Source organism: Ursus arctos, unplaced genomic scaffold (genome assembly GCF_023065955.2).
Source record: "Ursus arctos isolate Adak ecotype North America unplaced genomic scaffold, UrsArc2.0 scaffold_4, whole genome shotgun sequence".
In the NCBI taxonomy this organism is placed as follows: Eukaryota; Metazoa; Chordata; class Mammalia; order Carnivora; family Ursidae; genus Ursus; species Ursus arctos.
In genome coordinates, this window is record NW_026623056.1 from 17,781,824 (window position 1) to 18,070,181 (window position 288,358).

Sequence of the window (288,358 nt, forward strand, 5' to 3'; positions counted from 1 at the left end):
TTAGACCTTGCTAACAACATTTCATTAAGTCTAATCATATACCTGTATTTGTCCAAATGTGCTTCACATTAAGGGAAATTTTTATGGCATTATACATATTTTTATTTCTTCCTATCCAGAGTTCCTATCTCTCCCTCTCCCTCTCCTCCTTTTTAAAAGAAAAGTAAGTGCAAATAGAGAGCTATGTCAGAATCCCTCCACCTCAGTGTTGGAAGTAACTGAACGTGTCCTCCCACTGCTACAAGGTCATTTAATGGTGGACAGGGCTGGTAGTACTTACTCAGGCTGGTGGGGGTCCGATGAGCTGAAACATACATTTATAAGTAAAGACACGAACAGCTTAGGAATAATTCGCCATCCAGAGCAGCAGGGCAAAAGCCACTAGTCATTTAGCATTGTCTACCTGAAACAGGCGTTGATGAAGCAACAGCATCTCTCATGTAAGTTTTTCAGTTCTCCGTGTCTGTACTCCATTCGAATAGCAGGGGATTTCCTGCAGGAAGCAGATTCCAGCAATGCTTCCCAAAGAGTCAGTATGTCAGATTTCCCCTGGGGAGCTTTTCAAAGTCTTGTGTGTAGATTCTGGGTCAACCTCAGACTTGATGAAAGCCAGGACTCCCTAGCAGTGGTTCACATCCTACGTCTTCCACTCACTAGCAAAACACTTCGCTTCTCAAACTCTGACTTTTCTCAACTGTAAAATGAAGAAAACGAAATCACCTATCTCACAGGGTTGTTTTCTGGATTAAATGAACTATTATAAGTGAAGATCTTACCACTGTGCCTGCTACCAAGGTAAGCTCACTGGGCGCTTGGTAACTCTGTTACCTACATGGCTACATAGTCCACACCTTCTCCTCCTGTCAGAAGGCAGGCTGCACCAGGCTGAGAAGAGGGATCAGGTGGATTTTAGGAATGGAGAGCGCCTGAGGGCAGTGATGTTTCAGGTGAATGACATCAGTCTGTTCCGTAGTTTATTTTTGTCTTTTGTCTCCTACTGGAGAAATAAATTAAGGATATATAAACAGGGAAAGACAAATAGGTGACCTGCTAGCTTTTTTATTTTTCCATTTGCATAAGCTTTACTGATTTGGAAACAACTGCCCCCTGGAACAAATGGAGAATTGTTCCACATTCTCTTAGGAACCTGTTATGGACTGCATTGCTCACTGCTGGATCAGTGTGCCTGTCTGATAAATATTTGTTGAGCTCCTATCAGTTTTAGTACCATGCCAAGCCTTTATCTAGACAGAGCCAATGTGCATTTTCCTGGAAACCAGCCAATTACAGGAATAAGAATCATTTCCCTTGGAAGGCCTCTCTGTGTTACTGTTAATGATTTTCCTGCCAGTAGCCATAGAAGGTCCCCTTTAACTTCCTAGCTGTGTGCCTTTTTCTACTTCCAGCATTGAAAACAGCACAAGAATCAATGGGAGAACCCATCCTCTCAAAGAAAGAGAATTAGTAAGAAATATCAAATATGGGGGCGCCTGGGTGGCTCAGCTGGTTGGGCGTCTGCCTTCGGGTCGGGTCATAGTCCGGGTCGGGTCATAGTCCAGGAGTCTTAGGATCAAGTCCTGCATGTGGCTTCCCACTCAGCGGGGAATCTGCTTCTTCCTCTGACCCTCTCATGCTCTCTCTCTTGCTCTCAAACAAATAAATAAAATCTTAAAAGAAATATCAAATATGAAAAAACATAAAGCATTCCAAAGGATGGGGGGAGAGGAAAGGAGGGGAGAACTGGAGAACAGGTCACAGGGAATCTTTGAGGGGAATTAGTTCTGTCTCTAGCTTGTGGGGTGGTCACGGCAATGTGCACAGGTGGTAAGGCTGCACAGGAGTATACACACACACACACACACACAAACACACACAAATAAGTGCATGTGAAACTGGTAAAACTCTAAATTTGATCTGTAGATTGTACCAACGTCAATTTTCTCCATTCTAGTTATGTAAGATGTTTCCATTGGGGAAACTGGGTGAGGGTACTTGACACATCCCTGCATTATTTTTTGCAGCTTCCTGTGAACCTGTAATTATTTCAAAATAAAAGTTTCTTAAAATTCCAAAAGATGGGCCAACTCATAACTATTTGAGTGTTAACATTTACTCCAAGGTATTCTGATCCCTCCAGAATTCAGAAACTCTTATTGCATGGTCTTATTTTCTTTGCAATATGATTATTTGAAAGTTCAATAAGAATCTGTTCATTCTCCTTATAACAGGACATAATTGAGAAATTTGGTTTCTTCATTTCTCATCAGCTAGTCAAGAGTGAATAATGGTCAATTTTCCCAATACAATGACCCTCAATAATCACAACTCGAGAGTAACACAATTTTTTTTTTAAAGATTTTATTTATTTATTTGACAGAGAGAGACAGTCAGCGAGAGAGGGAACACAAGCAGGGGGAGTGGGAGAGGAAGAAGCAGGCTCCCAGCGGAAGAGCCCGACATGGGGCTCGATCCCAGAACTCTGGGATCTCGCCCTGAGCCGAAGGCAGACGCCCAACAACTGAGCCACCCAGGCGCCCCGAGAGTAACACAATTTGCCTCATTTCCAACTTAGTATTATGCACTGGCTTTTTTTTTTTTTTTTCCTTAACCTAGAAATCACTTGCTACAGAGAGCAGAATAGAAAGGAGCAGGCAAGCTTCCAAATGGACAGGAAAAACAGGTATAGAAGTGTCCGGAACTGAGGGGAGGTGGTTTTATAGCTCTCATTGGCCTCAACATTCAGGAAAGGTGACCTATGTCCTCTCTCACCCTGGTCTAGTGCTCTAAGCTGCCATATGACTCACTGCATCAGTGACCCCACAATCTCTCACTAGCTGTACACGTTTGGCAAAATAAGTTTCCTTGATTCATTTTCTACACGGAGATCAGGGCAACTTCCCCCTCATCCGTATGTTTGTTTCATTTCTTCATTCATTTATTGAACATTTCTCAAGCTTCCATTTAAAAAAATAATAAGGAAAAATAGGGTATGGCTCCCTCTCACAAGAAGACGGACATATTAATGATAACAATACTGATACAGAGCTATGAATACATATTGCATAGAACTGAGGAGAAAACAGTAAGATACTGAAATTCCACAGGGAGGAGCCAAGGGAAAAGCCTCACACAGGAGGTCCTTTCTGAGCTGGGTTCTAAAGACTAGGTAGGAGTTCATGAGGTGAAGAAGATGGAGAAAAGGCAGTCCAGGCAGAGGGAACAAACTTGGAGTCATAAAAGAAGTGTGGATTGCCAGTTTGGATGTATGCACAGGGAAATGATAAAGTAAGTTGAAGACAGGCTATGAAGAACTTTGTATGCCATGCTTAGGACATTGGGTTTTATCTTCAAGGCAGTGAAAACCTAAGTTTTCTTCTTGTTCCTTTGGGTTTATATGTTAATATATTACTATTATGTAGTAATACAAATATAAGAAATAATATATGCCATAACAATATATAACAAATGTAAGAAATAATATAAATATATAGAGAATAATACATTTAGGTTAGCTTATTAACATAATGTGAATCATTTTTTGGTAGTCTATTAGAAAACAAGAAGGAAAACACCAGCATACTACTTTTCTGGACTGAGAAGTATTTTTCATGGAATAGAGCTACTTTGTTTTAGAAACCACGACTTCCTTACAAACAATGTATCAAACAAAATTAATGCAAGTCCAGGGCTTTCAAGTAACTGCTTCTTTGCAGAGTGCTGCTCAGAGCATTTCAAGGATACAGGGCTCTAGCAAGCCTTGCGTGCACACTGGCAAGATGGAGGCAAAATGCTTTTATTAATTAAAAGTTCATTTAAAAATTTTTAAAAAGTAGGGGTAATGTCCAGTATTTAATGTCCATTGGTACCATGTATTTTAGACTGACTTGGATCTTAAACTGCTATTTTAAAATATTATTATTAGAACCAGATTTCAGTTTTTATTTTTAACTATCTTTCTAAGGATTGATCACAAGAATCTTGTACCTTCATTAGACACTTATACACACAGAGCAGGCACACAGAGTTGTCTGGGTGAGAAGCAACTCTGGAAAAATCCACCCCTGTAATTGGAAGGCCTACCCTTGTGTCGTCTGCCTTGGACCCTCATTTGAAACCATCATGAACCTTTTGAGGGATTCATTCTAACTCAGCAGGGTCTTTCTTGCCTAGAGTCATCTTCCTCTTCTGGCTGGGAAACTGGGAGCAGTTTCAGGTCCTCCCAGAGGTTCCTTTCTTTTTGAGATTCTCCCTAGGACCCTCCAAAGTAAGTATCAGGGGTGGTCCATAGTTGAAGTCACACTACTTCAAACAAGCACCTGGAATTTGATGACAATCAGTTCAACTACTTTTAGTGATTTAGTAACAGAAAACCACAAATTTAATTTATAAATTTATTTTCCTTAATAAGAACAACAATATAAATTTGCCTTCCTTAAAAACAACCATAAAAGACAACAAAATAACAGTAAAAGACAACAAAAGAGAGATCACCCTGTAAATAGATACGAGAGGGACAGAGTACAAGAGCATGTGGCTTTTGCAAAGGCTGGAGAAATGACCGGGCCCTGAATGACAGTAGTTCTGATGGGTTTGGAGAAGGGAAAGGGCAGGTCCGTGGAAAATGTTGGAAAATGTAGGATGCAGAAGTGACAAGTATAAATTGGCTCGTTAGACAACTGAAGAAGAGGGAAGAGAAATGTTAGGCACTTGGCCATGCTGGGCACTGAATTTGGTCCATCACATACGTAAGCACATTTCACTGGCCCACAGATCTGAGAAGCAGGTTTGATTATCTCTATTTTACAGATTAGGAAAGAGGCCTGGTAGGGCCAGGTGCTATTTCTCCATGAGGCAGGCCAAGCCTGTGAGCAACTTTTGTAATAAAATCTAGGACAAGGAACTCTACTTGCTTTTGGATAATAAGGCCAGATTACATTGAATAAGATCAAAGTCACATTATTAGGAGGATATGTTTTTCTTGAATACCAGAGTTGGTCCCCAGAAGGAAATTAATCTTCAGGATCATGAACTATGTTGGATTTTAGGCACATTAGGCCCAAACCAACAATATCTCACCTTTGGGCTCCTACCTACTTCCATCAGATAGCCCAGAACTCTGGCAGGGGTTAGCAAAACCAAAACTAACAAGAAATCTTTTAACACTCTGAGTGCTGGTAAAGGGAAAATGTGCAAGACTGAACAATGAATTGGAGGGATGGCTGGGTCTTCATTGTTCTGTAGACGGGAGGTAGGTTTGTTTGTTTTTTTAAAGATTGTATGTATGTATGTATGTATGTATGTATTTATGTATTTATTTACTTGACAGAGAGACAGCCAGCAAGAGAGGGAACACAAGCAGGGGGAGTGGGAGAGGAAGAAGCAGGCTCCCAGTGGAGGAGCCCCATGTGGGGCTTGATCCCAGGACTCTGGGACCACACACTGAGCCAAAGGCAGACGCTTAATGACTGAGCCACCCAGGTGCCCCGGGAGGTAGGTTTTGAGGAAAATTAGGGATGGGCCTTGGAAAGGCTGGAAGGAGAGGATCTCAGCAGGAGGAAAAGGAGGGGGAGGAGGAGGAAGAGGATCTTTTCAGAAAACTGAGCAACCGTTGAGGATACCCTAATGAAGACTTAAGCAATGAGGAGGTTTCCCTCCAGCAGTACAAGGGAGCAAGTTATCCAAACCAAGGAAGAAACCTCAATGTCCTTGTTCCTCCATATGGCTTTTATTTATTTATTTTTCTTTCTCTAGCCCTCTGGTGAAGAGTTCCCAGGTCCAGGAATGGCTGCAGCAGTGGTGGGGTGGGGGTAAGGATAATCCTACTCCTTGACCAGTGGACAGGCATTGGCCTCTGCCTCTACTGTGGACGACAGGACAGTGGGGGCAGCAGCTGGCAAAACCCCAGGCAGAAGAAACTAAGTGTGGGTGGTGGCTGGCAGCTGCTTCACTCAGGAATCACTATTTGCTGGTGAGGCCCAGGGATTTGGACTGAGGCAATTCCAAAGCCCTCCACTTTTTGTGGAGGGTGACTAACATTTCATTTTGTGTATGTGCAGTGCTATTGATGAGGCAGGGGAAAAAAATGTGGTGTTGTTCTAGAGTGGCCTGAGACTTATTGCCAATATGTCTTCAGTCTTGGTGGCCAAAACCTGGGATAAGTTGCTATTCTAAAGCAGCTTGCAGTTTTCTCATTTATGTTTTGAACAAAGACTACTCTCTTGTTTTGGAAAATCCCTTCCCCATCAATACTTGAGTGTTCTTCTTTGTTTGGTGAAAGCAATGACCAACTCTCATGGTGGAATGGACAGCTGGGACACAGCCAAAGTGTTCTGCATAATAATGCCAGTGGTAGACTTTTTAAAAGTTAATTGGGAGGGGCTCCTGGGTGGCTCAGTCATCTGCCTTCGGCTCAGGTCGTGATCCCAGGCTCCTGGGATCAAGCCCCACATTGGGGCTCCCTGCTCAGTGGTGAGCCTGCTTCTCCAGACTCTGCCTCTGCCTACTGCTCCCTCTGCTTGTGCTTTCTCTGTGTCAAATAAATAAATAAATAAAGTCTTAAAAAGAATAAAGTTAATTAGGAGTCCAGCCTGAAACAGGTTGGGGTAGAGGTGGAGGAGAAATTCTCTTCTATTGGTGCCTTGTAAAAGACGTTGAGAACAGTGCAGAGATGACTTTGAGGGGAGGAAAGTCCTTCTGGGAGGCAATGAGCAATAGACTACAGATGCAGTACTTTTAATAGCCACTTCTAAATCAACTGGTTTTTGCTTTCCACACTACTCAGGGACGGGTCCACACAGTGGCATTGTTCTACATTCGCATTGTAACTTAAAGGGAAACTTTTACAATGTCTGGAGCCCTTGATGTCCTGCAAATGAAGGAGGACGATGTCTTCTAATTCCTTGCATCAAGAACCCACTTAGGTGGCACCAACCTTGACTTCCAAATGGAACAGTACATCTACAAAAGAAAAAGTAATGGCATCTCCATAATAAATCTGAAGAGAACCTGGGAGAAGCTTCTGCTGGCAGCTTGTGCCATTGTTGCCATGCAAAACCCCGCTTAAAAAAAAAAAAAAAAAATATATATATATATATATATATATATATATATATATATATATATATATATATATATATATATATATATATGGTATAATCCAGGAACACACTGGCCAGCAAGCTGTGTTGGTTTGCTGCTGCTACCGGAGCCACTCCTATGGCTGGCGATTTCACTCCTGGAACCTTCACTAACCAGATCCAGGCAGCCTTCCAAGAGCTGAGACTTCTGGTGGTTACTGATCCCAGGGCTGACCACCAGCCTCTCATAGAGGCATCTCATGTTAATCTGCCTACCATTGCTTGTGTATCACAGACTCTCCTCTGTGCTATGTGGACATCGCGTCCCTTGCAACAAGGGAGCTCACTCAGTGGGTCTGATGAGGTGGATGCTGGCCCAGGGAGGTTCTGCACATGCGTGGAATCGTTTCCCGTGGACACCTATGGGAGGTCATGCCTGATCTCTACTTCTACAGAGATCCTGAAGAGTTTGAAAAGGAAGAGCAGGCTGCTGCTGAAGAGGCTGTGACCAAGGAGGATGTCAGGGTGAATGGACTGCTCCAGCTCCTGAGTTCACTGCTACTCAACCTGGAGTGGCAGACTGGTCTGAAGGTGTGCAGCTGTCCTCTGTGCCCATTCAGCAGTTCCCTACTGAAGACTGGAGCGCTCAGCCTGCCGCTGAACACGGGTCTGCAGCTCCCACTGCTCAGGCCATGGAAAGGGTAGGAACAACCATTGAGTGGTCTTAAGCTGCTCTTCCACAAAGGCAAACAAAGTGGAATAAGGTTGATGGAAATTAAACAGTTTCTTTCTTTTTTTTTTTTATATTAATAATGATTTTTTTATTATATTATATTAGTCACCATACAGTACATCCCCGGTTTTCGATGTAAGGCTCGATGATTCATTAGTTGTGTATAACACCCAGTGCACCATGCAATATGTGCCCTCCTTACTACCCATCACCGGTCTATCCCATTCCCCCACCCCCCTCCCCTCTGTAGCCCTCAGTTTGTTTCTCATAGTCCATAGTCTCTCATGTTTCATTCCCCCTTCTGATCACCCCCCCTTTCTTTATCCCTTTCTTCCCCTACTGATCATTCTAGTTCTTATGTTCCATAGATGAGAGAAATCATATGATAGTTGTCTTTCTCTGCTTATTTCACTAAGCATTATCTCCTCCAGTGCCGTCCATGTTGTAGCAAATGTTGAGAACTCATTCTTTCTGATTGCTGAGTAATATTCCATTGTATATATGGACCACAACTTCTTAATCCAGTCATCTGTTGCAGGGCATCTCGGCTCCTTCCACGATTTAGCTATTGTGGACATTGCTGCTATGAACATTGGGGTGCATATGGCCCTTCTCTTCACTACGTCTGTATCTTTGGGGTAAACACCCAGTAGTGCAATGGCTGGATCATAGGGTAGCTCAATTTTTAACTTTTTAAGGGACCTCCACACGGTTTTCCAGAGTGGCTGTACCAACTTGCATTCCCACCAACAATGTAGGAGGGATCCCCTTTCTCCACATCCTCTCCAACAATTGTTGTTTCTTGCCTTGTCTATTTTTGCCATTCTAACTGGCGTAAGGTGGTATCTCAGTGTGGTTTTGATTTGAATTTCCTTGATGGCTAATGATTTTGAACATTTTTTCATGTGTCTGTTAGCCATTTGTATGTCTTCATTGGAAAAGTGTCTGTTCATATCTTCTGCCCATTTTTTGATTTGTTTATTTGTTTCTCGTGTATTGAGTTTGAGAAGTTCTTTGTAGATCTTGGATACCAGTCCTTTATCTGTAGTGTCATTTGCAAATATATTCTCCCATTCCGTGGGCTGCCTCTTAGTTTTTCTGACTGTTTCCTTGGATGTGCAGAAACTTTTAATCTTGATGAAGTCCCATAAGTTCATTTTATCTTTTGTTTCTCTTGCCTTTGGGGATGTGTCATGAAAAAGGTTGCTTTGGCTGATGTCGTAGAGGTTGCTGCCTATGTTCTCCTCTAGAATTTTGATGGATTCCTGTCTCACATCGAGGTCTTTCATCCATTTGGAGTTTATTTTTGTGTATGGTGTGAGATAGTGGTCAAGTTTCATTCTTTTGCATGTAGCTGTCCAATTTTCCCAGCACCATTTATTGAAGAGACTGTCTTTTTCCCACCGGATGTTTTTTCCTGCTTTATCAAATATTAGTTGCCCAAAGAGCTGAGGGTCCATTTCTGGGCTCTCTATTCTGTTCCATTGGTCTATGTGTCTGTTTTTGTGCCAGTACCATGCTGTCTTTGTGATCACAGCAGAAATTAAAGTTTCTTAAAAAAAAATCTTTTGGTCTTTGTAATTTTATTCTCAAACTTTCAGTAATAGTCTGGTGTTAGCTGTATTTTGGAGAATGAAGGGAGGAGCCAATGTCCACACTTGGGATTTGTTTCCAGAGTGGTGATAACCACAGGTAGGTAGCTGGTGGTTCCGGTGCTCTAAGTGGTGACTTGCACCAGAATTCCAGAACACTTTATTGAGCAAAGGACAAGGCTGTCATGGGGAGTGCCTGTGTTAGAGTTCAAGCAAGCCTGGAAGTCTGGCCTTAGCTGAATCATAGGGAAGGGCCACGTGGCAGTCAGGGATGGATTTGTGGGGCATGAAAAGAAGGATTCCAAGTATGTTTGGAGGAGGGGACTGGATTTTCTGTCACTAAATAGGGTGGGACTTTTTCTCTTATTGATAATTAACCAGAAGTGTGACCTCTAGATAACAGAGGGAGAGTTAATCAGCACTCCCTGCTAGCCCACGGGAGGAGACCAGTAGGTACTCCTAGGCCTCAGGTAAGGCCCCTTTAAGTTTCAGTGAAGCCTTCTTTGAGTTCTGCCCTTCCCTATCTCTCCCCAAGGTGTGTTTTTCCTTTCTCTGGCTCCTACTGCACTTTGCCCATAATTATCTGGGAATTTGTAATCATGTCTCCCCCAAGTAGACTCACATCAAGGGCCAGGGACTGTCGCTGGTTCTTAGATCCTGGTTCCAATCCAGCTACACCACTAGTTAGCTTTGTGACTTTAGGCCAATTACTCAATCGCTCTATGGTTGATTTCCTTATTTATTAAAATAAGCACAAGACTCCTCCCCATCGCCTGAGGGTGCTGGGAGAAAAGCAGGTGACAATGTGTGTAAAGTATTAGACATAAGGTATATGCAAACTAAAAGGCGGTTAGCAGGGTAAACATTTGTTAATTGATGGGAACCACCTTTATTTTGTGCCCTCAACAAACATTTACTGAATACCTGTATTTCAGACCTCTGGAGCGCTCCCTCCGGGGTGGAGAAGTCTCACATGTGGCCTGTGGGCCTTGTCCCGCGGGCCGTCTCGCGACTGGCTCCGCCGAAGAGAAAACCCCGCCCACAGCCTTTTCGATCTCGTCAGCGATTGGACTGGGACCCTCCCGCACTCATTCCGGTTGCTAGGTTCGGGAGAAGGTGGGGCGAAGCTGCGCGTGCGCAGATTGAGGACGAAGATGCTTTCCGGTCGGGCGGGAGGAGGTGACGTCAGGAGTGGTGGCGGAGTAGGGGGGGGCCTCCTATAGCCCTCAGGACGTTTTATCTGTGGGTCCTCCGATCGCGTCACAAGTCGGCGACGGAGCTTTGGCGGTGGTGGCCGAGGCGGCGAAGGCGGCAGCGGCGGCGACAGCTCTGGGGTTTGCGTCTCGGGGTGTGTCGGCCGCCGCTGCTGCTTGGGCCTGGTATGTACAAATGGCTGGTTAGGATTCTCGGCACCATTTTCCGTTTCTGTGACCGGCCGGTGCCCCCTACCCGGGCCCTCCTGAAGAGGCGGCGCTCGAACAGGTGAGAGGAGAGGGGGCCGAGCTCCAGCCTGGCTGTACCCCCTCCCCCACCCAGGGCTAGGCCGGGAGAGAGCTGATCCACCCAGGCAGGCCCTGCTCGGCCAAAACAGGTGGCCGGGCCGAGGCGGTGGAGGTGCGACTCGAGGGTGTCCTGGTGACGTAGTCGCTCCCTTCAAGATGTGCGGATGCGCTCCTGATGATGGAACGAGCTAGTTGTCTTTGGAGTGGCCCGCGGTGGTTAGGATCTTTGATGTTCTTGTCAGAGCCCAAGCTGGTTGCTGTCAAATGGGCCTGTATCATATCTTGCTACTCTTAGGTTGAAAAAAAAATTGAGGGAATACTCTCTGTGTTGCGGTTCACTGTTTACGAAGCACGCTTCCAAGTGTCATTTATAGGCAATAAGTGCAGCTAAGGGAAGTGAGATTCATAGCTTTCCCAAAGCCGTTTTGACTGCAAGAATTGTTCTCTTAGCACCAAGAAACAGCAGCTGTTTTGTTCTGAAACAGCTGTCAAACTGTGTGTGTGTGTGTTTTGCGGGGGAGGGAGGGAGGGTGGTACTGTGCTTTAGAGTAAGCATATGAGGGGGAAAAATTAGGTGTCTCGTTCTTGTAAAAAGATCACTAGTTGGTACTCTAAAATTCAGTTAAAACTTTGGGAAACCTAAAAGTTGGTTTGTTTCATTCATATTGTCGACGTCCTTGCTGAGAATTAATCTAGAGAATAAAATGCCACACTAATTCTATACACCCCACCATCAACTTTTAGTGATCAAGTGTTAATTTCATTTTTTTTTTAAAAGATTAAGCCTCAAGATTGTTGAAGGGTGGTTTCTTGGAGCTTGAGAGAACAAGATGATTTAATACATGAGTCTGAGAATGCAGGTCATTGATGAAATTGGCTGTTGGCTGAATTCCATCATGTGTTCTAGAGAGCCCAAGGTTTCAACCTATTCTTTTCTACCTTTTTGTGAAGTTGATGTGAGGATCATTTGAGGACATGTTGTAAAGTGCCTAAAATGATGCTTAATATATATAAGGGTAGTATTTTTTTATTCTACCCCAAGGGCCTTGTGCCGAGGTGGGTGCAGGATAGGCACTTGGTGCGTATTTATTGAATGAGAATGTTAATTCCCTCTCCCATATCCTTTCTTTTTGCTGTGAATCCCTGCTTTCAAATAGATGGAACAGTGGTTTGGAGATCAAAACCCTGTTCTTCACCACACATCCTTAATCTAAACCAATTCTTCACAATGTAAGCCTATTCTCCTGGGATTTATTCTGTTCATTTTTTTTTGTAAAACTGATCAATCATAATCATCTTTTAAAAGATGATTAATAGGGGCGCCTGGGTGGTTCAGTTAGTTAAGTGTCTGCCTTCGGCTCAGGTCATGATCCTAGGATCCAGCCCCGCATCAGGCTCCTTGCTCAGCAGGAAGCCTGCTTCTCCCTCTCCTTCTGCCTGCTGCTCCCTCTGTCTGTGCTCTCTCTCTGACAAATAAATAAATAAAATTTACCAAAAAAAATGATTAAGTAGTATATCAAAGCCTTTAACATTCTTGAGGTATAGGTCCAAAAACTTTCCCAAATTCCCCAATTTTTTATTACCACTGTAATTTAGTTCCATGATAGTAGTGCAGTTAAATAGAACAACTTTTCTGGCTAAGAATTAAATTTTAAAGCTTCTTATATCGTCTACTTCTAGTGAAGTAGAAAATGGCTTTCCTTGCAGGGGTGGGGGAGATGTCATCTTTCAAAAGGAAATTGTTGTTTTAAACTCATTTCTGGAGAGAAAAAGGAAATACTAGTCCTAGGCTCTTACCTATGTTCATTTACTAGCCAAGTGAATTCTGGCCAGTTTCAAGTTTGTACTTTATCCAGATTACAGATTATCATTTGATAGGGAATTTTGAGTCCCTTTCAAATAGTTTAAACAATGGTGTTAAGTCCTCAAATGATAAGGGCCTACTATAGAGGAGTGTTTTCTTTTCATGCCTCAGTTGAATCTCATTTTTTTGACAAAGTGGATGGAGGGGATGTGTTGTATCCATATTAGGTTTACGTATTAGAAATGGATGTGTGGGGGCGCCTGGGTGGCACAGCGGTTAAGCGTCTGCCTTCGGCTCAGGGCGTGATCCCGGCGTTGTGGGATCGAGCCCCACATCAGGCTCCTCTGCTATGAGCCTGCTTCTTCCTCTCCCACTCCCCCTGCTTGTGTTCCCTCTCTCGCTGGCTGTCTCTATCTCTGTCGAATGAATAAATAAATAAAATCTTTAAAAAAAAAAAAAAAAAAAAGAAATGGATGTGTGATTATGTACATATTTTTTTTTCTCTTTCTCTTTTCAGCAGTTTGTTTTCTACAGTGGATGCTGATGAAATACCAGCCAAAAGACCAAGATTAGGTATTGAGTGTGATAATTTTTAAAATTATATTTTTTTAAATAGAGAAAGTATATGCATGGAACAAAATTCAAAGGGTAAAAAGTATGTGCAGTGAAAAGTAAGTCTCTTTCCTGTCCCTTTTCTACTCAGTTATCTTTTCTAGAGGTAACCACTATTACCAGGGACTTGATTATAAATAAGGCTATATGTTGAATATGTATTTTAAAATTTTCAGTCTTCCTATAAAGAAAAGGTGCTTTTTATTTTAGAGGAGAAAACATGGTAAAAAACTACTTCAAACTGAGTCATCTAGTTCACATAGCTGAGCGAATGAATCGAATGTGTTGCCCCAAATTGTTTATTTCTCTGTATCCAGAGGGCTAGACGTAGCTTAATAGAAGAGAACAAAACTAGATTAAAGGAAAAAGGCACAATGGAGTGCTATAATAGTATTTCCTTTGTCTCAAAAATGAATGTGAATTTTGAACTACCTCCAGATGTCTGATAAGATTTCATTTAAATTCAGTGAGTACTTACTGAGCAGGTCTTACTGCTAAGCAATGTGTTAGGTTCCACAGGAAAAAGAAAAATGAATAAGACAGGGTCTCTATTTTTAGGGACCTTACAATTGTATAGGTATATGATTGTATCATGTAGGGTATAAGACAAGCATATAAATAATTACTAATTTCATTAGGGATGTAATAAGTGAAATAAGAAAGATAGTAAAATACTGTCCAATTTTCAGCTGATTAAAAGTCTCAGTAAATATTTGATGATAGAGCAAGTATGTGAGATGGATCTTAAAGGATGGGTGGGATATCAATAGAGCAATAGGAAGGGAAAGCATTTCAGGCCGAGGGAACAGTATGGGAGAGTTGCGCAATTCAGGAAACAGTGAAGAGAACTCAGGGGAAAAGTTGGCTAGAGAGAGGTACATCAAATTAAGAGAATTTTGAATGCCAGATTTATACTAAATTCATTAGGACAGTATTTCCCAAAGCACAGGATATATATCAGTTCAGGAAATGATTTTAGGGGATACAACATTTCGCAGCATTAAGTGGCATGTGAATTATGTAGTAAAAAGTTGTATTCTTTTCGTTTGTTTTTAGTTTTCTGATTATTTCAAGCAGAAAATCTTGATTTAATGCCAGTGTATTTTTAATACTCATCTACTACATGTGACTCTCCCTTCTTTTCACAGGCCCAGCTAGAACTTACATTGTTATGTTTCATTTCTTTATAAGGCAAATAATGTTTTTTTATGTTTATAGTGGTGATATAAAGTTACCTTTCAAATACATTTATTTAGCAAAAAATATGAGTCAATTTTAAGCAAAAATGTAAATAAATAACGGTGTGGTGAAGACCTTTGAAAGTGGTAACATCTGAAACTAATGTAGCATTCTGTGTCGACTATACTTCAATCAAACCAAACCAAAACAAAAAGAACTTTGATGGTGGTATTACAGAAGGTTTCTGAAATAATTATGGTAATCATCTATTTCGTGGACTTCTTTCCATGTTCAAGATCCCTCCCTCCATGATTTCCATGAAATATGTATTATAATTTTCTGAATGTATACTATAGACAGGAACCTAAGCCAAGGGGGAAGCAGCAGGTAGCAGATTTAATACTTATTGGCAAAGTTTGTAAAGATCTACAGGAGTGCATTTGATAGATCTCTCCATGATGATGCCTATTGAGCACTTGAAATGGGGCCAGTGTGACTGAGGACCTGAATTTAATTTTAATTAAATATAAACTTAGGTGACTACATGTGGCCACCGGCAACTGTGTTGGACAATACAACTCTCTTCTTTGCTTTTGAGAGGAAAAAAAAAGAAGGGTAAAAGGAAATGGAAGATCTTAGAATCTCAGACTCATGATCTTAGAGATGAAGGGGATTTTAAGAGATCTAACTTAGTCTATTGTGAGGTAAGTAAGGTGGTCTTAGCCTCATTTTACAGTTGAAGTAGGCCAGCCTGCCTTCCTCCCCCTCTTACTCCCCCTCACCCCTCCTCTTCTCTACTTCCTCCTCCTCTCCTCCTCCGTTTTTGAGTTATTGAGATCTTTTTGGCATAATCTTGAGGAATACTCAGATTTTGACAAATTTGTAGTAAAATAAATACTACAATACTTTTTAGCATCCACTATTTAACTCTGTTAGTTATTAGGAATACCGCGTGCCCCTTGGGGTCTGGATAACAGTTTGTAGGTTAAGCACCAATCTCTAAAGCTCTCACTCTTCCACTTCAGAAAGTGCAGCAGAACATAAGTGATATCCCTCAACAGTACTAGAGGGATAACCTGGAATTCTCTAAGTCCTAAAATGAGAAACAAGTAATTTGCAAACTTTGATATTTTACCTATTCTCTAGTTACAAATTACTTCAAATTGCATTCTGCTTCACTTAGCTATCACATCCTCCCTGTCGTTTGAGTTATTCCCCTATATTTCTGTTTCTGTTTTATATCTTCTGTGTTCTGGAGTGCTTGTTGTTTTAAAGCCACCATTTCAATTTCAGGCTTTTTTTCTCTAAAACACAATGTAGGTAAAATGATGGTTCTTTCTCTCAAACTAGTGCTTTAAAATACCCTTAATTGGACTCTGAGAAACAAACTGAGGGCTTCAGAGGGGAGGGGGGTGGGGGAATGGGATAGGCTGGTGATGGGTAGTAAGGAGGGCAAGTATTGCATGGTGCACTGGGTGTTATACCCAACAAATGAATCATCGAACTTTACATCAGAAACCAGGGAGGTACTGTATGGTGACCAACATAATATAATAAAAAATTATTATAAAAAAAATAAAATTACAATATGAAAGCCAAAAAAAAAATAAAATAAAATACCCTTAATTGGGAAATAGAAAGGAAATTGTAGAGAACCAATCAGCAGTGTAGGAAATGAGAAAGGGGTAGTGTCGTAAAAGGAGGAAGTGTAACATGCACTGAAATCTACCCCTCCCCCTTATTTGTTTACTTACTTATTTTGTAGTCTTTATTTCTGGCTGCAGGGAGGGGTGCATCAGATCTAACACGTATTCTCCAGTAGAGGGATAGCTTTATTTCATCATAGATGTTTAAGAGTGGGATGTTTTATACTTTGCTAATTCTACCCTGGAGTAGTCAGTGTATAATAGGCACTTAGTAAATAGTTATTTAGGAATATATTGTTACCTGCTCAGGAAGTAAGGACAAACCAGTGAGTAAATTATAGTGCTTCCTGTAAGATTCTGCCATACTTAGTGTCTGTGTGCTGCAGTTTAAGTTATGCTCCTATCTCTCTGGTTTATTTATTTTATATATTCTGAAGAACTCATTGCTTAAAAGTTGTCATTTCAGGCATTTCTTTATGAATCAGTCTGTGATTTGCTGAAGTGATGATTTCATGTTTTTGTAGCATCCCAGAAGAGGTATCTCATTGAAAAACAAAAATCACGGGGTGCCTGGCTGTCTTAGTTGGTAGGGCATGCGACTCTTGAACTTGGGGTCCTGAGTTCAGACCCCACGTTAGGCCTAGAGCTTACTTGAAAAAATAACCAACCAGCCAAACAAACAAAAACAGGGGCACCTGGCTGGCTTAGTTGGTAGAGCATGTGACTTTCTTTCTTTCTTTCTTTCCTTCCTTCCTTCCTTCCTTCCTTCCTTCCTTCCTTCCTTCCTTCCTTCCTTCTTTCTTTCTTTCTTTCTTTCTTTCAGAGAGAGAAAGTGTGCATGTAGGGGCAGAGGGCGGGAAGGTCAGAGGGAGAGAGAGAATCTTAAGCAGTCTCCATGACCAGCATGGAGCTTAACGCAGGGCTCAATCTCACAATCCTAAGATCATGACCTGAGCTGAAATCAAGAGTCAGATGCTTGACTGACTGAGCCACCCAGGCGACCTGCATGTGACTCTTGATCTCACGGTCTTAAGTTCAAGCCCCACATTGGGCGTGGAGCCTACCTAAAACAAAACAAAACAACCCCAAAACCCCAAAATCACAATATTGGAATTCTAGTATTCAGCTAGGAGAAAAATTACTTTTATGGATACCTTCTTATCTCAGTGATTGAAAATGGAACTTCTAATAAAGATTGAGAGAGGCCTTTCTAAAATATCTCATTTTTTTTTGCTAGAAGTTTATTACTCTATATTTATATGTATATGTAATCTATATTATATTGTCTAGATTACTTCATTCACCAAGTCAAAACCAGTCTCTACAATGCTGCCAGCTTATTTGGATTCCCATTCCAGCTGACCACAAAACCCATGGTAACTTCTGCTTGTAATGGAACACGGAATGTGGCCCCTTCAGGAGAGGTCAGTGGGGATAGGGTTCCATTGGGGCTACTGATCTTTGTACTTAATCATTAAAGTTAAATTTTAGAAATATTCTTTTTAGGAATTGAGTGGAATGACTTCCTTCCAGAAATGTTGATGTCTTTTATTAGCCTTGATATAAAGGCCAAGAAGTTAAAGGTTAAGAAATTACACATATTAAAAAATATTTATAAAGAGCCCAATTACTGATATATCTGCTTTTCTTATTTAAGTATATGTAAAGAACCTGAAATTGTTATTTTATACATAATTTTGTGAGTCTTCACCAATTAAACTTTTGGTCTTACTGATGATGTCTCTTCTGTGAGCTAGTGAAATAATCACCAATAGAGTGATTTTTTTTATATTAAAAACTTACTTAAATTCTAAAATTGAGATACTACAGAGGTGATTCTATTTGATTTTAAGGTATTTTCGAACTCTTCATCTTGTGAACTGACAGGTTCTGGATCCTGGAACAACATGCTGAAACTGGGTGAGGTGGTTAAAATATTTCTGCTTTCCTGTACCTCTTTCTTTTTTTTTTTTTTTTTAAGATTTTATTTATTTATTCGACAGAGATAGAGACAGCCAGCGAGAGAGGGAACACAAGCAGGGGGAGTAGGAGAGGAAGAAGCAGGCTTATAGCGGAGAAGCCTGATGTGGGGCTCGATCCCACAACGCTGGGATCACGCCCTGAGCCGAAGGCAGACGCTTAACCGCTGTGCCACCCAGGCGCCCCTCCTGTACCTCTTTCTGCCTCTGTTTTCCTAGTTTCAAGAATATGAAAGGAAAATAAACACTGATTTGGGTTAGGATGAGAATACAGACATATTCTCTCTACCTTCTAAAAATTATTAAATAGTTTTCTATTAGAATTGTCACTGAATTTACTGTTTGTGTTTTCTATTTGTATTATGAGTCCTTAATGTGACTTAGTTCAGAGTTCATTAAAAAATAAAAATAAAAACATTTCCTGAGAGCTTACTCTGTGTCAGGCATGTGTTAAGTTATGAAGAATAACAAAAGGACAAAATAATAAATAAAACCTTTCATAACAAAATACAAAACAAATAACAAAATAATAAAACCCTATCTTTGAGGGACATCATCTGATTGGGGAGCAACTTTAGGTTTCCATTTCTCATAGTTTTATGGATTAGGAACCTCTATGTCATTCTTGGAGCCCAAAATTGAATTGTAATTATTGTACATAACTGTATAAAATTCTGTCATGGGGAAAAATAGGAAGAATCCAGACTCCTGAAAATGACTGTGATCTCTGTCACACAGGCCTATAAAGTTTGAGAGAAAGGGATAAAAGCTTTTAGAAAAGTGAGTTCTGAAGTCAGAAGTGGAAGAAACTATGGAAATGATAAAAACCTTACAGTAGTAAGTTTCCTTCTCAAGCTTTTTAAGTAAAGTATCTCTGGTGTCAGAGAAGAGCAAAGGGGAGTAAATACATATCCCGAGTCTGAGAACCTAATCCCAAAGGACCTGGAACAAAGGTGATCCTTTTTGGAGTCTTTCATTTCATTTTAAAGATTAAGACAAATTAGATGTTACAATCTATTCATACTGTTTGAATATGTAAATGTTAAAAATTGTTTATCATGAAAATGGACACAGGGAAGGGGTGGTACGTTTGTCTTGTGCCTGAGGTATCAGCACTCTATTTCTGTGTGTTCGTGTGGCCTTGTCAGAGAAACACACATATTCCTGGGGCAGGTTTTTTGTATAAAGAAGTCTACAGTCTCTTATCCGAAACCCTTGAAGATGTGTGCTGGGGGATTCAGAATTTTTAGACATATTGTCTTTTTTGAATATTGTTTAAAAAATCCCATTAGAATTGAGCATTGATTCAAATCAGGTTTTGCAAACAAAGGAATTCAGGTCAGTTTAAGTTTTGCTTCTACAGACTTAGGAAAAACCTGCAGTTTTAGAGCTCTTTACATTTTGGAGTCCTCAAGGGCTCCACAGCTAGGCAGCAGCTCCAGCAGTGAATGTGGCTGATGAAAGTTTGGTTACCCATCTCAGAAGTGTTGGAGGCTTCCAGTGCAATGTAGTGACATATAGCAGGTTTTCATTTAAAAACAACTTCTGTTTTCTTGGGAAAAAGAAATGATTTGAACAACTCACTCAATTTGATTAGGTTACATGGAGTGTGTAATCATTGAGTTCCTCAAGCTTCTTGATGGTCCCAGCAAGTGAAACTAGAAAAGCTTACCTGTGAATTTTTATTGTCTCTCTGAGATCAAAGACAAACTAAGCACTCCTGCTTTTTCTTAATCTTTTACAGTTTGTGCTGGATCTCTGTGCGGTATAGTAATAACATTTGAAAGAATTAGATATTTAGTTCTACAGTGTAGACTGTTCACAGATTTTCTAATGCAGACTGTTCACAGGTCTTGGGTTGGTTTTTTTTTTTTCCTACAATTACAAGTGCATTTTTAAAATAGGTAATAAATCTCCTAATGGAATAAGTGACTATCCAAAGATCAGAGTGACAGTAACCCGAGATCAGCCCCGCAGAGTCCTGCCTTCCTTTGGGTAAGTGTTAAATTCTGTCTTTCTGTAAATGGAAACGCAGCATTTACTAGGTGTTCACTCTTGCTACGCATTCCCACTTTTGTTCTGTTATGTAAGCTTGTTAAGTAAGTACTCTGAGGTTAGTAACTTGCCAGATATCATACAGCTGTTGAGAGATTTGAACTCAGGTCTGTGTTACTTTCTCTATACTGTAGTGTATGCCTATAGCATCTGATTTTGAAAACCTTTTAAAAAAGATTTGTTGCTCACTTCTAAACTTTATTTTTCTTAAAGGATTTTATTTATTTATTTGAGAGAGAGCAAGCACAAGCAGTGGGGATGTGCGGAGGGGGAGGGGGAGGGAGAGTATGTCCAGCAGACTCCATGCTGAGCATGGAGCCCCACACAGGGCTCTATCCCAGGACCCCGAGATCACGACCAGAGCTAAAACCACTAGTTGGACACTTAACTGACTGAGCCACCCAAGCGCCCCTTTAGTTTTTTTATTAAGTTTTTTATTTTAATTCCAGTACAGTTAACATACAGTATTATATTAGTTTCAGGTGTATAATCTAGTGATTCAGCAATTACACGTTACTGAGTGCTCGTCATGATAAGTGTATTCTTTAATCCCCATCACCTATTTTACCCATCCCCCCACCCACCTTCCCTAAACTTTATTTTTTCCTAAAGTTAATTTTTGAAGTCTAATATGCATATGGAAAATGCAGAAACAATGATGAATTTTCATATACTGCTCACACATCAGTTTTGTGAAATGTTCTTCTTTTAGTAGTAATTTTCTTCTTTCTGTGTTCTCACATTCTAGAATTTCTATTGGTTGGATATTATTTTTCTAATTTTTCTCTATATTGATCTGATTGATCTAATTCTTCTATATATTCTCTTCTTTTGTTGTTCTCCTTTCCCCTAAAAAAGAAATCTTTTACTGATTTTTTTTTTTTTTGGATGTCATAGTTTTTAAGTAGTAAGAGTCCTCCCATTCCCTCCTCTTATGGTTTTTCTTCTTGCTCTAAGAATCTTATTCTTATTAAAATAGGCAAAAAAGGGGGCTGCCTGGCTGGCTCAGTTAGTGGAGCATGTGACTCTTGATCTCAGGGTTGTGGGTTCGAGCCCCATGTTGGGCACAGAGATTACTTAAAAAAAAAAAAAAAAGAGGCAAAGATATATGTGATATCTTCTCTCTCTAAAGCTATTAATTATTTTTAAATTTCTTCTCCCTACTCTGTTTCCTCTGAATTCCTTTCCCCACTTTGGTTTATTTTGGTCTTTTCTTTCATATTAGAGTTTTTTTTTTTATTGAGCTATAATATATTAATTTCAGGTCTACAACATAATGAGATTGGATATTTGGATATATTATTGAAATGATGACTATAATAAGTTTAGTTAATGTCCATCACCATACAGAGTTACAGACTTTTTTCTTGTGTTGAGAACTTTTAAGATCTACTCTCTTGTAACTTTCAAATATACAACATGCTGTTATTAACTATAGTCCCCATGCTGTGCATTATATCCTATGACTTACTTATTTGATAACTGTAGGTTTATACCTATGAGTTTGGGGTTCTTTGCTTTTTTTAAGATTCCATATGTAGGTGAATCATATTTGTCTTTCTTTGTTTGACTTATTTCACTTAACATCATACCCTCAGGGTCTATCTGTGTTGTTCCAAATGGCAAGATTTCCTTCTTTTTTATGGTTGAATAACATTTCAGTGTGTATTTTCTCTATCCACTCGTCTGTCGATGGACACTTAGCATGCTTCCATGTCTTGGCTGTTGTAAATAATGCTTAGGTGAACATGAGGATGCAGGTATCTTTTCGTATTAGAGTCTTTGTTCAGATATCTGGTAATCTTTGGCTCTCCATTCCTTTTTAAGAATGAGACATTAACTGAAAAGCAGCCCCTTTGGAGTTGGATAAATAGCTGATTGTAGGGCTGAGAGAGGAAATACGAGCAAGTATCATTTTGTTATTTCTCATTTAATTCCATTACAGTCAGAGAATATACTGTAGTATTATTTCAGTTCTTTAAAATGTGTTGACATCTGTTTTATGTCCTAGAATATGGTTTGGTGATGTTCAGTGCACACTTGAAAAGAATTTGTGTTCTGCTGTTGTTAGGTGGAATGTTCTATAACTGTCACACAGGTCAAGTTGGCTGATAATGTTTTGCAGGTGTACTGATTTTCTATTTTTTTGCTGATTGATAAATGAGGAGTGTTGATGTTTTCTACCATAATTATGGATTTGTCTATTTCTCCATCTAGTTATGTCAATATTTGTCTTCATGTATTTTAAAACTCTGCAGATGAGTAAATTTGACCCAGATTCACCAGTTGTTCCCATTTTGCCACATTTGCTTCATCATGCTTTGTCATATATACCTAATATTTTTTTCTGAAACATGACCTTTTAATCATAAGTACGTGAGTGTGTTTATTTATTAAGAGTGAGGAATTCACTTATATAATCATAAACAAAATCAGAAAATTTAACATTGATACAATACTATTATGTAATCTCAATAAAATTTTTCCATTATAGAGATGATTTCTTTTTGGCCGAGGATTCAGTGCAGGATCATGTATTGCATTTAATTTTCATGTCTTTTTGATCTCCTTTAATCTGGAACAATTCCTTAGCCTTTCTTTGTCTTTGATGGTATGGATATTTTTAAAGACTAGAAGGCATTTCTTTTGTAGAATGTTCCCTAATTTTGTCTGATGTTTACTCATTACTTGTTCAGAATTATGCAGTTGTTCTGTTTTGTTTTGTTTTTTTGGTAAAAGTACTACATCAGTGGTTTATTCTTTTTAAAACATCACATCATGAGGGGTCGGATACAAGTTTGGCACGTTATTGGTAACTGCAGGAGAGGCAGGCTCTGTCACCAGCAACAAGGACAGGTGGGGACTTCATGACTTCCATTTCTTCAGCATTTATTAATTTAGCATTCAGTCGATATTTACTGAGTGCCTTTTGGCCTAGATCCTGTACTAGGATACAGTAGTGAAAGGATGTAATCTCTGTTTTCGTGGAACTTAAAGTTTAGTGTGGGATGGAGACATTAAACCAATAATGACACTGATAATTAATTCCAGTGGTGCCAGGTGACTAAAGAAAAGTGTAGTACCAGAGGAGGGTATGTGTCACAGGAGAGCTAAACCCAGGCTTGTGGCTGGACAGTTGGGCACGAGGAAGATGGCAGAGGCTTTCGTGTGGCAGTTCTGGTGACCGCAGACATTCCATAGTGGGGTGCCCTCTGCTCTAGAGATAGATTTAACTTTTGTGAATGCTAGTTGTCTGATTTGACAAGAGCAGCCTTAATCCAGGACAGACAGCTTAATGGCAGGATGATCTGGGAGCTTAAATTCCAGCAATTTAAGGTGTTTGGTGGTAACTTTTTCTTCTCTTTTTTTCTGTCTCTCAGTTTTACTTTGAACTCAGAAGGGTATAACAGAAGACCAGGTGGCCGTCGTCATAGCAAAGGCCCCTCAGAGAGTTCCTTCACCTGGAAGCCTCAGGAACAGGTTGTAACAGAGATGATTTCTGAAGAGGGTGGCAAGGGTCTGAGGCGTCCCCACTGTACCGTGGAGGAGGTAAGCCCTTTTAGCCTCTGATCTCTTCTAAAAAATAGTTTATGAATTTTTAGGGGAATAAATAATATGTGTACTGGGGTACAGAATGCAAAAGGGATGGAAAGGTGCACTGTGACTATAAATTTCCTAGTCTCCCTTCCAGTACCTGACCCCATGACCCTGCCTGATGGTTAGCAAGTAACCGCTGATACTTGTACATGCGGAGATACTGTGTACAGACATAATTTAGCGAGTCTTCAGATGTTCTTTTTCACTGTAGGACAGAAAAAGGAATCATGCTAGGAAGAGAGGAGATTCTGTTTCTTTTGGGTGTTTGAATTCTTCTGCTAACTTGTTTCTTTTATAATGCATAATTGTGACTACATAAGAGAAGTAATCAGTGAACGTGTCTGCTTTTTCCTTTTTCAGGGCACTTAGCGTGATGTCTTCATCCACAGTCTTCTTTTTACTTCCCTCTTGAGATCTTTGCTTATTCTAGGAGAATTTAGAATTATTCCTGTACTTGGCATTTCCCAGGACCATCACCTATTGCAGTTCGCTAGATGGTTTTCTGAGCCATTTAGTTTTGTTAGTCAAAGGATTATTTATTTGAGGTCCAGGTGCTGTGCTAGTTGTCAGCAGTTCAAAAGTTGAATAAAATGTGGTCCCTGTCCCCTAGGAGGTTGTACCTAAATAGCTGTAATCAACAGAGGCAAGCAGAGAGAGGAACGGACTGAAGTAGGCTTCAGTACCTCTTAGATGAGAAATCAGAGAGGGGTTAGGCAAAAATATAGGGTATACACAGGATATATTCTAGAAATATTAGAAGGTAATATTAGCAAGTGTGTATTCATTTGATTAAGGGTAATATAAAGTTAGAAGAGCCTGAGTCTCAGATTTCAGTCTTGGATAAATACGTGTCACTGACCAAGATACCCTGTGTGTTCAGGGGGAAAATGATGACTTCAGTTTTGGACATTGTTTAAGGTGCCTGTGAAATACCAAGAAGACCTGTCCCCTAGACTCTTGGATTTAGGTGATGGGAGTTATGAGAAGGTGGCAGGGTTAGAGACACATTTATGAATCTTCTGTATATTGGCGTTTGATAAGTCAAGGGAGCTTGAGAGAGTACTCAGGGAGAGAATGTAGCGTGACAGAAGAGATAGTGTGCAGACCATTGGCATTTGAGGGCAGGCAGAAGAAATAATTGGCAGTGGAGACTGAGAAGATAAGAAGAAATCAGGAGCGTTTTGTCTAGGAAGGCAAAGGGAGGTCAGCAGAGTGAGGTATTGGAGAGAGAGGTCAAGTAACATAAGGGCTGAGGAAGTGTCTGCTGGATCTGGTCATGGAAGTCATTGGTGACTTTGATGAGACCAGATCCATTTTGGAAACTGTATGTTCTGAATATGCAGGTGGATTATTTCTATTGAGTTTTTTGTGGTTGACAGAACCTGCTCTCAGAAACCCAGGTGCCATCAGAGTCTAGCAGATAACGTAAATGAGTGGAGCAGGCCGGAGTGCGTGGTGGCCTACATTTAAGGAGCAGAGCCCTCACAGCTCCAGATTATTGACTCAGTTTTTTTTTTTTTTTTTTTGAGATTTTGTTTATTTATTTGACAGAGAGAGAGCCAGCCAGATAGGGAACACAAGCAGGGGGAGTGGGAGAGGAAGAAGCAGGCTCCCAGCGGAGGAGCCTGATGTGGGGCTCGATCCCAGAACGCCGGGATCACGCCCTGAGCTGAAGGCAGTTGCCCAACGACTGCGCTACCCAGGCGCCCCTGTTGATTCAGTTTTTTGAAAGAGGCCAAATTCTTAGATTTTTCTTTTCAAATGTATAAAGTTGGTAATTCAAAGAAATTTAAAAAGTGTGGCAAATAAAACACATCCGTGGGCTTCATTGGCCCTCTTAGTCTCTGTTTATGACTTAATGATAGCTTGAATGTGTTAACACTCAAGTGACATCCTTTCTTTTATTTAGGGTGTTCAAAAAGAGGAAAGAGAGAAATACCGAAGGTTATTGGAGCGACTTAAAGAAGGTAGTCATGGAAACTCCGTTCCTCCTGTAACTCCAACTTACCACAGGTAAAAATGAGCTAACAAAATAAATGCTTTGCCACATACACATCTTTTTCCTTATTTTTGGAGGGGGGATTGGCAAGAAAGGCTTTGGTGAAAAAAGGTTTGCATTGAGAGAATTAGCCTTCTAATTTGCCTGAACATTGTATCTAGTAATGAGATACATAGAGTGCAGTGGTTTTACAAAATAGGTTTATCCATCAGCTTTAGAATCTTTTGTTCACGTGAACTCTGATATCGGAAAGTAGAATTACAGGTTGAAATCAGGTTCTTAGGGAGTAGAGAGTTTTTTCAACCTCTCCGGCACACCGATTTCTCTTAGTCTCTTGTCTTTTTCTGTCTCTTTCCCCCTCCTCCTTTCCTGCTCAGTTCTCCCTCCCTCCCACCCTAGCCTCTCTCTCTGATACACACACAGTCCCTGTGGCGTGTCAATGAATGCATTTTTGCATGACTGGAAGTCCTCCACTTTAGAGACAAGATTAAAGTCACCCCAGGTTATAGAAAGTTTTTGTTATAAGACTTCTTGTTAAATACTCTAATGCTTTGGGCAAATAGATGACAGTGGCAGAAGGAGCTGATGTCTGGCTTTATATTCACATGTAAAAAAGGGACAAAAAATATGTGAGTACAGAATTGAGGCATGCAGGATAATTCTAACAAGTGGTGTGAGAATACACAGCAGGCGTGGGAGCGGGGGGATCCTGGAAATTATGTAATGGCAAGGTGAAGGCGAAACAGTCATAAGGCTGTCTAGCTTGTTGAATGTACAAATAGCGAAAGATTATTTGTCTAAGAATTTTTACTTTTGTTATGAGCTTTTTTTTTTTTTTAATTCGTTTACTCAGGCAGATACTCATATTTTCTCTGTTTTGACTAGCCACTGTTGGAAGCAGCGTTATGCTTCATGAGCTTTTGCTCTTTGTCATGTCGGCAAAATCCTCAAACTATTTTGGTGTTTACATTCCTGCTTTTATTGTCTTGTTTTAGGATCCGTTGCATTACGCCATTTAAAAATTTTCATCTTTTAACTGGAGTTTTTTCACACTGAGCTTTTTTGGTTGAGGGGGTACTGGGGATTGAGAACGTCCAATTTTACCAACACTGAAACTGGAGGTGAGGTAACTTGGCTAGAATATTAGCATCAGGATTACCCTCCTTGAATCCCAGTCCCAGATGGTGCTATGTTGCATCCTCTCATAATTTGGTGTCACAGGGTAATCATTTACCCCTGTTTCAAGAAGCTTGTCAGATGGAGATAATGAATATTTATGGTAGACTTTCCTCTTGTGTCTGACCTTCTTCACTTTTTGTGTTCCTAAGCTCTCAAAGAAGTCAGATGGACACATTAAAGACCAAAGGCTGGGGGGAAGAGCAAAGTCACGGAGTCAAAACAACTCAGTTTGTTCCAAAACAATGTGAGTTCCCAGATTTAGCTCTATCTCCGTATATTGACCTTAGTTCATGTGCACATGAAATTGAGAAATGACATCCTAGTGAAAGATGGTATACAGAAGTTTAAAACATTGTCAGACCCCAGGGCTTTGACTTGGGCTTATCCAATACAAGCAGTTCAGTAAAAAGGCTATTTTAAGATGAAGTAATTCATAAGATACTTCTTGATTATTATTCTTAGCTTCTACTTAGCGAATATTTTATGAGCCTAAAATTAGTTTCTTAGTATTTATTTTATTAATTTCTTTGTATTTCTCCACTAGCTGTTCCCTAAGTGGCACTAAATGATAAGTGAATGTCTTGATACTTTGGAAACTGCGTAAGTTGAAATTTCTAGGTCCATGATTGATTAATAAAGGAAACATTCAATCTTTTCTTTATCATCTTCACAGACAGAGTTGTTGAAACAAGGGGACCTTTATGCTCAGTGAGAAGTGAGAAGAGGTACATGGTTCAGTTCATTCTAAGTGTTCTTTTGATATATTATTTTCTTTATAAACTATATTGATGAATAACTATATCTAAAGAGTTATGAACTCTCCTTAGCTCTGGTAGCTGGTCAGCATATGTGGGCACACGGGTAGCTGTTGTGTCGGATGCCCACCCTAGCTCGGAGGGTGCCCTTCTCTCCTGGGAGCTGCAGGTGCCGCTTAGATGGGAGTGTGGTTGTGGTGGGCATCTTCAGGAATTAGCACTTCTAGTATAAGAACAGTGAAGGCAGCTCTGCGTGCCTTTAGGATTTTGGATGATAGTTCCTTTATAGCAGAGTTTGAGATAAGCTATGGCCCATTGTCCAAATCTGGTCCACCTGCCTGTTTTTTGAAGTAAAGTTTTATTGGAACACATTCATGCTAATTCATTTACACACTGTCTGGCTGTTTTTAAACTATGGTGGAAGTTGAGAAGATGTGACAAAAACTGTAAGACTTGGGGCACCTGGCTGACTCAGTCTGTAGAGCATGTGACTCTTGATCTTGGGTTCCTCAGAGTCATGAGTTTGAGACCCATGTTAGACATAGAGATTACTTAAAAAGAAAAAAAACAAAAACAAAAACAAAGCCCATAATAGTTGAAGAGCCCAAAATGCTTACTATCTGATCCTTTTTCAGAAAAACTTTGCTGACCCTTGATTTAGAGGACTATATAAACTCAAGGTGGTTTTTGTTGGCAAATTATTAAGTCTTATTTCTAAAACTAGTCTCACATGTACAAGTTAAAATTATCCAGTCTGTACTCTTCCAATATTTTTCCTCAGGTGTTGTTCAAAGGGGAAAATTTCTGATACAGAGAGGACAGTTGGAATCAGACTTGAAAATGAAGGTGTAAGTGGAAACGCTAGTTAAATTTTATGTCGTTTTATTGTTTCACCTGACCTATGTTAAAATTTTGGTGCTCTTAAAAAGTGAGAAAGATGAAAAATATTACTTTGATTTCTAATTTCATTGTTTTCTTTGAAAAAGCTGCAGGCATTGAAGATACACAGCTTTTGGCTTCCTTCTTTATTCCTGGATTTTTACCTCTGTATGGTAGCCACCTTTTTTGTAAGAGAGACCAACTTGCCTCCATCCCAACCCTTACCTGTAGTGCCTGGCTTCTTTTGGAGAATTTTAAAAAACCATATGGTCTCTAGGAAAGATATGCTCACGACCTTCTTTTTAGAGTCAGGATCTCAGATTTATTTGAAAATATTAGCAGTCTTATGCTTAATTGGATTTTACATTTTTTGCTGTAAGTACTGGAATAAAAAGTGTTCTGGTGATCTCCATAGCAATACCAACATTTTAAATAATAGCAACAGAATGTTTTGCTAAATACTCTGTATTCAAAAGAAATACACTTCTAAATTAAAGGCAAACTGGAAGTTTTAGATTATTTCACTTTTTAGATACATAGAAATACCAAAGGTTAGGGTGCTGCTTTATGTGAAGTATCAGTTCGATTTAAGTTTTTCTTCTCCCATTAGACCTCTTGTAAGGATGAGCGTAGGTCTCAGAACATCCCCGTTCCCAGTCATTTGGAGCGAAGCCTTTTGTATTGAGTTACTGTGTATCGCCTGTGGAACACCAGCTGAAAAAGGGGGGGAACTATGCCTGAGAGAGGACAGAGAGGGAGCATATTTGGAACCCAGCTGAAGACTACCTGGTACATCTCTCTGTGCCGAACCCGAAGGCTGTGCTGCCTGGGGCCGTGGGGAGGGGCCAGCCGCTGCTGGTTTCGGAGGACCGGTATCCCTGGCAGTGAGCTAGAGTGAAAAGTACTGACTCGGCATGTTGAGACTAGTATAGTTCTCGTCTAAGGGTCTCTTTCTAACTCGGTTTCTTAATTTTAAAAGTTGGCCTACTAGATGACTTAAATTCACTATTAAAGGTTACATAGGGTCACAATAAGGAAGGATATTGTCAGAGTTTCTGGAATGCTGGCAGAGTTCTATTTGCTGACCCAAATGGTGCTTACATAGGTGTTAATTTTACAAAAACCAAGTGGTACGTAAATGTTTGTTTATTTTTCTGTAGTAAATAATTCCTTTAAAAAAAATGAAATGGAGCAAGTTTACTTATTATAAGGATAGTAATGCTTTTCTGAGTGATGGGATTATGGGTCATAGGTTTTGCTTTTTTTAAACACTTCAAAATGTCTTATAACCATCTTATTTTTCATTGGCCTAAGAGAACTGAAAATACTTTTCTTGCTGCCTACAGGGAAAGTGATGAGTGTTCTGTTTCATGGTTTGTAATTGAGGTGTCCTGTGAGCCTTAGGTCTGGAGCATTTTTTTGTTCCTCTTGCAGGGACAGGCAGATATACAAAATCTCCTTTACTTGCGTGGGAGATTTGCTAATTCTCTCAGGATAATGGCACTGTTTTATGTTTCATGTGTTATGTATGTTTATATGTGTAAATATCAAACATGTCAATAGAATATAGAAACTTTTTTGATCAGAGGAGGGGACACCAGCTGGAACCTGACCTATCCGAAGAGGTGTCAGCCCGACTCCGCCTGGGCAGTGGGAGCAATGGCTTACTCAGGAGGAAAATGTCAATACTTGAGACAAAGGAAAAACATTGCTCAGGCAAAGAGAGGGATAAAAGGATGGATGATCTTCTTGAACTTACAGAGGTATTATTTCTTGTGTTGATCAGAATAAGAGGCATGTTTTTAAATAACTTCAGTTATCAAGACTTGAACACATGTTTTATTTTGAGGAGTTTCTCCAGGCTAGGGATGAGTGTATAAGAGAAATCAGGTCCAAGGGCTGTCCAGTCACTGGCTACATTGATCATGAGTGATCTGTGAAGGTGGCCTAAGGGATCAGATTAATGTTCAGCAAATGTGAGTAGACATATTTGTCACATATCTTGGAATATAATGGGTTCTTTGCAGATTTTTCTTTAAATATTTTGGGTTACATAGTATGGGTTTGGCATTAGGAGTGAGTTCATTACATTTTTTAAGTGATTATTTTTTACTAAAATGTCCCTTTCATTGATTATTGTTTGAAAATAGTAAAAACTTATTTGAAAAACCAAGGAAATGAAGGTAGTTAAAAATTCTCAGTTTAAAGGTGAGCGCACATCTTGGCTCTTTTTCCAATGTTGTATTAGTAGGTGGTAGTCAGTCCTATGAAGTGAGTACCTGTTGAGCACTTACTGTGTATTGGACATGCAAGTGGAGAGATCCATAAAACGGCACAATTGTGTGCAGTGGAGGAAGCAGGATTTAAAATATTTGAATGAAACTAATTTCTGTTGGGTTTATAAATTCATCTCAGTAGCTTAAATATGCATTTATCTGTATAATTCTTCAGAATAATGAAGCCATCTATTCAATGAGGACTCATTTGGTAGACCACTGCCTTGTTTTCTAGTTTCTCCCTGTTTGCTTATTCCCTTCATGTCCAAACTGTGTAGTATCATCTCTTAGGGCTCCTAATTCTGTTACTTTGATGATTTTTTTAAAAAAAGATTTTATTTATTTATTTGACAGAGAGAGAGACAGCCAGCGAGAGAGGGAACACAAGCAGGGGGAGTGGGAGAGGAAGAAGCAGGCTCCCAGCATAGGAGCCTGATGTGGGGCTCGATCCCAGAACGCCAGGATCACGCCCTGAGCCGAAGGCAGACGCTTAACGACTGAGCCACCCAGGCGCCCCCCACTTTGATGATTTTAAATAAAAGTTTATAAAGTAAATAAGGAAAGTGTGAAAATACTTTGAGTGTTGTGAAAGGGGCAAAGGCTAGAAAGTTAGACACCCCTGGGTTCCATGCTAGGCTCTTCCTTTTAATAACTGTTTCCCTTTGAGCACATAACCTAAGTTCTCTGAGCTTCACTTCTGCTATAAAATGGGATAATACTTTCCCCACAAGCAAGGATTAATGATGTGCTTCAAGGATCTGGTACCATGTTTGGCTCATAGCGCTCAATAAATGGTAGTGGGATAATTGAAACTATACTTTAAATGTACATATTGTTACCAAATTATTTTTTCTAGAAGCTGGTAATTGAACTAACATTTTTATAACCATTAGTAAAACTGCTTTGTATTATAGAGATGAAAAGCTTGTTTTAGCCTCAGACTCTTGAAATGTGATTGTGGTTCTATTTAAAATACAACCTCTGGACTTTCTAATTCAGGACATGGAAAGGGAAATCAGTAACGCCCTAGGTCATGGCCCACAGGATGAGGTCCTAAGTAGTGCTTTCAAGTTGCGAATCACTCGAGGTGATATCCAGACCTTGAAGAACTATCACTGGCTCAATGATGAAGTAAGTTGTTCTTTGTTCCCCCATTCTGTCATTATGCTTAACCACCTACCGTCTATAACCAAAGTGATTTCTACCTAATTATAAGGGGTTGGGAAAGCAGCTTGCAGTTTCATTTAAGACAGAAACATCTCAAACCTTAAAATGGTGGTCAGTTCTGATTCTTCGCCGCCTTTAATTAGTCATGTTTCTCTCTTCTGCGTCGGTGCTTTGTTTCACCCACCACTTCATTTACTAGTAGTCCTCAGTAACTTTTTTTGTTTTTTATTCTTTTTTTTTTTTAAGATTTTATTTATTTATTCGACAGAGATAGAGACAGCCAGCGAGAAAGGGAACACAAGCAGGGGGAGTGGGAGAGGAAGAAGCAGGCTCATAGCGGAGGAGCCTGATGCGGGGCTCGATCCCATAATGCCGGGATCACGCCCTGAGCCGAAGGCAGGCGCTTAACCGCTGTGCCACCCAGGCGCCCCTGTTTTTTATTCTTTTTACAAATTTATTTATTTGTTTTTAAGTAAGCTCTGTGCCCAACGTGGGGTTTGAACTCACGACCCTGAGATCAAAGGTCACATGCTCTACTGACTCAGCCAGCCAGGCGCCTCTTCAGTGACATTTTTATAAACTTTGGGTGTAGCTGATGAATAGAACGAAGCAGCAAGTGATACTTATTTTAGAGGAATTCTTATAAGAGCCATTTTATTTTTTCAATAATAAAGGGATTGATCACTATACATACATGTATATATATAAAATGTGTCTTTTTCTTTATTTAAGTGATAACTGTAAAAATGTGCCAAATTGTCATCTTGTATCCTTACATATTTAGCTAAAACTAGCTCTTAATTCTTACACATGTTCTAGCTGGCCCTTTCCCTACTCCCCAAAGTCTCTGCATTTTCCCCCTTTGCCTTTCTTCCCATTCCCCCCTAGACTAATGACATATAAACACATTCTTATAAAACTAGTATTTTTGTTTTACGTTATAAATGTTATATATTTATTATAGAACATTTGGAAAGGCAGGAAAAGTAAAAGAAAAATATCATTCCAAAGTGCCACCACTCAAAAATAAACAAAACGTTAATGTTTGGGTATATTTTCTTCCAGTTATTATTTTTTATATATAGTAAAATTTATAAATTGTAAAACTCAACTCTAGTTAGTATTTCTGCATATTTTTTTCATGTGATGCAGTTTTACATACACCTTTTCATTATTGCAGACTTTTCTCCTTAAGTTCCTTGGCTCTTTAACTCACAGGCTTCAAAAGTACAGTTTCACTCCTTAATTCCTCCCATTTTGTGTTCATTATCTTTTATTTTCCTTATCTTGCCATAAACAGCCCTTTCATCCCCATCTCTAGTACCTTCTTTTCCTGGAGCTTCTTACTTTCTAATTCATCCTAATTTAGTTATGTGGAAACTTGCCATGTTCTGACATTTACTCCCTTGGTATTACAGGTCATTAATTTTTACATGAATCTTCTGGTGGAAAGAAACAAAAAGCAAGGCTATCCAGCACTTCATGCATTCAGTACTTTTTTCTATCCCAAATTAAAGTCTGGCGGTTACCAAGCAGTGAAAAGATGGACCAAAGGGGTCAATCTCTTTGAACAGGAGCTTATTCTGGTGCCTATTCATCGGAAGGTACATTGGAGCCTGGTGGTGAGTTGAGAGGGTTAATTGTTGGAGTCTGTATAATGTTGGAGGCTGTTTTCTTGAATAGTGACTGCCCTTTCTGTCCAGTTAAAAATCCAGTCAGTAGTCCATATAAAGGCGTACTCTGTAGAGTCCCTTCTTGGTTCTTGAGGTGAACAACTTAGAAAGCTAGATGGCAATTAATTGAATTTAAATTTTTAAAAAGTGTGAAAAAAATGAAGGATGAAATTATAATTACACACACACAAAGAAAGCTAGATGGCATACAGGAAAACAGGAAAGAGTTTTAGTACACATGTGAGTTCTTTATTTGATTTCTTTAGTTTTGTTTACAAGATGGTACAGATTTATTATAGAAAAGTAAAGGTATAAAGAAAAAAACAAGAACAAAAAATCCCATCACTTTGAGAGGACCACTAATGTTTTGGTGAGTAAGTTTCTGGGCTTTTCTCTGGGACTAGAAGTATATAATTTTATAGAAATGAAGCTCGTATCATCTGTGTTATTTTATAAAAAATATATTTTATATTTTATAAAAATATAAAAATATAAAAAATATTTTATAAAAAAATTTTATGTTGGTACTTGTATTGACTTGTTAAAGGATGCTTTTCCTTTTAGAAATAAAATTCTCCTGTTGTGGTTAAGACGTTTCTGGATGTTGTATTTTTCCATTATAGGTGATAGACCTAAGAAAAAGGTGTCTTAAATATCTGGATTCCATGGGACAAAAGGGCCACAGGATCTGTGAGATTCTCCTGTAAGTAAAGGCTGAAAAACTTGACTGTTGTGTCATTATGCCCTTGTTAGGTGATCTATCTTCTGTTTAATCCAAGGAGGTCTGGTGGATGGTGATGTAATGTTTAGTGAAGGCTATTCTCTCAGTTGATCAAGAATTGACTTGAATTCCTGTTCTTGTCAAAAAACCCCCCTAAAATCATACTTCTCTCACACCTCACTCTTTACTCTTTCTTTCTCCCTCTCCCTCCTGTGGGTATCTGAGACCCACTTCCTTTCCTGATGCTCCCAGTTCAGCTTTTCTTGACTTTTTTTGCATTATTACACTACCCCCCCCAGAGAAAAATTTAAATTTCTCCATGACAAGAGAAAATAGTGCTAAGGAATAAGACTTTTTGTTTGTTGGGTTTAGATGGCTACAAACCTTTGAAATATCTAAGATTCTTGCCTTCCAAGAAACGGTTTCCACCCCCTACCCCCCAGGGGCGAGGTTGCTCCCAGGGAGAGTGCCTGCCCCAGCACCACTGATGCCGGTTGCCCTTACATGAAGGTGAGGGTGAGAATGGAGGTGGCTGGCTTAAATTTGATAACCCTCGGAAGATCTGGATGAACTTAAATCACTCTTAATACTTGAGTATGTTATCTCCTAGGAACAAGGAAGTTCCCTTATGCAATCTCAGTGTTATTATCACACTTAAGAAAATTAGCCTTCAGGGGCGCCTGGGTGGCTACGTCAGTTGAACTTCTGACTCTTGGTTTTGGCTCAGGTCATCATCTCAGGGTTGTGGGATTTAGCACTTAGCCATGTTGGGCTCTGCGCTTAGCGGGGAGTCTGCTTGAGATTCTCTCTCTCATTCTCCCTGTCTCTCTCAAATTGATTAATTTAAAAGAAGGAAAATTAGCAGTGAGTCATATGTAATTTTTGGCTCATATTCTGATTTCCTCAGGTATGTTTTATAGTTTTTTCCCTCATCCAGGAAGCCAGAGTTCACACGTGGATTTAATGTCTCTTTAGTCTGATTTAGAATAGTTTTCCTCTTTTTGTTTTTCATGGCAAAGGGTTTTTTGGGGGGGCGGCATCTAGGCCAGTTGTCTTGTTTTATATCTGTTTTAATTTTTAATTGAAGTATAGTTGACACACAATGTTACATTAGTTTCAGGTGTGTAATTTAGTAATTTGACAACTCTTTAGTTAGACTGTGCTCACAGGTGTAGCTACTTTCTGTTTTAGATTTTTTTTAACTTCCAGTACAGTTAACATACAGTGTTACATTAGTTTCAGGTGTGCGATGTAGGCAGTCTAGTGATTCAGCCATTATAGAGCATTGTATATTAATCAGTGCACATCACGGTAAGTGTGCTCTTAATCCCCTTTACCTGTTTCACCATCGCCCCACATTTTATATCTATTTTTAAGTGAGAAAAAGCAAGTGGTAAAATGAAGTACTTTTTAAAATAAAGTGTATGGTTTTAAATTGTGTGGGAGGAGTGGGGAAGTAGAATACACAGCAAAGTATTAACAGTAATTACTGCTGGAGTGGCTAGTATGAGGTTTTTTGCATTTTATATTTTATAGGTTTTAATTTTCTAAAGCACATACAGTTTTCGTAAGCAGGAAAAAAAATTAAAAACCAAAAGCAATCCTCATTTTAAAAAAGCTAGCGGAGATGGATTTGCGAATAGCCTGTCTGTTCAACCTCCGTTGTAATGTCCTTTGTGATCGTAATGCTAAGTCCCCACAGGGATTCAGCATATGTTCCTTCTTTGTTGTTTTTTTAGTCAGTATTTACAGGATGAAAGTAAGACCAAAAGAAATACTGATCTGAATCTTTTAGAGTGGACCCACTACAGCATGAAGCCACATGTAAGTGACAATCATCTCTATTTGAGTTGCTCTGTTGCATTTCCTGAAGGTGGCGGTTCACGGAGGCTTGGCTTCCTCCCTCCCCTCACTCACTCGTACCCTTAGGCATGCATTCTCGTGAAGCAGACATCTTAAGGATTATCTGCTTCTAAATCTTGAGAACTTCATTTAACTAAGATGTCTGTTTCTTAGCCTTTATTTCTTGTTTAAATATAAATGTTGGGACGCTGGGGTGGCTCAGTTGGTTAAGCATCTGACCTTTATTTTTAAAGATCTTTATTGAGGTATAGTCGATGTAAGAAAAATGCACAGTCGAAGTGTACGATTGGACAAGTTTTCACATAGGTATATACGTGTGAAACCATCATCACACTCAAGATAATGAAGATGCCCATCATTCCAAGCGCCTCTTTATGCCCCTTGGGAACCCTTCCCTCCAGCTCCTCCCTGGTCCCGCCCTATGCCCATGCTGCACAACTCATCTGCGTCCTGCCAACTTAATATGCTATTGCTGTCCGCTATTTTAGATTGTCTTTTGGAAAGGCCTATGAATCACACATCATTATCACTTTATATAAACAATGGTTGCTAACATTTACCTGCATCTTTATCGGTTTATTGGGTCTGCATTCCTTCTTGCATCTCAGACTTTTCTTGGGGGATCATTTTTTGGGAAAACACATCCTTTAAAAATTCTTCGAGCCAATGTCTGTTGGTAGTAAATGTTCTTAGTTTGTGAAAATCTGAAAATGTGTCTACTTCACCTTCATACAGGAAAGATGTTTTTCTAGGTACACAGTTCTAGGTTGTGAGTGTGTGTTCACTAAGAACTCTGAAGATGAGTCCACTGTGTTCTGGTTTCCTTGTTGCTACCAGGACATCTGATGTAGAGCTACCATTCCTTTGCACACAATTTGTCCTTTCTTTCTGGATTTTTTTTAAGCATCCGACTCTTGATTTCTGCTCAGGTCATGATCTCAGGGTTGTGAGATCCACCCTGCGTTGGGCTCCACAGTCAGCAGGGAGTCTGCTTGAAGATTCCCTCTCCCTCTCCTTCTGCCCTCCTCCTGTGCATGCATGCTCTCTCTCTCTCAAGTAAATATATCTTAAAAAAAAAATTGTGGGACGCCTGGGTAGCTCAGTCAGTTAAGCCTCTGTCTTCAGCTCAGGTCATGATACCAGGGTTCCTGGGATCGAGCCCCACATTGGGTTCCACACTCAGTAGGGAGCCTGCTTCTCCCTCTCCCTCTGCTACTTCCCTTGCTTGTGTGTGCTTGTGCTCTCTGTCTTTCAAATAAATAAAATCTTTAAAAAACAAATTATAAATATTTACTGTATGCTATCATGTCTCTCAAAAAAGCTAATAAACTCAAGCCAGCTATTTTTCTTGGTTGGTGCTAATGAAAGTTTAAAGTTCTTGTTATTTACGGGGAATTTGCTTATTGAGGTCTTAAAGGTCCCATGCCACAGTTCCTCAAGAGTCAGATATGTTCTTTGTGAATATACTTTGTATTATACTTGCCAGATTTGAATCTCTTTCAGGGTTTGAGAATGCATAACATTTTTGAGTCCTAATGGCTTCTTTTTAGAGTAAGCTGCATGAATTCAGTTTTAGCCCTTACCTGTGTATAATGGCTCCCCTATCTTTACTCAAAGGATTTTCCTTTCTAACTTGAATCATTAGAAGGTTAAGCTTTGAAATTTCCTGAGGAGAGCACAGATGTAAGGAGTCTGTTAGGTTGAATACCATGTTCTGGTATGGGGGACGTAATAAAGAAAACAATTTCTCTTCCTTTGTACGTTGGAGTCTGTAGTTCTGTCCGCTCTGTGAGAGATGCTGGGCTCAGGAGAAGGGCACTAGTGACCCTATGTGTGGGTGTTGTGCATATTCAAACAGTCTTTTCTTTTTTTACAGTAATCATCTGTATTTCTTTGAATAAAAATTGAGCTTTTGTCATCTAGAATGTTTTCCAGCAGACTCTCTGTTATTCTTAGTATCTCATGCTCCTTAGCGCTGGCAGCCAAAATGAGTGTGGGCCTGGCCGAGGTGAGGGCGGCAGAGGCCTGGGGAATGCGCGAACGTAGCTCACCTGGAGTGCTTCACGACTTCCGACTTCCGCATTGCTTGCCGGGAGTTCTGCTTTTGCCTCAGGACAGAATTGAGCCGTCAAAGCAAGATCCTGATTAACAAGCCTATCAAGAGGCTTTTTTTCTTTTCCCTGCTTGTAGCTGTGGGGGTGGAAAGTTGTGGTCCTATTGTCCTGTCCAGAGAAGAGGATACGCCCTGCAGTACTGAAGTGGGTTAGTTGTAAGCCTGTTTCTGATTGAGCCACATTTAGCCCTTTTCAGAGTTAATAAAGTGCTTCTGAAACCATTCTGACTAGAATTCCTGTTCCTAGTTCCAAACTTGCAGTTTGGTTTCTTAGCATGAGAGCCAAGAGATGGAATTCTCACTTTGCTTTTCTTTTTCTTTCTGAAAAATATTTTCCGTGGGGGTCACGAGCTCCATGTCGTGGTGGGGGTTTTTATACCACATGAAGACTGTGTTTGTGTAGTACTGTTACCATTTACCTTTATGATATTGTTTATCCAGTGTAGTATTTATAAGAAGTCAAAGGAGTTTGTATTTGATGACATTTTATCCCTTTCTCCCCGCCTCTTTTTTTTTTTTTTTTGTAATTTTAGGAGATTCCTCAACAGTTGAATGGGAGTGATTGTGGAATGTTTACTTGTAAATATGCAGACTATATCTCTAGGGACAAACCTATCACATTTACTCAGGTGAGTGAAGCCCCCTCTTCACCCACTTACTTGTTAGTGAACAAGATAAACTCTGAGCGTGTTCCTAGTGCCTGGTGCACAGTAAGGTCTTAAGAATGACAGCTGTGCCTCTTTTGTCACTGTTGTAACCGTTGGCCGGGGCCCCACCCCTGCTGGGATCAGGGTTTGTCACTGCACCTGCTGTTAGGTTTCTCCTTCTCTTTGGTGACCAGTGAGGCAATTAGCGTATCTCCGAACTCTCGCGTTCACTAGCTCCTGACTATTACTGATATTTCTGGCCAAAGGAGGAGGCAAGTGAGGGTGTGTGTGACAGCCCGGGGAGACCAGCCGCGGGTCTGAGCTAGAACTACGAATACTGCCTTTCCCTTCTGTGCTGGTTATTTGGGGCTCCCTGTGACTGTATCTGATGGGAATTCGAGTATGTTGGGAACTCTTGAGAATTTATGTTTGTAATAGTGGGTTCTCAGCCTTTTTATAACTGAGGACAACCCCCTTTAAAATATATTTTTCTTAAACAGACTTCATTTGGATAGATGTTGTCTACCAAACTACTTATTGAATAGGACCAATAACCCTATTCCAAGCTGGAGAGCACTATGAAGTAACTAGGGTTCCCATGCTGAATTAATACAATTCTAGTCTAAAATAAAGGCACTTATTATTGGTTAGTTCTAGTAGTTTTACTAAGAATAAATGTGCAATTTTTTTACTCCATGTTTTGAGCTATTTAAAATAACTTACACATCCATGTGTTAAGACTGTTTAGGCCCCTCCAGGTAGGAAGTCACTAGTTGATAGTAAAGTGGTATATCCATCTCATTATAATGAGACACCGGGAGTACCTCAAGGGTGTGAACTTCTGACTAGTTGAGCTACAGGTAATTTTGGATTTGTCTTGTGTGTTGCTGCTTTGAAAATTGGCTCATGTAGTGATTATCATAAAGCAGAATCATGTGTTGAGCAAAGCCATTTCATTCTTTGATGCTTCTAAATAACAAGGAGTTAGTTGCTCTCTGAACCTACTGACATGAGATTTGAAGGGCAGAAGTTGCTGTTTGAACAGAATTGGCAATGTACAACATTTGGTAAAACAAAGAAATTTTTGAATGTTTATTCCTTTATATAAATAGAGTTCATGTTTTTCTCAAAAAAGCAAAGTATGTTCATTTTAGAATGTTCTGACTGAAAGTATATGTAAATAGAAAAGTTCCGTATTATGCTACCACTTGGTGTTTCCATTTTGGTTCACGTCTTTGTGTTATGAAGTAGTTGTGGGATTCTGTTGTATGATTCTGCAACCTGTTTTGATTTTCCTTAACACGTAAAAATGCCTCTGATACATACAATATAATCATAACGTTATAACCTCCTTGGTTATGGCTTTGTAAGTTTGAACCATGACACAAAAGAGTCAAGGCTTATATAAAGGACGTGGGTTATTTACATGATGACACCTCAAGGTTGTCGACGCTGTGCGCGTCACTGTGTAGCATGTGACGTGTTGTTTGTGGACTGTCTGCAGCACCAGATGCCTCTCTTCCGGAAGAAGATGGTGTGGGAAATCCTTCATCAGCAGTTGCTGTGAGATGCCCCGCCCAGTCCCTCGAGCTGCTGGTGGTTCTGTCACGGAGGACGGATGTTTCCATATACCTCATGCATCGTGGGTTAAGAAGTCCCTGCATCACCTCTGTTGTCTCACAGGTACTGAGCTGTAGGACGTGCACGCCGGCCTCTCCTGCACCCCGGGCCTGACTCGGTGTGTGGAGTCTGCCTGCAACCCCATGTGTAAGCCTGTACCTGCTCAGAGCCTGGACTGTTCAACCCACACAAGAACAAATGCTCATTCATAACTTTTTTTTTAAAGATTTTTTTTCCCTATGAATGTGGGAAATGCAGGATTTATTCTACGATTTGTCTTTTGTGTGTTTGTTCACGTGTGTTCATTCGCTCACTCATTTGCAAACATCACGGGCAGTGGCTGTTTGCTGCTGCTCTTAGAGGTAACTCTGAATGACCTGTTCGAACTATTTATTTCTGAAAGGAATGTTAATCAAGCTCCACTCCCAGCTGAAGATCAGGAGGGCAGTCAGTGGGGGGAGGGAGGAGGTGTTTATTAACTTCTCTAAGGCTGGAGCAGAAGCTGCGACGGGAAGCTGGAGGTCTTCTTGTGTTCGAGGCTTGACAATGCCGGGAGAAGAGCTGTGGCGGAGGGCTCCGCTTGCCCTCCAGAGGAAGGCTGACACTACAGCACTGGTGGGGACGTGGAACCGTGGAACTGTGGCTCTCCAAGCGTCTTCAGAAGAGTGTCGTGGGCATCCTAAAGAGACCGCTCTTTCTGGATATGAGGTGACTTGGCTACTCTTTAAACTGGATTTTGAAGTAACTTAAACCCTAAATCTTCATTTTCGTCCCAGATCTGGTTGAGTATAAACCTCAGAATTGTAAGGGCTGGCCTGGGCTGTTGATTTCAAAAGATACTATTCAATGTAAAAGCTATTTTTCCTCAAAGTTTTTTTTTCTATATATAAAGCCGAAATTAAGTTTTGTACTCATTAGGATTTACACCCCCCCCATTCCATCCCCACTGAAATTTGGAAGAAAATTTAGTACTTGGCTCTGAGGCTGCCAGTTATACAATAATCTATTTTGCATATGAGAGTTTGTATTTAACTTTTTTGTTCATTAAAAACTTTACAGTGGTTACGCATTTTTAATTTCAGAAAGTTTAGAGTTGGTCAGAACATATTTTGCAAGATCTAGTGCCTAGTGTTGCTTTTCCGATGTAATAAAGGTTGTCTGGCAGAACCTGAAAAGTATATGCTGAAATGATTTCTAGCCCTTTCCTCACCTCAACCTCCCAAACTTGTCCTGGTGCACAAAAGCAAGGGGGTAAAACCAGGAAAATCGGGCAGGTGTTCGCCATGAATCCCGTGTCTGCCGTCTGGAGGGCATGGCTGCTGGTCTCGGAGGCATGGTATCGTGGCCGGGTTTCCCGGAGACGTGTCAGAGTCTTGGTGTAGGATCTGGGGCCGGACAGAAATTGTTGGCCTACTTGGTAGGCACACCAGAAGACGTGTGCTGGATGGTGATCAAAAGAGTGAGTTGGTTGTGCTGAGTGTCCCTCAAGCTAAGGCTGCACAGAGCGTTTTCTGGAGGCTGCTGGAGCCCTGTCAGTGAGTGCTGGGATCAAGCAGCTGCCGTAGCTAAAAGGCCAGAGATTTACTGGGTCAGCGTTGTACTAAAAACCTGGTTCTCCACTTGGCTCTTGTAGGTTTCACCTGAGAATTTAGTACCTTGGTTAAGATTTGTTCCATGTGGGGCGAATCCTGTGCGGAACGGTGGTCTGTATTCTGCCCCAGTGAGCGATGCTGGGCTTTCATTCGTTTGTGTCACACGAGTATTTGAGGGGCTGCTTCAAGCAGCTTTCGCTGAGCTGCCCACTACTGTGAACTCTTCAGGACAGCTCTTAATAATCTCCCAGGACATAAATCGATGAGAGCAGAGAGCTAGTTAAGCTAGAGAACGGCATTCTAGTTTACCCCGAGTTCCTGAATTTAATAGGAGTCACCATAGGTCGTGCTTCTCTGGGCACTGACGTGTCTCTCTGGGTGCAGAGAAACTTGTCGGTAATAGAATTTTTATATCTAGACAGCTTATGAGAAAAGCAGTCAGGTGAGAAAATCAACAGCTGATCTTACCAGTAGCCAATTATCAACTTTCAAGCCAGTGAGATAGATATATATATATATATAGATGTATCTATAATCTGTTTTAATTGCAGGAGTTCGGGGATCTGAATAAAAGGTAGAGTGGACCATTGTTCTTTTTTAGTAGGCAGACTCCTAAAAATTGATAAAGATGAAAAAAAAACCATACACACACACACACACACACACACACACACACACAATTAGTAAGCAAGTGTCTTTCTCATGTTTGACCTTATATCAGAGCTGGGATATGTGGTGGGAGGGATACAGACCTGGGGGCATTTGGAAGATGGTCTGGAGTGCCCCATATTCTACCTCAGTTGCCAGAGACTAACTTCTGATCTGTTCTTCCGCTGAAATCCTAAGCACAACTTGAGGAATGCCATGTTGAATGGTGGCTGTTTGCACTGTAAGGAGCTGCTTGGTGCTGGGACCACGGTGGGGCTGTGGGGGAATGTGTCCTTGGAGATCTCTCGAACCTCAGATAGAGATAAATCAACAAGGTAGAGAAATTGAAGTCTATGATAGCCTTAGTACTATAGTTAAGCTATGTAGTTTAAATTGGCTTTTGTGAACTAATGGGGAACCTGATTTCTAGTTTCTTTGAGGAAAAACTCCAAGCACCCAGTATTCAAACAAACTTGGTATTGTTTGTAAGTTAGAGATCTAGCTGGCTATATTGCTTTGATAACTTCTTTTCCTTTTAATTTACCTAATCTATACAACGAGTTTGGGTGTGTTGAAACAGGTGTTGATTTTATCTGTTTATCAGTAAATAGGTATTGATTTTATCAAATCAGTAGGTGGTGATTTTATCTTATTTACTAATAAATTCATGTCTTTAATTCAGTGGCTTTCAAATTTTTTATTGCATTTAAAAAAAATTTTTTTATTGTGACCAGCACACAGATGTATATATGTGATTTTATGTGAACACAAAAGTTTCACAAAAGTACTGCTTACCCTTGCTAAACTCTAATAGTTTTATTTCAGATTTTTAAAAAGTGTAGGTTGTGACCACCAAGCGGATTTCTCAACCCACTAATGGATAGAAATCCAGTTTAAAAAGCTCGGCTCCAAATTGTCTGACAGCAGGATGCAAATTATGTTTAAAACTGTTATGCTGGGGCGCCTGGGTGGCTCAGTCGTTAAGCGGCTGCCTTCGCCTCAGGGCGTGATCCCGGAGTCCAGGGATCGAGCCCCACGTCAGGCTCCTCCGCTGGGAGCCTGCTTCTTCCTCTCCCACTCCCCCTGCTTGTGTTCCCTCTCTCGCTGGCTGGCTCTCTCTGTCAAATAAATAAATAAAATCTTAAAAAAAAAAAAATAAATAAAACTGTAATGCTGGAGACCCCAAAAATATGATAAACGTGGGACTGTTCTGAGATGACTCAATCTAAATCTAGGAAAGTGGGCCAGAAGCTTTCAGACCCTCAGTAGAAATGTGCAACTAGTCCGTGTTCTTCCCCTGTGTGTTGGCGTTCCTGAGGCCCGTTACTGCTGTGTAGGGGGTAGAAGCGCCGTCCCGTGAACGTGCGTCTTCTGGGCTTTTCCTCCTGGGATGCGTAGCAAACATTAGAACAGATTAATGTCTGAACCTCACTTTTCTGAAAACCTGGACATAGAACTCTTCTTTGTGTGTCACCTGTGGAACTGTTCTATGAAACACACTTTGGAAAGTGCCAGGAGAAGTAACATAAAGTTCTCAGAAGAATGTACGTCAGATGCACACTGGGGACGCGCCGCGCCCGCCAGCCCCCAGCACCATTCTATCTCCTTAAGGGCGTATGGTGATCAAGTCTGTAGTCATGCTTCTATTTTTCTTTAATTGTATCCATAATTGGCATTCGTAGTAGAAAAGTTGAAATGCTGATAAAGAATAAGAATTCTGCAAACTCACCATCCAGAGTTAGTAACTGAACATTAACATTTTGATATATATCCTGGCCTTTGGCATATGGCCCTTCTTATCTGTATAAATGTGTGAATTGTACGCGTTCACACACGTATGTGTTTTTTGTTATTGACAAATATGGAATCATATTTGTCAATAACAAAAAATGGCTATATAACCCCCTTTCTACTTAGTTTATCTCGAACATATCTTCATGTCAATAAATATTGACATCATTTAGTTGTTGCCTAGTGTTCTAGAATATGGCTATAACATAATTATATTCAGTATTGTTGCACATACCATCTTGTACCATGTTTGGTCATTCTCTTAGAAATTCTCAAAATTTTCGAGTTATAGTTAAGAATATTAAAAACAAATTAGGGGGGGAAAACCCACCTATTGGTATTTTGACTTCTTCTGGCACAGGATAATCTGTATCTCCACTGATATAAGTATTTTTTAAATTAAATTTTTATTTCTTAACATATTTGTCAGAGAGAGAGAGAGAGCATGCACAGAAGCAGAGGGAGAAGCAGGTTCTCTGCTGAGCAAGGAGTCTGGTGTGGGACTCGATCCCAGGACCTTGGGATCATGACCCAAGCCTAAGGCAGATGCTTAACTGACTGAGCCACCCAGGGGCCCCTTAGTATTTTTTTTTTAAATTTTATTTAAAGATCTTATTTATTTGAGCAAGAGAGAGAGCATGCAAGAAAGCAAGAAATCATGAGTGGGGGGAGGGGCAGAGGGAGAGGGAGGAGCAGATTCTGCCCAGGGAGCCGCGAACCTTATGTGGGGCTCGATCGCAGGACTGTAGGATCATGACCTGAGCTGAAGGCAGATGCTTAACTGACTCAGCCACCCAGGTGCCCTGCCACTGATTTTTTTTTTTTTTTAATCTTATTTGAGAGAGAGATTGCAAGAGAGCACGAGACCGGCAGAGGGGGGAGGGGCAGAGGGAGAGGAAGAAGCGGACTCCTCGCCGAATAGGGAGTCCAACTTGGGCTCCATCCCAGGACCCTGAGATCATGACCTGAACCGAAGACAGACACTTAACTCACTGAGCCACCCAGGCGTCCTCCACTGACTTAAGTTTTAAAATATTTTTCATATGTAGGTCTTCTGGATAAGATCATTCTGAGACATTTACTGTCTCATTTTAGTGGACAATTTTATCTTTTTTAAAACTACTTCACAAAAAACTTGTTATTATGGGAATCCTAAGACCTACAAGTCATCACCCCCTTACTAAAATGTGGCTAATCTGGATGCACTTTTTTTCATAGGGGAGGGGAGTCTGGAGTGTTTTAAACAACATCTTCACATGTCATTCTACCTAAGTATTTAAGAATGTCTCCCTAATAATAATTAAAAAAAAAAAACAACCCTATATCATTTTCACATCTAACAGGATAAGGATTTGCTAAAATCATCTAATACTCAGTTCACATTCAAATTTTCCTGATCATTTAACTAATGTTTTATTATATGAATAGTGGCCCCCAAAATGATAGGTCCACATCCTCATCCTTGGAACCCGTGAATATTACCTTCTGTGACAAAAGATGATGATGTTAAAGGTCTTGAGTAAAGGAATTTATCTTGGATTATCTGGGGGGGCTCAAATGTGATCACAGGCCTTATAAGAGAGACTGAGTTTTGAGACAGAAGGGGAGGAGGTGTTAAAATGGGCCTAGATAGTGTTTATATTTTATACTCATTTTTGTGGGGGAAAATCTGTTTATACATCTCATAATCTGGAAAAAGATACCAAGTGTTAATAATGGTGGTTTGGACAGGCTATTACTTTCTACTTTATAAACTTGTTGGTAGAGTTAAAAAAAAAAAAAAAAAGAGGAGGCAGTTAGGGGCGCCTGGGTGGCTCAGTTGGTTAAGTGTCTGCCGTCGGCTCAGGTCAGGATCTTCAAGTCCCAGGACTGGGTCCCTCGCACGGAGCCTGCTTCTCCCTCTGACCCTCCCCCCTCTCACGGTCTCTCTCACATTCTCTCTCAAATAAATAAATAAAATATTAGAAGAAAAAAAAAAAAGCAGTAAGTCTATGGAAACAGAGTCTGAGGTGATGCTGCCACGAGCCCCAGAGGCCTGGAGCCACGAAAGCTGGAAGAGCCTGCGGGGGAACAAGGCTCCGCTGCCCGCTGGCTTTTGGACTGCTGGCTCTAGAACTGCGCGAGAGTGAGTTTCTGTTCGAGTCCGTCAGATTTGTGGTGGGCAGTTACCGTGGTCTCTGAGGTCTAACACGGGTGCAAGTAAGAAATCGTACTCGACGCGTGCATTGCCTTTGATGACTACGTAGCTCTCGAGACTCGTGTGCAACAGCAGGCGCCCTCCCTGTACTATTATTTATTAGAGAAACCGCGTTTTCCTCTGGAACGTCCCACTTTCCAGGTTTGGCTTATGGCTTCTTGGTAGTGCTTAGCTGTGTCCGCCAGCCCTTGTATCTCACGTGAACGAGCGGCTGGCCTGCATTCAGGCAGAAGTAGGTAAGGACACGTCGTTGGTGTCCCTGCTGTATTGCATCTGGTTGTCCCGCTTAGTGGCGCTGAGTGATCAGTGGTTCAGGCTGTAAGGTTTCCTATCTTTCTCTTCTTGGTTTTTAATTTGATGACCCATCATTTCATTAAGAGATACAAAACGGTGCTTTTCTAATTCTGTCATTGCTTCTGTGTTCACCGAATTCTTGAATTCTGTAAAAGAAACTTCCTATTTGGTTACCCTGAAATGCACTTCACAGAGGAAAGATATATGATGCTTTGACTCATTACTGCTCGGTTTGATGTTCAGATTGCCCTGTGTTAGGCCTCAGTGTCCTTTTGACAGAATCTTCCAAGTCTGATTGTGACGGCTTTCCTGCTTTACCGGTATGATAAAGGCTCGTCTGACACATCTCCTGCTCCAGACCTGAAACTGGAAGACCTCTTTTAGTGAGAAGTCGGGGAGATCGGATTTTGGGCTCTGTTAATGCGGATCACTACTGGGTTATTGGTGCTTCTAGGCCTTTACAGTAGACAGACTAGAAAATACTTTTTCTTCAACGGGAAGAAATGTTTTACTGATTTCCAATTCCAGTGTAAGAGTCTAAGGATCTTCTTGATTTTTACATTATAATCTTGAAAGCCTTGGTTGCTCACAACATCAGCGTAATCACTTGCTTTACCCCATAGTAGACTTAACAAGAATTTCAGAATATCAATACCAGTCTGAAACTAACAGGGTCACTAAGTACAGTTCAAGATTTCTTTGCAGTTCTTTTTTAGACCATATCCCACTGGAGGTTCACAGTGAAAATACGCTCTTAAAATCACTTAATTTTTTTCCCCAGTAATTATGCCATCAACTCAATACACAGTTGGATTCATTTGTTCTTGGTGTTTAGGGATTTGCTTTTTGCTTTGTTTTTTAATTATGTAAAACAGAAACATGAGTCCAAGAGCAAAACGATGCCACAAGATACATTCAGTTTCCTTGCTTCACCCTGTCTAGGTAACTTAGTAGCTTTTAATCTTCCCTTTTTTGAAAATATAGATAGATGTATCAGTATTCATATTTCTTTCCTTTTTTACATTAGTAAAGATACCATGTTAAAAATACTTGTGCCTGATTGGTTAAAAAACTCCGTTTATTCTAGGGACGCCTAGGTGGCCCAGTCAATCAAACGTTTGACTTCAGCTCAGGTCATGATGTTGGGGTCCTGGGATTGAGCCCCACGTTGGGCTCCCTGCTCAGTGGGGAGTCTGCTGGTCCCCCTCTCTGCCCGTCCCCCTGCTTGTGTGCGCTCTCTCTCCTAAATAAATAAAAACCTCAGTCTATTCTAGATAAGTAAGTTACTCCTCATTCTTCAGTTCTTTTTACAGCCTCCTAATCACCACTGTCTCAGGCGCCATGCTTCTTTACCAGCCCCTCGCGATGGATGTTTAGGCTGTCAGTCTTTTTCTGTCACAAAGAACGCTTCAGTGCTTGTGCCTTTTGCATGTCACTTCATTTTTGCTAACATATCTTTGGCAGAGATTCCTAGAAGTGGAATTGCAGGGTCAAATATGTAGCATACGTCATTTGCCAAATTTCCCTCCTCGGAGGTAGCATCATCGTGTGTCACCTCACAGTCTTACCTGCAAAGCCTGAAATATTTACTGTCTGTTTACAGAAAAGGGCGTCAGCCCCCTCATTGCAGTCCTTAAGCCAGCACAGAGCCTGGGTGGGTGGGGAGCGTAGGCCGTTTCAATGGGCCAGGGTCGGAGTGGCCTGGATCTCGCGCTCAGTGCCGGGTCCACATGGTTCTGCAAGGGAAGGGAGAGCAGCAGACGGGGTCGGGTGCTAGGAAGAGGAGACCAAGGAATTCTGTTCTGCAGCTAGCACTCCAGCACAGGCATCAGTTCTGTCCCGATTATGACACTTTTGGCTTTGCCCCCTTTTCCCATATACATTTTACACATTTTTGGTCTTTGGTAACCTGTGTTTTGGGATTTTATCATTACCATGTTTTGCTTCCTTTTCAAGGGTAACTTTGATATTTAAATAAAGTTTTAAATTAGTTATAGATTTACAACAATTTAAACTTTCTAGTCTGCTTTCAGTGCTTAGTCTTTTTTTTTTTTTAACATGAGTTTTATTTGGCTTTAGTTTTTGGTTGGAAACGTTTTCATGTACTTATTTTCAAAGACATAGGAATTCTCTTATCTGAATCCCTGCAAATAGAATCTTTCTTAAGTTTTCACACCTGAAAGATAACTGGACTGGGTATTAAAATTCCCAAGTTATGGCCCTTTTTCTTCTTAAAACTTGCTTTCTGACACTCTGCAGTGGAGCACAGAGAGCTGAAACTAGCTTGATTTTTTGCTTGTTATTTTGTTTTGTAAATAACTTTTTTTGTTCTGTATTCGATTAGAACTTTAGTTCTATCCAAAAACTATGCCAGAGTCTATCTAGATCGGAATCTCTATTTTTGTTTGGTTGTATTAAGATACTGGTTTGTTGCTGTAACAAAGGACACAAAATAACAGTTGCTCTAAAAAGATAGTTTTCTGTCTCGGGTACCAGTTTGACCTGAGCAGTCTGCCGTCGCCGTGTCCTCGGTAGTGTCAGGAGCTTTCCTTAACGCTTGGCTTCCATGTTGGGTTTTACGATGGCCGCTGCTGCTCCATCACCGCTCTCCCCTCCACTTGGCACTCCATCCAGTAGGAACGGGGGAGCGGTGGGTAACCCCGGAGATGGCAAGTATGCAGGTTTCTATCTTTCAAAAAAGTGGTTCCGGGAAACTAGACCATGCCAGGCACTGAAGTTTTCCCATTCCAGTTCGGTATGGCTTATTGTCAGTTTCCCTTGCTTTTTGGGTGTTTGGTTGTTTTGTCTGTTTTTGGTGCTCTTAAGTTTTCATCTTTTTGATATTTAATGAGAAACCATAAGAAGGAACACTGAAGGCTGCTAACTAGAAGCCATTTTTTACTTGGAGGGACTTTGTTGTATTGAAACGCTTATTTTCCAGATAAGGAGCCAGGTCTCCAAGGTTCTACTGCTCGAGTACAGAGGGGCAGGGAGAATGTTGCTGGGCCGGGGCTTTCTCTTCTGTTCCTGATGAGGAAGTGAGACCCCAGAAAAGAAAAGGGAGCTATGGTACCAGAGTCCCAGTCCCTGCCTTCAGGCCTGCCCTGGGGTAATGCATATGGGAGAAGTCTTAAATTTCAGTTCATCAGCACCTTAAGGGCAAGGGGGAGACGAAATAAAGGGCAGCAGCAACAATTTACTGTAAACACCAAGGGAACTTGCTAGCGGTGTTGTTAGACATCTGCGGTAGCAGGCCAAAGAAACCTCCAGTAGGCTCTGAGGCAGAGGTCTGGATGCGTGTACAACTTAGGCTAGTCTCTAAATACATAAAGGGTGGGCTTCCTTCACAATCGTTAGCTGGACTGCCTCTGTTGGCGGCATCCTTCCCCAGGGACGTAGGAATAAGACAACGCCAGATGCTTTTCATACTCTTCATGTCCTTACCCCACCCGTCTGCTCAGTCACTAAGTCGCTCATATCCTAATGGGTGCCAGGTTACTCCCTTAGAAATCAGTGTTTCCTCCCTTCCCTTACCCCTTGCCCTGTCAAGATCACCTTCTTTCTGGCCTCGGCTAATCCCCCTTCCCCCACCTTCTTTTGGTTCGCCTTTTTTCATGTTTTCAAGTTCTCCCTCTATGCTGGAACCCTCTGCTAATTTGCAGGCCACCTCTGTCATCCTTTTCTAGAGCTCCATGTTGGATGGAACAATCGCATCTAGAAATCTAGTTAGAGGGAAAATTAACCAGGAAAGAAAGGATGTTTGAGGCTAGTCACCAAGTCTAGGGAGAGGTCAGTACCTTCAAAAGCACTGTGGGTCATGGGTTTTCCAGGGGCTCGGTCCAAGGGAACAGGGAGGGGCTTTTTGAGCGCAGGTGCATGGATAAAACCTTTGTTTTTGACCTGAGCCCCCATTTAACAACTGCCCTTTATTTTGCATAAAATCACGTCATGAGGATTTTCTGGGACGTCAGGATGACCTCTCAAGGCAGGCAGCCAGGGATTCATAGGAGAAACGGGCGCAAAGTTTGAGTAGTCTGAGCTCCCGCAGGTGTGCCGAGCACGTGCAGTTGAGGCTGTCCTGGTGGACAGGTGGTGGGGCAGGGTTTCGCCCAGCACGCGGGTTCTCAGAAAACGGGCTGCGGGGAGAACAGCTTTGCTTACGAGCCAGCCAGCCGTCTCCTTCCTGTCTTCTGCCTCTGCGTGTGGCCTCCCCTTCATTTCTGCAACCCTAGCACGACTTCTGGGTGCTCTGTACCCCGGCATCATCTTAGCACTTCCTTCCCTGTCTTTCTCTCACATGTTCAGAGACGACGACTTTGGAAATGGGCAGTTTAGGACCTGGAATGAAACCTCAGATTCTGGCAGCTGCAACAAAGGTCAAGGAATGAAACGGGAGCAGCAGAGCTAAGAGTGCATGTTTGGAGGGTCCTGTGTCTTCTCGATCATCGTGCTTTCAGGTGATCGCTCCATCCCGAGACTGGTTCGCAAGCCCTGGGGCCTGTATTTAAAGCCCTGCCTTTAAAGGTGTGCTGTTTCTCCGCTCAGCAGACAGGCCAGCTCGGCCCCGGGCACAGGGTTCAGAAATAGCCCTGCTTGCCGGGAACCCTGTGGCTCCTCTTGGACAGTCAGCCCGTGGCTGGCTTGTCCATGAGAGGGCAGCGGGTTTGAGTCCTAAAGGGAAGAGGGGGGGAGGGCGGAGCCACAGGTACCAGGACTTGTAATGGCCACAGGGACGGGAGTCTGTCCCTGCCCGGAGTCATGCCAACCACAGCAGGGACAGAACAGCTGGCGCCTACATGCAGAAACTTGAGAAGTACAGAGCATCTCAGAAATTGGAGTTAGGAGAAAACCAGGAATGGGGATGGGACATGGGTGAGGACCAAATTTTAAGTGATTGAGGAGGCCTCCGAGTTTGTTAGAAGGGAATGTGGCTACTCCGCAGCCCCATCCGTTCCCTCCATCTGTCCTTGCCGCGCTATGAACGGTCACCCCGAAAAGCCTGACTGGCCACTGCTGGCAGTCCATAGCACCTCTTTATCCCTAAGATTGCTTGGACCGCGAGCATCGTCTCTAGTAGGCCCCACAGGTCTATGAACGAAGGCTCATACGTGGAACAGGCCCATCCCTGACTGACCTTTTTACGACACATCCGACACGTCCGCGAGAGTGTCAAGGACAGCACCCTGCCTGCCCCTCCCCCCTCGGTCCAGGCTGACCCTGCTCTTCTCTGACCTCCTGGAACACTTATAATGGGGCTTCTGGGGCGGGATGAGCACCTCTTCCCTTGAACTGTCTGGTGTATTATCCCCTCCTACTCCCCTACATAAAAATCAACTCTTTCCTGGGCAGGCTTAATGTTCCCTAAAGAGAGGGGCTAGTCTTACCTACCTTGACGTGCGGTCAGCTCATCCCTCCAGTTCCTTGGCTGGCACACTCCGCCACACTCCGGAATCACCCCGAGGGCTTGCTGAAGCTGACTGCGGGGCCCCTCAGGGTTTCTGATTCAAGGTGGACCCCAAGAACCTGCATTTCCAGCAAGTTCCCAGGTGATACGGATGCTGCCAGGTGGGGACCACACTTGCAGCACCACTGACCGAATTTAGCTTCTCCCAGAAAGCTTCCTGCAGAAGCCTGCCTGCTCAGGGCGGCTTCCCAGTCCTGACCGTACGTGCGGCCCGTCCCTCAGTCCCCCAGAGCCGGAGCTCTGCTGACGCTCTGGGATGGGCAATGCTTAGGAAAATAAGAGACCAAGACACCAGGATCTTGTTAGCTGGATATATTTCATTTTTTTTTTGTTTGTTTTTGTTTTTGTCACAGAACACTGTTTGCAGTAGAGGAAACTGGCATTGCAGTCTGGTGGTAAATGGCTTGTTCACATAAACCAGTACCTGTCCATCCTTTAGCGCAGAAAGCCCTAATGGCGCGTACCCTATTGAAGTCCAGGACATCTCCAATGTTTTCTCTCTCTGTTTTTCTTGGTCATCTTTTTTTTTTTTTTTAAATAAACATTTTCAAGGTTTGTCCAAAAGAAGGCCATACAGGTTCTCGGCTAGCGGAAGACAATTCAGAACGGCTGTTGCACACTTGGACTGTCACCTTCTCCAGGCTGGCAGTTGATATTTTTTTTCCAACTCATTTTTATTAAAAAAATAAAAAAATGCTCCAACTATCAGTTTTACAAAATCTCTAAGGGAAACACAAGAGCAAGGTGCTGAGGTAAAAAACACCTGAGGTAGCTTTTTTTTGTGTGTTTTTCTCGTTTAAAAAAATCTGTAAATTTAACGCCCTGGGCCAACGACCTCGTGTAAATTGCTATTTTCCTCCACATTTTTTTTTAAAAAGAAAGAAATCATTTCGCTGAATATGGATGGCTTATACACCAAAATGTAAAAAGACAAAATACATTCTTTCTTTGTGGAATTTTTCTTTGTTTGGTTGGTTGGTTTGATGGGTTCCTGTTTTCTTCTTCCAAAATGCTAGGACAAGTACCATTGACTCTTGTTCTTTTGAGTAACCAAGTGTAAGTTGAGGCTGGTTTGTGTGTTTCGCTTTTGTTCCTTTTGTGTGATGTGATACTCAGAGCACTGCTTTGCCTGGGGGGTGCGTAGATACTGGGAATTGAGACAGAGGGATGAGGGAATTAAAAAGAATGGGGATGGAGAAGGAGGGGAGGGAGAGAAGGTAGGGGAGAGATAAACAGAGAGAGACAGAATTATATAGCAGTATGCAAAAAACCAGTTTAAAACCTGTGAAGCAAAGAGAAATGGGTGTGTGAGCTAGACAGGGATGAAGAGAGACAGAGTTTCCTCTTCAGAGAGACGGTATCCCTTCTGTTGACATACACAGGTGATCCAGACTGCTGTGAGTGTCCTTTCGAGATTTCCCTGGGTGAATTTTTGTGGGTGGTCTCGAAGCTCCTTTACTAAACCATTAGACCTCCCAAAGAATGACTTTATTCTTTAAAGTCTAGAAAAGCCTGCTTTCTCTTTAAAAAGAAAAAAAATTAATAATTGATTAAAACTTGGAGTTAGTTGAGTTATTTGATATATTATTTCTAAAATATATTAACGCTGCAGGCACCCCGTGTAACCCACAGGCCACATATCTTAACATCTTTCCCCTTCTAATATGTACACACATGTACAGAGGCAATTTCCACAAAAAGAAAAGGGTGTGAATTTTGCTTTGCTTTGAACACGTTCACCTATGTTAGTTCAACTAAAAGGGATAGCGTGGTGGGGGTTCAGGAGAGATCCGAGTGGACGGTGCAGTGGATGGCTGGGAAGCCTGCAGAGGCCCTGGGGGAGGCAGGAGGCCGGGTGGGGCCCCGGGCTGACCTCCCCCCTCCTCCCTCCTGGCCCCTGGGATTCTCAGGGCCTCTGCAGAGTCCCCGGCGCCTCCGCAGACTTCTCATTCCTCAGGATGGTCTTTGGTTTGCTCCCGAGCTGGCTGGCTGTGTTTGGTCTCATTCTGTCAGGTGTTGGAAGGGCTACATTCATCCGTTGTTTTGCTGGTGCCTGTGGGAGCCTCACTTGCTGCGCTGTGAGGCGACTCCCTGAGGATATTTCTGCTCCTGCTGCTTCACCTGCTGTACAATTTCCCTGATCTTGCGCTGTGCAGTCTGCAGCAAGGGAGAGGAGGGGACAGGGGAGAAAAAGGAACCCGGTTCTGAGGACAAGCAGTGGGGGTGGGAGCCTGGGGCTGGGACTTGGGAAAAGGAAGTGGGAAGCTCAGAAAAGTGTCATCTACCTGCTGAGGCCCTCACTCCGGGGGGCCTTTTCTGCCTAAAGTGCAGGGATCCCCCCCCTTCCCCAAGGCAGCCGGGTGCAGGATAAGGAGGTGGGACCCCAGAAGCTTCCAGGTGCTTGTTGGACGGAGAGGCCAGGAAGCAGAGGCAGGGAACCAGTGCCCAGGGGGCCTCGTGGAGGTCAGACAGCATTCCCCCGCCCACTACACACACTTGCGGCTTTCAGGGCTGCCGCACCCACCTTTCTGGAGCCTCTAGGAAGAACATGAGTGTGATGCCGGGAAAGACAGACAGGAAATGGGATGGGGAGGAAGTGAGAGACACTGGCCCAGACACTCTACCCTATCCGACTAGAGAAAACACGTGAGCCCAAGCCTGTCCCCTCCCCCTACACCGGTGCTCGATGCAGGGATGCCCCCAGACAGCCCTGGGACTGCACCCCTCTAGGCACGCAGGGCACGGGAGGAGCTGGGATGCAGGAGCGGCAGGGTGGGCTGTGCTGGGGCTCTGCAGGGAGGGGCAGGGGCCTTCAGCAGACGGGGCCTCCTGGCAGGCGTGGCTTTGGGAGAGCAGGCTGTCTGCTCAAAGCTTCCGTGTGAGCTTAGCCTGCCCTCACTGGTTTGGGGCAAGGACTGGGACTGCTCTATCCCCGAGCATGGAAAAGAACCAGGCCGCATGAGGCGGAGTCACTGATCCTTCTGAATGAAGATGGGGTCCTGGGCCCTGACGGGGGATGTCACGCCGAGGTGGAGAAGGACGGCAGAGAAACGGAGGTCTCCTGCAATGAGCGTGTTCAGCCCTTCACAGTGAGATTCTGGTACACATGCTGGTTCTCAGAGCCTGACTGGGGAACCCTGAGGGTGGGTCCCTGCCGGGTATGTGATCCCCAGCAGGGGAAGGCTGTGACTGAGGCCTGCGTAGGCAGCAAAGGAAGGGGGGACCTTATGCTCTAGCATTGCAGGGGGCTGGAGATGGGCTCGGCTTGACTTGCTCGAGTGCTAGGCTCTTCCTCGAGCTCCTCTAGCCTGCCTGGGGAGAGCCGGGAGGAGCCGGTGTGGAGCAATTTCCCCTGCCCTTCAGGCAGTCCCTGAAGAGCCAGGGGGAGGTTCCATCTGTGTGCGGGTGCGGGGGGTTGTGCAGGGCCCGTGGCCACTGGACGGGCCACCGATAGCTTAGAGAACTGAAAAGTAGCTGGCAGGAGAGATCAGACGCTCACAGCACAGGTACCTGGCTAGCAAAGAAATGCCCAATAATTCTGACGATCACTTCCTCATTTTCGTCTGGCGTTTGGTCACGAGGCACGATGACTTCTGCACTGGTTAAGTTCTGCAGTTCATTCACCTGGGAGGGGAGAAAGTGGGTTCAGGAGGAAGTGGGAGAGGGGAGTGCTGGAGGGCAAGGGGGCTGGAGGCTCCTCTCCTTTCCTTCAGCCTGGGATGCGTCTGGGGCTTCCAAGCCCCTGGCCGCAGAGGCCACGTTTGTTTGAGCCTGGAGACTCACTGGGCGGCCCAGGGAGGGTCCAGCCCCCAACTCCCTGGAGCTCCTTCTGGGCTGAATTCTTACTCTGGAGTTCCCTTCGATGCGCAGTGACCCAGGCTCTCCCGTCATCCAGGAAGGAACATCCCTCCTGGGTGCCAGCCGTGAGCCAACACCACCTCTCAGTCTCTCAGACTCGCCAAAGTAAACCTTCTATCAGGCGTTGCTCGGAGCCCCGCTCTTCTTCACCCCTGCCTCCGAGTCTGCCTTCTGCTCCTCCTACCTTCGGATCATCACCTTTCCTCCCTGCCGCTCCAGTTCCACGCCGGGCCCCCTCCAGAAGCCTCCAGCCCTGCTGCTCCCCCATCACCTGCGGCCCACTTCCTGCTCTCCGTGCCCCTCCCCAGCCTCAACAAGCCTACGCTGTGTGGGGGCTCAGCCCAGGCCCCACCCCGGGGTGCTGAGTGCACACCGGTGGGGGCACCAAGAGCTCAGGGGGCAGCTGACAGCTGGGGGTTCACAGAATTCAGTGACTTGTTCCCAGATGACCAGACGGGATCCACGGGCTCAGGATGTGATCCCCGTGGGCCATTAGCTCTCCTGCCTACCGCATCTAGCCTGTCTGGAGGCGGCGTGTGGCCCTCGGATGCCGATCACGTTCCTGGATATGGGGAATAATCTGCCAGCCATTTGACTTTACTCTTTTGTATAAAGATGACTCGTTATATCCAGAACTTGGCCTTGAGTTCTTAGAGTTTCTGTGTAAAGAAAACAGCAGGCACATACACACACGACTCCAGAGATCCCCCAAATTCCTGCCACTCAACACAGCCACTCTGCTAGCGTGCACTGGCTCTACGGAACTTCTCGGGGGTCATACCCCGCCACGTGGGGTAAGTCATGTTCTAGAACACACCTGCGTCGACGGACTGTCTGCTCCTTCCTACAAGCTCCACAGTTAAGTCTCTGGCACTGTTCAAATTCCTCTGTGTTGCTGCCACCTTCAGGTTGAAAACCTTGATGATGATTATTTTTTTTTTCCAAGTATTTCTTTCTCACCCACCACCTGATGGCTATGCTAGTTCCCCTGTAACAGATGGGCAGGTTTGGGGAATAGCCAGGAGACAGAATCTGCAGGAGGGAGTTTGAAAAGTCAGAGGAGAGTGTAGGACACCAGACCCTGTCTGCCTCTGAGTGTGACTTTAGAGAAGACTACAGTTGGCCGAGTGGGTATCCTCTGGATGGGATTCTGTTCCCTAGTGTTTTCCTGCTGCTATGTGTGAGTTTAAAGGGGGCAGCAGGCAGCCTCCTGGTCATCAGGGAGTCAGGATCTTCATTTACCAGCATGTAGCTGAGATGCCGGATTTCTGGGTGCAGAACCTTAGTGTTTCTGGTGGCCTGGCTCAACACCCTGGATTTGGGGCCCTCAGCTCTGGAGTAAAGTCACTGAAGAGTCAAGAAGAGTCTGAGGGAAGTCAGGTGAGGCTGGGGCAGGGAATCAGCCAGGACATAAAGCCAGCTCGGAGCACACTTACGGTTTTGCCGCCCTTGCCAATCACCCGGCCCGCTGTAGAAGAGGGCACTCTGATGTGGGCTTCCAGCTTCACCTCTTCTTTGGGGTTAAAGAAGTTTTCTTCTTTCAGTTTCCCGAAGATCCGCCCCTGGGCCTGAGAGGGCAAGGCATGACAGGTGACTCTCGGCTGCCAGTCAACCCACTTCGCGGTGCTGCGGCTAGAACTGGCCAGCCCAGGCCCGGGGCATCCCCGGCCCCCAATTCCCCAGCGCTGGCATGGGGAAGCCGTGCGCCTGCGTCCCTCCCTCAGAGACCCGGCAGGGCGCTGCTCCGGCCACACTGCAGGACCGCACAGGACCGCCACCCCTAGGAAGCTCTCGGTGTGGGGTCCGGGTGGCGGCGGCCGGCTCTGATTTCCACGGCCCTAACACCTACAAGCGTGCGGCTGAATGAACCGGTGCGGGGCATTCTTCATGTCCTCCCCCGGAGGACGGAGTAAGTGGGGGTAAGTTTAGACCCCAGGTCACTGAGGGATGGAGGTGAGGTGGTGACGGGGCTGCCTGCTGATGTCCTAACTCCGGAGCCAGTGCAGCTGTGAGGTTATGGGTTGGTTTGTTTTTTTTTTTTAACTTTAAAAATTGAGATTTAACTTACATAACCTAAAATTCATCATTTTAAAGGGTGCACTCCAGGAGGTTTTGGTGTATTCACAATGTTAGGCAACCATCCCCACCGCCCAGGACACTCGCACCCCAGTCCCCCGAAGAGAAATGCCGCAGTAGCAGGCAGCCCCCGTTCCTCGCGGCCCGGGCAGCCGCCGGCCTACTTTCTGTCTCTACGGATTTGCCTTTTCTGGACATTTCAGATAAAGGGACTCCTAGAACACGTGGCCTTTTGTTTCTGCCTTCTTTCACTTCACGCAGTGCTTTCTAGGCTCATCTGCCCTGCGACATGCATCAGAAGTTTGCTTTTTATGGCTAACGTCCTCCCGAGTGGGTATACCACGTTTTATCTGCTCACGAGTCCAAGGGTTACTGTTCTTAAATGTTTCCACATGTGTTCATGTTTCTTCTCAGATCTTAAATATTTTTAATGATAAGGACTATATTTTTATAAATATGCTTTTGACTTTCAGAAAAAATTTATTATTTTCCTAGGGGAGAGAAAAGGCAAAAACAAAATGCACCTCACCAAACTCCCGACAAACTCCTGCTATGTCCCCTCACCCCCCGGTTATGCCCCCAGAGCCAGAAGGGTGACTCAACGAGTCTGAGACACCTATCCTCGAAACCACGGCTCAGGGGTCAGAGATACCCCAGAGGTGCTGTTTGAACGGGGCACTGAGAGACAATCTACTTTTCCATAAAAGAGAAGGGAAGGAGGGCTCCAAGTAGAAGGAACAGCCCGGAGGCAGGCAAGACAGGGTAAGTCTGAGATGAGTGAGCGGCAGCAGAAAGGGCAATGGAGGCTGGGCCTCCCAAAGAACAGTCTTGAACATGCCTCTGGCATGGTTGCCGCCTGCTTAAGGCCCTCAGCTACTGCAGGGCTGAGGTGACCCTTGGCACTCACCTTGAACTGGGCTTCAGGTGGGCCGGTGATGATGACCATCCTTTCGCTGACGTCTGGGCCTTCCGCCGGGGCAATCTGCGGTTTACAAGCAAGAGGAAAATGCTGTGCTCCCCGGGCCCCTCTCCCATCTGGGCACGCGGCGCACACGCCCTAGCAAGGGGTTACAGGGCTTCTGCCTTTGCACCTGCTGCTTCCACTCTGGGTACCGAGCACGAGCCTCCTTTACTGAGCCAAGGGAGTCGAGTTCTAGGAGGAAGTGGGAGGTGTGGGCTCCACCACCGCACCCGGGCCCCAGAGGGGAGGCAGTCCACAGGGGCACTACTGGAGCCAGCGTGCACGACAGCGGCCCCGCTTCTAACGCTCAGCTCACATGGGCAGTCGGCTGCTGGCAACAGTGGAGCTAGGGCATGGGGCTGGGGGGCATAGGAACTGAGTGTGACAGCTCCAGAGCAGGGGTGAGGACACCCTGGTCTGCTCTGCAAATCCCTCCCCTCCCCGGACTCCATTTCCTCATCTGTGTAATTGCGAGGTGAACCCTGGCAAGCTCCACGCCGCCTTTTGCTCTCACCCTTGTGAGTCTGAGTTCTCTTGTAACACAACTCAAGTGATGGCCCAGGCAAGCACTTTTGTTAGATCCTCATTACAGATTCTTCTCTGCACAGCCTGCCTTATTCAGAAAACCATTAGGGTAGCTTTGAAGAGAAATACAGTGAGCAAAACTGAAGTTCAAGTAAAATGAGTGAAAAGTGTGCCAAACACAGAAACGAGCCAGGAGCGGGGTCAGTGCACAAATGCGTCTCATAAGGTCCCATACACCTGCCTCAGGTGGGCCGCAGACTGCGTTTCAAGCTTCCTAAGGGCAAAGTCAAAAAAAGAAACCTCATTTACAGGTCACAGTGTTCCTAAAGAAAAAAAAAAAAAAAAAGCCAGTGGCTCAGGAGATGTTCGCAGTGGATGGAATTCACTCCCTGCTGTGCCTCGACCTCCACCTCCACCTCCGTCGGAGGCCCGGCGTGGCCGTGCGGCTGCCGCAGCTTTACAGTGACGGCGTCCAAGCTGTGCTCTGCCCTGGGCGCCGTGCTGCGACCAAAGCATCCTCAAAACGGGCTCTGGCTCGGCTACTCCGCGGCATGAGGAAGAACGTGAGGCGCAGGCCTCCAAGCCTGAGCTCCTTGGGAGGACTTGCTTTTGTGTGGGCGGACTCCTGCCAGCCTCCCACAGCGCAGGGCTGCAGCCTCCACCGAAGCGATCACATGTCCCCAGGGGACCGGGGCTTCCGGCAGGCCACACACAGGCGGGCCCTCCAGAGTGGGGGCCGGGACACCTGCCTCTGCTTCTCGATCCTCAGTTGGTATTACGCCTGGTCCTTATCTCAAAGAGTGAACGAGAGAGACTGGAGCATGGACAGGGCGGGTCGTGGCTCTTACCCCCCCAAATCCGGAAGGGCTGAAAGGCCAATTCACGCTTCACGCTGACCGAATCCGTTCTGCCGTCGCTGTCCGCCTCCCAGTGACTCGTGGCTGCCTCGCTCAGATTCTGAAGCAAACACCCCATCTCTCCACTGTCTGGTTCCCCCGCCCAGACCCGAAGTCTCAGAGCTACTCATGCGCTCCTGCAGTTCTGGAATGACATTCCGCCGGCAAACTCCCTTGACAGCACCAGGAAGGAGCACCCCGTCTTATGACTGAAGCAAATGGGACCCGGAGGTGAGGTGCCTGCCCAGATCCCAGGGTGAGCAGGGCCCGAAGCAAGGGTCAGGAGTTCCGTGTGGCATTCTGCAGCCGGCTGCCCAGATGCTCTGCAGGGCAGGAGAGTGACCCCAAAGCATCTTGGGGTGCATGTGCCCGGCCTCACCTCTGCCCACCTCCCTGCCAGCACTCAGCTCCCACGTAGGAGTGTACCGCGCTCTCCCCGCCCTGGCAGCATCCGATGTGCCTCTGGTTGCGGCCCCCAAAGACTGGCAAAGCAGGCATGGAGGGTTCTTTAGCGGGAGATTATCCGTTTAGCTTTAGAGAAAATGCTTTCAGAGTCCTGTCGAAACTAACAAAAACCAGACTGATTTTTAAAAAGTAGGAAATTTCTCTCACAAAGACTTGGCGTCCCTGGTTTTCTCTGCTTCACTGCTATGGACAGAGGTGGGGGTGGGCAGAAGGCTGCTGGAGAAGTGGGTTGTTAGCCCAGCATCAAGGACAACTGGGCCTGACCAGCCTGCAGAGCCCATTCTGCCCCCTGGTCCCGCCCTGCTGTCTCTGCCCATCCCAGAGGTCACGAGCTAAGTGACATACTGCCACGCAACCTTGCCGGGATATGGAAGGGTGCTGGGGAGGCTGTGGGGCGACGCCCAAGGGAGCGCGCTCTCTCCTTTCCTGCTGGGCATGATTCTGGTATAGCACTCAGGGTGCTGCGGTGGAAAAAAAACACTGGACCAGAAATTGGGGAGCTCCTGGCTGGCTCAGTCCTTAAGTGTCTGCCTTCAGCTCAGGCTCAGGTCACGATCCCATGGTCCTGGGATCAAGTTCCGCGTTGGGCTCCCTGCTCTGCGGGGAGCCTGCTTCTCCCTCTCACGCTCCCTGGGCTTGTGTTCCCTCCCTCTCTTCGACCAGGGTTGAAGAATACTTCCCTTTCAGCCCGGCTTGTGTTCCCTCTCGCTGTAGAAATTGGGTCACCTGGTCACATTCTTTACCTTTGTGGCCTTCGACAGTGAAACTCTGGGCCCTGGCTCCTTACGGGCAACAGTAAATGGAGAGTTCCTGCCACAGCCAGCCCCAGTAGGCGCTCAATGTCCTACAGGTCAGCACAATGGATGAGGTCACAGCGGGTCCTGCCACTGGTGTGCCTCAGGCTGGCTCCTGGGCCGAAGTCCCACTCTTTTCGAGGGACACAGGGAGGAGACGTGATGCCATAATCCCTCAAGCCCCCCGTGGTTGAAATCCTCTCGTTCTGCCTCCATGGTCTCTCAGGCCACAAGACTGGACACTGGGAAAGGTCCCGGGGGCAGCCAGCCCCGTGGGCTTTCATGCTGTACCTGTCCCACCACGGCCGACCGTCCGTGCGCTGGGGTCCCGCCGGCAACAAGCATGCTGGGAGCAAAGGTCCCCCCCAGGTTCTGTGCTGCGGGCCGCCTGCACCTCTGGGCTCCCAGCAGGTCTCTGCGCTTTGCAGGTAACAGAGGTCAAGTGCTTTACCTACAGAAAACCCTCTGATGGTCTCACTGCAGTCCTTGTCCTGCACCGCTCAGAGTGTTTTGTTTTTGCCTTTTCTCCAGCACACTTGCTGTGGGAGAAATTCCAGCTCTTCTCGAGGAGAAAGTGCAAGCATTCTTTCTCTCCAAGTCATGAGACTTCTAGTTCGGAATTCCGGGTTGTCCCATGGTAGCAAATTACTTTACGTAACAACGGAAACTCTGTTTTCAAAAGTGTTTCATGAGGCTTGGGACGTGCTCAGCATTCTGCCTCTGAGTCAGAGCCGATAGCTGGGCTTGGAGCAGGACCAGGGTCGAAGAATCCTTCCCTTTCAGCTCCTGAGACACTTCTTCGCAGGGTGCTCGAGGGGGCAGGATGTGGGCATGGAACTGCCACCGCCAGGGCCGCACTCACGATCCTTCCCAGAGATCAAGGGGCCTTCCTTCCTGAGCCAGTGTGTTCGGTCCCTGGGCTGCCTAGCGGGCTGTGTCCCCAGCTCCTGTTATCTACAGCGTTAGTGCCTTCCAAAGAGTGTTTCATGCAAACTTTTCTTGAGGGTCAAGGATTTGTGAAGCAGAGACTAATTAAAGCGTCAAAGCTCTGATTCAAAGCTCTGATAAGGGCAGAGTGTAAATGACGCTTTGTTGGCGTCTGCCCCCTTGGCTCGGCAAAGCGCTCAGCCTGTCTTTGCTTGACGTTGTTGAGCAGAGAGCTGTGGTAGCCCAACAAGGACCAGGTTGGCTTAGGTGTTAATATTTTTCTAATTTAGTTATTAGTAATAACTAATAATAAGAAAGGAATGGGAGAGGTAAAGAGGAGAGCCGATGGGATTAATCCTGGAGGCAAACTTGCCTGACCCTGTGGGCCCCCGTCCCTGGTGTCAGCGTTTCCCAGGAGCAGCAGAAGGAACAAGAGACACGGGGTGGGGGGGCTGGTGATGGAAGAGGGTGGCCATGGAGAGCAGCTTTACCTTGATGGAGGCCCCAGCAAATCTGGCCAGCTGTTTAATGTGCGCCCCCTTCTTCCCGATGATGGCACCTACAGCCTGGGTTGGGATGAAGAGATTCACAATCTCCTGCTCTGGATACTGGAAGGGCGACACAAGACAAGACGTCACTCCCACTGGGGCGGCTCCTTCAGGCACTCAGCAACTACTGAGCACCTCCCGGGAGCCATGTGCTGTGAAGGCCCCAGCGCCCAAGGAAATGGCCAACATGGCGCATGGGAGTCTCCTGCGGTCTAGGGCTCCGCGGGTGTGAGGCCTAAGGAACAAACCAGAATACACTGAACCTGAATGACAGTCAAAATGGAAAGTCCTCCTGAGCAGCTCGGCGTCTGGATACAGAAAGCTGTCTATTCACCGGTTTGTCACATACACATGTGACCTGTACTGCTCCTGCGTCTTTATCCAAGAAATCAAGACCGTTATTAAATACAGCGGCCCGAGGAGGGGGCCCTGAGGCACTTCGCTCGAAGGAACGGGAAGCCACTCAGCACCTGGTAGCCACAAACGGTGTTTTCACCAGAGCGGCGTCGTGTTCAAAAGAAGGTAACAAGCAAACCTGCCCTGATCAGGCCACGTGGTGACGGCCCAGAGAGACACGGGCCAGGCCACCAGCGGGCCTCGCGCTAGGGGGCTGCGGGAATGCCACGCCCCCTTCGCTAGACTTTGCACATTCTGTTCTTTAGCTCGACGCCACTTCCGACTTCGAGCTGCTGGTCACCACGTGTACAGTCTCCCGTGCCTACGGCCTGGCAAGCTCCGAAGCCCGCTGAGGGCGCCTGCAAGCTGGGGGGGCGTGGGTGCTCGCGGCCCGAGACGCGTCACTCCCCGCATGGCCGGGAAGCGCGGCCCCGGCCCTCACACTGGGAACAGTCGCCGTCCGTGGGCCAGGGACTCTGCCGTGCAGTGGCAGGTGGGGCTGGCCTGAGGGGACACTTACGGAGTGGTGATGCGGGAACGGGCCGAACTGGTGAGGGGGGTACAAGCTGGAGAAGTATCCGGAGTGGGTCTGCAGCATGAAAGAAAGAGTCGGTCAGTCCGCGGTGCCCACAGGGACGCGCCCCCCGCTCAGGGAGGGGAGACTGCCACACACGGCCCGGGCTCGGGCGCCACCGCCTGGCCCCACCGTCGCGTCTGCGCCCGTCCCTTGGCGGCTCAGACGTCGGCTGCGGCTGAATGTGTGGGGGCTCCGCTGCGCCGGGCGCTAGGCCCCCAGGAACTCACCGCCGTGGGGGTGCGGGCGCACGCGTGCTCCTTTAACCTGCCCTCCCTCAGACGGCAGGCCCCGTGGCTGCTATTTTCTGGGAAGCCATGGACTGGGGACTGCAAGGCACAGACAATGCGGGACAGTGTCGAGTTACGCACGGCCAGCAAATGTGCTCCTGGGAAGCCGGGTCCGTGAGCTCCCCCGGAGAATTTCGGAAGGAATGATGAGATTGAGAAGGGAGGAACTGAGAAAGAGGTTGGGAGAGGAGGGGGAAAATGAGTGAATAAACAGCATCGTGCGTGCGTGTGGGGAAGGGCGGGGGGAACAGGAAGGTAGATGTGGACAGAAAACAACAGAGCTATCAGGAAAATAACATTGACGAAGTAGCTGCTGCCTGAACACTACGGCGTACTAGGCACTGTGCTGGATACTTTCACACTCTTAGTCCTCACAAGAGGACAGCAAGAGGTCTAATTTCACGTATTGCATGGGCAGGACGCTGACAGAATCAGCATGGTCCGGTTACCTGCGCCCTACATAAGGTCACATAAACGCAGGCACGCCTAGTACAGGAAGGGAGGTCACCACGAAGCCAGTGCCTGTGGGCCCGCCCTGCAGGATGACCTCCTAGGTTTCCGACACTGGTCAGACCCGGGTGAGACTTCGCGTCAGGGGCCTAGCTTTCGTCTGAGGGCCCCTGAACAAATCTCATGGCGTTCTCAGTCTCCCAGATCTCCAGCTGCACTCTGAGCTGGAGACTCACTAGGGACAAAATGAAACGGTCCCCCTTTTTGAGCCTGGAGAGTGGACTTCTGGCCTCGGGCGAAGAGGAGGTGTGGACACCGGGGGAGTTTCTCCCAGAGGTGCCCTAGGTGCCCAAAGAGCTCTCTGCTTACAGAAGGGAACCCCTGCTGTAGTGAGAGCAAACCCTTGCTCTCCCGCCTTGGAAAGGGGCTGCAGTGACACCTCACACCCACAAGAGGGTGCTAGGAGACCAGATCCTCCGGGCACTCTCCACATCCGACAGGAAGCGGCGTGAAGGCTTTCTAGGTCCTGCTTCTTCCGTGAAGAGTAGTCTGCGCCAGACCCTTCGCACAGGTCCCTGTCCTGAGCCATGGAGGGTGAGGGGAGAATTCCTGTGGCTTTCTGCTCAAAGCTCTGCCTGGGGAAAGGATGCTTCTCCTTCCTCTTGCAGAAGGCCTCAAAGCAGCAATGATTCTTCCGAATTATTTGCCTTCTCTTCCCCAAATTCACATGAGACCAAGAGCAGACTGGCCACAGTGTGGCTCCAGTCTGGGTTCAAATACTCCCAACATAAACACTGTATCAAATGTATCAACCACTGGGTTAGGGGAGAGAATTAGTTGTAAAAGGGTAAAAAGGACAAACTCCCCGCTTTTCTTTTATTCACGAGTTACTACAGTGGGAAGACTGTTGTGGGGAAGAACCCTAAACTCGGTAGCCAGGAGCTCATTTCTAGCGGCGGTGCTGGCTTTGTGCACAGAAGTTGGTTCTTGGAGTCAGACTAGTCACGAGACCGGAAACTGAATCACCAGCTCTGTACCAGCTGGAATAATTTATTCAACCGTTCTGAGCCTCAACCACAAATGGACTAAAATAATATCATCAGATCTAGAAATCAGATCTTCTAATATTGTTGTGAGGGTCGCTTGTTCATTCACTCATGAAAAAGGTCTCTGAGCACCTAACCACATACGAAGCACTGTTCTAGGTGCTGTGGACACAGCTCTTAAGACAGAGGGGTCACTGCCACCATGGGACTGACGTTCTACGGGGGAAGCAGACAAGTGTTGTGAAGGAAGTGAACAGGACAACGTGCAGAAGGGAAGCAGCGGAGATGAGGGGAGGGAAGGCAACCTTGGGAGGGTCCAGGAAGACTCCTGCAGGAGATGACCTCTGAGCTGGGACCCAAGGAGAGGACAGCACTGGATGCAAGGTACTGGGGAGGGAACATTCCAAGCAGGGCTCTTAGAGGTGCTGAGCTAGGAAAGGCGTGGGCCTTTTGAAAAACAGAAGAGACACCAGTACGGTAAAAGCAGGTAGGAGTACAGCTGCAAACAATCGGGAGGTGGGCCGTCGGAGATCATGCAGGGCCCTCGTGGCCCTTGGTTCCGATGTGGATTAGACCCTAAGTACAATGGACGCCCCCGAAGAATGTTACATGGCATTCAGGGAGGTCACCGGAAGGAAGACTCTATCGCATGGGCTGAAGGAGGAGTGTCAAATGAGCACTGACTGACTTATAATGAAATGTATGGCTTAGAGCACACTATTTCCCATCTTCCCAAGCTTAAATGGAGTCTACAATCTCAAATGGAAGGAGGCTTTCAAAACAGGCTTTGTCACAATGATCAGAGAAATTACCCGCTGATGACTTGAATAAATGTTCTCTTTACTGGGGAAGCGGTCTGTAGGCATCTAATGAACCAAGGGCCCTGGGAGGGGGAGGCTGATACAGAACCCCACCCCCACTTAGCAGTTGGCCTCACTGTCCCAGTTCGAGAATTCCCAGTTATTTTACAAAGGAAAAGCTACTTTATTTTTGAGTACTTGAGAAGCATCATGACGCTGGGGAGGGGGAGAGGGATGTCATAGCAAAGGTGACCTGTCAAGTGTGCCCCCGCCCCTTGCCAACAGAGGCAGCAAGGGGGGTTGCGGTCATTATTACCCACTGGTTCATGTTACATTCTCAGTTTGAGGGAAACTGGTGTCTGCTTTTCCTCTCTGCGTGACTGTGCTGGGGTGTGAGCAGAGGGGTATATATCAGATGCATTGCAAAAATTAAAAAGGGAATTATAAATAGTTGGACCAGCTTTTCCTGGAACAACTGCAGCATCCCTCGCTCCAAGCTGCTGTGTATGGCCATAATCATGATGCCAGATTTAAGTGATACACCAAAGCATGAAGAAATCGGGGGGTAGGAAGATTGAGGGGTGGGAAATGGGTAATGGACAGGGCAGGGGTCAGGCGTACAAGTTATGTTCAAATATTAAAACAGCTTTAGTGTGAAGACAGACTGATGCCACATTGCAAAGACAGTGGATGCACTCCCTAGGAGCCAGGGATGTGGCCATGGGCCTGGGGGGAGGGAGGAGACTTGGGGAGAGGGGTCAATGTCATGGGCAGAGCTCTCCAAGATTCAGAAGGTTCACCATTCTACCCCAGCTTGTCCAAGGGCTTCCCCACAACAGCTGCTTATCCACCTCTGTGTTCTCATGGGACAACCTCAGGAGCTGATGAAAACTAGAAATTATCAAGCTAGCAAGAGGCAGAGCCAAGATTTGAGCAGATTTGAGAGTGTCTGACTGCAGCCCAAGATCTCAACCACTACACCCAATGCTGCCCCCACCTGGAACATTCCGAATTCATGGGTTCATGTGGGGCCCATGGCACATGTTATGGAAAAACTCCCCTAAGGATTCTAATATGCCCTCTGTTGAGTTTACTGAAATATACGAATGGACAATTAAAATTCATTAGATATATATAGAGAATCAGCAACGTGAAAGAGGGGAGCAAAGCTGAGCAAGGCAAACAAATGACCCAGTGAATTAATTCAAGAAAGAGGAAGAGATTTTTTTTTAAAAGTCTTTTTTTTCTTTTTTTAGATTTTACTCATTTATTTGAGAGAGAGAGAATCAGAGAGAGCAAGTGCACAAGTAGGGGGAGCGAGAGAGGGAGAAGCAGAATCCCTGCTGAGCAGGGAGCCCCATGTGGGGCTGGATCCCAGCACCCTGGGATCATGACCTGAGCCGAAGGCAGACACTTAACTGACTGAGCCACCCAGGTGCCCTCTGATTTGATTTCTTAGTGAGATTCAAGATGACAGTTCATTCACATGTAAGTAACTGCTATGAGAAAAAAACCAAGGAGAGACCTAAATTGATCTTGGAAAGAAAACACTCAACAGAGGCTGTATATAACAGCGGAAATGACATTCCTGCAAAGCCCATCAGTGCATTGGAAGATTAACCCATGCAGAACAAAAAGAAGGGAACAGACATGAGAATAGAGAAGATGTATGATTCATAAAGCGGGAGTTCCAGAAGGAGAAAATGAAGTGGAGGGAGGGGAAGTAATACTAACATTAAGTATAGAAGCAAAAGATTTTTCTGAACCAAAGAAAAACCTGAATCTTGAGATCGAAGGGCTGAGATTCAGATTTCTGAATTCCAAGGGGGAAGGCAAAATTACTAAAAAAGGCAAAAAAAACTTAGAAGAAGAAAAAGCTATCTACAAAATAAGGAGAATCAGGCTGGTAGCACACGTCTCTGAAAAACAAAATACTGAAAGTACTGTTTTCAAAGTTCCAAAGGTAGTAGGACTCTAGAATCTCTAGACAGTTCAACTTTCATTCATGTGTGAGGGGAAAAGAAAGGCATTTTCAGATCTAGAAAGGTTTAGACGTTATGCTACTTTTGTACTATTACTGGAAAAGGTTGTTTAAGGAAGTATTCTTGACAAACAGAACAGCCCCAAATAACTCAGAAAATGAGAGCATATGGAGTGTAAGAAACAATCTGCAGTGAGTGAAGTAACCAGTTATAGTTTAGTTAACTCTAAACTGTAGATTATGAGACTGTGTATTCATTAAGAAAGAAAGCTTAATAATTTGGAATAAAATTCCAGGTTATTTCTAGAGTGAACTGACCCAAACACACTAAACAAACTTTGTTACAATAAAGAATTTGACAAAACCATAATCACAGTGGGAGAACAGCAAACTTCTCCCATCATGTAATAAATCATATGGATAAAAATAATTATATAGAGGATATGAGGCGCCAACGAGAAGCTTGCTTTTATAGCTATAAACACAACTCTGAGCCCATCAGAGAGGGTACATCTTTCCAAATGCCCATGAATTCAAAAACTGCTCATGTGTGAGTAAGGCCACAAAAATCAGAAATGCTCTGATAACACTGTCTGAATACAAAAGTATAAGAAACAGTTGCAGGATAACAAAAAAGAAACTGTTAACTACTTAGAAGTTTAAAATAGACAAAGCCCTAGCAAATTCGGTTAAGAAAACAGGGAGGGGCTCCTGGCTGGCTCAGTCCCTAGAACACAAGACTCTGGATCTTGAGGTCGTGAGTTCAAGCCCCATGTTGGGGGTAGTGTTTACTTTAAAAAAAAAAAAAAACTTAGAAAAGAAAAAAAGAAAACACAAATATACGGTGCTAGGAATTACAAGAGAGTAATACACAAGTCTGGGGATTTAAAAGGCCAATAGTCCACTCTGTACAAGTTACACCAACACATACGAAAATTAGATGAAATGAATACTTTCACAGGAAAATAAAAATCAACACAACTAAATCAAAAACTTACAAGAAACTGAAAAGTTTATAGATGAAACAGACAAAAGGCGGTAGGCCCAGATGTTTTATGGCTAGGTCTTATCAAATCTTCAAGAAATAGAAAACTCCTACATATTCTTTAATTTTCCCAAGCATATGAAAAGTTGGTCACCTTTCCAATTCATTCTTTGAGAAAAAAATAACCACGCTGTTGAAGAGAGTATAAAACTACAGTAATTACAGTGTAGACAAAGAGATGACTGGAACAGAGTCAGGAAGATGACTGAGTGAGAATTTAGTGTATGACAAAGCTAGAATTTCAAGCTGAGCGATAAAATGGTGCATCACTCAAAAAATGATTTTGGGAAATGTGGTGATCCATTTGGAAAGAAAATAAAGTTAGATCCTTTTGTCAAAGTATAAATCAAGATAAATTCCCTATAGATTACAGATACAAATACAAATAATAGTCCTCAAAAGCCAACAAGAAAACATGGGAGAATATTTTTACAGTCTTGGATGGGAGATTTTTTCTTTAGCATGACATCAAAGGCCAGAATCCACACAAACACCACTGATTTAACTACCTTATCTCTTAAAATTTCTACATGAATTCTGGTGAAGGGAAATCTGTGAGAATTTAAATTGCATATACCCTTTGATACAGTAAGTCCAGTCTTAGAGAATTTACTTTTAGATATACTCACACATTTGGGCAAAGACGTATGAAGAATATACATTTTGACACTATGTGTAGTAGAGAAAATGTAGGAACAATACAAATATCTAAAAATAGTGTGCTGGTTAGAAAAACTATAGTAAATTCATACAATGGAACACTATGTAGCTATTAAAGAGAATTAAGTCTAGGTATGAAAACATGCCAGTAATTAAAAACAAACAAAAAAACAAACCAAAAGCCTTGTCATTCTGTATAACATGATTACCTTTATAGTTCTGAATAATATGATTGTATATACGCTGAGAAAACATTTCTAAAAAGTGTAAACATAAAGGTGCTATACTCTGGGGAGTGGTTGTTGGGTAAACTTTGGGTAAGATAAGGCAGGCCAAGGGAAATATTTACATTTTACTTCATACAATTTGTTCCAAATCTATCTATTTTAAATTATTATGGCACAAGACACCATGATTAAGGCAAAGAGAAATGACAAGCTGGTAGAAAATATGTACAACATGACAAATAGATAATAGCCTTAATATGTAATCAGCTGTTACAAATCATTAACAAAAAGATGGAAAGTAAAGGTGATGACCATAGCAGCTGTGTTTGCATAGAAATTAATATGGGCAGTTTTTAACTTATTTAATAACCCTTACAACAACCCCATGATGATTACTACCCCCGTATTACAGACCAGGGACATCGAGATGCAAGGAGGTTAAGTCACTTGCCCAAGGTTAAAAGTAGCAAGTGAGAGCACAGAGATGCAGATGCAGGCGGTCTGGCTCCAAAACCTGCCCTGTGCTTCAAACGGCTGATGGGCAAAGGATACAGAAAGACAGTTCATTAGAGGGGGAAATGGCCCATCAGAACTGCTGAGTCTCTAATAACAAATACATATTTTAAAGTATCAGATTGTAAGGAATCATTACATGAGTAATAAGAGTATGGGAGAAAAAGTCCCTCTATCACACACTGGTGGGAAGGAAAAGTAAGCATATCCTCCATGTATCAACATTTATATATTTTATAATTATATATTCTGTATAAAGTTTATACATTCTTAGGCTCAGAAATTCTATTTCAAGGAATTTATCCCAAAAAACTAAGTGGGTAAAAGAGCCAAGATGTATATACAAGGATTTCCACAGCAGAGTGAAAAATCTGAATCTGAATATACATATATATATATATATATATAAGTTATACACACACACACACACACCCATATACATGCAAACACTGGTTATTTCTATATTGAGAAAAAACTTGCACTTTCTACATTTCTGTATTATTTGCTTCTTAAATACTATGCACATATTACTTTTATTAACCAGAAAGTAAGTTTTCAAACATACACCTATGCTTCCAAAATTTCAGAGGTCAGAGACCAACCCTGGCATGAGTAAGCCAGCTATGAGACGGTACAGAGACTTCCTGACCTTTGGACGCCAAGAGCAAAAGTGCTAGTCCTGTGATACATAAAAGCAAAGAAATACCCTAGAGGTTCCTGGAAATCTGAAAGCCTACGTGACAGGAAAACAATGTAATAAGTATTTTTTTTTAAAGATTTTATTTATTTATTTGACAGAGAGAGCACACAAGTAGGGGGAGCAGAGGCAGAGGGAGAAGCAGGCTCCTCGCTGAGCAGGGAGCCCGATGTGGGGCCGGATCCCAGGACTCTGGGATCATGACCTGAGCTAAAGGCAGATGCTTAACTGACTGAGCCACCAGGCGCCCCCAGTGTAAGTATTTAAAGCATGTCCACCACTCCCACCCTACCCTGTCCTTCTCAGACTCTGCAAGTGTGGCTTTGGCGCCTATCCTAGGTCCTGCTCAGGTAGGTAGTGACGGCCACCTCCATGCCCTGGCCTGCACTTTCGCAGCTGCCCCCGGGGAGCCATATTGTCGCAGAGAGTTGGGGCAACTATGTGCTCCGGCTTAGAACCTAATCTTGTAATACATGGCGTTTAGCTTTATAAAGAAAGTAAAATCTGGGATGCCTGGGTGGCTCAGTCGGTTAAGCGTCTGCCTTCGGCTCAGGTCATGATCCCAGGGTCCTGGGATCGAGCCCCACATCGGGCTCCCTGCTCAGCGGGGAGCCTGCTTCTCCCTCTCCCTATGCCTGCCGCTCCCCTTGCTTGGGCTCTCTCTCTCTCTGACAAATAAATAAATTTAAGAAATCTTTAAAAAAAAAAAAAGTAAAATCTATTTGATGAAGAACAGGAACTATGTATTGTAGTAAAATGGTTATCCTCCTGTTGTCGTAAAGTTCTCAGATGAAAGGAAGCTTTCCAACTGGCAAAACTTATTTTCAAGTTTAGAAAATATTCTGCTGGGGCGCCTGGGTGGCTCAGTCATTAAGCGTCTGCCTTTGGCTCAGGTCATGATCCCAGGGTTCTGGGACTGAGCCCCGCATCGGGCTCCCTGCTCCGCTGGGAGCCTGCTTCTTCCTCTCCCACTCCCCCTGCTTGTGTTCCCTCTCTCTCTGGCTGTCTCTCTCTGTCAAATAAATAAATAAAACCTTTAAAAAAAGAAAAAAAAGAAAATACTTGTTATCACACGATCGCTTCTCCCTTGGTTCAGTACAGGGGTCTGTGAACTGTTTCTTATTTTAGACTTTGCAGGTCACAGGGTTCCTATTGCCCCTATTCAACTCTCCATCATAGCAAAAAAGTAAACAATATATAACCAAAGGTCATGGCTGTGTTCCGATGAATTTTTTTTTAAAGATTTACTGAGGGGCGCCTGGGTGGCTCAGTGGGTTAAGTGTCTTCCTTCAGCTCAGGTCATGATGCCAGAGTCCTGAAATCAAGCCCGGCATCGGGGCTCCCTGCCCAGAGTTGGGCCTACTTCTCCCTCTGTCCCTCTCCACTGCTCGTGTGTGCTCTACCTGAAATACATAAAATCTTAAAAAAAAAAAAAAAAGGTTTATTCATTTATTTTTTAGAGAGAGAAGGAGGGAGAGTTTGTGACCAGGGGGAAGGACAGAGGGAAAGAATCTTCAAGCAGACTCCCTGCTGAGCAAGGAGTCTGATCTCATGACCCTGAGATCATGACCTGAGCCAAAACCAAGAGTTGGATGCTTAACCAAGTGAGCCATCCAGGCGCCCCCCAATACAATTTTATTTACAAAAGTAAGTGGTAGGTGAGCCTGGCCCCTGAGCCAAATCTTAAAATAGGGGTTTGCTGACCCCCCGATCTCAGATTACCAGTATTAGAAGTGGCCTGTTTTATCATACTTTTCCCCCCACCATTTATGTTTATCTCAACTCCGGTTCTGAGGTTATGTTCTATAGGCAGTAGATACAGACTTTCTCCTAAGAAATGAGATGTGTGTCAACACCACTGAAATGGACCAACCCTGGTCATTCTCAAATCTCACAGGGAAGACACGGGGACATACACCTCTCAGAGCTGTCCCTGCTCCATGCAGCAGCCACGTGCCTGTGACGGCTGCCACGATCCCTCCTGTCACAGCCCAGATCCCTCTGACCTGGCCCCCACCCCCACACACATAGCCCAATACTGGGCCCTATCCTTTAGTTTAAGAGAAAATGGATATAACGCCAAAGAAATGGTATAAAGGTTTAGAAACGACTCCGAAGGTCTGTATATAAACAAGACTGCAGAATGGGCATATTCTTTTTCTTTTTTTTTTTTTAAAGATTTTATTTATTTATGTGACAGAGAGACAGCCAGCGAGAGAGGGAACACAAGCAGGGGGAGTGGGAGAGGAAGAAGCAGGCTCCCAGGGGAGGAGCCTGATGTGGGGCTCGATCCCAGAACGCCGGACTCCCTGCCCTGAGCCGAAGGCAGACGCTTAATGACTGCGCTACCCAGGCGCCCCAAGAATGGGCATATTCTTGTGACCAAAAACGTGGGTGCCAGTTCATGTCTGTACTGCTGGCAGAAGAGCATCGTGGCTTCACCCTGTCTCTATGGATAACCCAAAGAGCTGCTAAGAATTCTCACACTGCAGTGCCTCCACCAGAGACCACCTCCCAAAAGAAAGGAGCGTTCGCTAACGCAGTGGTCATCAACCTAATTTCTTCCATTAAAAAGTAAAACATAGGAGGAAAGGAAGTTTGCTTTAAAAAGCAGCAATATGTATAGAAAAGAATTAGGAGTGAAAAACAATAAGCTGTCAAGTATCCTGAACCCAAATTGGACAATGTATTAATCTATAATGCTTATAAATGGAAGCAACAATTAGAAAACTCAAAACATTCACATTTCCCTTTTTATTAATTATGACTCAGACAATAAATACTTATTGAGAACCTACTAAATGCCAGGCATTGCGCTAAGTGTTTAGAAACACACACTGTGTATTATTTTCTTTTAAAAACTGCCTATTAATAAAATATGATGCATCTGAGTTGTAGAAACAGGTGAGAAATACATATTTTCGAGTTATCCAGGTACCCTATTAATAAATGAAAACTCATGAAGATTCTGATCTAACAAATCCTTTTTTATAATAAAGAGGCTTCTAGTTAGTGAATTTGCTAGCACTGCAGTTCCTTTCCTAGATATGACACATACTGTGTTCGAGAGCACATATTTAGAGGATGGTTTAATAATATTTATCTGTCCATTAGGAAGAAGTCCTAAGACATGTTGGCTTTATCCTACCATCCCTTATGATTATGGCCTCCAAATTAAAGCTTTAGCTGTGATTCAACATAGCAGAGTAATGCTGCTGCCTGGGGGTGCCCAGAGCATGAGCAAACCTCTGGATGCTGAGCTACTTACAGCGAAAGGGTGGTAAGGGGGAGCGGGGGGAGCTCCTCGGGGCCCTGCTGGTGGAGGCAGCACGGACAGTCCTGTTGAAAAGATGCCAAGTGCGCTGAGGTTCAACCCCGGGATCAGATTGGCTTGTTGCTGGGAACAGAAATGGAGAAAAAGATGAGGGGAGGAGACCAGAGAGGCCCAGCTTGCCTGGGTCAACCTCCATCTCTCGGCTGGTCAGCACCAGTGCCTCCCATCAGCTCTGCCCTGGCCTCGTGGACCACCCTGCTGCCGGCTGGGCCCTCCAAACCTCAAGCTGACCGTGGCATTTATTCGCAGCTTCTCCGAGAGTGTCTATGCATCATAACACAGCCACCCAGGCTCCTCTGGCGGACCCAGGCCACCACACCCTCTCTCCTGCTCACCCCTCATCCCCACCCTGCCCAGTCCTGCTCCCCTCTCGCCGCTGCACACGTTATCCATCACGTAAGGAATGTGCTTCTCCTCCCCCTCCCCTGGCTGGGTCCTGCTCCTCATGTGGGTTTCGCCTGAGCTTGGATGTCCCCTCAGCCAGGAGACCTTCTCTCACCCCAAAGGTCTCCGTGCCAGTGCCCTTTCTATGCGCCCCCACCAACGTGCCTGTGTTTCCTTCAAATACTATGTGAAGCATCATCGCACGGTATTTGCATCGCCTGAGTGGTTGCCTCTTCCCTTTTAGACCATAATTTCCTTGTGGACGGAGACTGTGTTACTCAGTGTCGTGTGTTCAGTGCCTGGTACATAGTAAGTACTCAATAAGTACTTGTGGAGTGAATATGCTTAAAACATATTGAGTTAACAGGTTTTTCCAACTCTATCCAGAGACAGATGAGACCTTTCACCAGGATACCACACATGTAAACTCCATTCTCCAGGTTCAGGATGGTTCACAACTTCAAATTTTTCACCATTTGGTTGCCAGTGTTGCGATCCTCTCGCTTGCTTGATCATTTCCCATTTATACATGGGGACGCTCACCTAGGCTGTGGCGAGTCTGAATTGCACAGCCCTTCGGAGGCAGAGGGATGTCGTCACCTGGCCTGTGTCCTCCCTGCTCCTACCTTTGTCTCCCTGAACACTAAGCAGCTCTCTAACATTTTCTGTTATCTTATCTGTGACTAGGGTCACCCATTATCTTACCGTCTCTTAGGATGTTTGGAGTAGGAGAGCTGGGATCTTTAACCTTGACCTCATCTGATAGCTAAGATCCAGTAATTTTCTTATTCACCTATCAACACATGACTTTGGTGTAGGCATGGATCAGTCTAAGCGGTATGCTCAAGTTGAGGTACGTGGAACACCCAGACCCTTCTGTAGCTTTTCTGGGTATTCACAGAAGAGATGCTTATTGTATGATGTCAAGAGCCCGAAAGAAGAAAATGAGATCATCTGAGGATATTTCCACAGACAAATACACACAAACAGGGAGGTGACAATGTGTTCTCATACTGTTCCACAGTTCTCATGTGATGTGGGCTGCTAGCGGGGGCGGGGCTGGGGCGAGGCGGGGTAGTGTTGTGACCTGAGGAGGAGGGTCCTTAGAGAGTGGCACTGAGGCACTGGGTTTTAGCCTACAGAGCTCTTGGTCAACATTTACTCCTCTGTGAAATATTACCAGGTCTGGGATTTGCTTCAAAGTCATTCAAGGAGGGTGGGAAAGCAGATGGAGGTCCAGAAGAAACAAAATAGGCCATGAGCTGATAACTGTTCACATCGGATTATAGGCATACGAGGACTTATTGCAGTAGCCTTTCCTCTTTTATGTTAGAAAATAATTATAATGAAAAAATGAAAAAAATTACTCCTCTGAGTGGACCTTAGGCTTTGTTGATAGACAAATGTTTTTAACATTTCTGAATGTCAGACTGGTGTCTCCCCATTATAAAGTGAGAATTAGTTATCAGTAATAGGAAGGACATGCCCAAACCTGGACGTCTGCTGGCCACATCAATGAGAGCCGAGGTGGTGGACAACATTTACTGGGTGGATGTGCAGATCAGTAAGGGATGAAAATCAGAGTTTAATTTTAAAGTATGTATTTTTAAATTTAAAAAGTAACAGGACAACATATAGAAAGTTTGTAAAGTAGAAAAAAAATCCCACTTTCCTAGAGTACCAGCTGTTTTTATTTTTGTATGCAGCCTTCCAGTCATTTTGCTCCATAATATTTTACATAACCGTAAGCTGAGTAAAATACACTTCTATGTGCTCTTTTCTTAATGAATGTTATATCATAAGCAATTCTTCATTTTATAATCTTCAAAGTTACGATTTTAATAATTTCATACTATTTCGTCCAGTGCATTTATCGCAATCCACTAGTTGGTTTCCTGCTTGTTTCAATGCTCTTGCCCCAAGAAGGCAGGAATAACTCTGCACATCTATTCTAAGGCACTTCCTCACTAGCTGAATGACAACTATTCTTAGAGAGGCTTGTGTCCTGCCTGAAAACACATGTGAAAACCAGTAGAGAAGAAAGCATTCGGCACTTACATTAACAGCCAGCATATCATTTTCAAAGGCCTCACGGAGCTTCTTCATAATCTCTACCTCTGCACTGGCACAGGCCTCGACTGTGCCCTTCACAGTGATGGTTCTTTCAGGGTTGTATATGCTCAAATCCTGCAAGCTGGCCATCGGGAAAAAAGAGAGATTTCCTTTTTTCAAAAGGAAAAATAAAATCCCAGAAGGGTCACAAACAACTCTTGGTGGAGGATTCCACCACCACACACTGTGGTATCAAATACTTGCCATCTTATCTCAAATCTTAGAGGTGACTTAGCTCATATCCATAGTAGAAAATGTCTGACTGGTAAGTATTTATGCATTTGTTTTGATGGTGTTGGAGAGAATTACATGACTTATGATTATACTCCCATTTTAAGGAAAGGCAGATGAAGGAGTTGGGCATATCAAAGTGCTCACGTTCTCCATTTTGGGCACAATTAAACTGAATGGGTGGCTTACGATGAGATTGTTATCTTGGTCCCCGTCTCATGTTCAATTTTCTTCAAATTTCTGCCTTCTTTTCCAATCAGTCTTCCAACTAAGCCATTGTGGGCCAAGATTTTCAGAGGAATCTCTTCAGCTCTACAAGAGACAAACAACAATTTAACACTTAAGGTGGACACACTGGTTGCCTCCTAAGAGCTACTAAACCATTTTTCCCCCTTTACAAACAGAAGTCATTTTGTTCAGGTACCAAGTGGTGATGGGCTTTAGGTGAGGCTGGTTCCCTCACCAATCCCAGTGCATGCATTCTGATTAACATAAGCCAAACCATGGTAATTATATTTCCTTGTTCAGACAGACTGGAAGTGAGTCCATGAGGCAAATCTGGCCCAATGAAGTATGAGGAGAAGTCGGCTGTATGACTTTAGGAAGGTTTTTTCTTGCTCTTAAAAAAGACAAGGGAGAATATCAGCCAGATGGCAGACTAGGACATTACAGGCCTTCCTAACGCCACAGAGACACCAAGTTAACAACAATAGAGAGACCAAAATACCTCTGTGAGAACTCCAGAGCTCAGCTGAGAAGCTACAGCATCCTGGCCACTGTAAAGCTAAGAAAAGACTCCAATAAAAGGGGTGGGTAAATTTGCAGCATTCCGTGTGGCTACATAAGCTCCTTCCCTTATGCAGCATAGCGAGGAGCAAATGGGAGGAAATCTCCCATACCAGGGATCCTCCCATGGGATGCAAACAAAGGCCTGGACCATACATCCAACATCCTGGCTTATCTGGGAGCCACCTAAGAGACTGGTTTCTGTCTTGCCTCACTTGGAGCACTGATGAGACTGGTGCCAGAGCTTTGGAAGCTGCTGAAAAAGGAGGTGAGCAGTATGTTAGAGCTGTAGTTCCACAGTCAGAAAGTAGGGGGAGAAAGAGATCAGAAAAGGTTTGAGAGGCCCTAATACCTCCAGGAGGGCTGACAAGTGAAGGAAGGTCTTCCCCTGAATGAAGCCAGTACACAAAGAGTAAGAGATGGGTATTTTTTCAAATGTCCCAATCCTAGCAAAACATTAAAAGACATACAAAGAAACAGGGAAATATGGCCTAATCAAAGGATAAAAATATAACTCCAGAAATCAACCCTAAAAAAAATGTGTATCTATGAGCTACCTGACAAAGAATTTACAATAATTGTCACAAAGACACTCAATGAACTAAAAGGGAACACAGACAGACAACTAAACAAAATCAGGAAAACTATGCATGAACAAAATGGAAATACCAACAAAGAGAGAAACTATAAAAAACAAATAATGAAACTAAAAAATACAATAACCGAACCAAAAAAAAAATCATTAAAGAGGTTCAACAGCAGACTCGACAGGCAGAAGAAAGAATGAGCAAACTTGAAGATTGGTCATTTGAAATCATCAAGTCAAAGTAGAAAAAAGAATGAAAAAAGTCTCCACAAAGTACAAAGAAACGCTAAGGAACTTAGGGGCCAGGATCAAATGGGCTAATATACTCATGTGAATCCCAGAAGGAAGAAAGAGAGAGGGCAGAGAGCTCATTTGAAGAAATAATGGCAGAAAACTTTCCAAATCTCCAAATGTAGATTCAAGAAGCTCAAAGAACTCCAACTGGGACAAAACCAAAGAGAACCACATTGCGACACATTATAAGCCAATTTTCCAAAGTCAAAGACAAAGAAAGAATCTTGAAAGCAGCAAAAGAAAAGTGATTATTCACATTCAAGGGAGTTTCCATAAGATTTCTCCACAGAAACTTTGCAGGCCTAAAGGGAGTAGGATGATATGTTGAAAATGATTGAAAGAAAAACACATCAACCGACAAAGCTGTCCTATAAAAATGAGGGAGAAATTAAGACTCTCCGAGTTAAACAAAAGCTAAGGGAGTTCATTATTATTAGACTTACTCTACAAGAAATGCTAAGAGGAGTCCTTTAATGGAAATGAAAGGCCAGTGAGCAGCAACACAGAACCATATGAATATAAGGTTCTCTAGTAAAAGAAATAAACAAATATAATAACCTGTACTATAATAATTTTGATGCACAGAATTTAAATGACAAAAATATTTTTAAAAAGATAAATCTGTTAATGGGTATAAAATATATAAAGACCAATTTGTGACATCAGTAACAAAGTGGGGGTAGAATGTAAAAGAGCAGAGTTTTTTAATATAATTGAAGTTAAGTTGCTATCAGTTTAATATAGAATGCTATAACTTTAAGATGTTTTATATAATTGCAATGGTAACTACAAAGAAAATATCTATAGAATATACATAAAAGGAAATGAGAATGGACTCAAAGAATATCACTAAAAAAAACCCCAAAAAAGCAAAGAGCAAACAAAGCAAAAAACACACAAAAGAATGCAGTAAGAGAGAAAAGGAGGAACAATAAAGCTACAAGAAATACAGAAAAAAACAAAATGGCAAGAGTAAGTCCTTCCCTATTAGTAATTACTTTAAATGTAAAAGAATTAAACTTTCCAATCTAAAAGACATGGATTGGCTGAATGGATTAAAAAAAAAAAAAACAGAATGAAAGACCTCAAATGACAACTTTAAACTTCAAGGAATTAGCAAAAGAATAAACTAAACCCAAAGCTAGTATAAGGAAGGAAATGATAAAGATTAGAGCAAAGATAAGCAAAAGAGAGAACAGAAAAACAAAAGAAAAAACCAAGAACTGGCTTTTGAAAAGATCAACAAAGCTGATAAACATTATCTGATTAAAGAAAGACCACTCAAATATCTAAACTCAGAAATGAAAGAGGGGACATTCAACTGATGTCATAGAAATAAAAATGATTACAAGGGAATACTATTAACAGTTGTACATCAACAAAGAGATAACCTAGATGAAATAGATAAATTCCCAGAAACACACAACCTACTAAGACTAAACCTTGAATAGAAAATCTGAACAGACCAATAATGAGTAAAGAGATTAGATCAGTAATTAAAAACCTCCCAACAAAGAAAAGCCCAGGGCCAGATGGCTTCCCTGGAGAATTCTACTAAACATTTATTTATGTTTTTCTACCAAACATTTAAAGAAGAATTAACACCAATCCTTCTCCAACTCATCCAAAAAACTGAAGAGAGGGAACACTTTCAAGTTCATTCTATGAGGCCAGCTTTATTCTAATACCAAAGCTAGACAAAGACACTTTGAGAAAAGAAAACTACAGACCAATATCCCTGATAAATATTGACACAAAAGTCCTCAACAAAATAGAAGAAAAATGAATTCAAAAGCATTATACATTAAAAAGATGATACATTATGACCAAGTAGGCTGTACTTCTGGAATGTAAGGGTGGTTCAAAATTAAAAAACAACAACAATGTAATATAATGTAGGTCAAAAACCACATGATTATCTCAATTAATGCAGAAAAAGCATTTGACAAAAAAAATTTTTTTTAAAGATTTTTTATTTATTTATTTGACAGAGAGAGACAGCCAGCGAGAGAGGGAACACAAGCAGGGGGAGTGGGAGAGGAAGAAGCAGGCTCCCAGCAGAAGAGCCTGACGTGGGGCTCGATCCCAGAATGCCGGGATCATGCCGAGACGAAGGCAGACGCTCAACCGCTGTGCCACCCAGGCGCCCCATCATTTGACAAAAATGTAACACCCTTTCATGATAAAAAAAAAACTCAACAATCTAGGAATAGAAGGAAACTACCTTAACAAAATAAAGGCCATTTGTGAAAAGCACACAGTGAACATCATATTCAATGGTGAAAGACTGAAAGCTTTTCCTCTAAGATCAGGAACAAGAGAACGATACCCACTTTCACTACTTCTATTCAACTTAGTATTGCAAGTGCTAACCAGAGCAATTAGGTAAGAAAAAGAAATAAAAGGCATCAAAATTGAAAAGGAAGAAGTAAATTATCATGTTTGTAGATAACATGATCTTACATGAAGGAAACTCTGAAGATTCCACAAAAAAACTGTTACTCATTCAGCAAAGTTGCAGGATATAAAATCAACACACAAAAATCAATTGTGTTTCTATAAACTAACAATGAACAACCTGAAAAGAAAATGAAGAAAAGTTTCATTTTACAATAGTATCCTAAAGAATAAAACACTTAGGAATAAACCTAACCAAGGTGATAAAAGATTTATATGCTGAAACTTATCTAAGAGCGGTAAAAGAAATTAAAGAAGACAAAAATAAATGGAAAGACATCCCATGCTCATGAACTGGAAGACTTAATATTGTTAGATATCCATACTACCTAAAGTGATCTACAGATTCAATGCAATCCCTATAAAAAATCCCAACGGCATTTTCTGCAGAAATAAAAGAATTCATTTGTAATCTCAAGGGACCCTGAAGAGTCAAAACAATTTTGAAAAGAAGAACAAAGCTAGAGAACTCATACTTCCTGATTTCAAAACATGTTACAAGGCTACAGTAATTAAGACACTATAGTAGTGGCAGGGCATCTGGATGGCTCAGTTGGTTGGGCGTCTGCCTTCAGCTCAGGTCATGATCCTGGGGTCCTGGGATCCAGCCCCACATTGGGCTCCCTGCTCAGCGGGGAGCCTGCTTCTCCCTCTCCTCCCAGCTCATGTTCTCTCTATCTCTGTTGCTCTCTCTTTCTCTCTCTCAACTAAATAAATTCTTAAAAAAAAAAATACTATGGTAGTGGCATCAAGACAGACAAATAAACAAATGGTCCAGAACAGACAGCCCAGACATAAACCCTTGCATACATGATCAAATGATCTTTGACAAGGGTGCCAAGATAACACAATGGGGAAAAGGACAGTCTTCAACAAATGGTGCTGGGAAAACCGGATATCCACATGCAAAAGAATGAAGCTAGACCCTTATCTTAGCCCCATACAAAAATTAACTCAACATGGAATAAAGACCTAAATGTAAAACCTAAAATTATAATATTCCTGGAAGAAAACAGGGAAAGTTTCATGGCATTAGATTTAGCAATGAGACACCAAAGTAAAGGCAACAAACACCAAAACAGACAAATCCAACAACAAATTTAAAAACTTTTGTGCCCCAAAGGGCACAGTCAACAGAGTGGAAAGGCAACATAGGGAAAAGAAGTAAACATCTGCAAATCATGTCTTTGATAAGGGATTAATATCCAGAATATATAAAGAACCCCTACAACTCAACAAAAAAAATCAGATAACCCATTTTAAAAATGGGCAAGACTTGAATAGACATTCTCAAAAGATGATATACAGATGGCCAATAAGCATATGAAAAGATGCCCAATATCACCAATCATCAGAGAAATGCAAATAAAAACCACAATGAAATCCTGTGAACATATAATATTACCTCACACCCATTAGTTTGGCTACCATCCAAATAACAGAAAAAAACAAGGACTGGTGAGGACGTGGAGAAAGTGGATCCCTTGTGCACTGTTCGTGATATTGTGAAATGATGTCATTGATATGGAAAACAGTATGGAGGTTCCTCAAAAAATTGAAAATGGAAATATCATATGATCCAGCAATCTTACTTCTGAGTATATATCCAAAAGAATTGAAAGCAGGATCTTGAAGAGCTATTTGTATACCCATGTTCACAATGGCACTATTCACAATAGCCAGAAGGTGAAAGCAACCCAACTGTCCATCAATGGATGAATAAACAAAATGTGATATGTACATACAAAGGAGTATTATTCAGCTTTAAAAAGGAAGGAAGTCCTGCTACATTTTGGATGAATCTTGAAGACATTATGCCAAGTGAAATAAGCCAGTCACAAAAAGACAAAATATTGCATGATTCCACTGATATGCAGTCTCTAAAGCAGTCAAATTCACAGAAACAGAAATTAAAATGGTAGTTACCAAAGGCCAGAGGGAGAGGGAAAAGGGGAGTTGTTCAATGGGTACAGAGTTTCAGTTTTGCAAGATAAAAAGTTCTGAAGATCTGTTTCACAATAATGGGAATACATATAAACATTACTGAACTGTACACTAAAAAATGTTTAAAGTGAAATGAATCAGAGAAAGACAAATACCACATAATCTCATTTATTTGTGGAATCTAAAGACCAAACAAGCTCATAGATACAGAGAACAGATTAGTGGTTGCCAGAGGCAGGGGCGGGGAGGGGGGGGGGGTGAGGTGTGGGCAAAATGGGTGAAGGGAGTCGAAAGTTACAAACTTCCATATAAAATAAGAAGTCATGAGATATAATGTAAAGCATGGCGACTATGGCTGATAATACTCTACTGAATATATGAAAGTTCCTAAGAGAGCAAATCTTAAAAGTTCTTGTCACAAGAAAAAAAACCTGTTAAGTATGTATGGTGACGGATGTTAACTAGACTTATTGTAGTGATCATTTCACAATATATACAAATATCCAATAATTATGTTGTATACCTGAAACAAATATAGTATTATATGCCAATTATACCTCAATAAAAAAAATGGTTAAGATGATAAATTTTGTTATGTGTTTTTTACCAGAAGAAAATGTTGAAAAAAAGGAGCAAGGATGCCCTCTCTTTCAACTTTTGAGTATTTTTCTGTGGGGACACAAGGTCTGAAATCACTACAGCCAGTCTGTCATGACCAGGGGAGTATCAGACACCCTGAGGAAGACAGAGCAGAAAGAGAGGTTGTGAGTCTCTGAGTCTGTGATTCAACTGACCTTGGAGTCGCCCACTTCAGGACTTCTCGTTATGTGACAGAATAATAGTTTCTTATTGCTTAAGCCGCTTGTTAGGTTTTCTGCTAGTTAGTACCACAGGCAACCCAACATGCATTGCTACTATACACCAATGTAATGGTGTATAATGGAAGCAACTCCACCAGAATGGAACTTTCAGAGGGCAGGGTTTTTGTTGGCTTTGTTCACTGGCACACAGAACGGTGCCCGGCACATAGTAGGTGCTCAATAAATGCTTGAGAAATGAATAAGAAAATTGAAGATCCCTCTTCTACACCCGCTACCTCCAGTTCATCCCCCTCAGGACTCAGCTTCAAATGGCACTTACCCAGGGAGGTCTTCTTTGAATGCCCCAAATCTCTTCCCGTTCTCCTAAAACCCTGATGAGGTGGAGGGCCCTCATAGAGGCCCATCTCAGAGCTGTGCTTAATGACCTACTGGTGTATGTATTTGTTGAGCGAATGTCTCTCCCACTGGGTCATAGGCTCCATTAAAGGAGGAACGGGCTGTAGCCTCATTTCCCAGCATGGTACGTAGCACAGTGTGGCACTCAGAAAAACTGATTTCAAAGATATTCAAACTCTATGTGGGCTCTACATGAAAACTCAAAAATTTATTTATATATCAGTCTTTTTGATTATTTAGAATATTCGAAGTTGCTTGTCCTGAGGCTGAAGGACCAAGAAGGGTATTTATAAAGTTCTCAATAACTTGGTTGAGGGAGGGGCTTATTCAAATTAAGCCATAGCATTTGGGGGGGTTTCAAAGGCCTCAAACAGTAAATAATTCATAAGTAATAAATTCAAAAGTTAGAGTCCCTTAAGAAATCTGAGAATAGATTTGCAATGTTTTGCTTTTAAGGACTACTTTCATCTTCTTGGCTTTATTTTTTATTTTTTCTTTTCATCTTCTTGGTTTTAGAACACTCTTATTTGACATTATTTGCTAAGTTAATTTTATATTTGATTTATCCGTCACTGCTTCTCTATAAAACTGCCACCACTACCCATAAGTGGACTTCTTACCAAACTAAACTATTGCCTATTCCATTATCATTAATTCATTTATAATACAAAGTCAATGGGTTTAGTAAGAACTGTACTTGCCATTTGAACTGGTACAACATTCAGGAATCCCAAGAAGTATTTTGTAAAAAAAGAAAAGGAGGGAAGGAGATGAAAAAAGAGTCAAGTAGCTACTTGGACACCAGTTTCTACTACTTAAGGAAAACTGAAGAGTGCAACATAGTAGTAAAAACCTTCTCCAGAACAGTAAATGATGGTTTTGATGACAACGTACATTCCATACACGCCTGCACTGTCCGGTACGATAGCCATTACCCATAAATGTGACTATTTAAATTTGAATGAATTAAAATAAAATAATTTAGCTCCTCCATTGCACTGGCCACATTTCAAGCACTCACTAGCAACATGTGGCTACTGGCTGTCATACTGAACAGTGCAGATACACAATACCTCCATCCCCGCATGGCATTAGAAGCATATAACTATGTATTTCTACCAGTAATTATTAGTAATGAGTGATGGAAGCATTCAGATCATCAAAAGAAACATTTAAGTGGAGAAACAGCCATATGAAAACATAACAGATCTATTTCCTACTATATGCTCCTTGGGAATAAATTTCTTGAAACTAATCTGTCCCCTGCTCCCTTTACTGAGGAACAGAATTACAGGTTTTAAAAAATTTCTTGTGTTAAGTGAATGAGAACTTACTCTTCTTCTCTGTTAAGTGATCTGGGCATTGTATGCAAACTTACAGTTTGGTCTCATCAGCCTCTTTCTGCATGATTTCAAGAATCATGCGGCATGCTTCAGAGGTCCCCTCTGGGGTGGCATGGATGGTGACAGGCTTCTCTGCAGCCCCAGAGTTCTCCTTTCTGTGGATGTCTACCCTGTAGGGAAAGAATCAGGAGTCATAACGCAACGTCATCTAGGACAGGATCCTAGTCCTGAGAAAGCATCTCATGGGCCAACGTACAGTGAGGACACAGACAATGAAGTGCCATTAGCACGTTTGCAACCAATGCCATTCTTCAAGGCGGCAAGCAAGGCAGGAGGTCTTGTGCCAAACTTGAATTCTTTGCAGTTCCATTTAGAAGGGAATATTTCTTGCAGGAGTGCTGTGGGACAAAGGCACCAAGCCAACTTGGTAATGAAGCCAGTTTGGTAAATGAAGTATTTTGTGTAGTCTTTCAAATGATCATAGAAGCGAAGAGTAAAGTGAGTGGGGGTAACACTGCACACTGGCATTGTGCCAGTCTCTGAACTGATTGTAGCTTTTAAAAGCCATATGTTAATCCAAATCCAAGCACCAAATTCAAGCAAGCTTTATATATTTGAGTGTGGGTTAAAAACAGAGGCATGCCCTCTCTAAGTTTTTGGTTTCCTTGCTACTGGCAGCGTGCCTTCTTCCAGGCTTTTAAAACAAATGGCTCAAAAGCTTGATGACTTTATCAGACTTCTTAGGCTAGTTGTGGCCCTACTTGTTTTTGTTATCTTTGAAAATTACATAATTGATTATATCCCTTTTTACTCTGGCTGTTAGAAAGCCCAGATCCAAGTCTTTGGCCTCTTGTAAAAAATGGGCACATTATTTTGAGAATTAAACTTCACTTCTCTTTAAACTTGTTGCATTTTTAAAGCCACTTTAAAAATTTTTGGAACAAAAAGACATATAACTAAAAATCACTTCTGCAGTGAAGCAAACTTGCAGGGGAGAAAAGGGCTGATTTTAAAATAAATGGAGCAGCAGATAGTACTTCCCCTCTCCGCTGGGTCATCATTTCACTGCTATGAGCATGAACTCTGGGACTCATCCATGTAAGTGCCCATTAGCTGGCAGTAACTCAGACACTTTGAAGAAAATAGTGTTTTCTCTTTCAGGTTACAGGACACTTAACGGATGACGTGAATAAAATGCACTAGGCATGTAAATAACTCCTGTTCGTCAGTAACTTGGTGTTTTGCAATTTAAGTGCTTTCACAGCAATTATTTCTTTCAATCTGCCTGACTGTCCTAAATCCAACAATAATCCTGGCTTACGGAACAAGCAGTTGATGCTCGGAGAAGTCAATTGGTTTTCCTAAGGTCACAGAGCCATTAAATGGTAAATCTTGAACACGGGTCTCTGCATCCTGTGCTTTCTTCATTACATCAAGCTGTGTTCTTCAGAACAAATATCAGCAATCCCACGACAACGCTTACTACGTCCTCTAACTCCAGCTCCTGCTTCAGTCTCCTTAGAGAACTAAAAATAAGGCGAAGGCACTTCACTTCTTGCTCTATACAGCAGACCCACGCACTTCCTTCACGTAGCTATTTATGAGACCCCCTAAGTGATCTCAAAGAACGACCACCACTCAGGGCTCCAACTCGAGATAGGAGGTAAGAACGAAGATAACTGGTTTCTGGGATCCCACAAAACTGAGCCCCATGCCTCTGCTGTTTTAGAAACTGATGCATTCATAAGCTTATGAGGACTAGTCTCCTCTGTGAAGTCATTAGTTTCTTCTTTATGAGCCTTTAGTATTTCAGGATATGACCTTTAGGCTACTGGCAAGAAAGCACATGAAGGTCCCCAGCTTTGTTAGTTTGTTAGTAGTTCTGTTTTAAGAAGCCACCATCCCATACAGCACAGCCCCCCCCACGGCTGATGCAAGCGATAGCCACCTGAGGATACCCGGGCCCCACCAGCACGCAGGGGGCCTGTCAGAAGGAAGCAAAGGAAGCCCCGGAGGCACGTACCGGGACTGGGTCTGCTTAGTGATGTTCTTTATGGTCAAGCCCTCCTTTCCGATGATGGCACCAACAAACTGGGTGGGGACCAGGATCCGCAGCGGGAAATCAATCTGTCTGGCCTGAGAAGAGCCCCCAGGGGCGTGGCCTTGCTCCCGGGAAGAGTGGTCCCCACGCTGGGCTCGCTGAGGGGGCGAAGGGGAGCTCACCTCTTCATCCGGGATGTAGGAAATCTTGAAGGAGTAGTTCTCAAACTGATGCCCGCTTAGCTTCTCGATGGCTCTGAAATGCAGCAGGAGCAGGTGAGCTTTGTTAGAGAGTGATGTCAAAGAGGACCCCCAGGCCAGCGGACAGGTTCATTCAGTCTGCCTTACTAGTTAATCCTCCCCGAGGATACAGCGGTGAGCAAGGCAGATGCCAGCTCTGCTCCCTCAGAGGTTTCATTTAACAATGAAACAAATAATCACAATGTACAGGCCTGGTCAGACTTGATATACAACTATGCATTCTGCCTTTTTTCACCACCCAAGACTGTACCCCCCTCAACAAAAACTCTCTATAAATATTGGTATAAAATTAGGAGTCATTTTTTCTCATTTTGATCATAATATATATTTATTATTGAAAATTCAGAAATAGATATGCACAAGTGAGGAAAAAAATCATAGTCCATCCTGTATCGTTCTTTTCTTAAATAATATCATTTATAAACATGGATTAATAGTATATGTATTATTTTCTGATCTTTAAAAAAGAGTTAATACTCTAAACATTTTCCAAGTCATTAAAAGTCCTGTAATTTAGTTTTTACTGGCTGTTTAACATTCTACTGATTTATCATAGCTTTTGCAACTCATTCCCTATTGATACATGTATGTATCGCCAATCTTTTATTATTATATACAGTGTTGCCATGGGCATTTTTGCTAGTCCGACTGCACACAGGACAGATTCCTAATGGAATGGCTGGGTCAGAGAGTACATCCAGAAACCTAATATTATTAAGTACCGCCCAGTGTGCTTCCAGAAAGGTTTCAATACTTATATCCCATACCAGTTAGGAGAGCATTTGTTTCACTGAATCCTCGGAAACAGAGTATTATTTAAGATTATTTACTAATTTGAGAGGGAATACACAATATCCCACTATTGCATTTTTTAAATTATATAGAAAGTGGAACTATTTTTTCACAGGTTTTTTGCAGCAGGTGAAAACAATAACCTTATTCTACTAGGTTAATGTTTAGTGTTTGTGAATTTATTACAAAGCAGTATCTTTGAATTCAATAAAAGCACCAAAGTCCTATCACTTAGTCCTAGCTAAGTGGCAGCTGGATGCAAACTGATGAGTTGCTGGTATATATTCTGCTTATATACGTGTGGCTAAAGTCAATACCAAGTGATCTACTGCCTTTTTCAATGCAAAATTAACTTTTTTTTTTAAGACTAGTAGTATGATGATGGGTTAAATATGTCTTCATATGTGTTGAAACCTTGCAAAATAAATAAAACTATAGTTCTGGGATGTATAACCAAGGTTATTATGTCACATCCATGAAACATGACCATGTTTGACCATAATTCTAGTTACAATGACCTGACAGGCATTTCACTTGAAGGATCTCCTACAAAAAGGAACTTGGTTTTGTTTTGTTGTTGTTAAAAACTCAGTACCATGTCCATTAATCGCCAACCTCAAAATTAACCATCACTGAAGCAATGTAGTCATGAATGGGGACTAGGCAGTGAATGGAGGTTAGGAAAGAGAAGCCCAAACCAGGTGATCTTTGACTAACTACTCCCAGACAATTCTCCCTGCTGTTGCTGTCGTTGAGACGGATCCCCTTTCTAATATTACACAGAGGAAAAGTGGATGTTTCATTCTCTCTTCACCAAGTGTGGATGGAAATAGCTCCAGGTAAAAACAGCTCCCAGTGGTAGGCAAAGTAGAGTCCTGGGAACACAGTATCACAGAGCTGGTGCCTCTATTCCTGACCATGTCAAGACACAGCACCCACCTCGGTTTTGATGCCAGGGCTCAATATTTTTCAAGATAAAGTCTCCCTACAACCAACCAACCAACAGACATCCCAGTAGAAATGCCCTGGAGCTCCACTAACTTGTTAAAGGGAGCACAGGTGCCTTGGGGTTCCTCTGCTATGACAAACATATGCATCTTTTGAGAATTCAAAGACAACCCTCAAAAAATTTAAAAGGAAAGTAGCCCAAATCCACTTACATTTTTGCTTCTTCTCTTGTTGCATATGTGACGTTGACAACGGCAGTTTCTGTGTCTGTGTTGACTAGGAAAGAAGCAAAAACTATGCTGTCATAGAAAGAAAAGCAGTCGCTCTGGCTCAATGCAAACAGACTAAATGTAGAGAAGATGCACAAAAAACTCATCATCCTAACTCCACAGTTATTTGAATCTCTATCTTTATTCGTGTGCATTCATAGTAAATAGTAATTGACTGTATATGCACATTTGTAATCAACTGTATATATACATAACTCAAAGCTGTAGTTTCACTTATAAATACTACGGCATGTGCGTATGTCTACACACGTTTGTATTTTTCATTTATAATGTCTACATAAAATTTTAGTAAGTAATTGTGCCATGATTTTTGCCTAACCATTCCTCAATTGTTGACATATGGGTTATTCCCAATATCTGCTATTCTAAGTAGTATTGCTAAAAATCACCGTTATTGCAAACATCCTTTGATTTGTGTTCTCTTCGGAATTAGTTTTTTAGGCTAAAATCACAGAAGAAAAATAACTGGGTAACAGAACATAATGCTTAATGCATCTTTTCAAATTATTTTCCTAGAAGTTTATATCAATTTACTGTACTACCATCAAAGTTTTAATTGTTGGTTTTAATTGTCCATCTGCATTTATTTTTAAATAACTGGATATATGTATAAAATAATAAGAAAGTATTTTAATTCTTCATTCATTCCTAAAGTTGAATTAATAATATTTTTGTTTCCCTTTGACTGAGCTCCATGACTGTGTGAGTTAAATCTAGCAACTGTGTATAATAAATAAAGAAAACTGACAATTACAACGCACTTGGCTGAAGGAGAGAACACAAACTCTAAGAGTGGCTAATACCAAACTCTTGTGAGCTGGCTTATCTTGGTTCCTAATTGCTTGCCTCTTCTTCTAAAGTCGGAAGTTAAAAATAAATTCAGAAGGCAAGATAAAACTTTCCCAGTCCAAGCCAGTAAAGTTAACCCCCAAATCCTGGTTTTCCGAAAACAAGTAGCCATGACTAAATCAGATCCTCCCTTTTAAAAAACATTTAAGCTATTGGGAGACTTGGAGTTAACAACAACAGGAAGTTAATAATTTAAGAAAACCATGATAAAGCTGCTTTCCAAAGGAATAATAAAACCCTGTAGTGCAGGAATTCCTAATCCTGGATCCATGTTAGAGCTTCAGGAATTTTGTAAACTCACACCCCACCCCCACCCAAGATTCAAAGGTGTGGCTATATGAATTTCTCTGGTTTATAATTTCCATAAGACTCTCAGAGAGGTTAAGGACCACAGCTAAAAATACTGTTTATCCAGTAACTTCAAAGTAGCCGCAGCCTTCACAGGGAAGGGATGCACGATCTTTGGGAAGGAGCTGCCACTGAGATTTACATGTCATAAATGCTGAGCCCAGCCCTGCTCAGCCCCGGGGGTGGGGGGGGTGCTTGCTGCCTCTAATTCACACTTACCCAGAGAAGTCCTCACAATGCAAAACAGGGGATGAGCAGCCCACAACCTTCCGCTCTCAGTGCTGACACACAGAATGTACGGAGGGTTACTACGGGCTGCTTTCTAGTGTTCCAGATGAGGCTGTCAACTCCCAGAAAGGGAGAAAGGGCTGGTTTGTACCTCCTGAATAAATCTATCCACTAGGATTCTCAGATTTTGTTCTCACTTCTTAGTTATATTCTCTGTTATTCAAAGACACTTGTCTTCAGGAAATCAGACAGTTCTGTGATTCTGGAAAGAACTTGAGCTCCATTCAAATAATTTTATTTTGCTGGACACAAAAGCTCTAAAAAGTTTCTTAAAACTCTACTGAAAATGTTTTCCTGCTGAATCAGGAATCACCTATGAAACAAAACAAAACAAAAGCCCAACTCTTCTATCCTGTAGTTGTGAGGCAGCTGGAAACTGGGTGGTCTCCAGGGCACAGGTGCGGTAGGAGTTGTAAACTGCCCCAGGGACCTGGAATAATTCTTCCTTGCATGGCTCTGTCCTGAATTTATAACATGGTCTTAGCTAGTAGCTTTTACAGGTTCATGTCTGTGAGGCCATCTTGCCTACTACATCCAATCCTTATTAGAATGTCTTCTTTTCCATATTGAGGGAAATAACAAGAACTGAGAAACAGAATGTCTTTCTGAGCTCCTTCCCTTCACCTTTGGGCATGGGCAGTCAGCAGCATGAGACTGAATAATAATATTTTTAATATTCATGGAGTGTAGAACATTTGAATAATTACTACTTTAAAATGATTATCGTACTGGCAGATAGAACAGACTGCATATAAGAAAATGGGTTCTCTGTGATGATTTCCATCTGAACCTTAACAATCCCTTGAGATCATATGGGACTCCATCACCTACAAATATTTATACAGGTTCTCTTTGGGTGCCACAACTATTCAGTGATACGGACGGGACAGAAATTATTTTCCCCATTTTATACAGGTGGAAACTGAATCAGGGAGGGTAAGTGACTTTTCCAAGGGCCCACAGTCAGTAAATGACTGAATTCACATTCTGCTTTTTAAACCAAGGAAAAATAATCCTTATTGTGTGTTACTGCCTGTCGCATCAGGGGCCTGAAATCTACTTTTCTGGGACTCTTAAAGAGCTACATAAGATATCAGCTTCTTTAAAAGGTACATTTTTCTTTTTAAAATCATAGTATTTCAGGTTTTAGACGAGAAAAGTGAGAGTGGCAGAAAGAAGAGTATACATTTTCTGTGGATTCCCAACACCGTTCCTAAGTCTGTGGCTCTCAGACCAGAGCACACACAAAAATCACTGGGGATGCTTGTTTAAAATACAGACTCATGAACTCTTCCCTCTTAGAGTCTCACTTTGTAGGTCGATGGTGAGCCCCAGGAATCTGCATTTTCATAAGCACTGTGGGGGACTGTGGTACAGGAGTCCTACTCTTTGAGAAACACTCAGTCTAAGACATTAGGGATCTGTTGTTCTTAGCCAGGAAGACGAAAACCGTAAGAACGTAAATTCAATTACTTCCAAGTGAATTAAGCTTACCCCAGCCTGACAGGGTCTGCCTGGTCATTCAGCACATCAACAGAGTATAAAACACCAACCTGAAAATCATATTCCTTGTAAAAAATAAATTATACAATATGGATAAAAAGATCTGAATATCTCTCATACACAGAGGAAGCTTCTTCCAAAGGAATATGAATTTACTATTTCTCTTTGGAGTTGACCCAGCCTATAAGAAATAACAGATAATAATCCCTATTAAAATTCAATGGGCTAATTTCCTCACTTATTACCTTGTTCTACATTCTCCACTGTCCCATACTGAGCCAAAAGTCCATCCAGCACCTGAAAAAAAAAAAAAAAAAAGCTTCAATGTCAGAATAGAAAGACAAGATCGTAATCATACATAAAAAATGGTATAGTGGTATCTTCCAGCAAATGAACTAAAACAAAACAAGGACAGTTATGGGAATAATCTAATTAAATTGATATTTCAGGTCTTCCAACAAAACAGAACTGAATAAATATATAGTACTTGCATTTGCTTATTGGCCCTTAAGTAATCTGTTCACTGAGGTGGCACAGCAGAATTTCAGTCTTAGTAACTGTTAACAATCCCATTCATCATGATGGTTGGAACACACTGCTTTTGAAATGACAAGCAGAATAAAGTATAAGGCTCACTTGTCCTTCTTGGAAGTTTTAACCATTCTTCCTTCTGTTTTTCTCTAGGAGTCTCCTTATTTTACAAAGCAATGGGATATATATGTTTGAAATGTTTCATAATAAAGGTTGTTTTTGCTTAAGTAATAAAAATGTTAGATAAAACATTCTGTTTCCTTTAAGGCTGTTTTGATTTTGTTTGAGTTGTAAATAAACATTTGGACAGTTTCTTTTTAAATAATGCAATAAGACCACTCCTCGAATTTTATCTTCTTAAATTTTAAGGTTGCTATCTTATAACAAGTTTTACAATTCTGGGGGCGCCTGGGTGGCTCAGTCATTAAGCATCTGCCTTCGGCTCAGGACATGATCCCAGGGTCCTGGGATTGAGCCCGCATCAGGCTCCCTGCTCCGCTGGAAGCCTGCTTCTTCCTCTCCCACTCCCCCTGCTATGTTCCCTCTCTCGCTGGCTGTCTCTCTCTCTGTGTCAAATAAATAAATAAAATTTAAAAAAAAAAATGAAGTTTTACAATTCTGAAACTGTATCTTAACCACTACTTATAGCAAAACTAATTCAAAATAAAAAACCTACTTAAGCTAACAATCTTCTATTTTTATTGGGTTTCTACTGATTTTATTTTATTTTTTTTACAAAATCATAGTTTGGAAAGGTAAAAATTGTTTACAAAGTCATGAGATAAAAACCACCAACCACATACACTCTTTGTTTCAGTTTCTTGGTGCTTGGTGCTTGGCAGGACAGAGCAGGAGGACTCAAAGCGCACATCTTGCACCACAAGAGGGACAAACACACCCTTAAAGTTATGACAGATCACATACATTAGGGTACTGTAAAAGGAAAAGAGGGGACCCAGGGGCCTTGTGGGAAAGGCCTTGAGGACCTCTATTTCCTCAGGGAGCTAACAGAGGGAGCGACGTTTTGTTGGCCTATTAAAAGTAAGGTGAGGGCAGAGAGCAGGGAGACCGTAAACACGCGGGTGACACTGGCTTACCTCCCACTGCAGGTGAGGAGGGATGTTTCGGATCTGAAGTTTTCTGCTCCTGTAAAAATGAAAGCTCAGATTGTAACACTCTCTCTAGGACACAGACATCAGCACAGAAGAAAACCAGGCTTAAGACCGGAGTTTGAGCTCACTCTCTCACGGTGCTTACGGAGGCATTAGCAAGAGGGTCCAGCTGTGACTCATGAGCACCATGTCTTAAGGTTTTCAACTACTTTGGGGGGAAAAAGTGAAGAATAAACCCAACAAGTCTGCATATGCTCAAGAAACAGCTGAAATGCAGACGTGCCTTTTCAATTCCTTGCCAGAGGAGGTAGAACTACTTTTGCCATACAGATTCTAATTACAGGATTTATTACCTTCCTCCCCAAAATGTATGGTCTTGCAACTGACCCTACCCCAAAAGGTACCTAGGCTCAAACAGGACAGGTGAAGTCACATATAGAGTGGGCTTCAACAGATCAGATTTAGCTCAGCCAATACCTAACAATGCAAAACTTACTTTCAAAAATTACTTTTATCTTTTATACAGTAATAATTAAAAAATGAGAACCTAAAAAGGTAGACCAGGAAAAGCCTTACTTCCACGCACCCTCTTCCCTCACCAGAAGTAAACACTTTCACTTATTGCTTGTGTATCCTTCAGTTTCTTTATGCAAATAATAGCAAATACAAATACAAATTTTTATTTTTCCTCTTCTCTTACAGAAATATTTGCATATCCTCCTACAAGCTCTCTGCATGTTGTTTTTTTCACCTCAACAGTAACACCCTGGAGATCTTTCCATGTTGGCAGACAGCATCCTCATTCTATTTTATATTACCTGTTAACCCATCCCCTGTTGACGGACTTTTGGGACTCCTCCTGCCTTTCTAGTCAGGCTTTTTCTGTTTTTCTGGGACATCCTGCTGGTCTGATAACTTTAAATGATTTAGACTGTTTCTTGTTTTTACATAAACATTAAAATTAGATAGAAAAAAAGAACAGAAATAGGAGGATAAGAATTTTTCTATCTTTTAAGAACATGTAGATCCTGGAAAGAAAACACAAATCAACATTTAAATATTAGAGAGGTCATTTTCATGGATGGACTTGACATTCAAGTCCCCTAAATATCCATCTGGGGGGGGATTGCAAGAGAAGGGATGTGATGGCCAATGTACCTGCCATTACTTTTTCTTTCCTTCTGGTGTCAGAGGTACCAAATAGTGGCAACACACAGCCACAAGTTTTTGCACAGCTTTAATCTGGGCAACGGCCCCAGAAAACAATGCTACAATTCATGCAGAGAGGAAGAGAGAGAGGAAACACGGAAACAAACAATGAAGTAAATCCGGGGCTCCAGTTTTCTCAGATTGTTTTCAAATGCAAGGGGGGGGGCATCCCTATGTTCTAGATCCTACACAGTACTTCTGTCTCATTTTTTTAAAATGAGAATGCATTCATGCTTTACTATAGGGCTGCTTAAATGACAGTACAAGCCCGTCTATAGACCTCTAATCTCGTACCAGGATAGGAAGGAGGAAAAAGCAGCAAGAACTAATTTCTACCTCTATGCCGTGAAGCCTCTTTTCTGACATTGCCTTTGGCAATAGTTCATAATAAAACTGCTGACACCATCCCATGTAGTGGCTACATGGAATGCTCCACAGAAGATGTCACAAGCCTAACTATTTATAGAAAAGGCATCAGAATTTGCAAGAAATCGAATATTTCTAAAGAAAAATACTTTTGTTATCTCCAAATATAAACACTGACTCTAAATGCTAACCAAGAATTTAGTTGTATAAGTCTTATTGGAAGAAACTCATGCATGAACACAAAGTTTGAAAATAGCTACCATAGCACGGTTGGTTATGACAAAGACTGCAAGCAATCTAAGTATCTACCAACAGGGCAATGAATAAATAAATCACAGGATAGTCACAAGATGGAACATTATACAACCGTTAAAAAGAATGAAGTAGGGATGCCTGGCTGGCTCAGTCAGGAGAGCATCCGACTCCTGATCTCAGGGTTGAGAGTTCGAACCCCACATTGGGTGTAGAGATTACTTTTAAAAAATGAAGTTAACACATGGGCATGGTCATAGGGAACTCTCCAAGGCATGCTGTTATAAGAGAGCTAATTATAGATTAAACTGATCCTGTTTTTTAAGCACCCAAAACAGACTACGTGTTACTAAATGTGTGTGTTTGTAAATGCATAAAAAAAGGTAGCTACAAGCAGTTCGTAAAAGGGGATGTACAGTTTTTATTTTAGCTACTTGTCATTTACTTTTTTTAAAAAAAGGGAATGTATTCACACCTTACTTGCTTTAAAAAATTAACAATTAAAACTCCTACTAAGGCTACTTTAAAGAATACACAAGATCTATTCTTGAAAAGTATGCAAGAACCTACTAAATTAAAAAAAAAAAGGAAAGAACAAAAACAAACATCTCACTTCTTACACAATTAGGTTAGGCATTCTTGAAATCTTATTTAACAGAATATTAATTTATTTAGCCAACTGTGTTCCTAATGTGTAAACCATCACACTCTGCCTAGTCCAGATTACCCCAAATCCTAACTAAATGGGCTGAAAACAATAATGTCTCCCTGTAACATCCCGTGTAAAGAATACACATCAAGTCATCAGTTCAGTAACTGGAATGTTCGTTAAGCAGGATTCTAGGAGAAATAATCTCTAAAAAGCTAGCGTGCAGCATCTCTAATCTTAGATCAGTATGGAAAGGAAGAAAAAGAACTGAGAACTAAAAAAGGAACTGGAGATCACTACAGGAGAACCAATTAAACTGATCCTTGGGCACTGGGAAAATTATCCACAGTGATTATCTTTCAGGATCAGAAATGATCAGGACCCATGAGTTCTGCTAACTTCCACAACACCATCTGGATGCTCTGCCTCCTTGCTGGGGTCCTGGGATGGCCATCTCCCTCTCCCCTGGGAGGGACTCCCACATGCCCTTCAAACCCCGCTCACTCGTCCAGGGCCTTTTAGGGCATCTCCAGGCAGAATGGTCTCCTCTGCTCTCTTCAGCTTTTATAACAGCTCACTCTGCTATAATTATTTATCTGCTGGGGCTGTTGTGTCCCCCCACCAACCCTCTGCTGATGGTAATTTCCTCAAGGACAGTCTCCCAGTTCACTAGACTCCTGCCCAGCATAGAGCCCAGTGCCTAGTCTGAAAGGAGAATATGGCACCCCAGGGACTGGGAAAAGCACTCCCACTGCTGGCTGTAGCCTGCCTATGGTGTGGATCCCCTGACCCTACCCAGGAAGGCCAACTGTTTCTTTCTCCTTTGCCAGATAGTCAACAGAAAAGGGAAGAGTTCTTTTCCCTCTTTCCTTTAGAAAAGAAACACAGTGTTTGGCTCAGTTTCAACCAACAAATGTTGATCTTTTTCTCTCTGAAATCCATAAAAGTGTGCCCTGCTTTAAAAAGCCAAACACACACGGTAACTTAGGAAAGTGACTTTTTTTTTTTAAAGATTTTTATTTATTTGAGAGAGAGAGACAGAGAGATAGCGAGAGAATGCACAAGCAGGGGGTAGAGAGAGAAGCAGACTCCCAGCTCAGCAGGGAGCCCGACGTGGGGCTCAATCCCAGGACCCTGAGATCATGACCTGAGCCGAAGGCAGATGCTTAATCGAATGAGCCATCCAGGTACCCCAGGAAAGTGACTGGTTTTAAGAAAAGAATTTTTTGTTCCTTAAAAAAAAAGGGAATAATCTCTCAGTTCCTTTATTTTAAAAAAGAAATCAAGCTTCTCTAAATCTATGTAATGACATTCCTCATCCTCACTGCCCAGAAGCCTAGTTGGCCTGTTTTCCGACTGTACTCCCCCCTCTCCCATCCATCCCTCCTTGACTGCCAGTGACTATCTAAAAGACAAGTATGACTGGTTACTTCTGCCTTTTTTGACTCCCTGTCACCATATCCAAATCCCCTTTCATGACCCTGTTACTGCCCCCTCCCCATCTCTTTCTCTTGCCACACGTTCAAACTGCCCAAACTCTGTGCACTTATCCCTACAGTTTTCATATGCATGCCTTCAATGCCTTCATCAGTCTACCACAAAAACAAGAGTAAAGAATTTGCCTGTTAAAGATACCTCCATAAGTGGAATCATACAATATTTGTCCTTTTGTGTTCGGCGTATTATAGTTCACATAATGTTTTCAAGGTTCATCCGTACTGTAGCATGTATCAAAATTTTATGCTCTGCACTGATTTTTATTTGTTAAAATATTTTATTTATTTATTTGAGGGAGAGAACACGAGCTTGGGGAGGGGCAGAAGGAGAGGGAGAAGCAGACTCCTCGCTGAGCACGGAGCCTGACGTGGGGCTCGATCTCAGGACCCTGAATTCATGACCTGAGCCGAAGGCAGACGCTTAACCGACTGAGCCACCCAGGTGCCCCTTTGACTGCTTATTAAAGTTAATCTGTTAGTGTGCTCACTTGGGCAGTACATATACTAATTTGTTAGAGTCTTATATTTATTTTCTTATTACTTTTTTCACATGAAGGAATGTGTTGGATATATCCCCAAACTTAAGAGAATCCACTCAGACTTACACTGGTCAAGTTAATTAGATCTAGATCAGTGGGTTGGAGGAAGGGGGAGTGGGGAGTTACTGTTTATTGATACAGAGCTTCTGTTTGGGATGATGAAAAAGTTCTGAAAATAGATAGTGGTGATGGTCATACAACACTGAAAACGTACTTACTGCAGCTAACAGGACACTTAAAGATATCTAAAATGACCCCAGTGTTCATAGCAGCATTGTCCACAATAGCTAAATTGTGGAAGGAGCCGAGATGCCCCTCAACAGATGACTGGATTGAGAAGATGTGGTCCATATATACAATGGAATATTACTCAGCCATCAGAAAGAACGATTACCCAACATTTGCAGCAACATGGATGGGACTGGAGGAGATTATGCTAAGTGAAATAAGGCAAGCAGAGAAAGACAATTTTCATATGGTTTCACTCATTTATGGAACAAAAGGAATAGCAGGGAGATCGGTAGGAGATAGAAAGGAAGAATGAAGGGGGCGGTAATCAGAAGGGGGAATGAACCATGAGAGACTATGGACTCTGGGAAACAAACTGAGAGCTTCAGAAGGGGGGGTGGGGGATTGGGATAGTCCGGTGATGGGTAGTAAGGAGGGCACATATTGCATGGAGCGCTGGGTGTTATACGCAAATAATGAATCATGGAACACTACATCAAAAACTAAGGATGTACTGTATGGTGACTAACATAATAAAAAATTATTATTAAAAAATAAAAATAAACAAACTTAAAAAAAAAAGATAGCTAAAATGGCCAATCCTATTACGAACATGTCACCACAGCAAAAAAAAACAAAAAAACAACCTATAGGAGAGAAGAGCAATGCAAAGAAATAATGTAAAATTTTCTACAACTAGTCTGGACTCTTTAAAATGTCAATGTCATTAAAAAATCCCAAAACTGTAGAATTGCTCTAGATTTAAAGAGAATAAAGAGATCCAACAACCAAGGAGGATAAAGGGACAAGAGTAAAGATGGCAGTCAGGAGCACGGTTTTGATTTTTTTCTTTTTCATTTTAATCGAAAGCAGATAAGACCGCAGTGAGGCAAAGAGTGCCCTTTAGTGGAGATACATAGGCTCTTTCCCAATGGCTTTAGGATATTGGAATTTAGAAGTACCCACTCTCAAAAATCAAGGAAGGTAAGCATTTTGGGTGAGAAAAGGAAAGAAGCTCAGCCTCCACGCTACCAGGAAAGGGGTAACATAGCCCTACAACCATCTTGGGAATGGGCTGGGGAACGTGGCCACTTTGATTCTATAGTCTGCTGCAGTATACACGTCTAGACTATCAAATCTTACAGAACTACAAAACAAATATACTTAACCCCCAGGTCATCTAATTCTACCGGACTTAACTGACAGTATATGGAGCTTTTCAACATCTAAGTGCCTCAGAATACTTTTTATGAATGTTATTATCTTTGTACTGTAGATGCCCAGAGGAAATAGAAAGTTCCAACTTGAGTGAATTTCAGATAAACTAGATGTCCATTGTTAGGAATTTCAATTACCTGGCAGAAATTATTTTGTGTGGTAGAATTTGTAGCTTAAAATAAGTGGCCAACCATTGGGGAAATACAATCACATTTAATTGTCATGGAATTTCTGTGATTCTGAAGAACGATTTTACCTGTATTTGGAAAAAGAAGAAGAAGAAGAAGAAGAAGAAGAAGAAGAAGAAGTAAAATCCATGCTTGAATGTGAGGAGGATAGTTTTTCAGGCATATGGTAATTCGCCACAAGTCTAATCAGCCACCTTGGGAACTCTAGCCCAAGCCTTGACCATCATGAGGGCTTGAGTGGAGAACAAAATTCACAAATTGTGGGAATGCAGCTCATGAAATCTCAGGTTCCATTTGAAAATCAGGCTGTCTAGGAACTGGAGGATCCCCATGTAAACTGTGGACAAGAGAGGCAAACTAGGAAGTAAAGAGGGTTCTATCAAAGAGTCTTTGGGGTTCATGAGGGATTCTACCTAACTAGGTCCCATCTGTTTCCACAGCAATTCTGGGTGCCATCAGATGACATACAGTCCTCACTCTGGAGGGAAATTAGAGCACCATGAAATGTTCATTATCTGTAAAGAGTGGTAAGTATGTTAACCAACTCCAAGGACTGTGGCAGAGCCAAGACTAAAAACACCATGGTTCTTGTGTCACCCTCCCTCACCAGATGTTGCTATAGTTAGATTCCACTGAATCCCATGCACTCATTAGTATGTGTTTAAAACTTAAAACTTAATTCGGACTTCATCAAGATAAAAAGCTTTTGCACACCAAAGGAAACAGTCAACAAAACCAAAAGACAGCTGACAGAACGGGAGAAGATATTTGCAAATGGCATATCAGATAAAAGGCTAGTAACTAAAATCTATAAAGAACTTCAAACTCGACTCCTAGGGAACAAATAATCCAATCAAGAAATGGGCAGAAGACATGAACAGACATTTCTCCAAAGAAGACACCCAAATGGCCAACAGACACATGAAAAAATGCTCAACATCACTCAGCATCAGGGAAATACAAATCAAAACCACAATGAGATACCACTTCACAACAGTCAGAATGGCTAAAATTCCTAAGTCAGGAAACAACAGATGTTGGTGAGGATGTGGAGAAAGGGGAACCCTCTTACAACTGTTGGTGGGAATGCAAGCTGGTGCAGCCACTCTGGAAAACAGTATGGAGGTTCCTCAAAAAGTTAAAAATAGAACTACCCTACGACCCAGCAATTGCAGTACTAGGTATTTACCTCAAAGACACAAATGTAGTGATCCAAAGGGACACCTGCACCCCAATGTTTGTAGCAGCAATGCCCACAATAGCCAAACTATGGAAAGAGCCCAGATGTCCACCGACAGATGAATGGATAAAGAAGATGTGATAGATACATGCAATGGAATATTACACAGCCATAAAAATGAAATCTTGCCATTTGCAATGACGTGGATGGAACTAGAGGGTATTATGCTAAGCAAAATAAGTCAATCAGAGAAAGACAATTATCATATGATCTCACTGATATGTGGAATTTAAGAAACAAGGCAGAGGATCACAGGGGAAGACAGGAAAAAACAAAACAAGACGAAACCAGAGAGGGAGACAAACCATAAGAGACTCTTAATCATAGAAAACAAACTGAGGGTTGCTGGAGGGGAGGGGGGTGGAGAGGGATGGGGTAACTGGGTGATGGACATTGGGGAGAGCATGTGTTGTGGTGAGCGCTGTGTATTGTGTAAGACTGATGAATCACAGACCTGTACCCTGAAACAAATAATACATTATATGTTAATTAATTGAATTTAAATAAAAAGTTTTAAAAAAAATTAAACTTAAAACTTCTGGACAGTCTGTACAAGGGATATTCTGTGCCAGATTGAACTAGGACCTAGGACTGCTCAGGGAAGCAAATGAATGAACGGCGATAGCCAAGTCCAATCCTCTAGCCAACTGTCACTTAAATCCTCCCCCCGAATTCCTCTTTCTCCTTGTCTGTCTCTCTCTCAGACACACACACACACACACACACACACACACACACACACACGGGGCACAGAAAATGATTAGGAGTCAATTAAACAAATTGTTTAGTCACTTTCTTTGTTACAAAACTATGAAGAACAATTGCCTTTGCCTCATTTCTAAAATAAATGTATTATAACAGTTATTAGAAAACCTAATGTTTTCAATATATAAGACACTGAAAAATGAACAAAAAGAGGTTTTGGGATTTTTTAGGAGGAAAAATTATGTGATCAAAGTCTTTGTGAATATTAGCAGTACCAGGGGCCAAATCATAAAAGGATTAAATAAAATATTATCGTGCTGACCTACTGCAAACGGTTTTGAGCCAGTAGAACTACAGTTAAACACCCAGTAACTTCCTTTGCTCTATAAACTCATGTCCACAAAACCATAAATCCCCAAGCAGCCCTAACATACTCATGCTTCCTGAACATTCAGGGTCAGGAGTTCATGAAAGTCCATTACTTGAAAGCAACAGAAAAGACATCAGTGAGTATGATAAGCAGTAGCCTGAGACTTTGTAACTTACTTAACCTCCTACACCCTCTCAGTCTACTAGCTTACAAAAAGGCCTTGACTTTTTAAGAAGTTGCTAATACGATTCCAGATTTCCCTTTGGAGGAAGGCACCAGGGATTCTTAATTTTTGCTGAAAAAGGGAGAAGGGGAAAGAGAAAAGTCAATGGGATGATTTATGATGATTAGATATTCACGAGAAGACCAGCCAGACTGCTACTCCTGGGCAAGAATGGTGAAGTAGGGGCGCCTGGGTGGCACAGCGGTTAAGCGCCTGCCTTCGGCTCAGGGCGTGATCCCGGCGTTATGGGATCGAGCCCCACATCAGGCTCTTCCACTATGAGCCTGCTTCTTCCCCTCCCACTCCTCCTGCTTGTGTTCCCTCTCTCGCTGGCTGTCTCTATCTCTGTCGAATAAATAAATAAAATCTTTAAAAAAAAAAAAAAAGAATGGTGAAGTAATTCTCCTATTGGGAAGGGGTACAGTGAGTATAATTTACATTAAAAGACCATTAAGTTTCATTCCAGTTGCAGGATTCTACAAATCCTTTGGAAAGTGTAAGAGGAAGGTTAAAATAATCTCCTGTTAAAAGGAATCAGTATGGGGGTGCCTGGCTGGCTTGGCTGGTGGAACATACAACTCTTGATCTCAGGGTTGTGGGTTTGGGCCCCAAGTTGGGTGTAGAGATTAAAAATAAAATCTTTAACAAAAAAAGGAATTAGCATGCTTGACTTTGTAGACTGAAATGACCATACACTGTTCTAGCAAAGTAGATAACCAGATTTCTCAGAGAGTCAATATTTTAGCTCTCTAAAAAGGAAGTATCTAAAACTTTCTCTTTTTTGATTCATATTCAGTTTTTGGCAAAGGGGGTCCTTTTAACAGAAGAGTGGTAAATAGGATAACTAATCGAACTGAAGGAAGACAAAAAAATCTAAATAATAATTTGGGGAAAAATTAATATTTTTCTTTGCCAAAAACTTCTTTAGGAAATTTAAAAGAAAATAAAAAATGCTTACAGAAAAAGTGTGACCACGCTTATCAAGGTTTATATACAATTCCCTACAGATAATACTACCTTTCCCATCCACCACCCCCTTCCTTAATTCATTTTGTGACATGACAAAGAAATAGTTTTAGTGCTGGTGCTACCAGAACTTCTCCAAATGCTTCACTATTCTCTTCCCCATTCAAGTCATTTTATTTAATGAAGTCTAATAAAGTTTTCAAAGGTACGCCCGAAACAGTCATCAGAGTGTTCTTAGCAGGAAGCTTTCCCCAAACCACCACTACTACTTAACATTCATGTATACTAAGCATCTCGTTTAAGCCTTACCACTCCCATATGAAGTAGACATTGTTATCCCCATTTTTCACATAAGTAAACAGGAATTGATGAGTCCCCTGCCTGCACCTCACAGGTAGGAAGTGGTGTTTTTGACTTGGGCTCTGCAAGTTTAAATCTTTGTTCTTAAAATGTCACTTTGGAATTGTCGAGTCACCAATAGCAAAATTTACACTTCATGTATAGATCTCAGTTCAATGAATTTGGACAAGATGTGTCCTTTCAGGAAAATTCTAGGAAAATGGGTCTTAGGAATGGACTTCTAGCCTTTCCCTCTCAGTGTCAACCTCATTGTAGACTCTGACCAAAAATACCTCCTCTAGGAAGGGTTATTTTGGAAACTTCACCATTGCAGCTCACTCTTTGCTCCTCCAAAGAATTTGCTTACATATAAACGCCCTTCGGGGTGGGGTGGGGAAATAAAGGCTTTACCGAGTCGGGCACTTCGCTAGGTCAGCTGACTCCCGGTTGTCAGTCAGGCTCTCCTGGCGGAGGGCTGGAAGCTGAAAGGCCGGAGTGGGGGACTAACCCGCCTCACCCTTTTGCTTAGTGCCACGGGCCTCAACCAGGGCTGTGCTGAGCCTCATGAGGCCAGACAGAGTTTGAGAACCCTCTCCCAAATACAGACTGCTGAACAGGGAAAGATGGAGTGGATCCCAGACCCGTGGATGAAGTCCTCAGAAGGCTAGAACATTTGTGTGTGCCAAAGGACAAACATGCATTTGGATTCAGGATGGTGAGATTTTGAGAGGTAAGGCCGAGTCTTTGCGAACCACAAATCTGCACACCAGCTTCCAGCTTTTTAAGACCTAAACAGAGTAAGAACTCAAAGGGTTTTCTTTAATGTTTTTATTCTGCTGTGAGGAAGATTCCAGTTAACAAACCAAACTGTGTTTCTGCAGAAGTGATTAGTTACTCTTTACAAGGCCCTCAACTCATTATCTGTAATTAAGACTAACCAGGGTAAAAACACATATTTACACAACGTAATCTGAGCCAAGATAAATGATAGACACATAAACACGATGCGACACAAGTTATCATCCGAGTATATAAATGTTTGCCCTGCGTGGTGCGTGGTAAACACAAGTCATCTTTGTCAAGGCAAAGGGAGCCCCATGCCTTGTGACCCACAACTGTGCCATCCTTCCAGCATCTCTTTCCATTTCCAATAATTGCTTCCTTTAGCTTTCCAAAGAGCACACAAATCTGTCCCCCTCCCCCCCCTTCCTCCTTTCCTCCTTTTCCTCCCTTCCTTCCTACCTGGGCCTTTTTCATTTTTTTCCTTCCTCAGCCCAAGCAGCGTCTGGAACACAGAAGGTGCTCAGCAATCAGCAAATTCACCAGACGCATTTGCTGCTGACAGCTGGCTTCTTTTTCCTGGCCCACTCCATCCCCTATTATGTCTTCCAACTATAAGATCGTGTGCTTACTGAAGACACTGACTGGTCTTCAAGCAAGCCAACTTCTAGCTGACGCTCATCAGCTCAATGCAATAGGCTGCTGACCGAAAAAACACAGAAGCTACTTCCTAGCACAGTAGCCACTGCATACATTTCCCGTGATTAGATGTCATGACTCATGTAAAGGTGGTGTTTTCCCCCTTAAGACAAGAAGTACATCAGCATGCCTTGATCTCCTGAAGGAACAGTTTCACAATGAACACAGAAATTCAAGCCAGAAGCTACGAGTCCTCAATGTCTGGGAATGAGTGATAAACCAACATTTTACTTCTGAAAAGAAGGAATTATTCCCAGCAGTTATACAACACTTTGATCTAATTCATTACAGTCGTGATGATGATTAAGAAAAATTAAATGCATCTCTACTATAGCCCTAGTTTCCAATAGCAGAGAAAGGGAGGAGAGGGTTGGCCAACTTACATACCCCTCCATCACAAAGGAACTCCTTTCCCTCGTAGTATTCACCATCTCACACAAGAGCAACAGCTCACCTATACCGGGGGTCGTCGCAATGGTGTAAACAACCCCAACACACATACCCAAATGTTCTGACGGGAGAGTAAATACAGGACATTTTATCTGATTTTGGAGAACAGTATGATTTCTTTTTTTTTTTTTTTCTATTTTTTTTTTAAATAATTTTGAACAGGATGATTTTTAAGATTAAACTTAAAACTTTTCCAAATTCATTGAGCAAATGTTCACTAAACACCTGTTACATGCCAAGTACTTGTCTTAGTTCCAGAGTATATTCGTAAACAAAACAAAAATGTCCTCAGACTGCTTATATTCTAGCGATTAAAAAAGACAGGGCAATACTGACCTCAGCAACCCTTAGAACTCTCAACTTAACGTCAACAGCACAAAAGAAAGTACTTCAGAGTTGGTGCCTTGATCTAATTAAATACTGAAGGAAAAAGGCTATCACTGCTTTTTGTTAGCTTAAATTTTTTAGGTTTTAGCAAGAAGTGAACCAAATATCTTTAAACAGCTATTTCTGCATAGTATTCTTATAATGTAATTGCAGCTAGCAAATGGCATTGCAGAGTCTTTGTTTCCAAGGGCCATGGGGAAGTTAAGGTTGGGGCAGATACTTCCATGTGTAATAGTGGGACATGGGCACTGCCACAAAGGGGTTTTGGAGAAGCTTTCCTCCCTACCCAGCGTCTGTCCTCGGCGCTGGACCCCCTTGGCACTAACCCCCCTAAGGCTTTCTCTGCTGTACAAAGGGGTACTCTGGAGAAAATAAAAAAGATCATGGGAAAAATTATTTATCAAAATTGGGAGAGGAGTCAGAAAAACAACTTTTCATACAATGCCAATGAAAAGATAAAAGCAGTTCACGGGATGCAAAGAAAAAGAAATCAGTGACCAACTGGTATTTCATAAGGTGCAATGAAAAAAGAGGAAAATCACTAGGTCTTAAAGTTAATGTTACATGACTTGAATACAATGCAATTCACTTTTCAAAAAAGATTTATTTATTTATTTATTTATTTATTTATTTATTTATTTATTTTAGAGAGAGAGAGAGAGAAAGAGAGAGCAAGCATGGGCAGGGCGGGGCAGAAGGAGAGGGAGGGAGAGAATCTCAAGCAGACTTCACGCTAAGCATGAAGCCCGACACAGGGCTTGATCTCACAACCTTGAGACCACAACCTGAACTGAAATCAAGAGTCCAGTGCTTGACCGACTGAGCCATCCAGGCACCCTGCAATTCGCTTTTTGAAACCTCAAGTAGTCAACTTTAAAAACACATGAATGAACTGTGGAAAGAGTATATAAGTTGCTCTTATTTTAACAAGGATTCGTCACCTAGGGGCACCTGGGTGGCGCAGTCGATGAAACAGCTGACTCTTGGTTTTGGCTCAGATCATGATCTCAGGGTCAAGAGCTCAAGGCCACGTTCAAGCTCCGCACTCAGCAGAGGGTTTGCTTAAGACTCTCTCCCTCTCCCTCAGCACCCCCACCCCTGTTCTCTCTTTCTCTGTCTCTCTAAAATAAATATTTTTTTTAAAGAGGATTCATCATCTTAATGAGGATTCATTTTATGATCCCTTTACATCAATTCTCAAATGAAGCTTATATAAGCAGGGAAATAACTTCAAATATGCAAATCTGATTTATAACCAATTTTGGGAGACTAGACTTTTACACAGAGAAATGTTCCCAGGGGTACTAACAGAAATGCAAGATTCATGAACTGTATCCTTCTGCAACGAGGCATGCCCTGCCCCTACTGCTGTACAGCCACAGCTTCTAACCTGGTGGCATGTACACAGCAGGCGTTCCATAAATTTGATGAATGAATCAATGTCGATGACAGGGTTAACATCTCTGGCGTGTAAACACAGAATTCCTTCCAGCTGCTGATTCACGCTCTCTTCTGAGTTCCCTGTCTTACAAAGACTGTAAACAGAGCATCTGTCTCAGTTGGTTCCTGACTTTTCATCACTTCCTCTGAAGCCAGCACCATTGGCTGGGTGGGCCCCAGCACGATCCATCCATGGGAAGTTGCAGAGAGAAGTCACCGCCTGACCTGAACAAAGGTGAGCAACCTACCTGGCCCAGCAGGTGGCCATAAGCGGTCCTGCTACCACACTTCAAATTCCTTTTCCCATCTCTTTCCCCTTCCCCGGATGCAGCCCAGGGCTGCCCCCGACTTCAGGACGCTCCTTCTTTCTTTGCCAGGAGCCAGGTCCTCAGCAACATGAGTTCAGCGGGTGACCTCCCCTCTGCTGTTCGTAGAGTCCCGGTCTCCTCAGTTTGTCATGAGCAACTGCCCTCTCCCCTTACCTGTCCCTTGCCAAGCTCCGAGGAATTATGAGGAAGCACTCTGTGAACTGCGAGCACCCTACAAATGTGGGCAGGCTGGTTGTGACAGACGCAGAGCAACCTCAAACTACGCTTGCCCCTCTCATTCCCAGCTTCGGTTCTGATGCACCCAGGAGAGCTGGTTTTCCTATGAAATGTGAGGGAATCTGACTTCATCTCATGACTCACAACCATGTCATTCATTAGAAGGCACTGAACCAGGGAAGACGCTACTGAAATTATACGAAGCCACTGAAGGAGTCAGGCTAAAAATCCGTTTCAGGATAATTTTAGAAGCTGAGGAGTACAACTGGCAAACCAAAGGATTATGCTTCTTCATTTAAGAGCACCTTGATTATTATGCTTAAGTGAGAGTACTTTTGTTCCTTGGTGGGAAATGGACAGCTCGTAATATACACTAGAAACTTGAGCAAATGCAAACATGTTATATACTAATGTCTGTAAGCAAAAGAAGAGGCCCGGATTTCTTAGGGAAATATGATTTAAGAAAAAAATATACATTTAAATATATTCCCTGGATTTTCTAACTCCGTGATTCCCCCCACCCCTAATAAAACATTTTGTTACCAAATGCTACCATTACTTTAGCACAACAGAGCAGCAGAGTGGAAGGCGTGCCCAGCGGAGTTTGAATCCTGCTCCCTTTTGGACACGTTGTCAGACAGATGTTGAGACCAGTCCTTTAACCTCTCTGCTTAATGTCTCAGACCTGGAGGCAGTTAGACAAGATGACAGACCAAACGCTTTCCCAAACTAAAATTCACTTCATTTTAGCAGCAAAACAAAACTGTTACAAAGAGAAGGTAAGAAGTAGAAGAGTATCCCCATGGACCTAAGCTACAAAGAGAACTCAAAAAACAAACCAACCCAATTCGGCAAAGCTTGCATTTTGTTTGGGTCACAATTTTTAACAAACCAATAAATAGATGACAGAGTCCATAGTATTTTATAATAGGATGGCTTACAATCCAAAAATAGTGGGGTTTCCCCCCCATTTTTAAAATTCAAATTCAATTCATTAACAGATAGTGTTTATTAGTTTCAGAGGTAGAGGTCAGTGATCCATCAGTCTTACATAAGGCCCAGTGCTCATTACATCCTGTGCCCTCCTTAATGTCCATCACCCAGTTACCCCATCCCACTACCCACCTTCCCTCCAGCAACCCTCAGTTTGTTTCCTACGCTTAAGAGTCTCTTATGGCTTGTCTCCCTCTGACGTCGTCTTGTTTTACTTTTCCCTCCCTTCCTCTATGCTCCTCTGTTTTGTTTCTTAAATTCCACATAGGAGTGACATCATATAATTGGCTTTCTCTTATTGATTTATTTTGCTTAGCATAATACCCTCTAGTTTCATCTACACTGTTGCAGATGGTAAGATTTCATTTTTTTGATGGCTGAGTAGTATTCCAAAAGTAGTGGGGTTTGACTCTACTTGTACCATAACCCATTCCAAAAGCCACAATTTATCCCATTTATTCCCTTTTCTACCTGATTACAGAAGCTTTATGTTTATACCTTCACTACAGTCAGGGTTAGTCTTACAGTCTCTGGTATCTGGATTTTGAAGGTGTGATGTCATTTTATGAAGTTCACTATAAATGGAAGGTATGGCACAGCTAAGCAGGAGCTCATCCACTTCCTATAGGTATATGGAGGTCTTGGCATGGGTCTGTGAATAAGGAGACTGTAATTGCCTCCAAGGAATTCCACTGATGTCAGAAACCACCAGATCAAAGCCTATGCTTCCACTACATAGAAACAGCTCTGGCCCATACTCAGATGTTGGTTAATTACTATTGCAGTGATACTCTACTTGTTATGCAACTTTGATCTACATAGTTCTGTAAAGCTCACATTCATATTTTTCAAGTAACATGCTTTAGCAGTATGTGAAACTTATGGCATAGCACATTTATTCAAAAAGCAGCAATGTTCAGCTTGATTTAATGAAGATACCACTAGATAATTGTCCAAGGCTCTTTCCAGCAACACGGGTTTAGGTAACAGGTGAGTAAGAAAGACTTCAAAGGCAGTGACTTCCATATAATAGTTCTGCATATTTCAGCAAATCTGAACATTTATATCTACCCCTTAATTGGTTTCTTTCAAACAAATGTACTTTTTATTTATTTTTTTCTGAAGATTTTATTTATTTGAGAGAGAGAGAGGGAAAAGCAGGCTCCCCACTGAGCAGGGAGCCCAACGTGGGGCTTGATCCCAGGACCCTGAGATCATGACCCGAGCTGGAGGCAGAGCTTAACCGGCTGAGCCACCCAGGTGCCCAAAAAACTATATTGTCTTTGCACAAAGTTAAAAGATACCAAAAGGTATCTCTTCTGTAGAGAGAACAATTCTCTTCTGTACTTACCCTTCTGCCCTCTTGTTCTTGATACAGTTTTTAAAAAATCATTCCAGAGTATTCTATACATAAGCATGTACGTATATATTCTCCCCCCCAAATAAAAATGTTAGTGCTGTGTATATGTTTTTACTTGAAGATCATTTCATACTCATATACATAGAGTTGTATTATTCTTTTTGATAAGTGCATAATACTCAATTTTATGAGAGTACCATAATTAATTTAACTGGTCTCCTGATGGACATATAATGTTTCTATTCTTTTGCTATTTCAAAACAAACAACAACAAAAACCCAAATGCTGTAATATCTATCAATTTATCTATCTATCTTAATAATTTTGCATGTGCAAAATGTGTGTGACTATATCTTGGAAGACGAGCCCCTAGAAATGAAATCACTGGGTTAAAGGGCTGGCATTTATAATGTTAAAATACACATGTAACATAATTTTGTTTCTCCAAACATCTGAAAACACAGTTATCAAGTTTTTTATTTCTGCCTATTCATAGGTAAAAAGTACTATCTTACTTGCATTTTAATTACATATGAGGTTGATCATTCTTTGTATGTTGAAGAACCTCCCTCACTTCACCCACCCTGGGAAACTTGACAGAATTCTTTTTTTTTTTTTTAAGATATATTGATTTATGAGAGAGAGAGAGAGAGGAAGGGAGGGAGAGAGAGAGAAGGGGCAGAGGGAGAGAATCTTCAGACTCCCTGCTAAGCACGGAGCCTGATGCGAGGCTTGATCTCATGATCCCTGAGACCATGACCAGAGCTAAAACCAAGAGTTGGACGGACGTTTAACCAACTGAGCCACCCAGGTGCCCCAACTGACAGAATTCTTCCCTGCTTTTCTTCGGTATTCTAGGAGATGACTTCCGGATTTGATTAACCTCATGCATTTCACGTATTTGACAAACGCTTGCTGAGCATTTACTATGCTGGACACCAGAGAGACAGGTGGAAAGCCTGTCCTCTCTCATGAGGAGCTCACAGTCTGGTTGGGAAGACAGCCACGTATGCAGTCAGTGTACCCTGTAGCCAAGATAGGCCTGCATCACGCTGGAGGGTGCCAGGGTGGAACCCGACAAGGGCCCCCAGAGACACCTCAGCTGAGTCCTGAGCAGTAGGAGACAGAATGGGCCAGGAAAACAAAGGTAAGGGGTCCAGAAACAGGGTCAAAAGTGGAGAAGGGTCCAGAAAGGTCTTCCAAGTCAAGGGAATGAGGTACATAAAAGCATGGTGGCCAGGTCATTTAGTTTGGGAGGAGCAAAGAATGCTTCCAGGGAAGGTCAAGAGAGCAGGCTGGGGAGGCTGCAGGAATCAGATCAGCAAAAGCTTCCTATTTCCTGAGCTGAACCATGAAAATGTTAAACCTTTCACCAAGACCCAGAAATGAAACATCAGGCCCTTTTTGCAGGGTCAGTGAACACCAGGTGAAACACTGGAGACACATAAACATAGCCATCAGCATTAACTTTTCTTTTCAGAACCTGTTTTCTTTTTTCTTCTTAACTGACTTCCTTCCTCAGAGAAAAGAGCCTTGTGGCTCTGAAAATGTGGGTATGAGCATAATTCTACCCTTTCTTGTGGCTGTGTACACACCACCACTGGGGAAGTCTGCTGACCATTCCTCACTTCTCCTTGACATGGCACTGCCAGGTACATTTAACCCGCAAATTAAGTGCCTCTCATCTCACCAACTAGCATTGCAATACTCTTCTGTCTCCAGCAGGTATTTACCACACCTACTGAGAGTACAACAGATAAATTCATTAGAAATATTAAGAGTGTTTTAGGTTAGTGAAAGCCATGATTAAATAACATGATTGATTTTTTTAAACAAATGCGCTAGAACTTCTATTTTTTAAAATCCATGTAGATAATGCCTCCGTCAAAGTAATGCCCACAGAAGATTATTTACTTACTCCAATAATGATTCTTCCGCCCAACATACTTTGGGATTTTTTTAAACTGATATTTTCTTCAGCAGGTGTCTCATAAACACTGACCTCACTGATCTGCCTTTGGTCTGTAGTGCAATCATACAAATCTGCTGTGCTGAAGCAGAATATGCCTCTTGTCCTTCCTCTTCCTCTTTCTATATTCAACAGAAACCTCAGAGGTCTCTCCTTAGGCCTCTGCTAACAGCACAGAGCACAGATCTCTCGGGAGTAGGCTACCTTACTATGTAGGCCTCCTGAGATGCCAGGACTGGTGAGCTGGCCACCATAGCCACGTCATCAACCTATCCTCATGGGGGATTCACCTACTTTCCTTCAGGGAGGATGGAGAAGAGCAGCACCAGGGAGAACACCGTTGGCTGTCCTGAGCTCCCTGGTCTGGTTAAGGAGAAGGTGTTTACTCAGGGCCAGGCTGGTGCATGGGGAAGCCAACCCCATCAGTGCGGCTGGCCATCAGGATGGGGGCGGGGGACGTTCTTCATTTCCAGGTATTGTGTGGTTAACATTAAGTGCCAGGACCAAAATTTCACCTTCACGGGGGGGGGGGGGGGGGAGGGAGGCTGCCTATCCTGGCAAGGTCAGTGCTCCCATAGCCTTCTTTGCTGCACTTATCACAACCCTCTATTTACATCTCTACTGCCCAGCCAGACTCTGCTCCCTGAGATTTCTTCATCCCACCACCCAGCACTTTCCATGTTTGAGGGACAACTGTAAACAATTGAACAGATAGCAGAAGTAGCCGTCCTGTAAGCCCATGTCATCGGGCCTCTCCATTCATCCCACTTTGGTCAGGCCAGGTCATTGGAAAGGGAAGAGGCCACTCTGTCTCTGACCAGGCTCCTTGCAGCCCTGTGAGAGAGAGCTCTGAGAGAAAGCTCATTCCCTCAGGACTTGAGACCCCAGTCTACTGGGAGGTCATAGGCAGAGAGGTGAGGCACTAGGACCACTGAACATGGGGCCACCACCTCGATATGTGACTGTGGCAGGCTACTTCATTTCTTGGGGCCAGATGGCCTCTTTCTATAAACCTGCTCAGTGTGGAGAATTCTCCAGTCCTGCCTGCTGTCTTCCCTCAAGGACACAACAGATGTCTCTTCCTCCCATAGAAATCTGTACAAGAACTAAGTTGTCCAGGCAAAAAAAACACACACAAAAAACAAAACAAAAAACCCAACCTTTGAAGGAAGAATTTCTATGCTGTGAGTGGTTTATTCTGAGAATAGGACTCAGAGAAGTCTTAGAAATCTTCATTCAATGACATAGATAGACAGACTTTAATCTGTGAGCCAAGAAAAATGGTTTGTACAGGCTAGGAGAAAAGAACCCCATGGCTAAGAACTTGTAAAAACATCTGTAACAAACAAAAGTTCTAAGGGAAGACTGTGAATCAGCAGGATCGCAGGAGGTGGAGAGCGAGCTTTGAAATGGCAGAGCATTACCCGGCTAAAGGGCAAATGGTGCAGAATGGGACCGTGGGAGGTGGCGCACACAGACGTCGGCAGCACCCGCAGTGGACAAGCAGACGTGTTTCCATCCCAGGCCCACACTTACGGGCACAGCCTCATCTACCATACTAGTACCTTCCGCATGGGAAGTAGGGACTCCTGAGATTCATTAGAGATTGTAAGGCCAAAAGCTCCGGTCTTGGGAGGCAGAAAAGGAAGTGAGAATGAACAGGGATACATACCATTCCCTTCACTGACAGTTCTGTACAAGTTGTAAATGCAAAGGGGTGAGGTAGATAGAAGGCTCCCACTGTCGTCTCTGCCTTCCAGGAACTCAGTCCGGGACGCAAGGAAGACAGGACACCAAAGCCTACCGTCCAAGGTACTGCCACGGATAAAACCAGGGCAGCCTTCGCCACCGCAAAGCATTTTTACACACGCCAGCTCCTCCTGATTCTCACACTGGCCAGCGGGTCGGCGGAGAATGTAAGTAACTTGCCCTCGGTTCCTCAGCCGTGGTGGGACAGGGCCAATTACAGAAATTTCACAGATACTGCTGTAAGAACTATAAGAGACATTCTGGACTCACAGGCATTCCAAGGACAACAACGGTGCTTATGCGAGGGACAGGCACTGTGTTGGGTACCCTATGAACACTAAACACAGTGCCTAAAAGAGCCCCACACTGCCACTCAGCCAGACCCAGTCAGTTAATACCTGGCTCCTATCTGCTGCATGAACGAAGGTGCAGTACGAACTGTTAGCACTCTGCACTTGGGGAGTCTAAGGTGAAGCCAGGAGTCCCAACACAGATCTAACGCCCACGTCACTAGTCCTTTCATTCTGGCGGTGTTTTTAGGGGGCACAAGAGACACATAGCTCCATGTGATGACTGCAGGGGGTGAGCAAATACAGAAATAAAAAAACAATGTATCACATTTCACTTACTTTCTAATATTTCTTTGTACATCAAGGAGAAAGTCTCAGGCTGTGGCTGGACAGTTTTTAATACCTCACCAATACTAATCCTCCTCCCTCTTCAAAAAGGAGATCATGTTAGGCTCAGAACCTTTCAACAAGCAACAGTACCTAGAATTAGTAACACTCTGCTCACAGTATATTTTATTTTTTATGATTACTTTCTATTTATTGCAAATGGTACTGGTTTTCCATTTACGTAAAAGATATAAAGTTTCTTTTTAAATTAAACTTACATTAAGTTTTTTTGTTTGTTTAAGTAAGCTCTACATCCAATGTGGGGCTTGAATGAACCCCAAGATCAAGAGTTGTACACTCTATCGACTGAGCCAGACAAGTGCCCCTAAGTTAAGTTTTTTAAAGAGAGACCACTTTAAAGGACAATAAAAAAGGTAATGGTGCGGGTGATAGAGATATGGCATAAAACATGGAAGCAGTGCACTGATGACTGAAATTTAAGAAATGCTGCTCCATCACACTGGCCCTCAGAGTGCAAGTGCTTCTCCCCACTTCCGAAGTAGTACTCCTTCATAGGTAAATAGGACAAGTGGTAACTCTCTAGAACCCTCAACTCTGAGGCCGCCAGATGCCCAGCGAGGCATGTCCCAGACATGATCTCTTGCACAGGCTACCTGAATGAATATCATGTATTCAAGTTGGCAGACAGTTACAGGAACAGGTGTGAGAAGTGGATATTAACAAGTGTTTGACTAGAGTAGGGGGTCACCAAACTTGGCTGGTTGGCCACATCTAGCCTGAAGCCTGTTTTCGTAAATAAAGTTTTACTGAAACCCATGTTTGTTTACACATTGTAAACATATTATTTACATACATATTGTCATTACAACGGCAGCATAGAGTAGTTGTGATAGAGACCTATGCCACAAAGCCCAATACATTTAACTACCTGGATGGTTACAAAAAAACAAAACAAAACAAAACAAAAAACCAAACAAGCGAGGAAACAAACAAAGAAACCTGCCCCTTGGCCTTGGGAGGCCAGGCATTGTATACCACAGCCAACGGACAGTGTGCGTGCAGTTCAAGAGCAAAGCAAAAACTCTGCCAGAAATTAAGTCAGAAACTGCCCCCTGGAACCGGCAGATAGGTAAGAAAGAAGAAATGTGAATGGAAAACTGACACAGGAAGAGAGGAAGGGCAAAGCCATGATGAAAACTTGACAAGCAGGGAAGATGAACAAGGGGCAAGGTAACACCAGAGATAATGGTTTTGCAACTTTTGGAGTCAAAAACCACCTTTATGATGGGCTATTCTGGGCTTCCCAGACCTTCCCAAGTTGCTGCCCTTTGCAACTTAAAGGAGCCACATCCTTGGGAAACCAGGGACCCCAATCGTGCCTTGGCAGGTGGTATTGAGTGTGAACCATGATATGACTGTGATGGTCACACATGACCTTGCGTGGGAAGAGGAAATAACAGCTTGTATTTGGGCAAGGGCCAACTGGGTACACCTAACGAGGAGCCAGATGAATACTAACCTGGGACAAGTGCAGAGGTCTTATTTCACCGGGTGAGGAGCTGGCACTGATACGGTAGGCGACGGGACATCACTGCAAGCGTTTGAGCAGGGCGGTATTTGTAATTGCAGTTATTCGTGAGGCAGACAGTGGGGAATGACAAAGCTCTACAAAACAGTAAAATACTACCTATCTCTGGGCGACAACAGTATAAAAGACCAAATGGATCGGGTTTGCTAGAATAAAGGTGTTAATAAGAGGTCTATCACGAGAGTGTGAGAATCTGTTGCAGTCACAGGCTCAGAACACCCACGCCCGCCCTCCTTTCACGTGCCTCATCTCCCTGCATGCACAGTTCTATGAGTTAAACAGAAACAAGACAGTGATGACTCTGAAGTGACCAGGAGTGCTGACCGGGGAATAAAGGCTGGAGTACAAATAAGCAGGCCCTGTTGGAGACAAACTCAAATGAGAGAAGCAAGCTGTACTGGATCCGAGCGCCACTAGCACATAAACTTGCAGGGGCTAGGCTGGTGGGGAGGGCGGTAATTTGTAGTTCTGCCAGCTTCCACGGTGTAAATACTCTTAGCAGAGCTCATTTAAATCCACTAACATGAGGTCCCCAAGTGGAAGTGGGAAAGAGATGCTCATAATTGACTGTGGTGAGCAGGGCGAGCCTTCTCCAGCTAACCACCAGAAATTCAGCATGCTGTTCACAGCGGCTCTCACCTAGATGACGTGAGAGGACACAGGTCTCTCAGAAGCCACGCTGCTGAAGCTGCTTCACCCACCTCATTGTTGAGACTGAGATCTTCCACGTGACATTCTCAAAGGGGTTCTGAAGAACGTTACTTTCAAATCTCAGAAGAACTTCATTTTGCACATAAGCAAACAGGCTCAGAACTACAGAACTGTTCACCTTGGTCTACGTGGCAGAACTGGGAACACGCTCTGCATGATCAGAAACAAATTCTGAAGCCAAACAGGGAGTAACTGCAGACTGAGAAGGTAGTCTACAGGCAAGCCACATCAAAGTGCAGGGCTGGCAAATCACTCCCGGGGCAGTCTAGTCAAAGAAAAGAAAGTTCACCTAGGACGTCTAGAAGTTATATGTGCATGTGTACACACATGTACACACATACACGTGCACATGTAAGTGAGCAGAGGCCACAAAGCATTCCCAACGCCACTTCCTATGTACTATCAAGAGAACAAAATATGGCAGGTATCTTATTTGAATTAACAAAAAATTAATGTGTAAATTTTACCAGTTAATATTACATGTGAAAGGATAGGATCATACTCTCTTCTCCTTCCAAGGTGGGTTTTTTCCTCTCTCTTATTTTTGTGGTGAAAACTTTTAATTTTGTTACCTGCTCACCTCAGCAAATGAATAATAAATTTTATTGGAAATGAATTCTTTCTCTAAAAACTGTACTTTCATACTGGTTTCCTTCACACTAATAAAATGCTGTCTGACAAAACCTCAGGGCGTCTAGGTGGCTCAGCTGGTTGAACATCTGACCCCTGATTTTGGCTCAGGTCATGATCTCAGGGTCGTGAGACTGAGCGCCACACTGGGCTCTATGCTGCTTAAGATTCTCTCTTTCCCTTGCCTCCTGGCCCTCCCCACTCCCCCCTTTCTCTCTCCTCTCTCTCTCAAAAAAAAAAAAAAAAAAAATCAAAACCTCAAGTAGGTGTCTCATGTACCCGGTCTTTTTCCTCCCTCTCTGTCCACCACCCCCCTCACCTTCATCTGAAAAGACATGAACACCCACCTTGTGAGTTCCCTGTCATCAGGACCAACAGACCCTGAGGAAAATTTACCCATGTTACCTTCCTTCCTGACTCTTCCTGCTTACAAAGAATGTTCCTTTGGCAAGTCAGGGCAGCCTTTCGGTCTATTTGTGAGGCGCTTTTCTTCTGGGTGGCAGATAATGCCTTCTATTTACCCACTACTCACTCACCACTAACCAGCCTCCTTGGCAGCCCTTAGAAACTTCCAGGTGGCAGTGTTTGTTTATCCCCATTTTGTAGGGGGCGAAACTGAGGCACAAGAAGAGGAAACCACTGTCAGGACATGCCACAGGAACAAGATAACAAGGGAAGAGTAAGTCAGCTTCATGGGTTATTTTCAAAAACTAAAGAAGGGATTTTAGTAAGAACTGAATCACTCCTTAATACAGGACTGCCTTCCTTTACCACTTCCTGCACACTTCCACTTGAAACGAAACTCGGAGGAGAGGCAACATCGACAGATTTAAGTTTTCAATTGTATGCCATTTTGTGCTTTCTGGAGGAGGTATACTGAGCCTGGAAATAGGTGATACAGTGGGAGGGTGGAGAAGAGAAGTAAAGTAAGAGGCTTGTATGATCCCGACTGGGACAATCGAACTACGAATGCTCGGTCTGGTGGAGGCTACACAGAGACTCCAGGAAATGACCCTCAGCTGTACTCAATGTAAGCTCACTGGAAAATTATGTGGCCTCTTTATATCAGGGCTGGTGGGTGGAGGAGACTTCAGGCCTGGTGCTGAGTAATTATGTAAATACAGATGACCCGTGAACAGCCCAGGGGTTAAGGGTACTGAACCCCCACCGCATACAGTCAAAAATCTGCAGATAGCTTCTTTTTTAAAGATTTATTTATTTGAGGGGGTGCCTAGGCGGCTCAGTCAGTTAAGCCTCTGCCTTCGTCTCAGGTCATGATCTCTAGGTCCTGAGATAGAGCCTTGCATCGGGCTCTCAGTAGGGAGTCTGCTTCTCCTTCGCCCTCTGCCCCTCCCCACTTACGTGCATGCACTCCCTCGCTCTCTCAAATAAATAAAATCTTTTTATGGGGGGGGGGCAAGTGCATGCGTGGGGGTGGGGCAGAGAGAAACTTAAGCAGATTCCGTGCTGAGCAGGCAGCCAGACGCAGGGCTCAATCTAATGACCCATGAGATCATGACCTGAACTGAAACCAAGAGTTGAAGGCTTAACCAACTGTGCCACCCACATGCCCCAAAAATCTGCATATAACTTTTGACTCACCAAAATTTAACTACTAATAGCTTACTGTTGATTGGAAGCCTTCCTGATAACATAAAGAGGTGATAGACACATATTTTGTATTTATATGCATTATATACTGTATTTTTATAATAAAGTGAGATAGAGAAAAAACATTAAGAAAATCATAAGGAACTGAAAATACATTTACAGTACTATAAAAAATCTGCATATAAGCATATAAGTGAACCTGCACAGTTCAAACTGTGTTGTTAAAGGATCAATTGTATATGTATATACATATATACACACACACACACATATGTGCATATATACATATACATAAACACATACATTTACATATACATAATTATATATAATTATTACGTATATGTTATACACATATATAATTATAATTGAGTCATAAGAACCTACTGTATTAGGGTCTTTCAAGAGCAGACTTCATTATAAGGGAAAACTGTTAGCCATAAAAACACTGTTTTGTCTTGTTTCCAAAGGGATATGTCTTTTTGTCTTGCTTTGCTAATTAAGAGTTGAAAATTGTTGAAATGTTACTTATTGGCTAAACTGGAGAGAAGACAAAAAAATTCAATGGACACTTGTAAGTCATGAGACTTAGGATTCACTGAGGTTTACATGGGGAAGGAACAGGGTTTATGGACTGCAGACGTGTTTACGATTCTATCAAATCCAGCCAACCACAGTCCCCCACCAGGGACACAATCAAAATTGTGCAAATAACTAAACCCTATCCTTAGGAAGTAATGATATTGGGTCATATTTTCAATACTCAGAACTCACTACTTAGCTCCATGGCAGTGGATAGTCAAAAGCTTATCAGATAAAGTTATCTTCATAGAATATTAAGGCTGGGAAGGTCCTTAGAGAAATCCTTTCTTTGCATAAATAAAAGACTGCATCCCAGAGAAGTAATTTGTCCAAAGACACACAATAGCTTTTTGGATGAGAAGCCTCATCTCAGTCTCAAGACCCTTGGGTCTTCTTCCCACCCCAATACCACTGTTGGCAGCACCCACCCCAGTCCATCCATGACCAGACATAAGCAAGCACTAGTAGTATTCCAGGTACACGTCAACCACCTCAGGAGGACCTGAGTGTCTTTGATATGCCCAGCTCTGAACAGCACACAGAGGGCTCCACGACGAACAATGAACTGGAGCGCTTCAGTTTCTTCGCTGTTGGAGCTCCCTAGCTAGTAAGGGTCACATGCAATGAAACAACAGATAAGTACAGAATGGAGTGAAAACCATTCCAGAAGAATGTACAGGAAACTCTGCGAGCTTTGAGGAGAGGCCATAACCAGCCATAAGGGAGAGGGGTAGGAACCTGACCTGAACCTTGAAGAAAGCAGAGGCATTATTCAGGTAAAGAAAGGGAGGAAAGAACATTCATCCTGCAGGCATAACAGCATGAACAAGGTTGGAAGGAAACCCCCAGAAAGCAGGTTCAGCCTGAGTACCCCCAGGGAAGCCAGAGGAGCCAACTCCAGCAAGAAGTCAAACCATGCTGAGACAAATCTCTAACTCTCGGTGGGGCTGCAATGAGGATGAGGTCAAAGCAAACACATGGTAGAGGCAGGGAGGTCTAAGTGGGCACCAGAACCAGGAAGGAGTGAACAGACGGAGAGAACAGAAGAGAAAGCAAGCTTCCCAGAAAACACATGAGCAAAACAGCCCGGCTGAGGCCCGAAGAGGCAGACACAGAGACAGTCACTGAGATCATTCCCTGGGCTCTTATCCACAGGGGCCAGCGCGGTCCAAGGACTAAGCTTGCTCAAGCTATCTGCCAATAAGAGTCTTCCTTCCCTTGAGTTGTGAACCTTGTAGGACTGCAACTGGACAAGGGGAGATCAGAATTTAAAACTAATTCCTAGTAAGTTTTTATAACCGCTATCATTTTTTCCCCATCTCTTTCTGTGCCTGGGCTTTTGCCCTGATTAAGTGGAGATACTATAGTGGTTAAGACTGGAGTCAAAGGTTCTACGTTCAAACCCCACCCAACTATTTATTAATTGGAAGACCCTTGACAAGCTTCTTTAACCTGCATTTTCCATGGACGACAGCAAGAAAATCATCCACATGCTCTTATGATGTGACTTTGACACTTCTCCCACTGAAAGATGGTATTCTATTTTCCCTCCCTTGAATCTGGTCAGGCTTGTGACCACGGCAAAAGTGACAGTGTTGGGCTTCTGAAGCTAGATCGTACCTTGCCTCTCTTATGAATGCTTGCTCTTGGAACCCAGTCACCATGCTGTGAGGAAGCACAAGCAACCACATGGAGAGACCACGGTTCCAGCTGACAGCTCCAGCTGAGGGCCCAGCCAACAGCCAGCATCAGACTGTCAAAGATGTGAGTGAGTAAGCCCTCAGATGTCAAGTCACACCCCAGCTTTGACTCTTCCCAGCAGAGGGCTCAGACATCACAGAGCAGGGAAAAGCTGACCCACTGTGCTCTTTCCAAATTTTAATCCAGACAATCTAAAAAATTGGTGGGTGAGTCTGAAAAAATGGTGGCTGTTTTATGCCACTTAGTTTGGATTTGTTACCCTGCAACAGTTAATCATTACAATTGCTTTAAGGCCGTAGAGGGACTGGAAAGGTTTGAAAGTGCTTTTCACCAGAAGGCTAACCTGACTGCAGTGGGTTGACACTGGTGGCAGAGAGACCCAGTAGGGAACCACTGATACAATATGGTAGGTTTTCTATGATACAAACCTAAATATTGGGGCAGGGAGAGTCTCTACAGGGGACAGATTAAATGTAGGGGTTGAGAAAAAGAGAATTCAAATGACTCCAACATTTGAGTGAATGGTGGAAGCCCTGACAGAATTAAGTTCATCCAAAAGAGGGACTGATTTCTGGGGTGCAGAGAAGAGAAAGTCAATTCCATTCTAAATATACTGAATATATTGAATCTGCATGATGTTAGGAGGATCTAAAAAGTGTCAAGCAAGAAGAAATCAGGACTGGAAGTGGATCACTGGTTTCGGTTAAAACCTTGAAAACAGATGAGATTACCTCTGAGATTATGCTGAGAAAAGGTTTTAAACTCAGCCTCTATTAGAGGAACAACAGATGAGAAGGACCAGGTTTGGTAAGTCACAGAGGCAGAATTCTGGGGGTATAACATCACCAACAAGTTCTCGAAAAAGTGATCACTATTCGTGCCAAATGCTGCCAAGAGGTCAAAGGATAAGGGACTGAGAAAAGGGGCTGAAACCAAAAAGGAGACCAGGAAAGGACTCAGGGTCAGATGAGAGCATCTCCACCCCCGACCACAAGTGGAATCAGACGTACAAGCTGGAGAGTGAAATGACACAAAGCCTGCTTAGTCCATCAGCCTTTAGTCTCCATTCAGATAGACAATTTCCTGTGAGCTTGCAAAGAGGAAGTGAATAGGAACTGTTGAAATGAGATGGTGAAAGGCACATTTGTAAGGGTACCACGTGGGCACAGGAACACCTGCCACTAATGTACCTCACCAAGATAAGGGGCAGATCAGACTCCTATAAAGTGCTTTGCGTTCTCTGGCCTTGTAGTGGACGTGATGCTGATCTTTCAGCCTTGAAGAGGAACAGATCTTAGCATTTGCTGAACTCCACAACATTCCTGTGAGGTAGATATTACCGTTGGATGAGGAAACAAAGGCCACACAGCAAGTCAAAAGCCAAGGCAAGATTAGCATGGGGCCTGCCTCCTGTGGGGGGAAGGCCAGTTGGCTGGATTCCTTTTGTGTCAGTAATAGGTTCTTTGATCTGTAACACGGAAGAGGCTTGTTTCTGGGGAGGTTGTGAAAATAGATTCATTAATGACCATAGGGTGTTCTGAACCTTACTGAGGGTGATATGGGAAAAAAAAAGGTGCAGCCACCCAGAATCTAGAAACAAAGAAATTCCAGGAACAAGGAGGGTTCGAAGAACAGCCGGAGAGACAAGGCACTGGGGAAGAATCAGTCTGGGTGGCAACCAGGAAGGAAGACGCAGTTGGGGACGGACCTTGGAGAGGCGGCTATGTGCCGGCTGTCCCACACGGCTTCCTTCTGCTCCTTCACTTTGGGCAGACGGCATGAAAGTGGCTGGCGTGAACTGAACAGTAACTGTGCTACTTCCAGGCTGAGTTGGTGAACAAAAGGGTAGTCCTCTGGAGCAGAGGAGTTCTGGATCAGAGCACTTCCAGGGTCCCCAGGAACAGTGAACAAGAGGGGTCATGCTTTTGTGAAATATTGACTTGAAATTCCTGGAGAAGCAGCAGCATCACAACAATCCTTCCAGTACTGCATCTAACTTTTTCCAAAAACTCGCTTTCTTAATAAAAGTGAAAAATCAAGGATGACACTGGACCTTATTATAAATGACCAGTGATGGAGTTTAAGATAAATGAAGCTGGCATGCACAAGGTCACAGGCATTTACTGAGTACCTACCATCAGCTATCTCATTTAATATTTGCAAGCCCCTCCGGAGGTAGTGGCAGCCCCATTTCACAGAGACAAAGGCCTAGAAAGGCTCACCCCTTGCCCAAGGCCATACGGCTAGTTTATGATAGAGCCAGGATTTGAGCCCTGACATGCCTCATTGCAAAGCTCATGTTCTTTTCTGTGCATTGCACCACCTACTTCCCAATAGCCACAAGTTCAACATTAGTCAGGTCTGAACTAATGAGGTCTATTGTACCGCCCCAGAGATGACTGCGTTTCGGAGCTGGAGAATGTGCAGGGAGGGGCACTTACATTACATATGCCTGAACTATGTGTGCAATTCACAAAGGATAAAGACGTGACCAGGACCAATCCCAACGTATGAGAGGCAAAGTTATTATCATTCCTCCCCTCCCCAGAGAGCTGGCTGTCCAATGGACCCCTCAGTGCTCTTGGATTTTCCCACCCCCGTCCCTTCAAGCACTGCCTATCTCCCCCATTCCCTCAGAGCCTTGACTTGGTTGGCGAAAGTGTTGGGTTAATTAAATAAACCGACCCCCGCTAAATTGTTACCTAATACATTATTCTTTCTAGGATATGGGTTTTTAACTCAGTTAATAGTACATTACCATCATAAGGCAACTTGGCCTTTGGGCGTTTCCCCAGATAATCAATCAATCAATCAACTAGGTAATAAGTTTTACTAATATCTACTAATGAATTAACTATTAAGCAGATTAACTGATTTAATAAGGTAGGTACTATTATTACATCCATTTTACAGAGAGGAAACAGCCACAGAGAGGTTCGGTATCCTCCCAAAGTCACACAGCTAATCAGCAACAGAAGCAGGAGTCAAACCTAGGCAACCTGGACCCTGAGTCATGCTCTTAACCACCAATGCATGTAGTTCTTGAAGTGTGATTGCACATCTTTGGGATCCCTAAGACTCTTTCAGGAGCTGCAAAAGGCTAAAACTATTTTCCTAATAATACCAAATTCCACTGTGTTGGTATTTGTACAGATGGTACAAAAGCAAGGATAGGTAAAACTGCTGAAAACTTTGCATGAATCAAGGCAAGGGCACCAAAATGTACCCGTGCTCATTGTATTCTCACCCATACGCATTCAGGAATGGAGTCCTTGATAAGCAGCAAAAATCACTAATTTTTAAAAATCTTGACCCAGGAGCGCTGGTCTTCCAAAATATTGTGTGATGAAACGGAAAGTACATATAAAACACTTTTGCATATACTGAAGTAAGATGCTGTCTCAAAGAAAGCAACTTCCGTGACTGAGTTGTGGGCTTTCTTCATGGAAATACCATTTTTACCTGAAAAAAAACAACCCACTGACAGGCAGCCACAGCTATTCAGAATTGACAGCTACTCAGAACTGGGTCCCTGACATACTCTTGAAAATAAATGAAGGGAGCCTATGATTTTAAAGAAAACAACTGACAGTGTTTATGCTGCTAATGATGAAAAAGGGCCTCTCAAGCAAAAATGAGGATTTGGGGAAACTTGTATTTTACCATCAGGAGCTTGCAGCTTACCAATATTTAAAGACTTCTGAGATGAGATTGGTCAGGATAGCAAATGATTGATTTTTTTTTTTAAAGATTTTATTTATTTATTCGACACAGAGAGAGACAGCCAGCAAGAGGGAACACAAGCAGGGGGAGTGGGAGAGGAAGAAGCAGGCTCACAGTGGAGGAGCCTGATGTGGGGCTCGATCCCAGAACGCCGGGATCACGCCCTGAGCCGAACGCAGACGCTTAACCGCTGTGCCACCCAGGCGCCCTGATTGATTTTTTGATACTGTATAATGTAACGTTTACATCTGGAAGATCTGAATAACCCAGTATTTTCTAAATAACTAATGTACAGTATTACAAATTCCTGCACTAGTAAGAGATTCTAATGTAACAGAATCTTATGGTTTCAGATACTATATGGCAACTAATCTTTAAGAAACCACTACTTGTCAAGTTTTGATGTACTATCAAAGAGGAATATCTATAATTATCTGAAAAGGCTATTGAAAGACTCTTTTAACAACTACGTATCTGGGTGAGCCCAGATTTTCTTCATATATTTCAGCCAAAATAGCATCTCAGACTGAATGCAGAAGCAGATATACAAATGTGTATGCCTACTCTTAAGCAAAGCATTAAAGAGATTTGCAAAAAGCCAATATTCTCACTAAATTTTCTAGCCTTATAAAATACAGCTATTTCTAAGAAAGCATTATTTCTATTAATACATAATCATTTTATCATTATCATAAGTGGTTTAATAAATACCTTCCACCTTTCTTAGTTTTTAACTTCACATATGATGAATATCAAAAGTTCCTTGGAGTCCTCAAAAATTTGTAGGAGTGTAAAGAAGTCCAGAGACCAGAAGTTTGAAAACCACTGCTGTACAGCATGGAATCTAGAAGAAGACAAGCCCAAGGCGCAGACGGTACAGCTGTATCATTTTCCAGGTGAGAGGGTATCATGACTAGCCACCATGAATCTCAGAGACTTCTCAGCAAGTAAGTTTCAAGGACTCAATTTCTCATCAGATTTTATGGCTTAATGACAATGAGCATTAAAAATCATTCTCAACTCCTTGCAGTTCCCAGAGTGCACGTGGTCTCTCTTTTGTCTGGAGAAACTCTTACTCTCCTTGAAGGAAACTTCCAGGACAGTAGGCGTTCACCTCCTCTTTCTGCCTCCAAGCCCCTGGCATATCCCCTTTCTACAGCGTTAATCACATGGTTGTAATATTGGCTTACATGCCTCTCTGATGGAAGTGTAAGGCCTTAAAAGTTAGAAAATTGTCTTAATTCCAGTATTTTGCTCAGTACTTGGCACACAGAGTGAAACTCAAAAAAGATCTGTTCAATTAATGAAGCTAATTAACTCCCCACCATGTACCAAGCAGTTTTGCAACAGCAACCTGACCTCTCCAGGGGAAGACTCGAGCCAGCTAAGAGGACTAGTGCGGAGTTTTCAGTGCTTCTCAGTATGTCACTCAACTGACATTTTGACTTTCAAGTCTTTTATTAGTTAGATTGGTATGAATCTTGAAATTGTCAAACGGAGACCCAATGCCAGGCAAGCCCCCCTGTGGTCTCCCCACACCACAAGCCCCCCCACCCAAGGACACCAGCCTCCTTCTGTGATACCTGCGTCACAAGTTCTCTAAAAGAACAACACGCTTTTTTTTTTTTAAAGATTTTATTTATTCATTCGACAGAGATAGAGACAGCCAGCGAGAGAGGGAACACAAGCAGGGGGAGTTGGAGAGGAAGAAGCAGGCTCATAGCGGAGGAGCCTGATGTGGGGCTCGATCCCATAACGCCGGGATCACGCCCCGAGCCGAAGGCAGACGCTTAACTGCTGTGCCACCCAGGCGCCCCTAGAACAACACACTTTTAAAGAAGCAGGTTTGATGAAGAAATTTTTAGTAAAATGAAGAGCATATAAAGCCAATTAAAAAGCAATGCTGTAGTTTGAATGGCTACATAATCAGAGACTTTATATTTCAACTAGAGAAAAAGATTTTTTCCTCAAATTTAATGTAAGCAATGTGTGGGAATAAAGGATGTTGAGTCAGATAATCCCCTGTGAGCATCACAGACAATACAATGTGCATAAGTTATGAAAAATTTTCACACAGCTCAGGATGTTACAGCTTCTTTCTGGAATGTTGCTACTGTCCTGTTAATCCCCACCCCCACACACAATGATCTCTTATCCTGTAGTTCATCCCGCCTCTGACCCTTCTTCCTTCTTCCTTTCCTTCCACTATACCTTGTTCTGATGCCTCCTCCCTCTATTCACCTAGGAGCCAAGGGAGGATATAATAAAGCTGACAAGGGCCTCTGGGTGGCTCAGTCGGTTAAGCGTCTTCCTTCGCTCAGGTCATGATTCTGGAGTCTCGGGATCGAGTCCCACATCAGGCTCCCTGGTCAGTGGGGAGCCTGCTTCTCCCTCTGCCCTTCACCCTGCTTGTGCTCTCGCTCACTCACTCTCTCTCAAATAAATCATAAAAAAAAAAAAAAACCTTAAAAAAAAAAAAAAAACCCTGACAAGCATAATAAGACATTCACAACCTCTGCTAGGGAATGTCATCTTACTTCCTTACCTCTACAGAGTATGAACCTTGGAAATCACCTATTCTCACCCCCTCACTTTACTAGAGAGGGAACTGAGAAAAATAATGTTAAGTGACGGAAATGCCACTCTTCCTTAAGTTATTTCTGTATGTTTCAGGAAAACCAAAGCCAAGGAAAGGCGGTACCCACAGGTAGAACAGGGAAAGGAACTGAGGAATGCTTAAGAAGACCGTCAGCATCCACGCAGCACCATTTACTGAGCGTCTACTAACCAGGTGGGTGCCAGAGGCCCCGTGTTGGCACGGGCAGACACGGGATGCTCTAACTGTGCGTTAAAAATTTAACAGATATTAAATCAGATGAAAAAATGCAAACGCAGACAGACAGACGAAACCAAAATAAACACAGTAGTCTAGGAAAACAAAAATAGCAAGACTCTCTACGAATGAAAGAGGAAAGAAATGGAGGAAAACACAACATGTAATCTGATCGAAGAAAAAAGGTAGTATCTCTCACTGCAAACAAAACTGGGTGAAGACTGAGCAATTTACTTATATTGCAATTTAAGGATTTGTTTAGAAAGTGTACATTCGTTAATAGGAAAGGATTTCTGGAGACAATTTTTAAAAACCCCAATGACAACATTCCAGTATTTTTCAGAAGGCTCCCTTAACCCCCACGCTTCGCCACAAGAGGGTGCACACTTCCTTATTAATAGGGTAGCCAAGGGAAACCTAAAATCCCACCTCTGCACTGGCCCCTCTCTCCGGGACCCCGGAGCCTCGGGATAATGAGCATCTGCACAGTTATGTAGGTCAAACCCTTTTCACTCGTATCATCTCATGGAATTCTAACAATAGCTCTGTGAGGGTGGGAAGGGTGAAAAGTACCAACCTCATCTTAAAGATGAGGAAACACACTCAGAGGCAAAGTGACTTTCCCAAGGGTAAAGAGGATGATGTTAGAGCCCAACCTTGAACTAATGCCTTCTGATTTCCAAATCCTATACACATTTTCTTTAGTTCCCTTTAAAAGCATAATCAAAACCCATATCTCAATCATTCAGTGCCTCCATCCATTCGTTCTACTTATTTTGAGCAAAGACTCATACACTGGGGAGATCCGGGAGCCTTTGCTTGCCTTTGCAGCGTTAAAGCTTTTTTTTTTTTTTAAGTGTGTGTTAACACCTGGCAATTACTTTTATGGGTTTCCAATGAGGTGAGAAGTGTGCTGACACTTGTCTACAGTGTTCTACAGCAGCACTCACATGGACTAGGATAATTTGAAGTGTTGCTTAGGACAGGGAAATTAACTGAAAACTCAGATTTCTTGGGCAGATCCTATGAGATTCAGGCTAAAATGTAACTCCAAAGGCCTTCTCTTGTGAGAGACAGTATAGCACAATGGTCAAGGGCTTGAACTTTGCAGCCAGACTGCATGAGTTCAAGTCCGAATTTTGCCACTTAATCTGTGACCTTGGCCAATTCCTCAACTCCAGTGTGTCTCAGTTTCCCCACGGCAGAATGAAGAGAAGAGCAACTGCTCCCTCACAGTATAATAGCGAAGATACCAATACGATCCATACGCCAAAGAGCACGTAGCAGGTTCTCAAGCCACGAAAGGCAGACCTTATTCTAAAAGGACAGAATTCTGAATTACAGTGATGGCTAAAGAAAACAACTTAATGTGCTTTATGTCACAGTCGAACGGCATTTTATGACAATATGTACATGTGAAAATATATTTAAATCCCTTAATAACCTATGTGCACAGTGGATCTGAAAGGATTTAGAGTATCAATACAAATTGCTAAGGGGCATACAGTTTTCCTATCTTTGCTTTTATGACACCGTGTGTCTTATCTGTGGCTGCCTTGATGCCAAGTCCTCAGTCAGAAAAGAAAAGCAAAATGACAGAGTTCCTTTGGGAGGAGATAATAAGTTTTATGCATCAGAGGGGAAGCTCCCTGCCCTAGAAACCTGAAGACCTGGGTTGTATCACAGCTCTGCCACTACCCAGCTTCCCCCGGATCCTGGACCATCACGGGCTTCATATCCTTATCATCAGGCTCCTAAATGGTCACAGAAGTGGGGCTGACTGAGTCTGCTGAGTGAATAAGCAGGAATGGGAAGAGTGGCACTGGAGAGGAAGGCTGCAAGGGCAGGAGAAAAGGTTAGTTTACAAACTACATGCATATACTTGTTAACTCAAGTCCTAGCCAGTTCTGCCTTGCCAGGGCATGGGTTTGATCTCTCAGAATCTTACCTCCCTCTCAGGTTGTTTTCTTAGTGGTGGTGTAAGAGGCCCCAAAGGGACCCCAGATCACCGTTTTCAGTCCTGTTCAATTTTCCAGATCAAATTCACTAGACTGTTCAGGCTGGGTGTTCCTGCACCTCTTAGAAGCCGCTGGCACCCTTCCGTCAAAGATGGCACGGAGCCTAGCCTCACGTGGGTTCAGAGGTGGGGTGGCCCACTCTTTTGCAGGTCTGAATGACTTCCAGCTCCTTGCAAGGGCCCCAACAGACCTCTGATCCCTTCCCATTTTGAACATCACACTCCTCCTTTTAAGACTGCCCTCTAAATTCTTGTTTAGGCTGGACATCTCTCTTGCATGACTCCTGTGGGGTAGAGATAATTCTGTGGCTACATCCCAATGAATGGTGAATACCTTTTACAGCTTCAGCCTCAGATTTTATTTGATGGCCCCCTGGGCTCTGGTGCCTCTCCTGGGACGTGACTTCACACATGTAATACATGCAAGATCACTCCCTACCCAGGCAATGGCAATGTCTTCACTGCATTCACAGGACAGAGGACTGCGGTGCCTCCTAGGCTCCCTCAGGAATGCTTCCAGTCGCTCACCAAGTGTGGCTGTTACATTTTATACCAAGGAGACTCCTCTGTATCTTGCTCACAACCTGAAATGCCCGGCAGGGGGCACCATGGAGGGCGGAATCACTCACCTGATTGCAGAGTTAAACAGCTACACTCTTAGGGTTTCAATTTAGGCTTCATGGACAGTCAGCAAGGTTGGACTGCATGACGCTGGGGACGTGCCTGAGTTTGGCTTCTACGAGAGTGTAACAAGACTCTTTCTTTTGACCATGATATGCAAAACTGTGCAATCAGAACTGGGTGGCAAATCCATGCTAGGAAGGGCCATGATCTCAGCCATCAAAATTAGAACTAGAAAGCCCTCCCCAAATGTAGGCAGGAGAGCTCATTCGTAAATGCCTCCTATATATGGGGCTTTTGATACTTCCCTTGGAATTCCAATTTACAAGCTAGCAAATCTCTCCATGAAACAGCTTTTCTTGATGCTTAGCGTTAATTTTTATTTCTTTTTATATACTGCTTTGATTGGTTCTAAATACATTTTCTCTTTCCATGATGTTTACATCCTTCGCATTCTTAGGGACTGTTATCATATCCCCTTTAATCATCCTTTGGCCAAGCTATACATATTTAGCTCCTTTCATCTCTCCTATGTCCTTCCTTCCAGCAGTGTTGGCTCCTCTTTAAATTCCTTCTAATCTGTCAACATCTTTCTGGAACTGATGCACACCCTCCCTTAATAAACATGCTAGGTACTCCCTGTTTCCTAAGAGTTTTCCAAAGACTCCTATAGTAAAAAGAATACTGGGCCAGGAGCCAGAAGTGGTAGTTCTAATCCTGGCTCTGCTGTAAGCCTCAGTTGTCCCTTCTATAAAATGGGAGAGGCACCCTCTTCTGATTTAAAAGAAGATAAAATATAAAAATCGCTTTGCAGATTATAAAGTACTATGCACGAAGAACATCCACATATATTACTCACATAACTTTAAAAGCCTAAACAAAGAAAAATAAGATTGGAAACAAGTACATCAATTAATGGTTTAAATCTGGTGGCAGCAGCAGGAGTAATGGTTACATTATTCTATGGATTTGATGGGTGTTTTAATTTCAATTTATAGAATTACTCATTTATTTACTCACTAAAAGTATTTATTGAACTTCTACCATATGCAGGACAGTGGGCTGGATGATACGGGTGAACATGGATTTGATGTTTTTTATTTCAATGCATAGAATTACTCATTTACTCATTAAAAGTATTTATTTAACCTCTACTATGTGCAAGACGACGGGGTGGATGATACACTGAACATAAAAGAAAGACTTCAAGAAGTTATCATCTCAAGTTCTCAGGAACTCACCACATACTTGCTTTTGCTCACATATTAGAAAGCTGCTGTACTTAAAAATTTTTTTTTAATTGAGGTATAATTAACATATAACTGTTGTTCCTTTGATTATGCTTTGAAACACTAGACTGATTATTTCCTTAGAACAAATTTTAAGAAACAGAATAACTAGGTCAAAGGTTATGCCCATATTTAAGCCTCAAATTCACAAATAGTTTCCAAGAAAGGGTGTGCCAATTTATACCCTCATTACTGATGTACAAATATCTCTTACCATACTATGGCCAACATTGGGTATTATCTTTTTCCCAATCTAATGGATTGCTTTTAGAAGTCATAAACAGGAGGAAATCTAAAATAAATTCATTTCTACCAACACGACATATCCCCATGTGGTACCTATTTTGGTATTACCTTCTGGTAGTTGAGTGTTCAGTAGAATCCTTGAGTGCTTATTACTTTCCAGGCAATATACTGGGGGTTTGACCACAAAGATGACTCTGCCCTCGGAGGCCTCATAAGACCAGTGCAAAAGATAAACACCAATAATTACAGAACACCATGGAAAGTGCTCCCTCCTTAAGAAGTACATCTAAAATGCAAAAGCAATACAGAAGCAGCAGCCGAGAAAGTCAGGAGGGCTTCAAGGAAGTGGTGACATCTTAGTTAGGTTCTGAAGGGTAAGCTTCAGGGTAAGCTTAGGTCATGACCAGAAAAGGAAGAAAGAAGGAGAGGAATCCAGGCACAGGAGCCAGTTGCTGAATTGTGTAGCCACTAGAATCCTCCCCACAACAACGTTTTATTATATAAAATCTTAATCCAGATTCAACTACTCTTGGGTAGTTTAAGTGTTATTTAGTGTTATCATCTCTCTTTATCATTGGCAGTCGCATTTCTGTCCATGGAGAAGCAATCAGCAAATCTTCCCGATACTTCACCCAACAACTGAAGGTGTGAGATTTCTCCTGCTTCCCACACAGAGAACACTTTCACAAAAACAAGCAGGGAGCCATTTTGTGGAATACAATCTTTAAAAATTAGATTGTCAAGCTGTAAAAGGGTATTTAATCCTTAATGACCCTTAAATAGTTTCCTCATTTAAGAAACAAAACAAACTAGCAAAGGGGAAAAAAAATAAGAGAGAGAGAGAGAAAAGAGAGAAAGAGACAAAGCAAGAAACAAACTCTTAGCTGTACAGAACAAACTGATGGTTACTACCGGGGAGGTGGGAGGCGACGGGTTAAACAAGTGATGGGGTTAAGGAGTTGAGCCCCCCGTGTTGTATGGAAGTGCTGAATCACTAAGTTGTACACCTGAAACTAATATAACACCACGTTAACTAACTGGACTTTAAATAAAAACTTAAAAAAATAGTTTTCTCAAGGTAGGAGGGAACAGAAACGAGATTAGCAACTCCCTTCTACTCCTAAAAAAATAATCAATTGGATTTACACAAAATCCAGTTTAAAAATAGCATGGGACACCTGGTGACACAGTTGGTCGAGTGGTCCCACCCCACCCCGGGCTCATGCTCGCTCTCTCTTTAAAATAAATCTTAAAAAAATAGTACAAAAATCTATTTTGGCATCGTATCATTTTCAAATAATAAAAATATCCCTAAAAGTTGCCCTTTTATGTGTTTTCACATGTTTTTAGTGGCAAATATAAATACCCATGTCTGGAATCTAAATGTTCTGAAAAACTCTTGCAGAACATGAATTTCTGCAGCACACTTTAAATGGGGGTGGAGGGGACAACAGCAACTATACTGGGTCAAAAGCCTCTAATTCATTCCATAATTTTCAAAGCTGAAAACACTCCTCCAGGTCACTAATCCTCTGGTGTTAAACTGCAGAGGACTTAAATAGAATTGGCAGAAAATCACATACAAAAAGGCCTCTCTGGTCTTTTATAAATTATTAGAAAATGGCTTTTGAATTACTTTGTCAATTATTTTCACTTAAATTTAAGCACTTCAAATTGCACCCTACGGCTCAAATATCTTCCTGAAGGCTTTGTTGTCAAAAGGCAAACAGATCTTCCCTCAATCTCAACGACAGCCTGGTTTTCTCCTGTCTCCCTAGGAATCACCACCACCTGCCGGAATGCAGCTGGGCTTGGCTGGGAGCAGACACTTAACGTCTCTGATGCTGCATGCATCACGGAGACAGCTTCTGCCCGGAGCTCTAGGGGAAGGCTATGACCCCAGAGCCTAGGTAAGCAACCACACAGAGCTTCGGTTTCTGTCCAGGCCCACAATGCAGCCCACATCCTAGCTGAGGGTTCAGACCATCTGCCACTGAACCTAGGATTCACAGGTCAAGCCTGTGTTCAGATATGGGAAATTATCAGTTATCCATCTTTATTAAAAGTAAAGATGCCACCAGGTTTTGTCTGTTTTCTTTTTTTTTCCCCCCGCAACTGTCAAAAAGTAAAGGCAATCCTCACACATAGAAAACCACAAAACGTATCTCTTGGTTTGTTTGCAAATTTAGACAGACAGAAGTCACACAAGGTGAAAAATAAAATATTTACCTATTTATTCATTCATCATTTAATCAGCAAGCACCTACTATGTGCTAGCCACTGTGCTGGGCTCACAGCTCCTGTTCTCAAACACTCAGTTTCATACAGACAACACCATTTTTCTCCTGTTTCATGGCTAGCTGCTGGATTTCCAACAGGACTAAACTATACTCTTTATTAATCTGGTAATAATATTATTCACCTTCTAACCTCACAAATAGAGTCATTTGAAGTCTTTTTTCCCCAGTTTATACTACTAAGCACCATAGTTAAAAGTGAATGCCCATTCTGTGTCAAACATCAAACAAACCCATTTTTTCTATATTAATGAGCATAATCCTTTAAGCTAGCTACTCTACTATTGCTTCTTCTCAGGTGAGGAATCCAAGCTCAGAACCATTGGTGACTTGCCCAAAATTATAAACCGAGTAAGAGGTAGAGCCAGGATGTGAACTAGGGTCTGCCCGACCAGAACTTACGCTCTTAACTACCAACCTCAGTAGCCTCCATTCACTCAACAGACTGTCAGGATTAGTTGGAAATGGAAGGAATTTTTGGATATTTTTCTGAGGAATTTTCTATCGAAGGCACAGGGGCAAAATACTCCAATAACTTCTCAGAGATAAGTTCAGAAAGTTTCTGGTTTGCAAACATCTTACCAGCACACTGATGATTTTATAAACCCAACAGTAACACAGGAAGAATACCGTGCAGCCAGCAAAAGTACAATTTTGAAGCTGCAGTTATAAATTTTGATTTTTATTAAACTTCTTAAATTCCAAGAGCTTGGCCTTTCTGACTCAGCTTTCTTTCTTTCCTATTCAGAATCCCTGGGCTAATGTGTCTGACTGATAAACACATAATGAAAAATGAACTGGTACCAACAGCACGTGTACCTTGTACTATGAATAACTGCTATTTGTCATTGTCAAAAAACCTAGAATTCACCCTGAACAGAACCCTGGACCGAACAGGATTACAGATAAGGAGGACTCGAAACCCAGAATAGAAAGCTATGGGAAGGGTGACAACAAGAACCAGTCATTAGGATTTACAAAAATAACGATAGTCAGGGCCAGCTTCCTGGCCACGGCAGCCTGTAAGATCACTCAGGGCCCTGCACCCCAAAGGGCCTGCACGTTAATGCTCTCCTGGGGCCACACAGGAATTCTGAATCGTCTTATCTGTGAATCTGTGTGTTCTGTAAGTGAAGTCCAACAGAAGAGCGGATACGTGTGAGAGCAGAGGAGATAGAGGTAATGCGCGTGTCACTCTGCTTTGTCATTCCCATTGCGTAAAACATTCACGACATCCTAGGAGCACAGAATTCTGGTGGGCCCACAATACGTGGATTTCAGCACGACTCAAGCAAGCTCCAAGTAAGCACACGAGGTCAATGACTGAATGAGTGCAGGTGTAGACCCAAGAAAGAATGCTTTCCGTTGGCACCAGAACGTGTCTTGAAGGTAGAAATAAGGCAACACCGAACTAAGGAATACGAACGACCCAGAACCCTGTAATATCCAATCTCACTCGTGTTACTTTCCCACGTTAGCTCACCACTTACACTGAAAATGATGTCTGATCATTTTCCTTTTAAGGAAGGCAAAAGATAGGGCAATCTGTAGCTTATTTTCCATCAGTCCTGAACTATCAGTAAGCCGAAGCTGGCGTCGGTAGAACACACAGCTACTACGCGAACTAAAAACGCCTGGGTTCGTTCGGTGCAGTACTTCCGCTGTTCCTGTAAGAACAACGTATGAGCTACAAAATATAAATTTTATAATGTTGGTGATTTTGCATATGAATTAAATGCTTATATTTGCATTTTAAACTCATATGTGGAACTTAAGAAACAAAACAAAGAACAAAGGGGGGGAAAAGAGAGAGACACAAACCAAGAAACAGACTCTTAACTACAGAGAACAAACAGATGGCTACCAGAGGGAGGACGGGGGGGGGGGGGACGGGTGAGATAAGAGTACAGTTATCATGATGAGCACTGAGTAATGTATAGAACTGTTGAATCACTATACATCTGAAACCAACATAACGCTGTATGTTAACTCTGCTGGAATTAAAATTAAAAACTTAATAAAAATAAAATAAACTGGCATCGTACCCTATAAAGGTAAACAGTAAAATTCATTATAATAACTAAAATTTCAAAATTCCCCTTACTTAGAGTGACATGAAATAGCAAATATAAGTCAAGACAGAGACCATGGAAGAAAGGGGAAAGCTCTATATTTCGGTACCTTTAACAAGAATTTTTCCCTCTGTTTTTGAAAAAGGGCCCTCCCATCTTCGTTCTGCACATGGCCCAACAAATCTGGAGCAGCCTTGACTACAATAACAGATGAAAGGATTAAATTATGATTGATTCATTGCCTGTTTCCAGTCAAACTTCAAGTCAAGAGGTGAAGGACTCGGTAATTCAATAACAAAGCAAAAAAACATGACTGCTTGGAATTCTGACTTTGGTAAAATCAACTAATCAACACACAGACACAACCTTCTTCCACCACATGCAACCACCCAGAAAATCACAGAACACCAAGGGTATCCAGTCTGAAAAGGAAGAAAAACATTTTTACGTCGAGTCTGTCACAGACCCCTCTCCTGGGGTTCAAGACCGTGCAGCAGGGCTTTCTGTTAGGGAAGAACGTGCAGTTAGGACAAGTGGAATCACAGACACGTTTTCAGTGCAAATCTCTGTATGACACAAGCAGTCTCAGACTTCAGCAATGACTTACTGCTCATGTGCACCTGTCCTATTTGGCACTTAAGAGGAGAAAGATAACTGCTTATGTTTGATAGATGTTTTAAGACTTAATAACATAAGTACTTTCATATACAGCCTTATTTCTACCATAGCCACGTGAGGGACTCAGGAAAAGTAATTTTCAATAAAATTTTTATTATCAGTATTCCAATGCTAAAAGTCATGTTGCTTTTAATGTTCTTGACCTGGGTAGTGGTTACAAGGATATTCACTTTAGACTTATTCATGAATCTTCATATGTGTTTTACGTACTTCTGTGTATAGTCTGCAACCAGAAGAATAAAAGGTAATAAATGCTTACTGCAGGAGACTGGAAAACAAGGTTAAAAATCTCCCATATTCCCAAAGAAAACTATTAACAACTTGATGCTTTCCTTTTTTTTTTTTTTTTTTTTGAAAGAGAAAGAACGTGCATGTGCAAGCAGGGGAGGAGGGGCAGAGGGAGAGAGAGAATCTTAAGCAGGCTCCTTGCTCAGTGTGGAACCCAACACGGGGCTCGATCTCACGACCCCGAGATCATGACCTGAGTCGAAACCAAGAATCAGATGCTTAACTGACTGAGCCACCCAGGTACCCCTCCCTTCTTTGCTTTTATAAAACTGGAATCATACTTTCCATGTTTCATCTCTTTCTCTCCAACATACCACATTTTTATACAGCATTAAAAATTCAACATAGGGGGCGCCTGGGTGGCATAGTCAGTTGAGCGTTGGACTCTCGGTTTTGGCTCTGGTCATGATCTCAGGGTTGTGAGATCGAGCCCCACCTCAGGCTCTGCACTGGGCATGGAGTCTGCTTGAGATTCTACCTCCCTCTCCTTCTGCTCCTTCTGCTCGTGCTCTCTCTCTCTTTCTCAATAAATAAATCTTAAAAAAATTCAACATAGTATTGCTTAAAGATAAACCCTAGTTAATAAACTCATTCCCTATTGCTGGATATTTAGGTTCTACCTAATTTATTTCCAGAATTACCAGAGGGCACTTCCCTCTCTCTCACGGACAAGGTAACAGCTCATGCAGGTTGTGACCTTATTGTTGCGGTGTGCAGACCCAGGGCAGGCTGCAGCTCACGGGGTCTGCAGGCTTCTTCCTCTCCCTACGCTGCTCTGCACTTCCTCTGATCACAAGGGTTTAACTTGACAAATCAAAGGGGGAAATCGTGAAAGATGATCTGCCCCTGTCCCTTTCCTACGAATGCTCTCTCACCCTAAAAAAGGGGCACGGTCCATCAAGTTCAGGGTTAAGATCAGGAAGGATGTGTTTCTGCGGTGCCTGGCCGGAGATAAAGGGCACTGTCACTGTCCTTCTGAGATGCGCTGCCTGGACTCAAACAGTTACTTGGGAGGTCAGGGAGGGAGAATAAACTTTTCAAAGGTACAAGGTTGCAGGGTTCGAGGTTAATAGGGAGGTTCTATAAATATTTACTGAACAAAACTCTGCCTGTTAACTGGTGACACAGAGCAAGGTGTGGTTTTCCTTCCCGCCCCCGGAGGTGGCTGGGAAAGCTGTTCTGACAAACTAGTGGGAAACGCTGCCCAGCCAAGATGGAACCAAGAAACGCAAGAATGCCCAACAGGATTCAGGAAATGAAATGAGCCCAATCATCTTCTGTCTGCCCTCTCCCCCGAGCCCCCACAACTCCCACCTCACGTCGCTGAAGCCGGAAACCATAGAGGAGAAGACACTCATAAACAAAATGCTGGCCACAAAAATGAGGGCCTGGAGTAGCTGACCGACCAAACAGCTCTGGCTGCAGTACACGGTTTAGCTGTTTCCCAACAGGTTGAAATATCACTGGCACCATTTTAGACTGCAAATGCCACTGGGTAGTAATAAAAATCATGAGCTGTGGGAGGCTGTCTATAGAAAAAAAGTCCTAGCCTACCTCTGGTTTGGTGGGTGGTCTGAAAAGTTATCTTTTTTGACAAGGCCACGTCCATTCCTTTGCACTTCTTGCTAACTGAAGAGCCAAGAACCTAGGTTTGAGAAGATGACCTTCCCACAGGTATAACCACAATTAAACCACTCCAGACTTAAGAGAATCTATCCTATCATCGAAGGACCCCACAGACCCCCAAGCCTACTTGAAAACACAAAAATGTGTAGCTACAATTTACCGGGAAATCCACCCTTCCAGCCCCTCAGCCATTCTAATTTAATGCAATTCTAAAAAAATAAGCCCATGTTCCATATAACTTAAGATATAGTCCATGTGGCATGACGCATTTTGCCTGGGGACATCCCGAGTCAGTGGGGGGGGCATTCGATGGTACAGGAAGCCATCTTTCAGAGCTACTGAAGCCAGGTGTATCTGACTGTTCATAGCAGCTAGGGACATAAAACCTGCTGGTTCCAAACACCCGCATTCCAAGGATAAGGGCTCCAAACGGCAGGCATTGCTCTGCTGTGGAGTGCTTCTCATATGGGCAACTCCAGATCCTCCCAGTAACAACAGGACTGATCTACCAGATGGTGATTAATTATTTTCTGGAGCAGCATGGGGGAGGCCAGCTAGGGTAGGGTATAATTCAAAAGGACTAGCCTTTCTAGCACTGGAACCCTAGTTTAAACTGAATGTCTCTTTCTTCTGGGATCAAAAAAGGCAGGTCCATGGGTATGAGGCCCATCCTTTGATTTATAAGCTTTGTGAGCTTCTAGGAGAAAGTGGGGACAAAGCTAACAAGAACCATCTTATGCAAGATACCTATTTATAATTTTTATTTAGATTTTCATTTAAATGATAGATTCTGAAGAATCTAAGAGATTCCTGTAGAAATTACCTGAAATATTTTATGGGGGAAGAGAAAATACTCTAATGTCTGGAAGCAGGACAAGAAAAGGATTTCTCTGATGCTTCAAGCTGAAAGGCTGATCTGTAAAGATCTAGGTATCCAAAGGCGGCCAAGCTAAATTTGAGTGTGGGCTCTTTTTCATTCTGGACCTGACTGCTTTTGGAAGTGTAATTGGGCAAAAAGCAAAATTACTAACAAAAGCAAAAGCAGGTAAAACAAAGAAATAAGTCAGAGACACAGAAAACTACAAAATAAATCATTTCCAAATCACTAGGAGTTAAGGACAAATACCCATGGAATTATCAATTATCTATCAGGTATCAGTGGAATTACTATGTTTTAATTTTCTATGATTCTTATGCTTTCAACATTATCTGCTTACTTGTAGCTTCAAACTTATAAACAGGTATCCTTTTACTGCTTTGAAGAAATTTTAAAATATTTTATTTATTTATTTATTTATTTATCCATCCATCCATCCATCCACCCACCCACCCACCCACCCATCTGAGAGAGTGAGAGAGAGAACAAGAGGGAGGAGGGAGAGGGACAAGCAGACTCCATGCTGAGCACAGAGGTTGACTCGGGGCTCAATCTCATGACCCTGAGATCATGACCTGAGTAGAATCCAAGAGTCAGATACTTAACAGACTGAGCCACTCAGGCACCCCTGCTTTGAAGAAACTTTGATTTTAAGACGTTAACATATTGGAAAGCTCTGAAAACTAGTAATACTCTGACATCAGTTCTTTTCACTATCCTTATGTTTTGGTACAGACACCATCCCTGGGGTTGGAGGTCTTTGGTATTTATGGTCTAGGCGCTCTGTTCTTACAGGATTTAAAAAATACATACATGGACAGTGACCACTTTAATCTCATTAATAGGTTGAGAGTGTCGCAAATATAAATTAAAAAAGTTTGCTTCCGGGGCACTTGGGTGGCTTGTCAGTTAAGTGTCTGTCTTCGGCTCAGGTCATGATTTCAGGGTCCTGGATTTGAGTCTCACATCGGGCTCCCTGCTCAGCAGGGGGCCTGCTTCTCCCTCTCCCTCTGTGTTCTCTCTCTCTCTGTCACTCTCTCTCAAGTAAATTAAATCTTAAAAAAAAAAAAAAAGTTTGCTTCCTATCACTTTTTTAGGCGTTCTATTCAGCTTGCCCTCAGCAGCAGCAGAAAAGGCAGAGGAAGGACTAATGGGTCAGCATAATGGACACACCATTAAATATATGATGTACTGCCTGCCTGTGCTCAGTGTGTCAATAAACAAGTACCTTGTGCCTTAACACCAGAAGCAGCAACTGGCAGACAGAAAAATATGCCACAAAGCCTGTGGCTGTTACTATTGTGGGAAATCAAACAGCAACCCTCTCAAATACTAATTTTCTTTCCCCTCAATAACAGATTATATTAGAAGCTCTCTACCAAATTACAGAATTTGGTTTTTTAAAAAAGATTTTATTTATTTATTTGAGAGAGAGAGCGAGAGAGAGGGAGTGCACAAGCGAGGGATGGGGGGAATGGGACAAGCAGACTCCCTGCTGAGCTGGGAGCCAAGGATGTGGGGCTGGATCCCAAGATCCTGGGATCATGACCTGGCCAAAGTCAGAAGTTCAACCAACTGAGCCACCCAGGCGTCCTTAACTTGTTTTATTTCTAAAAATTACCAACCAACAAATTCTAGGCCAGCAGTAGGAACTGGTGGGGCATATTATGTAACGATCATTAGAGGCTGAATTCCCCAATTCTGGATTTAGAATATACCAACTGTCAACCCCACCTCAGCCTCCGCGCACAGCCTGATGGGCAGCAACCCTGTTCCAGCAGGCCTGGCTACCCCGCATAATTTCAAAATCAGCCTGATAAGTCCCATTTTGAGAAACGCATTCTCCAAGTTGTTGACCCAAAGAACTCCAACGTCATTGATAACGTCAGAAACTCCATAAGGCTCTTTTACTCTCTCCAGACATTAAAATTGTTTAAAACATATGTATAGTAACTCAAGAATATCTCCCTTTCCCTGCCTGATTGCACGGAGAATGGTAATTTAACCTAAACATGTACATTGTAAATGATATAATTACCTATTAGTTTATTTATTACACTCTTGGCCTTAAAAATAAATGTCAAGAAGGGAAAAAACAAGAAGTTGGGGGGGGGGTCTTCATTTGAAGATTCAACTCACTTTAAGAAATTAAGACATATAATCAATTAGTGATTAGGCACTAATGATTATAATTGATGCTGGAGTCCATAGTTCAAACAAGCAATTAAGGCTGAGAGAAGAAGTGTAAACAATTAAATGAACGGACTAATTGCTCTTCTGAATGGAGACTGGCCTCTTCCTCGTGCAGACTTTGTGACCGTCTATCCTGCAATCTCTGTGGTAACTCCCATGCCACTTCCTCCCAGGTGCATATTTAACAACTCTGCGAACTAGTAATATTCAGGAATGCAGAGTGTTGTTGTTTTTATGACCATCACTTCTTCCTCTGGGTAATTCTGAGGAAAAACCTTAAGTTGTTTTACTAACCAGTGTGGAAAAAAAAAATTAGGGCTTACAATATGACTGGAATTAGCCAGGATATGATCTCTCATTGAAAGACAAAGGCACTATTAAAATTAACAAAGTTGCAGTGTGTTAAAAGGGTCCCTGATACCAAGCCAAGAACATGAATTAGCTTGGCTCAGGCAGAAAAGGGCCTATTCCTGAGATAAATCAGGCAAGCGCGCATCTTCAACAAAAATTAAAAGTAGACCAAAGCCACAGCAGCACTGTAGCTTTTATTCCTCTTGCTGATTTAATATGTGACTAGAAACTCTTCAAAAGTGGGGCTATATCCTAGCTCAGTTGTTTCAAGCCAACCTGCATCAGAATTCCTTGCAGGACTTGACACACACGTTATAGGACCTCCCTCCCTCCAGAGTTTCTGGTACAACAAATCTGGGGTGGGGCCTAAGAATTTGCATTTTCAACAAAGTTCCCAGTTGATGGTAAGAGAGAAACACTATCCTAGCTTATATGTCCCATGGGGTGTATAAAGGTGAGAGGATATTTACTTTTCTGTGGGGGAACCCTCAATAGCACTGGAAAGCTGCAAGGTGAAAGGATCCTTCAGGAAATGCCCACATAGGTCCACGCTTTGCCTCTGACATTGGGAATTTATTATTTGTTGATCTTTAATCTATATATTATAAACCTCTCCAAATGACTCTGAAACCTTCCAAAGCAAAAGAGATCAATTCCCTCAGCCCAGGAACCATCTCACCTGGGACAACATGCATCTCATCCCCTAAAAGTATAAATTCTAGAATAAGGCATACCTGAATTCAAATCTTGGCTTTCTCTTACTAAATGGTGAGGCCTTGGGCAAGTTATTTCATCTCTGAGACACCATTTCCTCATCTATAAAATGGGACTCATAATAATACCTATAACTCATAGTGTGGTAGTAAAAATTCAGTGAAAGAATAACACAGTTGACCTGTAACTAATGCAGGGGTTAGGCATGCCAACTCCCCCATGCAGTCAAAAATCACCATACAACTTTTGACTCCCCAAAATTTAACTACTAACAGCCTACTGTTGACTAGAAACCTTACTGATAGCATAAACAGTTGGTTAACACATATTTTGTATATGTGTTATTCGTACAATAAAGTAAGTTAAAGAAAATGTTATTAAGGAAATCATATGCAAAATATATTTACAGTACTGTAGTACAAAAAACTGGATAAGTGGACCCATGCAGTTCAAACCCATGTTGTTCAAGGGTCATCTGTGTATCTACAGCCCTTAGCCCTAGGTCTATCTCTTAGAAAACTCAGTAAAGGTCGATGCTATCATGCCTACACCTTGCTAAAGGTTTCTAGAATTCTCACATTTGTAATCCAGGATCTCTTCCTCCACTGATAACTCCCACCTCCCCAGATTGCAACAAGAGGCCAAGACAGGAGAGAGCATCTCCTGAGAAAACATCATGACCAGTCTCCTTGGGTCTCTTGTCCTCCTGCCATCCTTGTACCTCTGCTCCAGTCCAGACCCTCCATTTTTGCTAATGTATGAGGTCTAATTGGTGTATCTTCACCTAAGTCCTCCAGGCACCCTAAATTCTGTCACCACCGTTCAAAAAATCATCTTTTTGGAAAAAGGGAAGAAAGGTGTAGGCCATCATTAATTCAGTCATCTGAAGATAAGCAAACCATTACCACCTGGATGCATGCCACTTCCTTTGAGATCTATGTAATTCAGTGCACATTCTATCCTTTTAAAAAATGTTTCAGTTTAATTACATTTTTATTATATAGAGAAGAAATCAGAAAATTAAGACCACTAGTAATTCTATCACAAGATAACCACTGTTAGTAATCCGATGAGTGTTATTACAGTTGGGTATGTGCTTATGAAAATGGGATCATACTATTTATTTCTGTTCTGCAATCTTTTTCACTTAGTATACTAGGCAGGTTTTTAAATATTCTTCTACAGCATTCATTTAATGGCTGCAAAAGATTTCATGGCGTGGTTGGACAATAACTTACTTAACCTCTTGGAACCTCTTCTCTCTCGTACATGCTATGCACGTTTACGATCCAGAAGAAATAAATATGTGTAATTTACTATCCCTGCTCTCCATCACTGGGCCATGTGCAAGGATAGAACTGCTAGACTGATAAAGCTAAAAGAATTATTACCTAATGAACTTACAGTCTGACTTTCTTAAATGAGAGAAAAATATCCAAATTGATTAAAAATACTTGTATTTGTTTCTGTACATTCTAGTATTAGAGAGTAGGTAGTCACAAACTTCTTTTGTGCTTCAATGCAGGTGGGACATTATTCCCCACTTTTGTTTTAATGAGAAATTCAATTTTGTCAATGAAATTAAAGAGAATATAGTTTACATACATTCCCCAGGGTCTAAAGGGAATAAGAGCATTTCAAACATTTTTTTTTAAATAAAAAAGAGAAAGGATGAAGACTTATCTAAGCTATTTACTATGCTTCAGGTCTGTATTCACTACAGGGATAATGCAGAGTGGTTGGGGGAGACAAATCAAAGTCTTACACTGCACATTTTAATTAGCTGATGCTGCCGAAGAATCAAAGACCCCATGTAAGGAAAAGTCCAACTCTTCCCATTTATGCTGTGCTTATCAAAAAGCTCTCAAAAAATTGATGATCTTGGGGCACCTTCGGCTCAGGACGTGATCCCGGTATTCTGGGATTGAGCCCCACATCAGGCTCTTCCGCTATGAGCCTGCTTCTTCCTCTGCCACTCCCTCTGCCTGTGTTCCCTCTCTCGCTGGCTGTCTCTATCTCTGTTGAATAAATAAATAAAATCTTTAAAAAAAAATGATGATCTTGACTATAGGAATCACCATTCCAACACAGAGCATTCACCTCAGGAAGCGCATATAGCCATAGCCTCCACATCCAGCACTGACATCACTTCAAGTACCTGCAGGGGTGCACTGTGCTTGAAAGGGACCGTCTGCCCCTCCACCCAACCCCTCCAAGTCTCATTTCTCACTAACTGCTTCAAAGCATATATGTCTTCCTTCCCATCTTGGGAGGACCAATATTACTAGAAAAGATGCAGAAAAGATTATATATATTATCTATCAGAATCAACTCATAGATACCTTATGAAAAGTTAAATTATTTATCACTTCCTGTAACAAGTCATCCCTGGGGGGGGACCCAAGGATATACCACTGTGTCATGCGTAGTAGAGACAGCAACTGCCCAATCCAAAGAGTCCAGCAGGGCACAGCCATCCTCTCCCACTACTAAGCAGACACTTCCTCTTGATGTCCCAGTGCCTCAAATCTAAAACTTTACTTTCTCAAACCCGCCTCTCTCTTCTGATTTCCGTGTTACACTTAATAAAACAATACCATCATCCTTCTCCCAAGATCCCCGGTTCAGGATCACTGGGCCATCTCTGATTAGTCTCCTTCCTTACCTTCACTAGACTTGCATATCCAGTCACTACTCACCAAGCCATTTCTTCTCTCTTCTAATAGCTCTTCCATCTGCCTCTTTCTTTCAGCTTTCTTAGTCAATACCCTAGTTCATGTTCCTTATTACCCAAACACTGAAACATAATCGTAGTCTCTTAGCTGGCCTCCCCACACATCAGTCTGTTCCATCCACCCATTTTGATCATACCTTTCTGCTGATCAGAAAGTCAGATGGCTACAGAATAAAATCTGAATGTCTTCATCCAACACTCAAGATACTCCATGGTTCCAGCCATATCTCTGGCCCAGCAAAATTGGACTCTTTGGTCTCTTCTCTTCCTGGGCACATTTATACATGCACTCCCGTGTTTCCAGAGTACTCTTGACACCATCTCCTGCATTTGGAATGTCCTTCCCACCTTCCCACCCCTCTCCTCTTCCTTAAATGTACTCATACTTGAATGTCCAGCTCAAATCCAACTTCTTCAACAAAGCCATAAAAAAAGCTACCTAGCTCTCTCCTCTGCACTCTCATTCATTCAAAAACTACTTATCACGTTCTAATGATGGGCCAGGCACTAAGCTGGTTGCTGAGCATGAGGAGATGAAAAAAAAAAAAACCCCACACAGATATGGTTCCTGTTTTTATAGTTTTCTCTTTGCGTGAGTCATAGCTCCACCCACTGGGTGTAAACTTTTGAGAGGCTATTTCTCACACTTCTCCCCTCTGAGTCCTCTAGCACTCCTAGCGTAGCGTCAGGCCTGCGGCAATGGGTCAGCAAATGTTTGCCGAGTGATTTTTGGTCAGTGCTTATAGATCCAGTGTGTCCATAATCCATACCCCGAGCTGCCTGTGACACAGCTCTTTACGCATTCAAGCTAACCGGCTCGTATCTGGGGAGGCTAACCTCTAGTAACACTGTGCTCCAAAACCACCTCGGCTAGCCGGCCACCTGACCAAGAACAGTAATTCTCGTTCCCACAGAGAACGAGAGTGGTTTGCCTCAGGCACTGAGAACACTTTACGAAACCCTGATGCAGCGGCAAAAGGCAATTCCGAACGGCAACAGGAGACGGTACCGGTGGGCTTCGCCCTCATATGTCCAGGCAACAAAACATGGTTTGGTCGGAGGTTCCCACTCATACAATGCCTTTGGCATGTCTTCTAGACGCGTAACCATTTCGTCTCACATACATTTAGGAGCCATGCAAAAGATCTGTCAAGCATCCAAAACACGCATCAATTCAGCAAATATTTAGCAAACACTAGGACGAGGCAACACACTTTATAGAGAAGAGTACGGGCTTTGAAACTAAGAAAACCTGGGTCGACTCTTAGATATAGCACTAAGTAGCTGTGTGGAAAGACGTGTGACCTTGCTCAGCTTTGGTTCCCTTCTCCGTAAAACAAGGAGAGGGCCGCCTACCTCACCAGGCTGCTTTGAGGATTCGGTGAGGGAATGCATGCCAACTACTCGGCCCACGGAGCTGTTCAGTAGGCAGTCGTCGCTACAGCTGAAGGAGGAGGACAGCAAGCAGCAGTGGTGTTCGCAGCGCTGGGCGCTGTGCTTCGTTAGCACGGCTGCCTATTAGCACTGCCAACAAGACAAGCTCAAGGGAGACCCTGACGTAGAGAAATACGGTGAATACATGTAAGAGTATCTCACACCTTGGATCTCTGTAGTAAAGTCTAAGTAATGGGGAGAATCAGGTGTTTCATTGACGTCACAAGCAACAATATCCCAAACTATTACGAAGTAAAACAGCTCCAGCTTTACTTTCACGTCATGGTCGCTTGGTGCTCTCAACCACTCAAACTGCTTTGGGGGATAGAGGTCAGTGGTAGAACATTTGACCGCACTTCCAAGTACTTTCATCTATTTTACCCTGAACTAAATATAGCCTGTAAACTCCTAGAAAGCCAATATTGTTCCAAAAACCAAAGCTGGTTTTTTAGGGAAGGTAATGCGGGAATCCAAAACTAGGGTAAGAATTCGGCTCCCAGGCAGGCCACTGTGAAGAGGACACCTAGAATATGGTAGACACCCAAATGTTTGCTGAACATAAAAGTGAGTTTCAGTTACAATGAACCTGTACATCCCATGTAATGGAATGCATGGGATATAATGTAAAATCTGTTTTTATGAAAAAGAATTTCAATCTTTAGAATCAGAGAAGGACACACAAAGGCCCAGCTTCATCTCTCCTGAGAACAAAGAAGAAAGTACTGCAAGGGAAGCTGGCATTCACTCACAATCATGTGCTGCTGTCAACGTTACCCCATGTCCCCCACAGTCTTAGGGGTGTGGGCATGGGTTTTAGATGCACGGGTCTCAAGTTCACATAGGAAGTCAAGGATAAATGCTATTCTTTCAGTTCCCCTCCCAAGAAGATATTACATTTAAGTACTTCAGCACTCAAATCCCACTGAAGAGCAAGGAGAAAGAGAAGACAGAGATATAAATGGGAAAACTACCCTTAAGAGAGAAGAGTGTTTCCCTCTGCTTTTTTGAAGAGCAGCAACTATTCATTCCAGAACCCATGCAGCATGATCTGAGAAGCACAAGGAAGGCTGAAAAAGCTGTGGATGACCTTACTGGAATTTTATGCTTACTTATACATGTGACCTAGAGCCAGCACCCGGGCTTCCAATCTCTCAGAAGTCACCCATAAATCAGCAAATGAGACAAGTGCTGCAAATAGCATAATTCCTCATGAGCAAGAACCCTGGCTATGACGTTAGATTTTTTTGTATTTAACAGAGAATGATAAAATCTGTTTTAACACTTTATCAGGAAAATTTTAAAACTTACATAAAAGTAGAGAGATAGTGTAAAGGACTCGAACAGTTATCAATATATAGCCAACCTTGTTTCATCTATACTCTATCTACTGGATTATTTTCAAGCTGAACCCAGATATCCCAGCATCTATTTAGAAATACTTCACTATGCACCTCTCAAAGACTTTTAGAAAGTCCCCACTGTGCCATTATCACATACTAACAATGAAAAGTATATAATTCCTTTACCTTATCAAATATGCCATCAATGTTCAAATATGTCCCAATTGTCCCATGACCTAATCATCTTTTTACAATTGGTCAAAAATTGAATGTTCACGATAGAAAGAAACTTAGAGACTGCATGGTCCAATTCCTACCCAGTATGACCCAATCCCCCTTCAAGCAGTACTTCAGCTGTGACACTTGGAAGTGTGCTTCTTGTGGAAGATATGAATCTTAGACTCATGAGCTGATTTTTTTTCCTGTATGTTATTTTACAATCTTATAATTGCAACTTCCAAATTTTTAAAAACAGCTATAATAATAACATAATTCACATACCACAAAATTCACCCATTTAAGGTGGTTTTTAGTATACCCACAAGCTTATGAAATATTACCACTATCTAACTTTAGAACACTTCCACCACCCCCAAAAGAAACCCCTGTACCCATCAGCAGTCACTCCCCATATCCCTTCTCCAGCCCCTGGAAAGCACCAGTCTGCTTTCTGCCGTTGTGGATTTTGTCCACTTTTCTGGACATTCTTACTCCACTCTCACACTGATTTAAAATTGTTTAGGGGTTTGCTCCCCTCACCCCCAACCATGGCAGGAACTGTCATCCTGGGAGGGTATTCATGGTACCTGACACTCGTTTTGGGAACAAGATGCCCCAGCAAGGGGCTCCTCCTCTCTCCCCTACTTTGGGCAAAGAATCAGCCATTTCTTTTTGCTTTCCTATTAGAAAGCTCAGAGCCCAATTTGTGGCCCAGCTTTTATAACCATGCAGCACATTATCATATACCTTTCTCTGACCAAACTTTCCCTCTGTCCTTACTATAATATTCTACCGTAATTTTCCTTTTGTTTCATTCATTTGTTTTTTTCTTATATTTCAAGAATTTTTGTACTTTACATAGAATGCTTTTTTGGAACAAGGTAAGATTTAAATGCATAACACTTTTCTCCAGACATTTTTCTACAATCCTATCACATCCTAAAAGCCTAGGAAAATCTCCCCCATCTGGCCATCATTATTTCTTACGATGCATGCTCAGACTGGTATTCCCAAAAATATGGTCCTAGCACTCCTATTAAAGGATTTAAATGCATCAAAGGTGACTTGAGTGAGAATATGTGAAGTTTATTTCTGTATACACAAAACAAGAGGTGTATGTGTGTGGGAAGAATCTATGAAGGAAGAGTTTGTGATTCAATGGTTTAGAGAACTAAACATGGCAGAGCTGATGGTCAGGGGAAATAAAGAGAAAGAAGAAAAGAGACATGGCAGGTATCACTCTGGGGTGTTGGGCTGGTGCCTCAGTAGCTTACTACTGCATTTATTTACTGGGAGGGGTGTGTGTGTGTGTGTGTGTGTGTGTGTGTGTGTGTAAATTTCAGGAATAACTGCAGCTTTACTGATAGAAGTGTGATGTACTCATTCCCATTCCAAGTGCTGACCCATTTTACTTGGTGGTATTGGCTGTTCTGCTTTTGCCAAAAGAAAAATATCCTGTACCAAGCAACATTAAAACCCAGGCTTTCCCAAAGAAAAGTCGCCTGGAAGGACCTCACAGACAGAGACATTAATCCTTCCCTTGATAGAGTTTAACAAAATTCTTCCTGTACCCAGGAATGCAATGATTAATCAACTAATTTCAACCCAAGTTTTGTTTATATGTTCCAACTGTAAACATTAATTGAAATATTTCCATTGCAACAAAATCACTTTGTTTAGGATTTAAACACTACTGTATGACGACATGCAAGCATGTTTCAGAACATGAAAGCACAACTTAGCAAAATAACACTTCCTGTATTAAATCCAAGGAGGTGCACGGTGGAAGGCGTTGTTCCAGGGTGCATGGCTACTTGACGGCTAGAGCAAGGGACGGAGATTCCCTCTTCCACATGATAAACTACAACCGATATTCCACCCTGCTTTGTGGCTTTAGAAAAGCCCACATGAAGAAAAAACTGCCTGGTGGTCTCTGTTTTAATTTGCTGAGGGGGCAGGTAGGTAGTATTAGGTTTTAACGCATGAAAAAGAGACAAAAAGGTGGGAAATATCCCATCTGAGCACACACATGATTTTGACAGTATTTGAACAGGGGACAAATCCTTGGAAGAACCTTTGATATAATAATAGAGGTGAACATGATAACATAACTCATACGGGCCATATTCAATTTCAGTTATTGCTCTGGGAGAAAGCAGCCTTTGGGAGGGTCTGCTTTGAGAGTCTGGGCAATCTGAGATGCACAAAGGCTATTATCCTAATAGAAGCTAACAGATGAATTTTATCCAAATGCTTTAAAGTACACATGACACAGAATGATCTGTACCAGCTATTCTCACCACCACCAGAGCGCTCCCACCCTCAAGATGATAACCTCCTGGCTTCTCTAACAATGTCGCAGCAAGACGTTTTGTTTTTTGGGTTTTTTTTTTTTTTTTTTTTTTTTTTAAGGAACATTTCTCTGCCTAGACTGTGGTTCTCATTTCTGGATGCACTCTAGAATCACCTGGACAGCATTTTCACACAGCTAGGCCCCCTCCCCCACAACCCAAGAATCTAATTTAATAGTCTGGGATTGAGCCCAGGCACTGATATTTTTAAAAAGCTCCCCAGTGATTCCAAAGTGGGCCAGGGTTGAGAGTCAATGGTCTATACAGATGCCTCAAATAAGTTTTCCTTCTTTCAAAGGTGAATCTCTTTCATGTAATGTACCCAAATGGTCCTACCTTAGTAGGGCCCTAGTCATTTAACCATTCCAGATACACCTCCGATACTACGTTTTTTGTATTTTTCTTGTGATTACTTATGAATATATTCGGCATTATATTCATAATGTAACCATTACGTCTGTGTTTGTTCCTATGGCTTGTGCTAAGCTACATGCTTTGTTAGCTCTCTCATTTATTAGATGACTTTAGACTGGTTATTATGTGAAGGTCAAGGTGCTCAAAACCTGTGGAGAGTGCAAAGGGGGAAAAGTCACTCTTGTAGCTACATTGCAGTCAAGGAACTTAAAATCCAGACTGGTATGAATAACAACACAAGTTAGAATATGAAGTCTGTAACAGACATCCAAGATGCGTTTGCCCACGCTTAGCGGCAGAGCTCAAGAATATTTCTGAAAGACATATATCAAAGTGTTAACAAAGGTTATCTCTAGGAAGTGGGATCAAGGATTTTGTTATCTGTGTTTTTCTATTTCCAAGTCTTTTCCAAGGAGCATGTGATACAAATACTCTCTAAAGAAGGTGAAATCAGTTTGAAGAATAGAAAAAATTTTTTTTAAAGATTTTATTTATTTATTTGACAGAGAGAGACAGCCAGCGAGAGAGGGAACACAGCAGGGGGAGTGGGAGAGGAAGAAGCAGGCTCATAGTGGAGGAGCCCGATGTGGGGCTCGATCCCAGAACGCTGGGATCACGCCCTGAGCCGAAGGCAGACGCTTAACGACTGCGCCACCCAGGCGCCCCTGAAGAATAGAAAATTGACAGGTAGAGAGGCGCACAAGCAAAGACGAAGCACCAAATGTACTTGGCATTTGGAGCTCCACGAGGAGCTCTGTTTTGCTGTAACCTGGAGGGTAGGACTGAGAGAGAGGAGGTAAGGTTGGAGAGGCTGGTGCAATATTGCAAAGACCCTGAATGTTGGGGTGGGGGGTGTTTACAATCAGCAACTGGGAGCCAGTTAAGGTTTTTAAATGGTACTTTTTATCATTACAAAAATGATATTTTTCTCAAAAAGCAGTATTACACATTTATTGTAAAAACAACTGGAAAAGTCTAAAAATCATAAAGTAAAAAAAAAAAGTTATCACCAGAAAGAAGCTCAATACCAGGAGAAAGCCATTATTAATATTTTGGCACACTCCCTTCCAGTCTTTTCCCTATCTATATAGTTATGGAAGATTTTTGAGCAGGAGTGTGACATCACTACGGCTATGCTTTAAGAAGGCCGATTAAAGATGGTCTAAGTATAGGGGCGCCTGGGTGGCTCAGTTTGTTAAGCATCTGCCTTCGGCTCAGGTCATGGTCCCAGGATCCTGGGATCGAGTCCCATGTTGGGCTCCCCACTCAGCGGGGAGTCTGCTTCTCCTTCTGCCTCTGCCCTTCCTCCTGCTCATGCTCTCTCTCTTGCTCCCTCTCAAAATAAAAATAAACAGAATCTTTAAAGATGGTCTAAGTACAAAGAGGACTCCCTGGGTATGGAAGTGACCGGCTAAGTCTTCTGCACACATGTTCACAGCTTCTCCTGCTTACGTTTCTGCACCTGCACAAGTCAGAATAGAGTCTGGCAATTTGAGCAGACCCACAAATACACCCTAAGGGGCTAGTGGCACCTGAGGGGAAGCTCAAGGCCAAAGCCTAGGGGAAGCATTCCTACCGCTATTCAGCAAAGCGGGAAAGGCCTCGGCAGAGGTGGAGAGATGTATGTGCAAAGCGCAAGGTTTCCAGGAAGGGAAGTCTCGTCTCCAGAGGTGGCCTTGTTTCACAGGACCAGAGAGCACTCTTCTAGAGGCCATCGTCACCACAGGAGTCCCAGCAAGGACATGCCTAAAACCATCTAGTATGTGATGATTATATTACGATGAACTGGTTCGTGGTATGACACCTGGCGCCTATTCGTCAGAAATCATGTTGACTCTAAGATCCCAGCCTCAAGAAGGGGTTGACCTGTGTCAAAACTCACCGACAGGGGCGCCTGGGTGGCACAGCGGTTAAGCGTCTGCCTTCGGCTCAGGGCGTGATCCCGGCGTTATGGGATCGAGCCCCACATCAGGCTCTTCTGCCATGAGCCTGCTTCTTCCTCTCCCACTCCCCCTGCTTGTGTTCCCTCTCTCGCTGGCTGTCTCTATCTCTGTCGAATAAATAAATAAATAAAATCTTTAAAAAAAAAAAAAACCTCACCAACAGGCCTTACTGGCCAAGCTGGCTCTCCCAGCACTCAGCCTTGCCCCCCACTCGGAGACAACAGGACTCGGTGCAGGAGCAGAGGCCAAAGACCGGACGGAAATTTGCATGCCTCTTCTAGCCCCGTGAGGTGTTTATTATTTTGCTTCCAAATAGGCTGAGTCCAATGTTTCATTCCTCCCCTTTCTTCCCTTTGCTAATTTTGACTCAATTTCAAATTAATATTTTTCAAGAGATAACTTACTTAATCCGCAGCCCCTCCTATCCCTGTTTATGACTTAGAAATGAACGTAAGCACAAAACATCTTGTGATGGCCTCAAAATAGAAAGCAGGTTTAAAGTTTTATTTTTCTGTCCCAAAGCTGCCAAAGCTCTGGCGTGTTTTAACTTCTGCTCTACACACTGTTTTCTCCTTCCCTCCCTTCCATCCAGCTATATTTAGTAAAGCCCAAATAAAAGGGATACAGGCAAAGCAAAATTAAATATAGTTTATTTGAATCAGTAAATCCCAGCGTTAGCCTATATGGCAGCAGCTAAGAAAGTGAAGTTCGTATAAACACACATATACTCATAGATGCACTGTCCTTCTCCAAAGGTGGCCTGAAGCCTAGCGCTTCCTCAGGCGGCAGCAGGTACAACAGGAAGGCAGGCACATCCCCTCCCTCTTCACTCTCTGACCGCCCCTTTCCCTTCTCACTCCCACATCTCCCCACCCCCCACCTCTCCACTCTCCATTTCTAGATTTCAATAGATCTACACCACCCTTGACTTTCTGCCTGCGCTGTGGAGAAGGAAAAAAGAAAAACCGAGAAAGGTTCATTTAAATGAAAGGAAGCACGGAAAAGTGCTTAGGTGACCAAGAAATTCTAAACCAGGCTAGTTCAGCAGCACACCACTGTAACTGCTATACAGTATACATTTTTACCTTAGTGGATTTATTTAAAACAGATCTTGGGCTTTTGTTGACTAAAGGAAGGTCTATAGGACTTGAGAACCAGGGAGGGAAACACTCTGGTTCTGGTTTTCCAATAGGGACAATGAGACTACAAGGACAATCAGGCTTTTGGGGGAGATACAGAACATTCTAAAAGAAGGAATGGCTGAGTTTGAGGGGCATGAACTGTGGGCATGGAGGAGGAATGGCACTAAATGCAACTTTAGCATTTTTCCATAAAAGAAGTACCTGATTGCCCCATCTCTTTCCCAAAACCAAAGACACAGAAGAAGAGGGAAAATGTGGAGGTTCTAAGAGCCTAATGTCTGGGTAGCAAACTCAACTTTCACAGAATATTATTTTTAAATATTTTATTGTATGTATGTATGTATGTATGTATGTATGTATGTATGTATTTGAGAGACAGCAAGTGAGCAGGAGAGAGAGCACAAGCCAGCAGGAGAAGCAGACTCCCCGCTGAGCAGGGAGCCTGACATGGGGCTCAATCCCAGGACCCCGGGATCATAACCTGAGCCAAAGGCAGATGTTTAACCAACTGAGCCACCCAGGTGTGCCCCTATTTTTTTTTTTTAAAGATTTCATTTATGTATTTGGGGGGGGGGGTGGGCAAGCAAGCATACCTGACTGGCGGGGGCGTGGGGGTCTCCATCCCAGGACCCTGAGATCATGATGTGAGCCAAAACCAAGAGTGGGACATTTAACCAACTAAGCTACCCAGGCATCCCTTCACAGAATATTCTTACATAAATGTACCCCCATTTCCTATCAAAGAGCCAGCTACTATCACATCCAATCTAGGGAGCAATAAAGATAGTACATTCTCTATTTGGACAATATCAGAAAAAGCCCCAAATGTATTTGCTACTACATTAAGGCAAAACAACTACATTTTAAAATATTTTCAGTATCATGTTCTAGAACAGGAGTTAGCAAAGTATGGACCATAGGCCAAGCTCAGCCTGCCACCTGCTTTTGTATAGCCTGCAATCTAAGAATGGTTGTCACTTTTTAAAAATGGTTAAAAAAAGTCAAAAGAATACTATTTCACAAGTGAAAATTATATGAAATTCAAATTTCACGTCCGTAAATAACATTTTATTGGAACACAGCCACACTCACTCAATTACATATTGTCTATGGCTCCTTTTGTAGAGTTAAGTAGGTAAGAAAGGTATACGGCTTACAAAGACAAAAATATTTACTATTTGGCCCTTTACATAAAGTTTGTCAACCCCTGATCCAGAGACATATCGGGGGTGTGAAAAATACCTTTCACTTATTTCATACTTTATAGTTTTTCAGGTATATTCACACTTGTTACTCTAATTTTATCTTTACTCCAAGCCTGTGAGTTGGAGCAGCAGAAATTATTATCCCCTCTTTAGAGATGAAAACGCAGACGTTTGAAAATGGATTTGCCCAAGGTCATGTTGCTGCTAAGTGGCTAGGCCAGAGTTACACTCCAATTTTCTGACCTACATCCAGAGGTGTTCACATTACACAACTCTGTCCTCTTGGATGTCTGCCAGCAGTGACTGCCAAAAGTCTTTTAAACATTCTCTCCATATTTGATAGCTCACCATAGCGTAAAATCCCTCCTTCCTAAAATAGGATCCCAAACACCACACTCCCCAACCCTTCTTTTTGGTAGGGCAGACACACACAAACGTGGACTCAGTGGTTTCCCATCTTGGCAGACGCAGCTCCGGTGGAAGCTTCCTGATGGTGGCGGAGGCAGCAGCTCCCCTGGCCGACCAGTTCTGTGGAATTCCTGGAAGCTCAACCTGGAGTCTGTCTCTTCAGCTGGCCCAACAAGCTCGTGCTCTATCTACATATCTTAATACGTTTTCCTGTGCTTGACCAAGCTACTCCAGGTTCTATCCTCCAGAATGAAGATCAGAGACGAACACAACTTAAGTCGAGAAGAAATCCTTATAATACTATGGTGCTTCCTAAAAGCTTCGGGAACAACTATCACCACTTTCCAAAATATAATCCTGTTTTCATGAGATATTACCAGATGTTACTCTTAAAAGAGGATACTGCAATTAGATAAATAAAATTGGGAAACACCAAGTTAAACAGATTTGTTTACTACAGGATTTCTCAGAGCCTTAACATACACGAATGCTTCATCAATCTACAAAAAAGAACAAGTATGCAACATTTAAAAAATTTACTGGACCCACTGAACCATTTTTTAATATCGCATTAGCTTAGTAATATATTTTGGGAAATACCGATCAATATATCTTCTACCTAAAAAAAAAGTGTTTATAGTTCTAAAATATTTTTTTAAAGATTTTATTTATTTATTTGACAGAGATAGAGACAGCCAGCGAGAGAGGGAACACAAGCAGGGGGAGTGGGACAGGAAGAAGCAGGCTCATAGCAGAGGAGCCTGATGTGGGGCTCGATCCCATAACGCCGGGATCACGCCCTGAGCCGAAGGCAGACGCTTAACCGCTGTGCCACCCAGGCGCCCTTTTTTTTTTTTTTTAAAGATTTTATTTATTTGTTTGACAGAGATAGAGATAGCCAGCGAGAGAGGGAACACAAGCAGGAGGAGTGGGAGAGGAAGAAGCAGGCTCATAGCGGAGGAGCCTGAGTTCTAAAATATTTTTTAAAAGAAGGCCACAGAAAGGAGAAATCCAATTCTGGAGTGCGTACAGTGAAAAAAAAATACTTTCATAGATTGCTGGAGGATTATACATTGGTACAACCTTTCTGGAAAGCAATTTAGCAATAATTAGCAGGTGTCCCAATATTTACGCTCTTTAGACTCAGTAATTCCACTTCTAGGAATTTATCCTAAAAAATATAATCTGAAATGTGGGCAAATGTCAGATCCTCAGTACTTATGATACCTTTGTCACTCTATGAAAAAGATAAACAATATGTGATGACTTGAGAAAAACACAAAAAGGGGCTACTTCATCTTTCTATTTCGGTGACAGAAAAAGGACTTCCTTCATAATGCAGGGAAAAGAGACAAAAGCCCTTCTATATTCTTAGTAGCACCCTGACACTATATAAACATTTATTTAGCTCATTACCTTCCGCCTAAAAAGGAAGAAGGAAAGTTGAAAACTTTCCCAAGAATATCTCCATTATTAACTAAAGCATCCCAGGCCAGACACACAGCCTTCCCGTAAGTGAAGCAGGGAGAAAAAACCCAGGTGACTAGATAGGTAGTTAGAGGTGCTACAACCCTGAGCTAATCTGAAGACTGATGACGAACCACAAACCTATGAGACAGATGGTTTACTCCAGGATTCAGGTTAACTGGGTGAACACCAAGACAAAGAACTATATGATAAATATTTATATTTAAAGTTAATTTAAATATTTTTTAAAAGATCATTTCATGTTACTTAAATACAGTGATTTATTGCATTTTGGACTTTGCATTTTGTATTTATTACATATATTTAACATACAGAAAGAACTGCTACAAATTTTAAGTGGAAGATCGAAGGGAGGAGCTTCACATTCCGCTATTTGTAGGTTCAGATCATGTGACTAAGGCAGCAGCACCCCCTAGTGGTAAAGCATCACACTTTCACTTTGAGGCTTTTGACAGATCAATAAGCATCTTTTAAAAGGTTGAATCCACAAAAATAAAGTTATAAAGAGACAGCAAACATTGCTAGGAACCTGTAACTCTTAAATAGTGAAGCCATAATCAAACAAGGGTATTCGGTATTTTTTGTGTTTGTTTTTTGTTTTTGTTTGGTTTTTTTGAGAGAGAGTGCAGCAGGGAGGGGCAGAAGGAGAGGGACAGAGAGACTCTCATGCTGCCTCTCCGCTGAGTGTGGAGCCGGATGCGGGGCTTGACCTCATGACCCTGAGATCACAACCTGAGCCGAAACCAAGAGTCGGATGTTTAACTGCACCACCCAGGGACCCCAACAGTATTCAGTTGTAAAGCCATTCCTTGATTTGCTCCCCAGTCCGTTTTACAGATAGAGAAACCACAGCCTCAACGATTAGAAATGATTTCATCTCCGTCACAAAACCACATGAACCAAGAGGACTATGTCTCTGCCATGCTTACTACCTATTAGGCAAAAACCACAAAACAAGAGTGAATGAACCATCTTTTCATAGTTTATCTCCAACACAGTGCTAACTGCCCATAGCAGCAGCCTCCACAGCTCTCCTTCCCACAGGTCAGCTGTTGCGGACCCAAGGCCCACACAAACCAGGTAAGGTCCAGCCACCCCCAGAAGGGAAACAGCGCCCTTCTCCACATCCCTCAGTGAGTAGAATAGGGAGACTGTCTCCCTCTTAAGCTCAAATGCCAAGAAAATCCATGTTTCCTAAGAAGGGATGTGGTGGTGGGTGTATAATTGACATCAGAAAACGAAGCCTACATCTCTGGTCTGCAGGAGCACAACCACAGAGTTAGAGGATTCAGGACTGGTCAAGCAGGACAGGCCAACCCCAGGGAACATGTCTAGTGATTTACAGGAAACTCTCGGGTTCTCCCAGGGAAAATGGGATGTGGCAGGAGAGGCAAAACCAGAGAACAGAGGCCATCACATTGGTGACAGCAGTAACAGGGGTTTATATTTGTAGATGTTTTTATACATTGCAGAATAGCTGAGCAAACATTTCATTTGCTCCTTTGGTTATGACCCTACAGAGAAAGCACCTTTATTCCAATGTTATAGATTAGAAAGAGAAGACTCTGAGAATTTTACGTGGTTGGTTGGTATAATCTGGCAAATTAGCGGACTCGAGACTCACGCTGAGGTCTACCGCATTTCCCACAGCACCTGTGACACTAAGTGGGGAGTGGCTTAATTAACAGTAACTATACGTGATGAGAGGAGAGGAGCTCCCACAGGCAGTCACAGAGCAGCTGAGAAAGATGTAACAGATGACATGGTGGGAAGGCCTTTTCAAAATCCAAGAAACAGCCACAGAAATTAAAAAGCAAGAAGCCGGAGACCATTTAGAATAGGGAAAAACAGGTCTATAAAACTTGAAAAGAGCCTAAGGTAATCCTTCTATCACAATTAAAATATGTTCATTCTACCCTGTTTAAGAAGCAGGAAAGTGAGAAGTCCGTTTTAGAAAGACTTCTACCCAAAACTACTAAAACATTTGCTAAAGGAGGTAAACTTTCCACTTTGTAAAAACCTTCTGGATAACTAAGGTTCTGCCTAAGTCTCTTCTCAGCAATTACAATCAGTCAATCTTTTTCTCTACTTCTTATGCTCTCCCTATTTGAATAACTAGTCTTGTACTTGGAGTTTTTAAGATGGTACATTTCAAATCCTATGAGCTTATCTGCATTGCAAGACTCATTCTCGGTAACGAAAGACAACAATGGAACTGGAAAAGCAGAGAGCCTTTAATAGACACATTTTTGAGACTCCCAGTAGTTCACACCACCCCACACCCTCAGGAACTGCCTCCTCATCTCAGAGTGGGCTCTTAAAGGCAATGTTTATATCCTGGAACCCTGTTCCTGGGGCCATATCTGACTGATGAGGAATAGACATCTGTCCCAAAGACAGCCAATCAGAAACCTCCCCCCAGCAATTCCTTTTGCTTAAACTAGCTGGATTCTGTTTCTACCACTTGGAACCAAAAGGTTCGAAGGCATACATTTTATGTATTTATTTTCTGCTTCCCTAAATTGTTTGCTCTAGGAGGACAGAGATTTTTATCTGTTTTGTTCACTGTTATATCCCAAGTGCCTACAACAATGCCTGACCCATAGTAGATACTCAAAAATGTTTGCTGAATAATGAATATTGTTTTTGTTTTTCTCACTCTAAGTTTTATTCAGTGTATACATTCCATTTGCGTAAGAGAGAAGGCCCAGTCCCTGCAGGGTCTGGTCTTTACCATGCTTCTATACAATATCTGAAAGATTTCAAATTCATCCTTTTGCAAGTATCTGTTCCCCGTGCTTCTGCCTCTGAAAGATTCTCATCTTCCCTTTAAAGATAAGCACTTTAGGGGTGCCTGGGTGGCTCAGTCAGTTAACCATCTGCCTTTGGCTCAGGTCACGATCCCAGGGTTCTGGGATCGAGCCCCGCACTGCGCTTCCTGCTCTGCACGCAGGGAAGCTGCCTGTCCCTCTCCCTCTGTCTCTCCTTGCTTGTGTGCTCTCTCTCTCTTAAATAAACTCATTAAAAAAAAAAAGATAAGCACACTTCAGTACTACATCTATTTATACAGTGTACTGTACTATTACCATCATCATCATAAAATAATCCCTACCATCTCCCTTTCTTTCCTTTTCTTTCATCCTTTCAAATGTCTGCTCTCCCTAATGTCACTGGCTGGGCCACCTCTTAACAAATGGGCAGAAGACTTCATTCCTGCTTCACAAGTTCCAGGATTTAAATGATGCCAGCCAGGGAATAAGGAGGCGCTTAGGGGAGCCCTGCTGACTCCATTACAGGACCAATCAGGTTCCCAAGAGCCACAAACATGTGAATATACCTGTAAATCCCTTCACTGAGGTGGGGAGCATGCAAACTGCAAAAAGACAGCTGGCCAAATCTTTATACCTCCCAGATACACTCCCAGCTCCTATAGCTGAGCCACTTAGCTGCTCTGTGTGATTAGTAAAACATATCAGTCCTCTTTCTCTATATTGTTAAGAGGGAACAATCACTATTATAACACCTAGACTACAGTACTTGAGTGTTTGGCTAAGATAAAATAATCTATTAGATGTTTAAGTATTTTAAAAAGCGTAAGTGCTAAAGGAATATAAATTGCTCATACATAAACTTCAAGTCCAGTTTACATATTCAAATGGAAACATAAGAAATCAGTAAGTTTTTAGAGTAGAAAATTTAGTGTTTAGGGGCACTTGGGTGGCTCAGCTGGTTAAATGCCCAACTCTTGATTTCGGCTAAGGTCGTGATCTCAGGGTTGTGAGACTGAGCCCCACACTGGGCTCTGGGCTGGACGTGGAGTCCACTTAAGATTCTCTCTCTCCCTCTCTCCTGCCCCTCCTCCATGCTTACACATACACTAAATACTAAAAAAAACAATTTAGTGTTTAATGTCTAAAAGCAATTAGTTTAAAAAACAAACCCAGACTTGAGGTAAGTTTAAATTCCCAACATAAAAACCAAGGGAAACCAAGGAGGGGCCTTATTTATAAGGTAGAAAGAAACGTCATCGCAAACAGATAAACGAGCAGGTGGCCTTATCCCTACAGTTCCTTACAATTCCTTCTATCACGTCATTTCATGCCGCGTTCTCTTTCTTGTTTTAATTTCTTAATGTAACTTCTTAGGCTTAAATACTTAGAATTTTTTTCATATCGTGGCCACGCATTAGCTCAATCTTAATTTCTTGCAGCCTGAGTACTCTAAAAACAAGTGCTCTAAAAGCCCTTTGTCATACTTTTAACGTGTTGAGCACACTTGTGTAAGTGATCGGACAAAGGCAAATACTTATCCAGCTCCATTCACTATCTCAGACTTCTCACTTTTGGCCCTCCCTTCCAGGAAGTCCTGAGTTTGCTGATTAAGGGGAGAAACAAATCTCTTTTGATACGCTGGGGTGAGGGCTGCCTGTCACTTTCCACCTCTCCTTAATACAGTGCTGAATACAGTTTTCTGGAGGTGCTCCAGAATGTGTGCTTTCTAGAAGAGCAAAGAATTGTGGCCGCATCCTTATTCCAGTTCACACAGCTGAGGAGAGTGTCCAGAGCAGAAGGGAGGGAAGCAAGAAGCCTGTTATACAGGGCTCACGTGATATCAGTGCCATTCACTCGGTTTCAAATGTCATCTTGTTTTCCTACACGACTGCAAAATCCCAGACTAAGAAAGCAGAAGTGACTTCAAAAAATAACTCCTGGGTAAAGCCCTGCCTTCCCACAGATAAATAAGTAAGTCTCATAGTATATATGATGGTCAAGAGGGAACCTGGGTTCAAATCTTGGCTCCACCACTTATGTCTGGGTAAACTCTAAGAAGTTACTTAAGGTCTGTGCCTCAGTTTCCTTATTTGTAAAATAAGGATAGTAACAGTACTGACCACCAAAGACTGTGCATTTAGGACAGTAGCTGGCAGGTAAGAGCGCAAGAAATGATGGCAGTAATGGCTGCTGATGTGCTACTGTAACTAGTGTTGTTCTCCAAAAGAGTTCCAAGAATACAGTGCCTTCATTCAGCAAACATTTTGTTTTTTATTTTCATTTCATTTTATTTCTTATTTTTAGAGGAGGAGGGGCAGAAGGAGAGAGAGAATCTTAAGCAGGCTCAACACCGAGCATGGAGCCCGACGTGGAGCTCCATCTCACCACCCTGCGATTATGACCTGAGCCGAAACCAAGAGTCAGGCACTTAGCCGACTGAGCCACCCAGCGCCCCTTCAGCAAACATTTTGATGAGCATGCACCATGTGTGTCATGTATGTAGTGCTAAACACAAGAGATACAGACTCAAAAGCCACAATCCAGACCCTCAAACAGCATCCAATCAATGGGACAATATGTCACAGAGTATTAAGATCTATTACAGAGATGTGAAGAGAATGCTGAGAAGCACGAAGTTTGAAGAGGTCCAAGAAAGGGAGAGGAGCCGAGTCTTAAAAGGCAGGCTGGAGTGCACCAAAGGAAGAGGAAAGAAAAGGTCATTCTAGGCAAGGCTGGGGAATGGCAAAACATAAGACTAAGAGCTTATTGGCAAAGGCAAGTGTATGAAAGGCCTAAGTAACCTGAACCTTAGCCTGAAGAGAAATGCAGACCTTTGACTTCAGGACAAAGGATGGGCTGGAATGGGGAAACAAAAGAGGAAGGAGACAGAAAGGATGGATTAGAGCAAACAGACCCAAAACTGGGTAAAAAGGTAAAGTCACATGTCTCAGATGCTGATTTGATGTGGTGGATCATGGGATATAAAAAGTAAAAAGTGAGCACAGGGGACTGATTGGAGCAATGGGGTAGATGGTGGGGCCACCAGAATCCAGGCGGAGGCAGGTCTGGGGGTTTTTGGAAATAAGAGCTTCATTTGGAACATGCTGAGCTGAGGGACCTGTAGGACACTCAGATGGAGCCATCTGGTAAGAGGGAAGTCAGAAATACGGGCATGTATCTGTAAATTCAGGTGAGACTGGAGACAGAGTTGGAAACATCACGGCTTGGGATGCAGCCAAAGCCACAGAGAGAGAAAGAGGGGTGGAAGGTACCAAGATGGATCCATGAGGGAGACAAGAAGACCAGGGAGAAAAAGAGACCAGATACCACAGACACCAACATTTTCTCAGAACTAGGACACTATTTTCATCCTCATCAGCTTTGTCAATAACAACTTTTTCAAACATTCCAATGTTCTTTATTCATATACCATCTGTTTCACAAATATTTGAGGCAGCCCATGGTAAAGACATACAATAAAACAGAAATAAAAATGGAACAAATAAACCCGAGCAAGAAAACATGGAATCAGATTAGGAAATGAAGGCAGAGGCAGACTGGAGGAGAAAGGAAGATTAGAATACAATTATGCAGGCCAAGGGGGACCACAGAGTTAAATCAGCAGGAGTGCAAGTTCAGCTCTGAGCTTCCTACTAGCTCAAGTAAAAAGGCAGATACCTCCATAAGAAGAAACCACACTCCTCCTTAGGATTAACGGATTTGCCCAACATCACCCAGTTAAAAGGTGAATGGCTCCTTCTACTGTACCACACTGCTAGTGAACACCCTTCAGCGTCATTAGATTCCCATTATCAGGATGGAATATCAGCAAGGGAACTGGCCTAGGAATCAGGAGGCTTCGTGATTACAGTACCTGCTCTTCTACTAACCACGACCCTACGGCAGATCACGGAAATGCTTTGAGCCTCGTGTCCTCAACTATAAAACAAGTGCTTTCACTGAGCCACGGTCAGTCAACCACAGGCAGCATTCGTGCTCTCATTCTCCAATCCAGCACACCTTGACAGACACGGCGAACGAATCACAGAGCTTTTTTCTGCTGAATCCGAAAAACCCCTCAAAATCCTGCCAACAGTGTTCCAGGTAACCACCAATCAACCAGCACATGAGCATTCTGACCCCCGAGGCCCTCACAGCACCTCCACTGCTATCATGCTACCACGTGCGCGCGCGCTCTCTCTCTCTCTCACACACACACAGTACCATACTGTAACCGTGCTGTCAGTCATATTTCACGGCGTCCTCTCCGGATGAGGAAGGCTGAGGAGGATCTGACTGCAGCTGCTAACGTAGATAGATACACTACAAAGCTCTTTTCGCACTTATTTTTAAACTTCTAAAAATACTTGGATATATATTAAAACTCACATGAGTCAAAATATACTACTGATTAACACAAAATGCTTTCCAATCAACTACCAGAGGAAATCTAGGAAAGGTATAGCAGCATGTACCAACGTGAAAATTCTTAGGAGCAACTCAATTTTCAAAGGATCTTTCTTTTAAAGTTTATGAGCATTTCTACAAAATGCTCTGCACAAAAGTAAGGAGAACAGTTAAAGAACCTTTTCGTACTCATCACCCAGTGTCAACAACCAGCAACATTTTGCCATGTGTGTTCACAGGGACGACTTAAAGGTCTAGGCTTCTAGGGCCAAAGTTTAAATACTATGGCAAAACATAGCTTTCTCTGGAAACATGCTCGTGTCCATGTGATGAGGCATGACACACGCATGAAAACTGTAACTTGCAGCAATACGGAGAAACAAGCTAGAATGAGATCTGTTTTCTAGATTCCTGCTACTCGAAGTGTGGTCCCTGATTAGCAGTGTCAGTATTACCTGGGAGCTTTTAAGTAATGCAACATCTTAGGCCCCATTTCAAACGGCATCATAATTTGCATTTTAACAAAACCCTCAGGTAATTATTCTGCATATTAAAGTTTAAGAAGCACTGGTCTAAAAAAAAAAAAAAAAAAAAAAAAAAGAAGCACTGGTCTACTCTAGATCCCACTATAACCACCCTCTGCAAACCTTTCCCTACTTAAGTGACTCCAAGGAGCTGGGCAAAAAACTGAAGGTGAGAAATAGTGTTCATTTTACTTGAGAGGCCAATTTGCCATAACTAATCAAATTTTAGAGTGTATAATTTACAATGTAGCATGGATTCCACTTCTCAGTATCTACCCTGAAGAATACATGAAGAATTTACATATATGCTTAAAGAGGATATTACAAACATGTGCAGACAGCCTTGTTCGGAATTGGAAACAATCTAATTGTCCAATAGTAAGTAAGTGGTGAAGAGTAAGGACAGAACAGTAAGCGGAGGTTAAAATGAATGAGCCAGATCATGGAAAGTTCTTCTGGACATGTTGTTGAGTGAAAAAAGCAAGTTGCAGGATGTTTCACTTAGTATCACAACACTTGTTTAAAACAAAACAAAAGAAAAACAGATGCCTCATCATGTACTTTCTCTGGATACATATATGCATTTGAAAAGGAAGAGAAAAAGTATGGAAGAACAGATACCAAAAGGAAAGAGTGGTTACACTTGGGAAGGGAGGAAGGGGAGTGGGAATAGGGATGGGGGGTTAAAGGAGGATCTATTTGCTCTTTATGGAAAGGAGAATGCATTCATGTATCATTTGTGGAACAAATATTTTTTAAATAATTACATAGTTTCTTACACCAAGTGAGTTTATCTAGAGAAATTATGATCACGGTAAGGCTGTAGAAAGATGGATAGGAAGCTTAGAGACCTTTGACAGACTGCAGGTATTTAGAAATTAGTTCTGTTTGCATATATGATGGATGATTTTTTTCTCACTGTGCATTCAGCTGGTACTGGGCATATTTTGCACAAAAGTGGTATTTGGGGGCGCCTGGGTGGCTCAGTTGGTTAAGCATCTGCCTTCGGCTCAGGTCATGATCCCAGGACCGTGGGATCGAGCCTCATGTCTGGCTCCCTGCTCAGCGGGGAGTCTGCTTCTCCCTCTCTCTCTGCCCCTCCCCCTGCTTGCACATGTGCACTGCGCGTGCACGCTCTCTCTCTCTATATATATATCCCCCCTCAAATAAATAAAATCTTTTTAAAAAGTGGTGTGGTGTTTGTTTTCTGCGTATTTTGTATTCCCTTCATTTGTCTATGAGCTACTTGAGAATAAATTCTATATGCGATTGCTTTTATTGCTGCATATTCCCAGGCAACAGATGATGGTGCACTCCAGCTAAATGAATAACTCACCAGTCTATGCATAATAATAATAGCGCAAAAAAAATTCCTAAGAGGCACAGCACATACTGTCTTCATTTTATAGCTGAAGAAACAGGCCTAGAAAGGTTGGGTGGCGTGCCCGACGACCCTTCAGGTAATAAGTGGCAAAGCCAGACCTTGGCTCTCAGTTTGTGATTCCAAGTCCTTTGCCTTTCAATTACACTACACTGGCCATGCCCCCATACTTAAATAGGGTTCTTACCCACATTTCCCAGCAGTTTTTAGATCACTTCAGAATGGAAACTCTCAGGAGCAATATTAGAATTCAATAATATGTACACTTCGGGGATCTCGTATCTATGTTTAGTTTTCTCTTTTTTTTTAAAAAAGATTTTATTTATTTACGTGACAGAGTGAGAGAGACAGCCAGCGAGAGAGGGAACACAGGCAGGGGGAGTGGGAGAGGAAGAAGCAGGCTCCCAGCGGAGGAGCCTGATGCGGGGCTCGATCCCAGAACGCGGGGATCACGCCCTGAGCCGAAGTCAGACGCTTAATGACTGAGCCACCCAGGCCCCCTTAGTTTTCTTTTCTTTTCCAATACCTTGCCTTGAACAACCCAAGGAGATGAGACTGACCACCATACTCCATTCATAAATAAAAAAGGATGAATTCTGCTTATTCTGAGCTTTTAAAAAGTTATCCTAATTTACATATAAAAAACAATATAAAAGTAGATAGATACTATGTACCCATCTCCCAGCTTTAACAATTATCAAAAGCCCACTAGAAAAATCCTACTGACAATGCACATAGTGGGTAGTGGGGAGGGGAACTAGTTGTTTGCTCTTAATAAAGGATAGTGACAAGACATCTGAAAACTACTCATGCGAGATAGTCTCAATTGGACTTACAGGTTTTGTGGTTTTTGTTTTTTTTTTTAAGTTTGGAGTTAACAAGGTTAAAATCTCACACTGGACTTTCGACACCAAGATAATACAACTGACTTCTTGATGCTCTTAAGCACGGGGACTACAGAGGACACTCTGGACACACATGCATGCCTCTATTTATAACAGCAAGCACCACGTCTTATGGGAAAAGCTCCTAAACCATTTAAAAATCGAGCTATTTTAAGCACCTCACAACTTTCTAAGAATTTTGTTTGTTTTAACATTGTGCCCCCCAAGCTGGGTCATGAATTGCGTGTATCTATGTGTGTGCTTGTTTTGGGGAAACGTGCAAAATGAGGTTAGGGGGTTTGAAGCATTCAAGGTTCCACAAAGAACCCTAACCAGGGCTGCATTCATGGGATAAAGTCCTGGGAGTTCATAAGTATGACTAAGAAATGAATTAACTGCCTAAAAAAAAGTTTTTTTTTAGAATTGGTTAGAATATATAGATTGCTAAAAACCATGAATCATGTAGAGCTCATTTCAAATATTGGGCACATTTCCCATAACCATTTAAAACATATATGTACTGACTGGGATCTTGCTAAATTTAAACCCTGACTCAGTAGAGTAAAACAAGTCCTTCCTTCTTTTGGGGAGGGAAGAGTGGAAGAGATGCCACGGTAGGGAAGACTGCTAACGACACTCTCTACGTGCCAAGAACCTCACGTGTCGGGAACTTTTTAATGATATAGAGAATTATTAGCCTTCCCCTTGGCTTTCTTTTGAATGAGTAAAAACTGATTATACCCTGGAAAAACCTGCTTAGGATCACAGCTAATTTCCAACACTGGTCTGTTTGACTCCAAAACCTACCCCCTTTCCTCTCCACCACAATGACACTCAAAACTAGACCACCAAGGCCATTATGTTTGCTTCAGATAGTCTTGAAATAAGTTTTACTCACCATCTCTGCTTGGTATTAATCTTTTGACCATGTCTTTCTCTAATGTACCACGTTTTTAAAAAGTTCACATTCATTTATATAGAAAATTATATTATCATGCACAGATTTTGAGAAAGAAGCCTTTCCGCTACACCATGGCACTTACAAGGTAGTCATCAAGAAATGGGTATTCCCTAGTAATTTTAGTCCATCACCAAAAGCTCAGAATGTAAATTAAGGGACACAGCTATACTGATCTTATCTGAAAATAGCTGCATGACTGTGTCCACACAGTGACTAGAATATGTCAAAGCACAAGACTCATGGGTTGCAGGACCTTCACAGAGGGGCGCCTCCATGAAGGCAGACAAGGGCCGCAGGCTGAGAGCTGGAAGGTGGAAGTCACCGGTTTTCCAGCCTGGTCACCACACAATATACTAACTCGAGGTTTTTACCGAAAGTCTCGTTCTTTTAAATTTCATCTTAGGGAACAAATATGAAGAAGTTATGCAGTAGGGATTAACCACCTGTCAGCTGTGGGCCTTGTGTTATCAAGTTACAGGCTTGACTCAATTAGTAGTTGTAATTAATTACATAATTTTTAGTTCAAGTTTAATTCCACTAAAATGTCATGGTGAAACTAGGCCATTTAAGAAGGTTTATTAGAAAAGGATAACTATAAGATTGGAGGTTATCATATATTTGATTCAAATCTGAGACATGTGGGATACTTGTAAACGAAGAGTGGACCCTCTTGCTCCATGAACAGCAAATATAAGTAAGTGTACCCCTCACATATATAGGTTTCTGAACATTTGGACTCTTAACTGAAAAGAGAATGGTGCCTTTGCTCTGAGAAGGCCTAACTGCACCCTGGCCCTCAGCAAGGAGAATGTGGTGGGCCTCCCTGGGGCTGCACAGAGCTCTGCAGACATGCAGAAGGACTTAAGGTGATGGGGAGCCCCAGGGTCACTGTGACTGCCTTGGTCGCCAAATGGAGTTCTCATGTTTTGGGGCAGGACAAAGGGTTCCCAGAGACTCCAGCCCAGCAGCTGATTTACAAACTCTGGGACATAAACCAGGGAGAGCCAGAAGGTTATCACTTTGTCATTCTAACCACAGGCCACTGCCTCTGCAGCTAGTTCTGGGTTTTTATCACTCTACGTGAAAACACCTCAACTCCCAAGATCTGACTGGCACAATGGCTAATACCAGTTTGTGCCCAACCGACAGCCTAGCGATGCTTCTCCATCTATGATGTAAGTCTTCACCAGCGATTCCTAAGAATGGGCGCAAAGTACAGGATGAATGTTAATTCATGTGGAATATCAATTCCATGTAAAGTTTTATACTATTTTTTGATATCTTTATATGAAAGCAAACACATATATGATGAAGTGCATTGCTAAACACATGGAAATGTTAAAAAAATGTAACAGGAGACAAGTTTTATGTTCACAGAGTTCTTTTTGGTGGATAGCTTCTAATTTCCAAGGGGACTATTAGTAGAGATATTTGAGGAATACTGGCCTGTTGGATCTCCAGGCTGTTCCCTCAGAGCCTCAGGCTGGAATGGAGGGTCCCCCTCCCCAGATGCCACTTTCAGCTGCCAGCCCAGAGAAGGCATGAATCCTTGGCTCTGCCTTTTCAGTACCATCCACCACACTACATTCTTAAGTCAACCACAGAGCTGGGCACTACTACATTAGCATTTGTTATGCCATGAAAACTTTCCCTGGGCAGTGAAGGCTGTTTGAACAATCCCCGGCTATTTATCATCATCAAAGTCCATGACAGTGGTGGAAAGACCAACTGGTACTGGGGACCAAAGTGAGACAGGTGGAATGCATCTACAGAAATGGGTCTGTGAGTAAGAACAGGCTGGGGCTAAGGAAACCTGCTAGTAGAAACAACTCCAAGGTACAATGAGGGATGTGCAGAAACATCACCAGTACAGCCAGTACCAGGAACACAGTCACTAATCACCTGCCATGTCCTAGGTACTCGGGATACGCAGAGATACACAGGACACAGTCCTTGCCTGTGAGGCGAGATCAGGATGACGTAAGTTCCTGCCATTTCAGTGGCCTGCTATCAAAATCTGCACATTCTAAGTCTGACTTACTTTTTTCCAGTAAAATAATGATGTACCTGAGTTTTCTTTTCATCTTAGAGTTGACGCAACTGTGAAGAGCTTTACAGGGAGGTTTAAGGTTAGAGGTCTTTACACTCCAATACCCACACTCATTTTATTGTGTCAATAACATATATAAGAAAAAATACGAATAAAAATTCTATCCTAATAAGCAGGAAACATCCATTTGTTGTATCAGAAAGATTAATCACTTGACAAACTTCTTAAAAGTTAAAAAGAACTTGGGGCGCCTGGGTGGCACAGCGGTTAAGCATCTGCCTTCGGCTCAGGGTGTGATCCCGGCGTTCTGGGATCGAGCCCCACATCAGGCTCCTCCACTATGAGCCTGCTTCTTTCTCTCCCACTCCCCCTGCTTGTGTTCCCTCTCTCGCTGGCTGTCTCTATCTCTGTCAAATAAATTAAAATCTTTAAAAAAAAAAAAAGTTAAAAAGAACTTAAAAATTTCTAGTGCTTCATAGTTTGTTGTGAAAGCAATTTCTAGACAGAATGGATCACTGAACTAGATCAGAGGCTTCTTTCATTCAACTCTGCTATAACGAATTTAACAGACTGAAGAAAATATTCTAGATGCTCCACTAACTGCTGGTGTATTCAGAGACTAAGAAGACACACGTCTTGCTTTCCAGAATTCAGTGTTGGGTACTGTTTCTCAAACTTTTTTTCATTATCATTTCCCTAACAAGTCTAATACCTAACTAGACATTTGTTCTAATCACCCCAGCCTCCCTCCCCAAGAAATTTTAATACCAGAGATACACTGTGTATCTGTTTATATACTGTGGCTCTTTGGAAGGCTGTAAATCATCATATCTAAGATCTTTAACCTCCAAGAACCAATTTCATTCCCTTAGGGTAACACGGCCCCACTGAGAATTCATGGTCTAAGACAGATGTTCATATAAACCTCATAAGATACATGGAAGGGTACATCCACATACAAGGACAAGTGTACACACACACACACACACACACACACACACACACACACGTTTTTAATCAAATTCTTTCAAGACCCAATGATAAAATATGTACATACATCAGATCTAGAACAGGGGTCAGCTTCTGTTCTGTAAAGGACCAGACAGTAAATAGTTTAGGTTTTGTGGGCTACATACTCTGTGGCATATTATTTTGTTTTTGTTTTGTTTTTACAACCCTTTAGAAATATAAAAATCTTTCTTAGTTCAAGGACCCTACCAAAACAGGCTGCTGGCCAAACTTGGCCTGTGGGCTGGAGTTTGCTGACGCCTGATCTACAGGGATAACAGCTAACATTTCTTGAGATCTTACCATTTATAAAAAAGTAACTATTTGTAGAATGGTGGTTGCCAGGGGCTGGGTGGAGAGGGGAATGGGGAGTTAGTGTTTAATGGGTATAGAGTTTCAGTTTTGCAAGATGAAAGAGTTCTGGAGATGGGTGGTGGTCTGGTTGCACAACAGTGTGAATGTACTTAATACCACTGAACTGGACAGTTAAAAATGGTTAAAATTGTAAACTTCATAGTATGTGTATTTTACCACAACAGAAAAACTTATTTAAAAAATAACTTTAATTTTCACTTAATACTCACCAAAAAGCCATAAAAATAGATGTCTTTATTTTATAGCTGAAGAATGTGAGGCTGAAAGAGCTTTAGCGACTTGCCTGAGTTACTGAGTCGGCCAGTGGAACATCAGATTTGAGTTCTAGTTTCAAAGTCTGAGCTCCTGGTCATTCTCACCCCCCCCAAGAACTCTTTTATTTAAATTTTCTCCAACAGATGCCATATTTCAAAAGATTTTATCTGTTTAACAAACATCATTTACTAATAATTTGTTTTGCTTCTTTAACAATTATTCAAAGACATATACTGGCACTTAGAACTTCAGCTCTGCTCGTGGGTCAGCCCATTCTTAAAAGACAAGTTCTAAACTGGAATGATTTCAGCCAAAAATCAAAGAAATGTGGCATCCTTTGCCTGTCAAGATTTTTTCTTTAGGTAAATGTAAGGTCCACAAGAGCAAGCACCTTCCTCATGTTTCACGTCACTGCCCTCCGTGCCCAGAACAGGGCCTAACATTTATATGTGCTCACCCTCTCTCCAGGTCCTTTGTGTTCTGGAGACCCCATAATATATGTGGAACTTTTAAAGGCAGAGGGAACCTTAGATCTCTTTCACCACTTGCATTTTAGGATTCTGTGCCTCAGGATACTTACCCCAGTGGCATTCATTTGGTCAACCAACCACCATTCTCAAGAACACACAACAGCACAGGCTGCTCGTCTGTGCTCTTGTGAAAACAGAGTCCAAAGAGGAGCCTACAAGTTAGCCGGGTGTAAAGTCCATAACCTGACAAAAACAACAACAACAAAAGACTTTAAACGATTTACAAAAATTAGAGAAAGAATCTGAACTAGTTGTTTGAACCGAGCCCCATAGGGACTAAAAAAGCAAGAAATAGCTCTGGCTGTAACAATTCCCTCAGGGCAATGTCTACGTGACCTCCCTGGGCATGGGACACAAGCCAAGCCCATCCTATACCTTATCCCTTTGGCTGTACAAACTGTCACAGGCACAGGACCCAAGCCAGGCCAATCAGAATTCTTCCCTGGGATTTTTCTTTAAACTGGAGGGAACTTAAGCTGTTTTCCCCTGGATCACAGGCTTTCAAGACATCTGCAGGCTGGCACTGAATGTGGTACTACCTCCCATGTAAAGAAAGCCCATCTGAGGTATGAAAAAAATGACGCTAGATAGAGATAGAAAGAGACAAAAGGTGGCAAGAAAGAGGGAAGGAGCCAAATAGAGATGTACAGCTGTGTTCCGGTCGCTCGTTCTGAAGGTCCCTAAAACCCACTTCATCCCAGCTCATTCTGCAGGGTGGTCAAGTAAGCAAAAAAAAAAATCCCCCCTTTTGCTTAACCTAGACGAAATGAGTTTCTGTTACTTGTGACCAAGAATCTTTCTTTTTTTTTTTTTTTTTTTAAGGTTTTATTTATTTGGGAGAGAGAGAGAGAGAGCACAAGCAGGGAGAGCAGCAGAGGGAGAGCGAGAAGCAGACTCCCACTAACTGGGGAGCCCAATGCAGGCCTTGATCCCAGGACCCTAGGATCATGACCTGAACTGAACACAGATGCTTAACCGACTGAGCCGCCCAGGCTCCTCCCAACCAAGAATCTCAATACATGCGCCGAGGAGGCTGACTGATCTGAGGATAAAGTGCATCACCCCAGGGAAAGTAGGCTAAAGGTAAGACCTCCTCAGCTCACCCTGGATGTTCCTCATCCTTCCTCCACCTCAAGTTTTTATCTGAGAAACTAGGTTAAACCTCCTTGCTAGCGGGTGTGCTTGAATCCCTTACACAGTCAGATCTGATATGAGGTACTGTTTATCCACATTTGTTCGCAGAAGCTCCCTCCAGGCCCCCCAACAGAATTACGTTTCTCTTGAAAGCCCGTCTACACGTTACAGAGCATTTACTCACAGAAACAAGTGTGAGGCGGTGACCGGGCTTCTGGCTGTACGTAATAACGAACTCTACGGGAACTGTTAAGAACGTAATCTCTTCAATTAGCTCGTTTAAATTATACTAAGCTATGGAAAGAAATCTTGCATCACAGAAAGAATATGAAGAAAAAATTTCACTTTCTTCCAACCCGGCCACCAGCCTAATCACCCTTTACCTTGCTGGCTTTGTATTATGATTTTCTTAACTTTCTTTTTCATGATTTTCTGTTTTTACCCATATGAAACTGATGAAGCTATTTACCATTAAATCTATTCAGTTTTACCTAAGATTGGGGAACTATGAATAGAAACAACATGCAACTGAATTAGTCACCAGGCACAAGGAAAACTGAGCACTTGCCTTACTAGAAAACTCAGAAAATTAATAATTTGCTAGTAGAATATTTGGAAAAGTTTATTATTTAATATCTCAGATTACTACTTTAAGACTTTATTTAAAAAGAAAGTAAATGAGAATTACTCTAATCAAATACTGTAAAAACAAACTGCCCACATCATTTCTTTCATCAGTTTAAGGACAATTCTGAATAATTGTAAAAGTCACTTTTTCATCACTAGTATTAAGAAAAGAGATTTTGCCATCAGACACATAGGCTAATTCAAAGCCCGTCCATGTATTTCTAAAATAGCAGTCTATGTATTTCTAGGAACAGTCCCACCTGACTCAGTGAGGGCCTTCCTCATGACGGTCCTTTTTTTCCACCAGACTATAAGCTCCCAGAGAGCAGGCAAAGGAACTGCTCCACTGCTATGCTTGCAGAGCCTGGTAGTGCCTGGCACATCATCGGTGATCAATAAATGCTTGGTGAGTAAGTAAATAAAGGGGTCAATGAATAAATCCAACTGCATGTCCTACTTCCCATGCTGATGAGTTCTACATAAGAAAGTTCTTGAGAAACTAATGAGGATGTAAATAGAGAATGTAAACGTTTTTCTTCCTTAAATTCAACCTAATTAAGCAAGAACTGGCTGGAATGTCCTCTGTGCCAGGCGCCAGACTAGTGGCTGCAGACACACAGATACAGGTGACAGAGCCCTACCCCAAGGTGCACCTCAGAATAAGCTGACCTCAGCTGGAGGCCCAGCTTTCACAGGACCCAGCAGCTCACCTGGAGGTTCATCCTAGGTAGGGCTGTAAAAGCAGGAAGAAGGGAGAGAAGACCATGCGAAACTTAATAGAACGGTGATTTTTAAATGCATCCAAGTATCCTAACTAGCCATTAAGCGCTTATAATATCATATAACCAATCATTTCCATAATATCATTTCTACAGAGAAATACAGTCTAAAAAAATTCTCACATGGATGCTATATAGTTCCAGGAAAAGACCCCCCATTCTTAATTTCTCTTCTTTCCTCCTTCTGGAGCCTTGCTCAGGTAGAAGTGGAAGAAAAGAAAAGAAATAAAGGGCACCTCTGACAATGGGGGTCTCCTAGAATGGGAAAATAGGAGAAGGAAAGATGGGGGAAGGTGTGATATTCCTATATATGACATGGATCATTTGAGTATTTGAAGACAGGAGTGGCTACACCTGTAATTTTGAACCTCATTAAACCCAGATGCATCTTCTCATAGTGAATTCCACTTTAGTGGAATAAAGATATTACTATTGCTGCTATCAGCTTGAATGCATGATCATAGACAAATCACTCATCAAATTACAGAAAACCCTGTTAAAAAACAGATCACTATTTTATTGGTTTCAAACACCATCAAATTATGACCCCTCCAGAGACAGCAGATATACAGAATAAAAGTCTAACTAATTCTGCAATTGAGTATCCGCCCTCTTCCCCCAGTACCAAAAGTTAAAATAATTTGCATATATATTCATTTAACATAGATGTTATCAAAGACATAAACAGTGATTCTCTATAAACTGCAAGCTCCTTCACCTATTCATCAAGTTAATCCATGGAACGCAAATCATGTGTCAGATACCACATTAGCTTTAGGAAAAATATTGAGGGGAGGAGAGAAGGGGCACACAAAGGCAACACACCCTCAACTAGTAACATCAAGTAGCATTCTATTTCTCATCTGGACTTGTTAGAGTCTAAATGAATGACTAATGAGTGGAATAGGAAGAGAAGATAAATCCCAAGTACTATCCTATAATAAATTACAGACTTAGAAGTTAAAAATAGATGAAGAGCCACTAGTACTTAGAAATACACAGGTGCAAACAAAATGAGGAGAGTATCTGGTCACACCATAAGCATTCCTAAAAGACACCATAAACAGACCTATGAAGAACTAGCAGCATTAGACTCCTAGGATAGCTCTGAACCACCTGAGACCTCCAGGCAGCCTACAGCACTTCCTCCTCTATCCCAGGATATTCTATTGTCGAAGATACAAGGGCAAGGAAGAATTGTTACTTTTTGGTCATAGCTATCAATTCATTGAAGAATGCTAATAAAAGGCTTAGAATACATACGAAATTGTTTTCAGCTTCTTTGGTTAATAGAGGCCCGAAAATAAAGCAATGATATATCCTTACTACCAGTCAAATTGATAAATATTTTTTAAGAACTGAGCCGCCCAGGCGCCCCCAAAATATGGGCGCCATTTTCAAAACATGGCTCACTTGTCAAAAATTGTTCAGATCTCAGCCTTATGGGGAGAAAAATTACAAAGAGAACTAGCTAGTGATTCTATTACTGCCTTCTTAGAGATAATCTTTCAGTTCTATGCTTTCAAGTAGCACAGTTATATGTCTTTCTATATTATGAAGTGTGGGATAGCGGAAAGACGATACAGGCTGTGCAGTCAGACAGATAATAAGTTCAGATCTAAGGTCTGTCACCTTTCTTGCTGGTGGCCTTGGGAGAGCGGCAGTCTCCCTGAACCTCTCAATCTTCTCTTCTGAGGAATAAAGTTGCCACCATGCCTCATAGGGCTCCTGAGAGATGGTAGATAATCCCTACAAGCAACCAGCCCAGTCGATGGCCTCTATTTTTCACGCCCGGCTGTCTGTACCTCCTCTCACACAACATTCCACATGCTGCCTGCACATGGCACTCACCGTGTGCTAAAGGTAAGCTGCAGCCTGTCACTCAGCCTGTGTGTGCTTAATAAAAGCAAAGCTCTGCTAACATGAGCCTACACAAAACCTAAGGCGAAGGATTAACTTCATACAAAACTATATGCTCCAAAGCCAAAAGAAACAACTTTTACGTGACTGATATACTAGCCCAGGTAAGAGAGAACCTTTTCCACAGATTAATGAAAATAAAGACAATTCAGGAGAAACAGCCCCCATCCTTGAAGGCAGAAACTGAGTTTTGATGCCACAATCACTCTGTCAAAAGCACTGAAACAGTCCCTGTCTCTAGGCCTCGGGTCAAAGCCGGTACAAGACACTAAAATACAGCTCTGGAATCCGACAACCCTGGAGGTCGGCTCCTGCCTCTAGAGCAGTGAGGTGGGATGGACAGATTAAAATAATTACTATATTTTGGGGGCGCCTGGGTGGCTCAGTCAGTTAAGCATCTGCCTTCGGCTCAGGTCATGATCCCGGGGTCCTGGGATTGAGCTCCACATTGTGCTCCTTGCTCAGCGGGGAGTCTGCTTCTCCCTCTGCCTGCCGCTCCCCCTGCTTGTGCTCTCTGTGTCAAATAAATAAACAGAATCTTAAAACAAACAATAAAATAAAATAAAATGATTACTCTATTTTCAAATGTGGCTGAGTCAAGGGCTGGTCAGAACAAGTTCTAGAGAACTGGGCTGTCCTCAAATTGCAGGTGTGCCTGGCTCCTTATCTTCACATAGGCAGTTGTTCCTGAGTAAGTATTTCTTTGCGAAGGACTTGTGGACTCCCAGAATTCTAGAGCAGGCAGGAAGGCTGGATGTGAACCAGCCTACATGCTCACTTTACCGATGACAAAACTAATGGCCAGATGGGAAGGGCACAGAGCTGGTTAATGGCAGAACCAGAATTAGAGCCCAGGCCAGCATTCCTTCCACCAGACTTTACCATCTCATTCAGCCAGTTCCCTTCCTTCACGATGGTTTGTTTTTTTTTTTTAAACCTTTCAAAGTCTTGATTTTATTTGGAAGATCACCTTTTTTTTCCAAACATTTTTTATTTTGTGTGTGTGCGTGTGTGTACACATTTATATGTATGTGTGTGTACATATATATGTACATATACTATATACATACATATAACATAAAATTTACCATTTAAACCATTATTTTAGTTTTTATTTTTAAAATAAATACCCCACATGGGGCTCAAACTCATGCCCCCATGATCAAGGGTCACATGCTCTTTCCACCGAGCCAGCCAGGAGCCGGTAAACCATTTTTAAGTATACAGTTCGGCAGTATTAAATACAGTTGTACTGCTGGGCATCCGTTACCACCATCCATCTCCAGGACTTTTTTCTTCTTCTTTCCTGAAACTTTGTAGCTATTAAACAGTAACCTCTCATTCTCCCATTCTTCCCCAGCCCCTGGCAACTACCATTCTACTTTATGTCTCCATGAACGGGAAAACTCTAGGTGCCTCACAGTAAGTGGAATCATACAGTATTTGTCTTTTTGTGTCTGGCTTATTTCTCTTAGCATATGTCCTCGAGGCTCAATTATCTTATAGCATGTGTCAAATTTTCCTCCCTTTTTAAGGCTGAAAAATGTTCCATTGCAGGTATATATCACACCTGCCAATGGACGTTTATGTTGCTCTCACATTTTGGCTACTGTGAATAATGCTATTAAGATAGGTGTGCAAATACCTGTTCGAGTTCTTGGCTTTTATTTTGGGTACATACTCAGAAATGAAATCGCTGGATCATATGGTATACCAGTGCTATTTTGAAATGTGTCTCAAAGGAAACTGAAGAAACTAAATCATCTTGGTTGGTGAATTCTTAAAAAAAAGAAAAGAAAAACAGTGAATGTTTTGTTCCTGAACTTAGCTTAACTTAAAAACAAGTTTTGTGAGAACTCTTTTAGAGGTTGTGTTAGGTAGAAGAAAAAGCACAGCAATGTTAGTGAGGACTTCGTGTTAATGCCCAATGTAACACCGTTGACCTCTCTGAGCATGAGGACGACAGTGGGAGGAGAGTAGTCTAGACAATTCCTAAGGTCTATAGATTCTGTGCGTTCTAGGAATCCATGGAAAAACTTAGAGAATGACTATGTTCCTTCATCATTTTTACTTCCTTTACTTCTGTTTGAATAACCAATCATGTTAAAGCTTAAAGAACTGTTTCTAGTTAAAGAACTTAGTGTATTCTTGAAAAACACATTTCAAGGGCAAGGAGAACCCCTCAGCTAGAAAAAAAATCACAGGGACTCATTTAATAACATCACTGAGACTAATTTAATAGGCAGTAGTCTTCCCTAGTAGCACATTTATTTGATAACTGCCTTAGAATTTTCTAGAGTGTAGGATCTGTACACTCTAAGTCCCTGTGAACTTGTGATTAATTTATAGTAGTTGATAGAGTAGTTGATATCAATGTACACCACGGAGCGCAGTATCAACAGGGAATACCTGCCAGGAAAAGTTTGAAACAATAGTTTGGTCCAAACAACACTTCAGTTACTGAGCAACATACGGTCACCAAGATCCCTAACAGACAAGGCATTCAGAGTCAAAATGCAGATCTGGCTACAAGTGAGACAACACACTCCAAACCCCAGCCATTCTTGGGCCTTTCCTAATGACCCAGGCTATGGACATTATTATTGTCTTTCTCAGGAAGGATCTGCACCCTATTTTCCCCAGCTTCCCAGAACTCTATCCGCCTGAGTACCTACCATGAAGCAGGCTCTCTACTCCAGGGTCAAGAGGGGCAAGATACAGACAGACTTCCTCATGTCTGTTTCCCCAATCGATATTTCAACTTCTTAAAGTAATCTTTATGGAAAGCTTCCCTTGCTGGGTACAATTATCTATATTAACCAATTCAACCCTGACAATTCTGGGAATAGGGTGTGTTCATGTTCACATTACAGGAAAGGAGAGGAAGCTCGGAGAAGCGTCCTATCAAAAGCCACACAGGTAGGAAGGAGCACAGCCAGATTAAACTGGCTCCAAGTCCAGTGCTCCTTCCACCACACCGTTTGCCCATACTCTCACAAACCTATGCCAAACTGGGCCACCCCAAAGAGAACATCTGAAGTTCCTCCCTCAAAAAGTAGGCCCTAATGATTTAGAAATTAATTTATGGTTTTTCAGTCAAGTGTGAAGTGTATTGATCACATCATTTATTCTCTTACCTTTATTTCTGCTGATAGGCAAAACTTTGAAGGAACTAAGTAGGGCCAAAAGCAGAGATCTCAGATCAATCCTTTCATTAAAAAAGGCTTTTCAGGGATAGAAACACCCACATTACTACCACCTCCAACCTCAGCAGACAATGATTAGTCCCTGTATTTTTATCCACCTCCAAGCTTACTCCAGGTCAGCCTATTGGGAGAAAAGGTATCCATTCAAGACACCCTTGGACATTTTTAGAGACCTAGACTATGTGACTCCGAATTCTAGGAGTGCATACAAATAGCGTTAATGAATATTTATTACATAATAGATTCAGGAAACCATGTTTCCTATGACCACATGCATTTTTCTACGGCACTGAGACATCTGGGGTGATCCTAGGTTGCACACCATGTTTATGATGATTTTATTGGACTTGGAGCATAATTTTATGATTTTAAATGACCACAGAGGTTTATAATTATTGTATCGTTGATTTTATGACATGCTATTGGTCCCATCTATGATTTATTTGATGCCAAGGCCTTGATCAGGAAGTTAACACCCAAATATGACATTGTTCCTGTGGGAAAATACCACTGGCTTTAAAACACCTGCTTTCTTATTAATGCTATGCCATGAAAAGTGGGGAGAGCCTGCTCAACGATACCCTGATTAAGCAAAACACAACTGTAAATTTTTCTTTAGGAGAAAGAAGCCTTATTTTGGATTTTTTAAAATTTATTATTATTTTTTAGTAATCTCTACACCCGACGTGGGGCTCAAACTCACAACCCCAAGATCAAGAGACTCATGCTCTTCCAACTGAGCCAGCCAGGTGCCCCTGAATTTACTAAGAGAGCTGCAAACAATAGTGTGGAATAATTCCACTCCCTACATCGCTGGTTCTCAACTCTGGCTGCACGTCAGCATGACCTGGGGGCGCTTTAAAGATAGCTATGCTAGGCCCACCCCAGACCAAATGAATCAGAATTTCTGGGAGTGGGCTCAGGGACTGCCTTTTTTAAAGCTCCCCAGTGTGACACTATGAATCCGGGGTTCAGAACAACTGACCTATACCAGTAGCTCTTAAACTTAGTGTATCAGAATTACCTAAAGGCCTTGTTAAAACACAGACTGTTGGACCCACCTGGGAATTTCTTATTCGGGAGGCCTGGGCTATGGTGGAAAATCTGCATTTCTAACAAGTTCCTAGGTGATGCTGATGGTCAAAAGGCCACGCTGAGAATCACTTCCTTATGTACTTTCTCTAGTTGAACAACATTTAATTAAATTAATTTTATTACGAAATATTAGACCTCTCCTCGATAAGGTGAGGTCTAAAATTTTGGAAAGGTTTTCAACAGTGCAGGCCAAAGAAAGGATTTTCTGCTTAACCATCAATTACTTAGTTTATCAGAATGTATCATTCCCTAAGAATTTTAGTTACTAAAGTTAAACCAGGATAAAATCAGACACAATTCACTTCCACCATTAGCAAGCACCACCCGTGTGATGGCTGGGCACACACCATGAGTAAGTCATTATTTCCTTCCTAGAGCAGTGAACAGACTATCAGACCGGCCTGCCGTACACACAGATAACTGCAGTCAGACGGTGACAGCTGAGGCAATAGAAAACCTGAGTGGGAACACTTCAGAAGAGCCGGGGGAGCTTTCCACAGGAGGGGACCTTACAGCTAGAACGTCAAGGGGATCACCCAGTTGCCAGTGTTCCAGGGCCCACAACAAACTTTACAATACCAGCGCAGTATACTCCCTGCCCCGGGAGGGTGCATCTGGACCTTGACCCCAGGCATGACAGGTGTGTTCAGGAACTACAGGCTAATTTTACTTCCAGGCTGAAGGCAGGTCCTGTGGTTTATCTACCTTTGTACTTCTTACAACAATTAGCCCAGTGCCTCACATGTACATGTGGCTGAATCCCTGGGAGTAAGTGATGAAAAAATGTAATGTGGGGGGCACCCAGGTGGCTTGGTTGGTTAAGCATATGACTCATGTTTCGGCTCAGGTCACGATCTCATGGGTCGTGGCATCAAACCCCGCGTCAGGCTCTGTTCTCAATGGGGAGTCTGCTTGAGATTCTCTCTGTCCCTCTCCCTCTGCCCCGCTCCCCACTTGCATGCTCTGTCTCTCTCTGAAGTAAATCAATCAATCAATCAATCAATCAATCAATCTTTAAAAAACGTGATGTGGAAGGTAAACTTAGTACACCTCAGGGGTGCATTCAGGCACAGGGGAGGGGGTCTGGTTCAATTTCAGGTTGAGAGTCTTCCTCCCTTCCAAGCTTAACACACCACAGACATTTGAAAAGTATATACGGCAACACATTCAGCTGGTATGGGGATGGTAAGGGTGAAAAGCAGCAGTTTCCTCATGGTTTGCTTCTTTAGAGCCGAGCTCAATGTGGAAACAGAGGGCTGGCTTCTTCCGTGTCCTACGTTCTGTGCCCTGCACTCTGGCTAAACACATAGTAGGTGCTCAAGTAATGCTCTTCCAAATTGAAATAACTTGAATTCCTTACTGAGTCTCAAAAACATTTTTTAAATTATTGGGACATTATGTGACATTCACCTGAGGTATTGAGAGGTGGCAGGCAGTGAATTTTAAAATCCAAATGTAATATCACCAAGTAGGCATAAAATCCCTCTTACCCACCAGCCAGACTGAGACACTATCAACAAAACTTAGGTCTCTAAAGACCCCCAACAGAGAAAATAGCCAGAAGTAAAAGCTTTTCTCAAGATGAAAACACCCACAAACATTTTTCTGTTGCTCGAGGAACTGAAATAAATGTAGAAGTTAAACGCTGAAAGTATCCTTTGGAGTGCTGATGTAGTAGGGTTTAGTAGACTGCAGGCTCCATACCTCCCACTAGAACACAGCTCCCAGGCAGCCTCTTCTACTTAACAGCTGGATAGGGAAGGTTATCATCCTCTCTCTGAAAAATGTAGCTTGCTAGGCTCAATCTTAGGAGTTACCCACACAATATTTCCTTCAAAACTAAAACATATCTAAATTTTACCTTTAAAGGGTAGGACAGAATCAAATGTCAAATGATCAAACATTAAAACAGCCCCCAAATTAAAGTACTATTGGGTTATTAGATTCTTGTTGGTGACTATTTCCCAAATAAAAGTACTGAAAAAAGAGGTACCTCCATTTTATTAAGCTACAATTATTCTGATCAAAATTGCCTTCATTTCTGTCAATTAAGTAATAATGGATTGCCATGATTTTAAACTGAACTCTCTTTTGAATGGATGACTTTTTAACCACTTCCCGTCATGTGAAAATTACGAAGGCATCATCCTAAATTCTTCTAGAATAGTTTGATACTCACACATTAAATTATTTGCATCTTAAGGACACTGGAAACCTACGAAGAACTGAGATTATATTATAGCCCATTGAAGAGTGAAATACCATTAATTCTAATTGTAATAGCACAGAACTAGAATTTACTCCACCATTTCTTTAAAAAGAGGGGAAGGCTGGCTAATTCAACAAAGAAATCAATATAAACAAGATCATAAGAGGGAAATTTAAACTACTCAAGAGAATAAGGTACTTAGACACATTTCAGAAGTATTTACATATAACCGATATGATGACTAGAACTCATTTTTCTATTCAATAAAAAGGTCTGGTAAGACTGCTCTTTTGTTTACTTAGGTTGCAGTACTTAATTGAAAGTAACATGCATTTTTTAAAAACCTGCCCATTCAGACATTTGACGAATTATCATTGATCTTCGCCTAACCTGCATCAATAAAGCCTCAATGTATTTAATTCTAACCATAACCTCAGGTCAAGAATTGAACAGCGCCAACTAGATTCAGAGAAATTGATGTCGCTTGTGTTTTCAGAGAGGATCTAATGTATTTGATGATGAAAAACACCCAACCATGATCACTGTACATTATGTGGTCCCTAGGCTGTTAGATACCAGAGAGAATGTGTCAAGTTCAAACATCAATTGCACTAGCCCAGAAGCACTTCTGAAAAACCAGGAAACATGTAACCTTCCAAAGAACATGCAACCATACAGGAGAGCCACGACAAATACCCAGAGGCACTCAGAGGATCAGTGTCCTAACCAGAACTCTGTGGACAGCTCCTGTGCTGAGGTGTTTTGTACGTAGAGACACCTGTGTGGCTCTGGGAGGAGGCCTGGGAAACAGACTCTGTCAGGTAGCCAAGCAGGAAATGTTCTTTTCCACCCCAAATGCTGCTTTTCTAGACTTGAAAAACAAATCAACTGGAGGGGTAACTTGAGGAGAAATAACTGAGATTATATGCGATCAGGGCAGGCCACCTGTGGCAGTTCAGCCCACTAGACGACTTCTGATCTTTTCCCTCCTCCCTCTCCCCCCAGCTGGGATTCTAACAAGATAAGTCACTGAGGAAGAATGAGAAAAAATATGTTTCTTTGGGTAAATATCTACGGGAAGTCAAAATATTACAAAAACAATAAAAAAGGTGTAGAGTTACATATCCTCTAAGCTCCCAGAATTGTTCAAGCTCACCTTTAAGCTCCTAACACTTGAAGATGACAAAAATCTGAAATAAATCTTAAGCTTGGTCCTTCCACTGAAGGCAGTTGCAAGTTCTCCCTAAAAATCTCTTTTAAAAAAAAATTCTTAATGTCATCATTTGATTGTTTTGTGAAAAAATACATCAAGATTTTAAATTCTGGAGAGGTTGAGAACCCATTCAAGGACAATCCTCTCCCACAAAGGATAACTCAGGATATACTCTGTTTAACTAAAATACACAGGGTGTAAAAAATTCATGCGGCACCTGGGTGGCTCAGTCAGTTAAGCGTCTGCCTTTGGCTCAGGTCAGGATCCTGGAATCCTAGGATCAAGCCCTGCATCAGGCTCACTGCTCATCGGGGAGTCTGCGTCTCCCTCTGCCCCTCACCTCACCCGTGCTCTCTCTCAAATCAGTAAATAAAATCTTAAAAAAAAAAAAAATTCAGTATTTACCCCCAGTGGGTTTTTTTTTAAACAATATAAAAAGTATCTATCTTTCCTAGAGAGCAGTCATTCCTAAAGGACCCTAATATTCTTTAAGCCTCCGTCTACACACATTCAAAAGGAAAGAACCAAAACAACTCCTTAGTCGACACTACCACATTATCAGGACCTTTGAGAGAAAAAGTTAAATGGCTTATGGGAATACGTAATGCAAGTAAAGTAAGCACTGAGATTCAATAACAATTTAAAGACGTGACTATTAGAATACTATATTTGAGTGAAGTCAGAGTCAGGACATTCTGTAGGCAAAGCTGATAGGTTTGTATGAATTTGGCAAAACCCTCATACAGAATGAATCCTTCAACACCAATGTGGATACGACTAACACCGAAAACACTATCAAATTTCCTCAAGAAATAAATGTATAGTAAAGGCAGGTGCCAAAGATCTGAAGGCCTGATGTTCTGCATTTTTAGTGGTGGAGAGAACTGGCCTCGTCTGATATCAAAGTGACCACTGCATTTTGTCCCAGAAAGATTTACTCAGATTTGGAATAGTAAATAGCATATTTCTTAGAAAACCAATGATTTTAAAGAAGGGTAAATCTATTTTCCTCTTGTAGACCATGGCTAACCACAGTATGGCACAATTTTGGAGAAATCAGGCCTCACCCAGTTACAAAAATAGCAAAAAGGGCTCTTACTGCTGGCAGAAAAGTGGCTAACATCTTTATTGATACTACAAGAACAGTGTTTCAAACTTTTCAATTAAGCATTAAAAAAATCAGCTCTTTCAGATAAGGCTGAAAGGCAAAAATTAAATTGTGTTTTATAAAAGAGAAAGTAACTACAGTCATTCTTTGGAGGAAAGAAGAGGGTAACAAGAAAGGAGGGGAGGAGACACTTGGGGTTGAATGCTCAGTATGTGGCCTAAGCGGTTTGAACAGTCCGGGCCTCAGTTCCCCCCAATCTCTGATATGAGGAGGGCACTGCCTTCCTCGCCCTAGAAGGGCTTCTGAAAAATTAAGTAAGGATTATAAAAGGATTCAGTAATCCGTAATTATTACTGGTGTTTTATAAGGACTGTTTTATTCCAAAAGGGGCTAAGTATCCATAGGAATAGAAGGGTATTATTCTCCTCAGTCGAAACCCCAGATCAACCAAGGCCCTCTCTGATTTGCTGACTTTTCCTGATTGACTTAGTAATATCCTAGGCACCTCAAGAATCCCTACCTCCAGGTATTCACTCCTTGAGTGACCCCTTCCCACGGAGGGCGGGCGGGACCAATGTCTCACGTCTGACACACAAAGTAAGGGAGAAGTGAGGATGCGTAACTCACGGACGAGGTGGCGCGAGGCACTGTGGTGTCACGCTCTCTTGGCTTACTCACTCAGGGGAGCCTGCGGCCGTGCTGGGAGCACACTGACGGAGAGGCCTGTGCTGCGAAGGCCTGGAAGCTCTAGCCAACAGCCACAGAGAAACGGAGGCCTTTCAACCACCCTTTGAGTGAGCGTGATAGCAGATCATCTTGACTGCAACCTCATGAACGATGCTGAGCTAGAGCCAGCCAGCAAAGCTGCTGCCATACTCCTGACCCTCAGAAAATGTGAGAGAATGAATGTTCGCTGCTCTAAAGTCCTCAGTTTTGAGGGTAATCTGTTTTGGTTGCTTTAAGTAGGCTCCATGCCCAGCATGAGGCTTGCAACTCACAAGCCTGAGATCAAGACCTGAGCTGAGATCAACCCAGGAACCCCAGTTTTGGGGTAATTTGTATGCAGCAATAGATTACTAATACAGAGCATTTGACAGCATCTCGTTCTGCAATTAACATTTATTTTAAGATCAGTCATTTCCTTGGGTATGAATTATCTCATCCACTGGTAAATTCTGTCATTTCTGCACTTATCTATTTTTTCACAACAATTTCAGATGCTGTCTGCTTAAACTTATCATCTCTAATTTACTACATAAAAACACACCTTAACTTGCTTCTTGTGTCCACCTACTATCTTGCAATAAAAGGATGGTCAGGTTTTTTGGGGGGGAGATATATATACACATATGTATATACACACACACATACAAGTATATGTGTGTGTGTGTGTGTGTGTGTATATATATATATATATATATATATATATACATTTACATATATATGTTTTTCTTACGTGATTCCTGGCAAATTTTTAATGTAATCTGGGTTGGAGAAAGGAAATCTACATAGAAAATTGTATTTTCAAGTAATCACACTGAATCTGATAATACTAAGATTAACTCACCCTTTTATTTTTTTTTAAAAACTGATTTGCAAAACCTATTCTGGTTCCACCAAATCCAAAGCTCTGCTTTCCAATACTCATTTTGCTGCTCTTTGCAGAGTACCTCATGTTTTAAAGGGCCTTTGTACCTAAAATGCCCATGAAGGTTTCATTCCACTTAGACCAAAGATTCAGTACAAAGACTAAAAAACCCATTCACAAAAGAGTAAAATTTCTGAATTGCTATTTCTCCCCGTCCTCAGTTTGAAAATAAAGAATAGGAAAAGAAATAAAAGCAAATTATTAAGGATATCTTATTATGGCTTTAATTTTTATAAAAACTGAAAAATATTTAATGAGCAGCTAATTTCACTTTTCAAGGCATTCAAGATGCACCAGTGGAAATAAAAAAAAAAAGAGCAAGATTTCGTGGAACTTCAAAATTGTAAAGTTCAAAAGATCAGTCCAAAAAATAGAGTTGGCTATTTTTATGGAACTGATGACCATTAGATCCTTCACAAATGAGGGAAACGAAATGAAATCCTGAATTCTCAGACTCCTATATGCCACTCTGTTATGTCTTACCATAGATGATCTAATTTATGTTCTCCAAGACGTGCGCCTTACCTCACCATTATAGTGATTCCTAATGAGCTATTTCAGTGCATGTAAGTTTTAGAACAAAAAGATACATTTTAAAATGCTAATCCAACTAGTTTTTTGTTTTACAGTGTTTTGGGGTTTTGGGTTTTTTTTTTTTTTTTTTTTTTTTTGTAAAGGTCCTTAAGGTAACTGGCAGTTTTCATTTAGTTTGGCCTTAATGAGTATTTACTGCACCCAGGGCCCAGAAGCAGAATCCATATGGCTTTCAATTTCCTCAACTTAAATATAAGAAAGTGCAACAGTAACCAAAACACTTTTCAAAATATTTAAAAGCACTACTTTTCACCACTGAATTTTCCTGCCAAGTACACACTATGCTTTTAAAACTACCTGCCTCATATCTGATGTTGATTTACAGGCAGAACTCAAGTTCTTATTTAAAAAAGTGTTTGCTAGACATATGAGAATCATATTTTCTTAGAAAACAGTTAAAAACATCTATAGCTGGCCCAGTGTTTAGCTGGAGAGAGTATAATTGAGACTGATGAGGAAATATGTTCCTCCAATTATATGAAAACTGGGCTTTTTTTTTTCTCATGAACATGTATAATGAAATAAAATATACATAAAATTATAAAATTGTCACACATTCAGCATATGTATATTCTAAATTTACAAAAGGATTTCAGATGGTTTCATATAATAGAAACATAATAATTATATAACATTAAAAGTATAAGGTACTTGACAGTAGAGAAAATAATTATTCCAGAAAACTACTAGACTAAGGATGGTTGCTCCAACTGAGACATAATTTTAATTTTGAGCTTCCAAATAGCTATCATCATCATTAGATAAGAGACATACAAGTTTATCCAGTTTATCAAGAGAAGGACATTTCCCTCTCCTTCCCTTACGGATAGGAGATACTAAACATAATGGACAGAGTCTTCAACAATATTTTAAAGAGGCTGCAGAATTTTCATGTGGCAGAGACTGCAAACCAGCAACCCATGGGCCAGAGTCAACCCACCAGTTATCTTCTTTGATCCTCACCATCTCTACAAAAATGTTTGAACTGTTGCCAATACTTAACATAAGAACTCTGACTTCCAGCTTCTTTTGAAAAATCAGATTTGAGAACACTGGCCTTAGGTTTCCACATGGTACCAGTTGGCTGAAGCTGACTTAAGAGCTACCTTTCCTGTACTTCACAGAAACCCTCCCACCTTGCCACCACTTATATCATCTGTAGGTATTTGAATGTGGACCCCTGTAAATATATGGTGGTTTCTTGTAACCGTCTTACTACAAAACTTGGGTGTATGATATGAAATCAGCAATCTTCGAAGACCAGTCTTCAGGAAGCTGGAGTGATGGAGCACGAGGCACAGAGCAGAGCTCAGAGGGGAGCCTCCTATCTCTCTCTCTGGGCATGAAAATCATCCAGGAGGCTCTTTAAATAACACAGAAGGCAAAGTCCAAGGACTCTAAGTACTGCCCCCAAGAGTCCTTGACCACAGGTTAAGAAATCACCGAGAGAATAACATATACTGTTTGAAGTAATACCCTGTTTTATTTTTTTAAAAGATTTTATTTATTCATGAGACACAGAGAAAGACAGGGAGGCAGAGGGAGAAGCAGGCTCCCCACAGAGCAGGGAGCCCGATGCGGGTCTCAATCCCAGGACCCTGGGATCATGACCTGAGCCGAAGGCAGACGCTTAACCGACTGAACCACCCACGTGCCCCTCATATCCTGTTTTGGAATAAGACTAGTGCATGCAGGACTGACACTGTGCAAGTGTGTATTAGATAATGGTCTATGTGCCTTCTGCCTTGTGAGGCATCCATTCTAACCACTTGCAAATATTCTGAAGATCATCCCTGTGTTTATGGAAACCCACCATATACAACAGATAAAAGCAGGGATGCCGTGCTTGAAGAAGGGGCAGGCGGGCCAACCTGCTTGGACCTCCTGAAGAAAAAAACTTGTTGTTGATGAATGAGTGGGTCCCATATCACCAGACCCAGAGCTCTACAAAGTTAGTTGACTCTAATGGCTCTGCCGAGAACTGGAGTGCAATCATTGGCCAAGGAGCTCCCTAGAAAGTTCCCGAAGGGCAAACATTCTGTGCTATTGATTATAGAAAAATCCATAGATTTAGTTAGTCTGGCATGCAGTTGGCAAAGCAAACATTTTGTTACTAAAGCGAAAGTGACAGGCCATTCCACAGGAAGTAGATTTAGAAGTAGCAAAGGCAGAGTCTAAATTTTCAAGAAAGAGCTTTGCATCTGCTGGAATGCCTGAACAAGGCATGGACTCAAGGCCCAGAATTATGTACTATGGGACTGATAACTTTCAAACTGTTTTTTAAAGCAGCAAACCCCTTTTCTGAACCAAATTCCAGACCGAACTCCAATACATAAAACTGCAATGAATATAGCTGTTTTCTGCCTGAAAGATGGCTAAGAAGCCAGGATCTCCCATATACATATGTCCACTTCTTCCTTCCCATGAATTTGGCATCTCCTCAAAATCCTAAGGCTTTGTGAAATACACTGTTAAACATATTGCCATGGAGAATAAAAGATAGGACTTTGGCCTGGAAATATTTTTTAAAGATTTATTTATTTTAGAGAGAGCACACACAAGCAGGGGGAGAGGCAGAAGGAGAGGGAGAGAATCTTAAGCTGGCTCGACTCCCTGCTGAGCACAGAGTCTGATGCAGGGCTTGATCCCACAACCCATGAGATCATGACCTGAGTTGAAATCAAGAGTCAGATGCTTAACCAACTGAGCCACCCAGGTACGCCAGGCCTAGAAATTTTTAAGGCAGGTATTACTATCTTGTCCATAATCACGAACTAAAGGCCACAAATTTTCATTATCAAAATATTTGTTTTGAAATCATTGAAACAGACTTGCACAGCAAACCATTAATACAAAAATCAATGAACGAAAGAGCTAACGCTTCCCTGGCAAATCTTGTAAGATGTGTGAAGAATTATATTAGAACCAACCACCTGTTCCCAGTCTTTTATAGCCCTTAAAACAAAATGTCAGTTTCACTTACTTACTTCATAAAACTAAATCCCTGTCTTCTTTATTTCAAATAATTGAATAAACATCACCTTTGTTATCTCAAATCTTTTGTGAATTAAAAAAATACACGAGTGTAAAATTTTCAAAAATATTAAGGGGCAAAAAATCAGAAGTATTCATTGACTAGTATTTTATTCTTTATTCCTCAAAAGGGAGACTAAATCCTACATTTAAAAATATCTGAGCTTAAAACTTGGTTTCTAAAGATCCTTGATTCTATCATCTTCAGCAGGGACACAACTCAGGGTTTTCAAAAGCTTATTTTACAAATTCAGTGTCCATGATTTGAAGACATCACTATTCATATAAAGAGAAAGGGGGAAAGAGTACAGCAAGATCCAGGAGCAAGGCCAGATTATGCATCCACAAAATTTTTTTCTATCCTTCAATGGTATTTGGGGGAAAAAAAAAAGATGTTTTCCCTTTACAAAGAATAAATACAATTGCACTGTAGGGGGGAGAAAAGTAGCCTAAACTTTCAACACTGGGAAATTCCTTCCCAAATTTTCAACTCTTCATAAAAGCCAGCAATGTTTGACAACCCCCCAACCACTGCCGAGTGTGTGTGTGTGTGTGTGTGTGTGTGTCTGACTGCTGCACTTTCCCCATAAGTGTATGCCACAGAACCCATACATTCCAACACATTGAGCAAGCGCACACAGGCCTGCTGGCTTCCCCCAACTCAGCCAGTGAGGGCACTGGAGGCAGGCCTGCACACCAGGCACCTTCCAGCCCTGCCTGGCCATCCCCACGGAAATGCAAAGGGGAAGGAGAATGAGAGAGAGAGAGGGAGAGAGAGAGAGAGAAACAGAGGAAGTGGCCAGTACAGGGCCTCATAGATAGAAATGCAAAACCTTTTGTGAGGCAGGCCAGCCACATACTCCTCGAGTTTTTAAACGTCAAAGAATAAATTGTGTGAGATTTTCAGTCCTGCTGTCACCACTGGAGTCACTTACTGTCTTCTATGTACTATCAGGACGTACCAGTCTTTCCCCACCGTGGTCTGGAATTAGAGAACGCACGAGCTGCGTGACATAGTTCACTCAGTCACCTATATTCCTATCGCCGCCTATCCTCTGTCCCCCTTCCTTCCCTCTCTCCCTCCGTCTTTCTTTCTTTCTCTCTTTCCTGCCTTCCTTCCATTTGGAGAGGCTAACCTCCATTTTTTTTTAATGTTAAACTGTTGAATCATCTATCTCTGACTCTCTCAAAGATGCACAAATATTTTGCTCCAAAATCTTACCCATACAATGAAGAAAAACATCCATTTTTCAATATGCATTGTTAAAATCACAAAGATCAGGAGGGACTCAAGAAAAGGTCTCCATATAATACAGTTATAGCCTGTCCTCAACATGAGCTTTTTCAAAATATCTTCTATTTTGTGAATTGGTTTGATGTTAACCTGTCCGCAGAATCACCATTTGATTTCATACTTTTTGCTTTGCTTTGTGAAAAGAAAGAGTAAAGAGAAGATACAGCAAGTTAATAAAAATGTCTTCTCTGATAACATTTTAAGCTCTAGTAGAGGCTCTTGACTGAGAAAAGTCATTATTTTTTAATCATAATAAAGTTCATAAGACTATGTTTTTATCAAAAAAGTACAACCTCTATCTGGAAGCAAAACTCTTGCATATTTCATTTCATTGACAGTGTAACTGTATCTTACATCTTGTTTACTTAAAAAAGTCACCAATGTACTGTATAACGTTTAAGTATTGTATCAAAAAGAACATATAGATCTTTCCACTCCTTGTGCTTTCACTGACATTTTCATGTGTCAAAAAGGTTAAAACTTTCTAACGTTAGTAAGATGAATCATTTCATGAAAAGCAATTTGTGAGAATCCCGTATTTTCCTTCCCTAGACCATATACATTTTTTTATATACTGATGAAAATGAAACCATGCCAAACTTTGTGCAACATCCTAGGTCCTAAACAGAAAAGCCTGAGTCTTTTTTCAGGATTTAAAAAAACATATCTGAGCCAAAGGCATGAATACAGACCTTCTCCCCACACTGCATACACATTATGTTTTTTACACTTAATTTTCAGCCACAATGACTTTTAAAAACATCTCTCTTCCATAATTACTAATGCCTCTACAATAGGAAGGATTACTTCAAAAAGTGTCCTCAAATTATGACTAACACTTTCAGCTGTTTTTCAATTATATTATATTAAAAATAACTTCAGCCCCTTATCTTCCTCAGCATATCTGTTGTATACATGTAAATTTCATTTCTTACTCTGAGTTGGGGGAAACATACAAAGGGACTCTACAGCCTATGTAAACATTATCACAACTCCTGCTTTACTGCTAGGGTGCTGTTACTATGTTCAAATTAGGAGGGGAGCAAAGGTAATAGGACCACCGTTTCTTTGAAGCAGGTTTGGTCAGGTGGAAGGAAGAGTTGCTTTTGAGCCTGACGCTTTACAGCCCTATCTGTAAAAGGGATGAAGTACAGGTCTCTCCCGGCTGTTGTGAGGATAAAATAAGATACACAGAAAAGGCCTCGTGCTGTCCCTAGCACAGGAATTGCTTCGTAAGTATGAGTTCACCTTCCTTCCCCATCTTCAGAGCCAGAACTCCACAGAACGTTCGTGCAGCACCCTACTCCAGACTAACCTAACTTAAAGAAATGAAATGTGTGGGAAGTTGGAAATAATCTTCTCAACTATTATTTTCTTGATAGTGCCTTCCTCCCTCCCCCCACGACCATCTACATAGGACAGCACACAAAAGTTAAAGGAAACAAGAGGATAAATGCAGGAAAAGTTTACAATTACAGGAAAATGAACCGCACTTCACATGCTTAGTTACTTAGTATATGTTTTTGAGTGATTATATCATTCATGAAGACCTCTGAAAACTTCATGGATGTTACTGTACTAGTACTCACTCCATCCCCACAGCAGAGGCCAAAGGCCATATTCTGTACAGAAAGTGAGGCAGAGAGACACCAGATCTAGGGAAAGACCTGGCAGCCACCAGGAAAAGAAAACAAAACACAGTCCTGACCTCCAGCAATGGGCTGGTTAAAACCCAGGAAGAACCCACCCAAGTGATTCCTTGAGCTAGACTTTGCTTTACCACAAGGCTTACGGTCTTGACCAGAGATACAGCTCACGGCCTGATGCGTGTGGTGCAAGATGTCGAGAGAGACGTCTTTCTTGGCAGCGTTCTGTTTCATAGCACAAGGAATGCAACCACTGAAAAGAGCAACAAACTCCAACCCCACTTCTGTCTATAGGAGAGCCTGGTGCTAGGAGGAGGCAATGCTGCTGGTAACGTTTAAATTGCTTCTGTTTGGTTCTAATTATTTTTGTTTCTAAAAAACTGTAACAAAGTACAGATCACTCAGATTGATGTAAGAATAAGACTGCAAAGGTTCATTCACAAACAAATCTATTTTCATATATTTCCATCACTCTTGAAAGGCATCCTTTGAGCCTTAACAACATTTTTGACTGACTTCTTTAATTTAAAAAAGGGGGGGGGGGGAGTCTCAGCATGCTGGACTGAGGATCAGAAGACCTGGGCTCTAGCCACAGCTTTACTATTTAATACCCATGTAGCCTTAGGCAAATTGTTAAATCTCTCTGAAACTAAGTTTCCTCGTCAGAAAAAAAGGGGAGGAAATTACTTGTCCTATCTTCTTCACATAATTATTATTTGGAATAAATGAAATAATGTGTTGAAGAGGCTGGGACATCATCAGTCCTATACGAATGCATGATGCAGGCACATAAAAATACATGCATCTCCCCGAGAGAATGCTACTAGCATTATTTACACATCAACACATGCCATCATGAAACAACCTTCCTGATCACATTTAAAACAAAAATTAAAAATCCAAGCTTCCCCCTAAGACAAATTCTCACATACTGGCACATATTAATTATATCATAATGAGAAAAGCTGAAAATATTCTCATTGCAATGGTCCTATACATATTTCCCTGGCCATTAGGTACATTTATGATACAAGGAAATATCAGAAAGTCTAAAATATGCATCAGAACTCTTAATTTTCATTTATTGGACTCATTAAAACACCCACTTTACGAAATATTCTTGATAGTAAACAGAATGGGAAAATTCTAAGTAACGCTCAACATTTTAAGAAAAAAGGACAGAATAGATAAATAACAAGGAAATCTGGGAATAAATGTACAAAATGTATCTCAAAAATGCAAGCCTATTACGTAGTAAGAAAGAGAGGCTTGGGAAGGAGACATATATCTACTCAATGATGGACACTGGGTTAGCTTTTAGATTTGACTGCCTGCTATTAGTGCAAAAGCATCCATTTTCTCTGGTTTACTTAATCTTTACCTCAATATGCCGTCAAACTCTACACCAAATTAAAGAAACAATTATCCATATCCTCCCTTGTCTTTGGAAGCCAAAGCAACAGAATCTGAATTTTTCTATAAAGGAAAATAATTTTTCTTCACAATTTTATGGAAAGACCAAAGTACATGATCAAAACAGGAAAAGAAAAACCTTAAAAATAATGCTCTGAGCACTCTGCAATTTTGCTGCCCAAAATAGAACCCATACAGTCCATGCCACCAAATGAAAATTACAAGTTTGTAAGCATGAAGTCAAATTATAAAGTAAAAGATTTTTAAAAATATTTTAATGACGATAAATGGGAGGAAAGACTGTTATCTTTACCGGTAGGTGTTTGATGCTTATTTGCTATTATGTTTTCTTCAATGAGAGTGCTCTGAATGACGACCCAAACTGATTGGACTTGAATTTCAATGTAAAAAGGATAAACCTTGACTAATAAATTACTTGGGCATGTTTTCTTAAACAGAACTATCCCATCCTTCAAATTAAAAAGTTAAACATAACTTTTGAGAGATTATGCTTTTGACTAAAAATTTTAGAAAACTGGTTTAAAAAACTGGCTTAGCCAAGCCACACCACTCTCTTCTTCAACACCAAAAGGAACGTGAAGACACTTTGGTGGCATGTAAGTGGAATTTTTAAAAATATATTTTGAAACTTTTTTTAAGAGTCTCCAAAGAAACCAGTTCAATATTTATGCTTCTAATGAAATTGATTCTGTCAGAGTACTTCTGTTGTGCAAAATAATACAGTCTTCCACAGTATAGAATTTCTAAATGAAAATGCATATTCAAATCTTGAATGTTCTAACATTTATAAAAATGGCTTATAAATTGTCAGAGCCTCCACAGAATCCCTGAGCTAACTCTATGAGTGAGAGGGGATATCCAAGCAAAAGGAGGAGAGTAGACTGTGTATTGCATAGCTTTCCCAGCAGCACCCGTCACTACAGAAGCCACTACAGGTGCCAGAGCCCTGCTTCCAAAAGGTTAACCACCTACAACAAGTTACATATCACTCAAAGCAAATGCTGATTCCCTTTGTCGCAAGGTTCAGACACCTAGCAATTTTCATTTTTCTTGTAAGATTCTAAAATCCAGAGATTTTGTTGCAAATCTTGCTCAATTAAAGACTTCCTCCTCTTCCCTCTTGATACCATCTGTCTGAAAGCACTGACCCCCACAAAGCACACGAGCACACAGACACCCATGTGCACACACCCCACTGAATCACAGGGATGACACACTTAGCTCAAATAATATCCTCTCACAACTCTGACCAATTGCTCATCTACTTTTGAGAATCTCATTAGAAGACTTGGAAGGGTGATTCAGCAACAGACAGCAAATATTTAGAAAGTTGAGAAGTATCAGATATGTGTAAAAAGTTCCTGTAGAAATCTGATTTACATTGTTCTGACTTTTAATAAATGTGCCCAAGTTACTATCCTTTTATGCACATTTCAACCTCATTTACATTCCCCCAGCTGAAAAACTGGAGCAACCTCCATTAAATAAAAACATCTACTCAAAACAGTTAGATGTAAATTTTGGTATGCAATTAGTTCTAAATCATCTAATATCTTTTAAAAATTTCTTCTTAAAGAAAATACATTATATCACCATGTATAAAAAGTATTGTGCAAATGCTACTAATCTTCTCTCATCTTTATGTAATCTCCGGTTAAAATAATAAAAAACAAAACTCTGAGACCATCCCTTACTGGTCATCTTCTATCCAGCCATAATTACAAGGAAACATTATTTTAAAAACACCATTTGACAAATGTCTTTGTCAATTTGTCAAATGCATCACCAAACCTCCTTTTAGAATTAATGGTTAGATGTAGCCATTTAATACTTTCATGAATTGCTACAATACAAATTTAAAACTGAGATGAATTTCACGAATTGGAAAATCAAGCAGCACATAAAAAGTATTTTGACTTGCAGCTTTCAATGGTTTTTAATATTTAGCTAAATAACATAAAAACATCAAATGACCAATCTTTTAATATTTGTAAGCTAGAACTTTAAAACTGCATTATCACCTGAATTATCAGCTAATTTTTTTTTCTTTATTGCTTCTACTTCCATTCTAATTTTTATCTCTTAAAGATCACAAAAATGTGTAATTCTTTATGGCATTGCCTAGAACCATATGAAAAAATTATTAGCTTTTTTAAAAATGGGAAACTAAATGTCCAACTCAAAGTCAAATCATAAGTTACCTTACAGTTCGACATGTATTTTATATTAATATATGTTATACCCACACATGAAATCTATATAATTAAATTCAGGAATTAATTTTTAATACAACAAATTCTTTAAATAGAAGGCTATCATGATTTAACCTAAAAAAGTCTTTTCTGTTGCTACAAAATTAAAAATTGATGCAGCAAAAGCCTTTGTTGCAGGGAGGGTTTGAGGTTGGGTGATTTTTTTTTTCTTTTTGGTATTTAATTCAACTATACACAATGTAGTACATACAAGCAAAATACAATTGAGATACTGTTTTCTTTAACATTCCTATAGGAGACTGAATTCATTTGCATTGGAGAGAACACAATTACTGATTTTTAACTCATGAAAGACAAATTCATAGCTTTTCCTACACTACCTCATAGTAGTCACACCATCTCAGTGAAAGCATGTCTAGCACCACTTGGTTACTTCCTAGCAGTGGGCAGAAATTGCATTTTTCAAAGTTTTGTTTCTCACAGAATCATTCAACTTTAGCTACAAAGCACATTCAGGTTAGCATATGTCTTAGCTCAAAACAATTTATGTGATGTGTGCGCACATGTGCATGTGTAGATAATATGCAGATATATGTATATATTTTTAAATTAAAGTCTCCTCAACATCAAAAATGAAATTTCTATCAAGGAAGCTCCCACGACTTCTAACAGAATTTTAAATTCACTACCAGGTTCTTCCTCTTTAAGCAATCTTTGATTTATATATACTACCAAGAAATATGAATAGAGAAAAACGATCCAAAGATTTTTATTCAACAAAGTCTGACCAACTTAGAAAGTAAGAAAAATAGATGGTTTGTCTATGGTTTGCATTACAATAATTTGCATCTAATAAGAATGAAACACATGTGGCAAAAAGGAAAAAGAGTTTTCTGCTTCTGATGACCCTGAGAAAATAATGGTTATCTAGTCTGTCTCTATAATAGCACATATAAAATGATGCTAGAATGATATTTAACAAAAGACCCAATTGGTAAGCAAATGGCATGCCAATAATTTCATGACTTAAGATAAAAACATCTCCTCCCAAAGTATCATTAGCTTAAAAAAATCTATTTGGAATGTAGATGCTAAAACTCATTCTTGAAAACAGAAAGAAATCAGAACAATATAAAAAAATGAGCACTCAATTGTTGAATGATTTTTCTAAGTAAGCAAGCAATGAGGATGAACTGTTTTCTTCACATTTTCACTTCAACTAACACAAAAACCACATATAGAACTGACTTAACGCTGACACATTTACTCCTAACTTGTTAAATTTCATGGAAATGCAACAAAGGAACACCAAAATAGTCACCATATAACATAAAAGCTTTGGTTTCAAATGTCACAGTACCCTGCTTTTTGAAAGCCAGCACCGTGGTAGTGCCCTGGACATGAAAACATACAGCTGCTGCATCCCAGGGGTCTGAGCTCAGTACACAACGCCAGTCATTAGCCATCTCTCCCTCAGCCTGCAGTACAAGTAACTAATTCCTGCATTTTAAACCAATAAAGGAAAGGGAAAAAAAGAGTAAAACCATCCAATCAGAAATGATGCAACCCTCTACAGCAGCAGCTTATGCATACATTTGGTATGTCAGACGTCTTCAGTGTAGTGAATCATACACAGCGCATTTTAATCTACCTCCTAGGTATTTCATAGCGCCCACATGTTCAAAGAAATCATGTACTAATAGGGCTGTAGAAGTCCTAGTTTGCTCTTTATTTAATTAATACTAAAAACTGGGGACATGCTTTTAATTCTGAACTCTTACATAAACACAACAAAATTACTTAAATAACACTCTGGCTAACAGCAAATAACCTCTGTATTTTGAAAGAAAAAGTTTAGAAGAAGTTTATTTATGAGAAGTCTTAGGAGATGTTAATAACTTGAGGTAAATCAGCATTTCACTTACATTGCAACATGAAATAATGTACTTTGCAACATGAAATGAGATACCAACTAAACAAAGTTAAAATTCTAGTGACTTTTATTAATTATAACCCAAAAAAGGACTCAAAACAGCTATACAGCCAAGAGAATTAGGCATTTATAGAATAAAAGCCCATCAAATGTTTTAGGTGGTTCTTTCAAGCCTTGCTCAATATATTCATCAAATTTTCAAGTGTTGTAAGATGAGTAATTTAAACTTACAATAAGTACTTCATATATCAGAAAGTTTCAACTTGGATTTCTCAGGCAAAAAAAAAATTATAGAAAAGTATACAAATTAAAATACTTAACTGAAAAACCAGTTACACATTACATCTGTTCCTAGAGAGAAGAACTAGCTTAATATTACACATGAAGCTGCAAATCTTAACTTCTGCCTTTTTTTTTTAAGGCATTAGCTTTGTGGTATGTCACAGAATCATTTGCAAACAAAAGATATTCTGTTGCTTAGTTAAAATAAAAGTATCTGAAAATGCGTCCACAATTTTTAAAATCTCTTTAACAAAACACCTCAGGATTTATAAAATTAGTAAGTTTGTTTTAAAATCTATTCAATCCTGGTAAAAATCAAGTAAGTAAGCAGTTACACTGTTGAGTATCACAAATTGTAAAGGTGGTAAATCAAAGACTTCACTTAAAGAGTTTTCAATCCAGCTACTTAATGACTAATGGTGAAGAAATGTATGTGAATGGGATATAAACTAAGTTACGACACATGGGAGAAAAAAAAAATCTAGAATGAGTAATAAAGGGCCCCAATTTAAAGTCCACAATAAACTTAAAACAAAGATGTTCTCCCTCATTCTCTCCTCATAGATATTTCTCATGTAGGCAAATCACTATGGAGAAATCCAACTTCCACAAAACTCCTTACTCCTTCATTAACAACTGTGCACTTAAATATAACTATAGATTTCACAGAGATGCTTGTTTAGCCTCAAACATATCTTAAAAGCAACAACAACAACAACACGTTCAGAAGCAATAGTCAGTAGTCTCAGTGACTAAAAAAGTCTGGCTTTTTAACTGCCACCCAATACAAACAACTTACTTCTTTAGAGTGCTATGCAAAATATTGACCCCTTACTGAATTATTTTATTATTCAACGTTAAGCTATCTAAAAAAGAAAACTAATTAATCGCAAAGTTTGGTTAAGCAATTTAGCTGACAAAGTAAATATTTACTCTTAACATCTCACAGGAAGTCTTGACAAGCATTTGTTGCCACTGTGCTGGGGGTAGGGGTGGGAGTGGGGGGTGGGAGGCAAGTTTTGATAAACAAGTTTAACGGTCCCAGCGAATTTCACACAGCTAGGGTTCGCCACCCCCTCACCCCCAATAAGGCACGAGATATTTTCCAAGTACAGTAAACACCTTATATAATGAAAGTAAAAAATGTAACTTTCTAAACTATGGTATCTCCACTAACAAAACAAACAAAAGCCTTTTTTTTAAACTATAAAAGCACATTTTAAAAAACTGAGTGTGTTTTTGTATTTATACGTAAGCCCTATCACAAAATAACTAAGCAAAATATATTTACCTGAGCTTTTTAGAGACTGAGTAATCAACTTCCATGATTTTCCCATGCAATTCCACTTTACCTTTAAAACAGAAATTAAAGCACTCAGAACCTTCCTTAGATCAAACCGGCGGGGGTCTAGGAGGGGCACGCACAGAACTCCACGCTCGGGCTCCGCCTTCGGGCGCCCTCAAGGGGTCTCCTACCCGGCTGGAGCTGGACAAACTTGGTTCCCAGTGGGAAGCAAGGTGGGCGTCCCGAGTTCTGGGACGAGGTGGGAAGGGCGCGAGCCCGGATTCGACCCCAGGTATAGCTGTGGGTGGCATTACCGGAAAAACAAATTTAATAAAGAGCGGCGCCAATTTGAAAGGATGAGCTCATTTGAAACTCAAGCTGCAGGGCTGGCGCGGCCCCGCTCCTCTCCCGGCCCCCACCTCTCCATTCCGCTAACCCGGGCCCCGAAGGCTCTACTGCGCTCCCCTCCCTGCCCCTCCACCCCGTGGCCCCGAGAAGACGCACCGAAGCCCCCCCACCACCACCACCCCAGGGCCGCTTCTGCGAGAGCCCAGTCCCGGCCGGCTCCTGGGTGTCACCTTGGCCTCGCTGCCGCCCCGCCCCCACCCCGCGCGCCCGTGGGGAAGGGGCTCCCGCCGGGCCGGGGTTCGGGGGGCTCAGGCTCCCGGCCCGGAGGCGAGCGCGGCTCCGAGCGGTGCGTGTGCGAGAGGGAGAGTTGGTGAGTGCGCGCGCGCGCGAGTGTGTGTGTGTCGCTCTCCGTCTCCCGTCTGGGCTCCAGCGCTCTCGCGGGCCCCCCGGTCGCCTCTTTCCCGGTTCTCAGCCCGGGCCCCCACCGAGTTGAGACAGGGCACCTCGTAAAAAGGTGCTTCTGGCCGAGCGGGAGGCGGGGGCACAGGCGGCGGAAAGCCCCCAGCCCCGAGTTCTTCTCAATAAAATCGGACAAAAAATTCAGAGAAAAATAGGAGCGCTTGAGAGACGAGCGAGAGGGGACTGAGGTTCGGAAGAGGACGGAGAGAGATGTGCCGTCGTGCAGGGGTTGGGGTTGGGGGAGCCCCGAAACCTCGGAGGGGATCATCAGGGTGGCGCCGAGGGGGTGCCGAAAGTGGGGGACCGCGGGGCGAGGTGGGGAGGGGGCTTGAAAGGAGAGTGCGGCTAAGGGGACGCCAGAGGGCGAGAGGTCCCGGGCACGAGGCACGGAAAAGGGTAAGGTCCGGTCAAGGGAGAAGGAGATGCAGGATTTGGAGGGGGTCCCTGACAAAGGGGGTGACGGGAAGGTCAGGGAAGAGAGGGGACGGGGGCTCTCAGGATGGGGGTGGGGAAACTCTGGAGAGCAGCTCGGGGAGCCATTGGAAGGAAGGGTGCCCCCAGAGAGCGAGCGAGCCCTGGGCACCCTCGGAGCGGCACGGGGGTCGCCCCAGGGCTGCGGCTGGGAGGGCAGGGGGGGAGTCCGGAGCGGTGGGGGGAGGGGAGCGGGCCGTCCCGGGATCGGGCCGGCGGCGAGAGTTGAGGGTCTGGTGCGTGGAAGTGAGCGTGCGGGCGCGGGAGCCCCTGCCGGGCGCCGCCCGCAGGGCTCGGCCTCCCTCCGGGCGCCGTCCCGGCCTGAGCTGGGCGAGGCGGGGGGAGGGGGCAGCGGCGACTGCTTACCCGAGAGGGTCTCGATGGCGCGGATGGCCCAGTTCTGGTCGGGGTAGTCCACGAAGGCGTAGCCGGACTTGAGCAGGACCTGTCCCGCCAGGGGCAGCTTCCTGTCCCCGAAGAGCTGCCGGAGGTCGTCGGCTGTGACGGCGGGGCTCAGGTTCCCGATGTAAAGCTTGTTCATCATCCGTCTCTTCCCCGAGAGCCCGCGGCTCCCCCGGCCCGGTACCCGGCGCTCCTCGCCTCCTCCGCTGCCCTCGTCTCTCCTCCTCCTCCTCCGCCCCCCCTCCCCGCCCTCCGCCCGCCCGCCACCCACCCCCACCCTCAGCCTGGCTCCCCCCACCGCGGCCGGCCCGGCCCGCCCGGGGGCAGAGGCGGAGGCGGGGACTCGGCGCGGCTGCCTCCTCGGGGCAGAGTCCCGGGCCGGGCGGCGGCGCGCGGACAAAGCGCTCTCTCTGCCTCCCTCTCCCTCTCCCTCTCAAGGCGGTGGCGGGAGGAGGAGCAGCGGCGGGCGGCGGCAGCGCACCCCGCGTGTGTCTGTGTGAGAGTTTGTACGGGCGTGTGCGCAGCCGAGAGTGAGCGAGCGAGCGCCCCCTCCCCGCCCCGCGCCGCCGAGCCCCGAGCCCCCCGCACGGCTACCCGGGCTTCTGCCTCCCGCCGGGGAGGCGGAAGCGGGTCGCGGCCGGGGACTGGGGCTCCCGGGCGCCAGAAGCCCGGGCGGGCGCGGCGCGGAGGCCAGGCGTGCGGCGGGGCGGGGAAGGCGCGACCCGGGCGCGGGTGGGAGTGCGCGAGGGGGCGCGGGGGAGCGGCCGCGAGCCGCAGGCGTGGGAGGGAGAGGGGCCGTGGGAGAGCGTGGAGAGGGGTGTGCGCAAGGTGGACCGGATGTGAGAGTGCGGCTGCCAGGGCCCGCGGGAAGGTGTGTCTCAGAGGTGAGAGGCGAGGGCAGGCTGGGAGGCAACTTTCGCGGCGAGTTGGCCGCGTCTAGCGCCCTGCGCGGTCCCGGGCGAAGCGCTCCCTTAGAGACCCGCTCCCCGCCCGGCTCTCAGGGGCGACCCGGCGGCGCGTGTGGTCGAGGGATCGCGGACGGGAGTCGGGACGCCTGGGGCCCGGGACTGGCCGGGCCCTCGCGGACTGTGCACCCTGGGGAAGTTGCTGCCGGCCTTGGGCCTCAGTTTCCCGGCCCGGTGGGGGGAGACGGAAGGCCAGAGTGGAGTCACGTCCCCTCCGCCCGCACCCCGTGCGCCCGGAACCCCGCGGCGGGCGGCAGCCTGACGTTGGCAGCTGCTCTCTATTCTGGGAAGTGCCGAGGGCTTCCCGAGCGGCCGCTGCGAAGCCAGGTGGCGGGTGGGGAGGCCAGCGGAGAGGGGGAAGGGGCTGCGGCCGGGAGGACGGACGCTCGCTGCTGGGCTGCGAGGCCGGGTTTGGTCCCAGAGCCGGGGTGGTGGGAGGCGAGGGTGGCTGGAAGCGGAGGCGCTCGGGGTTGTGTAGGAGTTCCCCGAGCATTGGGAAGGGCCCGAGGAGGAAAGAGGTCCTTCCAAGCGGAGGAAACAACGTGACCGACGGAAGAGGCAGGGTTGGGATGATAGCAGCCCCAGCCGAGGGGCTAGGGAAGGAGCCAGAAGGGCTGGAGGCTGTTGGGAGTTCCGGGGCCCGGCTGGAAGTCTGGTGGTTAGAGCCTGGTCCCAGCCAGGAAATGAAATTATACAGGGAAGAAAAAAAAAAATTGGCAGTATTCAGAGGTGAAGAAGGGGGAGAAGGTTTCAAGATCTGGACTTCTGGGGGCTTTAGTGGAGGTGATGGTTTGACCAGAGGAATAGTTCTTGACGTTGGGGGTCTCTTGGTGAAGATGGAACAGGTTCAGATCTCCTGGCTGGGTCGTGAAGTAACTGTCTTTCCTAAGCGTTCCTGTTGACAAAGAGGGTGGAGGGAGCGCGGCTTGTTTTTTTGTTGTTTTGCTTTTTGTTTTTTTAAATGCATGTTTCCAGGCCCCTTTGCAGACTGAGTCTGTGAGCCTGGATTTTGTATTTTCCTTAAGTGCTCCCAGGTGATTCTTGTTTGGGACGTACAGGCAGGTGGAAGGCCTATAGGCTGAGGACTCGGACCTTCCTCCTTTCTGTCCCCAGCTGCGTGGCTTAGAATGTTCCAGCATCTGTGAGCCTAAGTTCCTTAAGTTAAAAAAAAAAAAAGAATAAAACAACCAACCCTTGCAGGGCTGTTGGGATGTCTCTATGAAGGAGAACTGAGTAGTGTGTTGAGATACAGTGGTCACAAAAGTACTGCTTTTCTTAGGAACTAATGAGCTTTAAAGTACTTTCTTTTGGAGAGGGAGAGCTCCTTAAATAATTAGTTGTCCAGAGGAAAAAATGTATACCTAGATATTGCAGTTATTTGAATCCCGGTGTGGTCTCAAATATTCACATGTTTCCGCTCATTAAAAAAGGATTGGATGCAATGCTCCTGGAGTTGGAAATGGACTTTGCCATTATTTCCCAAATTAATAGATAAACTAGGTATGAATGCTTCCCTACCAAAATGAACTGGAGAATCACAAATGAAAACTGTGTGTGTATAAACCTCAGCAGACCCAGAGGTAATGATCTTCAGATTGTTTACGCAAATACCCCTAATTAATATAGTCACCTTTGTATTATAGGACAGCGTTTGCTCATTTTATTTCCGATAATTCAGATTTGCACCTTCTAAAAGAGAAATGAGAGTGGCAGGGTACTTGGTCTCATTCTTCTCCTAAAGGTTAGTAAAGCTGTTTTTTGTTGTGTAGTATTTTCGGGCATATCAATTCCTTGGTCATACTGCAAAATCACAAACATTTTAGCATGGATTCTCTAGTGGGCAGCAAGCATCTAAAGATTCTTGGCCAAGGTGGCTTCTGGTGAACTCTTTTGCTGTGTCTCACCTGGTCATTTTCAATTTTTTTTCTGAGAAATAACTGCTCTTTGCTGCAGTTGTGTCTTCTGTCCTGCCAGCGGTTTATAAACCATGTTGCTGCAGAAGGATTTAAATAGTGTGGTGAAGAACAGTTTCCACCATACCTCTGATTTGTAGCACCCACAGTTCCTTATCTTAGAATGCAGAGTTACTCTTTCACATAAGACAGAAGGGGACAGCCTCCAAATGCAAAATCAGAAATCCAGAGGTCATTGCCCCTGCCTGACAAAACTTCACTTTCTGCCCGTTTTCTCCTGAGTTCACCTAACTCATCCCCTCCCAAAGAGTTGAAATGAAAATGGATCTGGACCAAATTTAAGCCTACTAAGCCAACATTTTATGAATGTTTAAATGAGGTCAGAAATTTGGAGACGTTTTTATATTAGGCATATAACTTTTAGGCATATTAACCTTTTCCTCAAGAACACTGAAGGCAGTACAGATCCTCATGGTTTCTCAGTGATTTCTTCAGGCAGGATTGCAATATGGTAGCTGGGACAAGATTTCTTAGTGTCACTTTGCAGGTAGGAAAACTGAGGCCCAGGAAAGTAGAATTTCTTCCTGGTCATACAGAGCTTGAAACATGACTAGCAAACATTCTAGCTAAACAAAGAGCCTATGAAGTGTTCTGGCTTCAATTTGGACTGTCTGACTTTTCTTTCTTTCCTTTCCTTTTCTTTCTTTCTTTCTTTCTTTCTTTCTTTCTTTCTTTCTTTCTTTCTTTCTTTCTTTCTTTCTTTCATAATCTCTACACCCAACATGGGGCGCAAAATTATAGCTCCAAGATCAAGAGTCACATGCTCTCCTAACCAAGCCAGCCAGATGCCTCTTGGACTTTCATGACCAAAATATTTTTTGTCCAGGGCCAGAGCACCTTCTGATAGCATCACTGTGTTGCCTTACCCATTTGAATCCATAAAACCATGGTGAAAATGTTTTTGCTCAACTAATGATGGTGGTCTGTGTGGCCAATGGTGCTAGGTAATACAAGGAGTTGGGAGAGAAAATGAGGCCTATTTGCTGGAAGGCTGGGGGAAAAACTGTAGTTGGAGCCAATTCAGTGTTTGGTGGTGTCAGCGCCTGCGTACTCAATGAGGATGATTTGGTGGTAGAATAACCTTTAGATACCTTTTCTTGAGTTAGCAGAAGAAAAATTGACCTTAGTTGAGTTAATTGACCTCTCTGAGCTTCAGATTCCTCATTTGTAAAGTAGTCTAACCTACTACCTCAACATCAACTCCAACTCCTCTTTATTTTTCATATTTTTCCAAATACTAGGCTCTCAGAGTTCTACTTCTTTGCACATACTGTTCCTTTCCCTGGATAGTGTTCCCCTGGTAAACTGCTTCCTCCTCTGACTTGACTCCAGGATACAGACAGCACTTCATTCGCACAGATAAAAAGTATCTTGTCTAGTGATGAGTGTTGCATGACTTGGTGATATCCTAAAAACCATTGAAGTGTGCATTTTAAACAGGTGAATTTTTGGTATGTGAATTAAATGCCAATTTAAAAAAATTATATGAGGAAAAAAAAAAAGTCTTCTCTATGGTGAATATCAGGAGAAATGACATTTTGGTTTTTTTCATTCTGTGGCCAAGTAGCAAACCTTGCATATAATAGAAGCTCAGGTAATATTTGTTGCATAAACAATTACTACCTGACATTTGCTCTACGGATTAAATGAAGATGTATGAGATGGTACCTGTCTTGCATGGTGTTTGACATGTAGCAGGAGGAAATGTTCACTTTTCTCCCCTCATTGAATCCATTCATTTATTCATGGCATTACACAATGTTAGGCCCTGAGGATACAGAAATGGATAAACATTGTTCTGCTCTCAAAGCGTTTATGATCAGTAGGGGAGGCAGATGTATAAACACATTATAGTACGGCATTAGAGGTGCCATAATAGACTTTGGGAGCATAGAGGAAAGAGCATCTTGTTCAGCTAGGGTCAGGGGAGGGGATTATCATGGAAGAGCTGATATCGGAAATGGGTTTTCAAAGATAATCAGGGATATGCTAGGATAGGAGAAGGAGTGAGAGGAAATGCATGCTGGGCAGAAGGAATAACAAATGCAAAGGCACAGAAACATAAGCATCTGCTTCACACCTAAAATCAAAGTCAAATGTTGATTCAGAACTAAGTTTGAGAAAAAGAGAACAGAGAAAATAATGCCCCCTACCAAAAAAGAAACAACAAAAACAGCAAAAAGTTTTCCAGAATTAAAGACCTGGATCTTCAGATTGAAGGGTTTATTGAAGGCACAGCATGAAAGACTCAGAGCAGGGGGCACCTTTCTGGCTCAGTCCGAAGAGCATGCAATTCTTAATCTTGGGGTCCTGAGTTTGAGCCCCACATTGGGCATAGAGTATACTTGAAAAGAAAAAAAAAAGACATGCGTGTATTCGAAAAGGCCCCCTTTGGGGGAAGCTACTGGAGGGTAAGTACCAGCAAAACCATGGAAGAAGAAGATATGAGATTTGGGAAATATGGACTCTAACCCAGGGGACTATGAATAGAAGATCCACAATGCTACCAGTGCTGCTTTCCAGAGATCAAGCAGCACAGATTGGAACAAGAGGATCGATGGCTAAGAAAGAAGACTTCAAGGAACAGAAAAAAAAAAAAAAAGGAATTTCTATATGAATGCATAGTGATTATTTCTGATCAGATACCAGGCATGTCGGAGCATTTGGAAAAAATCATAGTTATATGGAAAACTAGGCAGATGGAAAAGGAAATCATTAACTCTAGGAATATATTGTACAAGAAAAAAGTAATGGTCATAGGCTCAACGGTGAAAATATTTGTATAGTCATAATGTAAACGCTGATGTATTATCCACACTGTATAAAGAGAACTTACAAATAAGAGAAAGACAACTGTTCAAAAAATGGGAAAGAATACAAATGGACTAATTCACAGAAGATGAAACAAATGGACGATAAGCTCAACTCTTGAGTAATTGAAATTGAAACCATTCACAAACTTTAACTTGACAAAAATTATGAAATTCTGTACAGGGATTGGTGAAGGTGTAGAGCATCAGAAACAGCCATCCACTGCTGGCAAGAGTGTATGTTGGTACAATTCCTCTAAAGAACAATTTGTCAATACCTAGTAAAACTGGAGATCTAGGCTCTTAGCACTCTCTGGCAATCTCTTCCATTTTCCTAGATGGCCTTTACTTACCATCTTACCTCTCTTCACACCCTCTACTCTCCAATTGCTCCTCATCCACTCTAGGTTTCAATTGATAACCTTGCTTTCTATTTCACTGAGAATATAGAAGCAATGGGGGACACCCGAGTGGCTCAGTTGGTTAAGCGTCTGCCTTTGGCTCAGGTCATGATCTCAGGGTCCTTTGATCGAACACCACTTCCAGCGGGGAGTCTGCTTCTCCCTCTGACCCTCCCCACCTCGTGCTCACTTTCTCAATAAAAAAAAAAAAAAGAGAGAGAAAATGGAAGCAACGAGAAGAACACTTCAACAAATCTATCAAACCCTCATATTGCATCTGTGCCCTTAGATCCTGCCTTCTCTTCTGTTACTATGGATGGCATGATCCAAAAAAGAGGGAAAAACTGACGAATCCAGAGAAAATGAATAAACGTGCACACCCTTTGACCTATCAATTTCTCCTCTAAAGAAATTTTACATGTGTATAAACATACAAAGTTTATTATCACAGTAGGATAGTGGAAACTGGAACCCAGATCCATCATCAAGAAAATGGATTTTTAGGGGCACCTGTGTGGCTCAGTGGGTTAAGTGTCTGACTCTTCGTTCTGGCTCAAGTCATGATCTCAGGGTTGTGGGATCCAGCCCACGCATCAGGCTCCGTCCTCAGGAGTCTGCTTGAGTTCCTTTCCCTGTCCCTCCCATCTCCCCCTCCCCCTGCTCATACACACACACATGTGCGCTCTCTCAAATAAAATCTTTTTAAAAAATGGATTTTTAAAATTGTGATATAGAATATGCATGTTATTCATTTTTCCTGGAATCATTAGTTTTTCCCTCTCTTCAGGATGAAATCAATGATTGGCTACTTGGGTGTTGAGTATCAAAATATATCATGCTGAATGAAAAATTATATTGTAGGAAGAAGTGTTTGTTATGAATCGCTTACAAAGTTTGAAAATGTGGAAAACAATTTTATTGCTGATATGAACATATTTATATGGTATAAATGTATAAAAGCATGCATGGGAATTGCAAACTTCAAATTTGGGATGAATACCTCTGAGAGGGGAAAAAAGACTGGGAGATGGAAAGGCACACAAATTCCCTTGTAACTGGTTTTGGTTTTTGTTTTTAAACCTGGGTGGTAGGTAAATGGATAGTTGTTCTTTTTCACCTCTTTAGTAGCAAAATTTTTATTTCTGTATCTGGCAGGGGATTATTCTCAAACCAGATTAAGCATCATAATCGCTAGAAAAATGTTAAAAATAGAGATTCCCAAGACCCACTACTAAAACTCCTGAACCAAAAATTTCAGAGCTGGACCCAGGAATCTACATTTTTTTAAAAACTAAAAGTTGTCTTATTTTATACATATGTAAAATATATTTGTATGTTTATATATACACATGTAAATTTGCAAATGTATATAACATATATATGTAATGTTGGACTTACAGGAAGGTTGCAAGAATAGTACAAAGAAGTCCTATGTACCATTTACCCAGATTCCCCGGTTATTAACATTTTATCACATTTGTTTTATCCTTTTCTCTATTTGGACCATTTGAGAGTAAACTGCAGACAGGATGTCCCCTTATGACTAAAAACTTCAGTTTATATCTACTTTAAAAAAAAGAGCAGTCTCGGGCACCTGGGTGGCTCAGTCTGTTAAACATCTGCCTTTGGCTCAGGTCATGATCTCAGGGTTCTGGGATCAAGCCCCGCGTTAGTCTCCCACTCAGCTTCTCCCTCTGACCATCCCCCTGCTCATGCTGTCTCTCTCTCTCTCTCAAATAAATAAAATCTTTAAAAATTAAAAAAAATGCCCTTTAAAAACAAAAGAGCAGTGTTTATATAACCCAGTATAATTGTCAAAACCAGGAAATAATACTATAATCTGTAAACCTTATTCAGATTTCAGCGAATGTGTCAACAACATTTGTTAGAGCAAAAGAAACTCTCAAGTCATTTGTTGCATTTCACTGTTTTGTCTATTTCTTTTATTCTAGAAAGTTCCTTAGTCCTTTGTTTTTCATGACATTGACATTATTGATAAAAAATCAGCTTATTTGGATTCCCCCTCAATTTGGGTTTGTTTGATGTTTCCTCGTGATTAGATGATTAGGTTATAGATTTTCTTGCAGGAATACCACAGCAGTGATACTGTACATTGTACCAATAGGCATATGATGCTGATTTGTCCCATTACTAACTTTGGTGATATAAGTTTTGCTCATTTACTGAAAATGGTATACGCCAGGTTTCTCTATTATAATGTTACTAAGTATCTCTTGGGGAGATATTTTGAAACTATAAATGCTCTATTATTACTCAAAATTTCAACCACCAGTTTTAGTATCAATTGTTGATTCTTGCCTAGAGTAATTATGGTTGCCAAATGGTGATTCTAATTTCATCATTTCTTTTGTATTAGTTGGCTTTCTACTGAAAGGAAGAGCTTTCCCTTTCCCCCGATCTAATATATCAGTGTGGATGCCTATGTTATTCAAAGTGTTATAAACTTTCATTAAGTACTTTTATGCTCAGATTGTCCCACTTTTAGCCTTAGTAAGGGCCCCTTCATGCCAGCTCTTGTGACCTTCTGACATTTTCCTGGTTTATACTTTCTCTGCCTTGGTCCTATAATCAGCCACTTACTTGGGAGCCCTGGTGCTTCCTTAAGCAGAGAACAGTATTTAGAAACAAAGATCCGCGTGCTAGGTATGCTCATTGCTACTAGGATATTGTTGATTCTAGACCCTCTCAACCAAAAAGGCTGGGAGATAGGTTACGTGAATACACACACATGCAGATCTGTGCCTGTCTATATTTGCCAGTCTATTACTATATTAAAAATCACTAGTTCAGGGGCACCTGGGTGGCTCAGTTGTTTAAGTGTCTGCCTTCAGCTCAGGTCATGATCCCAGAGTTCTAAGATCTAGCCCCACATGGGGTCCATGCTCAGCGGGGAGCCTGCTTCTCCCTCTCCCTCTGCCCCTCCCCACCACTCTACTCTCTTTCTCTCTCTCAAATAAATACATAAAAATCTTTAAAAAAAAAAAATCACAAGTTCATACCAATACTTCTGATTCCAGTGAAACACTATAGGATCCATTTTCTCTTCCTCCCACTTTTCATATTTGTAACTCTTTCAACAGTGAGAAACCTGGTTCCCATTATCCACAATATATTTACTTATTTGCTTAATCCTAGAATACACAGAATTGCTAATCCATGCTTCCGTGGGGGGGAAAAAGGTGTCTATTAACTGGGCTCCTGTTATCTAATACTATTTTAGAGTTCCTTTGTGTTTAGCCTGAGAGTATGTAGTACAATTAAAGTGTTCAGAAGTTACTTGTGTTTTATTTCCCACTTCAGTCTTAGTTATTTTATTCATTTGAAATTTGGTGGTTCATTTGTTTTGCACATTTTAGACGCCCCCATCTTTGTTACTTTCATTTTTCTCTTTGTTGTTGTTTTGAGTATGTAAAACGTTAACATGGTTCCAAAACATAAAAGTCAGATGATTTTCATCCCATTTCCATTTTCCAACCCATTCCCACCCCCTGAGAGTAACCAGTCTTTTTTTTTTAAGTTTTTATTTTAATTCCAGTTAGTTAACTTACAGTGTTATATTAGTTTCAGGTGTACAATATAGTGATTCAACAATTCTGTACGTCACCCAGTGCTCATCATGGCAAGTGCCCTCCTTAAGCCCCATCCCCTATTTAACCCGTCCTCCCCTCTACCCCTTCTCCAGTAATGATTAAATTATTTTCTATAGTTAAGAGTCTGTTTCTTGGGGCACCTGGGTGGCTCAGTCAGTTAAGTGTCTGCCTTCGGCTCAGGTCATGATCCCAGAGTCCTGGAATGGAGCCCAATCTGCTTCTCCCCCTGCCCCTCCCCTCCACTCATGAGTGCATTCTCTCTCTCTCTCTCTCAAATAACTAAGTAAAATCTTTATAAAAAAATCTGTTTCTTGAGAGTAACCAATCTTAATAACCTCTGGTTTATCTTTCCTGTGTTTCTTTTTGCACAAATGAACATATATATGTATGTTTTCTTATTCATTTTCCCAACAAAAAGGCATGCTGCAGATACTCTTTTGCACTTTGATTTCTTCAATTAACAATATATCATGGAAATCACTTCATACCAGTTCATAGAGATCTCATTCTTTTTTATTTAACAACTACCTAGTACTCGTATGCCGTATATATGTGCATGTTAATGGTTTCCAGGAGTTTTTAATTTTGCAAACAGTGATGCTGTGAATAACCTTTATGTGTGTATTTTTGTATTGTTGGAGGTTTATCTTCAGGGCAAATTCTTGGTGGGATTGCTATGTCAGAAGAGTATATGTGTGTGCACGTGTGTGTTTTAAATAAATGTGAAATTCTTCTCCATAAAGGTTATACCAATTTGCCTTTTCACCAGCAATATATAGGAGTGCCCATTCCCCTACAGCCTGCCAACAAGGTATATGATTATACTTTTTATTTTTTGCCAGTCTGATAGGTGAGAAATGGTATTTCAGTGTAGTTTTAATTTGTATCTCTCATTATGAGTGAGAATATGTTTAGGAACATTTCATATGTTTAAGAGCCACCTTTATTTTCTAAAAAAAAAACCTTTATTTCCTTTTTTGAGGTGCATTTTCTGTTCATTGTTGGGTTTTGATCTATGTTTCTCCTCAATTTTTATGAGTTACTTAAATATAAGAAATAGAAACCCTTTATCTGTGATACATGTTGCAAATATTTTCTTCCAGATTTTAATTGTCTTTGACTTTGTTTATGGTGTTTTTCCCCATACAAAAATTTTTGCTTTTATGTAGTCAAGTTTATCAGTCTTTTCTTCCATTTGATTTTGAATTAGCTTTCCTCTACACCCGGGTTAAAGAGGAATTCACTCATTTTTTAAAATAAAATTTGTGTGGCTTCATTTTTATATTTAGATACATTTAGAATTTGTTCTTGTGTATGGTATGAGGTATGGATCTAATTTTACCCTTTTTTCCAAGTAGCTAACTAGTTGTTCCAGTACTATTTATTTAAAAATCCTTTTAGCCAGGTATTTTGAGAAGCCAACTTTATCACATACTAAAGTTTCATAAGTACTTAGTTCTATGTGTGGACTTTTTTTTCTACTGGTCTATTCATGTGCCCATACCCCACTGTTTAGTTAGAAAGGCTTTATAGTATGTTTTCATGTCCAGTATGCCTAGTCCCCCTTGTGGCTTTTTTCTTTTCTTTCATTCGTTTGTACTTTCTTTTTAAAAGTGTTTTCCTGGCTATTTTTGCGTGTTTGTTTCACCGTATGAAGTTTAGTACCAGCTTGTCAAGCTCCATAAAAAGTTGGTATTTTATTGAGATTACATTACATTATAAATTAACTTAGGATAATAGACATCTTTTTGGTGTTGAATCATCCTATCTAAGAACAAAGGCTGCCTTTTTATACAGCAGTCTCGTTTAACAAAACACATTGGTTTCTAACTGCGTTGGAAAGAGGAGGCTGTGGAAGAGTTAAATGTCATTGACCTCGATGGGATATCGATGAGATAATGGCCAAAACTGATAAATCAAGGAATAGTATAAGCAAATTAGTTACAAATACATAGATAATTACCAAAGGAAAGAGCTACAAGAGTGAGAGGCCAGCCTGCTTTCCTTCCTTCCTTCCTTCCTTCCTTCCTTCCTTCCTTCCTTCCTTCCTTCTTTCCTTCTTTTTTAATGAGCCTTTTAAGTACCAGGGTCCTGGTAAGAAATGTGACACACTCAGAGTGATTGAAAATCTAATAAAGCACTTTTTAGAGGTGTGGGTGGGTTAGGTGGCATAAACAAAGGCTGGTGAAGCACCCTGCCACAAGCAGCAACAGGGAGCTTGGCTCAAGAGTGATGGGAGGGAGGGGCAGTTTAATGGAATCAAGAGAGCTACAGGGCAGGCAGACTACCCAGTAGAAACCTCAGACTTGGGTAGAGCACAGTCACTGCTCCCTGCAGCATGACAAGTTGGGAGCTGAGGGAGTATCGTCTTACTCCTCTCCCTCTCCTACCTATGCCCCCTAATGGCTGAACTGAAGCAGAAGGCAAAGGCCAACGGAGCCCATTAGTGCCATTTGTAACTGGCAGCCTCCAGCACACAGTAGGGCAGGGGAGGGTGAAGAGTGGATTTGGAGGGCACGTGGAAGATATCCAAGCAACAGTATCATACATTGAAGTTTGTAGATGTACAGCATATAATAAAATGATAAAGTAACAATAAAAAACAACTGTAGTCACTGAATCTGTGGTCTAAGGGAAAATGAGTCAAGTAATTATAGTAAAGGTTGAAAAGTGGTAAATGCCTGAAGAGATTGGGGACAGTCCCAGTGAGGGAATCTGGCAGATTCTCTGGAAGGGAGACAAACATTCAGTCTGAAACAGTCATGTCAGCAGAATCACCAGGAGCCTCTTGTTTTATAATTGAATGTCCATTATCAGTATAGTGGCCTCTCAAACTCAGCATGTGAGTAAATACCCTCTCCCCTGACTGGGCCATGCAATTTTAGTCTGTAGCTCTCGGTTTCTGACTTACCCTGCATTGGGCTTCCTTGATATTCTACTTCTCTGTGTTCTTTGCCTCCTCCCATTATAAACTGTTCCTCTGAGGCAGGAAAGCATTGTGGAAAATGCTATATTGAAATCGGTACACCTAGAATTAAATTTCCCAACTTTCACTTGTTAGCTGTGTGAACTTAATAAAGTGGCTTAGCCTCTCTGAGCTTCAATTCCATTTTGTAAAAAGAGAACAATGCCTGATGGAACTGTTGTAACTTAAAGATGCCAAAATGTTGTAACTTAAAGATGTCAAGTACCCAGCAGCAGGACTGTCACCCGGATGAGGATATTATTTCTTACTGCACACTGTTTTTGTTTCCCTCTTCCTGCTGAGGTTCTTGACTGTGAGCACTTTAGCATTACCATGATGGGAGTTGCTCTCCTGGCAACTACTTGAAAGAGGAGAAGTTTCTAGACAAAGAAGGAAAGGATTTTTGCAGTAACCTGGTCCGTCTTCTCAGGGGATGCATCAGATCCTCCCATAGGCTTCCTGACAGATGATTGTCCCAACTCTGCCCATACCAACAAGGGTACACCACCTACTAGAAGACTGGTTGATTGGAAGAAAGATTTTCCTTGAGTTGGGCTGAAATCAGTTTCCCTGATAATTATAGACACAAAGCCATTCAGAGCAAGATCTTCCAGTCCCCGGGTTTATGGTATAAATTAAGAACCTGAGGCCCAAGGACATGAGGCAAGGCAGTGTTCTTGGTGGTAACACATTGTAGAACTACAAAGAACAGCCTCCTCCTTGCCCTTTAGTGTTATCAATTATCATGGCCTCCAGTTCTTTCAGATACCCCATCCCTCACCATCCCCACCATGAACCAAAGTCCACTGTTCACCACTCTAATCACCCACCTTTGCATATGCAAGTTTGTGATGCCTAGAACTGACTCTTACTGTGATCTGGCTTCAGCAGAGTGAAATGAGACTATTTGTGAATCAGATCTGGGATGAAGGATGGCCATTAGACCTAGAAAGGCAAGAATTTGAGCTAGACAAGCCAGCAGGTAATCTATAGAAATAGGATTGTTCACAGTTATTCACAACCCTCTTGCTGTGACCCTCCTCACTGGACACTTCTGATTTGTCTTATGTGTTTTTGAAACCTCTATGCCAGGTTAGAGAAGGTGTTTGGTAATATTTGTGATTATAGATTAAATTTTAAGTTTTTCTCCAACATATATATAAAAGAAGGGGGGGTTGGAGATAGGGGAACATGTCAAAGGAAGAAATAGACCTGTTGCCCCAAAACCAGAGTTGTTAATTAGCAGTTTTGCCCAAATAAGGTATTGGACTTATGCATGACTTTAAAATAAACCTAAGCAAAATTTCTAGAAGTTCAGCATTGTTGGCATTTTCTGGCAATGTTGATTGAGAAGACACAATACAGAACCACCTGGTATAAGATAAATAACACTGGTGAGTCCTTTTGTTCAAAGCCAGGGAAATTATCTCTGGTTTTCATAGTGTTTTTGAGGAAGCATGACTGAACATCTTACTGTATTTAACTGAAAAATCCTCACTAATTTGTTTTAAGATTGCACCATGTCTGGTAATTGGTTTTTGAGATTTTTTTTTCTAAATATTATAAACCAGTAGCCACTGATTTTAGAATGGGTAGACTAAATTCTAGTTGTAATGGGAGGTATCTTTTTATATCCCAGGTAACTTGATTTTTAAAAATTTATTTTGTATTTTTTCCCATTTTTAAAATTTATTTAAGATTTATTTATTTGAGAGAGAGGGAGGGAGAGGGAATCTCAAGCTGACTCAGCACTGAGCACAGAGCACAACGCAGGGCTCAATCTCACACCCACGAGATCATGACCTGAGCTGAAACCAAGAGTCAGATGCCTAAACAACTGTATTACCCAGTCACCCCAATTTTTTCCCACTTTAGACAAATTGGATATATACCTTCCTAGATAACTTATTTAAAAAAATCACCCTCTTTTCTATGAAAGACATTTTTAGCAATCACCCCAGAAATGGTTTTCAGAAGCAGATGATCTGTTTAGCTCATTACTATCAAAGAGAACAGCTAAATATTATGCCAAAATGAAAATTGTTATTTTTGTCAGAAGTTTGCCATTATTCAGATGGACAATTTTAAATAACACACAAGCAGCTGGTTATAGGCAATTTTTCATGGTTGTTTGCTGTTTTAAAAAGAGCAACTAACATAGACCTATTAGCAGCCCTTACCAGGTCAATGAAATAAACAAATAGCTAACCCCTGCCTGGAAGGAAGCTTATCTTGGGTTCAAGCTAGACTGAAAGACTAAATGTAAAAGGCAGGACACCAGTGAGCATCTTTTTGCCATGCTCCAGTCAGAGGAAGGAGAGTTTCTGCAGTTTCGTAAGATATCGATTTGGTTTGGGTTCAGTAGAAGGATGATGCATTGTGATTCCCTCTGATTATTTTTTAAAAGACTAGGGGACCTTGGGTGGCTCAGTTAGTTAAGCATCCAACTCTTGATTTCAGCTGAGGTCATGATCTCAGGGTCATGGGATTGAGCCCCGTGTGGGGCTCATGCTGAGCAAGGAGTCTGCTTGTCCCTCTCCCTCTGCTCCTCTCTCCCTCTGCTCCTTCCTCTCCCTCTATTCCTCCCTCTGCTCTTGCATGCTGTCTCTCAGAAATAAATAAATAAATAAATAAAACCTTAAAAAAAGACTAGCTTATAAAATCTTACTGCGGACTTAAATATTGTGTATCTTACACACGAAACATTTTTTCTGCGATAAGGCATTATCAAATTGTTAGTGAAAGTCAGGGGGAAATGTGATTAAATTTCAAAACTAACATTATGCCCAACTCCTTTTAAGCGTTTCATCTGGCCTGGTTGCCTTTTCTGAGAGAAGAGAGTAACGTAGCAATGGGTGATCACTGTACGGACAAGGTCTATGATAGTATCCAATTCAGCAGTTCTCAGACTTTTCGAATCCAGCAGTAAAGAATTTTGAATTGTCCAACTCAGTTACTCCTGTCAGAAACAAAATGGTGGTAGAGATTCTGCTTTTGATGAGAGACTTAAGGCTAAGTAGGTTTACTAACTCAGAAGCCAAACAGGCTACCATCACATGGTAAATATAAATTTGACGTGGAAAAGGCACAGCTTTCAAAGCAGAAAACCTAGAGTCTGGTCCTCACCACTTCATTCTTAAGAATTTGGGACAGTTTGTTTAATCTGAGTCTCATTTACCTGCAGAAGGCAGAGGACTGACTCTAATCATCTTTTGGGAGTGTCTTCAGCGGTAAGATCTATTAGCAGAATTCTTGGGAAAGTAGCTGTCTTAGTTTCAGGAAATACCATGATAAGCCCCTAGGGCGTAAAGGCTGGTGAGGGCTCAGGCAACCAAAAAGGGCCAGAAGGCTGCACTTACAGAAGCAGGAAATTAATTTTTCTTGGGGGTCGGGGTGGGGAGAAGGTGCTCCCTATAGGGTGGGGGAGTGAGGAGAGGGGAGGGGTAGGACATTGTGGGAGTAAAAGCCAGGGAGAAACCAGTAGGAAATGATGAAAAGGACGTTTATGAACCAGAAAGCCTGAAATGTAATCCTAAGCTCTTTGTGGCATGATGGGCAATGTGACCCATCCCCCAAGCTCCCACATCGTAGTGGACTTGAACACTAATATTCTGTGTGAGTGGCAGCTTGTTGAAAGAGCAGCAGGGAACCATATGGACATGTTGGGGAACCGAGATGGTTTCAGAAGAGCCAGAGCTGGGAGGCAGAGGGACCTTCCAAAATACATGCCCTAGTAAATCAGCAGAAGGCTTGGGAGGGCTGTGGACCTTGGCTGGGCATAGTGGGCCTCCAGCCCATCTGATCTAAGACATGAGCAGAGCCCAGCTAACCTTTGGGTTACCCCGATGATGGGGAATCTGCTGGCTGCCAACTTCATCTTGAGTGTTTTCACCTTCCTCACATGCGTGTGAATTTAAGAGGTGGTCTGAGTCCTTGGGTCACTTGTGTGCACTGATAGTTTGATTAGAACACCAGGCGTTTCCCCCTTTAGTACGTATCTGAAACCCCTCTGTGTTGTCCTTATTTTCTAACTTGACCTTATTTTATTGTTTTGTTTCTTTTCCTCTTTTCTTAGAAGTGTATTGACAGAGGCTCTAGTTTATTTCCTACTCCTCTCCTCCATTTGTCATTCAGATTTTTATATCTAAAGATTTTATTGCTTCCAACTTCAGTTTTTAAAAGAAACTTATATTTAAATGTGCCATATTCGATTCTATTCTGTGACAGTTTCACATTCTCACCCTAAGTGAAAATAATCCCTTTGGAGTTCCATCTAAAAGCATTAGCAACAGTATGTAAAGATTATGCTTGTGTGAGAATGAATTGATATAACCTTTTTGTCAAGCAATTTGGCAAAATAGTTCTTACCAAGAGCCTTCAAAATGTTTATACCCTTTGGTTCAATGATCACATTTCTAGGAATCTTTCCACTGGAAATAATCAGAAATGTGGCCAAAGATTTATGTATAATATGTTTATTGCAACATGATATATTTGAGATAGGGACAAATTGGAAACAACCTTAATGCCCAGCAAAAGGAAAATAAATTGTTACATCCATATGATAAAAATTATGTGACAGTTAAAAACTGCGCTTTTCCCTGAAACTGGCAGGCAGTTAAAAATATTTGGATAACCATTCTGAGTTTCCAGGATTTCTAGGATGGAAAGTAAGAGTGGCTTGGGTCCCTTTAGGAACTTAATTTCCTCCATGGACTATGAAAATCAGACCATCTTGAGGGTGGGAGTGGGGGTACTGAAGCCCAGCTCCAGTTCTGTCTTTGCAAGTCTGGGGGCCTTTGGAGTCCATATTTTTACTGAGGTTTCTGTGTGATTCTGTCATGAGCACAGCCTGAGACACACCCCCCACCCTCACTGCCAGGGTCTTAGCTTTGAGAATTGGGGAGGGGAGCAGGGGTACCTGGGTGGCTTAGTCCATTGAGCATCTGACTCTTGGTTTCTGCTCAGGTCGTGATCTCAGGGTTGTGATGGTGAGACCGAGCCCTGCATTGGGCTCCGTGTTCAGCACAGAGTCAACTGGAGACTCTCTCCTTCTCCCTCTGCCCCTCCCCGTGCTCGTGTGTGTGTGTGTGTGTGTGTGTGCGCGCGTGCGTGTGCATGCACTTTCTCTCTAAATGAATGAATAAAATCTTTTTAAAATGCTATTTTGAAGTTAAAAATTTTTTTAAGCGTATTGTATTATTACAGATTTGTGGGGAAAATTATCATGTGCTTGGGAAAAATAAGCCCGCAAATTATTTACAGGGTTTAAATATGGGTGATAGAATTATGGATGATTCAAGAGGAACCATGATTCAGAGAAGGGAGGTTATTTGCCCAAATTCTCATAGTTAGCAAAATGCCGGAGTAAAGACTGAAACCCAAGTCTATTTGACTGTAAATTCCAGGCTCTAATAGCTGTCGAATATTCCTAAAATTAAAAAACCATGTAGAAAAGCCATAGAAATGTAGTATCCTAAGTATGGTAGATTGAATTATTGTCCCAATTAGTCACTGCCCTGTAGGAATATTTTACATTCACACCCTTGTTTGTGACCTCATGATAGACAGAATGGATTCCATGTACTTTGATTTTGGGCTTGGCCATGTGACTTGCTTTGGCCAGTGGGTTAAGGATGAAAATAATGAAAAGGAAGGCTTAAAATGGCACATTGGAGCCTTTTCTCTTGTACTCTTGCTGTTTGCCATGAGAATAATCAGGCAACCTCTGGTCCAAGGGGAATGAGAAATACATGGAAAAAAACATAGACCCAACTTGCAGCATAAAGATTGAATTTCAGCCAGTCTGAAGATATATAGTAAAAAAATAAATGATTATAGTTTTAAGTCACTGAGTGATGGATTGTTTTATATAGAATTATTATGGCAGATATGAAACACAAAGATGTTGTATTAAGTAACAAAATGGAATCCCTTGATATGTCAGTACAAGTCCAAATTTGGTTATTCAAACGTAGGGTCTACAGGTTCTCACCATCTGGGAAAGGGTATAACAAGCCCTTTTATTTAATACATACTGCCTCTTTACTTGGTATGAGAGCTAGTCTCTAGTAAGGAGGGAGAAATTCAATAGAAATGCATGGCATTCTGAGAAAAGAGCACAAACCCCAAACTCAAGTTCTAGGGTGGGAAAGCCAGTTGTGGGCCAGGCCCAAGTAAGGATGAACAATGGGAAAAAGAGAAGAAATAGGCTGGTTTCCAGAGTTTAAAAGGAAGTCCTTTTTGGGGGCTCATGGAAATATATTCTGCCCAGCATGAGGCTACAGCACGGGTATGAATCTAAAGAGTAGAGGTTCTAGGTTCAACAACTTTTGAGACTAGACCTGGAAGATCCTGAAACCAAGTCACTGTGGGCACCTCGTGTGAGATTTGGAGAACTATGATTCAGCCCGTGAACTGTATCTTTTGAGTCCAACCACTGGTCCGACATTAGGCTCCCCCCATTCACCTTTTAAGAAAAATTTCAGGGGTGCCTGGGTGGCTGAGTCAGTTAACCATCCGACTCTTGATCTCAGCTCAGGTCTTGATCTTTGGCCTGGCACTGGGCTCAACACTGGGCATGGAGCCTGCTTAAAAAAAAAAAAATTTCAATCAGGGATGCCTGAATGGCTCAGGTGGTTAAGCATCTACCTTCAGCTCAGGTCATGATCCCAGGGGTCCTGGGATCAAGTCCCACATCGGCTCCCTGCTCAGTGGGGAGCCTGCTTCTCCCTCTGTCTGTCTCTCCCCCTGCTTATGCTCTCTCTCTCTGACAAAAAAATAACATCTTTAAAAGTTTTCAATCAAAACAATAAAACAAGACATAAATCTAAATGAGTTTCTCTGAATATTACTATTTTAAAAGAAATACCTATGAGCAAGCAGATTATAAAACACAAAATTTTATACCTATTTTCGCCCCGTAAATCCCATTTCTGAAAATTTATCCTAAGCATATGATTCAAAACAAGAATAGACCATTGGGTATTTGGCTTAGTAGCTCCTAGCAGACTCAGTCCTCCCACAGACTACTATAAATTGGACAAAATACAAAAGCACAAAACCTGAGGACATTGGAGAGTAATCAAAAGCAAACAGATTTTGGAAATACTAAGGAAAAGAATATCACAGGGAAAATTACCCACTTTTGGAGCTTTTTGCCTAAAGACAAGCCACAGTCAGCTCTGTATGATATGACTGAAACACAACTCTTTCTGGTCTAAAGCACCATAGGACAAAGTTCAGGGAAACCCCAGGTACTGGAAAGGGGAAGGTGGAATCTTAGAAAGGGAAGAGTCATGGAGAGAGGCCCCTAAATTCTGTGTATGAACTCTGTCCAAATCTCTAATTGACCCCTGAACTCTGTATGCATTGGAGAGACTTTGAGCTTAAGAAGAAAAGAACTGAATTGACATTTGAGCTACCATCTAAAAGATAGAGTTTACAGTTTAAGTCCAAGAAAACTGCTGGTTTATTAAAACAAAACAAAACAAACAAACACAAACCACATTCTTTAAAGAAATATAGAAAAATCTGGAATTTTTTAAAATTTTAGATTTATTTATTAGAGAGCATGAGTGGGAGGAGGGGCAGAGGGAGAAGGAAAGAGAATCTCAGGCAGACTGCACTGAGCACAGAGCCCAATGTGGGGTTCCATCTCATGACCCTGAGATCATGACCTGAGCTAAAACCAGGAGTTGATGCTTAACTGACTGTGCCACCCAGGCATCCCTAAAATCTGGAATTTCTAAAACATAGCATTTACAAGGTCCAAGATACAGTTTGAAGATCCAGGAAAATGTGACCCATTCTCAAGAGAAAAGATTAATCCCTCTCCCTTTGCCCCTCCCCCCGCTCATGCTCTCTCTCTCTCTCAAATACTAAATAAATAAATAAATAAATAAATAAATAAATAAATAAATAAAATCCTTTAAAAAATGAGAGGCACCTGGGTGGCTCCTTCAGTTAAGCATCTCCCTTCAGCTCAGGCCATGATCTTGGGGTCCTGGAATCAAGCACCACATAAGGCTCCCTGCTCAGCGGGAGTCTGCTTCTCCCTCTCCCTCTGCCCCCCTCCCCGTGCTCGCTCTCTCAAATAAATAAATAAAATCTTTTTTTTAAAAGCTATTTTTAAAAAAAAAAGCGAGGCAAAGAAAATAGTTCAGTAAATAATAGATAAAATTTTCCTATATTTGGTAAAAGACATTTATAGAGTAACGAAAGTTAGTGGAATCCAAGCAGGGCAAATATAAAGAAGCCATGCATACAAGCACCATAGTCTAACTGCTTAAAAAAGGGAAAATCATGAAAACATTACATGCAGGGAACAATGCTTCAATTAACTGATTTTTTTTTTAAAGATTTTATTTATTTATTCGACAGAGAGAGAGACAGCCAGCGAGAGAGGGAACACAAGCAGGGGGAGTGGGAGAGGAAGAAGCAGGCTCATAGAGGAGGAGCCTGATGTGGGGCTCGATCCCAGAACTCCGGGATCACGCCCTGAGCCGAAGGCAGACGCTTAACCGCTGTGCCACCCAGGCGCCCCGTGCCACCCAGGCACCCCCAATTAACTGATTTTTAGTAAAAACTATGGAGACAGTGAAACAACTTTTTTTTTTTTTTTTTTTTACCTTCCACCCTTTTGCCTACCCTCCACCCTCTGCCTCTGGCTACCAGCAGTTTGTTCTTTGTATCTGTGAGCTTGGGGTGTTTTTTTGTTTTGTTTTTAATTCCACATAAATGTAAGATCATGCAGTATTTCTCTTTCTCTGCCTGACTTATTTCACTTAGCATAATACCCTCAAGGTGCATGCATGTTCTTGCAAACAGCAAGATTTCCTTCTTTGTCTCACACACACACACACACACACACACATATATAATGTGATAATATTTTATATATATGTGTATATATATATACACATATATATTTTTTTGATTTTAGGCATATATATATATATATATATGTATGTATATGTATCTATCTCACATTTTCTTTATCCATCAGTGGACATTGAGGTTGCTTCCATATCTTGGCTATTGTAAAAAATGCTGCAATGCAATGAACATAGGGGTTGCAAATACCTTTTGAGGTAGTGTTTTCATTTATTTCACATAAAAACCCAGCAGTGGAATTTCTAGATCATATAGTAGATCTATTTTTAATTTTTTGAAGAGCCTTCATACTGTTTTCCATAATGCCTGTACCAATTTACAGTCCCACCAATAGTACCTAAGGTTTCCCTTTTCTCCACATCCTTGCCAACACTTGTTATTTCTTGTTTTTTTTATAATAGCCATCCTAACAGGTGTGATATGATATCTTATTGTGGTTTTGATTTGCATTTCCCTGATGATTAGTGATATTGAGGAGCTTTTCATGTACGTGTTGGTCATTTAATACACCTTTGGAAAAATGTCTGTACAATTCCTCTGGTTTTTTTTCCCCATCATAATAAGTGTAGTCTTTAATCCCCATCACCTATTTCAGCCATCCTCCCATCCATCTCCCATCTGGTAACCATCAGTTCTCTATAGTTCAGAGTCTGTTTCTTGGTTTGTCTCTCTTTTTTTCCCTTTGCTCCATTGTTTTGTTTCTTAAATTCCACTGATGAGTGAAATCATATGGTATTTGTCTTTTGCTGACTAACTTATTTCACTTAGCATTATACTGTCTAGCTCTATCCATGTTGTCCAAACAGCAAGATTTCATCCTTTTTTTGATGACTGAATAGTAGTCCATTTGTGTGTGTGTGTGTGTGTGTGTGTGTGTGTGTGTGTGTGTGTATACACACACACCACATCTTTATCCATCTATCAGTGGACACTTAGGGTGCTTCTATAGTTTGGCTATTTTAAGTAATGCTACAATAAACATAGGGGTGCGTGTATCCCTTTGATTTAGTGTTTTTGTATTTTTTGGGTAAATATCCAGAAGTGTGATTACTGGATTGTAGGGTAGTTCTATATTTAATAATCTGAGGAACAACCATACCCTTTTTCCACAGTGTCTGCACCAGTTTGCCTTCTCACCAAGAGTGCAAGAGGGTTCCTTTTTCTCCACATCCTCACTGACAATTGTTGTTACTTGTGTTTTTGATTTTAGGCATTTTGACAGGTGTGAGGTGATAACAATATCAAATCTCATTTGATGATGAGTGATGTTGAGCATCCTTTCATGTGTCTGTTGAACATCTGTGTGTCTTTGGAGAAATCTCTGTTTATGTCTTCTGACCATTTTTAAATTGGATTATTTGGTTTTTGGGTGTTTAGTTGTATCATGTCTTTCTATATTTTGGATACTAGCCCTTTACTGGATATGTCATTTGCAAATATCTTCTCCCATTCAGTAGGTTGCCTTTTCATTTTGTTGACTGTTTTCCTTCACTGTGCAGAAACTTTTTATTTTGATGTAGTCCCAATAGTTTATTTTTGCTTTTATTTCCCTTGCCTCAGGAGACATATTTAGGAAAATGTTAAGAATGGTCAATGTCAGAGAAATTACTGCTTTATACTCTCTTTAAGGACTTTTATAGTTTCAGGCCTCACATTTAGGTCTTTAATCCATTTTGAGTTTATTTTTGTGTATGGTGAAAGAAAATGGACCCATTTCATTCTTCTGCATGTAGCTGTCCAGTTTTCTCAACACCATTTGTTGAAGAGACTCTCTTTTTCCCATTGTATATTCATTCCTCCTTTGTCAAAGATTAGTCAACCATATAATTGTGGGTTTATTTCTGGGTTTTCTATTCTATTCCACTGATCTATGTGTCTATTTTTGTGCCAGTACCATAGTGTTTTAATTACTACTACTTTGTAGTATAACTTGAAATCTGAAATTGTGATACCTCCAGTTTTTTCTTTTTCAAGATTGTTTTGGCTATTCAAGGTCTTTTGTGGTTCCATACAAATTTTAAGACAGTTTGTTCTAATTATGTGAAAAAATGATGTTGGTATTTTGGTAGGGTTTGCATTAAATCTGCAGATTGCTTTGGTCAGTATAAACATTTTATTTTTATTTTTTAAGATTTTATTTTTAAGTAATCTCTACACCCAGCATGGGGCTTGAACTTACAACCCTGAGATCAAGAGTAACATGCTCTACTGACTGAGCCAGGCAGGCACTCTAGGTTGTATAGAAATTTTAATAATATTTGTTCTTCCAACCCATGAGCATGGAATGTCTTTTCCTTTCTTTGCATTGTCTTGAATTTCTTTCATCAGTGTTTTAAGTTTTCAGAGTATAAGTCTTTCACCTCTTTGGTTAAGTTTATTCCAGTTTATTCCAGTTACCATCTGTTGCCATACAACTCTATTACAATTCTATTGACTATATTCCTTATACTGTGCCCAGTAGTTGAATTACTAGATCATACGGTATTTCTTTTTTTAATTTTTTGAGGAATCTCAGTACTGTTTTGCATAGTAGCGTCACCAATTTACATTCCCACCAACAGTGTACATTGGTTCCTTTTTCTCCACATCTTCACCAACACTTGTTTCTTGTTTTTTTGATTTAGCTATTCTGATAGGTGTAAAGTGATATCTCATTGTAGTTTTGATTTGCATTTCCCTGATAATTAGCGATGTTGACATCTTTTCATGTGTCTGTTGACCATCTATAGGTCTTCTTTGGAGAAATTTCTGTTCATGTGTTCTGCCCATTTTTAAATTGGATTATTTGGTTTTTTGGTGCTGAGTTGTATAAATTGTTTGTGTATTTTGAATATTGGCCCCTTATTGGATGTATCATTTGTAAATATCTTCCCCCATTCAGTAGGTTACCTTTTTATTTTGTTGATGGTTTCCTTCACTATACAAAAGCTTGTAATACCCTCAGGTATTGTCCTGGGGTACCTGGCTGGCTCAGTTAGTGGAGTGTGCAACTCTTACTCTTGGGATTGGGAGTTTGAGCCCCACGTTGGGCATAGGGCTTACTTAAAAAAAGAAAATAAAATGCTTTAAAAAAATTTATGTAGTCCCAAAAGTTTAATTTTGTTTTTGTTTCCCTTGCCTGAAAAGACATATCTAGGAAAATGTTGCTAAAGCCAATGTCAAAGAAATTACTTCCTATGTTTTTTTCTAGGAGTTTTATGGTTTCAGATCTCACATTTAGTTCTTTAATCCATTTCGAGTTGATTTTTGTGTATGATGTAAGAAAGTGGTCCAATTTCATTCTTTTGTGTGTAGCTGACCAGTTTTCCCAGTACCACAAATTGAAGAGACTGCCTCTTTCATTCTTGCCTACTTTGTCATTGGTTAATTGATCATATAAGTATGGGTTTATTTCTGTGCTAATTTGTTCTGTCGATCTATGTCTCTCTTGTGTCAGCACTGTACTGTTTTGATTGCTACAGTTTTGTAGTATATCTGGAAATCTGAAATTGTGATACCTCCAGAATATTAACAATATTCTTCCGTTTCATGAGTATGGAATATCTTTCCATTTCTTTTTGTCATCTTCAGTTTCTTTCATCAGGATCTTAAAGTTTTCAGAGTATAGGTCTTTCACTTCCTTGGTTAAATTTATTCCTAGGGATTTTTTTCTTTTCACTGCAATTTTTAAGTGAGCTTGTTTTTTTAAATTTCTCTTTCTGCTATTTCATAATTAGTGTATAGAAATGCAACTGATTTCTGGGTATTAATTTTGATACTGCAACTTTACTGAATTCATTTAATGCTTCTAACAGTTTGGTTTTTTTTTGGTGTAGTCTAAGGGTTTTCTATGTATAATATCATGTCATCTGCAAATAGAGACAGTTTTACTTTTTCCTTACCAATTTGGATGTGTTTTATTTCTTTTTCTTGTGTGATGTTATTTGTGACCTTTATTATGTTGAGATATGTTCCATTTAAATCCATTTTGTTGAGCGTTTTTATCATAAACAGATGTTAAATCTTGTCAAATGCTTTTTCTTCATCTACTGAGATTATCATATGATTTTTATCTTTCATTTTGTTAATGTGATGTATCACATTCATTGATTCATGAATATTAGACCATCCTTGCATCCCCAGAATAAATCCCACTTGATTATGGTAAATGATCCTTTCAATGTATTGTTGGATGTGGTTTGCTAATATTTTTTGAGGATTTTTGCATCTGTGTTCATCAGGGATATTGGCCTGTAGTTTCCTTTTTTTTTTTTGGTAGTGTCTTTGTCTGGCTTTAGTATCAGGATAATGCTAGCCTCTTAGAATGTATTCAGAAGCTTTCTTTTGTTTTCTATTTGGAATCCTTTGAGAAGAATAGGTATTAGCTCTTCTTTAAATGTTTGGTAGAATTAATCTATGAATCCATTTGGTCCTGGATGTTTGTTTGTTGGGAATATTTTGATTACTGATTCAGTTTCATTACTAGTAATTGGTCTGTTCAGATTTTCTATTTCTTTCTGATTCAGTTTTGAAAGATTGTGTCTAGGAATTTATCTATTTTTTCTAGGTTGCTGAATTTGTTGTCATATAATTTTTCATAGTAGTCTCTTATAATCCTTTGTATTTCTGTAGTGTTGGTTATTATGTCTTCTCTCTCATTTCTGATTTTATTTATTTGGGTTCTCCCTCTTTTTTTCTTGATGAATCTGGCTAAAAGTTTGTCAGTTTTGTTTATCTTTTCAGAGAACCAGCTGTTGGTTTCATTGATCTTTTTTTTTTTTTTTTTAGTCTCTATTTCATTTATTTCTGCTTTTATCTTTATTATTTTCTTCCTTCTACTAACTTTGGGTTTTGTTCATTCTTTTTCTAGTTCCTTTAGGTGTAAGGTTGGAATGCTTACTTAAGAGTCTTCTTTTTTCTTGAGTTAGGCCAATATCACTATAAATTTTCTTCTTAGAATCACCCTTACAGTGTTCCAAAGATTTTGGACCACTGAGTTTTCATTTTCATTTGTCTCCATGTATTTTTTAATTTCCTCTTTGATTTCTTCATTGACCCATTGGTTGTTTACTAGCATGTTGTTTAGCCTCCATGTGTTTGTATTTTTTCTAGTTTCATACCACAGTGCTTGGAAAGATGTGTGATATAATTTCAGTCCTCTTAAGTTTATTGAAACTTGTTTTGTAGCCTAATACAATCTATCCTGAAGAATGTTTTATGTGCACTTGAAAAGAATGTGCATTCTGTTATTTTTGGATGGAATGTTCTGTGTATATCTGTAAAGCCCATCTGGTCTAATGTGTTGTTCAAAGATACCGTTTCCTTATTTTCTGTCTCGATGACCTATTCATTGAGGTAAGTGGGATGTTAAACCTTACTATTATCATTGTATTACTGTCAATTTCTCCCTTCATGTTTATTTATATTTGCTTTATGTATTTAGGTGCTCCCCTGTTGGGTGCATAGATATTTACAATTGTTACATCCTCTTGTTGGACTGATCCCATTATCATTATGTAATGCTCTTCTTTGTGTCTTGTTACAGTCTTTGTTTAAAGTCTGTTTGGTCAGATGTAAGTATTGCTACCCCAGCTCTTTTTTTGCTTCCGATTACGTGGATTATCTTTTTCTGTCCTTTCACTTTCAGTCTGTATGTGTCTTTACATCTGAATTGAGTCTCTTGTAGGCAGCATATTGATTGGTCTTTTCTTTTATCCATTCCACCACCCTATGTTTTTTGATTAAAGCATTTAGACTGCTTACATTTAAAGTAATTATTAATAGGTATGTACTTACTGCAATTTTGTAAATTGTTTTCTGGTTGTTTTTGTAGTTCTTCTAAGTTCCTTTCTTCTTCTCTCACTCTCTTTCCTTGTGATTGATGACTTTCTGTAGTGTTACACTTGGCTTTCTTTCTATTTTGTGTATATCTATTATAGGTTTCAGGTTTGTGGTTGCCATGAGGTTCATATATAACATTCTAAGTATATAGCAGTCTATATTAAGTTGGTGGTCACTCAAGTTTTTTTTTAAGATTTTATTTATTTATTTACTCTTTTATTTTAGAGAGAGAGCATGGGGGGAGCAGAGGCACCCCAAGTTTTTTTTTTTTTTAAGATTTATTTATCAGAGGGGCGCCTGGGTGGCACAGCGGTTAAAGCGTCTGCCTTCGGCTCAGGGCGTGATCCCGGCGTTCCGGGATCGAGCCCCACATCAGGCTCCTCCGCTATGAGCCTGCTTCTTCCTCTCCCACTCCCCCTGCTTGTGTTCCCTCTCTCGCTGGCTGTCTCTATCTCTGTCAAATAAATAAATAAAACCTTAAAAAAAAAAGATTTATTTATCAGAGAGAGAGAGAGAGTAGGGGGAGGGACAGAGAGAGAAAATCCTCAAGCAGACTCCCTGCTGAGCACAGAGCCCAGTGCAAGGCTTGATCCCATGACCCATGAGATCATGACCTGAGCTGAAACCAAGAGTTGGAAGCTTAACCAACTGAGCCACCCAGGCTCCCCTTCACTTAAGTTTTAACATACACACACACACACACACACACACACACACACATATACATACATACATACATGGGGTGCCTGGGTGGCTCAGCTGGTTAAGTAGCCAACTCTTGATTTCAGCTTGGGTCATGATCCTGGGGTCCTAGGATTGAGCCCCTAGTTGAGCTTATCACTCAGCAGGCAGTCTTCTCTCCCTTTTCTTCTGCCTCTCCCCCTGCTTGCACCCTCTCTCACATAAATAAATCTTAAAAAAAGATTTATATACATGTTGTCATATTTTATATCTTTTTGTTCATATCTTTTTGTTTATATCTAATTATGGCCTTTTCCACTGAAAGAAATTTTCTCGTAAGGTTGGTTTAGTGGTGACAAACTCCTTTAATTTTTGTTTGTTTGGGAAACTCTTTCTCTCTCCTTTAATTCTGAATGATAACTTTGCAGGGTAGAGTATTCTTGGTTGAAGATTTATTTATTTTCAGCACTTTGACTAGATCATGCTGCTCCCTTATGGTCTATAAGTTTCTGCTGAAAAATCAGCTGATAGCTTTATGGGGTTTCCCTTGTATGTAACTTCTTGTTTCTCTTCTGCTGTTTTTAAAATTCTCTCTTTTTCCTTTACTTTTGGTATTTTAATTATATGTTGTGGTGTTAAACTCTTGGTTTTTCTTGTTTGTATCTCTCTTTGCTTCCTGAATCTGGATGACTATTTCCTTCCTCACTATAGGGAAGTTTTCAACTATTATTTCCTCAAATAAGTTTTCTACCCCTTTCTTTCTCTATTCTCCTTGTGAGACCCCTATAATGTGAATGTTTGTTCACTTGATGTTGTCCAAAAGATCCCTTAACCTATCCTCATTTTTTAAAATTATTTTTTTCTTTTTATTGTTTAGCATGAATGTCTTCCATTACTCTGTCTGCCAGATTGCTGATCCATTCTTCTGTATCTGTTAATCTACTGTTGACTCTTTCTAGTCTGTTTTTCACTTCAGTTGATGGCTGATTGGTTCTTTTTTATGTTTTCTCTCTCTTTGTTGAAGTGCTCACTGACTTCTCCCACTCTTCAATCCAATGAGCATCTTTATGAGTGTAACTTACCACTCCTTGTCAGGCATGCTACTTTTCTCTGTTTTATTTAGTTCTTTTCTGAGGTTTTGTCTTATTCCTTTGTTTGGAGCATATTCCTCTGTCTCGTTTTGCTTGACTTTCTGTTTGTTTCTATGAATTAGGCAGAAGAGCTATTTCTCCTAAACTTGAAGTATGGTCATCCCCTGTGTAGACTGTTTGTGTGCCTGGTGATTTAGGCTGTTTGTCTGGAGCTGTGGCTGCCATGGACTGGGGGTTTTGGGGTGCTCCATGCTGGGGCTGCCCTGGTGGGAAGGCCAGAGCTGATGTTGATATGGGTTGGGACAGTCCCAGGCCTCTCTGTGCAGAGGTTACCTTGGCAAGACAGCTAAAGCTGAAGTGGTGCAAGCCAGAGGGTCCTGGGGCTCTTCCTACAGAGGGCACCCTGGCAGGACAGCTAAGGCTGAAGTGGGTGTGGCCTGGTGCAGTCACTGGGCTCTCTGTGCAGAGGGTACCCTGGCAGGACAGCTGAAGCTAAAATGGGTGCAAGCCAGGGTGTTCTGAGGCTCTCCATGTAGGGAAGGTTCCCTAGTGGGGTGGCTGGAGTCAAAGTGGGGCATAGACCAGGGCGTGCTAGGGTGTTCCATTCCGAGGATGCCCTGGGAGGACAGCTGAAACTGAAGTGGATACAAGTGAAGGTGTTTCGGGGCTTTCTGCACAAAGGGTGCCTTGGCAGGTTGGCCGTAGCCAAAGCAGAAAGAGCCAGTGGTCTCAGAGCACTCTATGCCAGGGATGTTCTAGCAAGCCATCTGAAGTCAAAGTTGTGTGGGCCTGGAGTGTTCTGGGGTGCTTTGTGTTATCTTGTCCCAATGACTGTAGTGAGAGCTGACCAGAGGTATCCCATGGTGCTCCGTGCTGGGGTGGTCTTGGTGGGACGGCTGGGGTTGGTGTTGGCCAGGGACCCAGGGCTCACTGAGGTGATAGGCTGGCTAGGATACCTGGACTCTACTCCTGTCCACACTGTCAATGTGGAGAAAGAACATAAACTGTGGCATTAGCCAGCCCCTCTGACCCCTCTTTTTTTTTTTTTTTGGAAATTTGAACACTTATTAGACAATATTAAGGAATTGTTAACCACTTTTTAGATGTGCAAAGTTTTGTGACTATGGTTTAAAGAGCTCTTTTCTTGGAGAGATGCATTCTGAAATACAGAAAAAATAACCCAATGCCTGAGATTTGCTGCCATATAACACAGGGGGAAGGTGGGTTGTGGGTAATTGGTGGTCAGAGCTGTGTACTGAGTACACAGGGTTCACTCTAGACTATTGCCGTATGTTCGAAATTCTTCCCAATTCAATAGCGTGGAAAGGGACTAGGCAAGGTCTGACTTCCTACTCCGACTCTCAGTCCAACCCCAGACTCCTCCCCCGGGGGCGATTCCACAACTTGAGGGGCGCTCATGTCTGAGTTGTCCCGGCTCCCCACAAAAACAACGGCAGGAGAGGTCCCAGGACAGAGAGATGCTCTAATGGGGGTCCTGCCGGCCGCTTCGCGATCCTCAGTGGCTCAGCGACTTGCGGCCTTTGTGCATGCAGCGAAGGATGACCTGGACGCCGGACAGTGTGCTCAGGCGCAGGATCCAGCCGTGTTTGTGTTTGCGTTTGATGTTGCTTGGCTGATACTCATTTCCACGCGCCTTCCCCCGGTTCTGCTGTGTGGCGAGAAGTCCCCAAGCGTCGGGGAGCCCAAGCCAGGCGCGGGGCTGGAGCCACCTGACGCGACCCAACTGGCGACCTACGGATCCGATCAAGAAAGCCATGTCCAGCCGCCGGTCGTGACGTCCCCCCTCTGACCCCTCTTTCCTACTACTTGGCAGAGTTCTAGGGTTGGATCTTTTAGATTCCAGTTGCTTTTTTTCCCACAGCTTCTTTTGTTTTTCTTTGTGCCAGGGCATCTGGGGATGGTGTGGACTCAGATATCACTGAGGCAGCAAGCATACTATGGCACCTGCAATGCACTCCCATCTCTGCTGTCATGGCAGAGAGAGAGTGTAAACTGTGGCATTTGCCAGTGCCTCTGACCTAGAGAGAGTTCCAGCAGCTTCCCTGCTATTTGGCAAGGTTCTAGGATTGGTTCCTTTATATCCTAGTTGCCCTTTTAAACTGCAGCATTTCTTCCATATCCCAGCACAGATGAATCTGCTCGTGTTCCCTGGGTACTGTCCCTCCCCTCTGTAGTTTGTAGCATGATTGGGGTGGCAGGGGACGTTCCCTTCATTACCATGTCTCCATCACTTTTGCCTGTTCTCTGTGTGGTCTCTCTGTTTTATTATTAAGTTGTGAGTTTTTAAGTATATTTTGGATATTGACCCCTTAACAAAGATATGATTTGCAAGTATTTTCTCCTATTATGTAGGTTGCCTCTTATTTTGTTGGATGGATTTTTTTTTAAGTAGGATCCATGCCCAGTGTGGAACCCAACACAGGGCCTGAACTCATGACCATTAGATCAAGACCTGAGCTGAGATCAAGAGTTGGATGCTTAACCACCTGAGCCACCCAGGCACCCTGGATTTTTTTTTCTTCTGTACAGAAGCTTTTTAAAGATTTATTTTAGAAAGAGTGAGCACATGCTTGAGAGCATGCAAGCAGGGGGAGGGGCAGAGGGAGAGGAAAAGAAGTAGACTCCCTGCTGAGTGCAGAGCTCAGTGAGGGGCTTGGTCCCACAACCCTGAGATCATGACCAGAGCCAAAATCCAGGAGTTGGGCGCTTAACCAACTGAGCCACCCAGGCACCCCTTTTTAGTTTGATGTGGTCCCACTTGTTTATTTTTTGCTTTTGTTGCCTTTTCTTTTGGTATTAAATTTTAAAAATTGCCAAGACTATTGTCCTGGAGCTTACCCCTATGTTTTCTTCTAGTTTTATGTTTTCAGGTCCTCTGTGCAATTATTTAATTCATTTTAGTTGACTTTTGAATATGATGTAAGATAGGGGTTCGGTTTTATTTTGCATGTGGCTGTCCAGTTTTTCCAGTACCACTTATTGAAGAGGCTATCCTTTTTCCATTGTATATTTTTGGTGCCTTCGTGATAAATTAATTCACCATATATACATAGGTCTATTTCTGAGTCTATTCTGTTCCACTGATATGTGTCTTTTTTTTATGCCAATACCATACTGTTTTGATTACTATAGAGTTGTAATATAATTTGAAATCAGTTATGTGATGCCTCCAATTTTGTTTTTCTTTCTCAAGATTGCTATGGCTATTCTGGGCCTTTTGTTGTTCCCTATAAACTTTGGGATTCTTTGTTCTATTTTTGTGAAAAATATTATTGGCATTTTGATAGGGATTGCATTGAATCTGTGGATTGCTTTGGATACTATGTACATTTTAGCAATATACTTATAATCCATGAGCATGTATCTTTCCATTTATTTGTGTCTTCTTCAATTTCTTTCTTCAGTGCCTTATAGTTTTCAGAATACTGAAATATATATATGTATGTATAAATTTTTTCAGTGTTTTATGTCCTTCATTGCATTTATTTCTAAGTATTTTTTTCTTTTTGATACAACTGTAATTAGTATTTTTAAAAATTCTCTTTCTGATAGAAAAGCAAGAGACTTTTGTGTATTGATTTTATATTCTACAATTTTGCTGACTCCACTTACTAGTTCTAACGGTTTTTTGGTGGGATCTTTAGGGTTTTGTATATATAGTATCATGTGTTCTTCAAATAGAGACAATTTTATCTCTTCCTTACTAATTTGTATGGCTTTTATTGCCTAATTTCTTCCCTAATTGCTCTGGGTAGGACTTCCAGTACTATGTTGATTGAAAGTGGTGGGAGCTGGCATCCTTGTCTTGTTCCTGATCCTACAGAAAGAACTTTCAGTTTTCCACTATTGTGTATGATGTTAGCTATGGGCTTGTCATATATGGCTTTATTTTGGTGAGGTATGTTCCCTTTATACTCACTTCGTTGAGAGGTTTTATCATAATGGATGTTGGATTTTGTCAAATGATTTTCCTGCATCTTTTGAGATAATCATATGATTTTAACCCTTCATTTTGTTAATATGGTGTATCACATTAATTGACTTGTGAATGTTGAACCATCTTTGCACCCCAGGGATAAATCCCACTTGGTTGTGGTGAATGACCCTTTTAATGTATTGTCAAATGTGATTTGCTGATATTTTGTGGAGGATGTTTACATGTGTGTTCATCAGAGATATTGGCCTATAGTTTCCTTGTTTTGTAGTGTCTTTTTATGGTTTTCTAACAGGGTAGTGGTGGCTTCACAGAATATATTTGAGAGCTTTCCTTCATCTTCTATTTTTTGGAATTCTTTGAGGAGAATAGATACTAGCTCTTTAAATGTTTGGTAGAATTAATCAGTGACTTCATTTGTCCTTGGATGTTTGTTTGTTGGGAATATGTTGATGACTGATTCAATTTCATTACTAGTAATTGTTCTGTTCAGATTTTCTATTTCTTTTGATTCAGTTTTGGAATATTGTATGTGTCTAGAAATTTATCCATTTCTTCTAGGTTATCCAATTTGTTGATGTATAGTTAACATTTTTAAAATGCTAGAAAATATTGTCAACCCAGAATTATAGGCTCAGCAAAAATATCCTTCAGTATTGCAAACAAAAAGATGACTTTTCCACATTAAAAATAAGGTAATTTTTTGCTGGGGCTATACTATAAGAAATGTTAAATGGAGTTTTCAGGCTAACTGGAGATGATACTAAGATGAACGCTCATCTTTAGGAAGGAATGAAGAGCATTATGTATCTATATATCTAGATAAATATAGAAGACTACTTCCTCCCTTTTAATTTTTAAAAAGTAACACTGTTTAAAACAAAATTTAACAATTTCTTGTGGGATTTATAGGGTACACAGAAGTAATATATATGACATATGTTTCATAAAGGTGAGTGGGTAAATGGACCCACATGGCTTTAAGGTTCTACCTTTCATATAAAGCGATGTAATATAAACGCTAAATTAGACTGCAGAAATTAAGGCTGCCTATGTATACCCTAGCACAAACACTGAACAATAATGCAGAGTATGTGGTGAAAAAATCAATAGATTATAAGTATTAAAATATTAAAAAGACAAAAAACATCAAACTGAAGGAATTAACAAAAAGCAGAGCCTTCAGTGCCCCCAGGAAAGAGTCTGTGAATCTTCCATGGCCTGGCTCCTGCCAGCCTTGCTGGCCTCATCTCTCCAGCCCACTAAGCTTTCTCCATATTATGCTATCTCTTCTTCCCTCTGCTCTCCCTCTCCTGTCATGTCCTGCCAGGGACCCTTTTCCCACAGTCCTTTCCCCTAGCTTATTCTTCATTCTTCAGGTCCTCAGCAAGGTGACACTTCTTTCAGAAAGCTCTTCTGGGCCAGGTTCTCCCTCTTGTGTCATCCATTACACCCCAAACATTCTTCATCACTTCACTCGCCTGGTTTCTCTGAAATTTTTGGTTCAATCCTTCTGTGTCCTTAAACTGAGCTTCGCGAGGGCAAGGCTATGGCCTGTTTTGCTCACCATTCTATGCCGTTGCTTGGCACAGTGCTAAGCTCATAGCAAATATTCAGTGAACATTTGTCAAGTGACTAAATGAATTAGTAGAGAAGGTGGATAGTGATTTATCTGCCTAAGAGAGAGTCCCTATGCTGGGGAGGTGGTGTTACAAAAAATAGCAGCAAGGGGAGCTGAGGGAACAAGCCTGTCAGAAGCACTGAGGCAGTGCGCATTGGCATGAAAGACGACTGCGTGTCTTTGAATGGAAAAAGCACAGAACAGTATGGGGAGCATGCTGTCAGTTGTGCGATGTAGGCTTAGTCTACTTCTTGAATGATGTACAAGAAATTTGTAATAGTGAGCTTCATTGTGGAGGAAAGGAGATCTTTTCAGTTGTATAATGTTCATGTATTGTTCATTTAAAAAACATAGAATTAGGGGTGTCTGGGTGGCTCAGTAGGTGAAGTGTCTGACTCTTGATTTTGGCCCAGGTCATGATCTCAGAGTTGTGAGAATGAGCTCTAGGCGTGGAGCCTGCTTAAAATTCTCTCCCTCTGCCCCTCCCACAACCTTCTATAAATAAATAAATAAATAAATAAATAAATAAAATTTAAAACAAACATAAAGACTTTATGTGCAGAGCTAGCCATAATGGGAAAAAATGAAAAACAATCTACACATCTATATTAGGATTCTCCAGAGAAATAGAACCAATAATATGCATTTGTGTGTATAAAAAGATTTGTTATAAGGAATTGGCCCATGCAGTTATGGAGGCTGACAAGTCCCAAGATCTGCGGAGTGGCTTAACTAGCTGAAGACCCAGGAAGAGCTGATATTTCAGTTTGAGTGTGAGGAAATAAAAAGCTGACATCCTATTTCAAAGGCAGGGAGACAGAATTTTCTTACTTAGGGTAGGGTCAGCCTTTTTCTCTGCAGGCCTTTAACAGATTAGATGAGGCCAACCCACACTAGAAAGGGCAATCTGCTTTACTTAGTCTTCCAACTGAAATGTTAATCTCATCTAAGCACATTAACACTCAGAATAATGTTTGACCAAATATTATCGGGGTACTCCATGGCTCAGTCAAGTTGACACAGAAAATTAACCATCACAATATCCTACAATAGGGTAATAGAATATAACACAACCCTTAACCCTAATTGTAAAGGCTAGGGAAAATGGGTGTGGTAGGAAACTAAGAAAAATAAAACATGGAATACTAGATTGTACCTACAGTTGCAGCTGAGAAATATGTGTACACGTGGATAAAGAATAGAAGGAAATAGGAAGACATAAAAGTAGCTTTTGTGTTAAGCTGCTGAAATTAAGGGAAAGAATTTTCCTTACATTTTTCGTATTTATTAAAGTTATAATTTTTAAATGCAAGAAACCAGAAATCTCAGATGTTGAGCTTTACAGGAAGATGGAGCAATAATAATAATTAAAAAAAACAACGCCTGACACATTGTTTGTACTAAATAACTATTGAATGAATGAACAGTTACTATCTTCAGCTGGGTTCCCCAGAAGCAGACCAGGGAACAAGGATTTGAGTGCAAGTAGTTTATTTGGGAGGTGATCACTGGTAGAGCATGCAGAAGTGAGGCTGGGAAGGGAAAGAAGCCAATACAGGGCACTTTAATGAGAAAGTACCACTGGAGACTACTGAGTCACAATCCACTGGGACTTCTCGGAAAATATGTAGAATAGGCTTCAGTTTGTCTCACTTGGAGGACAAGAAAGAAGACGTTTTAATCTAGCAACTCCCGTTGATTACTGGTTGAAAGGGCTGCATCTGGGAGCATTAATTCCTTGGCATTTCCAGCCTACCCCAAGCAAGGATTGATCACGCTTCTGTGGCCAGAGAAAGCTTGCAGGCAGAGTCACAGGAGCTTGTGGTGAGAAGCCTTTCGTTGTATGGGAACAATGAGTGCTCAGGGCATACAGGTGGGGCACTGACAACGTCTGCAAATTTACTATCATTGAACACCTACTCTGATTCAGGCACTTGGAGAACATTTTCTCTAGTCGTGCAGCAATTGCACGTGGTGATTATTATTAGTTCCATGGCTCAAGTGAAGAAACTGAAGCTCAGAGAGGTTGCGACTTGCTCAGAGTCATGCAGGGCAAAGTACGGAAGCAAGTACTTGAACTACAAGCCTAATGTGTTTTTTCACTTCCTCCTATGACCTCCCAGTAAACTCAGCCCTGGAAGCTTCCTAGATAGACTCACCAAAAGACAAAAAGACAATAAAAACCAAAATAGTGACGGTTCAAGGTAACAATTTAGAAAGATCTACTTCGAAACAGCAGCCATCAGTAAGGATTGAAGTGTCTGACAGAAAGAGAAAGCACAAAAAAAGAGGGCACTACCATGGCAGAAGCAGTTACCAGTTAAGAGTTAGGCCAGGGTCAGTAAACTCGCACTTACTACTTTCTGAGAGATTAAAGAAGAAATCACGATGGCGGAAGGAAATTTATGGGTACTATTAGAAAAACAAATCTGCCTTGTCACTTTCTCCCTCAGAATCCTTCAGTGACTGCCAGTTGCCTTCAGTATTCCCTCAGTAGAGCATATGAGTGATTCAAGGTTTGGCCCCTGCCAGCCTTTCCATGCTCATCCCCGCCTTACTCACGGCCACGTAGAGCCACCTGTACCCCTCCAACTAGCCCAGCTCCGTCACAGCCCGAGCTCTTGTGAGCGCTGCTCCTACTACCCTGAATCTTCTTTTCTTCTCTTTTCCACCTGGCCAATTCCTACTCATTATTCAAGGCTTAGTCACTAGGTTTTTTAGTGAAGTTCTTAATCTTTTTTTTTTTTTAAGATTTATTTATTTTGGAGAGAGAGAGTGCAAGAGCGGGGAGAGGAGCAGAGAGAGAGGGGGGAAGCGGACTCCCCACTGAGCACGGAGCCCAACTCAGGGCTCAATCCCACAACCCTGAGAGCACCACCTGAGCCCAAACCAAGAGTCGGATGCCCAACCAACTGAGTCGCCCATGCACCCCAGTGAGGTTTCTTAATCTTTTAAGAAACCATACCCTTAAATGATATATGTATGTCTGCATTTCATGCAAACCTTCTTCAGGGACTCTGATTATTCCTTTTTGAGAATTGCTGATATACAATATATATCCACTACATTTGAATATCTTTACCATCTGGAGTGATTTTGTATTTACTTTCTGTAGTTTGCATCATCAGAACAATACTTTCTCACTTCCTCATATATAAAATAATGTTATAATATTGAATGTATTTTTTTTTTTAGCTTTTGTCCTTCAATGCAAAGATTCCCCATCAGCTTCTGTACTCCTTCCTCCTACCTACCCCAAAATGGGAATTACTATTCTATGGGAAATTTTTCAAGATGCCAGCCTAGGCTAGGTGACACTTCTGTGTTCACAAAGTATCTTATACGTACACCTTTATTTTGTTTTAAAGATTTTTTTTAAAAGATTTTATTTATTTATTCGACAGAGATAGAGACAGCCAGCGAGAGAGGGAACACAAGCAGGGGGAGTGGGAGAGAAAGAAGCAGGCTCACAGCAGAGGAGCCTGATGTGGGGCTCGATCCCATAACGCCAGGATCACGCCCCAAGCCGAAGGCAGATGCTTAACCGCTGTGCCACCCAGGCGCCCCTAAAGATTTTTTTATTTATTATTTACTTGAGACAGAGAGAGCACAAACAGGGGAAGTGGCAGAGGGAGAGGGAGAAGCAAGCTCCCCGCTGGGCAGGGAGCCCGATTTGGGGCTCGATTCCAGGACCCCGGGATCATGACCTGAGCTGACTGAGCCACCCAGGCATCCCTATATACACCTTTATATTAACCCTTTCACACTGTTTTGAATGTGTTGATGTAATTATTAACTTTCCACTGAGTTCTTGTTTTTAAATGGAATAAACACATTAAGTTTCCACCAAGTTCCAGGCACGGTCTTAGTTAAGTGAGTAGTATTGCCATCCTTGGGAAGAAAGAGAGGACAAGGACCTATGTAATTTTTCAAGTAAGGTTCCAACTAGTAAGTGATAAAGCTGTGATTCTAGGTGCATTTTGCCTGATATCAGAGTCTATGCTCCTTCACTAAAATGCATTTCTGCCTATGTGAGAGCTGTGTCTGAGCTCCGTATCTGTGTGCTCAGCATCATGCCTGAAACAAGTAGGTCTGTAATATTTGGGGATGAGTAAATGAGTCAAAGACATCAAGAGAAGTAATAAAAATCTGAATAGATATCACTTAACAACTAGGTGATGAACAAGAAACAACAACCCAGAAACCTAAATCTCAGGGCATTTATACAAAAAGGTACAAAACAAATCCATACCATATGGAGAGGCCACAGTAAACCATCACGTTGACAGACCCCACAGAGCCCAGCCTCAAGTCATCCCAGCCAGGCAGGCACCAGACATACGAGTGAAGGAATTCCCAGATGATCCATCTTTCAGCCGTATGAGTCTTGTCTCGATGAGGCCCCAGACCAGTGGAGAAGAGATAAGCCCATTCCACTATGCTCTCTCTAAATTACCCAAAGAATCCATAGCATAATAAAATGATTGCAGTTTTACCCCACCAGGTTTGGAGGGATTTGTCACGTAGCAATAGAATACTCAGAAAAATACCCATTCATTCCTTTTCAAGATTCCCTTGCTAGGTGTTTAAATTTTAAAAACAAAGGTAGACTTTTTTTTTTTTTTTTAAGATTTTACTTACTTGAGAACATCAGCAGGGAGAGGGGCAAAGGGAGAGAAAGAAGAAGACTCCCCGCTGAGCAGGGAGCCCAACACAGGACTCTATGCCAGGACCCTGAGATCATGACCTGAGCTGAATGCAGATGCTTAACCGGTAAAGCCACCCCCAAAGTTAGAATTTTCTGAGTTGCAAATAGAAGCTGAGAACTAAGTTTTAGAGACCTGGTGATGAGAGTGACTTTAAGACCGGTCCCTGGGATGTTGGATAAGAGAAAATCGAGCAGAACTGAATTTTTGCGTAGCAAGGTTGATTTTTCTCTTTGAAGGCAGAGAGAAACCATGGCATGATCTATAAAATCACCCACACTCAGAATTTCCATCACATCCCTGAACTGTGAAGATCACAGTAAGAACTAAGGCGCCTGGGTGGCAACAGTTGGTCGAGCATCTATCTGAGTCTTGGTTTTGGCTCAGTCATGATCGCAGAATCATGGGATTGAGCCCCGCATGGAGCTCAGCGAGGAGTCTGTGAAAGTTTTTCTCTCTCTCTGCCCCTCCCTGTGCTCGCGTGTGCGCTCGCTCGCTCTCTCTCTGAAATAAACAAATGAATCTTTAAAATAAAAAAAAGATCACAGTAGGGACTGTGGAAATCAAAAAGCACATACACAGAGAATAAAAATAAAGATATAGAGATTCAAAAGAGCTAAGTGAATTTAAACATTAACAAAAGGGGAATTTTAATATTGTAGATATAATCCAGCCTAGGGCACAATCCATTAGTAGGTCAAGAAATCAAGTTAGTGGCTTTTGACCAGCTTTTTATTTTTAAACGAAATATAATATACTAGAATATAATGGAAGAGAAAACACCAGAGTTTCATCATGAGGATGTTTAGCAAATAATGCATATTGCACCAATTGCAATGAATGGGGATAGAGAGAGGGGTGTGAGGAATACATGAGCTGGTTATGACGGGGTCATTTGATCTTTTGTTACCTGGTATATGCTGATCAATTTGAATATCATAATGGGAGGGTTAATGTTGTACAGTGGCAGCTAAGGTTGAAGAAAGTTTAGTATAATTTTATTTGCTGTTGGCAAAATTATTGATACTTTTTAATGGTATTTAGATAAGAACTTTGTGTTTTTCAGAATAGGCATTATTATCAATGCAACATATTTTGAGTTTGTGGTGATTGTAACATTTTACCTGAACTTGTACAAAATGCTTTAAAATTCATTATTTGAGTAAAAGATGATGAAGTGAAAAATAGAGGCAAGTTCAAATTTAAAACTGGTAGACATAATGGACAATGGACCAGCTTTGTGTACAGCTCTGGTAAGAACTGCACTATTTTGGGGTACCTGGGGTGGCTCAGTCGGTTAAGGGTCAGACTCTTGGCTTCAGGTCAGGTCATGATCTCAGGGTCATGAGATCAAGCCCCGGGTGGGGCTCTGCACTGGACATGGAGTCTGCTTAAGATTTTTTCTCTTCCTTTCCCTATCCTCCTCTCCCCCACAAAAAAAACCTCAAACAAACAACAACAACAGCAACACAAACACTGCACTAGTTTTTCTGTGGATCACCCACATCACCAAAGTCAGCGGCTTAGAGTTGGTGAGAGACCAGCATGGGCTCCAGTGAGAGATGGATGGGGACCAAGCTCATTCTCCCCGTCAGCCTCCCTAACTTCAGGCCCAGCACCCGATGCAGGGGCACCTGACTTACACAGACTGCTTACCGAACCAGCGCTCCCAAGTATGTTGGCTCTAAGTCATATAGTAAATCCTTTATATCACCCAAAGTGGTTCTGCTTTCCTGAATGAACCCCAACTGGTAGCTCTCCTCTGCTTCTTTTCTTTCTCCTGGCAATTCATTTATCTGACAGAGTTTTCCATAGTCTGGGTTTGGGATTTTGTTTGCTGATTGTGTCCCTATAGTGTTGCTTACCATGTTCCTCTGTCCAATTTATTTCCTGTAAATTAGTAGTTAGATCTGCAAGCTTCATCAGATTGAGGTTCAGTTTCCGTGGTAGGGGGACAGAATGTAAATATCAGGTGTGTATTTCTATTGGGAGGTATATAATGTCTGGTTGTCTTTCTTTTTTAAATTTATTGTTATTGTTATTTAACTTTAAGTAGGCTTCGTGTCCAGCATGGAGCCCAATGCAGGGCTTGAACTCACGACCCTGAGATCAAGACCTGAGCTGAGATCAAGAGTTGGATGCTTAACCGCTGAGCCACCCAGGTACCCCTGGTTATCTTTCTTTATGTCATGCTAGCAATCACTGGTGATCAATACCAAGATCCATGATTTCATTATTATTTGCAAAATGGCAGTGTTGTATCATTCTTCACTTATTATCTGGAATATTTATATAAGGAGAAACTTCAAAGATTTGTTTACTCTGAGGTACAATTTGTATAAGAAAAGCAGGATAAATGACAAGATTTCAAAAGAATAATTTGGCTCCCTAGCATCTTCCAAAGGTGACTAACAAGTTTTGTTGTTGTTTGTTTAAGGATCCTTATGAATTCATGAGCATATTTGAAGTATTTCAAATAATTTAACTTATTTTTTTTAAGTAAGCTCCACACCCAGTGTAGGGCTTGAACTCACAACCCTGAGATCAAGAGTCACGTGATCTGACTGAGCCATCCAGGCACCCCCCATTTATTATTCTTATGGACATTTTTTTGGCCACTGAGCAATTATTCCATTTTGGGGCAGTGGATGCCTCAAAATTGATTCTTGGGTTATTTTAACAAACCCTCACTTGGCTTTAATGGGGCTTTCTTGTTTTCTGACATATTTCAGGCTCAATTTACATATCCCTGCCCCAGGTATGGAATCAATCATTTCTCCAAAGAGCTCTGGTTTCTTCAAGTGTGAAATAAATTTTGGATACCGCAGCCTAGTAGGGTGCTCACTGGTCCTTCATTGGACCTTGTTTTTAGGCCTTTTCAATGGCTATAGCTAGGAAATACTTTTTTTAAATGATAAAACCCATCGTGAGTTTATAGAGAAACTTCTAATTCAAATTCAGGACCATAGAGTCTTGACTTAACCTCATCTGTCTTAATCTATCTCCTTTTTTTCTCACGCTGGAAAACCAACACAATCACTTTTTTGCTTTACCCCACATGCACACACAACAGTCTTAGAGTAATACTGACCCTAATACACACATTATGATTACTGAAAACAGTTAAAGATTTTTTTTTTCAGTTTTTTGTCTTTAAGGTATATCCTACTAAGAATACACAAATTAAGAGTTTTTAAACTCCTTTGAAATAATTCGTGTTCATGTGTTTATGCCGCCAATTCAATATAGAGTTAGATTTACTTCTTTCATTTTGCTTTTGATTTTTAGAGATCGCCTTTTAAAATCACATATTTCATAATTATGTAAAATGCTTACAAGATTCCATTGTCAAATGTATCAAACAAGACATATGCTTTTTTGGGGGAGAGGGACAGAGGGAGAGGGAGAGAGAGAATCTCAAGCAGACTCCCCACTGAGGGGGTGCCTGACGCAGGGCTTGATCCCATGACCCTGAGATCGTGACCTGAGCTGAAATCAAGAGTCGGATGCTTAACTGACTGAGCCACCCAGGTGCCTGTCAAACAAAATATATTCAGAAAGCTTTAGTTTCTGTCCCTTTATTCTTTAGCCTTTCCTTCCCTGTAGCATACCACGCACACTTGTTTTGGCTGCTTTTATCGTTTACTAATACGTCCAGAATATCACTCTATAGTGGTACATAAATATAGTCCTCATTTATTTTTACATATGCGTGATATTCCATTATATAGATATATGAGATATATATCTATCACATATAGTTAATCCCGTCATTTCTCTCTAAATGGATATTTGGGTTATTTCTTCTGTTGTTATAAATAACCTGACGTTTAAAAATATTTTATTCAGGGGGGCGCCTGGGTGGCACAGCGGTTAAGCGTCTGCCTTCGGCTCAGGGCGTGATCCCGGCGTTATGGGATCGAGCCCCACATCAGGCTCCTCCGCTATGAGCCTGCTTCTTCCTCTCCCACTCCCCCTGCTTGTGTTCCCTCTCTCGCTGGCTGTCTCTATCTCTGTCGAATAAATAAATAAAATCTTTAAAAAAAAAAAAAATATTTTATTCAGGGACACCTGGCTGGCTCCGTCAGAGGAGTACACGACTCTTGATCTCAGGGTCATGAATTCAAACCCCACATTGGATGTAAAGATTCCTTAAAATAAACAAAGTCTAAATTAAAAATAAACAAGAATATTTTATTCAGATATTGGAACTATGCATAACCAGTTTGTTGGTTGTCTTTAGGGAAAGTACAAAGCAGGTTGTATAAACCTAGCAATGAGATTCACATTTTTCAAATCGTAGTCTTTCCCAATTTTTGTTTCCGTATTATTTATTTGGAACTTCTCTATATTGTATTTAAATGCTAATAATACTTAACACAAACTTTGTAATCCTTTTCTTTAACATACATAGCAAGAATACATAGTCATTTGTGAAATTTTTGTTTCTTATGTATATTTCTATTAGGTCACAATGTAAAAGTGTATTTCTTTGTCACAGTCCAAAAGCACGCAGTCAAAAGAGGATGGAATATGAATAAGTATTGACATTTGAAGGTTGCCATTGTTTTTTAATTCCTCAACCCCAGCTTTTCTGAAGCTAGAGGCACCCACCTTTCCACTGCAAGAAGTGTTATTCTCTGCTCTGTCTCCAGACCTGGAGCCCTGATAATCGTGTGCACGTCTCACTACCCCGTGTTCTGATAGCCTGGCTATTGCAGCCTCTTGGCAGCAGTATTTTTGTCACCCATGTCATCTTGTCATCCCTGTTGCTGAGGAGGTAGAGGAAGTCCTTCTTCCACAAGGTTTAAAGCCTTGTAAAGCGACAGTTAAGACACCAGTCTTGCCCATTTCTTTCTTTCTTTCTTTCTTTCTTTTTTTTTTTTAAGATTTTATTTATTTATTTGACAGAGAGAGACATAGCCAGCAAGAGAAGGAACACAAGCAAGAGGAGTGGGAGAGGAAGAAGCAGGCTCCCAGCGGAGCAGGGAGCCCCATGCGGGGCTCAATCCCAGAACCCTGGGATCACGCCCTGGGCCAAAGGCAGACGCCTAACGACTGAGCCACCCGGGTGCCCCAGCCTATTTCTTTCTTTCAGCATGCTGACAGTTGTAACTCTCTTTATTAAACCATTCACCTCTCTTACCCTTCAAAATATTCTCTGCCAAAGATGTCCTTCACCAGCTACCGCCATATCTTTCTCCCGCCTCTCATAGCCGGATTCCATTGTCTCCGCCCCCTCATACTCCATTCATTTGACAGCCCACTGCAGCTGCTTCAGCTTCTACCATTCCACCTTGGCGACACTTGCCATAGTCACCAAAGACTTCATACTTGGCGAATTCTGTGGTGCTTTTGAGTTGCCATCCAACCTGAATGCTCTCTGAAGCACTTGGTATTGTTAACCACCCCTCTTCATCGAACTTTCTTTTGCCTTGACTTTCATAACATTCTCCTTTTCTCTGGCAATTCCAACCTAGTCTCTTTTTCATGTGAGCTTGCCCCATTTAATATAGCTTATTGTATTTTCCTTTCAAATGCCATGGGAAAACATGCTCATTGAAACAAGTCATTAAACACAAACTACATAAAGAAAAAGCTAACTATGTTCTTTTCTGTATTTAGAACTAATTTAGCATTCTAAAACTGCTAAAAATGTTAATTTAAAAAATTTAAGACTGATACGAGTTCAAATAAGCTCTGACTCTGTGATTTAAAGGAAAGTATGTCTATATTGCAGAGAAGGCTGAAGACAAGCCAGTTAGCAGATTGTTACTGTGTATCCAGTTGAGAGGGGATGGTGCCTTGTGCAGGGGATTAGGAGAGATGGTGAAACAGACCCATTCACTATATATTTAGAAGATAGAATCAGGAAAAAAAAGAAGATAGAATCGGTACTCCTAATTGATTGATGGAATAAGGGAGGTCGGTGAGAGTGCTCTTCAGTTTTCCAGGTAGAACACGGAGAAGAGTGAGAGTGACACAAACTGAAATACAATGTGGGAGGAGGAAGGAGTGTTTGGGGAAGAAGTTGGTCATTTCGTTTGAGCATGTTGAGTTTTAAATGTCAGGGAGACATCCAAGGAGAGAAGTCCTATGGCTTCCTGGATATATGAACCTGAGTTGGAGATACAGAGAAGAGAGTTATCTGCTTATTATGACAGTGGGAGCCATGGTCACAAATAAACTTGTGTCAGGAGACAGTGCAGTGAGAAGAGAAAATGGCCCAGGATAGAACCCTTAAAGGCCTCGTATTTACATGTGGACAGAAGGAAGAGAATTGTGCTAGAACAACCAGTATTGCTTTCTTGTTACCTTCTGCTCCTCTCCATTTTAACTACATGGTTCTGGCTGCTTATAATGGGCAAGAATGCACTATGCTGTGTACTGAAGATATTAAGACACATTAATTATATTAAAAATTTTTTTCCTGATAGACTGCCAGAAGAAGATGACATGTCAATAAATAAGTAGATGCTTAAGCAGAGTTCTGAACCCTGGCCCATGGGATATATTAGTCATGCTTTTTATTTTTTTGTATTTCTGATGCTTTGACATCTAGGGCCTTGTTGACCCTGGAGAGACTCTTACTTTCAGAAATGTTCCTTTCAGAATTCCTAGAGATAGCAAAGGGCTTGGGGCAGTAGTCCAATTCCTTTGGCTGTCCTCCAGCCTGTGCCCTTCACAAGAGACTGGGTGGTGGAATTGGTATCACCAGGAATCTAGTACCTCACTCATATAATACTTAGATTCGCTATTTAGGGTCAGTGGAACTGGTTTCTGAGTACAGAGTGGAGGGATGTCTTCAAGGACTGGGCAGAGCAGGAATTGTGAGAAGATAGGACTAGACATGCTCTCAGGGGTCAGTAGGAATCTGAAGGTTGATATCATGGGGCTAAGAGCTGGAATATAGGGTCATAGTCCTTCAGGTAATCTGGAGTGTCTGGCCTCTTTATAATCTTTGAGGTCCTCCAAGAACTGAGACCACACAGTTAGGTTTCTGTCCATTCTAGCTTCCAGCAAGAAGCAAACAGACAACAGTGTAGTGGACCATGACTCTTCCACCCACACATGGAGACAGCCACACAGCCACTTGACAGGTGGAATCACTGAACACGTAGAGGCCAAACAAGGTCCTGGGCAGTAGTGGGTTGACTTTAGGAGCACAACTCAGTACTCCTTATCCCCCACCAACTAGGAAACCAAAACCATTGTTTCTCAGATTTCTCCATACACCTGATCTTATATTTCTTCAAATAACTAAATCTTGAGAAGAAAACAAAACAAAACACAAAACCAGCCCATCTAGTGGAACCTCCAGCTAACTGTCTGACAGGGGAAGATGGGGCATGTGTGAGAAGAGTGTCTCTAGCTACCGTCCACCTCCGCTGGCCACACACATGGTGCTGAGAGCTGAGTGGGACCACTCTCTCCCTTGACCCCCCCAATCCATCCTTTCTGGCCAGGAAATCCTGTTTGGTCCCAAGAATTGTGCCTGAGACTTCTTGTCAGATTCTCTTTCTGTGTCAGGGGATTTAAGGCAGATTGTCTGCGGGGTTTTCCTGAATACTAAAAAATATCTTGAGAGAGAAATAAAGGAAGAGAGCAAATAAAATGGATCTCATAGTAAAAACCATTTATGTAGAAGAACTGCTTATATTTAAAGAGATATGGAAAGATAAGCCATAACATTTTTTGAAAGGTTATCATAGAAGGAGGGAGGAATAGAGTGTGAAGAAGGGAGGAATAGAAGCTAGACTTGTCTGTAGATTTTACTTAGTAGCTATGTAAACATTTTACATAATTATAAAACAAAATTAAGATTTAAAAACAGTCTTGTAAAAATTAAAAGCAAAATTAAACAAATGAACCAAACTGCAAATCAGGCTAGTGGCAAAGACACACAGAAGGGACCTATTTCAGGGTGCCTGGGTGGCTCAGTTGGTTAAGTGTCAGATTTCAGCTCAGGTCATGACCTTGGGGTCCTGGGATTGAGCCCCCCCTGCCATGGGGCTCTGCACTCAGTGGGGAGTCTGCTTGTCCCTCTCCCTCTGACCCTCCCCCTGCTTGTGCTCTCTCTCTCTCTCTCTCAAATAAATAGTCTTTAAAAGGGGGGGGGACATATTTCAAGTGAGTTTAAAACAGTAATTTGATTGCTTATCCCAGTGGGATATACCCTAAGGACAAAATTGCTTCAAGAATTTTAAACTGTTTATGGCATTCCTGTTATTGGCACTATTGGTGATATCAACATTCTGAGACTGTTGAATGTGTATCGTGGGGTGAAGAAAGTGAGTAATTATGTGATACTCTAGTATCATTCCCAGTGTCACTGAGAAATGGCATTCTCAGCATGGGCAAAAGAAATAGAGATATAAGATAGAAGTTAAGTATACCCTCTGAGTTGGAAGTGTCATTATAAACTAATGATGAATTTATCTTAGGAAAAAAAAAGTATTCTGTCCATTTCAAAGACCTAAAAGTAAAAATGAGCATGCTGGTGACCAGATTGTGACCTTAAAATACTATTTCCCACTAAAAGGATCTAGAATTCCTTGGAGAAATGGCTGATTCCATGTCTGGGGCAGCCTGTATCACCAAACAGCAAGAAAGTTATCAAAGACCACTAAGGTCTTATCAAAAGAACTTACAAGCCAACTTTAAGGGCCTCCCACAGGCCAAGATGGGGTAATGTGTACATTATACCCATATATTTGTCAACACTGTTCCTAGTAATACTAAAAATTAATTGGTTGCTGTTGGAATACAAGTGAACAACAATTCATCTTTCTGAGAATTGCTGAATAAGGACAATTAATTATCACGTTTTCTGTTTTTCGTTTATGAACTGCAAAGGAACTGGGTAACTAAATAGGAGATCACAGTCTTTCTTTACAGAAGTATTCCAGTTAACAAATGAAACAGTCACGACAGACTTTGCATATCACCATTTGGAAGTTCTAATGAATTCGTGGATCTCGCTATTGATGGTCAGTAGCTTCTAACATCACAAAAGGAGACAACAAGACACTATGTGCCTAATAATGGAAGATCACAATAGCACCCATGAAGTTGTGCCCCCCCCCCAAAAAAAAATCTGAATTTGACCGGGCCTTACATCCAATTACCAATTTGTGAGGGAAAAAATCAGAGGATAGAGAAACATGTTAAATGGTACCGTGAGAATACAGTCAGCAAAATACAGATTGTGGGAAACACTTAAGGACAAAAGAGCCGTTTTACTAAAAAAGTAAACTTCAAGGAAAAAAGAGAAATGGAGGAGAATCCTAGAGTGAAAGAATTAAGAAATATATCAGCAAATCACAGGGCACCTGGGTGGCCCTGTCAGTTAAGCATCTGCCTTCGGCTCAGGTCATGATCCCAGGGTCCTGGGATCAAGTCCTGCATCTGGCCCCCTGCTCAACAGGGAGTCTGCTTCTCCCTCTACTCTTCCTCCTATTCATGATGTCTTTCTCTCTCTCTTGCTCTTGCTCTCTCTCTCAAATAAATAAATTTTTAAAAATCTTTTAAAAAATATACAATTTTTTTCAAAAAAAAATTTAAAATAAGCAAGCAATGCATATTAAATCGTTATAAAATATTTGTTTCTTAAAAAATAGGAAGGGAGCAAGTAACTGGAGAATAGATGACACACATGGTTTTGAGTTGATTATTTTGTTTTATAAAGCTGAGATAATGCTTCTAAAGAAATCTTCCTTTTTTTCTTGTGGACAAGTGTTTAATAACACATTTTGTTGTCTTTATTGAAATGCATTTGACATACAACATTATGAAAATTTGGGGTGCCTGGGTGGCTCAGTTGGTTAAGTGCTGCCTTTGGCTCAGGTCATGATCCCAGAGTCCTGGGATGGAGCTCCATGTCAGGGCTCCCTGCTCACTGGGGAGTCTGCTTCTCCCTCTGGCCTCCCCCTGAATCATGTGCTCTCTCTCTCTCAAATAAATAAAATCTCTTAAAAATTTATGAAAATTTAAGGGGTCCAATATGTGAATTTCACATATTTATATATTATAATATGATTGCCATTGTAGCAATAATTACATTGCTATCACGTAATTATCCTTTCTTTTTAGTAGTTGGAATTATTAAGTTCTTTTTTTTTTTTTTAAAGATTTTTATTTATTTATTCGACAGGGATAGAGACAGCCAGCGAGAGAGGGAACACAAGCAGGGGGAGTGGGAGAGGAAGAAGCAGGCTCATAGCGGAGGAGCCTGATGTGGGGCTCGATCCCATAACGCCGGGCGCTTAACTGCTGTGCCACCCAGGCGCCCCGGAATTATTAAGTTCTGGTCTCTTAGCAAGGTGGAATGTTATAATACAATATTGTTGTCTATATTCACTATACTGTATATTAGATCTGTAGGGCTTTTTTATTATTCATAATAAGTTTGTACTCTTAAACAATATTTGTCCTATCCCCCTCAGCCACCAAACCTTGGTAAGCACCATTTTGCTTCCTATTTTTATGAATTTGGCTTTTTTATTTTTAAAAATATTTTTGTTAACTTTATTTATATTTTTTAGTAATCTCTGCACCCAACATGGGGTTCAAACCCACAACCCTGAGATCGAGAGTCGCTCAGCCAGCCAGGTGCCCTGAGTTTGGCTTTTGTAAATTCCACATGTAAGTTATATCATACAGTACTTGTCTTTCTCTGTCCAACTTATCTCACTTAGCATGATATGCTCAAGATCCATCTATATTGTCACAAATGGCATGATTTCCTTTTTTCTCAGGGCTGAATAATATTCCATTGTAGATATACACCATATCTTCTTAATCCATTCATCCCTTGGTGGGCACTTAGGGTGTTTCCATATATTGGCTGTTGCGATTAATGCTGCAGTAAACATGGGAGTGCATTTATTTCTTCAGTGCCCTGTTTTGATTTTCTTTAGGTAATACACAGAAGTGGAATTACTGGATCATATGGTAGTTTTATTTTTAATTTTTTGTGGAACCTCCATATGTGTTTTGCAGCGACTGAATCAATTTACATTCCCACCAACTGTGCACGAGACTTCCCTTCTCTCCACATCATCACCAACTGTTATCTCTTGTCTTCTTGATGAGAGCCATTCTAACAGGTTTGAGATGATATCTCAGTGTGTTTTGATTTGCATTTCTCTGATGATTAGTGATGCTGAACATTTTTCATATACCTGTTGGCCGTTGGATATCTTCTTTGGAAAAATGTCTATTCAGTTCCTCTGCCCATTTTAAAATTGGATTTGTTGTGGTGGTGGTGGTAGTTATTGAGTTGCATGAGTTCTTAATATGTTTTGGATATTAACCCCTTATCCAATATATGGTTTGCAAACATTTCCTCTCATTCAGTAGGTTGCCTTTTCATTTTGTTAGTTGCTTATTTTTCCATGCAGAAGATAAGTTGATTATTGTTAAAGATAGTAACGACCACTTAGGATATCATTATATTATTGTGTCTTCATTTATATAGGTTTACATTTTCCCATAATAAAAAGTTAAAAGAAAAAAGGAATGACCAACATTATGAAATCCCACAGAGAGGTCAAATAAGATGTATTTAAGAATTTTAAAATTTCATTTACCAAAGGTCACCATTTACCAAAGATCACCACAAAAAAGAGAAAAGATAGACTGAGAAAGATAAATACATATAACAGTCCAAGATTAAAGAGCCACATCAAATTAATCAGTAAAAGACAAATAGTCCAATAGATAATGGGCGAAGAATGACAATAACTTACAGAGGAGGAAATCTAAAGTGCCAACAAACATGAAAAGTACTCAACCTCCCTAGCAATCAGGAAGAAGTAAATTAAAACCACAGTGAGATACCATTTTATATCTTTTATATAGGCAAAATTTAATCTGATAAAACCATATGTTAGCAAAGGTGTAGACAAATGGGTATTCTCAGGTCCTGCCAGTGGGAGTGTAAATCGAACAGTTATTGAAGAGAAATTTGGGAATATCTACCAAAGATAAAAAATAGTGTATACCTAATGGTCCAGAAATTCCCTTCCTATGTGTGGAGCCCATTAAAAAACCTTGCATATTTGCATTAGAAAATGTGTATAAGAATGTTTATTGCAGCATTGTTTGCAATAGAAAAAAAATGAGAATAACCTAAATGTCCAACAATAGGAAGATCAATAAATAAATTCTGCTTTGTTCGTATACTGGAATGCCAAATAGAAGTTAAAATATGTATCAACCTCAAAAAACATGTTGACTGAAGAACACAAAATGTAGGAAAATATAAAGTATCACATCATTTACATAAAGTTTATAAATTATTAAATAATGGCATCCATTGGTATACATTGTTTATGAATACATACACAAATTGTATATAAACATGTGTGGGAATGATTTCAGGATTCCACTTACCTCTCTGAAAAAAGAAGTGACCACAAGGGGCTTCACCTGGGTCTGTAATATTTGATTTTTTTTAAAGGCCCAAGATTAAAACCTAAAAGAGATCTAAAAAGATTAAGAGCTAATCAAGCACGTGGATGTTTATTATATTTTTTCCTCTATAATTTTCTGCATGTTTAAAATATTGTTAAAAGGTAAAAAACAGTGAATAAGGGAGATGAGGATGTGGAAGCAGTGCGCCTCTTGGCTCTGAAGTCAAGGAGAGAGGACAGCAGTCAGAAAAGGAAGAAGGGCCAAACTCCTAATGGAGCCATGAGTTTTGAAATGTTGGCAGGTTAAAGGCCAAGCCATGCCTTTCATTTTTTATTATCCCCTTCTTGTTTGACAAATAATACTTGGCAAATAAGTAAGCACTCTATGACTTTTGCTGAATGGATGAATGGAGTTAATAGCCAGATTGCTTCCAAAGAAACAGTTGGCACCAATGATATATAGTTGAACATTCTTTTTTAACAAGGTGGCTCAGAATTTCCTGAATAGATTCCTCTGGGACAATTGCTTCCCTCTTTAAAAGAGTCATATCCTTTGACTAAATGGGGATTTCTGCCACACTTGCTAGCACTGATTAAAATCTAGCATCCTTTCTTGATTAGAACACTAACATAATTAGGTATCTGAGTGTTTTTTCTCCCTAAAAACAGCATTATTGAGGTATAATTTAGAACTATAAAAGTGAGCCATCTTAAGGGTATAATTCAGTGACTTCTAATAAATTTATGAAAATTGTACAACTATCACTGTACTCCGCTTTTAGAATATTTACATGACATCAAAAAACAATTTCATACCTGTTTGTAGTTAATCTCTCCTTCCACCCCCCACCTGTTACCTCCAGACCCAGACTATAAGGCTTTCTGTTTCTATAAATTTGCCTCTTGTGGACATTTCATGTAAATGGAATCATATCATATACAGTGTCTGTGTCTGGTTTCTTTCATTTATAGCATCTTTCTGAGGTTTATTCACACTGAAGCGTGTACTAGAATTATATTCCTTTTTATAGCCAAATAGTATTTGAGTAGAGGGATATAGCATATTTTGTTTATCCATTCATCAGGCAATGAACATTTAGGTGGTTTCCAGTTTGGAGCTATTATGAAGAATGCTGCCATGAACAATTTGCACACATGTGTTTTTGTGTATGGGTATTGTTTTCATTTGGTTGGGGCAGATTCCGAGGAGTGGAATTGCTGAGTTGTATGGAAAGTTTATTTTTTAAGAAACTGTTGAACTGTTTTTCAAGTGGCTGTACCCTTGTACATTTCTACCAGCAATGTATGAGGGTTCTAGTGATTCCACTTCCTCACCAACACTTGTTAGTCTCTTCCTTTATAATTACAGCCATTCTAGTGGGTGTGAAGTGGTATCTCGTTGCAGTATTTTTTTTCATTGTAGCTTTAATTTGCATTTCCCTAATGACAAATGGAATTGAGCATATTTTGTGTGCTTATTAGCCATTTGCCTATCTTTTCTGGTGAAATTTTATTCAAGTCTTTCGCCCATTTTTCAAATTGAGTCTCTTTTTATTATTGAAATATAAAATCTCTTTATATATTCTGGATACAGGTCCCTTCTCAGATATATGATTTGCAAATATTTTCTCCCAGCCCATGGCTTGTTTTTTTTTTTTAATTTTCTTAATGGTATCTTTTGATGCTACAGAGGTATTTAAATTACTAGAGGTATTTAAAATTTATACCAAAGCAAAATTTCACAGTATCAGATAAAAATTCATTAAATTTTGCTGTTCTATTTTCATATAGCTAGAAATGCAGTATAACTAACTTCTGTTTACAATAGTAATAAAATTTTTATTCACTTGACTTGGAATCAAAGAGATTTAAAGGAAACAATACAACCCTAAGGGGATTAATAAAAGCAAGCATGACTATAAAAGAGAAATCTTGCTTGAGAAGGATCAGTAAAGATGACACATTTTCAATATAAATTCAATTCAGTAAGCATTTTTTAGTAACCATTATGTATTAATCATTATATTCTATGCTGAAACAAAGTACAAATAAGGCATAATCTTATGTCTTAGAAAATATACAAGTATCGAGACACTGGAGTTGCTATGTGGAAAAGAATTAACTTGGATTCCTACTTCACGTCATTTACTATAATAAGCCCCACATGAATCTTCAACATATTTGTCTGTATTGGTTATCTATTATTGCTGAACAAATTACCCCAAAACAGTGGTATAAAACAACTATAGTAATTTACTTTGCTTTCAGGTTTTCACCATTGAGTAGGATGTTTGCTTTGGGTTTTCCATATATGGCTTTTAATATGCTGAAGTAATTTTCTCCTAGTCCTAGTTTATTGAGTGTTTTTATCATAAAAGAGTGTTGAGGTTTTTTTTAAAGATTTTATTAATATTTTAGAGAGAGAACATGAGTGGAGGGGAGGGGTAGAGAGAGGAAGGAAAAGAAAGAATGTCAAGCAGACTCTACACTGAGCAGGGAGCCAGATGCAGGGCTGAGGTCATGACCTGAGCAGAAACCAAGAGTCGGACCCTCAACTGGCTGAGCCACCTGGAGCCCCAAAAGGGTGTTGAATTCTATCAAATGATTTTTCTGCATCAATTGAGATGATCAGGTGGGTTTTTTCCCTTCATCTTGCCTATGGTATATTACACTGATTGATTTCACATATTGAACCATCCCTGCACCCTAAGAATAAACCACACTTGGACATGGAGTATAATCCTTTTAATATGCTGCTGAATTCAGTTTTGCTAGTATTTTGTTGAGGATTTTTGCATTGATGCTCATAAGGGATATTGGTCTGTAGTTGTCTTGTAGGATCTTTGTCTGGCATTAGTATCAGGGTTTTGTTGGCCTCTTAAAATGAGTTTGGATGAGCACTGGGTGTTATATGTAACTAATGAATCATTGAACACTACATCAAAAACTAATGATGTACTATACAGTGGCTAACTGAACATGATAAAAAAAATTTTTTTTTAAATAGCCTTTGAGCTTTAAAAAAAGAGTTTGGTAGTTTCCTTCTCTTCAATTTTCTGGAAAAGTTTGAGAAAGATTCATGTTAGAAGAAGATCAATTTTGCCTTTTAAAGTGGAGAATATCATTTTGGACTACTTTGAATATACAAAACTGAAATAAAGCAGGGAGGGGGATACCTTTTAGGCAATCAAATGTGCCCTGCCCTTCTAGTCTTTTCTGTTTCAGTGTAAATGGGCCAGGCTCAAATTAGGACAACACTTTCACTCCCAGGTCATCATGGTTGAGAGGATTCTCTTCCTCACACCTTTCAAAATCAGCTCCAGTGTCATTTCTTCACCTCGTTTTGAACAAATATTAACTTCTACATTAATTATCCACCTTGCCTCAGACTGGACACTGAGGGGATTTGGTCATTCCCAAAGGTCAAATATAAACTCAAAAGATAAAAAAAATAATAATAATAACCTCTTTGAGAAAACTCAGAGAAAAAATTGAGAATAAGACTTCTGGGAACTGTCAGAACGGTAGCTTATTTCCAAATGCCCCTGGGTTATGTGAGATGTCCCTATAGAGTTATAAAAACTCCCCATATACTTGGTTAAGCCAGCTAGAGTTGGATTTGTGTTAGTTGCAATAAGAATCTTAGCCAATACACTGTTGAATTTGCTGAGACCTGACATTGGCCATGGCTTGGTTCAAGTGCACCATTTACACAGTGACCTTGTGTAAATATTTAGAACAGTTTGGCTATAGCTCTCCCCTTCTGTTGCTTTTTTAAAAAAAATAATAGTTTTATTGGGACATAATTGACATGCCATGCAATTCACACTTTTAAACTGTACAATTAAGTGGTTTTTAGTGTATTCACAAAGTTGTGCAACCATTGCCACAATCATTTTTAGAATATTTTCATTACCCCAGGAAGAAACTCCATACCTTTATCCACAACCCTTAATCCATCTCCCTCATCCCTAGGCAATCACTAATCTACTTCTGTCTTTATAGGTTTGTCTATTTTGGCCATTTAGAACCATATAAGTTATGGTACTTTTTGTCTGACTTCTTTCACTTAGAGTATTATTTCCAGATTCATCCATGTATTGTAGCATGTATCAGGCCTTCATTCCTTTTTAGTGCTAAATAATATTCCATTGTAAGGATATACCACATTTTATTTATCCAGTTCTCAGTTGATGGGCATTTGGGTGCTTTCGATTGTTTTGGCTATTGTGAATAATGCTGAAATAAAATTTCATGCACAAGATTTTATGTAGACATGTATTTTTAATTATTTTGGATATACACCTAAGAATGGGATTTCTGATTGTCAAATTGTTCTGGTCCTCCAAGTCATGTTTGCCTCTGTTTTTACTTCATATTCCTGGCAGATCTCATCTTGCCCAACTTCTGACATTGGTCCATAGCCTGTTACCTTTTTTAGTTTCCATTATTTTCTCATGTGTTTTGTATATTCACAGTTTGTCTACCTAAGGAGATCAGAAGCCACTCATATTTATCACCCAAAACCTAGAGCCAGGATCAAAGTAGGGCCATTTATTGAGCAGTGATAGTAGACAATATAGTGCCCAAATGGGCTCGTCATGCTCAATGTGCATGATATTGGAGAGGTTATATTTGTAGGAAAGGAGTATAACATTTGGAGATAATTGACATTCTAAGTATATTTAGCCTTCCAATCCATGAATGTAGTATGTTTTTCTTTCTAGGTTGTCTTTGATTTCTTTCATTAGCATTTTGTAATGTTTCTGTTTTTAATTTTTATTTTAATTCCATTATGGTCAGAAAGCATCTTTTGTATGATTTCAGTTCTTTTTATGGTAGTTGATAGTGTTTTTAAGTTATATGGTCTTGTCAATTTTCTGTCTGCTTGTCCTATTGATAACTGAGAGGAGTGTTGAAGACTCCATAATTGTGCATTTTTCCACATATTCTTTCAATTCTATCATTTTTGCTTTTATTTTGAAGCTCTCTTGTTAAGTACATATACCTTTAGGAATGTTATGTCTTCTTGGTGAATCAGCTCTTTTATCATTATGTAATATACCTCTTTATTTCTGATAAGTTTCTTTGCTTTGAAGTCTATTTTGTATGGTATTAATACAGCCGCTCCAGCTTTCTTTTGATTGTTTACATGGCACACCTTTTTCCATCCTTTTACTTTTAACCCACCCATGTCATTTCACTTAAAGTAAGTTTCTAGTAGACAGCATAGAGTTAGGTCTTTTTTTTTTTCTCTCTCTCTTTCTTTCTTTTTTTAAAAAATAATAATATTTTTTTATTATATTATGTTAGTCCCCATACAGTACATCCCTAGTTTTTGTTGTAAAGTTCCATGATTCATTACTTGCGTATAACACCCGGTGCACCATGCAATACGTGCCCTCCTTAATACCCATCACCAGCCTATCCCATTCCCCCCCCCCAAAGCCCTCAGTTTGTTTCCCAGAGTCCATAGTCTCTCATGCTTCATTCCCCCTTCTGATTACCCCCCCTTTCTTTATCCCTTTCTTCTCCTACCGATCTTCCTAGTTCTTATGTTCCATAGATGAGTGAAACCATATGATAATTGTCTTTCTCTGCTTGATTTATTTCGCTTAGCATTATCTCCTCCAGTCCCGTCCATGTTGCAGCAAATGTTGAGAAATCATTCTTTTTGATGGCTGAGTAATATTCCATTGTATATATGGACTACATCTTCTTAATCCAGTCATCTGTTGAAGGGCATCTGGCTCCTTCCATGATTTAGCTATTGTGGACAATGCTGCTATGAACATTGGGGTGCATATGGCCCTTCTCTTCACTACGTCTGTATCTTTGGAGTAAATACCCAGTAGTGCAATTGCTAGATCATAGGGTAGCTCAATTTTTAACTTTTTAAGGGACATCCACACTGTTTTCCAGAGTGGCTGTACCAACTTGCATCCCCACCAACAATGTAAGAGGGATCCTCTTTCTCCACATCCTCTCCAACAATTGTTGTTTCCTGCCTTGTCAATTTTTGCCATTCTAACTGCTGTAAAGTGGTATCTCAGTGTGGTTTTGACTTGAATTTCCCTGATGGCTAATGATTTTGAACATTTTTTCATGTGTCTGTTAGCCATTTGTATGTCTTCATTAGAAAAGTGTTCATATCTTCTGCCCATTTTATGATTTGTTTGTTTCTTGTAGGTCTTCTTATTTTATTAAATCTGACAATCTTTGTCTTTTAGTAAGTGTGTTTGACCATTTACATATAGTATAATTATTGATATATTTTTTATTTAGGTCTATTCTACTTGCTTTCCATTTGTGACTTCTTCTTCTATTTTTTCCTTTCCTGCTTTTTCTTTGGATTATTTGATTTTTTAAAGGATTCCATTTTAATCAAATCCATTATTTTTGTTTTTGTTTTTCTGCATCCCTTTGTACAGTTTTTTTTTAGTACTTTTCCTAGGAATTACAATACATACTTAACTTTCACAATATTCTTAGAATTAATATTTACTACTTCAAGCAGAATGGAGAAACCTTACCACCATGTAAGCCTCTTACCCTCCTTCTTTATGTTGTAGTTATCATATATAATAAATTTATATTTACATTGAAACCCTACCCAGACAGTATTGTAATTTTTGCTTTTAACTATCACATATACTTTAATGAAGAGGAGAAAATAATGTACTATATTTACCCAGACTTACCATTTCTATTGTTCTTCCCCTATTCCTGAAGTTTGAAATTTCCATCTAGTATCATTAGGTATTTAGTATACCTAAAAAAATTCCTTTAGCATTTCTTTTAGAGAAAATCTGCTGGAAACAAGTTCTTTTCTTTTACTAGTGAATGTTTTTATTTCACCTTGCTTCCTGAAGGACATTTTCATTGGACACAGAATCCTGGGTTGACAGTTCTTTTCTTTCAGCACAGTGAAGTCTTTGTTCCAGTGCCTTCTGATCTCTACCTCTACAGGTTTCTAATAAGAAATCTGAAGTTTTAAAAATAATTATTCTCCTGTAGGGGCGCCCGGAAGGCACAGTTAGTTAAGCATCCGACTCTTGGTTTTGACTCAGGTTGTGATCTCAGGGTTGTGAGATTGAACCCCACATTGGGCTCCATGCTCATCACAGAGTCTGCTTGAGACTCTGTCTCCCTCTCTGTCTGCCCCTCCCCACTGCATGCACTCTCTCTGTGTGTCTCTAAAATAAAGAAATCTTAAAAATAATTATTCTCCTATATGTAATGCATTGTTTTTCTCTAGTAGCTTTCAAGATTTTAAATTTGTGTTTGGTTTTCAGTAGTTTTACTATAATATGTCTGGGCATAGATTTCTTTGAGTTTAACCTTTTAGAGTTGGTGGGATTTCTCGATTCTGTACATTTATGCTTTTCGCCAAATTTGGAAAGTTTTCAGCCATTGTTTCCTCGATTTAACTTTTGTAACACACTCTTTCACCTCTCCTTCTGACATTCCAGTTATAAAAATGTGAGATGTTTTTGTAATGTCCCAGAGGCTCACTATGGCTCTGATCATTTTCTTCCCCTGCTCCAATGTTCTGTTTCTCTTTTTTTCAGATTGCATAATTTCTATTGCTCAATCTTCAAGTTCATTGACACTTCCTTCTATTATCTCCATTTTGCTATTGAATCTATCTAATGAATTTTTAATTTTGGTTATTATATTTTTTGGCTCTCACATATCTGTTGTGTTTGTTTGTTTTATCAAAGCATAGTTGACAGAAAATGTTACATTTGTTTCAGGTGTATGACATAGTGATTTGACAACTCTATATGTTATGCTATGTTCATCACAAGTGTATCTACCATCTTTCACCATACAATGCTATTCCAATACCATTGACTGTATTCCCTATGCTGTACCTTTCATTCCCATGACTTATTCATTCTGGGACTGGGAGCCTATACCTCCCACCCCCTTTACCCCTTTTTGCCCAGCCTCTGTGCCCCTCCCCTCTGGCAACCACCAGTTTATTCTCTGTATTTATAGGTCTGTTCCTGTTTTGGTTTTTTTTGTTTTTTTTTAGATTCCATATATGTTAAATCATATGGTATTTATCTTTCTCAGTCTGACTTATTTCACTTAGTTTAATATCCTCTGAGTCCATCCATGTTGTTGCAGATGGCAAGATCTCCTTCTTTTTAAGTCTGTGTAATATTCCATTGTATGTATATACCACTTCTTCTTTATCCATTCATCGATCAATGGGCACTTAGGTTGCTTCCATATCTTGGCTATTGAAATGCTACAGTAAACATAGGGGCGCATATATCTTTTTGAATTAGTGTTTTTGTTTTCTTTGGGTAAATACCCAGTAATGGAATTACTGGGTCATAGGGTATTTCTATTTTTAATTTTTTAAGGAATCTCTATTCTATTTTGCACAGTGGTTGCACCAATTTATATTCCCACCAACAGTGTATGAGGGTTCCCTTTTCTCCACATCCTCATCAACACTACTTCTTGTATTTTTGATACTAGCCATTCGTAAAGGTGTAAAGTGATATCTCGTAGTTTCAATTTGCATTTCTCTGATGATTCGTGACGTTGAGCATCTTTTCATGTGTCTGTTGACCATCTGGGTCATTGGGTTCATTTTTACAGGTTCTATTTCTCTGCTGAGATTTTTTACCTTTCCATCCATTTCAATAATGTCTACCCTACTTCTTGGAGTATAGTTATTTATAATAGTTGCTTGAAAGCCTTTGTTTGATACTTATATCTGGGTCATCTCAGAGTTAGCTTCTGTTGGTTGTCTTTTTCCCGGTGAATTGTTGAGATTTTCCTGGCTCTTCTGTGTTGAATAATTTTAGATAGTATCATAGATATTTTGAAAAATATATTATGAGACTCTGTTTTGTTTAAATTCTATGGAGAATTTTTATTTTTCAATTATTGTTGTTGTTGTTTTGCAGGAAATCAACCTGATCACGTTCAGGATATAAGTTATAACTCACTTTCTGTCATTTCAATGTAAGTTCATAGTTGAACATTTTTGTGGTGCTATTTGGATCAGTCCTTCACATATGCTACCCAGGAACCAGCCTGCTTCCTGAGCAGTGATCTACCCCACAGTACATTTCTCAAAGACTTGCTATTCTATTTAAGATCAGGTCTATGCATCCACAGTTTGAGTATAAGCCAAGGCTTCATGCAGAACTTTTGTTTAGCTCCCTCTTCTCCACAGTCTCCCTACATTCTCCAGCACTCAGGGAATCCTCCTTTTGACACCCTGGCTATGAAGTTGATGCTTTATTATTCCTGCTTTGTTTTAGGGTTCCCATAGTTAGGTTTGCCTCTGGGACTGAGGAACTGAAGATTATATAGAGAAAAAAAACAAAAGGAATTCCTGCACACTCTCTCTTCAGACCATGATTCCTCCAATCAGAGAGAGGTATTCTCTTATCTGAGATTTTAGGTGTCCATATGACTCCCACTGCCTCCACTAACCACCACCACAGGATTGCAACTCAAGACTGGGGATTGCCTGTGGGTTTGGACAGGAGACAAAAAAAGAATATTTTCTCCACTCTCTTTGACCTGTAGAAATCTTAATTCCATTCCTTTCTCCAGAAAGAGAGGGATTCTCTTGAAATTTGCTGTCTACACCTGGTGCATAATTCTGGGATTTGGGCTGCCTTTGTGTTCAAGCTGGTAGATACAGGAGAAGAAAAATCAGGAAACTTATTGCTGCATTAGTAGTACTTTTTTTTTTCTTTTAAAGATTTATTTACTTTGGGATGCCTGAGTGACTCAGTTGGTTAAGCGTCTGCCTTCAGCTCAGGTCATGGTCCCAGGGTGGTCCCAAGGTCCACCAAGCAGGCTCCCCACATCAGGCTCCCTGCTCCCTGTGGGGAGCCTGCTTCTCCCTCTCACTCTGCCCCTCCCTACACTCACATGCTCTCTCTCACTCTTTCTTTCTTTCTTTCTTTCTTTCTTTCTTTCTTTCTTTGAATGAATGAATGAATGAATGAATGAATAATTTTAATAAGATTTATTTACTTATTTTAGAGAGAGAGAGAGAGAATGCACACGAGCAAGGGGAGGGGCAGAGGAAGAGAATCTCCAAGCAGAGCCCCCCCCCACCTGCCCCACCACTGAATGTGGAGCCCAACATGGGGCTCAATCCCATGACCCACAAGACCATGACCTGAGCCAAAACCAAGAGTTCGACACTCAACTGACAGAGCCACCCAGGCACCCCAAATTAGTACTTTCAGTCTTGGTTTTCTTCACTAATTTGTCTGCTATTATTCACTTTTTTAGAGCCTTCAATCACACCATACATTCTTTCTGGGTTTCTTAGTTACATTCAGTGAGAGAGTGTGTTTATTCCATCTTAACTAGATGGCTAACTTTATGGCTTCTTCTAGAAGTTTTATAACTTTATCTTTTCAAATTTTAAAATTAAAATAATTTTTGTATCAATGAGGTAAAAGTCAAGGTTCACTTTTTCCATATAGGTAACCACTTGTGTCAGCACCATTTGTTGAAAAGAATTTGTTTCCACATTAAATTCCTTTGAAACCTTGGTAAAAAACCAGTTGACCATATAAGAGTAGGTCTATTATTGGATTATGTTCTCACTTACTGACATATTTTTTATGTCAGTACCGTATTGTCAGTGATTACTGCAGCTTCAAAGTATTTCTTGAAACCAGGAAGTATATAAGTCCTCAAAATTTCTACTTTTTTATGAAGACCATATTGACTATTTTAGATTACTTATATTTCCATGTAAATTTCAGAATCAAGTTTTCAGTTTCTAAAAAAAAAAAATCTTTCTTGTGGAGAATTGACATCTTAACCTTGATTTTTTTCAATCCATGAACATAGCGTGTCTTTCTATTTATTTAGGCCTTCTTTGAGTTTTCTCAGCACTGTTGTGTAGATGTTAGTGTAAAGATCTTGCATGTTATGAAATTTGTTCGGAAATATTTTTAGTGTCTTGGGTGCTATTGTAAATGGTGTTTTTAAAATTTAATTTTCTTTTTTCTCATTGCTACTATATAGAAATACAATTGACTTTCATATATTGGCCTTATTTCCTGACATTTGCTAAATTTATTAATGTAATAGCTTTTTGTAGATTCCTTAAGATTTTCTGTTAATACAATCATGTAGTTTTTGAATAAAGACAGTTTTACTTCTTCCTTTCCAATATGTATGCTTTTCTTTTTTTTTTTTTTTTCATTGCATTAGCTAGAACCTCCAGTATAATGTTGACTAGAAATGATATGAGTGGACAGCCTTGCCTTGATCTTGATATTAGGAGAAAAACATTTAGACCACTAAACATGGTCATAGATGCCCTTTATTTGATTGAAGAATTATTTTCCTCTATTCTTAGTTTGTTGAGTTTTTGTCATGAATGTGTGTTGAATTTTGTCAGATGCCTTTGCTGCATCTATTGAGATGGTTATCAAGTTTTTCTACTTTTTTCAAAACCCTCTTTATGTGGCAAATAGCATCAATTGGTTTTTGAATGATGATCCAAACTTGTATACTTCAGAAAACTTGTTTAGTTGTGATGTAGCAAATTTTTATACATCAATGAGTTAAAATTCTCATTATTTTGGGATAGATCTTGCACTTATGTTCATGAGAAATATTTACTCTGTGGTTTTCTTTTATTATAATGTCTTCATCTGGTTTTGATATCAGGGTAATGCTGTTATCATAAAATGAGCTGAGAAGTGTTCTATTCTCTATTGACCAAAAAAGTTCGTATAAAATTGTATTATGTCTCTCCTAGATATTTTTAAATAGATTTTATTTATTTATTTGTCAGAGAGAGAGAGCGTGTGCATAAGCAGGGGGAGCAGTAGGTAGAAGCGTCCCTACTGAGCAAGAAGCCTGATGCAGGTCAGGCTCATCCGCTGTGAGCCTGCTTCTTCCTCTTCCACTCCCCCTGCCTGTGTTCCCTCTCTTGCTGGCTGTCTTTCTCTCTGTCAAATAAATACATAAAATCTTAAAAAAAAAAAAAAAAAAAAAAAAAAGAAGAAGCAGCCGCAGCAGCAGCAGCAACCGCCGCCGCCGCCGCCGCCGCCACCTGATGCAGGGCTCTATCCCAGAACCCTGGGATCAGCACCTGAGCCAAAGGCAGATGCTTAACCGACTGAGTCACCCAGGCATCCCTCTCCTGGATAGAATTCACTAGCGATTCTAACGCTAGGTCTGGAAGTGTTTTGTTCTGTTATGGAAAGATTTTAAATTACAAATTCATTTTAAAAAATAGGGTCTTTTAATAGTGTCTGTAGGCTCTGTAATGATGTTTCCTCATTCATTTCTGATATTAATAATATGCATCCTCTTTTTTTTCCTTGGTCAATGTAGCTAGGGTTTAGCAATATTGTTAATCTATACAAAAACCAAACTTTAGTTTCGCTTATTTTCTCTATTTATTATCTGATTTTTGTTTCACTGATTTTAGCTCTTCATTTTTTCCTTCCTTCTACTTATTTTGGGTTTAATTTGCTCATTTATTTTCTAACTTCTTAATCATGGAAACTTAACTTATTGATTTTAAGTCTGTCTCCTTTTTTTAGGTGAAATAATTTAATTTATAGATTTCCTCCTAATCACTGCTTTAGCTGAAGCCCACAAATTTTGATATGATATACATTTATTATCATTCAGTTTGAGATTTTCTAATTTCCTTGGGAATTCTTCATTAATCCATGGGTTAATTAAACCATGTTATTTGATTTCCAAATACTTGAAGATGTTCCAGATATCTTTCTGTTATTCAACTCTATTTTTGTTAAATTGCAGTCAGAGAACAAAGTCTATATCATTTCTACTTTTAAAATTTATTATGTCTTATTCTCTAGGCCATTTGTGATAAACGTTCAATGTACATCAAGAAAGAATGTCGGGGTGCCTGGGTGGCACAGCAGTTAAGCGTCTGTCTGCCTTCGGCTCAGGGCGTGATCCCGGCGTTCCGGGATCGAGCCCCACATTAGGCTCCTCCGCTATGAGCCTGCTTCTTCCTCTCCCACTCCCCCTGCTTGTGTTCCCTCTCTCGCTGGCTGTCTCTCTCTCTGTCGAATAAATAAATAAAATCTTTAAAAAAAAAAAAAAAAGAAAGAATGTGTATTCTTCGGTCATTCAATATAGTGTTCTATAAATGTCAAGAGATTGAATAAGTTTATGGTGTTCAAGTCTTCTGTAGTGTTACGATATTCTAGTCTATCAGTTCTTGAGAGAGAAGTGTTGAAATTGCTAAATATAATTACGAATTTGTGTTTCTTTTTTTTGGTTCGGTCAGTTTTGTTTCATGAATATTGAAACTCTGTTATTATAGTATGTACAAGTTATGATTATGTGTCTTCCTGATGAGATGATCCTTTTATCATTATTAAATGTCCTTCTTTATGTCTGGTAATCTCCTTGTCCTAAAGTCTGTTGTTTGATACTATGATAGCCATTCCATCTTTCATAAAAATAAGTGTTTGTGGGGTGCCTGGCTGGCTCAGTTGGTACAGCATGTGACTCTTGATCTCAAGGTTGTAAATTTGAGTCCCACACTGGGTTTGTAAAGATTACTTAAAAATAAAAAAATCTTTAAAAAAAGAATAAGTATTTGCATAATGTTATTAGTGTTTACATAGATTTTCAGTATTTGTGTGATATATCTTTTTCTATTCTTATATTTTTAATCTCTCTGGGTCATTTATTTAATGGGAACCTCTTAAACAGCATACTATTGGTTTTTGCTTTTTAAAAAAATCTAATTTGGTAACTTCTGTTTTTAAGTTAGAATATTAATCAATGTACATTTAATGTAATTTTTTGTAGGTGGTTTTATTTTTATTTTTTTAAAGATTTTATTTATTTATTTGACAGAGAGAGCAGGGGGAGTGACAGGCAGAGGGAGAGGGAGAAGCAGGCTCCCTGCTGAGCAGAGAGCCCAACACGGGGCTCAATCCCAGGACCCTGGGATCGTGACCTGAGCCAACGGCAGATGCTTAACCAACTGAGCCACCCAGGTGCCCCTATGGCTGGTTTTAAATTGCCATTTTGCTATTTGCTTTCTGTTTTTTCATTTGGTCTTTGCTTTTCTCCTCTTCCTTCCCTATGTATTTTTGTATTATTTGTGTTTTCCAGTATCCTAGTTTGTCTTTACTATTGGCCTACTAGCTGTACATATTCTTTGTTCTATATTGTTAGTCATTATTCTAGGATTTACAGTGTTCATCTTTAACTGCTAATACTCTACCTTCAAATAATATAAATTCATATATAATTTAAGAACCTAATGTGTTTTCATTCCCTTCCATTCTTTTTGCTGTTGTTTATATACATTTTACTTCCACATTTATCATAAACCCTGCAGTACATTGTTATTTTGTTTCTTGAAGCAGTTATCTTTTAAATAAATTAAGAAATGAAGGAAATAGTCTTTCACCCTTACCTTCCTATTTACCAGTTCTTCTACTCTTTTTTCTTTATTGCTTCATTTATTCATTCCTGGAATGAATGGAATCCACCTGGAATCTATTTAAACTTTCTTATGGAGCATGTCTGTTGACAATGAATTTTCTGAGCTTTGTTTGTTGGAAATGCCTGTATATCCTCTTCATTTTTAAGGGATATTTTTGCCTGATGCAGATTCTAGTTTAACAGGACTTATTATTACTTTTTTACAACACCTTAAATGGTTGCTACATTGTACTCTGGCTCACATTTTTTTCTGTTCAGAAGCCAGACATAATTCTTATCATTATTCCCTTTTTAATGCACTTTCCCCTCTCTGGCTGCTTTTAAGATTCTTTTTTTCATTGGTTTCCAGAAATTTGATTATGATGTCTCTTCAGTGTGTTTTCCTTTATTTTTATCCTTCTTAGGGTTCTTTGACTTTCTTAGATCTGTGAGTTTTTATTTTGGAAAGATTGCAAAAAAAATATTGACCATTATTTAAGTTCCATATTGCAACAAATATTTTTCTGCCTTAGTTTCTCTTGCCTCTTCTTCTGGTCCTTGAATTTCACATATAATAGATGGCCTGATATTGTCCAATAATTGATCATTGAGACTTTGTTAACAATTTCCTAGGCTTCTTTCCTCAGTGTGCTTCAGTTTGGATCATTTCTATTATATCTTTAAATTCACTGATCTTTCTGTGTCTCTGCTGCTAAACCTATTCAATGAAATTTTTAATTAATATATTTTATTTTTGGATTCCAGAATTTTTTATTCTTTTTTGCACTTTCCAATTTTCTATCAAGATTTCCTGGGGCGCCTTGGTGGCTCAGTCGTTAAGCGTCTGCCTTCGGCTCAGGGTGTAATCCCGGCGTTCTGGAATCGAGCCCCACATCAGGCTCCTCCGCTATGAGCCTGCTTCTTCCTCTCCCACTCCCCCTGCTTGTGTTCCCTCTCTCGCTGGCTGTCTATCTCTGTCAAATAAATAAATAAATAATCTTTTTAAAAAATTTCCTAATTATTTCTTCATTCTGTTCATTTTTTCCTCAAAATGGTTAAACTTGTTTATAATACTGTTTAAAAAAATTTTTTTTTCAGGGGCGCCTGGGTGGCTCAGTTGTTAAGCATCTGCCTTCGGCTCAGGGCGTGATCCCGGCAGTCTGGGATTGAGCCCCACATCAGGCTCCTCCATTGGGAGCCTGCTTCTTCCTCTTCCACCCCCCTGCTTGTGTTCCCTCTCTCGCTGGCTGTCTCTCTCTCTGTCAAATAAATAAATAAAATCTTTAAAAAAAAATTTTTCAGTATAGCTGACATACTATGTTACAGTAGTTTCAGGTGTACAGCATAGTGATTCAACTTCTCTAAACATTGTGCTAAGCTCACCACAAGTATAACTACCATCTGCCACCATACAACATTATTACAGTATCATTGACTATATTCCCTATGCTATGCCTTTTATTCCCATGACTTATTCATTCTGTAAGTGGGAGCCTATACCCCTTGATTCTCTTCACCCCTTTTGGTCCATCCCTGGCAACCTGTCCGCTCTGGCAACCATCAGTTTCTTCTCTATAAGTTCGATCTGCTTTTTAGTTAGTTTGTTTGTTTTTTAGATTCCAACATTCCATTGTTGCAAATGACAAGATCTCATGATTTTATGGCTGTGTGATATTCCATTGTATGTGTGTACCACTTCCTTATCCATTGACCTATTAATGGGCACACTTAGGTTGCTTCCTTATCTTGGCTGTTGTAAACAATGCTGCAATAAATACAGGGGTGCATATATCTGAATTAGTGAATTGAATTAGTGTTTTCATTTTCTTTGGGTAAACACCCAGTGATATAATCACTGGGTTATAGGGTGTTTCTATTTTTTATTTTTTTAGGAACCTCTATAGTGTTTTCCATAGTGGCTGTACCAATTTACATTTCCACCAACAGTGCATGGGGATACCTTTTTCTCCACATCCTTGTCAACCACTTGTTATTTCTTGTCTTTTTGATTTTAGCCATTGTGACAGGTGGAAGGTGATATCTCACTGTGGTTTTAATTTCCATTTCTATGATGGTTAGTTATGTTCAGCATCTTTTCATGTGTCTGTTGGCCAGCTGTCTTCTTTGGAAAAATGTCTATTTTTTTTTTAAGTTTGTTTGTTTGTTTGTTTTGGAGTAATCTCTACATTCAACATGGGGCTTGAAGTCACAACCCCAAGATCAAGAGTCACACGCTGTTTCAGACTAAACCAGCCAGGTGCCCTAGAAAAATGTCTATTTTAAAATTCTTATTGATAATAACATCATTTCCATCATTTGTGTGTGTATTTCTATTGACCAGTTTTTCTCCCAGTTATGAATTAAGCTTTCCTGCTTTTTCACATATCTAGGAATTTTTTATTATATGCTTGGCATTATGAATGTTACCTTATTGAGTGCCTAGATTGGGATTTTGCTCTGTCGTAGATATTGACTTGGCAATTAACCTTTTGAGACTTAAAGTTTTTAGGATTTGTTAGGATGGATCCAGGGAAACGTTTAGATTAGTCTAGATTAGTTTTTCTTCTAAGATATGATCTTTCTGAAGCCTCTATTAAGGTATTTTTGTAAAGTGTTTTCACTCAGGCTGATTTCAAGTTGAACATTTCCTATCCTCTATGATATTCAGTAGTTATTTAGCTCATAACTAGCTGATAGTTGTTCTTTGCCCAGGCTCCTGGAGTCTTGTCTTGTACATACACAGTTTAATATTTGGCCAGACTCAAGAGGGTCCCTATGTACATTTCTGGAGTAGCTTCTGGGTACTGCTCCTTTATCTTTGTTACTTTGCCCACAAATTCCAGATAACTAAGTATCTGGTTTCTATTTTGTTAAATCAGGGAGACTTCTGTGCTCTGTTTAGGTAATCCTTCCTTACACCACAGCTCAGAAATTAACTCCAGATAGAAAGTCAGGGAATATGAGGCTCAGCTCATTTTTTTTCACTTTTCCCAAGGACCATGATACTGTATTACCTCTTATGTAACATCTGAGAACAGTTATTTTATATATTTTACCAGTTTTCTAGTTGTTATAGTGGGAAGGCTGGTTGAATATCAATTTCTGTCATGGCTAGAACCATAAATCTTTGCCTCTTGTCTGATTTTATATCTTTAATTTTGGGAAGTGATGGAAATGTTCTATGTTATGATTTTTGTGGTGGTTACATGACCATATCCTTCTCAGAACACATGGACACTTTAGTACGCAATTGTGTACTGAAAACTGGTAAACTTTTTTGTGTGTAAATCATACCTCAATAAAGCTCATAAAAAGGTAAAATAAAGACTTTTGAGACCAAGTGATAATACTATTAGATTTTTCAGACACACAAATAAGTATAGAGAATAGTATAGGAAATGCCCTTACAGTTATCGCTCAGATTACACAAGAAGATAATAAAACCAAATACAACCAGAAGCTCCCTGTGTATCCCTCTCTCTCTCACAGCTGAACTTGTGTTTATTATCATCGTGCTTGTTTTTATCATCTGACTACATGTATATGTATAATTTTACTTAATATGTCTGTATCTTGACAAATATGATGTTGTTTTCCCTGCTTTTCAACTTGACATAACTGTTTCATCCATCCAGCTGTTTTTCAATGCTGTGGTAATAAATAGGCAAACCCACAAGCACAATTATACTTTTGAAACTTCTAGCAGTAGGTCTGACGTTTATACTTGGGCCTGACATGCACAAAATTTACCAGACTATACCTTCTGAAACAACTACCATTCTCTCAGGAGAGAAAGCCAAGGGAATCACTATCATTTATTCCTCTGCCCAGGGGGAAGAAAAATTAGTGAACACTCCCGCTTGGCAAGTGACATGAAAGGCAATTTGCAAAGGCTGGCCGTGTTCCAAGAGCTCTAGTAAAGACTCACGCGCCCAGGGGTGACGAGGGTTTGGCTGCCCCTATTGCCCTGAGTCAGCAGGCCTGCTGGTGCCTGGTGTCAGCAGTTTCCGGTCAGAGAGTGACTTGCTGGACACCCTCCTGCTTTCTGCTGGACGGAAGTGAGCGTCTCCGAAAAATTGATTCCAGCCCTTGGATCCAGGCTGGACCATTAACTCCGTAGATATTATTAATCCCTTAATAAGCTTCAGAAATATCTGTAATTCCCCCCCAATGCGACTCCTTTTTATGAGGTCCAGCCCACATGCGCTACCCATTCTCCAAGGCACAGGCTCCACAGGCAGCCCCTTCCTCACACCAAGCCCGATTCCCCTAATTCACAGTGATGGCTGATGCTTTCAGCTTTTATCTGTGCCTTTTTTTTTTTTTTAATCATTTTCTACATGTGCTGTATTTCCTCACTACCTGTGTTGTTTCCTCCATTACAGCCAGGGACCTGCATATGCCAGTTTCTCTTTGTTTCCATCTATCTGCCCCAGCCTCTTACCCTCACTCTCGGTGAGATTTAATACAGTAACTGGTTGTGGAATAAATGAGCGATTGACTGTAACAGATACTCATCTCTTGTTTCAGTTTATCATACCAAATTTAAAACAACAGAAACACTTTGCTCACAAAAGGACTCTGTGTACAGCATAGCATTTGTATTCTCTAGTTTAATCTATAATTCCACGCTTTTGGTTCATGTAAGTCCTTAAGAACAAGCCAATCCCTGCAATCACCAGCAAGACCACAGCTCGTAAACACAGCCAGATCCTCCAGAATAAGTTTTATTTTCTCATAACCTCTGCTTATTCTAAGTAGAGTTTCATTTTCTTTTCCATTGTTCTTTTGAGCTGTAACAAGCCCCTCCTTTGTCCATTTCTTGATTTCCCAACAGGTCAGTTCTGATCACTAGCGGGGTGGTTAAATTTCCTGAAATGCCACACAGCTGAGCCAAAAGTTCTCAACAGAAACAAGAGGGACATCAAACAGAAGAGCCTCTTTTCAAAGTTCACAGACCACATGAAATTTGGAAGCATTAAACAACCTCTTTGTCAGTTAAGGAAAATTTTAATCGGGGGAAGTGATGAAAAGCATGTCTCCATTAGCACACATGCACACATTACCCCACCTACACATGCACACACTTTTGCTTATTTATTGTTCTTTGTACTTCAAGCCAAGCATAATATATTTCTATATCATTTGGTGAAATCAGTTTCTTCAGCTGGAATGTGTGGAATTCCCATTTATAAGTAAATAAGGGAGGAACAGAATTAATTTGTTTATAATTTATTTTATGAAAGGTATTTTGGTCAAAATAACTTAAAAATCATATTTAATAAATAAAAATGCAGGATACTCTATCCCTTTCTTCCTCTCTCAGTTCTTTTTCTCAGAGACAATCATCAACACCCATTTTACCTTTGTCCTAGTATTTCTTCTAGTATCTACCTCTGTTTCTAAATATTATGTTTATATTGTTCTTTCTTACTTTCTCAATTTTAGAAATGATCTATTGTTATGGAAATTGAGATCTTAGCACCCTTCACTTATATACCCATACTTTTGTTCCTCCCTGTCCTTTCAATGTAGGTATATCACAATTTTCAGTGTATTAATATGCAGTGTGAACCTTACTATGACTGTGTCAGTATTGTTCACTTCTGACTCACGCACTATAATATATTCTGAATGGCTTTTTATTGTCCTGTTTTTTTCCCAGCTTTACTGAGGTTTAATTGACAAAAATTATATGTATTTAAGATGTACAGTGTGATGTTTTGATATATGTATTCATTGTGAAATGATTGCCACAGTCAAGCTAATTTAATATATTCATCACGTCATATAGTTACCTTTTTGTGTGTGTGAGGAGAACAATTGAGATCTACCCTCTTAGCAAACTTCAAGTATATAGCACACTAGTGTTAGCTTTGGCCACCATGTTGTACATTAGGTCTCCAGAACTTATTCATCTTGTGAGTGGATGTCTGTACGCTTTGACCAGCGTCTCCCCTGGTCCCCATCCTCAGACCCTGGTAACCACCGTTCTACTCCATGTTACTGCATTACTATGAGTTTAACATTTTAAGATTCCACAAAAGAGTGATATTGTGCAGTATATGTCTTTTTATGTCTAGCTTATTTCATTTAGCATAATGTCCTTCATCCATGTTGTCACAAATGGCATAATATCCTTTTTTCTCATGTCTGAATAATGTTGCATTACATACATATTTTTATATATTAAATATATATACACACACATACCACCTTTTAAAATCATTTATGTGTTGGTGGACTCTTAGATTATTTCTATATCTTGGCTACTATGAATAATGCTTCAGTGAATGTGGAAGTGTAAATATCTCTTTCAGATAGTGATTTCATGTCCTTTGGATATATACCCAACAGTAGCATTGCTGGATCAGATGGTAGTTCTATTTTTAAGTTTTTGAGAAAACTTCAGACTGTTTTCCATAGTGGCTGCACCAATTTACATTTCTAACAGCAGTGCACAAGTGTTCCCTTTTCTCAGCATCCTCACCAAAACTTGTTATTTCTTGACTTTTCGATAATATCTATCTTGACAGAAGTGATATGATATCTCATTGTGGTTTCAATTTGCAGTCCGCTGATGATTAGTGATGTTGAGTATGGTTACATATAAATGTTGGCCATCTGTATATCATCTTTGGGAAAATGCCCTTTCACGTCTTTTGCCCATTTTTAGTCAAGTTATTTGTTTTTTTGCTATTTGAATTGTATGAGTTATTTATATATTTTGGTTATTAACCCCTTATTGGATATATAGTTTGCAAATATTTTCTTCTATTCTGTAGATTGCCTTTTTGTTTTGTTGATTGTTAACTTTGCTGTGCAGAAACATTTTAGTTTAATGTAGCCCCACTTGTTGATTTTTGCTTTTGTTGCTGTGCTTTTGGTGTCAGATACAAAAAAATCATTGCCAAAACCAATGCTATAAAGCTTTTCCCCTGTTTTTTTTTTTTTCTAGGAGTGTTATGTTTCAGGTCTTATGTTTAAGCCTTTAATCCATTTTAAGTTGATTTTGGTGTATGGTGTAAGATAAGGGTCCAATTTCATTCTTGTGCGTGTGGATATCCAGTTTTCCCAGCACCATTTTTTGAAGAGACTATTCTTTCTCCATCGTGTATTCTTGGCATTATTGTTAGTTGTCTTGGTAATGTGTATTCTTGTCACCAAGATTAGTTGACTGTATATGTGTGGATTTATTTCTGGGCTCTCTTTTCCGTTCCATTGGCACATACTTCTGGTTTTATACCAGTACCATACTGTTTTGATCACTGTAGTTTTGTAATATAATTTGAAAGAGGAAGAAGTATGATGTTTCCAGCTTTGTTCTTGCTCAGGATTGTTTTAGCTCTTTGGGGTCTTTTGTGGTTCCATATTAAGCTTAGATTTTGTTTTTTCTATTTCAGTGGAAAATGCCGTTGGAATCTTGGTGTAGGGATTGCTTGAAATCCACTTGATACTACTCCACTTGGTAGTAGTTTGGGTAGTATGGACATTTTAACAATATTATTTTTTCTGATCCATGAACACATGTTATCTTTCCATTTTTATCTTTTTCAGTTTCTTTCATCAATGTGTTATAGTTTTCAGTGCACAGATCATTCACCTTCTTGGATAAATTTATTTATAAATATTTTATTGATTTTGATGCTATTATGCATGGGATTATTTTCTTTATTTTTTTTACATAGTTTTTCCTTTTTTCTTTTTTTAAGATTTTATTTATTTCTTTGAGAGAGAGTGAGAGCATCTGTGTGTGTGGGGAGGGGCAGAGGGAGATAATCCCCAAGCAGGCTCCCCGCTCATGTGGGGCTCAGTGCCATGACCCATGAGATCATGACCTGAGCCAAAATCAAGAGTCAGATGCTTAACTGACTGAGCCACCCAGGTGCTCATGATATCTTTTGCTAGGTTTTCAAATTGTGGCTTTAAAAATCTGGGGTATGGTTGACATATTGTGTGAATTTAAGATATACAATGCATTGATTTGATACATTTATATATTGCAATGTGATTACCACCATAGCATTAGCTAATACCTCCGTCACATAATTATCATTTGTTTTTTGGGGTGGGAAGAATTAAGACCTACTCTCTTAGAAACTTTGAGGTTTATGATATAGTATTGTTATCTGTAATCACTACGCTATACATTAGCTCCCAGGATTTATTTACCTACTAGCTGCAAGTTGGTACCATTAAACAATATATCCCCAACTCCCCCACCCTGTAGCCCCTGGTAACCACTGGTCTACTGTCTGTTTTTATGAATTCAGCTCTTTTAGATTCTAATATAAATGATACTATGCAGTATTAGTGTTTCTCTCTCTGACTTATCTCACTCAGCGTAATACCTTCAAGGCTCATCCATGCCGTCGCAAATGGCAAGATGTCCTTCTTTCTCATGGCTGAATAACACTCCATTCTACATTTTTACACCACATTTTCTTTATCCATTTATCTGTTGTCAGACACTTAGGCTGTTTCCATATCTTGCCTGTTGTGAATAATGCTTCAATAAACATGGGAGTGCATATATCTCTTCAAAATCCTATTTCATTGCCTTTGGGTATAAACCCAGGATTGCTGGATCAGGTGGTAGTTCTATTTTTAATTTTTTGAGGAAACTCCACATTGTTTTTCATAGTGGCTGCACCAATTTACATTCCCACCAGTAGTGAATGCAGGTTCCCTTTTGTCCATATCCTGCCAGCACTTCTTATCTGTTATCTTCCTGATGATAGCCATTCTAACAGGTGTGAGATGATCTCTCATTGTGGTTTTGATTTGCATTTCCCTGATGATTAGTTGAACATCATTTCATGTACTGTTGGCCTTTTAGATGTCTTCCTTGGAAAAATGTTTATTAATTCCCCTGCCTATTTAAAAAATAGATTTTTTGTTTGTTATTGAGTTGTAGGAGTTCTTTCTATATTTTGGATGTTAGCTGCTAATCAGATACATGGTTTCCAAATATTTTTTCTCATTCCACAATGTGCCTTTTCATTTTTTTATTGTTTCCTTTGCTGTGTAGAGGCTTTTTACTTTGATGTAGTCCCATTTATTGATTTTTGCTTTTGTTGCTTGTGCTTTCAGTGTCATATCCAAAAACTTATTGCCCAGACCAGTGTCAAGGAGCTTCTTCCCCATTTTTTCTTTTAGGAATTTCATGGTATCAGGTCTAATATTTATCTATTTTGAGTTAATTTGTTTGAATGGTATAGGACAGGGGTCCAATTTTCCCAAGTTTTCTGCAGGTCGTTATCCTGTTTTACCAGCACCATTTGTGGAAGAGGCTATTCTTTCCCCATTGAGTGTTCTTGTCAAATATTCCTGAGCTGTATGTGCTGGGGTTTATTTCTGAGCTCTCTGTTTTGTTATTGGTCTATTTGTCCATTTTTATGCTGGTACCATACTGTTTTAATTACTGTAGCTTTGTGGTATAGTTTGAAATCCGGAAGTGTGATGCCCCCAGCTTTGTTCTTCTTCTTTTTTAAAGATGTATTTATTTGAGAGGGAGAAAGAGCATGCACAAGCACAGGAAGGGACAGATGGAGAGAATCTTCAAGCAGATACCGAGCTTGGAGCCTGACTCCAGCTTGATCTCATGACCCATGTGATCATGACCTGGGCAGAAACCAAGAGTCAGACGCTTAACCAACTGAGCCACCCAAGTGCCCCTGTTCTTCTTTCTTATGATTACTTTAGCTATTTGAGTCTTTTATGGCTCCATACAAACTTTAGGATTGTTTTTTATATTTCTGTGAAAAATGCCATCGGAATTTTGATAGGGATTGTGTTGAATCTATAGTTGGCTTTGGGCAATATGATATTTTTTAGTATTGATTTTTCCAATTTATGAACATGGGATATTTTTTCCTTTGTCTTCTTCAATTTCTTTCATCAAGGTCTTATAGTTTTTATTGTACAGATCTTTCAATTCCTTGGTTAAATTTATTCCCAAGTATTTTATTTTTGATGCTATTGTGAATGAGATAGTTTTATTTCTTTTTCAGATAGTTATTGTTACTGTATTTAAATACAACTGATGTTTGTATGTTGATTTTATATCCTGCAACTTTACTGAATTTCTTGATTAGTTCTAGTAGTTTTTTTGCATGAGTTTTTAGGATTTCTTTCTTTTTTTTTTTTTTAAGTTTATTTATTTATATAAGTAATCTCTACACCAATGTGGGGCTCGAACTCACGACCCCAATATCAAGAGTCATATGCTCTTCTGACTGAGGCAGCTAGGCATCCCCAGGATTTCTATATATAATATCACCTCATCTACAGATAACAACAATTTTGCTTCTTTGTTTCCTATTTACAAACCTTGTATTTCTTTTACTTGTCTAACTACTCTGGCCAGGACTAACAGTATGGTGTTGAGAAAGAGTGGTAACAGTGGCATCTTTGTTTTTTCCTGATATTTGAGGGGAAGCTTTCAATTTTTCATGATTAAGTGTAATATTAGCTGTAGATTTGTTGTACATGGCCTTTATTATGCTGAGTTATGTTCCTTTTATACCCAATTTGTTGAATTTTTATCATGAAAAGATACTGTATTGTCAAATGCTTTTTCTGCATTTATTGAGAGATTCATACGATCTTTATCATTCATCCCATTACTGTGGTGTCTCATATTTATTGATTTGCATATGTTAAACCATTTCTGCATCCCAGGGATACATCTCACTTGGTCATGGTGTATAATCCTTTCAGTGTGTTGTTGAATTCTGTTTGCTAATATTTTGTTGAGAATTTTTGCATCTATATTCATCAGGAAAATTGCCTGTAGTTTCCTTTTCTTCTAGTGTCCTTTTCTGGCTTTGGAGTTTAGGTAATGCTGGCCTCATAACATGAGTTTGGGAGTGTTCCCTCTTCTTCAGTTTTTTGGAAGAGTTTGGGAAAGACTGACATTAATTCTTCTTTAAATGTTTCGTAGAATTCACCAGTGAAACCATGTGTTCCTAAGCTTTTCTTTTGGGGGGAGGTTTTTGTTTACTGATCCAGTCTCCTTACTCACCATTGGTCTGTTCAGATTTTCTATTTATTAATGATTCAGCCTTGGTAGGTTGTATGTTTCTAGGAAATTTATTCCTTTCCTCTAGGCTATCCAATTTGTGGGCATATAATTATTCATAGTAGTTTCTTATCCTTTGGATTTATGTGGTATCATTTGTAATGTCTCATCTTTCATTTCTGACTTCATTTGAGCCTTCTTTTTTCCTAGTCTAGCTAAAGGTTTGTCAATTTTTTTTTCCCAAAAAGCCATCCTCTTAGTTTTGTCAATCTTTTCTATTGTTTTTGTGGTCCCTATTTCATTTATTTCTGCTCTGGTCTTTTTTATTTCCTTCCTTCTGCTCACTTTGGGCTTAGTTTGTTCTTTTTCTAATTCCTTGAGATATAAAGTTACATTGTTTACTTAATATGTTTCTTTTTTCTTTTTTTCTCTTAAAGATTTTATTTATTTATTTGCCAGAGAGAAAGAGAGCATGAATGGGGGGGGAAGGGAGAGGGAGAAGCAGACTCCCTGCTGAGCAGGGAGCCTGATGCAGGACTCAATCCCAGGACCCTGGGATCATGACCAGAGCTGAAGGCAGGCGCCCAACCAGCTGAGCCACCCGGGCACCCCTGTTTCTTTTTTCTTAATGTAGGCATTTATTGCTATAAAGTTCCATCTTAGAACTGATTTTGCCACATTCCATAAGTTTTTATATATTGTGTTTCCATTTTTGTTTTCAGATATTTTAAATTTTTCCTTGTGATTTCTTATTTAATCCATTGGTTTTTCAGGAGTATGTGGTTTAATTTCTACATATTTTTTAAATTTCCACTTTTCCTCCTGCTATTGATTTTTAGTTTCATACCAGCTATGGTTGGAAAGATACTCAATATGCTTTTGAGTCTTTTAAAATTCGTCAAGACTTGGGACACCTGGCTGGTTCAGTTGGTAGAGCGTGCAACTCTTGATCTTGGGTTGTAAGTTTGAGCCCTATTTTGGGTGTAGAAATAACTTAAGACCTATGAATGAATGAATGAATGAATGAATGAATGAATATTTGTCAAGGCTTGTTTTGTGTCCTAACATATGATCTCTCTACTGGGGAATATTTCATGTTTGCTTTAGAAGAATATGTATTCTGGTGCTACTGCATGGAATGTTCTGTTATGTTCATTTGGCCCAAAGAATTGTTCAAGCCCAATGTTTCTTTATTGCTTTTCTGTCTAGATGATCTCTCCGTTGTTGAACATGGGTTGTTGAACTCTCCTACTGTTATTGTATTGATGTCTATTTTTCCCTTCAATTCTATTAATATTTGCTTTATATATTTAGGTGCTCTGATGTTGGGTGCATATATGTGCAATTGTTATATTCTCTTGATGAATTGAAAGAATGGCTTTCCTATCTCTTACAGATTTTGTTTTTTCTCCTTGAGTTGAAAATTATTTTATCTTTTCAATTTCGAAGTTTTTCATGTGCATGTAACTAAACTTCCTCCATCTATTTGGGAAAGTAACAAATCTGTTAAAACTTCTCAATATTTTTCTGAATGCAAAAAACACAATTTCGTGTTTCCCATAGAGACTTTCCTCCAATGTAGACTTGGGCATCTCTAGGCTGGGCACACAACTATGATACTGGGCTTCCCTTGGCTGCTTTTCTGGCTGGGATGCTTAGTCTCTTGGATCCCATCCCTTCTGCTTTCCTAAGTTATGCCCCAATTTTGCCAAAGCACATCTTCTAGGAGATTCCTTAAAAGTCATATAGGAAAAAATATTTTCAAAGATTTTAATTTTTTTTAAGTGATCCTAACCCAATGTGGGGCTCAAACTCACAACCCCAAGATCAAGAATTGCATGCTCCACCGACTGAGCCAACCAGGTACCTGGGAAAAACCAATATATATATATATATATAGAATGAATGAAAGAAACTCACAACCCCAAGATCAAGAATTGCATGCTCCACCGACTGAGCCAACCAGGTACCTGGGAAAAACCAATATATATATATATATATATATATTGAATGAATGAATATATATATATATATATATATATTTTTTTTTTCCCAAAGAAGAAGAGTCTTTACATGCTTGGAAATATTTTTATTCAATCCTCATACTTAAGTTTGAATGAGTATAGAATTTTAGGTTGAAAATAATTTTTCCTCAGAATTTTAAAAGTATTTCTTCACTCTTTTATAGCATCCACTGTTGCTCTTGAAAACTCCCATGCTGGGACGCCTGGGTGGCTCAGTCAGTTAAGCGTCTGCCTTCAGCTCAGGTCATGATCCCAGGATCCTGGGATCAAGTCCTGTATTGGGCGTCTTGCTCAGCAGGGAGCCTGCTTCTCCCTCTGCCTGCTGCTCCCCCTGCTTATGCATGCTCTCTCTCTGACAAATAAATAAATAAAATCTTTAAATAAAAAGAAAGAAAACTCCCATGCTATTCTGATTCTATTATCTGGTTCTTTGGGATTTTTAAAAAATTATTTTTAAGTAACCTCTATGCCCAATGTGGGGCTCAAACTCAAGACCTGAGATCAAGAGTCACATGCTCTACAGACTGAGACAGCCAGGCGCCCTGTTATCTAGTTCTTCGAATGAGATCTGTGTTCTCTCTATTTCTGTCTCTATAATTTCCCCCTTGGCTTCTCTCCTTCTATCTCCTTCTGTCCCAATCCATGCTTTCATGATTTTCTTTGGTATTCTTTAACTTTTGTGACATGGATTTGTGTGCTGGGTACTCAAGGGGCATTTTCAATATAGAGAATTATTACTTCAATTCTGGGAAATTTATTTGTATTCTACCTTAAATAATTTTCTCCCCTCCATATTCTCTGGTCTCTCTTTTGGCAAATTGTATTATTCCCCATCTCCTGGAATACTCTTAATTTCTTCTTATCACTCATACCGTCCACCTCTTTGGTTTTTGTATTATACTTCCTGGGAGTTGTCTTCATCTTTATCTTTCAACCTTTTATTGAGTTTCTGTTCCACCCATCATGTTTTTAATTTTGAAGAGTTCTATCTTCTTGTCTAATTGTTCTTGGCTTTAGGTGTAATACTCTTATTCATAGCTGTAATATTTTATCTTACTACTCAGATGTTGTTAATCATAATTTTTAAATATTTTCTTCTGTTCCCTGTGTGGTTTGTCTTTTATATAAATCCCCCCATTTTAGTTTAACTTTTTAATTGAGGTATAACTTATTGAGACGTATATAGAACTTGGTTATACAATTTGATGTATTTTGCATCTGATGACACTCCTGTAACCACACCCAGATCAAGATATAGAATATTCTAGTGACACAAAAGTCTCCCTCATGACCCTTTCCTGGCAATATAACCCCAGAAGAAGTAATCACTCTTTTGATTTCTATCAACAACAGTTCGTTTTGTTGGTTTTCAACTTCATATCAGTGGAGTCATACAGTATGTACTCTTCTGTATCTGGTTTACTTCTTTCAACAATATTAAGCCTGTTTGACTCATCCATGTAATCAGTGTAGCAGTTGTTAATTATTTTTATTGCTGTATAGTATTCCATTGTATAAATATATCACAGTTTGTTTATTACTTTCCTGTCGAAAGACCTTTGAGTTGTTGCCAGTTGGAGTCTATTATGAATAAATCTAAGAATATTCCTGTACATGTTTATTATAGACATAAGCACTCAGTTCTGAGGGATATATATTCAGGAGTGAAATTTCTAGGTCATAAGGTTTATAAATATTTAGCTTTAAAATATATTGTCAAATAGTTTTTCAAAGTGGCTGTACTAACGGAAACTTCCGCCAGCAATGTATGAAAGTTCCAGTTGTTCCACATCCTCGTCAACACTTGTTATTGTCAATTTTAAAGTTTTAGTCATTCTAGTGGGTCTATAGCAATATTTCATTGCAGCCTTAATATGAATTTCCCTGCTAAACTTCTCAGCTCTTTGCATATCTTTTTTTTTAAAAGTATTTTGTTTTTAAGTTATGTCTACACCGAATGTGGAGCTTGAACTTACAACGCTGATATCAAGTGTCTCTCACACTCCACCGACTGAGCCAGCCAGGTATTCCTGCATATCCTTTTTTAAATAAAACTTTTAAAAGATTTATTTATTTACGTGAGAGAGAGAGAGAGCGAGCATGCACAAGCAGGAGGGGCAGAGGGAGAGAATCCCAAGCAGACTCTGCTGCTTGTGGAGCTGCATCAGGAGTGCTGACGCATGGAGCCACAACCCTGAGATCATGACTTGAGCTGAAACCAAGAGCTGGATGCCTGACTGCACCTCCCAGGTGCCCCTTTCTCCTTTTTTTAACATGAAATTTCTGTTCAAGATTTTGTCCATTTTTTAGAAAATTGGGTTGTGTATTATCTATTCTCAGTAACAAATTACCTCAAGACATACTGGCTTAAAACCCCAGTAAACATTTATTCTTTTGGTTTCTGTGGGTCAGGAATTCTGGAGTGACTTAGATGGGTGCTTCTGGCTTGGAGTTTCTTATGAAGTTGCAGTCAAGAGCTTAACTAGGGCTGCAGTCATCTACAGGCTTGAGTAAGGTTTGGAGGATCCACTTCCAAGATGGCTTCCTCACATGGCTGGTAAGTTGGTGCTGGCTGTTGGCAGGAAGCCACAGTTCCTTGCCATATGGACTCTTCATAGGGTGGCTTGACATTTCTCACAATATTGTTGCCTTGCCCAGAGCAAGTGACACAGGTGAAAGCAAGGCAGAAGCTTCCATGTCTTTTCTGACCTTGAGTTTGAAGTTACATTTTGTCAGGTTTGTAACATTCTTGGTTGCCTAAGTCTGTCTAGTTCAGCATGTGAGAGGACTAACCTAAATGAGGGTGTAAATCTCAGGAAGCCAAGACCAATGCAGATTGTCTGGGGAGCTGGCTTCTCCAGGTTGTCTGCCCTTTTCTACATATTCTGATTAGAAGTTCTCTGTTAGGGGCGCCTGGGTGGCTCAGTCGTCAAGCGTCTGCCTTCAGCTCAGGGCGTGATCCCGGCGTTCTGGGATCGAGCCCCACGTCAGGCTCCTCCGCTGGGAGCCTGCCTCTTCCTCTCCCACTCCCCCTGCTTGTGTTCCCTCTCTCGCTGACTGTCTCTGTCTCTGTCAAATGAATAAATAAAATCTTTAAAAAAAAAAAAGTTCTCTGTTAGATGTGGCAACA

The 288,358-nt window shown here is 41.2% G+C and overlaps 2 protein-coding genes and 1 pseudogene across 10 annotated transcripts; 2 read left to right on the forward strand and 1 right to left on the reverse strand.

Moving 5' to 3' along the window:
* The first annotated feature begins 6,844 nt into the window (after nucleotides 1-6,844).
* LOC113256665 (40S ribosomal protein SA-like) lies at nucleotides 6,845-7,804 on the forward strand (annotated as a pseudogene).
* Nucleotides 7,805-10,545: 2,741 nt separating this feature from the next.
* SENP2 (SUMO specific peptidase 2) lies at nucleotides 10,546-53,609 on the forward strand. Of its 8 annotated transcripts, none has more exons than XR_007188735.2 (19): nucleotides 10,578-10,883; nucleotides 13,228-13,280; nucleotides 17,435-17,568; nucleotides 17,998-18,064; nucleotides 20,028-20,118; nucleotides 23,559-23,727; nucleotides 25,685-25,788; nucleotides 27,103-27,197; nucleotides 27,627-27,678; nucleotides 28,490-28,556; nucleotides 30,174-30,350; nucleotides 31,863-31,994; nucleotides 33,449-33,652; nucleotides 34,327-34,406; nucleotides 36,164-36,248; nucleotides 38,934-39,029; nucleotides 40,552-41,375; nucleotides 51,495-51,646; nucleotides 53,007-53,609. XR_007188735.2 is itself a non-coding variant. In XM_026497200.4 (17 exons), the coding sequence occupies exons 1-17, from the start codon at nucleotides 10,783-10,785 to the stop codon at nucleotides 40,612-40,614; spliced, it is 1,773 nt and encodes a 590-aa protein (XP_026352985.1). In that variant the 5' UTR covers nucleotides 10,546-10,782; the 3' UTR covers nucleotides 40,615-41,842. The 8 variants fall into 8 exon arrangements, 4 of the variants coding, with proteins under 4 accessions (XP_026352985.1, XP_026352993.1, XP_026353029.1 ...); XR_006409372.3 differs by having other exon boundaries at nucleotides 10,582-10,883; nucleotides 13,225-13,280; XR_008957318.1 differs by having other exon boundaries at nucleotides 10,601-10,780; nucleotides 13,225-13,280.
* On the reverse strand, nucleotides 53,610-206,051 carry IGF2BP2 (insulin like growth factor 2 mRNA binding protein 2). 2 transcript variants are annotated; one of them, XM_026497168.4, is made up of 16 exons: nucleotides 205,797-206,051; nucleotides 204,159-204,219; nucleotides 96,018-96,066; nucleotides 94,635-94,686; nucleotides 91,324-91,387; nucleotides 89,094-89,366; nucleotides 87,106-87,240; nucleotides 78,633-78,755; nucleotides 78,159-78,294; nucleotides 75,651-75,779; nucleotides 64,620-64,688; nucleotides 63,647-63,763; nucleotides 59,495-59,569; nucleotides 57,948-58,079; nucleotides 56,164-56,277; nucleotides 53,610-54,810 (listed from the first exon to the last, which is right to left on the reverse strand). In XM_026497168.4, the coding sequence occupies exons 1-16, from the start codon at nucleotides 205,972-205,974 to the stop codon at nucleotides 54,718-54,720; spliced, it is 1,800 nt and encodes a 599-aa protein (XP_026352953.1). In that variant the 5' UTR covers nucleotides 205,975-206,051; the 3' UTR covers nucleotides 53,610-54,717. The 2 variants fall into 2 exon arrangements, with proteins under 2 accessions (XP_026352953.1, XP_026352964.1); XM_026497179.4 differs by lacking the exon at nucleotides 75,651-75,779 and having other exon boundaries at nucleotides 205,797-206,041.
* Nucleotides 206,052-288,358: the final 82,307 nt, after the last annotated feature.

What these genes read in the sequence shown, in the direction of transcription:
- IGF2BP2 (XM_026497168.4), bottom strand. Translation starts at nt 205,974, where the DNA reads ATGATGAACAAGCTTTACATCGGGAACCTGAGCCCCGCCGTCACAGCC. An exon ending in AGTGGAGAATGTAGAACAAG is followed by an intron (nt 91,388 to 94,634) that starts GTAATAAGTGAG and finishes CTTCTTTCCTAG; the next exon opens with TCAACACAGACACAGAAACT. An exon ending in ACCAAGATAACAATCTCATC is followed by an intron (nt 78,295 to 78,632) that starts GTAAGCCACCCA and finishes CCCGATGGCCAG; the next exon opens with CTTGCAGGATTTGAGCATAT.
- SENP2 (XM_026497200.4), top strand. Translation starts at nt 10,783, where the DNA reads ATGTACAAATGGCTGGTTAGGATTCTCGGCACCATTTTCCGTTTCTGT. An exon ending in TCAGTGAGAAGTGAGAAGAG is followed by an intron (nt 27,679 to 28,489) that starts GTACATGGTTCA and finishes ATTTTTCCTCAG; the next exon opens with GTGTTGTTCAAAGGGGAAAA. An exon ending in ATCTTCTTGAACTTACAGAG is followed by an intron (nt 30,351 to 31,862) that starts GTATTATTTCTT and finishes TTTCTAATTCAG; the next exon opens with GACATGGAAAGGGAAATCAG.